The sequence below is a fragment of the Giraffa tippelskirchi genome, chromosome 9 (genome assembly GCF_054371585.1).
Source record: "Giraffa tippelskirchi isolate mGirTip1 chromosome 9, T2T-mGirTip1v1.2.pri, whole genome shotgun sequence".
In the NCBI taxonomy this organism is placed as follows: Eukaryota; Metazoa; Chordata; class Mammalia; order Artiodactyla; family Giraffidae; genus Giraffa; species Giraffa tippelskirchi.
The window spans coordinates 48,953,184-49,225,837 of NC_137283.1; the positions used below are offsets into that span (position 1 = coordinate 48,953,184).

The window sequence follows — 272,654 nt, forward strand, 5'->3', positions numbered from 1 at the left end:
AAATATCAATAACCTCAGATATGCGGATGACACCACCCTTATGGCAGAGAGTGAAGAAGAACTAAAGAGCCTCTTGATGAAGGTGAAGGAGGAGAGTGAAAAAGTTGGCTTAAAGCTCAACGTTCAGAAAACTAAGATCATGGCATCTGGTCCCATCACTCCATGGGAAAGAGATGGGGAAACAATGGAAACAGTGTCAGACTTTATTTTTTTGGGCTCCAGAATCACTGCTGATGGTGACTGCAGCCATGAAATTAAAAGATGCTTACTCCTTGGAAGGAAGGTTATGGCCAACCTAGATAGCATATTTAAAAGCAGAGACATTACTTTGCCAACAAAAGTCCGTCTAGTCAAGGCTATGGTTTTTCCAGTGGTCATGTATGGATGTGAGAGTTGGACGGTGAAGAAAGCTGAGCACCACAGAATTGATGCTTTTGAACTGTGGTGTTGGAGAAGACTCTTGAGAGTCCCTTGGACTGCGTGGGGATCCAATCAATCCATCCTAAAAGAGATCAATCCTGGGTGTTCATTGGAAGGTCTGATGTTGAAGCTGAAACTCCAATACTTTGGCCACCTCATGCGAAGGGTTAACTCATTGGAAAAGACCCTAATGCTGGGTAGGACCGGGGGGAGGAGGGGACGACAGAGGATGAGATGGTTGGATGGCATCACTGACTCGATGAACATGGGTTTGGGTAGACTCCGGGAGTTGGTGATGGACAGGGAGGCCTGGCGTGCTGCAATTCATGGGGTCGCAAAGAGTCGGACACGACTGAGCGACTCAACTGAACTGAACTGAATGGTGCTTATCACACACTGCTTGACTTGGCGCTGGGGTTATTTGTGGAATAGCTCCTCTCCTCTATTAGATTGGGTAAAGCAGGAGTCTTCATCCTCTGCGATCTCATGTCTGACGGTCTGAGGTGGAGCTGGTGTAAAAACAATAAAGGGCACAAGAAATGTAATGCGCTTGAATCTTCCCCCAAACCATCCAACCCCCCCCACCTCAAGAAAAAAGTTCTTCCACGAAATAGGTCCCTGGTGCATAAAAAATGGGGATAACTGGATAAGGGCAGGTACTGAGTCATATCTAATTTTTCTGAGGGCAGGAGCTGCCAGACACACAGTCTAGCCCTCCAGAAGGAGGGCTGTGTTTCTTGTACGCACGGTCGAGTGGGAGCCATTAGGTGTTCAGGCTATTGTACTTTGTCGCAACAACAAAGCAGGAGCCTAGGTACCTGAAGTGGAGAATATACCTGGACCGCTCCTCCCACCCCCGTTGCTATCGCCACCCTGTGGCTGCTTGCCTGCCCGATAAAGTAAACAGTTAGCTCAGTGGAGGGCTTGTGGAATTCGGCTTGGGCCAGGTGATTCTGGGGTTCAGACAGAGATGATTGCGAACATTCCCGCAGGGCCTGCCGGACAGAGATCCAGAGTTCACCTTTGGGCAGCTAACGGCTAGCCTGAGGCCTCTGCTGAAAACGGAATGGCTGGAGTGAAAACAACAAAATCTAGTTTCAGGACTCCTCGCACCTGGCGCTGCGTTGATTTAAGACCAGGATAACCCTGCAGACCAGAAGAGGTACCCGAAGGGTCGTGAGGCCTGTGGTCTGACTCCTCGAGATCGCCGGGCTGGACACAGAAAAGTGTGCCGGACGGCGCCGGCTCCGCGACGCCTGCCTAGCTGAGAACACTACAGCCCTTTCCCAACGCCCGCCTCCTCTTCCGGCTCCGCTCCCGGCTCCACCGCGCAAGCGCGAGAGGGGGGCGGGGTGCACAGTAGGGGGTGGGGGAAAGCAAGGGGCGAGCCGCGCGAAGAGGGGCTTGCGTGAGCGCACGTGAGTGCGTGCGTGCGCGCGTGGGCGTGGTCCACAGCACGCTGTGCGCGAGGCGGATGTCCGGGCCGGCTGGGCTGGGGCCGCGGACGAGATGGCGGAAGGCGGAGGGTACCGTGAGCGACCAGATGCGGAGACCCAGAAAACCGAGCTCGGGGCCTTGATGAGGACCACGCTCCAGCGAGGGGCGCAGTGGTGAGCGCCGGGCTCGCCTTTCCGCCCCACTGGGATCAGGGGCCGGCGCTCGGGTGTTCAGGCCCGGGCCCCTTTTTCCCGGCTTGGCTAGGGGCTGGGCAGGGGAGATGTTGGTGACTCTGAGAGCAGAGTGGCTGGACTCCCGCCCTTTAGGGATGGGATCCCTGGATGAAAGAGTGGGTGGAGCTGAGGGTCGTCCCCATCTTCTTGGAGCCCGAGGGGGCGTATCCAGCGGAGGCTAGGGCTTCGAGATGGAAAGAAGGGGAGTACTCCCGGGGACCTTGCGGTTGAGGCGAGTCCTTTACCTTTGAAGATTCACTTTGTGATTTTGGGCGAAGGCGTCCACACCTCACAGACCCTGGCTTCTTATTTTTAAGACCAAGATCGCGATGTTTGGTAACCCCCCCTCAGTTGCTTGAGGTGTAGATCAGACGTAGATACTCTGTAACTTGTAAACTGCTGGACAGACGTCAAGGTCAGTAAATGAACAATTGTCTGAGAGTCCCAGGTTATTTTGGTAGCAAATGTTAAAAATAATTGGTGGCAGCAGCGTTTCGGAGTGGAAGAGGCGGGTAGCTTAGAGCCTAACTGAAAAGATTTGGTCGAGGAAGTCTGAGTTAATAAGTTTTTCTTAATAAATTATCTAGTAGCAGGGACAGTACTTAGACTATTCCCGGGTGGTATTATTGTGTGGAAACAGAAACTGAGGCTTGGCGTTGCACGGAATGTGGTTGAGCAACCCTCTTTTAAGAAACGATGGTGGTGGAGATAATGGCTGTATTACAGTGACAGAGAAATTGAGCAGGGAAGAAAAGCTAGGAGGAATTCAGTCGTTACAGTGTCCTTGAGCTGGCCTAGCTGCGATAGGCAGAGCAAGCAGAAGTACTTGATATCCCGAATAGTGGTGACACATGAAAAATAGTCAGCAGAAGCAGAGGAGGTTTCAGATAGACCAAAATCACACAGTAAAAGTGTTTGGAGAGAAAAGAGCATTTTAGAGATTTGGATATATTTATGGATCCTTGTGGCCTCTGGGAAGCTGTCTGGTCTCCTCTGAAGTTTTTTGGTTATAAAATTTGAAGGACTCACCACTATAATTGTTATGCTTTGTTCCCCTACAGAGGTTTCCCCCTCCTTCTGTCTTAATTGTATTAATAAAACAGCATGATGATGCTTTTAAAATATAACCAGGTCAACATAATGCTTTTTGATAAGATAAACGCACCATGACATTGTACGTATATATGTGTGTATATATCTATATGTGTGTATGTATATATGTACATGTGTGTATGTATATTATATATATACATATACACATATTATATATATATATACACACACACATGTTTGGTCCTCAAAGGAAAACTGAAGTGTGTTATGTTATTATCTTGTTTTTAGAAAGAAAATTGGTTTAATGCTCTTCACATGAAGCAAAACAGTGTAACCAAACTGTCTGCCTGAACAAGGACCTCTGTAAAGATCATTATGAAATTAATGACATGGTCATTAGCAAATAAGGTTTTCCCCATAGAAAGAATTTCTTTAAACAAGGGTTTTGAAGCTAGTCATTTCCTTCCTTTTACTTATTCTTTTAACAGCCGTTTCACTTAGTCAGTGCATTCCCTGGGCCAGGCTTTCTGTTCCAGGCCCAAGAGGGCCTGGCCCTGCTCTTACTCTTGAGAGTGTGTTTTTTTTTTTTAGCAGGGATTGCTTGTTCCCCAAGTGGAAGGACCCTAAAAAATCTAGGGAGCAGCTGCAGAAACATACAACCTCAGGTTTTCTGGTACAGTACATTTTTGTCTGTCTCTAGGTATCTTATCGACAGCCGGTGGTTCAAGCAGTGGAAGAAGTATGTGGGCTTCGACAGCTGGGATATGTACAATGTGGGTGAACATAATCTATATCCTGGCCCGATAGATAACTCCGGACTCTTTTCAGGTACAGTATCCCATTGCTTTTCTAACTGAAATGTCCACTTGGGTAAACTGAGGTCATGGTGGCCTGAGGTTGTGTTTGTCTTTGCCGCGGGTATCATGAACCTGACTTTCCTACTGTGAGAGGACAGAAACAAGGGGCCTTGACTTGTGTCTATAGCAGAAGACTTTGCAGGCCCTCACAGAGAAGTGAAGCTGCTTTTTTCCTGAGTTAACTCCTTTTAGTAAAAGCAGAAATGTCTTAATGAGGAATGTTTGAAGAAATGTCTGCCTGTCCCTCTTTATCATTTTTTTTTTCAAGTTCTGCTAGAGATTTCAGATTTTAGATTACTATATTGAATGGAAAGAAATAGGATATTATTTTGAAACTGCATCTGGAATCTGAAATTTGGGAACCAGAATTTTCTGTGTTACCTTTGCAGTGGGACAAATTGTAGACCTGACAACATTCATCAGGCATTGCTGTGGTGGCCATGTTTGTCATAGAAGTAGTGTGAGGGGAGGTGGAAGGTTAGTGGAGTTATAAACACAGACCAGCTCCTCATGGAAGAAGTGACTGAAAAAGTGAAGTATGACATGCCTGAGCTTGGCTTGCACCTTTGGATGCATAGAAACGGCAGTTGGCCTTTCCTCGCCTTTTATCTGCGTTGCTTCTAGACTCCCGTGCAAGCAGGACAGAGATGATCTGTTGCCTGGGCCCACAGTCAAGGCAGCAGGAAGGCAGACAACGCATGAGGCTTGATTCAGATACCTAACACTATCCTGGGTGTTTTAAAAAACGAGCAGTGCTTCAGTGTATACCTTGTTTTCTGGGAGATCTGAATGACATGATGTTATAGGCTTTTCTTCCTGTTGTAGGTGGAAGTATACCATGAAGTTGCCCCAAAGGATCATTGTATTGTATTTGCACTTTGTCCGTTGCCATCTTTTATTTGAGAAGGGGAATTCTTAAGGCTTTAAAAAAAGTTTTTTTTTTAATTGAAAGATACTGCTTTATAATATTGTATTGGCTTCTGCCGTACATCAGCATGAATCAGCCATAAGTATACATATGTCCCCTCCCCTTTGAACCGCCTTCCCACCTCCCACCCCAGTTAAGGCTTTTAATAGTATTGGTGTTGAGAATCCTAGAGCTGGAGGGACCTTCAAGTCATTTCGTATGACCTTCAGCTGAGGGCAAGCATTTTCTTCTGTTGTCTTTCAATTCGATGTCACTGGATTAGGCTGGAAACATTTGTTGTGCGCTTGGGAGGCGAGAAGTACATTCCGTTCAGACCCTGGAACATTGACAGAGCAGAAATGGCCTATCTCTAGCCAATGAGGGCCACCCTCTTAGCTCTTGGACTCTCAGTCACCTGCCAGTCCCAGTCTGGCTGCCTGCCACCTATAGTCATGGGAGTTGCCTAGAAGGGGCTCTTGAACGAGTGGGAAGGAGTGGGTAGGGCATATCCTCACTAATGTAATCTGCTCAATTCCTCTCTCATTTTCCACCTCTGCCCCTCATGTATATCTGATGGAATCCTTATGCTAAGACCAAGTTGTGCTCTCATTTTCCCCCTTTGTTCTGTTGAAGAAATTTGCAAAGGCTCAATCTTATTGCAAAACCCCTGTGTGCTTTTTACTATGATGCCCTTTGACTGATGCAGTTTTAAGTGAAAATGGTGAACTGTATTGAAAATTCCAGTTAAGTTCCTGTGTTGCCCTTGAGTGTCATGAGAATGACACGTTTGAGAAAACTGTCACTGAGCCTCAGAGGAGAAAGCCCTGTAGAACTGACGTACTTCAGGTTAAAGACGCTAAAAGCTCTTGGCTCCTTTCCTACCTTTAAAGGTCTGTGGCTGCTGTTGGGCACAGCATGGGTAGCCAGACCTGCATAGTTTTAGTGTTAGAAATGAATAAGGTATACGTCTCCAAGTAAGATTGGCGAAGAACCTTGGTGAGTTTTAATTTGCAAATCAGAGAGGACGTTGAAGTTGAGGTGTGAAGCTTTTGTTTCAAGTACTCCTCCTGGATCATCCTTCTGTTGCTGAGTAGAAAACGTATGATCTGTCAGTGTGAATAATTGTGCCAGAGCTGCTGTGGAAAAGAGTTGGCTCATCAGTGAGGAACCACTTTTTTTTTTTCCTTTTAAATTATGGTAAGATACACATAAAATTTACCATCTAAATTTATTTTATTACTATTGTTTTGGCCTTGCCTTGTGGCATGTGGGAACTTAGTTCCTTGACCAGGAGTTGAATCTGTGCCCCCTGCAGTGTATGTGCAGAGTCTCAATCACCAGACCACCAGGAAAGTTGTACTGTCTAAATATTTTTAAGTGTTGAGTAGTATGAAGTGTATTTACATTGGTGTGAAGCCAATCTCCAGAACTTTTTTATTTTGCAAAACTGAATCTCACGACTTCCCTGGTGGTTCAGTGGCTAAGACTGTGCACTCCCAAAGCAAGGGATCTGGGTTCAATCACCGGCCAGGGAACTGGATCCCACATGCCACAACTAAGCACGCATGGCATAGCTAGAGAGCCCCCACACCACAATGAAGACCCAGCATGTCCTAAAGAAATAAATGTAAATGTTAAAACAGAAGCAACAGCTGAATCTCCATACCCATTAAACAGTAGTTCCCAATCTCCTTTCTCCCCAGACCCTGGCAGCCATCATAGTACTTTCTGTCTCTGAGTCTGATTACTCTTGATTCCTAGTATAAGTGGAATCATACAGTGGTTGTCTGTCTCTGACCAGCTTTTTGCATTCAGCATAAGGTCCTCAAGGTTTATCCATATTATGGCATGTCAGAATTTCCTTCTTTTTGAAGGTTAAATGATACACCACTGTGCTTATATACTGCATTTTGTTTATCCGTGCATCCTTCTCACTTTGGGATTCCTGTTCTCCAAGGCTATTTAGTGTCTTTCCTTTTTCCTTGGTAATGAAAAAGGTGAAGGTGAATCAGATGGGAAGCCCCGGTCATCTTGCGAGTGCTGTTTTTGGCTTTTATTTTTAACATTGTCTACCTTGTACAGATGAGTTACACCATTGTGGGTATTTTCTGCTTCCCTGGCTTTGTGGCTTCACTTGTCTGGAAGAGAATAGTGGCTTCCACTGTTTCAGGAGCGGGTGTTGATGTGCACAGGCTTAGCAGGGATGCTCCCTGGATGGGAGGTGGTCAGTCTTCCCTTGATCCAGTCCCATGGGCTTCCATTAAGAGAGTATATTTCAGACCATGAATGTCCTTTTCTTTTTTGGTTGTGCTGAGTCTTCTTTGCTGCACATGGGCTTTCTCTCATTGCAGTGAGCAGAGACTACTCTTTGTTGCAGTGCACAGGCTTTTCATTGCAGTGGCTTCTCTTGTTGCAGAGCACAGGCTCTAGGCACACAGGCTTCGGTAGTTGTAGGACTGAGGCTCAGTAACTGTGGCTCGAGGGTTTTAGTTGCTCGGTGGCATGTGGAATCTTCCAGGACCAGGGATCAAACCCATGTCCCCTGCCTTGGCAGGCGGATTCCTGTGCAGTGGACCACCAAGGAAGTCCATGGATGTCCTTTTCTGAATCCCAGTTGTGTTGCCTCCATGGGAGGGTGTAAGGTGAATGCTTTGCATGTTAAAGAAGTTCTCCCTCTGTGTGGCTGGGGTCCAGCTGAGTTTTTGTCTTGGAGTTTTGGACACTAAGAAAGGTAAATGACTCTTGGTAAAAATAAACTTAACTTCATTGACGTGTTCATTTGCTTGCTTAGTAAATCTTTCAAAGAAAGGTGATACCTGATTTCAGTGCAGTTTCACTCAGCAGAATATTGTTAAATATTCATAATAAAACAGTTTTAGGGACTCCCCTGGTGGTCCAGTGGTTAAGAATTTGCCTTCCAATGCAGGGAGTGCCTGGTTCCATCCCTGGTCAGGGAGCTAAGATCCCACATGCCTTGTGGCCAAAAAACCAAAAACATAAAACAGAAACAATATCGTAACAAATTCAATAAAGATTTAAAAAAAAAAAAACAGTTTTAATTGTGGAGCTGGAAGCACTTTGAAAATGTAAATTGGAGTTTTCTCTTTTCTCTTTCCTTCTCCCTCCAATTTTGGAAGAAATACAAGTTCCTCACAAACTATTCAGAAATCACAGCTAAAGACAATCATCCGGGTCTGCTCTATGTTATAGCCAGTGACAGAATTTTGGAGTTTTGTACCTGTTCCCATAAATACTTTTCTTGTTTCTGAAAAGGAGATGAGACTCACGTAAAACAAACATTTCTGCGGAGAAGAGCAGTGAGCTCTGTGCTGTTTCCCTTTTTCAGATCCTGAGAGTCAGACCTTAAAGGAACATTTAATTGATGAATTGGACTATGTTTTGGTCCCAGCAGAGGCCTGGAATAAGTTACTAAACTGGTATGGCTGCGTAGAAGGCCAGCAGCCCATTGTCAGAAAAGTGAGTACCTGAATTGTCCCACCTGCTGGTCAGTGTTTGTGAGTGCTCCCTGACATTGACTGCTGTTGCTTTCCTGGGGTACAGACATTCCTAAGCTGTTGAAAGGAGGCCTCCAAACATCACAGCTGCCCAGTGGCTTGGGATGTGTCCAGCAGTACAAGAAGATCACATTCTGGAAGCTTCTGTGAGGGAAGGTTCACTTGGGGGCATATGGACACACAGTAATGTGCTGCTTCTTATTTAACTTAACTTTTCAGATACTGCTCTTCCCCCCTGTAGTTAGGAAGCTCTGATCACATTGTTGAGTACCTCGGAAAACAGGTGTTAATAGCCGAGAGAAGAAGAATCTCTAAGGGAAGGTAGGCCCTGGGAGAGAAACCCAGCTTGTCGACCCCTCTGGTGGCCAGAACTAACAAGAATACCACCTCCCTGACTCCCACAGTTGTTTCCTTGTCCCATCAGAGGGGGACATCTCTGGTGGAGGAGTGTGCACTGGGTACATCTCTCACTCTGCATGGGGTGCAGTTTCCCTTCTTAGCAGAGCAGGGAAGGGCTGCAGTGCTGAGGGCAAGCTTCCAAGCGTCACTCTTCAGGGCCGGAATACCTTCTTTCTCCAACCCGAAACCTAGGACTCCGAGAGGGGTTAGGAATCAAATGGTGAGGGGCAGGCCAGTTTTCACAAGTGTCCCCCAATGCCTATAGTCCTGCCGTGTGGTGAGCATGCTGCCAAAGGATTTAATTGTATTCTCCAGGCCTCTGATTGCACAGACCTTGCAAGGGCAGTATCACGATCCACTTAGAGATGAACAGTGACTTTGCTGTTGTGCCCTCTTGTTGCTAGCTCTGGTTCCATCACGATGCTCTTGGTTAGTCCTAATGAGTGGAAATAAGATTTTTTTTTTCCTTTGAGAGTTATGTTTTATTTGGTGGAAATTTTTAGGACTTCAAGCCCCCAGGAGACAGTGTCTCAAGTGACCCTGAGAGACTTGCTCTGAGGAGGCGAGGCTTGGGGAGCCAGGTTATGGAGAAGTTTCGCAACAAAGGGCAGGTAGTCTGAACATCGAAAGATTATTGTTAAGTAAAGGAAAACCACATATCTCAAGTGAAGGAATTTAGTGCTTTTCAGTATGGGAAGATGCCAGAGTCTGGGCTCACTGAAAATATTCCTTCCCATGCACCTCATCTATCTGGGGCCAGTGGAAATAAGATTTTTAAACTCCTGAGACACATGCCGGTGACTCTAAAGCTCACACTCATTGTCATATAGACTCTGCCTTTTGTCACTGATGAGACATGTTGCTTCCCAGACCGTCCTGGTGTGGGACCAGTGCTCCTTCACCCGCACTCTCGTTCACAGGTGGTGGAACATGGCCTGTTTGTCAAGCATTGCAAGGTGGAGGTGTATTTGCTGGAACTGAAGCTTTGTGAGAACAGTGACCCCACCAACGTGCTGAGCTGCCATTTCAGCAAGGCAGACACCATTGGTGAGTCCCCTGGCTGGCATTCTAGGAAGTAGTGAGAGTGCAGGGCATGTTGGCTAATGAGAGAGGAGGGGGGGTATCCTCTTTAGACTTGTTACCCAGATAGTCTCCGATTGTGGTTACCTGTCCTGACCTGGGTGCCTGCTCTCCAGGGCACTCGTGTGGACAGCTAAGCCTGGCAGTCATATTGTATGAAGCACTGTGCATGTTCTCTGCCCACTTAATGTGTGGTAATAAGGGTGAAGAAATCTCATTGAGAAAATGGCAGACCTAGTATTTGAAAGCAAATTTGTCTTAATTCCGGAGGTCCGTTTTCACTATGCCATGTTGCTTTTGTGTTGTAAACGGGGACCCACATGATCAAAGAATGAGAAGCCTAGGCGCAGTCGTTGGGTGTTTGAGTATAAAAGGACGCCCCATGCAAGATGTTTGGCCTTAGGAGTCACCAAGGGGCTGAGGTCAGTCAGAGCTTTTGATGCTGAGCATCCCATGACCGTCTGAAAAGGACGGATGATGTGCCTCAGCTTGCCCTGGCTGTTGTTGTCCTTGTACCGGAAGAAAGCCCAGAGTGATGTGTCTGCTTGTCCCCAGCAACCATCGAGAAGGAGATGAGGAAGCTCTTCAACATCCCTGCGGAGCGTGAGACACGGCTGTGGAACAAATACATGAGCAACACCTATGAGCAGCTGAGTAAGCTAGACAACACAGTGCAGGATGCCGGGCTGTACCAGGGTCAGGTAGGAGGGCCCAGGCCGTGCCCCTGCAGACAGCCCCGCCCAGGGGCTGAGGAGCATGTCAGCAAGGGAGATGGTTTGCACGTTCCTAATATGGTTTCCTCTTTCACTCAGGTGCTAGTAATTGAGCCCCAAAATGAAGATGGCACATGGCCAAGGCAGACCCAGCAATCAAAGTAAGTGAACTTGTTCTCTCTGTGGCCTGGCACACGGGTATAAGAGAGACACCAAAAAAAACCATTCTTTAAACTAGATGGAAAACATTTGCTTTTGTATCCAGAGTCTGTAATCCTGGCCTTTGGTAAGCAGCATGCTGGGCAGCCGTCCCAGGGAAAGCTGTCGGACGTGTCAACCAAGCAGTGAGCCTCTGCTTTTGAGAAGGAGATGGGGAAGAGGAGGGGCCGGGATCTGGGGATGCTGCCCAGCCAAGATGTGGCTTTGTTTCTGTCAAGGGCATTTAGTTTCTCCATCTATAGCAGGGGCTTTGATAGAGGAAGAGAGGGCTCAGACATAGGGTCTTACCTACTTAAAGGTAATAGTTCCATTCCATCCCACTCTTTACCCTGGGGGCGTGTTTCTGATTGTTGCCCTTGTCACTTCCTGGGGGAATTACTCTAGTACTAAACTGGGACTCCAGGGACGCCTGTCTTCAGGAGAGGTTCATGTGCGGTGTGGAGTTAATGCATGTTCTGAGAAGGGGACAGAAAGGAGTGGTGGATTTTTCATACAGTATAAGATAAGGGAATCGTGTCTGTGTTCCAGTAGTTATTGGGACAGAGTTGGTCTTGGCTCTCTTCCTTCAGTCAGGCCTTGGACAGTGAGTGTTTTGTGGTAATGGGCTCATAGCTCTACTATGAAATTTACTAAAGCTACAAGCTCTCTCTTGAGAAACACAGCATTTTGCCAACGATCTCAAGGGTTTTTTAGACCCCTCCTAAAGCTTAGCCATGGACTTCAGTGTAAGAAACTCTGATCCTCAGTTCCTGAGAAGATGACAGAATAGCTTTGTTATGCAGAATAGTGATTGTGTCTCCCCCCTCCCCACCAAAAGTCCATGTCTTAATCCCCAGAACCTGTGAATATGTTAGGTTCCTGGCAGGAGGGATTTTGCAGATGTGATTAAGGATCTTGAGATGGGAGATGATCCTGGATTATCTGGGTAGGCCCAGCATAATCACAAGGTCCTTATAAACAAAAGAGGGAGACAGGAGAGTCAGAGCAATGAAATCTGAGACAGAGTCAACTGGCCGTGAGCCAGAGAAGCTGGGCAGCCTCTGGAAGTCCCTAGATCCTTCACCAGGGAACATAGCTCTGCCCACACCTTGAGTTAGCTCGAGGACAATCATTTTGGCCTTCGGACCTCCAAAACCATAAGATGATAAACTTTGTTGTTTAAGCTACTAAGTTTGTGGTGATTTGTGACAGCAGCCTAAAAACCAGATAACAGTAGCCCAGCAGCCTTCTCACTTCCTTCTTGGAACTGGAAATGCCACAGAACTAAGAGAAAATAACATAAAAACAGACAACCTCCTTAGGAGACAGAAGGTGCTTGGATTCTAGTCTTTGAGGTAGGGCTGACAGGTTGGAGTGAAAGAGCCCAGGGGTACGGGCCAAGGCAGACTCTTGGCAGTTGTGCCTTTTTCTCTTCCTCCTGTTGCTTCTCCCTACTCCTTCCAGAACCTCAGACCTAAGAGATTCCAGTGAAGGGAAACCACTTTTGGAAAAGAGCACTGCCTCACTGAGACGCCCCAAATGTTAGAGTCTCCTGGTAGAGGATGTCCAGTGGTGAATGAGCTCGGAGCAGAATTCCTAAGGCACAGCTCATCTTACTACTCCCCCAGTAGTGCCAGACACTGTTCTAGGTGCCAGGGATGCAGCAGTAAACAAAACAAAATTTCTGTCCTCAAGGAGCAGAAAATAAGTTTAAGAAAGACACATGTCTGTAGATTTACAGGTACTCTGGGAAAAAAGCAAGGAAGAAAAATCAGCAAGTGCTAAGGCTTTGGGCATAAACGGGATGATAGGGAGGCCCCACTGACGTGCCATTTGAACAGGGTCATGAAGGAGGCAAGGGAATCCGCAGGGAGTGGGGTGCTTTGTGAGCAGGACAGTTTTGTGAGGTGGAGGTGACAGCAGCTGCAGAAGACCTGGGGCCGAGCAGGCCTGGTTGAAGAGCAGCAGGAGTTAGTTGTGGCTGGTGCTCGGAGGAATGACAGGGGGATTGAGGTGAGCCGTGTGGGACTCTGGATTCCATCTCTGCCTCTCCATGAGCTGGGAGCTCCTTGGAGGGGTGTGGTGAGTGAGAACGGGTGTGATCTCACCTGGTGAAAGGCTCACAGGGAGCCACAGTGAGAAGCTGACAGCCAGAGTCAGAATAGAGGGAGAGTGACAGGTTGGCAGGCGGTGCTAGTTGGAGCAGAATTCATATCCCCAGCTGCTTAGGAGGACGCAATAAACACAGTGAAAATCCTCACGAAAAAGAGGAAATGGATATATGAAACAGAAACAAGGAGAGAAATAACATAGGAACAAAGAATTCAGGGCGGGGTTGAGTTGCAGAAGGAATGTAGCTGAAGACTGAAGGTGGAAGTCGAAAGCTCAGGTTGAAGAATTCTAGGGGATAAGGAGGCAGAAGATAATAGAAAAGTGCTAGCACTACATTGTAAATCAATTAAACTTAAATAAAAAAAAAAGTGTACTATGTTAGAAGGCGCGACCAGGAGTTTTTCAGTCATTATGAAAGAGGAAACATCTTCAATGTAAAGAGTGCTAAACACAACAGATGAAAGAAAGCCCACACCAACACAGGTTCTATTGAAATTGAACAACAAAGATGTAGCAAAAATGTCAAATCCGTTTGAAAGAGAAAGTCATGAATGAGAAGCAGATTAATATCAAACTTCCCAGTGGCATCTGTGGACCTAAGGAATACTTTTTCTGTATCAAAGTTATTGTCATTCAGTCACTCAGTCATGTCCCACTCTGACCCCGTGGACTGCAGCACGCCAGGCTTCCCTGTCCTTCACCATCTCCTGGAGCTTGCTCAAACTCATGTTTAAGTAGGATAACTTTAAAACAGGAATTTTACAAGCTACTGCACTATTGTCTAAATGTGAGGATAAAGTACATTTTTTCTCTGGCTGAAGATGACCTTAGAAGGGTTTTCTACACAGAGGTCCTCTTGTAAACCTCTTGGGAGAAGTGGTGTTAGGGAGCAGGCAGTAAAATCTAGCATACAGCTCTACCAGCATGCAGCTAGTAAAGTGTTCTCCTGACCGGAAAAGCGAGGACTTTGGGAGAAACAAAGATTTCTTAAACAAGACACAGCACCACAAACTGTAGAGGAGGAAATAGAGTTGGATGACTTTTAAATTAAGAACTATTCATCGCGGAGTAAAAAGGCGAGCCACAGAGTAAGACAGGTATTTGCAGTGCGTATGTCTGACAGATTGTTTATACCTAGACTTTCAGAGAAACCCCTTTAGGTCAGTAAGAAAAAGTCAGACACCCCTTTTAGAAAAAGGGTCAAGAAAACCTGTAACAGTGACTTAAAGAAAGAAGTTATTCCTGTGGCTAGCAAGCCTACAGAGAGGCGTTCAGCCTCGGCAAGCATCCAGAAATGGTGAATTCAAGCCATAATGCAGTTCCTCTGCACATCCCCAGCATGGTTCAATGAAAATGATGGGTAGTAGCAAGTGTGGTTGAGGTGTTGGACCCTGCTGATGGGGCATATAAAGTGATATAGCGAGGTTAGAAGATTTAGCAACAAGCACTAAATGAAGAATTGTGTGCATCTTCTACAGCCCAGCGAGCCTCTCCTAGGCTTACAACCAACAGAAGTACATCTCACGTTCGCTTAAAGATACGTTCAAAGATGTTCATGACAGCACAGCTTGTCATAGTCACAAACTGGAGCTAACCCAAATGGCCACCCAAAATAGAATGAATTGTGGTGTGTGCATACCACAGCACTCTCTCCAGCCATGACAGCCTTGAGGCTTCTCTGCGATGCTGAATGAGAGGCCAGACCCAAAACGGCCTACTCTATGAGTCCCTGATACAAAGCTTAAGAACAGGTAAAACTGATCTGTGCGTCTCAAGGTCACCATGGAGGTTAGCTTTGGGAAGAATTGTGACTGCAGGGAGCATGAGGAGGACACATGGGAGGTAGTGCTGTCCTGCTTCTTGGTCTGGGGGTTGTGCAGTAGTGATTATATAGGTTCATGGCTTCCCTGGTGGCTCAGACAGGAAAGAATCTGCCTGCAGTGCAGGAGACCTGGGTTTAATCCCTGGGTCAGGAAGATCCCCTGGAGGAGGGCATGGCTACCCACTCCAGTACGCTTGTCTGGAGAATTCCATGGACAGAGGAGCCTGGCAGGCTGTACAGTCCATAGGGTCGCAGAGAGTTGGACATGACTGAGTAATTAACATTTTCACCATCACTTGAGAAGAATGTCTTTTGAATTTCTTTCTTTTGTTTTTTGGCCATACTTCATGGCTTGTGGGATTTTCATTCCCCAGCCAGCGATCAGACCGGGCCTCAGCAGTGAAAGCACCAAGTCCTCACCACTGGACCACCAGGGAATTCCCAAGGAAGTCTTCACTTTTGTACTCTCATGATTTCTGTATGTCATACTTCAATAAAAAGTTTAGTAATAGTTAAGAAAGGTTTAAGAAAGCAGCCTGCATCCATAACAATCTAGAAGTAAATACCGAGTAATCCGGACATGAAAGACAGTTGAGGAGAGGAGGCAGTAAAGAGAGATGAAAATGTCCTGAACTACTTCTCTTGCAGGGGAATGTAGTTAGTAAGTTGAAGTAATTGATGGGGAAAAAGAAAAATAGTTAACAGATCCTAATAAGTTAATGCAGTAACTACCAGAAGTACAAAAGTAGAATGTATGTCTTTTATTTAACATGTTGTATTGATTAGGAAAGGTTTGCTAGCAGTGAAGAAAGACCTGAAAATTAGTCTGTTAAGTAGGGTAGGTACTTATATCTTTCCAAAAAGAATTTCTAAGGAGGCCAGTGCAGTACTGCTGCTGTTAGAAACCCAGCTGCTCTGTCGTGTGACAGCTGTGTGGGGGTTCAGCTTCCAAGGTGGTCACCTCAGTGTCCAGGGTGACCGCTTTAGTTGAACCGATCATATATGCATTCAGGTAGCTGAGGAGGAATCAGGAGACAGGGCATGCCCCTTCCTTATAAGGAAATTTCCCAGAAATCACATAGAAGATGGCCCTTTATATCTCTCTGGTCAATTCTGTGACCACACTTGGCTTCAAAAGAGGCTGGGAAATGCCTCTCAGCAGTTGCAAGGGGTCTAGCTAAAACTCAGGATTTGGACACTAAAGAGGAATGGAAGAATAGCTATTGGGAGGTGGAAAAACAACGGGAACTTTATTCTACTAGTACTTCTAGCCACCAAACATGGGAGGGTTTTCCCTCATGCTAATCAATTCTCTGAAACCAGCTGGGTGTCCTGCAATTTAACTCAGTTCTGCCACTGTTCATCTGGAAATAGCATCAGACTCCACAGGTTCAGGGCTTAGTCCACAAGGTTGCCTCCCCTACTGCCAGAGTCCTGCTCCAGCTGGTCCAGGGGTTCCAGGGGTTCCCTCAGGATGGACGGCGTCAGCGGAGAGAAGAGAAGACACAGCGAGACTAGGCAGGTGTGAAGCAGCGTCTGCATCTGAGCTTTATTTTTCAAAGGGAGCTTTTATAGAGTCATGCCAAATCAGCTTAACAGTTTTTGACCCTTATCGAAACCAGGATCTTTTTGTATATATCTTATTTACAAAGGTCTTAAGTTGTTTACATTATCTTCTGGCCCGGAGGCTTGCTAACATCTTTATGACTCTTTAGTGATAAGGGTTGATTAGCCAAAACACTTGTTTTTTAAAGAATACTGGCACAGTGGATTATGACAAAGAAAGGATTCATTAACTCAGGTTTAAAGTAAAACCTGTTTTTTGTAATCTATCTTTTGCCTTGAGTTTAACAGAAAAGAATGTGGTCCCATAAGGTCATGGTACAGCAAGCTGAAACAATGTAGCACAAAAGTCAGTTCTTTAACAAAAATCACTGGCTAAATTAATAACTGTAGCAAAAACATAGCGAGTAAATATATACCGAATAACAGTTTTCAGTTTTATAGAGTAATATTTCTTATGTTTTCCAATAGGCTTTTTCCCCCTGAAAGGGTTCTATGCCCATTGGGACCTTTTGTGCATACAGGCTCTCAATGCTGTTTATTGTTGAGGAGCAGTCATGCACATTAGCTCTAAAGGCACAGGCACATTTATCAAGCAAACTAAGATGTTAACAAGAGGAGTTTAGATTAAAATGCTCTCTTTTATGGATAATCTTATAGAGTGCTGCTGTTCAGGGGGCATGTCGATTAGAGTTTTAAATTGACCTGGTTAGGAAAGGATCAGGGAAGGCCTTCTGCCTAAGTCACAGAAATTAGGGAGCAGTCTATTATAGCAAGCATCAGAAAGATATCATCTTTAAGGTGAGCGCCTTGTCATGGGTGGGATCTCGTGTGCTGGCTCCGGCACCCTACAGATGCCACTCCCAAAGCCAGGGTGTTAACCTGTGCTTCTGATGACCCACTGGCTGTAAATTAGAAGTTCCCACGATCCTCTTCTTGGGCTTGATACTTTGCTATAACAGTTTACAGAACTCAGTTACCTTGCTATTTGACCACTTTTGTTATGAAAGGGTATAACTCTGGAACAGTGAAATGGTAGAGATGGATAGCCAGGGTATAGGAGAAAAGTGAGGTGCGTGTGTGCCTTCTCTAGGCAGTCACCCTTTTAGCACGTCCATGTGTTCACCAACCTGGAAGCTCAGCAAAACTCATACTTCAGGGATTTTTGTAGAGGCTTCAGTAAGCAGGCAGAATTGCTTAAACTGTTTGGCCATTGGTGACAGAACTCAATTTCTAGCCCCTCTCCAGAGGTGGGTGTGTGGGAGTAAGGGCAAAAGATCCAACCTTCTCATCACGAGGTTGATTCCCCTGGCTAGCAGCAAGCCACCCGTCCCCCCCCTCCCCGCCCCAATCCTTTGGAACTTTCCAAAAGTCATATGCATAAATTGAGATGTGGTTGAAAGATCTGTGTTGGGAGGAACAACAGGCACTTTTCACTTTTATCACTTTGGAACTATTTCAGGAACCAAAAATAGAAGACCAAAATATAACCAAAGATGTTCCCATTACTCTTATCACTTAAGACATTGCAGCAGTTTTAGAAGCTGTGTACCAAGAACTTTGCACCAAACTGAAGTATGTATTTCTTGTTATAAATCACAGTGCCATAGGATGCAGCTACGAAACTGTCATACCTAAAAGGGAAATTGAGAGGCAAGAATGAGGGGGAAAAAACAACTGAAAAGTATGTTAATTAAAAAGCATAAGAGACCGAGTTAAGTCCTTCTGTAACAGTAATTAGAATAACTATAGATGCGTTCAACTTATTCAAAAGACAAACTCAAATCTGATTTTTTTTTAAACCAGCCATGTTCAGTAACATGTTGTCTGTCAAAGAAGATGCAGGATGAAATTGAGGGAATGTGCAAAGTACGTCAAATGAATATGTCATCCAGGGAAAGTCAGTGATTGGCTTAATCCTTTTTTTAAAAAAAAAAAAACCCACTCATAAAATCAATTTTCCATATATCCTGGCAAGAGGAAAGCATAATGAAATTGTTTCCATTCAGCTTTTTTTTTACCAGTGAGAGCCACCTGATTAATTGTGAGCATCTGCAATGATTTTTTTCCCCTTTTCTGTCAATTACTCCAACAGTGTTGGTGTGTGTGGGGAAGATCACAGCCTAGCATGTTGTGAAGGCAGTGAGGATTGTGGCTACTAGTTGATTGTTGTCTTAAGGATACTGCCGGATGCTGGGCTCTGAGGTCAGAGGGTGGACTTACAGAGTGGACTCCTCCTCAGCGTAGCATTCAGCCTGGAGAACATCTGAGAGGCAGGCAGAGAGCAATGGAGCAAGGAGGGCAGGCGTGAGTGTGTTACAGAGCCATTGGTCAGTGTTTGTTTTTGTTGTGATGGTAACAACCTGGCGTGCCTGGGATCAGGAGATACCTCAGGAGAAAGGTACCAGGAGACCAGAGGCTTGACCAGAGTATCTTTTGGGAGCAGAGGGAGCATTATTTGGAGATGTAGCCTCTGTTTTCAGAATGTTGGTGGCAGGAGACTCGGTCACAGTTGATGGTGAGGTCTTGCCTCATGTCAGTTCCTTCCTACCGTTGCCTGCTTCCCAGCTCGTAGTACACTTGGGGGTGCTCTCAAGCTGCCTGACAAGTGACAAGCGCCCAAGCATTTCCCAGGTACAAGTCAAGTCACTTCTGTACAGAGGTCTTACTTTTTGATTTGTCTGTCAAAGGTAGAGTTTAAAAAACAACAAAAAGCACTTTGTATTATGTAAGTTTTCAAGCATATAAAATATATCCTTAGATAGTCATCATTAGGTTTCCTTTTTTTTTTTAAATTTATTTACCTATGGCTGTGTTGGAGCTCAGCTGGTTCATCGTTCATTGCAGCATGTGACCCCAAGGCATGTGGGATTTTAGTTCCCTGACCAGGGATCGAACCCACATCCCCTGAATTGGAAGGCAGATTCTTAACCACCAGACCCCCAGGGAAGTCCCTGGTTTTCTTTTTGACTGAATTTACCCTGAAACTACTGGCACTATTTTCTAAAACATTGTATATGAGTGTCAAATAAATTTTTTCTCATTTTCTTTGATTTCAACCAGAAGTGTTGTCTGTTTAAGAAGTTGACAGATCTTGGATATGTGTAATGGCCTTATATGGATTTTTGCCCTCTTAAGTTCAGAGAGTAAAATAAGTTATCAGTGAACAATGACTAAAAAAGGGAGTGTTAAGCCATGTGCCTTGAGGCTTGTGTGTCAGAAATTGAATTTCACGGTCTTGTAGTATCTGCAGACCTGAGGTAACAGAGTCTGCTGTATGAGCCCAGCCTTGGGTAACGACTTGTCTGCATAGGAGGCTGGGCATTCTGGCAGCACCTGGGACAGGCCTTAGACGTTTGCTGAAGTCCCCTATGTGCCAGAAGAGTGTGTCCCTTGGCTCTGCCGAGCCTCACTTAAGGAGCTGCCGTAGTTCTTGGACTTCTCCGCAGCATGAAGATGAGGCTCAGTGAAGCAAATGCTCTTCATAATTAGAGAAGGTGAATTTCAGTGGGTGGTTGAGAGCCTGGGGAGCCCTCTTTCCCCCTCCTTTGCTGTGACTTCAGAGTGTGAAGCAGAACTCAGTTCCTGACGCCCATTGAGGCCCCTGGATAGTCCCTGATATCTGCCTACAGTGTGGGTACAGGATCGCTCATCTTTATTGCCATACCCCACTTTCTTCTCACAGGGAGCCCTGGCTGACATCAGATCCCTTGAGGCTGGGCACTCTGCAGGGACATCACAGCTTAATTATTTTCTCTATTCTAAAAATAACTCCCAATCTGGAAGGAAAATCACCCTTGTACCTATTTGAAACATTGCAGACAACTCACTTCCTTCTACCTGTCTTACGTGGATTTTGGTAGAAAACTTGATAAAATTGTTGTCAATTTAAGATTTGGGGCAATTAGCCCTTGAGTTAATTAATCTGAAATTAGGAATAAATCTAAAATAAGACACTGAAAAATACTGAAACAAAAGTTTGAAACAGAGAGATTATTCACTTTGGTAAATTTCAGGAAACAAAAGCAGTTGCCTGGGATAGCACTGTGATACTAAATTGCCATTTTCGTGTTCTGGTGTACTTCCAGCCATCTGTTTAATTTGCGTATAGTATTTTGAGATAATTCATCTCTTACCACATTTTTCTTTGTCTTTCATTGGTAACTTAAAATTCAGGAAAGCTGATGATTTATAAATCAAACCAGGATGCCCTGAAGGTCAGCCTTGTGGTTTATCTTGCTGAAAGATTCAGTGTATGACCATGTGGATGAATGAGACAGGAAAACCAATTAATTTCTTTAGTCTCACTTTAATAAAAATATACCTTGAAGCAGCGTGAAAACGGGCTATTTGCAATCAATTTTAAATGACTGAATGTGGAGAACATGTCTTTCTTGAGAAGACACCTTCTTCTCAAGCAAGCCTTAAAGAGGGCTTGCTTCTGTGCACAAAGTCAGTAGCATAGTTTCTGCTTCTCTCTCCCAGATCAAGCACTGCGCCTAGCAGAAATTTTACTACCTCTCAAAAATCACCAGCAAGTCCCTATTCCTCAGTGTCTGCCTCTCCCGTTGCAAATGGTGATAACACCTCGGGGATGCACAGCTCCGGTGTCAGCAGGGGGTAAGAGCAGGTCCTTTCACTTTCCTTCCTTTCCCGCCGAGTCCTTTCCTAGGCCCTCCCTGACAGCTCCTCTGCTGCTGCCCTGAGCCTAGCAGGACTCGGGTTCCCCATGAGAGAGCGCTGCATGTGGCTTCTCGTTCCGTTTCATCCCCCCAGTGAAGAGTGCCTCCTAGTTCTGGTGTACATTGCTTATCTTCCTACGAGCTGGTGTTTTCCCATCACTGCGTTTGTCTGTGAAGGGGTGGGCTGGCCTTTTGGCAGAATAGCCATCGGGGGTGACTGTCAGCTGCAGAGTGGGTGGGGCATGGACTGCCTGCTTCTCCTCTGTGTGGCTGTGATCCTTTTTCCAGGTGTGTCAGAGCACCTGCCATAGAGCACAGACAGAGTGGTGTAGAGGAAGGTGAGGCGAGAGAGAGAGTGCATGCGCACTCAGGCACAGCCAAGACCGAGAGTAGCCGGGTGGGTGGTGGTAGGTGCAGGCTTCCACCTTGGTAACCACAGTGCTCTTCCCTGAAGTCACCTGGCAGTTAGCCCTCTGGAGGGATATAGAATTAGCATTTACCGAAGCCTTGGCGACCCCATGGACGGTAGCCCACTAGGCTCCTCTGTCTGTGGGATTTCTAAAGCAAGAATACTACAGTGGATTGCCATTTCCTTCTCCATAATAAAGCTAGAGAGCAGAGGATTCAAACAGCATCTTTTCCCCTTAAGGATGTGCCTACCACCTATTATCATGTCAAGTCAAGGCGGGAGTTAGGGGAGCTGGAGGCCTGGGGAGGGGAGTAAAGAGAACTTATATCATGGGGTCATTATCAAGTGAGAATTCTAGAGGCCCAGGTGAAGCCCCAAGAGGCATCTTGAGGGCATGTGAGCAGCACTCACTTGATTGCTGATTTGGGTTGTGTTTTCCAGTGGATCTGGCTTCGCTGCTTCGTATAATTGTCAGGAGTCCCCATTGACTCACGTCCAACCTGGGCTCTGCGGACTAGGAAACCTGGGGAACACCTGCTTCATGAACTCTGCTTTGCAGGTAGGGGGGAGAGCTGCCATCTCAATTAACACCGTGTCTCCACAGTACTTGAGGCTGGGGTGGGAGTGGCCTCTGCAGCGTCGGGAGGATCCTCTCCAGGGTCCCTAACGACCCATGGTTAGTACTTCAGGAATCTCTGCCAGTGTATAGCCACTGGGTGGTACAGAATGGCCTCATTGGTGTTTCTGGCTACAAAATGTCTTCTCAGTGTGGTTTGGTTTTATAGTGAAAATATTTTGAGTTTTGTTGACCCTTAGAGAATGATCTCAAAAAGTACTGGAATACATGCCTGGTTGGTCTCTAATGGGATGAGATCTCAGAGCAGCTGGTACCGTGCCACTGTATTCTTGCCTGAGGCTGACCATCTTCACCAATGAGCTGTCTCAGCTCATGCCCATTGAAACCTCATTTATTCATCCACCAAGTATTTATTGGGCACATACTGTGTAATGGGACTGTTGGGGTCATGGGCTGGAGTTAGAGTCCAGCTACAAAGTTAAAAGGGCACAGTCCCTAATAACTGCCTTCATTTCTGACACCATTGCAAGTTTGGGAGTCCCTAAAGACGACCCTCAGTTTGTTAATTTGCTCAGACTCATAGACTTCACTTGAAAGTACTTCTCCTTACAGTTACAGTATATTATAGGGGAAGGATACAGATTACTGTATCTCACAACTATAGACACAAGTAATGTAGATAAAATTTTAACAGATCAAAATCAGTGAGGTCTAAGTAAAAGTAACACATAACAAGCGGGTGGGGTTTGTGCTAGGAAAACCAGACTGGTTTAAACACCTGAAAAATTAAGCAGTGTCTTTAAATACAGAGACAGAATGAAGGAGTAAACTGTGTGATCAGGTGCTTGGGATCAATGGCCTCTGCCCTCAGCTTGTGTCAGAGACGGTTCTTAGGCTGTGAGCTTGTCTCAAGACAGTGTTCCTGGAAGGATCATCACTATGTGGCCACCAGCCTGGGCATCTGAGAGACTGTGCCTTCCTGTTGCAAGCCCTCCAGAGAATCTGAAGGGAATGACCTTTATTTTGTTGGAGTGACTTTCACTGTTTGTTTAGAACTGGATTTTTCCTGTGTGTCCGCGTGCTCTCCAGAAGGTGTGTGAGCTGTGATCATTTCTCTTTCAGTGTTTAAGCAACACGGCGCCGTTGACTGACTACTTTCTCAAAGATGAATACGAAGCCGAAATCAACAGGGACAACCCCCTGGGAATGAAAGGGGAAATTGCAGAGGCCTACGCAGAGCTCATTAAGCAGATGTGGTCTGGCAGGGATGCTCATGTGGCACCTCGCATGTTCAAAGTAGGTTGATACCTGTCTTTCCTTTTTCCTATTTTGGGGAGAGTGATTTAATGTTGTAATGAAGTATTCCCTTACTTGCACTTTGGCATTAAGATGGGTTCTGAGACTGCATGGTCAGATCCTTCTTTTCTGTTCAGTCATTTAGCATATACTTACCTTAAGTGACTCAACCCTCACCTCTGGGATGAGGGTTCTGCAGATATCATTTGTATTGTAAGCTGCTTGCTCAGAATGCCATATTCTATGGTGAAAAAAGTGAAAGTGAAAGTTGCTCAGTAGTGTCCAACTCTTTTCGACCTCATGGTCTATACAGTCCATGGAATTCTCCAGGCCAGAATACTGGAATGGGTAACTGTTCCCTTCTCCAGGGGATCTTCCCAACCCAGGGATTGAACCCAGGTTTGCCACATTGCGGCCAGATTCTTTACTAGCTGAGCCACTTTAAATGGCTGGTACCCTAAGTCAGACCATAAAAATTCAACCTAATATCCAGTATTATCTGAGGAGTTCTTCTAGGTTCTCTAAGACTGGAACTTAGACCAACTGTGGTTTCAGTTGAGCCCCTTAAGTCAGGAATTGGGTTGACAGTCTTGGAAGGTGGTGTGAGGGGCAGTTCTCACTTGGATCCGTCAGTTAGGAAGATGGGGAGGTGGGTGAACTGCAGTGGGCACTTGGAACAGTTCCTCCTTCCTTTGCTCTGAATGTTTGTTCCTGCTGGGGAGAAGTGGCTTGCCTCCATGTGGTGAAATCTGGGAATCCTATTTGGTTCAAGGAGACTTAATGAAGCATCTGATTCACAGAGGGGAAAAAAATAGCACCTAAGCTCAAGGAGAAAATTAAAACCTTATATTGTTTATTAAAATTGAAAACAAATTCTTTCCATCCCCTTGGTCACATTAATCCCTGGGCAATACATGTAAATGACTATTCCCAGAGTTTCTGTTCCATAGGTCTGGGCTGAGAACGTGCATTTCTGTCAAGCTCTCGGATATTGCTGATGCCACTGTTTGGGCACTGCATTCTGAGGATCAGTGACGTAGAACAATACAGGGCAGACATTTATGGCTAGGAGGGCTGTCTTTTTCTCTCTTGTTTTTAAATTAAACTTTTTATTTTGTATTGGCGTGTAGCCGATTAACAATGTTGTGATAGTTTCAGGTGGACAGCAAAGGGACTCAGCCATACCTATACACGTATCCATTCTCCCCCAAACTCCCCTCCCATCCAGGCTGCCACATAACATGGAACATGGTACATGTGCTATACATCCTTGTTTGTTTTCCATTTTAAATATAGCAGTGTGTACATGTCCATCCCAAACTCCCTATCTATCCTTTAGGAGGGCTCTTATGTACAGGAGGATTCCTCTGGCTGATGCAGGTACCACTTGTGAAGTTCTTAGGGAGACTGAACCAAAGGAGGTGGTTGGAGAGGGATTTGTGGCTGTACTTAGGAGATGTAGTTAGGGAGTCACTGTTCACTCTACTTGTAGGGTGGTGGCTCAGGTTCCCAATCTGTAGTTATCCTGAATTTCAGATCTCAGCCCTCTTCTCTCCGGTGAGAACTACTGGCCTTTAGGCCCTTGCGAAGTCAATGGGACTACTGGACCAAGGGTCTTCTCCCTTCTGGTCCTAGGTGACTGCAAAGTTATTTCTGATGACAGTTTCCCTTCTGACTTCCCTGGTTCTTTATAACTGAAAACCTTCTAATGTGGTTGCTTTTATTGTAGACTCAGGTGGGACGTTTTGCCCCTCAGTTTTCTGGCTACCAGCAACAAGACTCTCAGGAGCTCTTAGCCTTTCTTCTAGATGGATTGCATGAAGATCTGAACCGTGTGAAGAAAAAACCCTACCTAGAGCTGAAGGATGCCAATGGGCGGCCTGATGCGGTATGATACTGGAGACTTTTGGACAAAAGTATTCCACAGAAGCCGCCTCCAGGGGCCTTCTTCTGGTCTCGGAATATTGGTGGCAGGGCCCTGGTTTTCTCTCACTGTTGTTGGTGACGTGGACATGCAGTCTCATAGAGAAATGTGTTGCAGATTACAGAGGGGCTAACTCTGGTTACTTACCCCTGATACTCCTTATTGGTATACCAGACTATCTGAGCCACCAGGGAAGCCCCTGAAAACTGTCAAGTTCCTGTAGTGTGGGCATTTGGGATTATTACTCCTCTCATTAAAATCCATCTATGATTGTTAAAATATTTTTTTATTAATATTGTTTAGGGCACTTTTTTTTGCCTTGATTTTCAGATCTCTAAAGAGAGAATTTAGTATTTAAGTTATCCTATGACATTGGGATGATCAATATGAATGCTTTAAATTTTTATTTAATTAATTTATTTAATTTTTGGCTGTACTGTGTAGCCTGTGGGATCTTAGTTCCCCAACCAGGGCTCAAGGCTGTAGCCCCCCTGCAGTGGAAGTGTGGAGTCTTAACCACTGGGCCATCAGGGAAGTCCCTTCAATGTGGATACTTTAAAGTAGCATTCACGTCTTAAAGGAAAAACCATGAGCTAGCTCATGAAGCAGCTTTTTTTTTTTTTTTAATTCAAGTGTTTTTTTTAATATGAACCATGTTTTAAAAGTTCTTATTGAATTTGTCACTTCTGTTTTTGGTTTTTCTTTTTTTGTCCAAGAGGCATGTGGCATCTTAGCTCCCTGACCAGGGATTGAACCCACACTCACCTGCTTTGGAAGGCTGTGTTAACTCCAGGACCACCAGGGAAGTCCCTGAAGGGACTTTGAATTACTGGAAGCTCTATAGGAGGCAGTCCCGTCCTCCCCACCCCACCCCCCGGTCAGGTCCATGTGTCCACAGTGCTGTCAGTTCGTCTGTGTCCCATAGATCCTATGTTCGCACTTTGTTAAATGTGGGACTGGGCTGGCACGTGGAATGAGTGGTGTGCCAAGAGCAGTCCTGGCCCTCACTGACCTGGACCCAGTAGTTGGCTACACAGACTGCCTCACAGTCCATCTCAGATTTTGCTGTGAATCATTCCAGATGCCGAGGTTAAGAACTGGGAGATGTTGAGAATGTTTTATTTATCCCGTTTCCTTTCTTCCAGGTGGTGGCAAAGGAAGCCTGGGAGAATCATAGGTTGAGGAATGACTCTGTGATCGTGGACACGTTCCATGGCCTCTTCAAATCTACGTTGGTTTGCCCAGAATGTGCTAAGGTTTCTGTGACCTTTGACCCATTTTGCTATCTAACTCTCCCACTGCCCTTGAAGAAAGACCGAGTTATGGAGATCTTTCTAGTTCCTGCCGACCCTCGCTGCAGGCCTACCCAGGTAAGAGAGCTGGCACCCTCACGTATCCCTTGTTGTGAGAGGCCGCAGACCCAGAGTGGGGCTGCTTCCATCTGTTACGATAGGCGCTCCATCAGCTGCCTCTGAAACCCCTTGGTGCTTGCCTTGAGTGTGTGCCTGTGTCCTCTGTCAGGCCTCTGTGTAATCCCATGGCATTCCAACACATCATGGGGATTTCTGGGTGGTTATCCAGTGGTTAAGATCCACCTTCCAGTGTGTGGTGCCCAGGTTCAGTCCCTGGTTGGGGAACTGTGATCTCAGATGCCACAGGGCCACTAAGCTCATGCACCACAGCTAGAGAGTCTGTGTGCTACAACTAAGGCCCGGGACAGCCAAATGAATGAAGAATTTTTTTTTTTTTTTAATGTGTATTGTGGAGGTCCTCTGGGCTCTGCCATCACCTTTTCCCCCATGCTCCATTCATTTGTCTAAAGAAACCTGGCTGATCTGCCACAAGATACTTAAATCTGAATGTTAGGGAACTAGAAACAGTACTTTCCTTAGTCATGTTTACCCCTGAATCAACTGGGAGAGCCTGGCCAGAGCAAAAGGCTAGATGGAAAGGTGTTCAGCCCAGCTGATGGCTCACTGCATGCTGCTTCTAGTTTTATTTTATTTTGTCTCTAAAGAAGGACAACAAAAACTGGTTGGCAATTTGTAGAATTTTAACATTTTTTTAAAGGAAGTAGTGAACATCTCCAAAAAGTTAAGAAAAAAACAAAGCCATGTGTAGGAAAGAGATGGCCCAGCTTCTGTGTGGTGCTGCCTGAATAGAGAGACAGACATTGAGGCTAAAGACTTGCCCGTCCGCTCTGCTGGCAGCTCATCTGGCCCTGTGCTCACGGCGGACCCCTCCGCCCTCCATGGTGCCTGCTCCTCCCTGCTCCTCTCCCCGCCCCTCTCCCGAGCACCCTCGTCACCGTCTCCTCTCTCTGCAGTATCGCGTGGTGGTGCCACTGATGGGGGCCGTGTCCGACCTGTGCGAAGCTCTCTCCAAACTGTCTGGCATTGCTGTGGAAAACGTAAGGCGGGCTGTTGTGTGGCTCTCTGCCTATTGGGGACACACAGTCCTTTGGAGTTAGTTTTCAACCTCTTAGTCACTTTTGAGGGGTGGTTCTTATGGGCCAGCACATGTGATTATATCTGGATGCCTCTGACATCCTGGTCCCCTTTCACTGTGCTCAGTGTGGCTGAGACTGTCCCTTCTGGCCCTTGGAACAGTCTTTCCATCATGGAGGACACCTGGCTGTGGTCAGAGGGCCAGGAGTGGGACTCTGCTGTCACCTCCCCTCCCCTTCCTATCTGACTTTGACCTCATCTGTAATGTGAGAAGCTTCACGTTCTTTCCTGGCCCAAATTCTACAAGTCTGTGAAGCGACTTGCTAGAAATCTTTATTTTAAAACAGTTGCTCATGCTGGCCCTTCTGCTGAGCATGGCCCCATGTGGAGGTGGGGAAAGTGAAGACCTCTCCATGCATGAGGACCCCTCCTCCTGGAGACCCCCCAACCCCTCCCCTGTCCCAGCCCTGATCAGTGCCCTTCTCCCCACTCCCCTTGCACGTCCTGCTGGTGTCAGGTTGTAGGTCTTGGTGGTTGGGGTTTGCTCTTTTCCGCTATGTGTGAGGATGGCTTGGGGACCTCCAGCCCCAGGGAACACCCCAGAGCGCTCTGCATGACGACTGGTCTCTGATCCGCACCCATTTCCCACCATTCCCACCACTGGAGAGCAGATCCCGTCATAAACCTTGGGACAGATGTTACTGGCATGTTTTCTGCTTACTACAGCCTTGCTGCTCTCCATTAGGCCTTGACCCCTGAGCTCTGGGCCTGGTCGCATTGTAATCTCTCTGGAAGCAGCACCCCAGCAGCACATTTTTTTTTCATCTGCACCTGAGTATTAAGTACCTTATTCCTATTGATTCTTAGATGGTGGTCACAGATGTGTATAATCACCGGTTCCACAAGATTTTCCAAATGGATGAAGGTTTAAATCACATCATGCCTCGGGATGACATTTTTGTGTGAGTACTCAGGGGTTTCTGCTGTGGGGTCAGCGGAAACATTCCAGAGGCTTTGCCCAGTTGGTGAAGATCTGGCAGCTGGTGCTCATGTGGATTTGCCTTGACCCCTGGTGCATGAGATGGACATTCAGGAAATTGTGGGCAGCCACCAGTGCGAAGTGCCTACAGGCACTTCAGAGCTAGCCATTCCAGATACCTCTTCTCGGCGTGGGCAAGGCTCTCGTTAGCAGTTGCTCCTTGTTAAGAAGGCCTGTTCAGTGGTCCTGCAGATGACCCTACTGTCAGAAATGCTTTTCTCAAGAAGAGTCCCAGCTTTGGGAGGGGTCATGGGAAAACAGGAGAAGGGACGCAGTACCGGGAGGGGTTTTTCTTTCTCCAAGCCGTAGGCAGTGGCGCCTCACACTGGTGCCATCTCAGAATGACAGGGAAGGTTGATTTAAGTAGCCTTTTTCAGCTCTAGCATTTGCAAGCTCCCAGATGTGATATTCTCATCCCTTTGAGGACAGTGCACTCCAACTGCAGCCCATCTCCTCAGCCCCTCCCAAGTCCTCTTGCCTCCAGGCTGCTCTATGTGACTGTGTGTGTCCCCTTTTCGGGTGGGGCGGGGTGGAGTGTAAGCTTGCCCGCGCCCTCAGCAGCCGCTTGTCAGAGCAGTTTGCGTGTGCACCACACCCACGCTCCATATCCCTCAGTCCCTCTCACTCAGACATTTGCCTCTGCTGAGAGAGGTTTTGGTTTTGGTTTTTGGGTTTGGCTGAGGAATGTAGTCCACAAGGGAGGCATTTCCTTCCCTTTATGTTTTTGGGGCCTGTAACTTCTGGTCAGTCTAAAAGGAAGCGTTCTTAACCACACCCAAGACTCTGATTCCGTTCACGCAGGAGCACAGGCTGCTGCCCTGCTCCCAGCTACCTTCCCTTGCTCTACAGATGGAGGGTGGCAGTGCTTGCACTGGGCCACAGAGCTGGGACTGTCCGCTTCTGACCCCATGTCCTCAACACAGTCTCCCTCAACTCCGGAGACTAATGTCCGAACATAGCTAAACTGAGAAGAACTGGGGTATCACCTTGTGGAGAGATTGGCGCACCACCTATGGAGGATTTTTCCGAGGGCTTGAGGGCCAGTCATTGTGAAAGCAAATTGTTATGATAAGTTGATAATGGTCTTATGAAAACACAGTTGGAGCACTTAATACGTCATGAGCATGTGAGGTACTGTGAGACTGAGTTACTTAGTTACTACCTCCACACTGGACGGTGGGTGATAGATCTCATTGTCCTTGGATAAACAGACTTAGAGGTTTAGGTGCGGTCCCAACAGCCAGCGAGTGGCAAGGTGGCCTGGATCCCGAGCCAGCCTCCCAATTCAAGGCTTCATTCTTGACCTTTATGCTGGACCCCAGGGTTCTTACCTTAGAGCACATCTTAGCCGTTTTTGTGAGTTTTTCTTTGAACTCCTGCACATGCTGCAGTCAGGACTGTTTGTCAGCCATCTGGGGAGGGTTGTGTGTGTGTGTGTTGTAGTTTTCAAGAATTGAATCAGTAAGTTTGTGTCTCCCCCTATAGGAAGAGGGAAAGACTACACTCGGTTGTAACATCTGTTCCAGGATAAAACATCTATAAATCTCCTCAATCCCATGTATTCGCTAAGTAAGACACATTTTTCAAAATCATTGGTTTGTCTTTAGCAGTTTCGTTGGTTATCTTGATTTTTGAAAAAATTAAATCTAAGTCTTTTACTTGAGTGATTTTGAACAAAGATGACAAACAGATTTATAAATTTGCTTTCTTATTTGAAATGAAGAGTCTTTGGCTTTATATTCTAGGTATATGTCCTTGTAAAGTATTTGGTTTGATCGAAGGGCAGGGCGCTAAGAATGCCTTTTTCTAAAAGTTGAGCTCCTTGGTGGGTTACAGAAGATGAACTTGGTGGCTGGGGCCCCCCATGTGACTTTGTGTCTGAAGTGATGGTCTGGATGCCAGCTGCCGTCTGTGTTGAGTCCCAGTTGAAGGAGCACAGACTTTAAGGCTATGGTTGGGGGAAGGAGGATCACATTAGCCCCAGGTCCTCGGTGGTATAGGTTCACATTGTGTTGACAGTGACCCTCTTTTGAAATTCCTGACCCAGCCTCTAGCATCCTCTTGGAAATGCCTTATTCACCTTTTGTCCTGAAGAACGCTCTGTCCTAGTAACCCTAGTCCTGGCCATCATGTAGCTGCAGTTCAGGTCTCTGTTGCTTGCCGGGACCTGCCACTAAAGGTGCTCTCTCGTGTGATTGACATAGGTACGAAGTCTGCAGCACCTCCCCGGACGGCTCTGAGTGTGTCACGCTTCCCGTGTACTTCAGGGAGAGGAAGTCTAGGCCGTCGAGCACTTCTACCGGGGCAGTGCTGTACGGGCAGCCACTGCTGGTTTCTGTCCCCAAGCACAAGCTCACCCTCGAGTCTTTGTACCAGGCGGTTTGTGAGCGTATCAGGTTGGTGGTGGGAATGCCATTTGCTACTTAGCTAACATAAGAGAGCTCCAGTAGTAGCAGTGACTGCCCCCTGCAGAGTGCCAGTGCGGCCCCGCTGTGCTCCCTTCTCTCAGAAATACAGCCGTGCTGACCCTTGGGAGGGCTGGGGCAAGTGCTGCTGGGACAGGCCATCGGGCACAGCTGAAGCACCGTGACACTGAGCGCCTCAACCTCCTCTGGTCCCTGGAATCATGTCTTCACACTTGTCAGTCACTTGGCTTGAGGAAGTCTGGTGCTTTGATGGTATTTTGTATTTAAGTTCAATTTCTAAAGTACTCCACTGTCATTCTGAAGCTGATCGTTAACATTACTGGGAAATATTTTTTTATATGAGGGTGCCATGCAACAGTCATCAAAGATTAGGAACAGACTTTCTGAGAGTCTTCAGTGACCTGGTAGTTAGACATCTTATCTCTTGGGGTCCTCTCAATTTCTTGAAGTGTTAAGCCATCCCATGATTTTTAAGGCCCTTTTATTTACATAAATTGCTTTGTGAATAGTTGAATATATAATATATAGGAATATATAATTCCCAAATATACAGGAACAACTTCTAGCTGAGGAGAGGAGAAAAATAGTAAACGGTTGCGACTAACAAACAATTTCTTTCTTCTTTTCAAGCCGCTATATAAAACAGCCTCTGCCTGATGAGTCAGGCGGCTCACCCTTGGAGTTGGGGGCCTGCAATGGCTCCAGGAGCGGCTGTGAAGGTTAGTGCTTGCCTCAGTGTGGGGCTGTGACTGACCAAACCCCTCCTGACCTCCCTCTTCTGAAGGTGTGGTACACGTGGGAGAGGGAGGCTCTGGGCAGGCAGGGGAGGGTGGTGTTGGGGGCTGAGTCTAGAGAGCAGACCTGAAAGCCATGTCTGCACCATTTTGCTCTGCCGGAGCCCATTGTCTACCTTTGACACCTCGTGGAATTTAGACGTGAGGCTAAGTCTCACCTCAGGGAGACAATAAGCATTAATAGGACCGAGTGACTTGCCCATGGTCACGAAGGAGAGCAAGGATCTGCTTCTACTCTGTTGGGATTGCTGAGTACACACTTGGCTGCCTCCACAGCCCGGCTCTGTCTGCAGAGCTGTTATCTGGCCCTTCCCTGTCACCGAGCTGTAGCCACTGCCCCAGGCGTCCTGCCCAGCCTGTAAGAAGGCAGAGACAGGCCCTCTTGGGTGTTTCTTTCTACCCAGGAAGCCATGGGTGGTGGCCAGCTCTGGACAGCTCCTGCTGTGAGAGTGAAGAGCCACAGCTGGATAAGCAGTAGGGTAACCATACTGTAGGAAACCCAGAGCCCTCGCTGCCATCCTCCTGTGGCCTTGTGCTCACAAGCACGTCTGAACAATAAGCTGTGTCTAACCTGCATTGTGGCTGTCATCCTTCTTTTGGGGGCCTAGGTGACTGATTCGGTGGCTTTATTCCTTTAAAACTGGAAATGTCCTCCAATTCTTATGCTTTGTGAAGAGCTGAATATATAAATTCTCAGTTGCAAATGCCCACATTTCTGCACGACATGCACGGTCCTGGAAAGTGAGAAATTGACATTAAAAAAGTAACCACCATAGACTCAGTCCTGGCAGGATGTTCCAAATTGTCTTGATGATTTATGTGTTTATTATAGTCGTACTCCTGTTCTTGCCCAAAATATCATATTCTCGTTCCACTAGGGACGAACAGGAGCGTATTTTGTGCAGAGGTCCTACAAGCAGAGATGTTGGAGGGTAGTGGTATTCTCTTAGCAGACCTGTGGTGACTTGTAGGTTCTTGGTGCTCTGGAAGTTGCGGCACTGTGACTCCCAGCTTGAGGTGTGGGGTGGACTTCAAGAAGTCACTTTATCCCTTTGAATCTTGGTTTATCCATCTGCAAAATGGGATGATGACAACAGCTTCACAGAGTTGAAGTTACAATTTAATGAGGTAATGTGGTTAGAGTATCTGGCACATACTAAATGCTCAGTTAATAATAGCACCATGTAAGTATTTGCTGTTGTTGCACACTTAGCCTAGTTTCTTAGACATTCCATCTGTCAAGTCTCCTAATTAGGAAGAATTACTGTCTTCTTTCGAATCCCAGCAGTAAGTCTTGGTGCGTAGGCTTCAAACTCTGTTTAATGTTGAAATAATTCTGACTTCTTTACTGTCATGGCTGCTTGTTAGGTCCATGGTGGCTGTCCCCTGCTGAGTCTCTGATTGTCCCTGGCAGGGCTGGGTCTAAACGGGGCAGTGCCACTGCTCCAGGAGTGAAGTGAGCTGGTTAGGGAAGGAATCTCTGTGAGAGCTGGGATTGGCAGTCTTGTGCACACTGGCTATTTCAGAGTGCTGTTCATGGGGACCCTTGTCACACCCTCATCCGTGGCTCTGCTGTTCCTGGGGCCTGACAGGGAACTGTGCTGGATTATCCTGGGCCCTACTGTTCCTTCCTCATGAACACTCCCAAGACACACTGTCCTTGAAAGTGAATTGTTACGGACAGTATACATCTCACCTCCTTTCGTCAGTTTCCACTTCTACTGCTATTTCCCTGAGTATATAAACTTCTTATTTTGAATCTGTTCTTCCCCTGTTACTTTTACATCCCCTTTTGGAGTTGTCCCCATCTTTGTTGAGATGACGTACCTGATACCTTAGCTATCCCCTTTGGCTGCCCAACAGCAAAAAATATGATCATGGATCTTTTCATTGTAGCCATATGTACCAGCCAGTTCTCTGGGAAATTTACTCATCAGTATATGTCTGTACAATGCCTCTTAAAGCTCTTGTCTCTCTCTCTCTCTTTTTTTTTTAATTCTGTCTCTCTCGTTTTTGGTGGGGGAGAGTGTGCACTTAGTGCCACTTGGCTTGCAGGATCTTACTTCCCTGATGAGGAATTCAACCCCAATCCACAGCAGTGAGAACACTGGGTCCTAATCACTGAACCGCCAGGGAATTCCCCCTCTTAAAACTCCTGAAACTTGGCAATTCCAAAGGAATAAAGAGAAAAAAGGAGGGGAGGATCCTGTGTGCTCTGTTCCTGGGACCTGTCATGGCACCTGCACCTGGAAGACGTTCAGGAAATACTTGTTGAGGAGAGTCAGCAGGTTCCTTGTGGAGGAACTGAAGATTTTCACTTAATATTTGTGTTCTTTATCATGCTTAAAAACTTGCACTTAAATTGCTTCTTATCAGCTTGTCTTCCTGAGTATTGAGTATGTGTTTAATTTTGGTCTTTTGGGGACTTCCTTGGTGGTCCAGTGGTTAAGACTCCGTGCTTGCACTTCAGGGGGCGAAGGTTCAATACCTGGTCAGGGAACTAAGATCCCACATGCTGTGTGGCCAAAAAAATAAATAAATATTTGGTCCTTTTCTCTCCGTTAGCCTAATGATCAAGTTGAAGAGTCAGACAATGTCAGGTGAAGCCCAGTAAAGTAACCAAGTGGTAAGGGGCCCAAATTTAGGACTGGCAGGATTGCTGACTCAGTTTTGTACCTTCACCTGATCCCTTGAACCTCTTTGGGCCCCTGCATCCTCCTCATGGAATAGCAGTGCCCTCTTACCTGCTGACCAGGTTGTGAAGAGGGTCACGTGTGAATTTAAGTGCCTTGTAAATGCAGAGAAGTGGATATAGTTTCACATGCACAGGACAGAACCTGGAAGAAAGCACCACAGTTAGGCATGAAGTAAAAATTTCAGCGTTGAAATAGTGGCAAATTCCATACACGTTTTTTTTTTTCTTTCTCATTTGTGTTCTAGGTGAAGACGAAGAAGAAATGGAGCATCAGGAAGAAGGCAGAGAGCAGCTCTCAGAAACGGAGGGCAGTGGGGACGATGAGCCAGGAAGTGACCACGGTGAGGCCACCCAAAAGAAGAGCAAAGGCCGGCCCTGCCCCAGAAGGCTTTTTACCTTCAGCCTTGTGAACTCCTATGGCACAGCCGACATAAATTCCCTTGCCACTGATGGGAAACTGCTGAAACTCAACTGTAAGCACCTTCTCTGACTTTGCAAACTCGGCTTTGGGGGACTTAGGGGCTATTGGAAAATTCTTTGTACTCAACACTCACTGCATTGGGCTTCTGTAGTGTCATCGTGTGACTCCAGGGACAGACACTTGAGTGATCCTTGGCTGGCAGCTCCCCAAAGACTGTTTCAGAGACAGGACCTGGCTCTAGCCCTTCCTGCTGCCCCTTCCTCGGCCTTCTTGTCAGGCTTTTCTCTTCAGTCCTTGATGACTTCAGAATGAAGCATGCTGTCCCTTCAGTCCCACCACCCTTCAGGACCTTTGCTCCCAGTGATAGCACTTCTCGTGACCCTCCTTAGGTGGCAGCGTTTCCCCAGACATAGGAGGATAAATGTAGATTTCTTTTGTTCCATGAGAATACTCATGAGATGCGGCCCATCTAGAGGATGCTCATGGATTTCACAGGCTGTTACCTGGAGCCTGTGATTGGGATCTGTAGACAAGAAGGGGCATCCACATGAAGTGTGTGTTGTGTGTTGAAAGTGCATGTGGATGCTGAAGGTGCCTACCCAGGGTCAGGAAGGGAGATGCAAAAGCATCTCTTGTGTCTTTAACTTCCTTCACTGGAGAAGAGATTTGCTACATGTCCTCCAGCTAGCTACCTTGCTTTCTTCCCTTAAAAAAAAAAAAAGAAAAACTTAAAAATAGAGTTTTTGAAACAGCTTTATTGATATCGCTTTGGCTGTCTATATCTGTCAGTCTTTCTGTAGCTCCATGCTGTCTGGGCAGTTTCTTCTCTTTATTGTGAAGTGAAAGTTGCTCAGTCGTGTCCAACTCCACACAGTCCATGGAATTCTCTAGGCCAGAATACTGGAGTGGGTAGCCGTTCCCTTCTCTAGGGAATCTTCCCAATCTAGGGATTGAACCCAGGTCTCCCACAATGCAGGCGGATTCTTTACCAGCTGAGCCACTAGGGAAACCCAAGAATACTGGAGTGGGTAGCCTATCCCTTCTCCAGTGGATCTTCCCAACCCAGGAATCAAATCTCCTTCCTCCCCTGCTATGCTATGGCCTAGAAAATGCCTCCAGGCAGTAAGCTGGGGCCATGTGGGCATCACTTTATTTTCTGCCTTCTCTTAGGGATCTCACTCTTGCTCTGCCTAATATTCCGTGTCTGAAACAGTTGTGTCATCTGTCTTGTCAGGTTTTCTTGTGGTTTAAGATGAGAGGAGAAACCTAGTCACTGGTACTCCATCTCAACCTGTGTCCTTTCAGAATTCTGTGTCGTTCTATGAGTCTAGAGCGTACCCACAGCCTTTAGAGCATATGCGGAGGAAGTCTTTGCCAAAGGATCTGGGGCCCAGGGGTTCCGGGTTGGCTGGCCCCAGCTGTGGCTGCTGATGGGTGAGCAGGAGTTAGAACACAGCCTGAGCGTGCTCCTCCTCCCTCCCGTTGCCTGCGGAGCCTCTCCTGTTGCTGGCCTTTCAGTAGTGAGTGACGCTTTGGTCCCCCTCTACAGCTCGGTCCACACTAGCCATCGACTGGGACACTGAGACCCGGAGCCGTTACTACAACGAGCAGGAATCTGAGGTAGGTCACTCGGGGCTGTTGGTCAGGGCATGTGCTGGTTTCTTCTCTGGGGAGGTCTCTTCTCATCAGTTCCACAGCCGGCTTCACTGCTTATCTTTTAGATTGAGAATGAAAAGCACCGAAAGATTCTGTTATTAAATGCTCAGCAGCTCCAGAAAGTACATTATCTTCCAGGCACAAGAGCTCACGAGGTGGTGGCTCAGCCTGGTAAGGTTTTGTTTGCTCAGCCAACTCAGCACTTTGTTCCTCACAGACGTACGAGAAGCACATCAGCATGTTGCAACCTCAGAAGAAAAAGAAGACGGCAGTGGCCCTGAGGGACTGCATCGAGCTCTTCACTACCATGGAGACCCTTGGGGAACATGACCCCTGGTAGGCAGCTCCCCACCCTGGGCAGGGGCACCCAGGCACCCTGGGGCTCTGAGATCTGCTGGGGCATCTATGTAACAGAAACCTTTTGCATTTGGATCTGTCACTTTTGTACATGGCTGACAGAAAAACACAGATGTTTCTGTGTGAACTGTGCTTTCCAGCCTCAGAAGGCCATCACCCTCTGTGGGAAGGTGGCTTAAGAGACCTCCCTGCCCTGAAGCAGTCTGATGGTTGCAAGAAAGGATGTTACGGGGTTGCCTCCATGCTTGTGTGCCCAGGTGGCCCTGGCTCTCTCCCTCCCCACTCAGCAGAGGTGTTTTTTTTCAGGTACTGTCCCAACTGTAAGAAGCACCAACAGGCCACAAAGAAGTTTGACCTGTGGTCCTTGCCGAAGATCCTGGTGGTCCACCTCAAACGTTTCTCCTACAATAGATACTGGAGGGATAAGCTTGATACAGTTGTGGAGTTCCCAGTCAGGTGTGTCCCTGGGCTGCAGTGGTATTTGGGGGGAAATTAAAAACCAGGCAGACCATCTGGGCACTGATAGGCAGAGTGTTTTGCCACCAAAGACTTTTCTACATTAAGATGTGTGTGTTGCTCGGCTCTGGGCAGTTAGGGTTTTAGGCTCATTTCCCCTCCCTGTCTGGGGAAAAGTCTCTCCGATAGAACCACGTCCCCTCTTGAGTCCCTATGCAGCTTGACTAACCTGGTCTTCTTACCTGTCCTTGGTCCCCGGGAGCCCAGACTCAGTAGGACAGCACACGAACATGCTGCACCGCATTAATGCAGGGGCACAGGGAACCAGAGAGCAATCTGCTGGAGAGAATTGGATTGCCAGGGGCCACCCGTGGTGGTGCAGATCCACCGCAGTCCTGTCCTTGGGGTAGGGACTGGGACTGGCTGTCTACTTGGGTTCCTCTCAGGTCCCAGGGTGTAGAGTGTAAGTGACACAGTCAGTCAACAAGGTAGGAGTTCCCCACAACATGCAGGTTTAAAACTGCTTTTTTTCAGGGGCAGGTGTACAGGTAGATAGATCGATGCAGTGTAGACATATCAGTGGGAGGACCTAGATGGCAGTAGGTCAACAAATAGAGGTATTTGTTGTCAAATTCTTTTTTTCTGTATATTTAAAATTTTAGAAATAAAACATTAAGGGAAAAAATGCCTTGAGGGGCCTGTTTTGGTATTTAGTGTACATTTTTATGGCACTGACTGTGATTCTGACAGTAACAGCCATTTCTACAAAGTTGCAACAGCCCTCATGTCTGTGCCAGAGCCCTTCTTTGCCATCTTGTCAGGTTGGAGTTCCCCAGGAGGCTTCCCTTCTCCAGTCTTACTAACATGTCAGTGGTCAGAGCAAGACCCCAGGGTGCCTTCTGTCTGGACTCTTCATCCGTTCCTTCTGCAGTTAGTCTCTGAGGGCCTCCTGTGTTCTAGCCAGTTGCATGAAAGGGGTAGCTAGATTGCACCAACTTCTCTCAGTTTAAGGTATTGAAGGGTTCTTTTTGTTTTCTGTGCTTAGAGGTCTGAACATGTCGGAGTTTGTCTGTGACCCGTCAGCAAGGCCGTATGTGTACGACCTCATTGCTGTGTCCAATCACTATGGAGCCATGGGGGTTGGCCACTGTGAGTACTGGCATCTGCTTCCTTCTGAGATGTTGAAACGCCCTTGGCTACTCACCTGTCACCAGCCTTTCCCAGTGTGCCAGCCACTGCCCTAAGGACTCAACTTACACAGCTTTGCAGGCCTCTAGTTGCATGCTGCCCCTCAGTTGTTTTGGTAGGGTGGCGGTTCATATCCTTTAATCCAATAATCCACTTCCAGTAAATCTATCCTACTGAAATTACTTGACTTTGGGGAAAAGCTTCATGTACAAATATCTTTACCTATTTATACTGGTGGCTCAGACGGTAAAGTGTCTGCCCACAATGTGGGAGACCTGGGTTCGATCCCTGGGTCGGGAAGATCCCCTGGAGAAGGAAATGACAACCCACTCCAGTACTCTTGCCTAGAAAATTCCATGGATGGAGGAGCCTGGTGGGCTACAGTCCATGGGGTCGCAAAGAATCGGACACAACTGAGTGACTTCACTTCACTACTGGAAAATTAGTAACAGCATTGGTGATAACCAACTGGCACTACTGTCCATCTGCTTGATGGAAGAGCACACAGCCATTGTAAAATAAAATTATTAATACCCATGATGTGTTCAGGGAAAACAGCTACACAAAATTGCATCATTATAGAAAGTAGTATCACAACTGTGTACATTGAAACAAAAGACAAACTGTGATAGGAGAGGGGACAACTTAGAAAGAGACCAAAATGTTCATTTTACTTTTTTTTTTATTTTGTTCTACTTAATTTTCTGAAATTTCTGTAATGTGTAGGTTTACTTTTACATTTATACTTTTACTAGTCTATTTTGTTACTTGCTTATGGAAAGTTGTTAGTGATGTTGAAGTGGGGAGCTGGGTCTCCTCATGTCTCCTCTGTTGCATCTCCACCATGACAACTGCCACTACACCGAGTGTCAGGACCCCAAGAGATGACACCGTGGGAGGTGTCAGTTCCATTTACCCTCACAGTGAATTATGAACTGCCCCAAACCCCAGTCTTCTCTTCTGTACTGGTAAGCTTTTTCTGTTGGCCCAAGTCTGTGCTCCTGCCTCTCTATTCTTACCCTGTCACCTCCTGCCTTTGGATGGCTGCTCATTCTCCAGCCCTAAGGTCTATATTCCAAGCCATCGGAAGAAGGGGAAAAAAGGGCATGACCTTCCCTTTTAAGCAGACTTCCGAGAAATCCCCCTCAACTCCTCTATATACGTCTCATTGGCTATAACTTGGTCACAGAACTACCAACTAGCTGTAGGAACGGATGGGAAAGAAAAATTGTGCCTGCCTGAAAATTGGGACTCTTCTAGAGTGGTTATTTGCAATACCTGTGATCATACCACATCTATAGCACTTACTCTTCTCTAACTTTTTTTTTCTCTGCAAACTAATTTTGATATCTGTTGTATTCATGCATACTGGACACATGTATTTATTTTTAACTCTTTTAGCATACAAACGTACTGCTTGGGCAGGTTATATAGCTTCCATATGCTTCAGTTTCCTTAGGCTGGTTGTGTGCAGACCCGCATTGGGTCCACAGTTGGAACACCATGATTGAGAGCCATCATTGTTACTGTTCTGTCAGTCATGGACAGCAGGGACAGGCCCTTGGCACTTTCTCTGTCACTTTGTCCTTCGTCCTTCACCACCGCTTGGTGCAGTAAGCACTGCAGTGAAGAATGGTTAAACAGCTTGCCAGAGCCACACAGCAGGTCAAGACCAGAAACCAGATCTCCATCAGATTCAGTCATTTCTGAGAGTCTGAGTGGAGCAGGAATCGGGTATCACTGCTGGGACTGTTGTTGTAAACACATCCTGCTCGGAAAGTGTAAAATCAAAACAGAAAGTGTTCACTCTGGAAAATGCTTGGACCAGTGTGAGGAATTGTTACTGAGCCACAGAGTCTTGACTCAAGAGTTTCAAAGACAGATAAATTTAAGCTTTCTTGTTCACATGCCAATTCTGCCAACCCAAGCCCCCAGCGTGTCTCTCACTGGGATTACCCCACAGGCTCCAGAGGCAGTGAGAGACAATAATAGCCAGCCATTCCTGGATACAGTGGGGGTGTTTGACTTGGCATGTTTTTAACAACTATTGTTTTGCTTAAATCTTAAAAAGTATCAGCTCCTTTTATGGGTCCCCCAACTCTGAATTATTGCTCATAGCTGTTTTCCCCAAAACTACAGTTTAAAGCCTTAGTCCCCAGCAGCTCATTTTTACCCTTTCAGTGCGTTTTGAGAAGGGAAGATCTTTTTTTTCTTTTAAGGATGAGTTCTCTTTCGGCTGGTAGGACACAAGCTATAAATTACCTTTAATTTCAGACTCTTGATATGTGTCATGTTTTGGAGTTGTTGAGTGCCAGCCTACTGAGCAAGCCAGATCCCCTCTCTTGATGACCAACTAGCATATTCTCTTGCTTTGGCAGACACTGCATACGCAAAGAACAAACTGAACGGGAAGTGGTATTACTTTGATGATAGCAATGTATCCCTGGCCTGTGAGGATCAGATAGTGGTGAGTAGGCCCTCATACCTGGTTCCCACTCTTACCTTTAGGGATTAGAGCTGGGAAGAGTCTCCCAGGCTAGTTGGTTATTGAGTCATCCTGCGGGGACAGTGGGAGCTAAGTGCGGTAGAGAAAGAATTGACTACCATTCCTTCTGGGACCCTTCCTAAATGAGACGCTTGACTCTCCTGAGTCTGTCACAGGGCTGCTACTTTTCCCCACTCCCTGGGCACGGTCAGCATGAGCCAGCCTCAGGTGGAACGGTCTTCACCATCACTTCAGCGTGTTGGATGCACAGGGCAAGATGGCAGATCCCTGAGGGTGGTGTGTTTTGAATAGAGAGCAAAGCTTGGGGGAAATGGGTGATTGTTCTAACCCGTGAATGGGCATTGTGCCTCTTGTATTTTAGACGAAAGCAGCTTACGTGCTGTTTTACCAGCGTCGAGATGATGAGTTTCATAAGACGCCTTCACTCAGTTTTCCTGGATCTTCTGATGGAGGTGCAAGACCAAGCAGCTCACAGCAGGGCACGGGAGATGACGAGACTTACAGCATGGACACCAACTGATCTGCCCCAGTGACCCTGCCCCGCAGCGCCAGGGCCATCCCCCAGGAGAACACCTTTGACACTGAAGACTGCTAGTGTTCTGTCTAAAAACCAGATGAGGAAATTTCCTTCTTTTATGAGCAGCAGAAAAAAAAAAAAAAAGACCCTGTTTGCTCAGAAGGGTTATGTCAAGAGGCTGAATTATTTTTTTTTTTATACAGGTGGTAAAAATTTTCTGTAAAATGGGTGGAGCTGCAGAGTTGGGGTTGGTGGTGGGGAGCACTCAGTGGAGAATGTCTGACGGATTCCAGAGAGGGGAGAGGATCACACTGTCATTGAGTTTGGGGCGGCCGTGAAGACCTGCCACAGGCTGCCCTGCCCTCCTGGATTTCGGATTCTGGTGCTGGTTACTGGTCCTCCCAGTAGTCTACCCACAGTAAATCAATCTCAAGTAAACTTGATGTCGTCCCCTTTTCCCTTGCTGCACACTGAGATGGGTTTATAATACCCTAAAAAGTAGCCACTGATGGCCCTGTTTCCCTTTGAGTCACCTTGGAATTTCCAGCTTCCTTCTCCCTAGTGATATTTGGTGTTGGGGTTTCCCACCCTTCAGTCTCCTGTGGGAACCTAGCAGTTCTGTCATGTTCCCCAGCATCCTTGATGAATTGAGACAGTTGGATACCGTGTGGCACTTCTATTAGATCTCACTTAAATATCAGGACATGACACTGCTGGATACCAGGTTTCTCTCCGTGTTGGCTTCAGAATAGGAACTTGCCTGGGCTTGGAAAGGGCTCCCGTTCTGCCAGGGACTTTGGTTAGAAGTGAGATCCCCGCCCCTCTGTCCACGGTGGTCTGGTCGCCCTACCCTTTCCCCAGGCCGTACCCTCACGGCCATTGTCGCTGTCCCCTCCGTGCGTGCGTGGGTGAGTGGGCCCTCTGTTTCCCCGTCACGCTGCGTGGGTTCAAAGAACAAGGGTATCCGCGCGTCCCTTGTCTGACCTTTAACCCCAGCCATGGGGGTTGGGCTCGTCAGTCACAGACACGCGCGATCGGCTGATGAGACCACGCGCGATCGGCTGATGAGACCGCGCGCGACGGCCGTTGGCGGGGTGGGCGGTGCGGTTTTGCCAGCTGATCGGTGAGGACTCGCCGGCGCGCTTTCGCCGGCTGATCGGTGAGGACGCGGCCATGGGTCTCCGCCCTGGGCGGCCGCGGGGTGGGGCCTGAGCGGAGTGGGGGTGGCCGGGAGCCGGGGAGGAGGGCCGGGCTCATCGATCGCCGGTTCCTCCCTCCCCGTTGGCGAAGCGGGGACGCAGCTGTTCCCGCGAGGAGAAAAGCTCCCCAAGGGTGGGTTTCTCGGCTCTCTGACCTGTGGCGTGGCTCAAACTCAAGGAAACTGACAAATACGCCTTTCGGGGGTGGTTTACAGCCTCATCTGTAACGCTATTCTCACATTGTTCTGTGCATTTCCAGTGTGTTACATAATAAAGACACGGTCGCTTGTAGGGAAGATGTCTGAGAAACTGAGGAGGTGCCGAAAGGAGCTGACTGCAGCCATCGACCGGGCCTTGGAGGGAGTCAGCCATTCCCAGGAGTGCTCCGGACGCCCGCGGGTGGAGCCGGACGCCGCCGCGCTCTCCGTCCCCCTCCCCGCGCACCGGCTCCTCTGCCGGAGGCACCCGCTAGTAGCCTGCTCCTCTGCGGCTCCATTCTCTCCCATCCCTTGCGCTCCGGAGAACGAGAACGTGGCCTTTGCACCAAACCATGCCCCCGTGAATGCAAAGCCCCAGGTGCTCTGCCCCAAAAGAAAACCTTTGAGCAGCAAGGAAAACATCCTGATGCGTTCCTCCATTTTGGCACCCGAAAGACAGTTTTGGCGAGCATCAGGAGATGGGGAGAACTGGAGAAAAGACAGTCTAAGGTGATTCCAATCTCACGGGTTTAACAGCTACAATTAGGGGGATCTCCTATTTGGAGGGGGAAAAAAGTTGAAAATCCTAATCTGGGTCTATAACACTGATTCTCCCTCCCCTTGGGGGCTCTATTGGAGAAGGAAATGGCAACCCACTTCAGTATTCTTGCCTGGAAAATCCCATGGACAGAGGACCTTGATCGGCTACAGTCCATGGAGTCGCAAAGAGTCGGACACAACTGAGTGACTTCACTTCACTCTCTGGGAGCTCTAAGTCTTCCCTAGACCTTGTCTTCTCCCAGGTGGTTTCAAACCGCCTGGTCTTAGGTACCTTTTAAAGGCTTAATTAAAATTTAACTGTATTTTTGCATCATCTCTTAGCAAGGAGGACCATGTGGGCTGAAACTTCCAGCCATCTTGGCTGCCCTGTAAGCAGACTGAAGAAGCCATTTAATTGTTTCAATATTCTGTGCTCTTATTCACAGACATTAATGGCATTAGGATGCTTTTACTCAACGTCACTGACTTAGTGGTTCCCAGTTGTTTTGGAATCACAACATAAATGACAATTTAAAGGACCAGTGTTTGTCTTTAAGATTATCTAACACTGAGTTCACCTCCAATACTTTCTTGGAAGAGGATCTAATCCTCTGCCTTTTTCTTTTCTCCCGGGGGCTGCAGGAATGATACAGAGAAGGATTTGAAAGTTGACGCAAGCATCCCACTCAGTGGTTCCAGCCAAGAGGTCACAAAGGATCTGCTTGATATGATTGGTGAGTTCAGAGGGCTGCTCCATCCTCTCCCTGAAAGGATAGGTCCTTCACACGGGCCCCCAAGTCAGCAAGTGTCTTATAAAAAACACTTAAGTCTCTTCCACTGGCTTGGTAGATTTGTTTGGTTCACAGCAGGCTCCATGCAGAGAGCCTTCATGCAGCTGATAGCCTGGAGGACTCACATCCATCAAGTCATTTCGTAAATGTACAGTTAGAGTGAATCCCTGCAGGCCGAGGACTGCAGCTGCTTGGTGGATGAGTTTATTTGTGAAGGAAACAGGACATAGGCAGAGATGAGGATGGGGGGAGTAGTCCAGCTGGGGTGGGTGGGTAACACAAGATTAAAAGAAAAGTTAAAAGCCCAAAGCTCCCCTTTAATTCCACCATCCACCACAAAGGCAACCACTGTTAACACAGTGCAGTATATACTGGTGTAGACACTTTTGCTACACACACATCTGTATATTCTGTATGTGAACTTCATGTGTCCAATTTTTACGCAATGCACAGTGGCCAGACAGCTCCTCGTTAAGAGATACATAGTCTTGGGAGCAGCCCAAAGGTGTTGGCTCTGAAGGGTCACCAGGTTATGGGTCAGGAAAGGAGGAGGTCTGGAGAGGGGTGGTACGTGCCCTGGGTCACAAAGCAAGATCCCTGCCAACCCATTGCTTTAGTGACCTGAGTCTCCTCCCATGGTCCCAGTAGGTGAACTGAAGTCATCACTGCCTCTGCTTAGCTCCTTCCATGGCCCCTGCCATCATCAGGAAGCGTTTTTCTCTTCCTTTGGCTGTGGTGCGTGGCTGTCTGTGCTGTGCTGTGCTCAGTCGCTTTGGTCATGTCCACCTCTTTGCCACCCCGTATACTGTAGCCCTCCAGGCTCCTCTCTCCATGGGTTTCTCCAGGAAAGGAGTAGAGATACTGGAGTGGATTGCCATCTCCAGGGGATATTCCTGACCCAGGGATCCAACCCACATGCCTTATCTCTCCCACATTGGTAGGTCGGTTCGTTATCACCAGCGCCACCTGACCAGGTTAGATCTTAGTTCTCTGACCAGGGATCGAACCCATGCCCCTTGCAGTGGAGGTTATGAAGTCTTAACCACTGGCCCATCAGGGAAATCTCAACAGGCAGCATTTTACTAATTCGAAAGACCCCACACAGTGTCTTATGTCCTCAGGTCAGGGAATAGTTCCCCGAGAGCCAGAATAAGCACACGCATCTCTGTATCCTCCCACTTACACCCTCCTTGGAGACCAGTGGCTGTTTGGGACTCAGTAAATACCTGCACTAGAAAGAGGGGCACCAAGCCCACATTACAATGCGACGGCCTGCCAGCCCCGGGTCAGGAACATCGGCTTTGCACGCTCCCAGGAGATAGCCTCCCATTTGTGGTTTTTAACTTCTGCCTGAAATGTCTTCAGAATGCTCTCACTGGAATTCTAATGCTGAATGTTTTTATTTTTAAGACCATACAAGCATCCGAACTATTGAAGAATTGGCTGGTAAACTAGAATTTGAAAACGAGTTGAACCGTGTGTGTGGCCACTATGAAGATTCGCCTTTCAGGGAGGAAGCCTGGTCCCTGCTGGTGGATGAGAGCCCTCAGAAGGCCCCGGACACAGAGTCTGGCGGCCTCAAGCAGGCTTTCGATGACCACAATATCGTGGAGACTGTTCTGGACTTGGAAGAGGACTACAATTTGATGACCTCTTTTAAATACCAAATTGAGTAAGGACAGTTGACTTCAGCTCTGATTCTTTACAGTAGGAGACTGATGTTAGGATGTCTGTGCAGGTTAGTCACAATCTTCAGGGGCCATTTCAAAGGCTTAGCAGAATCTGAATTACCATGACCTTTTGACTTCTTGTGGTGTCCCTTTTTCAGCTGACAGCCCAGTTTTTTGGTTGTTGTTTTGTTTTGTCTTTTAACTCTGTTGCTTTAAAATGTTGCTCTCTGTTTTCACTTTTTTTTTTTTTCTAACATCTTGACTGTTTTTTGGATTGCTGTTCAATATACACAGTACCCAAGGCAGGTGCAGGTTGTGGGCCTCTGCTGTGTCTCTTGATGTTCTTTTCCATGGGCCCCTGAAAACGTATAGGTTCCGCAAGCAGTGTGGGCTTTCTGATCCCCTGGGACCAGCCCATCCCAGGCCAGCTCAGTGGAGGAACTGGCCTAAAGAGGGACCTTGGCCCCAGGCCCTCTGCCACATTTGCACACGCCACACACACAGCTGCCTGTCCCCTGCATGGGCATCATGCCCTCCTCATGTCCAAACCCTCAGTCCCTCCATCCTTTCCCCTGCCCAGATCAGAGGCCTCCTGCTTGTGTCTAGGTGGCTGGCAGCATCCCTGGTCCCCTTCTGGCAGGACATTCCCGTGAGGCCAGCCCACCATACACCCACATCAGACATCTGGGCCCTCAGCTGAGGGGGGAAAGGAAGGGATGAGCACAGGTCCTGCTCATTCGCTTCATACCTGAACCTCATCCATCCCATTCCAGGACTGGAACCCCGGGAGGCCACAGGTGGTTCCCATGACAATGACTGTGCTGGGATAAGATGGACGGGGGGCAGGGAGGGGCAGAGCCACTGCCCTCTGAGGTCAGCATGGCAGCAAAAGCTCAGCAGGGCTGGCTCCAGCCCCACCACTTGAGAGAAAGGACACCATCAGGGATTATTTGGACCCATCTCTCACAACCATGATGTTCTTTCAGGAAACCTAATAAACTGTTGAGCAAGGTATGATATCTCCCAGAAGCTGAGTGTCAGGGAACTGCCCACCCCCTTGGCTCATAGGGGAGGATGGGGGTGACAAGGCTGGTGCAGAGCTGTTTGTTAAGACATAAAATTCAAAGAGCTGGGGAGGAAGGCCTGGGGGCCGATGACCCCCCACGAGGCTGTATTTTGGGCTAGTGACCCAGCATAAGGCAGGCTGCAGGGCTGGCAACACCCCATCACCACCCAGGTCTAGAGATTCATCTGGGCCCCCCAGGTGGAGACCTTGGACCTAGTTCTTACTGGTGCAAAGCCAGGCACCTGCCTGACCCTGAGAACTAGCCTCCAGCCACTTCAAGGAACAGGCCTCCGCTGCTGGGTGAAGGGCAGAGTGGCTAACCAGAGGCTCCTCCCAAGCCACCTGACAGTCCCTGCAGTGGATAATAAATACTCGCAGACGGTGGAGTTGGGGTTCACTTTTTAGTCCCTGAGCGGGAGGGACAGGAGCAGGTGAGAAGAAATGCTTACAGCCCCTTGGCTGCCACACTCGGGAGAAGGTCTGGATGGAGACACATCAGGCGACTTGATATTCAGAAAACCAGGTCTCCCATCAGTGAGTTCCAAATAATATGTATTGATGTGGATCCTCTCCCACAGAGGAGGTGGGGAGTAATCCCCATCCTCCCCAGCCTCTGCCCATCACTACCCCTGGAGAGTGAGCCGGACTTCGTAACTCACTTTCAAGAGAGAGAGCTGGGAAAGAGAGTAGAGACACGGACAAGCCTGGCAGACCCCACTTAACCAGGTGATGAAGGTGCTGTCCTGTGCCTGTCACCCACTCCTGACAGGATGCAACAAGACGGGTGCTTCATTTTAAACCCAGATTGGGGGGTATTCTCCAGGATGCCTGGCCAGTACCCTAGATTGTCAATGTCAGGAAAACAAGGAAAAACTCAAAATCTGTCACACAGCAGCAGACACTGAGGAGACACAGTGACTAAATGCAGTGTGGTGTCCTGGATTGCGTCTTGGAATGGAGAGGGGACGTTCATGGAAAAACAGATCAAATACAAGTTCAAGTTTAGCTCTTAATATGTTTATGTTAGTTTCTTAGTTTTGACACGTACACCACAGTTATGCAAGATGTTAACTTTAAGAGAAGTGAAGGATATATTTGAACTTACTATCTTTGTACCTTTCCTGTAAATCTGAATTTATTCCAAAATTTACAATTTTTTTTTTTAACGCGGTTGATCCCAAGTTTGTGACATTGTTACCGAGGAGAGGACAAGGAGGGTTTTAGTCTTTTTTGTCTGTGTTTTTCAGTTTATCTGCAGTGGACATGAATCACTTCTGCAGAAAGAAGACATTAGAGTTGTTTTTTAAAACCCTAACCTCCTCCAACCACCCGTGGGCATCCCTCACCAGATACCTGCCCAGAGGTGACCTTCACAGTTTCTGGGAACTGCAGCAGGTCCAGGGCCGGCACAGGGGGCTCAGCAGGACCCTCACTAGTGGCTCACCCTTCCCTGATAGTGCTGGACCCTCAGGGCCAGAAGCTCTAGGTCTCACAGAGCTGTTTCTCAGCAGTTAGTTCTCCCTGGAGAGGCTTTGCAGAGAGGGTGGCTGCTGGGAGCAGAGATCCAGTGCTAACCCTACAAGACTGAAATGAGAGGATTTTTTTTCTGCCTGCAACATAGACTGTGGCACTTGGGAATGAGGGCCGAGCCTGGGTTAGGGGTGGGGCAGAAGGGAGGCTTTAGATTCTCCTGGCTGGATAGACAAATATACCTCTAGCTTAGCAAAACCTTTGTGTGAAAATTCATATTTACCAAAGAACTAATCCAGCCTGGACTCCTTAAAGGAGGAGATTTTCCTCACTGTAGAAACACAGCTGTTGGGTAAAGCAGGTGAGCCCTGAGCCTCTGACATGCCCCTCCCAGAGTAGCTGGGATGGCCACATGGTCATTTCCCTAGGGACACCTCTTGTCTCTGCCTCCCTGGCTCCCCAAGGTGCCCAAGGGACACCTTCCTGCCTCTGTCATGTGCCTCAGGGCAGCAGGCAGAAGCGTGTTCATCTGCACAGAGCAGAGGTTTGGGGAGCCAGTCTCTAGGGATTGAGCTGGAGGAATAACAGGAGCCTAGATTTTTTTTTGTTTAATTCACTTAGAACATTTATTTTAATAAAACTTGGGACCAAAGACTTCTTGGGGAGACATTGATATTTGAGAAACTAAAAATGTTTTACGTCATTTGGTTCTCTCCCCCGCAGTTCATCTTGGCAAGCCAAACAATCACTGGATTGTTTCCGTGGAAACACCAAACTGCAGTTTGGATTAGCAGAATCAAAATAGAAACAAGGCAGCTTCAAGAATAAATAGGAGCTTTGGAACCGGCTAGTCACCAACAGCAAATTCACCTTACAGCACAAGGCGTGTGAGAAGCTGGGCCCATCCATTTCTGTGAGGAGGGGTTTCCAGGTCCTTTGGCTGCATCCTGCCTGCCAGGGCGAGGCCAAAGTCACTAGAAACCAGCAATGTCAGTGTATTGGTAAACTTTATAACAATACTTAGGGCAGGAGGTGGCCTGCAGAAGCAAGGAGAGGCTGGGAACTGGAGGAAAAGAAGGGAGAAGAAGGGACAGGAAAGAGGAGAGATGAGTAAATGCTAAGTGAAGGTCCAGCAAGGAGCAGAGGCCACAGGTGAGCTTTGAGAGTAGAGCAACAGTTCTTTCAAGAGGACAATTCAAGGGTGGCCGAGGGCTGGAAACAGTGAGCCCTCCCTCAGCCCCTTCCAGATTTCATTGTTCCCCTATATTCCTGGGCCTGGCCGTCTAGCCACAGAGATCTAGACTAGAGCCTGAATTTCTTGCCAGGTAAGCTCTGGGGGCATTGATGGTCAGTAAGCCTCTGCCTCAGTGTGGCTCCAGCCAGCATAATCAGGCAAGCAAGCCTACCTTCTCATCTCTGAGTCTCAGGGCTGCCCCCCCCCCCGCTCCCCTCACCAGGGGAGTAGGAGAGCCGCCTCTTGGCCCACCTGCCCTGCCTTTTTAGCATTCTGCTGGACCCTGCATTTCCAAGCCCAGGGAAGACTCCAAGGGGGTCAGGAGTCCAGGAGGATGGAGACTGACCACCTGGGGGACCTGTGCCCCTCACCTTGGCATCCAGCAACGTGCTGGTAAGGCAGCACCATCCTGCCACAGGAGAAGCCGTGAGCTATTAATGATCAAAGAAATTGATGAAAAGGATTCCCTCCTCCTGAATGATGGGCCAGGGGCTCACCTGCTATCAGAGGGAGCCTCCTCTCAGCCGAGGCACAAGGCGTTTGATATGGCAGAGAACGCCACTGAACCTGCTTGTGGGTCGTTATTGAAAAGGCTGTCATCCGGAGACAATCTGAGGCTCTGGTAATTTGCTTTCTCCCTGGAGTACGTGGGAGAACATTAATATTTTAAGTTCCTGCTAAATATTTATGGGGGGAACAAAGTTTTACTCAGGAAATCTACTTGACAATGGATTGCAGCCCTAATGGAGAAGGACTTTCTGTGCTAGGCCAGCTGGAAAATGCCTGATTTGATGAAGAGTTTTGGCCTAAGGCCTGGCATGAAAAATAATTTTAAAACTTGCTCAGCTCTTGTAGGAAGCAGCTATCTTTTTTGAGGGCAAAAAGGCTGTGGTTTTCTGGGCACTGTGGGTGGGAGATGGCCTGAAAGAAAGGAATGGGCATCTTATAGGAGAACTGTCATCAGGAGCCCTTTGGAACATCTGAGACAAAAAAATGGAAGTTGCAGAGGGCTACTGGAGAGACCCAACTTTCAGGACAGGCTGCCAGGAGCTGTTTGAATGATAAGCAAGCTGTCCTTGCCTTCAGTAAATATTTGTCAGGTGTCTCCTAGTGACACACCACTCCTGGATGCTGAGAATTCAGTAGGGATGAGGTGGATACTGTTCTTCTATTTTTTACAGCTGCTGTTCTTGCTTCTGAAGTTTATATTCTACTATGCAAGGTGGGCAAAAATACAGATTTAAAGTATCATTTCAGATGGAACTATCTGAGAAAAATGAAAACAGGGTAAGGGAATGGGCAATGAGGGCAAGCCCCTTCACAGACCTCTCTGTAAGTGATGTTTAAATTGATATTTGAATGTCAAGACAATTAGGTGCTGCAAATGGCTTCTTTTCCATCCTCAGACTGTAGCTGGGGTTATATAGAGGGAGGAGCCCCTAGGTGGGCTCTGGGCCAATAGACCTCCCACCACATCCGCCCCTGTGTAGCTACATACATCTCTATCAGCATCCAAAGAACCAAAAATGTTGTGTGCTCCAGGGATGTGCTGGGCTGTGTCATGCTCACCAAATTTGGCGGGAACACAATAGTTTAAAAAAAAAAAAAAAACCCTTAGGAATAAAATAAGAAATATAATATATCCTTTCCTGATGATTACTAGAGACAGGCAGTGTAATTTTAATTAGTCCAGCCTTGTTAGGTGTTAAATGTACTGCTTATTCTACAAAAACACCCAGCTAATGTAACACTGAGTCACTCTGGCCTTTGACTTTAAACAAAATAAAATACTTCTGAAGAAATACAGGATTTCATAACACAGCAGAATGAAGGAATAGAGGGTCCTACTTTGGCATTCTAAAGTTGGAAGGAAACTTCAATGAGAAGGCCACAGTCATAAATGTTGGTGGAGTTTTCTCAACAGGGTCTCAGCTTTGAAGTAAAATGATTTAACTTTTCAACTTAGAGCAATAAATCATTTCCAAATACAGACTGTTCTGCTCTACAAGCCTCAGAGTAACTGCTGCACAGCCGCCTGTAGCCTGTTTGGGAAGGGCTGGGTTCCTTTTTCCCTTGCCACCTTGGCATAAGCAGAGAAAACCAGCAGGGAAGGCAATGGAGGCTAGCAGAGGGGTGAACAGATAACCCTGAGACCCTCAGAGGGAGCAGAGTCCAGGGCAGCCTGAGGCAGGGCCCAAGTCTCACTTTCTTGCCCTTACAGAGCACTGCTGCCGTTGCCTGTGGCCACAGAACACAGGAGGCCTGTTGGTCTGGAAATGAGAGTGAAAGCAGCTTAGGTTGTTGCCTGGTAGCCCTGCCAAAGGTATCAGAGGCAAATTAAACTCTACCATATTTTTGTGGGATATGTACCCCTGAAAATAAAAAATATAAAAGAAATCAGGAGCTATTACTTTTGATAATGGTCCACCTAGAAGCCCCATTTTCAGGAATTCCCTGGCAGTCCAGTGGTTAGGACTTAGTGCTTTCACTGCAGTGACCCAGGTTCAATCCCTGGTCAGGGACCTAAGATCCCCAAAAGCCACCTGGTACAGCAACCCCCTCCCACCCTCCACCAAAAAAAAGCCCTATTTCAACCTTGTACTGGCTGGCAAATTCTGGAAGCTGTCCATCCATGAGGATTTTTACTTTCATAACAGTTTGAGTAGGGTATGGTTTATTAAAACTTATGAGAAGGAATAAAAGGATGGTATGCATCTTAATCTCATTGATCTCCTTGAGTAAACTGGAGATCAATAAACTTAATGAAAGAAACATGCTTTTTAAAGTATTATCTTTATTTGATCATTTTGAATTACAAAAGAAATACATATATGTTGCAAAAATTCAAAAACTTTAACAACATACAAATGGAAAGCCAAAGTCTCACATAAGCCCACTGCTCTCCAGAAATGATGCAGGGCCTGCAGCCACTCTCATTAGCTTTAACAGAGGGGTGGAAAACAGGGCAGGGGAGAACAGCTGGGAAGAAGAGTGGGACTTTGTGCCTGTGAAAAGTGCGGCTCCCAGCATGTAGTGTGAGTCACCTGTCTTTCCTTCCTGGCTTTCTTATTTCTCTGTTCACAAGAAGTCTGACCTAGTGTGTGTCCCGGAATACATCCACTGACCCCCAAAATGCACATTTTCTCACAGCAAAAACAGAAATTTTTAAAAAATCCTGAGGCCCAGAAAGATATTGGCCATGTGAAGGAAATGTTTTGAAGACCAAAAAGATGTCTTTGGGAGTCCTGCTGCCATAGCAACAGTTTTGTGAGAGCCCTTCTCCTACTGGATGTTCCATATGGGGGGCAGCTCTCCTTGTACCAGACCCAGTAACCTCCTGCTGATGCCCTACTCCCGAGCTGCTGCCCCAGCTCTCCTCACACCCTCTTCACACATTTCACTCCCATGAATAAGGATGCATTTATCCCTTATGCTCTGTCATGGGGAGTGCCCAGTACCTAGAATGCCAGATCTGCTGCCCAGCCCTCCACTGACCCCCACCACCACCCCATCCAAGCCCAGCCTCTGACCCTGAAGGTTCTAGGCAGGCTTTGAGAACTCTGCCATCAGCCAGCCCAAATATTCTATGATTTGTCTTTCCGATGAGGCCCAAAACCATCAGCCAAAGTCATTATGGGCTGGTCAGAAGCCATCATCGCTGCTATCAAAACCTAGGTCATAGAGTATATTCTTCCCTGACTCCTGGGACTGATGGGACTCTGTCCTGGGCTTGAGGTCATTGAGGCCACTGAACCAGCTCATTTGGTGGTCCCTGTGGGAACTGGGAGAAAGCAGGCTGTTGTCTTGGGAGGAATGCCTGCTGAGCTGCATGAGGTTCCCTTGCTCTGCCCTCGTGGTCTTACTGGGCATGTCTGTTCCTCCCTGAGCGGAGCAGACTAGATTTGTGGGGCTCCCAGGGCTGAGCAGGGGCTGAGCAAGAGTTTCCTGCTGCCCCCAGGGGGACCTTTGTGGGCTGGAAACTGAAGGCCGAGGATATTTAGAATTAGAAACACAGGTTTTGCTAGGCATTTGTTCTTGCTTCCTGCGTAGAGACCTACTTCTGGGGGCTTTCCTGGGCTGCTGCTGCTTGCCTTTTTTCCCTCTTTCTACAGTTATGCCTTTCTGTTCAGTCACCAACCTTTGTTCACAAGGGTCACATGAAAATACGCCTTTAGCTTGCCGTTTTTGTCTGGTGTTCTTAATGCTGGTTGTAGAGTTGTTTAAGTCCTTATATCCTCGAGATGTAAACCGCGAGTCTCCTTGGGAAACTGGGTCCCTATCTTCAGGAACCTTGTGACCCAGGATGGCAGAGCCACAGTTCTCAGAGCCTGTTTTAGTAACAGAGTTCTGGCAGTTAGTCTGCACTGCCCTGTCCTTGATTTGCCTGTTTCTTTTGCCAGTTCCAACTGCCGGCTGCACAGCCTCTTCTTGGAGAGCATCCCTCTTTGATCCCTCACCCCAGACAACAAACTCCCTGGGCCTTGGGGAGCCCACACTGAGACTGCATGCAGCAGGGAGGGCCTGGGCCTGCCACATAACTGGCTTCTCAGAGGTATATTTGTCCTGCCTGGTGAAACTGAGGCTCTGCGCCAGAGGTGGTGAGGTCTGAGAGGCACTGTCTTTCACGTGTTTGGGTGTCAGAGCGATGGAGGTGAATCGCTTTAACTCTGCTAGAACACTGGGCATATTCAGCTGGCCTAGATGCTCACACAGCTGCTGAAAGTCCTTACTCTGCTGGGCAACCAAAACTTCAAGATGCTTCAGGTTGGACTTCATTTCTATAAACTCTGCTTGTCTCTAAAGAAAGGCAATGAAAAAGTAAGGAGTTATGAACAGTGCAACTCAGAAGGCACAATAAAATGTGTGAACAAAACAAAGGATGAGCTAGCAGAACCAAAGCTTGTGCCCTGCTGGGTACTATAAGGGGAAGCATGGCAGCACTCTGGACCAGGGTCCCTAGGGTCCACATGCCAAAGAACCTTGAGAAAGGAAGGTGGGCTCTCCCCTGACCCGTTACCAAGGGGCCTGTGGTGGCCTCTGTTCTTGGCTGAAAATGTGCAATTTTAAAGATGTCTCTCTAGGTCTTAGTAACAAAGCCAGAAACACATGCTTGAGGAGAGGGGACAGGGTCTAACACTTACAGCTTCAAGTCTCTTTTGCAACTCAAGGATGGCCTGCTCCACGTTGCCTTTGTCCTGCACTGTTTCCAGCATCAGACCACTCTGAGCTTTTGCAGTCTCCTGTACTAAATACAGAACAATGACAATTCACCACATGAAAACTATGGTATGCTACCCCGTGCCATGGGGGAGAAGGAGGAACCGGAAGCTGGCATGGGCCACCTGAGCCTGTTCCGCCAGCACCTGTCTGGATCAACCTTGCTGAGGAGAGAAAGCAAGAGCAGGGTGGTTCCCCCACTGTCTCTTCTTCCCTCCCTCCCTGAGGACATCCTGGCCAAAGCAGACTTAACCTCAGCACCTCCTGGGACTCTGAAACCTACTCCCCCAGTGATGGCACCAACTCATCTCTGGCCTGCCTTCTTGGCCCTGTCACCAGAGTGATCCTTCTAGAATGTAGTTATGATCATGGTAAATTCCATGTGTTGACCAATTAGAAAAGGACTGTTTACTTGTATTTCAAGCACTGGATCCCTTCTCCTAAACTCAGTTAATGAAATATTTTTCCAGACATCTATGTTGATATTTGTAGTAGAAAACAAATGTAATTATCCTACCTTAGATGAGTTCATGAATAGCAATGTTTCTTAGGCACAGTGAACATTACCAGCCACAAAAGCAGAGAATGAAGAAGGCAAGCAAAGTGTTCAATTCTAGATTCAGTAATCAGTAAGCATCAGTCTGTGATCCCACATATTCTTTCTTTGTCCCTAGGAAACATGTTCAGGGTCTTCTCTTTTAAAGAGCTTTTGTATTGAGCACATTACTTCCAAAATCTATCCAATTTTTTTGTTTTAAAAACTATGACAGTATAGGGACTTCCCTGATGGTCCAGTGGTTAAGAATCTGCCCTGCAATGCAAGGGACACTGGTTCAATCCCTGCTTGGGGAACTAAGATCCCACATGCCTCGGCGCAACTAACTTCAGGCACCACAACTAGAGAGTCCATTCTGTGGCAAGGAAACCCAAGTGCTGGCAACTAAGACCTGACACAGCCAATAAATATATATTAAAAACTATAACAGTATAAAAATGCTTCCAGTGAAAAATGATCAAATCTCTCCCGTGTAGACCTTGTTCTTGCTTCCTGGATTTAGCATTATGAGCATCTTCTGGAGTTTTGTATTAATATATGTGCATACCCACGTATAGGTTATAGATCCTGTGTGTGTGTGTGTCTTCTGGAGAAGAGGACTCATTTCATTTCTGCTTTGGTTATAAACAGATATTTTTAGCTTTTTAAAAAAATATACCATTTAAAGTCCACTTCCATACTCTGTACAATCTTTTTTCCTTCAAAAAGTTTTCCTGTTTACACTTGGTCCAAGGCTTGGGAGAGGGCTCCAGGGTGGTTAAAAAGCTGCCTTGTGGCTGCAGAGAGGGGCTTCAGGTAGAAGCCAGAAGCCAGAGGGAAACCAGAGGGGCTCCTCAGAGGCCACTGGGCTTAGGAGAGGAGGGTGAGCCTTCCAAAAATATACTCGCCCAGCCCTGCCTGAGGACCAGCCAGCCCGCTGAGGTTAATCAGGTGGTCGCCATCTTCTTGATGAGCTTCACCTGTCTCTCCAGGAAGCGGCTCTCCTGGAAGTCACAGGCAGGTTCTGCGCAGGCCCCGGGGCGCGCAGGTCAACACAGGCCTGGTTCCGGTTCTTCTCCATGAACATAGCCGCCTCCATAAGTGTCATGGGCCTTACCCACTTCTCTTGAGATGGCTTCGGCACGTCCTGGAAGAGGGAGTGGTCACCACACTGGTTTTGCATTTTCCAGAGACGCTCACGCCCTGGTGCTTCTGCTCAGCCAATATGCGGAAAAAAGTGGACCACACCCTCTAGAGAGAGGTAGGAAAGGAAGCCTGCAGACGCCTGTTTGATCAGGCAGTTGACAGCAGCCTCCACCTTGATGGGATAATTGTGACAAATCTGGGAGCTCACATGGTTGATGGGTAATAAGGAGTTAATCTCAAAAAATGGTCTTGGCTGGGCCTGGTGGCCAAGGATAGCTGAGTGGCTGATTTGAAATCTGTGAGTGGAAAAAAGGTTGGAGGGTGGTCAGAGGTGAGAGCAAGGGGCATCCCTGGGTCTGTTCCGCCCAAACACTGTTGAAGGAAGAGTGATCCGCAGAACCCTGAGTGCACTGCCAGTATGCTGCCAATATTTCTATTTTCTTTTAAAATAATTTTATCTATTATTTAATTATTTGGGGGCTGTACTAGGTCTTCCTTGTCTCGAAGGCTTTCTCTAGTTACAATGAGCTGGGGGCTACTCTCTAGTTGTGCACAGCTTCTCACTGCAGTGGCTTTTCTCGTTGCAGAGCACAGGCTGTCAGTGCATGGTGCACTGGCTTTAGTAGTTGTGGTGCACAGGTTTAGTTGCCCCTTAGCACATGGGGTCTTCCCAGACCAGGGATTGAACCTGTGTCCTTTGCATTGGCAGGCGGATTGTTAACCACTGGACCACCAGGGCAGCCCTCTGTTTTCTTGTAAAGATGATTCTGTGGGTTCTGAGGCGTCCCAGCACTGGAGTTTTCAGGCTGTTGGTGGGGCCGGGTCTTGGTGCCAGGGACCCAGAATGTCTGCCTCCAGCCAGAGTTCATGCAGGACCCTGCTAAGTCCCCGACCACCACCCTCGCCCTCACCTCTCCAGGAGACCCTCCAAGACCAGCAGGTAGTCGCTACTATGGAGTCGCTGCTTTTGCCCTCCAAGCATGGAGTCTCTGTTTCCCCCAGTCCCGAGGGGCTCCTGCAGTCAACCCCCACTGCCCTTCAAAGCCAAATGCTCTGTGGGCTCTTCCTCCCCATGCCGGACTCCCGGGCTGGGGAGCCTGGCACGGCGCTCAGAGCTCTCACTACTATGGGAGAACTTCTGCAATATAATTATTCTCCAGTTTGTGGGTCGCCCACCTGGGTGGGATGGGATCTGATTATATTGTGAGTGTGCCACTCCTACCATCTCATGGTTTCTTCTTTATGTCTTTGAATTTGACCTCCCCCCTTTTTTGGTAGGTTCCAGTCTTTTTTATTGATGGTTGTTCAGCAGTTAGTTGTGATTTTGGCATGCTTGTAAAAGGAGGTGAACTCAAGGTCTTTCTACTCCCCATCACCTTGTTGCCGTCCTCAAAAAAGATTTTATTTCTATTTTAGAGATTCAACAAGGGCTCCATTGAGATGCGGTTGTATGCTGATGCTTTTCCACTGATAGCCAGTGATTTCCCTTTATAGTTTTGTTCTCCCTGCTGTGCTAATGAAAGCCACCTGAGTAAAGGTCTGGAAGACTCCTCCATGTACAAGAGGAGTTTGCTCAGTCCTCCCTTTTTTTAAGATACCCTTCCCAGTTTTTACTGACTGATCTCTCTCCGCCATAAGATGTGTCCTGGAGCAAGCCATGTGAATATAAGCACCTTGCTATCTTCATTTATCAATTAACAAATATTTCCATTCCAACGTGGTTCATATAGATGGCTTTCATTCTTCTTAATTATATGTGCCTTGCTCAGAAAGGCATTTCTCACTCGAAAGTTATAAAAATGTTGCTCATGCTTCTTATAGTTCTAGTTATGATTTAATCACCATTCAGTATGTTGATTCCTATGGAATGAATTTTGATGTATGGAGTTACCTATTTTCCAAAAGAGGTATTTTCTTATTTTGATAGCGGCCTCTCCTTTTTATTCTCCTAGTGACCATACTTTTCAATAGAATTTATACATCTTAAGTGAAAGTACTGCTGTGTAATAATTACCCCACCTAAACCCAAGGTAAAGTGGGTTGTGGATGGCCTTGGCAATTCATTCTATTTGTCTGGTTCTTGGTGTCCTCAACTGAAGAAGGTGAGTTAGATTAGATGGCTTTAAGTGATCCTTCTGGTTGTACAGGCAGAGTGTGACTGGGGAAAGATTTTATGACCTCATTCTGTGAAGGCATGAATTACATAATAAACCAAGAGAGTGCTTTCACATAGTATCTTCCGCCTTCCAAGCACAGTGAGTGCCTACTGAAAGCCTGCAGAATGCACTGACTGGCAGGTTCAGTGCCCTAGCTAGCTGGACTGGGCCTAGCCATTTGACAGCAGATTTGCCTGGTTCCTCTCAGTGACTACCTACCAAGAAAGGGAATGATTCTGGACAGGCTACTTGCGTGCCTATTTTTAAGAATGACCTGGCTTTTAATTAATGTAATGCCACAGTGTTTTACTGTTTGCCTGGTCAGTCTTAAGCTCTGAAAGTTAAGGAACTGTCAGGGGTGAAGAATCAGGATCCCTATGCCTACCAAGGCATCCCTATGTCCTCTCTCTGCCTTGACCCTGTGCTGCAGCCTTGAGCACTTCCATTCCCTGTTCTGGGCCTTCAATGCCACACCTCTGCTGCAGTCCTCCTTTTTGTATCAATATTTCACCCAATTTTAAACGTGAGGAGTAAAAAGAGTGCTTTCCTTTCGGCACTTACAATGAACTATTTTATCATGTTAAACACAGGAAGCCTCCTTTTTCCTTCTGGTCTTTGTCTTGCATCTTCTTGTGAGGGTAACAGTCCTGGGATTCCAGAACTGGTTTCTAAGCAAATGCACAGTGGCCCTGTGTGTGGGATACTCAGGTTGGAAGACAGCAGACAGACAGTACAGTGCTTCTTTGCAGACAGATGGGGATTAATTTCAAAGTTACACAAAGGCATTAATTTTTGTAAATCATGAGCAATCCATCCCTTGGCATTTGAATAAGTTGACTTCAATTTGTTTAAAGTAAAAAAAGATAAACACAGAGACAAATGCAAACAAGTGCAGATGCAGCCATCAGCTTGCTGTTGAGCTGAAAAGCTGTTGGTTCCAGGGGAAGTGTTCATCTAAGGAGACCTGTGTCGTGGCTCCCTTCTGATGAATAAGGGCCTGAACCATGGTTTCACCTAAACATAAATCACTAATTGACCAAACAGAGGACTTGACAGGCCACAGACTCTAACTGAAATTGAGAAAGATGCTGTGATTCACTACAAAACAGCTGTCACTGAAATGAAGGCAGCAAGCAGAACAGTAGGTGACTGGAATATTTCTGACTCCTGAAGGAGTGGTGTCTTTATTTCGAAGTCCTAAGGGAACAAGGGAGCCTTTATAGACAACACAGCCAGCAGTTCATTTGAGACTCAGGGATGCCATTGATTCACTTCAGGTGGTGAGATTAGAAATCTGGCAGAACCATCTGCCTTGAAGCAGCAGGTTTACTGGGTGGGGGATTGGTGCTTCAAAAAAGGCATGGAGGGACCAGGCATTCCCATACAGGGATGGGGCCTGCTACCCGGTTCAGCTCCACATTTCTTCAGGGCTAATCTTATGTACCCATTCTCTCTTCTGAAACACTCTATGGAACCTCACCACTGGCAGAAACCTGACGAAGGTCAGCAAGTTCACCTTCACTGCTCGCCAGTGCCCCCTGCCGATAACCTCAAACATGAGACACTCACATGTCTTGGCCACAGTTTCCAAAGAATCCAAAATAGACTGACTTCTGGAACTGAGATGTTCCTCAGACTCTTCCACTGATGTCTGTAACTAAGAAACCCCAAATTAGGAAATAATTCACAGACTGTTGCCTCATTTTACTAACTTGGCAAACTGTCACTTAATGATAAAAAAGGGTAGTTAAAGTACTGCTATTTTACGTGAACAAAAACCAATACAACATAATTATTAAACTTCTTAAGACGTAAGATGTTCTAACACCTTGAAATGTGGCATACTTACTTTATGAATGCTTTCTCTGATATGGGAAATGAAGTTGTATAAAGTCTCACTAAAATAGGAGAGAAAAAAGAAAGTGAACCTTTGCGAAATATTTTAACAGTATGTAACAAAATTGATTCTGTGAACATGGCACTATTCTACCAGTGCAGCATCAAAACAGTGGTTGATCAGAGCTGAAGACTTAACCCTGAGAAATCTTAGTGCTCAGATTAGAAAAGGAGAACACTGACTTTTTGTGATCATTTCCAAAGTGAGACAAAACTTTATTTTGTTTTTTAAAGTTTACTCTATATGGATCTTAAATGAAGTTGAATTTTAGCAATTCAAGTAGTTTCTATAGTAGAACACACCAGCTTTCATTTTTATGGCAACATGGCTTCAGAAGATAGTGACTTCCTATGGATAATCAAAAATTCCTGGACACATATTAGTCTAATGACTATTATTTTGTCTGTAAGAATGGAGATAATTCTGGGAATGATATTGCTTTTTAATGAAAAATAAATTATCAAAATTATTCCTCAAATATCCCACTTTTGAAAAAAATCAGACAAGGCTAATCATTAAAAATTTTTACAGTTTTTTGTTTCTTTATACAATGCATATATCAATTTTTGAACCCCAATAGGACAGCTCTTCATGCCACAGTCTTATGGATGCTCCACAAGATTGACTTTAAAAGAATAATTTGATAGAACCATTTTGGAGTCTTACAAACCATACAGTTTTATGAATAAGATTAAGACATGACCTGAAAACAATAAAAATATTAAAATGAAAAATTTAGTGAACTAAGGATAAGGACAGAATGCTATTAAATTATAAAAGCAGATAATAAGAATAAGAAAAAGTACTTATAAATTAAAATAGCAGAAATTAAACAAATAGAATTAACTAGAAGATACAGTATGGAAATGTGATAGAAAACAGAAAAAAGACAGATGAAAAACAAGTAAATAGTAAAAAAAAAAAAAAAAAAAATTGAGAATCAATGCAGGAGATTCAATGCTTGGCCAAAATTGGAGATCCAGACAGTAAGAAGAGTGAAAGTAGGAGATTTTCCAAGGTATAATAAAAGAAAAATTCCCAGAACCAAAAGACACAAGTTTATAGGGCAAAAGGAATTCCTCCATGCCAAGGGCTTATGACAAGCCACATCAAACCACAGTGCTGTAAAATTTCAGAACTCTAAGGATAATGAGAAGGTCCTAAAAATTTGCAGAAATAAAAAAGCAAGTGATATATACAGGCTCAGGAATCTGCATGGCAGCAGACCTCCTAAAAGCACCCAGAAATCTATAAGGTAGTGGAGCAATGCTTTAGAAATTTTGAACAAAAAGAACGCCTAGTCTTGCACAATGACATAGCTGTGCCAGTTGCTTGTACCATCATCTCTTCTGAGTGGTCAGTACTCAATTTTTTAAATTAGTTCATTGAGGTATGATTAACACACAAAAAGCTGTACATATTTAACTTATACAAGTTTGGAGATAAGTATACAACCATGAAACCATCTCCACAATCTATGCCATAAATACATCTACCACCTCAGAAAGTTCCCTTCTACCCTCTTTCTTTATTATTATTAGTGATAAGAACACTTAACAAAGATCCACCCTCTAAACAAATTTTAAAGTATATAGAGTATTGTTAACTCTAGACACTATGCTGTATAGTAGCTCTCTAGAATTTATTCATCTTGTATAAACTGAAGTTTTGTACCCTTTGAGTAATAACTTCCTGTTTCCCTCACAATTCCCCACCAGCAACCACCATTCAACTCTCTGCTTCTATGAGTGTGACTATTTCACACTCCTTGTATAAGTGGTATTAGTATTAGCATAATTAGTATTTTTAGTATTTTCCTATAATATTAATTTTAGTAATTAGTATTTTCCCTTCTATGTCTAGCTTATTTCATTTATTATAATGTCTTCCAGGTTCAGTCCTCTTGTTACAAGTGACAGGATTTCCTTCTTTTTTAAGGCTAAAGAATATTTCATTGTATGTACATACCATATTTTCTTTTCCATTCATCCATTGATAGATATTTAGGTTAGTTCCATTCTTGGCTATTTTAAATAATGCTGTGATGAACATGAGAGTGCAGATATCTCTTCAAGATCCTGATTTCAATTCCTTTGGGTATATACTTAGAAGTGGAATTGCTGGATCATGTGGTAGTTCTGTTTTTAATGTTTTGTGAAACCTCTGTACTGTTTTCTAAAGTGGCTGCACTAGGGAATTCCCTGGAGGTCCAGTGGTTAAGACTCTGCGCTTTCACTGCTGAGGGCGCAGGTTTGACCTCGAGGAACTGAGATCCCCCAAGCCTTATGGTGTGGCAAAAAAATTAAAATAAATAAAGTGGCTGCACCAGTTTTCACACCCATCAACAGTGTACAAGGGTTCCCTTTTCTCCATATACTTGCCAACAGTTGTTATTAATTTTTTAAACGATAACCATTCTGATAGGTGTGAGATGATATCTAATTGTGGTTTTGATTAGCATTCCCCTGATAATTAGTGAAGCTGTGCATCTTTTCATATAACTGATGGCCATTTGAATATCTTCTTTGGAGAACTGTCCATTCAATTCCTTGCTCATCTTTTAATCAGGATATTTCATGATATTTTGTTTGTTTTTGTGACTGGGTTGTAGGTATTCCTTTAATGTTTTATATTAACCCTTTATCAGATATATGGTTTGCAAGTATTTTCTATCCCATAGGTTGCCTTTTCACTGTGTTGATGATTTCATTTGCTGTGCAGAAACATTTTACAGTTGACCCTTATACAACATAGGTTTGAAATGCATGGGTCCACTTATATGCTGATTTTTTATTCAATAAATAGAGTTGGCCCTTTACGTTCCAGGGTTTCACATCTGCAGATTCAGCCAAACATGTACAAAAATTTCCATCTGCAACTGGTTGAATCTGTGCATTCAAAATTGAAGATATAGAGGGCTGACTATGGGACTTGAGCATCATTGGATTTTGGTGTATGCAGGGACTCCTGAAACCAGTCTTCTGTGGATACTGAGGGATGCCTGTACTTGGATGTCATTTCATTTGTCTATTCTTGCTTTTGTTATCTGTGTAGTATCCAAGACATCATTGCCAAGGCCAATGTCAAGAAGGTTTTTCCCTATGTTTTCTTGTAGGTGTTATGGTTTCAAGTCTCACATTTACATCTTTAATCCATTTTGAGTTGATATTTGTGTATGGTATAAGATAAACATCCTTTTCCATTGTTTTGCATAGGGATTCAGTTTCCTCAACATCATTTGTTGAAAGATTATCATTACCTCACTGTATATTCTTGGCATTTCTCATATGTATTAAACATTTAAAACCTAACCCTCTAAATGATCCATATAAAAGAGCACAATGCAGCCACCGAAATTACTTTATAGATGAAGTAGAAATATAACCATTCAATATTATTAAATTAAAAAAAAATTGAAAATAATCCATAGGAAACAATTCCATTTTTATTTTTGAAAGTATACAAAAATAGAGCAGAGTTATATAAAACAGTGTTAATGGTGGTTCACAGAGTAAGCTGATTCAGAGGCAGACTTGAGAATCTGACAGACCCAAGATTTCTGCCCAAAACTCCCACTCAGTTTAGATGTGCTCCCTTGGATGGAGTTTTTCCTCACGCCCCCAGTCAGAGCTGGAAGCCTGTCCTCAGGGCTCCCAAAGCATTTGGATGAAACCTCTACTACAGCATTTACAAATTTGTACTTAGAGTGAAAAGTCTAGATTCTTTATTTTAGGTTGTTCTCCATCTGATCCTCTTTACTGTTTGAGGAGTTCCTCAGATTAGGGATCTTGGGAAGAAGCAGAGTCCCTTTCCTCCTCTTGAGGCTGAGAGTGCCAGGGGCTTTCTGAGCTTTTCCTGAACTTGGGCTCTCCCTTCACATACACCTTGTCAGATTGGGAGTCAGCATAAAAATACTGTGACCTCTCTCTCTGATGGCTGTGGCTATCGTAGTAGAAAGATGGAGCTCTATGGGGCTGATGAAAATGGACTACACTGACAACAATGGAGGGAAGGGTCCAGTGCACTCTGGGCAGAGCTAGTGGGCAGCAGAATCTACACGGGACTGATTTTGAGACTTTGTTTGGAAAGTAGTCCATGGTAAGTAGTTGATGGCAATTGTATGACTGTGGCAGAAACTGAAATTGGCCTCATTTTCTTCCTTGCAAACTGGATCCTAATCTCCACCCACCACGCCCTGCCATCCAGGTAGATGACATTCCATCCTAGCGAATTCCTTGGCAATCCAGTGGTTATGACTCCATGCCTTCATTGCCATTGGCCCAGATTCAATCCCTGGTTGAGGAACTAGGATCTCGCAAGCCACATGGCATGACCAAGAAAAACAAAATCCTAAAGGGAAGGGAAAATATCCTTCTTCCTTCCTTCATCCATCAACTGTCTGGAAATCTGATATAAAAGCTCCAAGCACTGTGAGGGCTGAGAGGGATCATACTTTAGGGATCTGCTAGATCCACACCGCTAGAAGGAGCCATGAGGTCCATGGAGCTACCATTCTAGCCCTGGACCACACACTTCAGGGTGATTTTTTGCATTAAAGAAAAATAAGCATCTTTTAAATACTTCTGTTATTATTACGAGAATGAGAGTACATATGTCATTGCAGTTGAACATAATCCTAACTAATAAAATGAACCATTTAATATCTTTCAATAATGTTTAACACTTTAAAAAATTTAAATTAACATAGGAAATTTGTATATGTATGTATACACAGTCCTGTGAGTTTTATCACAAACTTAGGATTCATCTAACAACCACTATAAGACAGTATTTGGGAATAAGACAGTATTCCCCCCAAAAAATCCTTCAGGCTGTCTCGTTGTGGTAAAGACCAGCCCACACCCCTAATCCCTGGTAATCATTGACCTAATACCTATCCCTATAGTTTTGCTTTTCTCAGAACGTCATATAAATTGAATTATATAGTATATAGTCTTTGGACTGGTGTCTTTTAGCATGGTGCCTTTGAAAGACTCTGGAGAGCAACTTGGACTTCTAGGAGATCAAAGCAGTCAATCCTAAAGGAAATCAGTCCTGAATATTCATTGGAAGGACTGATGCTGAAGCGCCAATACTTTGGCCATGTGATGTGAAGAACTGACTCCTTAGAAAAGACCTTGATGCTTGGAAAGATTGAAGGCGGGAGGAGAAGGGGATGACAAAGGATGAGATGGTTGGATGGCATCACTGACATGAGTTTGAGCAAGCTCTGGGAGTTGGTGATGGATAGGGAAGCCTGACGTGCTGCAGTCCATGGGGTCACAAAGAGTCAGACACTACCAAGCAACTGAGCTGAACTGAACAGAGTGCCTTTGAGGTTTATCTATGTTGTTGTGTAGCAATAGTTTATTCCTTTTCATTGTTGAGTAGTGTTCCATTGTATGGACGTACCATAGTTTATCCATTCATACAGTCATACATTGAAGGCCATTTGGGTTGTGCCCAGTTCTTGGTGATTATGAACAAGGCTCCAATAAATTTTGTTGTATAGACTTTTATAACATAATTTTTCATTTATCTAGGATATATACCTAGGAGTAGAACTGCAGAGGCAGATAGTAAATCATTCAATTTTATAAGAAACTGACAAAGTTTTCCAAAGGGGCTGTATCATTTTGCATATCCACCAGCAAGATTTCCATTTGGTCTATATTCTTGCCCAGCATTGTCAATTTTTGTCTGTTTTATTTTTAGTCACACTAATAGATGACAAGTAATATCATCTACTCATATCAGTAGTAATATCATTGTGATTTTAATTTGTATTTCCAAAATGGCTAATGGTGTTGAGAAACTTTTCATGTAGTTACTTGCCATCCATATGTTTTCTTTGATGAAGTGTCTGCTAAAATATTTTCCCTTTTTTTTATTCAGTTGCTTGTTTCTTACTGTTGAGTTTTAAGAGTTTTTGATATATTCTGGATACAAGTCCTTTGTTGAAAATGTGGTTTGCAAATATTTTTTCCAGTCTGTAGCTTGTCTTTTCATTTTCTTAACAGTGTCTGTCACAGAGCAAACATCTTACATTTTGGTTAAAAACAAAACCCCAGAAATCTCAAGGCTAGGCTATCATACTTCAAAATTCAAGTTCCCTTCCTCAATCTACCTGCTACTATTTATTTTTCAGAGTCCTCAGATGCTACATGCACACCATCGGGGCTTGGTTGCATTCAGTGGGAGCAATAGGATGCTGTGTGCTTCTTCTGTCTTACTCAGAACCAGAAGCCATTCCAATAACCTCTTAATAAATTCCTTTTTCATTTAAATAGTTATTTCTGTTGCTCATAGCTATTAACTCTGGCTCACTTGTTAATTTATCCGTCACATACCTGTTTCCCTAACAAGACTGAGAACTTCAAAGACAGGTACCATTATTCCTCCCCTTGGGATCCCCAGTGTGCCCTATTGAACCTAGCACAGCATTTATTGAGTGAGTGAATGAACAAATTTCACTGCGGTGATCCCCAATCTTGAAAGAATATGGCTCATTTTATAATCTCCTTGTGGTCCTTACGTTATTCATTAGCTATGAGACGAATCTGTTTTCTCAAACATGACTGATTAAAAAATAATAATCTGGGTAGTGAACATCCATTGTCTGGTATGCCTAGCATCCACTTCTAATGGGGAATTGTTTCTTTCTGCATCCAATAAGTGATTATGATGAGGACTTCAAGTCACACCTCCCTCTTCACTCACCCCTCAACAACCAAATAAACAAACCCATCAGAAGCTTTCACTAGGATTTTCAAATTGTAACTAAGGGGTGAGAGTCTCTTTTTCTGTGTTAGTAGGAAGCTGGTCTCTAGTAGGATAGAATGAAGCATAGATGGGGAGAGAAGCACAGAAAAGAGACAGATTCTGATTTCACTTCAATCCCTGTCCTTCCCAGATTGGTTAAGAGGGCTAATATATCCTCCTTTTTATCCAGGCTAGTTTATTTGCTATCTAAAGAGTTATAACAAATACAATGTGAAGGAGTAAGGCTTCTTTTGAGATTTCTTTAACCTCATTTGCTCTTTCTACTCAATTGGGAAAACATGTGCTTTCAAAACACAATATGTAAATATATTTTTTATTGGTTAGTAGCATCTCTTATAACTCTGTACCATGCCTTATCACTTTCCTGCTTCCAAATTTACAGTGGTATACTTTCTCTCTCTCATTTAAACATTTCTCACTCTTCATCACATTTCTGACAAACACTTATTGACAGAAAACAGCAATCTAAAATGGGGCTTGATTTTGCCAGAATTTATGAAAATTATGATTTTCTGCTTAGCGTTTAAAACAATATCATAAACTTGAAATTTTTTTAATGGAAAAGAGAATCTTCAGTGTCCTTATCATCTATTCTTTCTGTATGAATACTATATATTTTTTGCCATCTTGTAAATAATTGTTAACAGAAACACATTTCTGGGAATTCCCTGGAGGTCCGGTGGTTACGACTCCACGCTCTCAATGCCGAGGGCCTCGATTCAATCCCTGGTGTGGGAACTAACATTCCACAAGCCATGCAACCAAAAAAAAGGAAAAGAAAATAAATAAACTCATTTCACTACAGAAAAAGCAAAGGAAATGAAAAATGAAATAAAGAGATGAAGGAAGAGAGGGAAAGAGAGAGGGAAGAAGGAAATACCAAGAACTTAATGTTTCCAAAAGTTTTTTTAGCAACAAAAATTGTGATCAAACAAAATAATACAATCCAAAAGCCCAGAGAACAAAAAACTTAAGACTAATTTATTTGAAGCAGTAGGATGAGAGGAGCCTGCTCATCTGTAGTACTATACCATCGTTATGAATCCTAGAGCCTAGATTCCTAGAGGAAAGAAATCTGTCAACATCTGGGAAGTGTTTACTCACCAACAGAATCAAACACTTCAAATAGAGCATTTTGCTTTTCTCGCTAAAGGAATATAGGTATACAGTGGAGAATATACCTAATCTTTTAAAGAATTCCTAATTTTAAAGAATTCCTAATCTAGAATTCTTTAAGAAATTCTGGCTCCTAATGCAGGAGACATGGAGAAATGAGTTTGATCCCTGGGTCGGGACGATCCCCTGGAGAAGGAAATGGCAACCCACTCCAGTAATCTTGCCTGGAAAATCCCATGGACAGAGGAACCTGGTGGGCTACAGTCTGTGGGGACACAAAGAGTCAGACACGACTGAGCAACTGAACAACAACCCAAACAACATGAAAGTATTAGTGGTGATGCTAAATGACACATCTTTACTGTTACAGAAATAATAAAGTATATTTCTGCTTGGGTGTTACCATTTCTGTGATAACTAAGGATGTCCTGATAATAACTTACTATGGAGAAATGAACAAGTTAATTTCCTCAGTAACTGCAACTTATTTATTTACAAATTAATGTAGTAGCCCTAAATTTGCTATTTTATATATATATATATATATATAAAACAAATAAGAATATGTATAAAATTTAGGCTATATCTTTATAAAAATACCAACATTTCAAAGTGAGAAAATCAGCCTGAACTATGACTTAAGAATTCATGTGCTATATTCTTGACCCTGAAACAAATGTTAACTAATTTCCTAATTCTGATGATCTGAAAAAAAAAGGACAGAATTTTAGGCAGAATAAACCTAACATTACTTGAATATTGCATTTCTCTAAGAAGTCCTTTAGCTTAATATTCAGAGACACCAAAACTGAGGCAGCCTAAGAAAGCAAATAAAGAGTAATTATTAGATGAGCTGTAAAAGTAAGAATGCTATCATGCTGAAACTGAATTATTCAACTACTGAAATTCCACTTGCTGTTTCACTCAGAAAAGAGAAGCTGTCTCATCCACCTGAAAGGTTTTTGTGTACCTGTCACATTTGTCTTTTGCACTTTTCTTTTTCTCCTCAAACTGTTCCAAGAGGCCTTTTGGTTTTCCAAGAGACAAAGGAAGAGGAAACAAGCCTCCATCTTTTGTATCTCCTCCAAGCAGCTGGGGTTTTGCTTGGTACTTTGTGAAGATACTAGGTTCACTCTGTTCAGTGGAAAAGAAAAACATCATAGCATTTCACACATAGAAATATTTATAGCATTCACTATTTTCTATACAAAGCAGAGTCACACTTAAGTGCAAACTATAATACTAAAATCCAATGCAGGATGTAGTATTTCCTTTTTATTTCATATGCACCAGAAAATTATATTAAAGAAAAGCAACTCTTTTTACTAATATAATTTCTGCCTTACCAGCCCAGAGATATTTAAAATGTCAGCTGCTGCTGCTGCTGCTTAGTCGCATCAGTCGTGTCCGACTCTGTGCGACCCCATAGACGGCAGCCCTCCAGGCTCCCCCGTCCCTGGGATTCTCCAGGCAAGAATACTGGAGTGGGTTGCCATTTCCTCCTCCAGTGCATGACAGTGAAAAGTGAAAGTGAAGTCGCTCAGTCGTGTCCGACTCTCCGCGACCCCATGGGCTGCAGCCTACCAGGCTCCTCTGTCCATGGGGTTTCCCAGGCAAGAGTACTGGAGTGGGGTGCCATTGCCTTCTCCGAAAATGTCAGCTAAAATGGCTTAAAATCAATTGTATAAGTTTAAAGGGAACAACAGAAAATTATGCTGTGTTGAGATAATGTGTTAAAGTTTTTATATTAATAAGTTTAACTCAAGCTGTTGTTGCTCAGTTGCTGATGAACTAGACTTACCGATAAGTTTGACATGTAATGTAAATGGGACATGGTAAGGCATTTCCTGCATTCCGAGGCAAAACTTACTCTGAAACATTCAGGTAGTACATTTACTCGTTCATATCAATGGGTACCAATTTTTGTATTAAAATACTTATCTCAGAGCATACCTTACTAACTTACAGTAGTAGTGACCTAATCTTATTAAGTCTATCTGATGCAGTTAAGTTTGTGTCTAAAGTCAAATTTGGTTTTAGACCAAAATAAATAAATAAACAAATATATTTCTGACTCACAAAAGAAAACAAGCTGATGTCCAAAAACTCAAGAGATTCTGCCCCTTGGGCTTCCCTTGTGGCTCAGCTGATAAAGAATCCGCCTGCAGTGCAGGAGACCTGGGTTTGATCCCTGGGTTGGGAAGATCCCCTGGAGAAGGGGACAGTTACCCGCTCCAGTATTCTGGCCTGGAGAATTCCATGTACTGTATAGTCCATGGGGTTGCAAAAAGTCGGACACGACTGAGCGGCTTTCACTTTCACACTTTCTGGCCCTTATTCATCAGCTTAGGCCTCAGTATCCTCATCTCCTTCTTCAAGGAGTTAATGTGCATAATAGACTAAAATCCAAAGCATCTGATGTTTCTTAGGAAAAAATGTCCATATAGAATAATATTTATGTTACTTTGTCCCTACTTTTCTAAAGTTCTTTTTTCTTATTGAATATTCACAAACAATAGTATGACAAGCCTTAGAAAATGTCATGTAATATTTGGCACTCTTAGGAGTGTTCAAAGTACTGGAAATGTTCTGTGTTGCTTTAGTAATAGAAGAAAATGCAAATATAAATGTTTTCCATTTCAGACTACCAAGTCAAGTGAATCACCAATCAAACACAAATCTATTTAGGGCAGTGATCCTTAGAGATGTACAATTCTAAAATATAATCCAGCAGAATAAGTCCTCTTTAGAGTTTATCTCCATAATGACTGAAACATGTGCAGAGAAATTCTGGAATTCAGACTCACATCTAGAGAATTCTGTTGTGACTGTTTTGGATGTCTCAAGTGGACTTCAGAGTCCAAGGGTGTTGACAGGGCCTGTGAACTTTCTGGACAGAACTGGGATCCAAAAAGGAACTGGGAATCACTGAGACTGGAGTAATCAGTCTGATTGTTATTCCAGTTAGATGACTTAGTGGCCCTGGAAGCAAGAAGATAAAAGTATATCAAGTAGACAAACATCCTGAACAAATCAAAACCATAACTCAAAATTATTTCAGAATATTCTGGGCAGAATGCTAGCTTTTTTTGACCTCCCAGTCCCCTGCACACTGCCAGTACTACCCGTAAAGAAAGAAGGAAATTTATGAATGCCAGACATTTTGATTACAACAACCTGGGAACAATCAGATGGAAATTCAGACATTAAGAACTAACACCATTATTTCCTGTACAAGATTATGGGCTGTAACACCATTTTGGAGATCAAAGTTCATAAAATCTTTAGGGATTAAGAGAATATTTTAAAAGGTTGAATTTGCTCATCAGTAAGGAACAGATTAAAAATAAAATACAGCTTATGCATATAACTGATTCGGTAGTCAGAAGCAATAAACTAGATTTACATATAACCACATGGATAAGTCTCAAAAACATAATTTTGAGTGCAGAAAAATAAAAATGTAACGAACTCTCTCATGTATTAATGTAATTTATAAGCCTGCACCATACATATCAGACAAGTATGTAATTGAGTGTGTAGAAGATTAACAGGAAGGATATACATTAACTCTCCTAGAATATGTGTCTATAGGGAAGGAAAGGAGCAGGACTGGAGGGAGAGAAGGCACTATAATACAACCATCACAATATAGACCTAGATATGGACTGAATGTGTGTGTCCTCCCAAAATTTATATGTTGAAACCCTAATCTCTATTTTGATGAGTTTTGGAAATAGGACCTTTAGGAAGTAATTAGGGTTAGATGAAGTAAGGAGGATGGGACCCTCCTGATGAGATTAGTGTCCTGATAAGTGAAGTGAAGTGAAAGTGAAGTCGCTCAGTCGTGTCCGACTCTTTGTGACCCCATGGACTGTAGCCTACCAGATTCCTCCGTCCATGGGGTTTTCCAGGCAAGAGTACTGGAGTGGGGTGCCATTTCCTTCTCCAGGGGATATTCCCAACCCAGGGATTGAACCCGGGTCTCCCGCATTGTAGGCAGACGCTTTTACTGCCTGAGCCACCGGGGAAGTCGATAGGATAACAGACACCAAAGAGCTTGCCCTCATTCTTTTTCCATCATGTGAGGACACAGAAAAAGGCAATTGTCTGCAAGCCAAGAAGGGAGTCCTCACCAAAAACCAATCATGCTGGCATAGGACTTTCAATTCTAAGACTTTTCAATCTCCAGAACTGTGAGAAAATAACTTTCTGTTGTTTAAGCCATCTGGTTTATTGTACTTTGTTGTGGCAACCCAAGCAGACTAATATAGGTCTCATATAGACTGAAGAATATGATCAACTCAGATCTGCACACAGAAAGATCCATTAAGCGCTGTATTATTCCCTTTCACACTTTAATGTCTTATCCTTGCTTGTTTTAAATACTTCTAGCTGTGGACCCCTAACTTGTTTCCCATGGACACTTATGCCAGTCTAAATCTCACATTTGAAGGGGATAATTATATTGATAATGATACAATCATACTTGAATACAGTGTACTGAATCTACAGAGATAGCATATAAGTGGATAGGCAAAACATATAGTCTTCAAGTTTTTACTTGAAAGGCATCTCAATAACAGTTTATGTTACTTAATGCTGTTGTATAACCCAAGAAAACATCCTTCCTTTTCATTAAAACACACAGGCAGATCATTCCTTTTCCAAATGTTAAATTTAAAGTAGATAGCACATAAATATATATTCTAAGCCAAAGGAATCATTATATATTAATACAAGAAGAAAAAGAAATGCTACTTGTTCAGAACAGAGAAGAGAAATTATTTTGACTCATAGAATCATTTTCCAAGATTAGCTAAGGTAATGGGCTGCACACATATATTATAATATAGTTTGCATAATCATTGCTCAAAATAGCTAAATAGCTCTCTGTGACTCCCTTCTTAGGTCAAAGAGAATAATTAGCTGGGCTGGAAAAGAAACAGCAGAAGTCATGTAGGATTTGTAGCTTCAAGCCATGATCTGAAATTAAACATATATTTTTTCCCCTACTCTGTATCAACTATAAGCCTTTTTTTTCTTTTCAAGGAAAAAAAAAAAGAACAATGTTTTAGGTTTTTTGCTGCCTTTAGGAAGGTGTTAGGAGGAAAAGAAACTATTCAACGATAAAAGCATGCCAAAAACAACTGGAAATCCTTCCATATATTCCACTTCCGGGGCACACCCACCAAGCTAGCAATAGCAGGCCCTTCTGCGTGGCCAGAGGACACCAATCTAAGTACCTCAGTGGAGTGGTAGAGGGAGCAATATTTCAATGAGCCCTGTTAGCAGTTGGAGTGGTTCTTAATTTCATGGTACCCGCAAATTGTATGACACAACTGAATACATTGTCTTGAGTTTGCTCCTTGCTGTTTCAATAGCAATCGCTCCAAATGAGGTAAGAGTTTCTAGATGTTGGACCATGTCTAACTCTCACAGGCCTCATAGTCCTTAGTTCCGGTGCTGGACAGTCATTGTTCAATTAACACACATAGTTGAATTGATATTAATTTTATAATCAGAAAATAGGCAAAGGGAAAAGACAGTATGAGGGGGTATAGTGGTGACAAGCGAGGGGAAGAGAAGGGGAAGAAGCTGTACGGGGTAACTCTATTACTATAAACTGATACGAAGGGGAGCCTGTTCCCATGAAATCAATCCTCTCAAGTAGAAGAATACATAACCAGAACACTTACCCAGAGCCTGAGGGAATACTGAGCATATCTTTGATATTCCAGACATTAAAATTCATGTCTTATGATTATTCCTTTTAAAAAGAGAGGAACATTCATTTAAAAGGTTAATACAGTATTTTTCCAAAGATTACTTTACAGTGACTGTTATATGTAGATGAGGGCGTTTCAGCAGTTATATTCTCATCCAGTTGGTAAAAATTCCCATTACATATCTGCCAGAAATAGGTTTTGTGTTTTTTTTTTTCTTGCAGTTGAATTGCATGCAAATTCTCCTCAATACCAGAGAGAACCCAGCCACCTGTAAAAAAAAGTAAATTTGTCTTCCATCCTTTGCTCTCTCGTTTCTTGTTCTGCCACCTCTACTAATAATCTGCTTTTAGAAAAAAAAACAATAAACCAGTAAACCCCTCTTTCATTGCCTGATACAATGAATGACTTAGTCTATAATCTTTCCCGAGAAGACTAGTTTTTCTCAGTTCATTGGATACTGGAATGCCAAGAAAGCTGTGGAATTTGGGCAGTAAGAAGCTGGTTGAAGAGTAAGTGCTTTGGGCAAAAGTGTCTTCCCATACCTCTTACATCAGTTTCCCACTCTGCTCACTGCCAATCTAACATACTACATAATACAGTTCATATGATCATAGAGCCTGAATTTTATGAAACAAGCCCAATTTCCAATTTTGTCTCCTTGATCCCATAGAACATTCCTATGTATCAGATTGCATATTACCACTGAGAGCATCAGAAAATGATACCCACATATATGAGATCCCCAGTATAGATCTAGATAAGATGAAGCATAAGTTCTGAACAAATACAGGTATTTTGGTATACACTTAATATAATTTAACCTTGTTTAGAGAAATTTATTACACTGAAGTTTTCTAACTTTCTAAAAAATTACATGCATTTGTGTGTTTATAAGCATTTGTTTTGCAAGAATGTTAAGTCAATAGACCACAGAATCAAGGGGCTAAAGGTAGTACTACTTTCACAGTATCTCTTATGTACTAGGCACAGTACTTGACACATTGCGGGATGTAAGCTTAATGATTTTGTGAGGCACTTTTTGTTATCCCCATTTAAAAGCTTGTGAAGATTCAGATAGGCTAAATAATTAGCTCAAATTCCTCTAATAATTCTTGATAAATAGGTTCTATGCTAGATCATTGAGATGGAAACTGAAGAAAATTCATTTTAAAAACTGGCAGTATTGTCCAGATGGGTTCACAGGTAAATTCTATCAATTCATTTATAGAAGAAACTATACTAATCCTGTATAACCTCACCCAAGAGGTAGCAGAAAGGATACTTTCTAGGTCATTCTATGAGGCCAGCATTACCCTAATAATATAACCAAAGACATTACAAAAAAAGAAAACTACAGACCAGTATCTCTCATGAACATAGATGCAAAGTCCTCATCAAATTATTAGTAAATTGAATCCAAAAATGTATAGAAAGAATTATACACAACAGGAGATGCAAGCAAGGCTAGTTCAGCATTTGAAAATCATTACTATAATCCATTAGGATTATAGGACTGGTGCTGAAGCTGAAGCTCTAATACTTTGGCCACCTGATGCAAAGAACTGACTCATTTGAAAAGACCCTGATGCTGGGAAAGATCGGAGGCAGGTGGAGAAGGGGAGGACAGAGGATGAGATGGCTGGATGGCATCACTGACTCAATGGACATGAGTGTGAGTAAACTCCAGGAGTTGGTGATGGACAGGGAGGCCTGGCGTACTGCAGTCCATGGGGTTGCAGAGTCCGACATGACTGAGCGACTGAACTGAACTGATAATTCATTACATCAACAGGCTAAAGAAGAAAAAGTATACAACCATATTAATAGATACAAAAAAGCTTTTGATAAAATCCAACACCCATTCATGATTAAAAACTCTCAGCAAAGTTAAAAAAAACAGAAACTTTCTCAACTTGATAGAAAGCATCTACCCCCAAACCCAAAGTTAATATCATACTTTAAAAAATTTTTTTTCATTGGGGCATAGTTGATTTACAATATTGTGCTAACATTACACTTAATGGTCAGGACTAAAAACGTTCCCACTAAAATTAGGAACAAGGCAAGATGTCTCCTCACATTCATCACATAAATTGGCACAGGATAGACAAACCAGTAGAATAGAATAGAGCAATAAATCTATCTGAAAACGGAAATGTATGTTTATGATAAAGGTAGTATCTCAAATTTGTTGGGGTGAGATAAACATTTTAAAGTAGAGTTGGGATAACTGAATAGATATATGAAAAAAATCAGATCTAGTCTTTTCACCATATGTTACAAAATATTCCAAATGAATCAGAGATAAAATAAATATGAAACCATAAAAGCACTGGGGTGGAGGAAACTGGTAAATTCCTCTGTAGCTTGGAAGTGGGGAAAACTTTGACTCAAAAAGTCCAGAAGAAAAAAACTGACAAATATGACTACATAACATTTTTTAAAAGAAAATTTTGTATCACATTACAAATCTTCCAGAAAATGGTCAAGACATCTGAGCCAATAGTTCACAGTAAAAGAAACACCAAAGCCCTTATATGGGAATTCCCTGGTGGTCCAATGGTTAGGACTCTTAGCTTCCACTGCAGGGGGCACAAGTTCGATCCCTGGTCAGGGAACTAGGATCCTGCATGCCAAGTGGTGAGGCCAAAACCATCATCATCATCATCACTATGTCTTTCCCCTGCTTTTTCTCTACCCTACCATCCTAATACATTATATATTTTATTAATTTATCATATTTTGTCTGTCTCAGCATGCACACCCATGTCTATCAGAATGTAGTTTTAAGCTCTTTGAAGATAGGAATTTTTGTCGTATTGTTCACTGCTATACCCTCAGAATCTACAAATTGTGCCTAGCAAATAATAAGTGCTGGCAAATAATACAAAATATTATTAAATGAGTAACTAAATGGGAACTAAATTAGGACAATGGAGTAAAACTTTCCAAATATCCACAAATTTAAAATACATTGTTTTCAATTATTACATTTAAGTCCCTAGATCATCACAGACTTTATTATATATTTTAATAAAGGAGATAATGTAAATATGGGATTCCTGATCCTCATGTTTGGGGCTTCCCTGGTGGCTCAGATGGTAAAGAATCTGCCTGCAATGCAGGAGAGACCTGGGTTGGATCCCTGGGTCGGGAAGATCTCCTAGAGTAGGAAATGGCAACCCATTCCAGTATTTTTGCCTGGAGAATTCCATGGACAGAGTAGCCTGGCACGCTACAGTCTATGGGGTCTGTATGTCCAAGTTTTTTTGATAGTCTGAGTTTTTCTTCCATTCACACTAGCAGAATTTCCTTCTTCTAAAGTGTAGATTTAGAATCTAGACACTTTTATACATATCACTACAAGGTCATTATTTAAGGTCATTATAACTACATATAGATGATAAATCCTCTATTGTTTTTCACTTTTGTTTATGCTGATACAGTAATTTATATAACTTGTTGTTTGGGGTTTAGAATAACTACTCCCCAGGTTCCAGACCTAACTTACTCTTAAGAGGTTTCTTAAATATGGTTGAAGAAATTCCATGGTTATATCAACTGTGCTTAACGGCCACCTGGTGCTTGATGTGCCAAGAGTCTCAGTTTACCTGTCCTCTGTGCATTCACCTGTCACCCTGCTATCTGTATACATGCTTTTATATTCTCAGAGGCTAGAAATCCCATCTACAAAAATCCCTCTCCTCACAAATACTAGTATAACACTAGTAATGAAGAGGTAGTCATTCTTAGTTGGACCTGAGCTATCTTAAGGTAAATGAAAATTGAAATGCACATATTAACAACTTACAAGGGCTGAGTTCCCTCCCTCTCTCATCCTCCAACCCCATTAAAGGAAGCAGAAAAGGAAGAGAAAGGTTTCAGTGTAAGTGACTATTTCCACAAGAAAGGCCTTGGCACGGTTATGTACAGAGAGGAATATATGGGGCTGAAGAGGGTGTGTCCTGAGGGGCTCCGAGCCCTCTCATCTGACCCCATCTTCAACTAAGAGAATCCTGAGGTCACAGTGCGGGGTCCTCCAAGCGCCCCTATTGGCCACAGGGAAAACTAGGCTCTTTTTCTGGCCTCCACCAGACGTGCCTCAACCTCGGTACAGTCACTCTTTGTCATTTTCAGTCTCTTCTACCAGGAGACATGCTCTGGGATCATAGACTAAATAAGCCATTCCTTGTCCTTTCCAGACCCCTCAAGGGATTTCCCGTCATAATAACCAATGATCAATCCCAGTGGGTTTCCCTGGGTTCCGGTTCACCCTGACTTGGGGGGCGGACTCTCTTCCTGGTCTCTGAGGCAGGCCGGGAGGCCTTTGTCCCCAAAGAATCTGACGAAAACAGCTCCCCAAGGAAGCTGAAGTCAAGTCCCTTGAAGAGCCAGGGTGGTCTTTCGTCACAGAGTAAGAAAGAGCTAACCCTAATCCTAACACCACCACCCCCATCTCCCATCCCCCGACCCCCCCATCCCCCACCCACCACGCTCCAGCCTGCCCTGCCCAACCCCCTCCGGCCTCCACCTCTGAGGGCCTGCACGCGCCTGGTCAAGAGGCCGCTTGGTCCTGAGGAGGCTGCCTAAGCTGTGTGGCCACGCCCCCAAGGTGCGCTCTGACCAATGAGAGTACTCCCCTCCCCCTGGGCCCGCCTCTGCTGCCGCAAGCTGCCAACAGTTTTAACGGTCCTAATAGTTTGAACCGTGAAGACTTCAATTGTTGCTGCGCAACACCTAGCCCACACGCACCTCACGAGATGGACCCTCACGCCTGCATACTCATACCCTGCTGTCCACCCGCACCTTGCCCTGAATCCCCTCGCTGATCAGACGCTCTCAACGTAATGCACAATAGTTATAGATAGGCTGTCTAAGCCATGAAGTGACTTGGGATCACCAGTGAAGGAGTATGGATTGAAAACATTTTGTTGAGTCCCAAGACACGCAATGTTTAGAGGCTTCAATGAGGAAAAAGCAGCAAAAGAATCAGAGTAGGAGTGGTCAGGGATAGGGGAGGAACACCAGCAGTGACTGAGGAGTTGTGGAAGCTTCCGGGACCATCTGTCAGAGAGGAAGTTAGTGTTAAATGCTGCTGATGAATCAAGGAAAATGAGAATTAACTATCGGTGACCTTGACAGGAGCAGTTTTAGTGATATAGTGGGAACAAAAACCTAATTGGTATGTGGTTTCAAAAGACTTAGCTGATAAAAGACTGGTATCTAAAATGTATTTCAAAATACTCAACAATAGGAAAAAACTTTGAAGATCAGAACACCTCTCCAAAGAAGATACACCGATGGCAAACAAACAGGAAAAACGTTCAACAATGTATGTCATTAGAGAAACACAAAATAGATACCACTGTGCAACAATTGTTCAAGTGCTTAGTCATGTCTGACTCTTTGTGACCCCCCATGGACTGTAGCATACCAGGTTTCCCTGTCCTTCACTATCTCCTGGATAGTGGACCACAAATGGACCACAATGGACCACAAACTCAGGTCCATTGAGTTGGTGATGCCATCCAACCGTCTCGTCCTCTGTCACCCCCTTCTCCTCCTGCCCTCAATCTTTCCCAGCAACAAAAAGAATTGCCAAAACCCAGAAGCAACACAAAATGCTGGTGAGGACGTGGAGCAACAGAAACTCTCATCCGTTGCTGATGGGAATGCTAAATGTACAGCCACTTCAGAGTATGTTTTGACAGTTTCTTATAAAACTAAACTTCCTCTTACCAATGACCCATCAATCATGCTCTTTGGTATTTACCCAAACACATTGAAAATGTATGCATGCAGAAAAACCTGCACATAGATATTTATAACAGCTTTATTCATAATTGCCAAAACTTGGAAGCAACTGAGATTTCATCTTCAGTAGGTGAATGGATAAATAAACTGTGGTACATCCAGACAATGAAATATTATTCAGGACTAAGAAAGAGTTTTCTATTAAGCTATGAAAAGACATGGAGGAAACCTAAATACATTTTATTTACTAAATGAAAGAAGCCAATCTTGAAAAGGCTACATACTGCAGGATTCCAACCGTATGCCATTCTGGAAAAGGCAAAACTATGAAGATAGTAAAAAGATCATTAGTTGCCAGGGGATAGAGGGAGCGGGAGGGTTGAATAAGTATAGCACAGATGATTTTTAGGGCAGTGAAACTATTGTGTATGATACTATTAGGTTGGTGCAAATGTAACTGCAGTTTTGGACTGTGAACTTTAAATCATAACTAGGCTCAGGCACATCTTTATGAATCAAAATAGGAACCATCACAATCAACGTATTTTTGTTAATGAGAAGTAAGTTTGTTTATTCCTGTAGCATAAAAATCCATGCTTCAGGAATTGAGGAACTCTTGGAAAGTGTTTTCTGCCTCCTGCTGGTTGTGGAAGCATTTTCCCTGCAAAAAGTTGTCAAGATGCTTGAAGAAGTGGTAGTCGGCGAGAGGTCAGGTGAGTATGGCCAATGAGGCAAAACTTCATAGCCCAATTCGTTCAGTGCATTCGTTCAATGCGAGGTGCAGTCAGGTGTTGTGGAGAAGAATTGGGCCCTTTCTGTTGACCATTGCTGGCTGCAGGCATTGTTGGTTTCGGTGCATCTCATTGATTTGCTGAGAATACTTCTCAAATGTCATGGTTTCACTGGTATTCAGAAAGCTGTAGTGGATCAGACCATCAGCAGATCACCAAACAGGGACCGCGACCTTTCTTTTGGTGCAAGTCTGGCTTTGAAAAGTGCTTTGGAGCTTCTTCTCAGTCCAGTCACTGAGCAGGTTGTCACCAGTTGTTGTATAAAATCCCACTTTTTGTCTCATGTCACAATCTGATTGAGAGATGGTCCGTGGTTGTTGCATAGAATAAGAAAAGATGACCCTTCAAAATGATTGTTTTTAAATTTTCAGTCAACTCATGAGGCACCCACTTACTCAGCTTTTTCACCTGTTCAGTTTGCTTCAAATGCCAAATAACCATAGATTTGTTAATGTTGAGTTCTTGGGCAACTTCTCATGTAATTGTGAGAGGATCAGCTTTGATGATTGCTCTCAATTAGTAGTTACCAACTTCTAATGGCCGACCAGTATGCTCCTCATCTTCAAGGCTCTTGTCTCTTTTGCAAAACTTCTGGAACCACCACTGCACTGTATGTTCGTTAGCAGTTCCTGGGCCAAATGCATCATTGATGTTGTGAGTTGTGTCTGCTGCTTTACAAACCATTTTGAACTCAAATTAGAAAATCGCTCGAATTTGTTTCTTGTCTGACATCATTTCCCTGGCCTAAAATAAATATAAAATAAATGACAAGTAATAAGTCATTAGCAAAAACACATAAAGGAAGAAATACACATTAAAATGATGTAGAACAACCACATTTATTTAAAAATGTATTCCAATATCAAACAGCAACTTTCAGCAATGCAAAACTTCAATTACTTTTGCACCAACCTAATATAATGGTGCATACATGTCATTATGTATTATATGTTTGTCCAAATCCATAGAAGGTACATCACCAGAAGTGAACTCTAAGGTAATCTATGGGCTTTGGGTGATAATGATGTGTTGATCTTGGATCAGCATTTATTATAAATGTACGCATGTGTGGGAGCAGAAAGTATATGAGAAATCTGTGGACCTTCTGCTCCATTTTTCAGTGAGTCTAAAATTACTCTAAAAGATTAAATCTATTTAAAAAATAAATAATAAGAAAAAAGAGCAAGAGGAGAGATTTGGCATACCCATACAATGGAAAACTACTGAGCAATAAAAAGGAATAAACAGCTGACAGGTACAATGACATGGATAATTCTCAAAATAATTATACTAAGTGAGAAGACAAATGCACAAAAGAACACATACTGAATGATTCTATTTACATAAAGTTCTAGAAAATGCAAATTAATCTACCATGATAGAAAGGCAAACAGTTAGCCTCAGCAGTTGCCTGAGGCCAGTGAGTGCCATAGAGAAGGAGTAACGGGCAAAAAGAAACTTAAGGGTGATAGATATGTTTGCTATCGTGATTGTGGTTTTGTTTCATAGGTGGATACATAAATCAAATTGTGTCAAATTATACAATTTTTTGTTTGTTTGGTTTTTTGGCCATATCTCACCTTTTACGGGATCTTAGTTCCCCTATGAGGGATTGAACCTGGGCCCTTGGCACTGAAAGCGCCGACTCCTAACCACTGTACTGCCAGGGAATTCCCTCTACAACTACTTGACTTACCGTTTTTAAGATTTATCTCTATGGATTCAAGTATCTGTAGCCAATTTATAGCAACTCCAATATTTTATTGTGTAATTATAGGCCAATTTTCTCATTGTGCTCTAGATAACCATTCAGCCTTTTTATATTTCTTCCCCTATGCAGATATAGCAATGAACCTCCTGGAGGTGTGAATGTATGCGGGAGGGGATCTCCAGAGTAACTACACGAACAGGGTGGACTTTCTGGCTAGTAGGGACACAAGCCCTACTGAGCGTTTCCTGTTGTTGAACTTTTCACTGGCACATTTTTATAGGCTCATCACCAGCTTCTTCATGTTAGAAAAAGGAGTGAACTGTTCACATGCCTATGTTATAAATGAGAGAGACAATAATCTGCCCAAGACTAGCTTGGAATGGAACCATGGTGTCAGATGTTTTCATGCTGCTGCTTTTGCTCCTCTGTTATGCTCTCTCCTCCTTCACTTGGGACCTTGTAACATTCACCTGCCAACAGATAGTGTTCTCAGTTACCACAAACTCCTGAGAACTTGACAGAGACTTATTCTGAAGCAGCATTTTTATCCTAAGAGCCACCAGTCCCTTTAGCATTTCTTCTGACTCCATGAAATGCATTCTAAATTTATATCCCTGGCAGTATGGTTACGGTTTTAAAAATATAGGATTTGCCTCTAAAATGTTCTTTGGTATTTCATTGACTGTGTGTTCATCAGACTCCACTGTGAAGCCTTTTATGTTTCTATATATAAGAACTCTCCCAAGCTGAAAGGCAGGTTTTAGTGCTGAGGGGCAGGTTTCTCTCAAAGAGAACAGAGCAGAAAGCACAAAGAGGGTAGCAGGCTGGGCACTGCCTCAACAATCAGGAGCATTGTGTAGTCACAACCTCCCTTTGTCACTAAGCAACAAGAAATTGACCTGCTGAGATGCTCATTCTCCAGAAGTAACCTCAAAAAGGCAAGAGGAAAGTTTACCTTTTCTGCTCCTTTCCCGGAAAGATGCAAAGTGCTTTAATAGGCTCCTGGGTAAGAAGGCACTGTACAATTAATCCTAGCTCCTGGCCCTGGGGTAGTACCTGAAATTTGAATGACTCAGGAGTAAAGTGAGAAGGGTTTTATCTAGTCTCCAGGCTAGAGGAGGACCCCCGAACTGCCCATTCCTGCTCTGCCATTCTGTGGTCCCCCTAGAGCTGACCTGTTCTTCCTGACACCATGCCCCCTTCCTTGTGTCCTGGTCTCATGCCTGGATTAGGTGATCCTCTTAGTCCTCTGGCCACCTCATTTATTCCCAGTCTTTTGTTTGATCTTCCCAAACTTCTATCGTTTGACTGCTCTCTAGACCGGGAACATCTTGAGGGTAAAGGCTTTTTTCTTCTAGCCCTATGTCCCATACCTGGAATACAATCAAGGCCCAGTAAATACTGTTGAAATAAACTGGATAGAGAGGAAGGTCTGACAGTAGTAGAAGGATAGACAGAGAAGTTGGATGACCCAAGCCCTCCGTAGGATGAAAAGATAAGCCTATTTTGATGGCCAGATGCCAGCTTGGGACAGGTTCTTTCTGCTCAGAGCTGTGATTGTGGAGTGGACTAGACACACTGTCCTCTCCAGGGAGCATTTGAGAACAATGAGGTCAGGCCATAGGACTTCCCTGGCCGGACATGGTCAACCATGTTGTCAGCTTCATGACATCAGTACAATACAGCTTCTTATACCCCTGATAGGTGCTCATTTCTGTCTTCTGCCAGTCCTTGTCTCTGAAATTTTCTCCAAAAGTATTCACTTTTGGTGAAGTACTTCTTTTGGAAAGTTCATCGCTTGTTCCAGTTTCAGATGGTGCACTGTTCACCCCAGAATAGTGAAGTGTATGACAAACAGGTGTTCATGACTTTGTCAATAGGTGCAGAATATGGATCAATTTCGGAGAAGGCAATGGCACCCCACTCCAGTACTCTTGCCTGGAAAATCCCATGGACGGCGGAGCCTGGTAGGCTGCAGTCTATGGGGTCACTAAGAGTCGGACGCAACTGAGTGACTTCACTTTCACTTTTCACTTTCATGCACTGGAGAAGGCAATGGCAACCCACTCCAGTGTTCTTGCCTGGAGAATCCCAGGGACGGGGGAGCCTGGTGGGCTGCCGTCTATGGGGTTGCACAGAGTCGGACACGACTGAAGCGACTTAGCAGCAGCAGCAGCATGGATCAATTTAATCTTTGCTCTTCAGGGACCTTTGACCTTTATTAATGCAGGGAGGACAAGAAAGGGAACTTCCTCTCAGATCCCCCAGGGAAGGACCTCACCACTAGATAGCGTCCCTGTTCTCAAAACTCTGCTCAGTGCTTCCTAAGTCACCCCAACTCAGAACCCATCTGGTTCCCTCCATTACTGAAGTCTTCCCTTGCTCTTAGAATCTATATTCCTAATCCAATCTAGGCCCTGCCCCTCCCTGACCACCTCACTTCTCTTCGTCTTGCTCACAGTCTTTTAGTCAATAAGGCCTTTTTTGTTGTTGTTGTTTCTCTCTCTCTCTTTTTTTTTTTTGGTTCTTCCAACATAAGTCTCTCTCTGGCTTCTGAATCTTTGCACTTGCAGTTCTCACACATAGGATGCCCTTCGACTGCTCCTCACATGGCTGACTCCTCCTCACGTTCAGGTACCACCCCCATTGTCATGAGATGCTGTCCCCTGCTGCCTGTCACTCTAGATCCAGTCATCAGGTTCTTTCTTTCCTGACTCTAGTCACTTGTCTTACTTCCTCCCTAGAAGAAAGGTTCATAGGAGCCAGGGTCTTGTCTGTCTTTTCACTGCTGCAGGTCGCCAGCCCATATTAGGATGCTCTGAAGAAAGAGAGAGACAGAGGAAGGAAGAGAGGAAGGAGAGGGAAGGGAGACAGAGAGAGAAGGAGAGAGGGAGGTGAGAAGAAGAAAGGAAAGAATGCTTTGCTTACACACATAACCCTCCCAGGTGGGCCAGCACAGCTGAGGCCAACTGTTCTAATGATGGATGGAGACATTCCTCTGTTGGCTCTTGTCCAGGGTGTCCCTCCTCCTCTGGTTCTTTTCATTCTGTCAGGAAAGCCCAGGAAAGGCTTCTAGCCTGAGAGGTCTAAGACTTGGGAGGGGGCTTTGGGTGGGATTCACCCTCAAACCTGCCTTGTTACAGCACAACAGTGGCTTCTATGGGCACTACAGAGGCCAATTCAGGAGTGACAGTGCTCGAGAATACCGCCTTGCAGCCAAGCCCCAGCCTCCAGCAGCGTTCCTGCAGCGTTGTCAGGTAGGAAGCAGCCCTGCAGGCAGCTGGGCCAGATTCTGCTTCTCTCAGGCCGCAAGAGCAACATCCTCAGCCCAGCCACAGCTGAACGGACACCCGAGGCCACCCTATCCCCAGGACTTGCATGAGGCCTGGGCCCTCATCCCTGAAATGTCAGCTCTTCCCCCGACAGATAGGGTGCATAAGAGCCAGTACCAGGCTGGGCAGTGCTGCTCACTGTTCCTTGTAGATGGAGGAAGGATCAGGGCCAAGGTGGGATGGGCGATCACGGAGTGAGAGCCTCCAGAACCAAGAAGTAAGCCTTGAGTTTTGCAGACAACTGTCCTTCAGCATGAATTCCTTGATGCCCTAAAAGTCAGTGGTCTAGCTCACAGTCAGCCTCATAGTCTAGGGGCTCAGGAGTGAGAAGGAAGCCTCCTCTGGTCAGGAGAACAGCATGAAAATTGGTAGGTATCCACCCCCATGGGCTTCCCTAGTGGCTCCAATGGTAAAGAATCTGTCTACAAGGCAGGAGACCCAGGTTTAATCCCTGGATCGAGAAGATTCCCTGGAAAAGGGCAAGGCAACCCACTCCAATATTCTTGCTTGGAGAATCCCATGGACAGAGGAGCCTAGCAGGCTGCAGTCCATAGGGTCACACAGAGTCAGACACGACTGAAGCAACTTAGTTAGCACACATGCATGCACACCTTCACCTCCATGCATGACCAAGGAGGACTGGAAAGGAGTGATGGCAGAAGTGGCCTAGAGTGGCTGGAAAAGGCTTCCGGATAACAGGAGAGGGATGCCGGACTCCATGCCCTCCATGCTTCCAGGCCTAGAGACAAGGAGGGAGCACTGAGCATCAGTCAGTGTCCCAACAGTAAAAAGCCCACTCAAAACGAAAGCACTCAGGAGCATATACATATAAAGGGGTAGGTGTGGGGGCTTCAGGGAAAGGCAGTCTCACAGGGTGGTAACAACCAAGTGGTCAGTACTGCTGGGCCTGAAAGAACAAGGGGAAAGCATGGCCTCTAGAACCCAGGAGAGAGTGGTGTGGAGAGGGCCATCCTGAGAGAAGTGGTAAGACACAGGTAGGTGAGGGCTGGCCTGGAAGGGAGCCAGGAGAAGAAAGATCTCCTCCCTCCTTTCCATCTCCTTCCCGGCTTCCTTTCAGGTCCGAGGGAAGTCAGCCTGGTGAGAACTGAGTTCACATCAGACTCCCGGGAAAGAGCAGGGTGGAGGAGGGCCGAGAGGGACCTGGAGGTGTGCCTGGAACATGCCCCGCCCACTGCAGCTTCTTGCTTCCCGGCCTCCAGCCAGGTCCTACTCATCTGCCATCTGGATTCGCTACAAATTGCTTTCCCAGGCCAGGAGCAGGGTCTTGGAGTCTGCCAGGCTGCAGAGCCTGAGCTTCCTCACCGTGCTCAGTTGGAAGGGCTGTCTGTCACTGTGTACTGAGCCAGGCCCAAATGCGACTCGAGAGTGCTGGTCTGGGGCCACCTCCCCTGAGAGAATGATGAGCTCTGGGTAGCACAGGGACAGAGGCAACCTGGGCGCTTCCTGCTTGGTGTCTGCAGTAGTCCTCAGTGGTAGCTCTCATCCCAAAGACCTGAATGTCCTCTCAACCTCTCCCCCCAGGAACAGAGTAGGGGACATATTTGGGGACCTGTTTTGGTTCAAGTCAAGACTTGTTACATGTTGGCATTATCAGTAACCCCAAATAGCATGATCTATGTGTCTTGGGCTTTAGGTTGTACAAATGCCAGGTCTCCTGACTCTTTCTAGATCTAAAGCTGTTTTAATTAGTGGAACTGCTCTGGGAAGGTGCACATTTTTTTCCCCCTTATTTGCTGAGAGATACCAGGTGTCAGCTAGCTGACTGCAGCTATTCTTGTTGAAAACCTTTCCAATATGTGGCATCCATTTACCTTTAGTTTGGGGCAGGTTTGAATTTTGTCATTCAGATGAAAGAAAATTCTGTTTTCTTTTTACTCTTTTTCTCTTCTAAACCAGATTAATTTATTTCTAACCTTCACCTGCCTGACTCTTGGGAAATGTAATCCTGAGCTTGTTTGTTCTCCAGGTCAGACCAGAAAGCCACGGGCTCATGGTTGGAGGCAGGTCCTGTGATACCATGATTGCTATGTGTCCCTGTCTCTGCCCCACCCCCACCACACCTCAGTCTGCCACAGACCCCCCCCCAACTCAGTACTCCCCTAACTGCACACTGTTCAGCCTCCATAGGGGCTCTTAGCCCTCCCACAGGCAAACACTGACCCATCCCAGGAAACCTACTTCTCCCCCAAGGGCTCTTCAGCTTGTATTCTAGCCCAAGCCCAAGCCCAATCCATGCTCAGAGGCCATGGGCTTTACTACCTAATGGAAAAGAAGCCCTCAGTGGTTTAGAAGCAAAGATGCAGGTGAAATTCTCCTTGGGGACAAGAATACTCTGAACTGCCTGGGTGGAGAGGAAATGACTGCACTTTTCACCAGGCTCCCACAGTTGTGAGAATAAAACTCAAGTCAGTGGGAGTTGATAGATATATCCTGTCACTGAAAGAATAGTGAGTTTCCAAAGTCAGAGCTGCCTTCAACAGCCAAGGTATCCACATTCTAGGGCTGTATACAGTTTCATGCCTAAAGATAGAGATGCAGGAAGAATTGGGGGGGGAGGGAGTTGGAATATGCCCCAGACCCCTAGATTTTTTAATTGAAATTTTTATTGAGATGACTGTAGATTCATAGGCAGTTGGAAGAAGTTGTAAAGGGAGATCCCTTTTATAATTTGCCCAGTTTCCCTCAGTGGTAACATTTTGCAAATCTATAGTAGACTATCACCACCAGGACACTGACATGGATGTAATCCACCTCTCTCATTCAGATTTCCCATTTGTGTATGTATTAAGATCTACAAAATCTTGGAATTCCCTCATGGTCCAGTGGTTAGGACTCCACGCTGTCACTGTTGAGGGCCTGGGGTTTAATCTCTGGTTGGGTAGCTAAGACCCCACAAGCCATGGGTGGCCTGGTGCATCAAAAAAATTGATAAAATCTTTTTTTTAATTTTTATTGGAGTATAGTTGATTTACAATGTTGTGTTTCTGCTGTACAGCAAGGTGAATCAGTTACACATATACATATATCCACTCTTCTTTAGATTCTATTCCCATATAGGTCATTACAGAGTATTACTTAGAGTTCCCTGTGCTATATATAGTAGGTTCTTTTTAAAAATATTATTTTTAAGCCATTTATTTATTGGACTGTGCTGTGTCTTAGTTACAGCATGAAAGATCTATCTTATTAAAAAAAAAGATCTTTGATCTTAATTGAAGCATGTGAAAGTGAAAGTCACTCAGTCGTGTCCGACTCTTTGCAACTATACAGTCCATGGACTTCTCCAGGCCAGAATACTGGAGTGGGTAGCTGTTCCCTTCTCCAGGGGATCTTCCCAACCCAGGGATCGAACCTGGGTCTCCCACATTGCAGGCAGATTCTTTACTAGCTGAGCTACCAGTGAAGTCCATGAATACTGGAGTGGGTAGCCTATCCCTTCTCCAGCAGATCTTCCTGACCCAGGAATCGAACCGGGGTCTCCTGTGTTGCAGGTGGATTCTTTACCAGCTGAGCTACCAGGGAAGCCCCTCACTGCGGCATGTGGGATCTTTAATTGTGGCATGGAAACTCTTAGTTCCCATGTGAGATCTCATTCCCTGACCAGGGATTGAACCCAGCCCCCTGCCTTGGGAGCTCAGAGTCTTAGCCACTGGACCACCAGGGAAGTCCCTGTCCTTGTTCATTGATTTAATAGCAAACATGTATTGAGCACAGTGCCAAGCTCAGTACTGGAGTTACAGATATGAATAAGACAGACCTTACCCATGAGGTGCTTGTGTTCTAGTCAGGGGCATCAGATGATGAATAGCAACATATATAGTCATACAATATGTTAGAAGGTGAAAAATGCAGGGTTGGGGTGATGGAACTCTAGTGGTCAAGGAAGGCCTCCCAAGCGACAGGTGAGAGGGAGTCATGGCAGCCAGAAGAGTCCCAGGCATAAGTAAGAGGTAGTTAAAAGGTCCGAGGTGGAAGTAGCTAGTGTGTCTGAGGAGCGGTGAGGATGCAGTGTGGCTGGAGGTAGTGAAGAAATCAATATCACATGGGTCTCATGGACCACTATGATGACTTTGACTTTTATAAACATGAGGAACTATTGATTTTTGGCAAAGCAGGAGTGTGATCTGACTTACATATTAAGAGTTATTCTGCCTGCTAAGAGGACAGGAGGCTGGAGGGGCAAGGGTGGAAGCAGGGACACCAAGTGGGAAGCTCTTGCAGTATTCAGGCATCAGAAGAATGTGGCTTAGACCAGAGAAGGCAGTGGCCATGATGAGAAGTGGTCTGATCCGGGTACATATTGAAGGAAGTATCAATAGGATTTCCTGGCACACTGCATTCAGGGTGTGAAAGAAAAGAATCAAGGGGCCTCTGGGGTGTTTGGCAAGATCTAACGGCCATGACCTGAGCTGGGGGAGGCTGGAGGTGGGGTGGTTTTGCAGAATGATCCAGAACCAAGACATGTGTTTGGAGATGTCTGTTAGACATTTACATGGAAATATGGAGCAGGCAGTTGGCTAATTGGTCTTAAGTTCAGGAGAGAGCTCGAGGTATAAAGAGAAATGTCAGTTTCCAGGTAGTATAATATTTAGGGCCGAGAGCCTGGGTCACTGATGAGAGAGTAAAAGAGAAGAGGAGAGAGCTGGAGCCTAGTCTTGAACGATCTAGAGTTAAAGGCCCGGTGTGAGACTTAAAGCACCACCCCAGTGACGAAGGATGTCCAGTAAGATGCCTCAGCTCCTCTCTCAATCAGAGACCCCAAAGGCTTCTGCTTTGGGGGCAAGTGCTGGGATGAGATGCTCTAGGAATAAGCTGTTGGTTTAATTTGTATCTGTCCTTTCGGGGTGTTGGCAGTTTAGGGGTGGTGGCTCCTGGCAACTTCTCTCCATTATGGGACCCTCAGGTAGCATCTTAGGGACAGCTAAGCATCATTTTTCCCCATTCACCCTCTTTCTTGCTGTCTTTCAAGAAGCCACCACAGCAACACTTCTTCTCCAAGCATGACAACCGCGCTTCCTTCGACAAAGTGAGTGCTGGAGAGAGGAAGGAGAATGGGCAGCCCTCCAGCCTAGGTTGAAATTGAGGTAGGGTGGAGGGGATAAGATGTAGTGGGCAGAGCAGGCTCCTTTATCCAGAGGAGTGTCTGTCTGCCTGATAACCTCTTTCCTCTGGCAAACAGCCATTCCCCAAACAGAGGTCCCTCTGCTTTGGCTTCCTCCACCAGTTTGCCTGACAATGTGCAAATATCCAAGGGGCCACTGACTTTCTGGGGCTCCATTTGCTCTGGAATGGAAGGTATGGCTGGGATGCAGTTCCAAGAGGCTGGGATACAGGCCAGGGAGGCCAGGAATAAGCCAGGCATCACCAGGCCCGCTGGGGTGTAGGAGGGGCCCAAGGAATCGCCTGGTGCCAAGACTGTGGGCCAAGGGCCCATACCGTTGAGAAGGGCCCCTACTGCCTGCTACAGGGAATCGGAAGGCGGAAAGACTTGGAGCGCCTCTGGCAGCAGCATACCTTCCTGCGCTGGGCACCCTCTGAACTGGAATTGTGCCAGCCGCGGCCCCTCGAATCCTCCTACCAGACTGAATTCCGGTCAAGACCAGGACTCAGTGACCTCCCCCAGCGCCTTGTCCACTTTGTGCAGATCCAGCCTCCCCATGTCACCACCACCTACCAGCAGAATTTCTGCCAGCCATCCCGGGGTGGCCACTGTGGCAGCGACAACGTGGGCCCCCAGACCCCAGTCACCGACACACTGCCTGACCTCCCGGGGATTCCCAGACCTAAGCTGCTGCAGCATTATCTTCATGCTGGGGTCTCTGAATGTCTAAACTGGTCCAGAACATTAAACAAGGATGGCTGACCCAGAGGCTCATCTGTGCTTGCAGCCCAAGAGATCTCAGAGGCTGGAGAACAGTAAGCGGGCCCTATGCCTGCCTCCTCTGTTGCTTGTGCCATGGCGCCTTGTGCTAACGACCCAGGCTAATGGTCTGTGAGGGTTACCTTGGACACAGCAGGTGGGTTCCAGGACCCCAAATCCATTCTGGTCACAAACCCAACTGTGAACCTCCTGCAATCAGTATGGTTGCAGGGAAATCAGAGTCAGAAGTCCCTATTAGTGGGCAGCAAAGACTGGAGGAGAAGTCCAGGGCTGGTAGCTTTGCTTTTTCTGGGAGGCTACTGCCTCCAGGGGTTCTGGTGAGTGGCCACACTGCCATGCCTAAGAGACAGCTTCCCCACAGCTGGGACAGAGGGAACCAACCCCCACTGGACCCCCACCCCCATCACCATCATGGAGGTGAGCAGAGGCCTGGAGGAGATGCTGTGTGACATGGACCTGGAGGTCATCTTAATTCTATGGTATTTGTTTTGTGAGCTCTAACACCCAGGGCAGTGGGAGAGGGTGGTCACCCTAAGTCACAGAAGAGGAGCGGAGGCTTAGGTGGGGCTGAGACACCAGAACCCTTTGAGGGCAAAGGCCAGATCCTAAAGGCTCCTCTAGACCCTCATCCCTGGGAAAACTGAGGTCCCCGGAAGAGAGCCAGGGACACAGGGGTAACATAGGAGTCCACACCAGAGGCCACAAGCCGGAGTTAGCGGCACTTTTACTTCCACATCTGAACCCCCTGGGTCCTCACAACAGCCCTGTGAGGTAGGCAGGGCAGGAAGGTCCCCGAGGTCCCCATTTACAGATGAGGATGCTGAGGCACAGAGAGGTGAAGTGACTTGCCCGAGGTCACACAGCTAGCAGTGTGAAGGGCCCACAGTCAATGTTCTTCTGGCCCTCTGGAGGTGCCCACACTGACGCCTACACCCCTCTGTGTTCTCGCCTTCTCTGAACTCTTCTGGGTCCACAAGGGCCTTCCAGGCAGGCTGACAGAGAGGATTTTTCAGGAATAGCCATTGGGGTGGGCCTGATCAACTCCAGGTAGGCACCGAGCCGTGGGGCAGGAGGCCAACTCTGCCCTCTCCCACTTCCCAGTTGGTCAGAAGGCCCAGTAGTTTCCAGAGCAAGGGTGCAGCTGGGCATGGTCCACGAATGGATGGGAGTAAAGGTGGGTAGAAGGGTGTGTCCTGCGCTAAAGATGAAGGCCACCCCCACGTCCCAGGGGCAGTGCCTTAAGTGCCCCACCCTGTGCCTCCCTCATCCCACAGAGCCACAGTGAGCTTTCTCAGCAGCGAAAGGAACCACAGACACCTGCTCCTGGCACAGAACTGCTTCTGCGGACAGGTCCCATCAGGCATTCAGACCCCATCACGCAGACACAGTGCCTCCACAGCCTGACTGGGACCCTGGGCGACACCCCCGATGGCAAACAGCCGCGGCCCAGCCTTCAGACTAGAACAGGAGCAGCGGGCTGTGGGCATAGCTGGCAGTGCCTCCCAGCGGCGCCGTGCCAGGCTGAAGCCCTCTACAGAGCCCAGGGGACACGGCTGGTTTCCTGCCAGAAGGAGACAGAGTGTGTAAAGGGCACAGGCTGCAAGGGCTGTAGCTCGTCTGCTCCCTGAGCCCACAGCATGGCCCAGCATGCGTTGCCCCAGGATGGGATACCCAAGGCCTTGCTACTTGTTGCCCCCATTTCATTATTCATTCATCTATTCATTCACATCCCTACTTCTCCATTCATTCAGTGGTCATTTGTCCTGTTTCTATCTTCTGGGCCCCTGCTGCTACAGAACCCACAGTTAGGTGCCGAGAGACACCCCAAAGGCTGAGCCAGGTAGACCACCCACTGACTGGTTGGGAAAGCAAAACTCCAAGTCCTGACCCCTGAAGTACCTAGAGAAGGGCAGGAGGTGGTGCTCATGTGGTGGGCTACCGCTTCCTGTCTCGGGCTCCCCTCCTATCCCAAGCCCCACAGAGACTTACCAAGGCCCCCAATGGCCACGACGTGGTCCCCAAGCGAGCCAACCACAAAATCAGCTCTCTTGTCCCTCATGCGCAGGCTGCGGGGCAGCTTGGTCCAGGAGCCTGCAGGAGAGGCGAGGAGGTAAGGGCTAGCCCCCTCACGCACTCTGCACCCCTCCATCCCATGGAGAGTGGGAGGGTAACCCACACCAACCACTGCTCACCATGCTCCAGGTCGAACATCTCCACAGTGTTGACAAAGTGTGGGCGGGAGTAGAAATTGTGGGGCCCGGGCTGCTGCAGGCCACCCAGGCTAAAGACGCTGCCTTCGGCCATGGCACAGCCGGCAAAGGCCCGGCGGCTGGGCAGGCTTGGGTGTCGGGTCCAGGTACGGGCCTCCAGATCAAAGGCCTCAAAAGCAGTCACTGGGAGCTTGCCCTGGCGGCCCCCTGCCAATGGAATTGGGGCACCTGGGAGGCGGCCCTAGTGGGGGTGGGCCTGGCAGGCCCTTCTTTTACCAGGTTGCTGAGCCTTTACCACTGCCCGCCCCAGCCACCCATACCCAACTGTATGCACACCAGAGCATGGGTCAACCCCAAAGATCCTTAGGCGCTGGGCTTTGGTTTTCCCACCTCAGCAGGGCCACCGGAAGAGCCTCAGAGCAACCCTGACTCAACCCAGCAAAGCTGCTCTTGTCCCACCATCCCAGACTAACCTATAGGGATAAATTTGAAGCTGCTGGACTTCAAGCCACTTTGGCACATCCCCAGGTCCTTACCCAGGACATAGATCTTGTTTCCATGCAGGAAGGTGGAGGCCCCGTAGCAGGGTGTGGGCATCGAGGGCAGCGACAGCCAGCAGTCCCGGCGGGGTTCATACACCCGAACCTGGGCCTGGGGGGCCGTGTCAGGGCCCATTCCCCCCAGTGCATACACCATACCATCTGCAGAGAAAAGAGTAACACAGACTATCCCTGGGCCTGGCCACAGTCCTCCACCCTGACAATTGCCCTGGTGAGGCGTGGGGGTGGCTTGGGACACACCTATTTACGGTACCCCTCTCTGGCAGCAGAAACCCTCCTGCCTGCGTGGTGTGGGGGCTGGGAGAGCTAGGATCCCCACTCTGGCCAGGGCCCCTTCAAGTGAAGAGCAGGAGGCAGTTGATCTAATTATAATCTGTCTCCGTCTCCCTGGAGACGCTATGGCAACCAAGTCTGGCATCCAAGCAGGACCGGTGGTCAGACCTGGAGGCCACAAGGTGGGAATTATCGTGGAGGAAGGAGGGTGGGGAGGGGGGGTTTAAGCCAGGGGTGGGGCCACATGGAGATCTGTTCAACAGGGAGCTCAGACTGGGGAGGGGGCGCTGGGGGACTGGGAGAAGGAGCCTGGGCCTGCAGGATGAGGGCGCTGTCCACGAGCCTCCTGCCAGCACTTTTGTACTCTGTCCTCTCACTAGAGAAGGTTCTTGCCCTGTGACACCCTCAGAGTCAGCTGGGGGCATGTCTGAGGGCCTTGGGGAGATGGCCAGTCAGCTAAGGGCTTCTATGGCAACTGCCTCCAGGCCAGCTTGGCTTTTGTCCATCTCCGTCTCCCAGGTTTGTTTGTGTGGCGTGAGGAATTTAAGCACTCACTGGGCTCTGAGCCAAGGCCCTGCTCCCCTCCCCTCCTCTCAGACTATTTATAACTATGGGAGCTATTGGGCCACCCCTTCTGGAGGAATGGGGCAGGGAGGTAGCCTGGCCCTCCCATCATGCTGGCGGCTAGCCAGGACTCTGAGTCCCACCTCACAGCTGGAAAACGCAGTTAAGGCTGCTGCTGGCCCAGCTCAAAGCTAGGTAGGGAAGGCTACAGGAGGCAAATCCATGTCTAGGGCACCTAGGCAAAATGTACAGCTCCCACCCAGCCTCTGAAGGTAAAGGGACCAAGTCAGGAAAGAATGGAGCTGCTGGGGCACCTGAGGGACCTTCCCTGGGAGGCCACTCACCTCTCTCCACAGTCGCAACCCCCATGGCGGCCTGAGGGAGAGTGGCCCGACGCTCCCAACGGCCCTCGTCAGCCAGGAAGGCCTCCACAGCAGCTACTGGACTCTGGCCCTCATCCACACCGCCCACCACTAGCACCTGCTTGCCCAGTACCACAGCTGCCGCACCAGCCCGGGCAGTGGGCAGGGGCGCCAGTGCCACCCATGTGTGTGAGGCCATATCCAATGTCTCAGCAGTGTCCAGAGGCAGTCCAGCCCGGCCACAGCCCCCCAACACAAGCAGGTGCCCATCCTGGTACGCCACTGTGCCATATACCCGGCAGGTGGGCATGGGTGGGAACACCTGCCAAGCAAAGGCCCGGCCTCCTCCTGTAGCCATGGTGTTCACCTACAGTGGCAGGCCATGCTATCTGGTCAGGCGGCAGGCCTCAGTGAAGGGCATGATGGGGCCTCATCTTGACTCTACTAGGGCTATAAGGGAGTGTGGGGTCAGTCCAGGGACTTGGTCTTCACCTACAGAAGAGACGGAAAAGGACTAGTCAGAGCCACTGACAGGCCCCCCAGGATACTGATGAGCACTCTGGCCCCAAACTGCTGGTGGGAAAAGCAGAGGGAGGACCCACCCCCACCGGCTAGCACACTGATGTGGATTCCCTCCCGGAGTGGGAAGGAGGGCAGTCTCCCAGTTACCCAGGCAAATTCCCCACTTCCTCTGGGGCTTGAGGAACTCTCCTCCCATACCTTGCCCTCACCTAGTTGCTCCCCGGTTGAATCTAGGTCTAGGTGGGAGGTAAAGTAACTAGGATAGGACTTTCCATACTAGCCCCCTTCCCTTCCCCTCAACAGTCCACACCCTGGTGCTCTGCATCGGTGGAGTTAGACTGGACCCTCCCCCTTACTGGTTTCCAGGGTGCTCTGGACAGCCATTGGGGTCTGCCACCTACTGCCAAAGATCAGACTCCAGGGTATCTTTACATCCCGTTTGGGAATCATCCCATAGAGTCCATCCGTTCCTCAGCAAAAGACCAAGATCAGGGTGCTGGAACCGGGAGGGGAGAGGCTGGAAGCCAGAGTCCCACATTTCCGCTCAAGGTCTATCCTCAGGGGTCTGCCCATGCCAGGTCCCCAGAGACCAGCCTTCTTGATGTCCGGAAAGGGGAGGAGGGTGATTTGGGGAACCTAGGAGCACTCCAGGGCGTTGCCAACAGGAAGGATAGCTGGACTTCACAGCAGATCCCCAAGTTCCCAGGCTTCTCCTTTCCCAAGGGGGCCATATTCCTTGGACCCCTGGCGCCAGGGCCTTCTGGCCCCAAACTTCCAGCTCGGGTAACGGAGGGGGGGTGCGGGGGGCGGGTCCTGCCGAGCGCGCTTGGGGCTCTACACCCCGCGCCCCAAACTTCCCCTGAGCGCGGCTCCCGCGGGACTCACCGGCCCGGGCTCCGGCGCCGCCGGGCGCAGGGTCCACGGCTCTGGCTCCGCTGGTGCCGGCTCTGGTTGGGGCTGAGGCCGGGCTCCGGCGGGGCTCAGGCTCTGCTCCGGCGCGGGGCGGGGCTGGACGGGGTCCGCCCCTCGTCCCCCCTCCCGACTCGGGAAACCCTTCCCCCTGCTTTAACCCTGCACCTGCCGTGGCCGGAGCAGGGCGCACCGACCTATGGTCACCGACACACGGGTGAAAAGACAGACGGACACGTGGACACTGGGCCTGCCCAGGATTTGGGGTCCGACCTCGGGCGGCAGGGAGAAAGGAAGAGACGATGGGCCTCACGACACGTGTAGGATGCTGGCGGTTCTGAGCGGGACTCAGCCTGGGAGCACCCGCGAAGGGGCCGACCAGCAGAACCTGGGGAATTAGGGAGCGGGCGCCCGCCCACCGCTACTGCGCGCACAAGAGCCCACGACAGGCTTCGCGGCGGCGCCCCCTTGAGGCCTCTTAGGGAATGGCCTGGGCCTTTGGCGGGGGCAATGGCTTGGTCTCCCTTCCCCAAGCACGGACAGGGCACAGAAGATGTTGGGTGATGCACATCGAGGCTAGCCGTGGGTGGAGGAGCAGAAGGTGCCAGCCTCAGTACTTGACAGGCCCTTCCACAGGTCTGGGTGGGGACAGTTTGTGTGGGGGAGTGTAACTGAGCAAAGGATGAAGAGTCAGAGACCACGGACCTCCCAGGCAGGTCACTCTGGGCTTATCCCGTGGGGCCTAAGGCCTGGGCTACTCTGGGACCCAAGGCACTTTGTGACTGTCCATCCTCACGGTCCTGTGCCTGCCTCTAGCCAACTCTGGGGTCAGGCAAAAGCAAGTTGGTGTGACAGAGACCGACCTACCTTAGACCCAGACCCTGGCCCATCCTATCTTCTGAGCATTACAAGTACTGGCTGAGTCTGTGAGCTGGGGCCCATTTGTACAGGTCAGTGGTCACCTAAGAGCAGAGGTCCTCATGGATGTTTGTGCTTGCTACCATCCTGTCCCTATGTTATAGACAGTCTGCCTCATTTTCCCCAGAAGCACACCTGGAGACTGAGACAAAAGTGCACACAGTTAATGTGGGAAATGAGGACAGGAAGCACCAGCAGAGAATTGGCAAGAAGACAGGGAAACCAGCCAATTAAGGGTGTGTCAAACAAGTTCCCACTGTGGGCAACAGGGACCAAATCCTGCTGGGGACTCTGGGAGCCAGCATAGAACATGGGCCTCACATTATTGTTCCAATCAGAGCAAGGGTTGCTAAGGTACTGATTCTCAACCCTCCATCAGCAATGGGCTGAGAGGAGCTCTGGGGCATGAATACCTTAGTCTGCCTTCTCCATGACCAGAGTCTTCAGTCCCTTTCAGGGCCTGGCAGATGGAGTTAGAGGGCCGGCAGGGAAATGGTGCCAAGGCTGGTTGCAGATCCTGGCTAGAAGGCTTCCATCCTCCCACTCCATTCTCTCAACACGCTCCTCACTCAAACCACTGGTACCTTCCTCCTTAGAGCATTCACACTGTCCTGCACACCCTCACACATTTCTCACTATTCCCTTTCCAGGCCTCTTCCCCTCTCCTTTCCAGCAATTAAGCACATAAAAGCATCCTACCTTTAGCTACCTCCCAGCACCCGAAGTCCCTCCAGTGTCCCCTTGCTTCCTATCAAACTCTTGAAGTCATCTTCTCTTACAGGTTCCACTGCCTTAATGTCAACCTTCTTATATCTGCTACCACTACTCCTCAAAACTTGGTCTTGTCAAAGTCACCACGGGACACCATACAAAATGGGGGAGGGGCACTGTGATCTTTATCTCAACTGAAATTTTGCTGGCATCTTCAAAGCTTCACCCCTTGTGACCTTGGCTTTCTCCTGTTGCTTGCCCTGCCTCTGGGAGTCTTTTACAGGCCCTGCTTCCTCTCCCATCCCAGAAAGTGGCTCCTCGAGACCCGGCCTTAGCTTTCCTCCTTGGCACATAGACTCCCTCCTGGGGTAATCCCTTCAAGACCACTGGCCTCTTTCACATCTAGATCTTCACCAGATCTCTGCTTTGCTGGATATGGGTCTAGGGTCCATCACTCAGGGCTAGAAAAGATGCCAAATGGAGGGACTTCCCTCGTGGTCCAGTGGTTAAGAATCTGCCTTGCAATGCAAGGAATGCAGGTTCAATCACTGCTCGGGGCACTAAGATCCCACATGCCTCAGAGCAACTAAGCCCATGTGCCATAACTAGAGAGTCCATGCGCCACAACAAAAGCATGACACAACAAAGATCCTGTGTGCCACAACTAAGACCTGACACAGCCAAATAAATATTTAAAAGATGCCAAGTGGAAAGCAAGGGCTGGATCCTGGGATGACCCTGTGGTCTCCTCAACCTAATCTCATCTGACCCCAGTCAGCATCCACCAGAGTCTAGGTCAAGTCAGACTTGGTCCTGATGAATGATCCCAGAGAGTTCCATCACAGATGCATTAGGTGCCAAGAGACAGAAGGATCAGCCTCCCCTCAGAGAGCTAGGGACGCCAGACCACTTTCCCTCGGCCATACCATTGTCCTAGTTCTAATGTCTGGAAGGGATACAGACTGGGGATGGACCTACCCTTTTTTGTCCTGACTTTTTTGTACCCTTTTTAGCGCTGACTTCTAGACTGGACATCACCAGAGATGTATCCTCTTTTCGGGACACATCTAGGTCCATGCCATCTCTGGAGGCTGGGCTCTGCTTCTTCATGGAAGTGGATTCTGTTTACACAGGCCTGGCCCCACCTGCATACAGAGGGCAACACTGCTGGCTTTGGAGAAGCTGTGGAAGACAGCTTGGGCGGAAGGTGAGACTGAATTGGTCCTAAGAATGAACAGTTAATCCTCAACCATGGATGGAGCAGAAGTAGGGCTCACCCACAGTTGGGGACTGAGAGTACTAAGGTAGGACTTCCTGATTGCACCCTCTGAGACCCTGGCCTTTGAGAGCCCACAATTCCCTTCTCTCTACCAACACAAGGGGACTAGAAGCATTGACTCCAGAGGAGCAAGAGAGTTTGCATTTCCTGCTGGATATCTTGGCAATGCTTAAAGGCACAAAGGATCCCAACCATCAGGGCTGAGGCCCTGAGGTGCTTAGGGGCACAAGGTTAGGCCTAGGGTGGAGTCTTTTTCTCTTTAGGGGTGCCCAGACCCCTCTGTATAGGCACAGAAACATACAGTAGCCAGAGGATCCTGGGGTTTTATGGGGAATGAGGAGGGCTATTAACCAGTCCCCAGCTGAAGCATCCAGACACCCTCTGTGACTGCCCATAGGCTTCTAAAAGCACCTCTGCCCCTCACACTCCTGCACAGGCTCCCAAAGGTTTAGAGCGGTCCCTGCTGCCACCTCCTCCAGGAAGTCTTCTTTGGTTCCTACTCGTCCGGCCCCTAGACTTTGGGGGAAACGGGGTCTCGGGGGGTCAAGGGTCATTAGGGCGGGCCAGGTCCCGGAAGCGGAAGCGCGGTGACTTCCGGTGCGCAGCAGGCGGCCATGTTGGATCAGCGAAGGCGGCGCAGAGGCGCGTCCTGGGTCCCCGCGGCGTCGCCGGTAGGTTGGGGCCGTGGGCCTAGCCACGCCGCGGAGGGGCCGTCCGCGAGGCGGCAGGGCGGTGGGCCGGGCGGCCGGCTCTTTCGGGACCAGCGCCCTCCGGCGGCCGGGACGAGACCACCCCCAACCCCCACCCCGTGCCCAGGGACCCCACCCCGGGGCTGTGCGACCCGATCGGGCTCCCACTGCCTGCCCCATACATTTCGCTGCTTCCAAGGTCCCCCGCGTCAACTCTCGGCTTGGGCACCAGGAACGCGGATTCTCGGCCTGAGGGCTCTGATCTTCCCCTTCCCCGGTTCCGCTTGGATGGGGCTGCTCTCGTCCCGCATTTTTCATCAGTTTCCCCTGCCGGTCCCAGGGATAGTTGGGAAGTCAGGGGTCGGGCTGCAGCCTGTTTTCCGGAGCCTCTTGGAAAGCCGAGAAGACCCCTCCTAAGGGCCCTGGCCAACCTGGGCAGAAGAGCCCCAATTTACCCCCAACATCTGTACATGGAGGTAACAGTCCCCTCCTTATTGTACAATTCACAGCTCTGGGAACTACAGCCCTTGGGGAGGGGGACTAAAAGAACCAAAGTCATGTGCAAGGACCGTACTTGGAGAATGGCCTCCGGAGAGGGAAAGTGCCCGAGACACCTGAGGATCCAAGAATATTTCCAAACAAAGAGCCCCAGGGCACTTCCTCCAGGGAGTTATGAAAACTTCTGCTCCATTAGGGTGGAGGAGGAAGCTGCACAGACGCACCGCCTGGCCCCAGGGACCTGCCTGATCCCAGGTGATCTTTTAATGCTCCTGTGCAGCTGTGGAGCTGCCTCTGGGACCCCTCAGTGCTGGATTGGGCTAGATATTAGTCCTGATTGACGGCCTGCAGCTTCTTTAGAGAAGCCTGGGACAACTTGGGTCTTGCCAGAAGCTCCAAATGGGCGGTATCGAATTTTGTACTTCTCAGCCTTAATTAGGATCGCTCAGATCTCTTGGGCCCACTTTATTAAGCATCTTACTTGGAGTCTGTGGCTCCCACTATCAGACATTGGGCTCTTGGTCTGGCTGCCTGGCCCTAGGCTGCCTGATTGTCTAGTTGTTGTTAAGTCAGTCAGTCATGTCCAGTTCTTTGAGACCCCATGGACTGCAGCACACCAGGCTTCCTTGTCCACCACAGCAGGCTTCCCGGTCCTTCACCATCTTCAGAAGCTTGCTCAAACTTATGTCCATTGATTGTCTAGAGGTAGTTTATTAGTACCTGCTACTCATCATCTTTTTCATTTCTGTTGAAGGCGAGTCTGGCTCTTTCTCTGGGGTTGCTCTCCATGGCTCTAGTGCTAGGAATTGTACCTCTGAGTGGCTTGGCTGGCAACTCTGAAAGCCAGAAATGGTCATGAATTTGGGGTATAAGTCTGGGTCCTTAGGCTGGCATTCAGGCAACATTCAAAGCTTGTACTGCACTGCTTTCACTGGTTTTTCCAGCTGACCCTCCCAGCCCTGACCACAGATTCCAGTCATACCAAGTTTGCCTTACTCTTTCTCATTTAGGAGCCATTGCATTGGCTCTTCCCCTTTTGTACAGTCTCCATCTGGTCCTTTCCTGTTCATCACTCATATGGCACATGGGTATTCCTCTCAGGAATCCTTCCCTGACCCATTGGCAAGCTGAGCTGTCTGCCATTGTGCATCCCAAGAACCTTAAGGGTATCTCTATCTTTCCTTCTGTACAGGGCTCCCGGCAGACAGAGGTGTTGACCTGTATTCCCAGTGTTGTTTAGTATTAGGATTTTGGCCAAACTCAGATCTTTCCAGGGGCCCAGCAGTAGGTTGGATGGCTCTGATTATGGGCATGTATCCTGAAGAAACTGACTCATATGAGTTCACCACCTACCCCCCAACACACACTCCGCCTTGGTAGGTGGAGAAGCTTGAAGTTTTGCTCCACGGAGTGCTTGTCTCACTCTGACCAGGCCCCTGTGTGTCCATAGATGTTATTATGAATGCTGGCCCCGATTCACCTGTCTGCCTGTCCTGGCCCCTATCTCGGTGCCCTTCTTGACTCTCTTCCTCTTGCCTTGGAGGTGCCAAGCGCTGGTTTGTGGATCCCCAGGCAGACCTGCAGTGCCTAATGCCATGAGCGTGGTGGTGCAGCATGTGGAGGAGAAAGCTGTGCACTCCTGGTCACGGATCTCCACGGCGGGGAAGAAGGCCCTGGAGGAAGCGCTGCTTGTCTTCAACCCCATGAGCCAGGATCTCAGTGCCACTGAGGCCCAGCTTGTGGCCTTCCTGCAGGGCCTGAGGGATGATGGCTTCCAGCCTACCATCCTGCGCAGCGGTGATGTCTATGGCTATAGTTCGTGCACAGCCAACCCCCCAAGCCAGACAAAGCTTCAGGCTCGTGCCCCTACCCCAGCTGCCACATCACCTCCAGCCAGTGCTCCCCAAACTGCCATGCGGCTGCCTGCGGGCCGGGCCACGCTGCTTCCCATGCCACTGTCTGGCAGGCTGGCCAAAGCGTCCACCCCAGCCCTCGCCAAGCATGCTACCACCAACCTGCTCCTGAGCTCCCTGAAGCAATCAAGTGCCGGCCGTGCCCAGGGTGCGGCAGTGGGCTTTCCCACCCACCTCTATCCGGGTGTCTACCCTGCCATGCGACTCTCCGTTGTCCTTGAGGCCCTAGTTCCCCTCAAAACTCCCGTGGCCTGCTTGGGTGCCAAACACAAGGCACAATCACTGCAGCTGTCACTTGCAGACTCCCCCATGAAGGTGCGGAAAGGTCCAGGGAAGAGGCTGGGGAATGCCCAACTCAAAGCTCCCAGAAAAGCCACAAGCAAGGGCCCCAAGTGTCTGGCTCGAAGAGGCCCCAAGTCTGGACCCCGACAAGGCACTGGGCTCCGGAGCAAGACCTGCAAAGTCACGGGGTCTCTTGGTGGCCCACGAATGAAAGATGGCGGTGCTCTGGGCACCAAAGCAGCTCGGGCCAAAGCTGTCCGTGCCCAGGCCAAGGTGGCTCAAACACAGGCCACGGCCACCCAGGCCAGGGCCAAAGCCAAGGCCGTGCGGGCCAGGGCCAAGGCTAAGGCAGCTCGGATCAAGGCCAGCGCGGTGAGGGCCAGGGCCAAGGCCAAGGCTGTGCGAGTCAGGGCCAGGGCCAAGGCTGTGCGAGCCAGGGCCAAGGTGGCTCGGACCCAGCCCAGGGGCAGGGGCAGGCCAAAAGGGTCTATTCAGGGCAGGACTGCAAGGAGGAGCCGGAAAAGCTGCCCTGAGACTGTGGGGCAGAAGAGGAAAAGAGCTGAGGAAGCAAAGGACCTTCCTCCCCGGAAGAGAACACGGCTTGGGCCCCGATCCCCTAAGGTGCAGCTTGGACCTGGAACGGCAAGGCTGCTGAAGTTCAGGGCCATCAAGGTGAACAGACTGTCCTCAGATGACGAGGTGCGGCAGCAGGCTCAGCGGATCCTCCGTGTGAACCTTTCCCCTGTAATAAGACTCCAGCCATTGCTGCCACACTCAGCACCCTGACTCCTTCACACAGCGACGTTGGGGGAAACCAAGCCCTGTTGTCCGTGTGGCCAGCGACACAGTGTGCAGTGCGCGTGGATTCCACAAGCCCGAGGACTCCGGGTGCCTCTCCAGGGCCCTGAGAACCACTGACCTCCTTTCAGAGACCGGAGGAGGTGGGGTGGGGTGGGCGGGCAGAAGGGGTGGTCTCATGGCACAACGCACTGTGACTTGTTGTTCTTCAAGTTGTATGTCTACTGTTCCATCTATCACGTTTTATACCTTTCCACCTTCCAGTCTCCCTGCCTGCCCTTTGTGGTCTTCTTTGCGTATGTGACTGCTGGGAGGCCAGCTTGAGTGTACAGGAAAGGTAGCCCCAGGAACAAGGATGCCAGAGAGGAGCCTGGTAGCTTGGGGAACATCATGGGTGTGAGTGAAGGGGGGGGGCGGCAGAGCCACTCTGAAGTGGGACACCTCCCCTTGGGGCTGCCCTGGTGTGTTACCCAGATAGGTCCCTTGGAGGAGGACAGTAGGTGGCTCCGTGGGGCAGCTTGCAGCCACAGGTTTTTAGGCCAGGGAATGGGTGGTGCAGACAGCTGGCCTAGTCTACTGTGGCTGAAACCTTGGGGCTTTGTCTGGGCTTGTCTGGGGCAGGGCCAGGCCTAAATTGGCTGAAGTACTTCTGCCTGTTCTCTGTTCTGCTCTCTCCAGGAGAGGGTCTAGCTTGAATTTCCCCAGTTGGTGGCAAGGGGTTGGGGGTTGAGTCAGAGGTCAGGGTGGCTCTGGGTTGTAGGGTCACAGAGTCTCACTGACCAGGAAACTCAGGTGGGTGGAGTGCAGCGATTGCTGAGCCTGGAGAGTTTGCACACTGCCTCTCCGTGCACTCTGCCTGGGTTCCAATTGCTCCGTTTCCAGGTCCAACCTCAGCACATTTTCCAACAGGGTCTTGTGCGTTTCAGACATCATCGGTTCTGTCTGCTTTGGAGAGGGGGCAGGGCCCTGGGCCCTGGACAAAACTAGCTCCCTGCCCATTTGCCAGCCCTTCACTGGCTGCCCAGCCTGAAAGGCAGCGTCTGGGGCTGGCGGGGAGGGGGACACATTCCCCAGAGGCTCCTGGAGAACAGCCTTTCAGGGCTGGGGTGGAAGCCTCATTTGAATGAGAATCAGGTCTTTTCTGTCTGCGGATTAGTCTGAACCGTGGCCCCACTAACGCCAGTTGCTTTGGATGGTGGAGAAGCTCTGTGTGCCTCTAGGTGCTCTCCTCCCCACCTTCTGTCTGCATCTGGTGGCCGCCATTAATATCCTGTCCCCAGCCACGACCTCCCTTGGTTTCTCCGGCTCTGGGGACCTCCCTGCTCCCAGCTGCGCCGTGGCCCCACAACCCTGCATGCTCCCTCCCTCTGATAGCCTTGCGTTCAGCTACCATGTGAGTATGGGGACGGAACTGAGGGCCGCACTCAGATCCTCCGGACAGCCCAGCTAGGGGCCCACTCTGCATCCTCTCTCTCAGGCCTGATGCTGGCTCTCACCGCCCAGGAGCCCCAACCGGGCTGGGCCCCCTTCTTTTAGCCCTGCTGCTGCTGCTGCCACCCATGGGTGAGAGATGGTCTTTTTCCCTGAGAGCCTTTTGGAGGGGGAGGAGAAATCACCAGGCCTCCCTGGGGGATGGAGTGAGGTGGGGGGAGGGTACCCCTAGGATCTCTACTCAGACCCTGCCCCTCCTAGTCCCAGCTCCCAGAACAAGTGCCCAGAAGGTACCAGACATGATGCCTCCGCCTGGCTGCTCAGGTGGCAGCTGCCACCCACCTACTGGCAATCTGGTTATTGGCCGTGGCCAGAGCCTTCGAGCCTCATCCACCTGTGGCCTCCATGGCCCTGAGCTCTACTGTGTTGTCAGTAAACTACAGGTAGGGAGAAGGGTATGGCCTCTGGAGGTGGTATCTTTGGGTTTTCTTGGGCAAGTTCAGCTCCTGTGGGAGTTCAGGTCATTGCTGTGAAGTTTTGGAGGAGGGTGGGGGCCAACCATGCACTTCCTGCCGAATAACTCCTCAGGTGCTTCTCCAGGACTCTGAGAATTGCTGCTTTTGTGACTCGGGACGGGAAAAGTCATGGCATCGAGAATGTGGTCTCCCGGAGTGACCCTGATGGCAAGAAGACCTGGTGGCAAGCAGAGAGTGGTGAGGGTCCTCGTGTGCCCCTGTGTGCAGGTCTGGGCTCTGGGGTCAAGGCCTGGCCACTGAGCAGCCCTTGTGGTTACAGGTGTTGAGAATGTCACCATCCAGTTGGACCTAGAGGGTGCCTTTTACTTTACCCACCTCGTCATGACTTTCAAGGTGACCCAGTGCCCCACCCTGAAGGCTTATTCTCTGCCTCCTGATGCTGACCCAGTGGCCACCACTGATGGCTGTCCCTGGTGACCCAAGGACCCCATCTTGTCCCCAGACATTCCGCCCAGCAGCTCTGCTCCTTGAGCGCTCCATGGACCATGGCCACTCCTGGCATGTGTACCGCTACTTTGCCCACAACTGCTCAGGCCTCTTTCCTGGGATCCCTCCTGCCCCTGGCCACAGAGTCACTGACCTTGTCTGTGACCAGCGTTACTCAGACATCGAGCCTGCCACCAAGGGAGAGGTTAGGCCCAGAGGAAGGAGGGTGGGGCCCTGGCATGAAGCCAGAGGCTCAAGCTTGCTTCTTCCCAGGTAATTTTCCAAGTTGACCCAGCCATTCTGGCGGAGAACACAAACAACACGGAGATTCAGGGTAACTATCCCACAGTCAGTCCTGGATTCCTTGGATGTCAGCAAAACCAGAAACCTACCTGTAGGAGGAGAGATCCTGCCTAAGTTTGTGCACTAGTGGGGCAGAGTAGCAGGCAAACCAGCTCAGCCCCCAGTGATTGTTTCCCAGCCCTGCCGCACCCTGGTCCTCTACTGTGGTCCCTGATATGGCTCCCCGTCCATGTCCCGTTAACACTTCCCATACCCGTGCCCAATGCATACGGACCAGCATGAGTAGCAGTTTATACTTCTGCCCCATCACTGAAGTCCTTTGTGAGGAGACTCTACTGTGGTCCACATCACTGCTGGCCCTGCCAGCCCAATCTTTATCCTCCACCTCTACTCCTATCACACTGTCCCCCATAAACTCCGCTTTGTGAGCCACTCTCACTGTTCCCCATCACAGCCCCTTCCTGGTCCACTGTCTGCCCTCCCACCCCGCCTTAGTTTACTGCATTCTGGAAGCTGCCACGAGGTGGTGCCAGCGCGTCTCTGGGTGTGACCTCTTTCTCGTAAAACAAATCTTGTTAAAGCACAAGAGAGACGTAACATAACCCACCAGGGCAGCCTGGAACCAGACCAGGAGAGGGCCAGAACAGGAGGACAAACCCCAAAGTAGCTTTTTCTCTATGTTCTATGATCTCTACCCACCTTGAATTACTTCGATCATTACCAGCTACTGTGCGTGCATGCGCGCGCGCGCACACACACACACACACACACACCCTTTCACCCTTCTAAGTACACACACACACACCCCCCTTTCACCCTTCTAAGTACACACACACACACCCACACACACACCCCTTTCACCCTTCTAAGTACACACACACACACCCCCCTTTCACCCTTCTAAGTACACACACACACACCCCTTTCACCCTTCTAAGTACACACACACACACCCCTTTCACCCTTCTAAGTACACACACACACACACACACACACACACACACACACCCCTTTCACCCTTCTAAGTACACACACACACACACACACACACACACACCCCTTTCACCCTTCTAAGTACACACACACACACCCCTTTCACCCTTCTAAGTACACACACACACACACACACACACACACACCCTTTCACCCTTCTAAGTACACACACACCCCTCCTTTCACCCTTCTAAGTACACACACACACACCCACACACACACCCCTTTCACCCTTCTAAGTACACACACACACACACCCCTTTCACCCTTCTAAGTACACACACACACACCCCTTTCACCCTTCTAAGTACACACACACACACACACACACACACACACCCCTTTCACCCTTCTAAGACCTAGAGTGTGTTCCTCTGATAGAAGAAAAGGGACCTCTGGCAGAGAGATACAGGAGGTGGCCTTGGTTTGGTAACTGAGTTAAGCTCTGTAGAGAAAGGGGTCCATGGACCCTTGGAGCCCCACTGTGGGCCAGGCATCTTGTGGGCGGTGCTCAGTGGAGCAGATCAACAGGGTAACTGCCTTGGAGCTGACATAAAAAATGAGAGGGGCAGTTAATAAGTACACATACCTCCCTTGGTTTGGCTGGGTGATGAGCTGATCTCAGTCTAGTGATGGGCTGGGGAATGGGGTCCTTTACTGCATTGGGGAAGCAGGTTTCCCATATCTAGAGATACCAGAAAGGGGTGTCCAGGGAGCAGTGGGGTGTGCATGTCTCAGCCCCGGGGTGATAGCAGGTCTGACGCAGTGCAGAGGTGGGATAATCACCACTGGGCTGTGGTCATCCTAAAACAGTATATTCAGGGGGTTAGGGATGGGAGAATCTCATAGTGCAGTTGCTGGAGGAGGTGGCTTCAGTGATGTAGAGAGGAGAGAAACCCCCCACAGTTCCTCCTCCATCTTGGGCATAGAGGAATCACAACCAGTGCACCTGAGGGCTCTCCATGTGTCTCCAGAACTCCTGCGTGTGACTAACCTCCGTGTGAACTTCTCCAAATTGCACACACTGGGTGACAGGCCCCTAGGGGGCCTCCAGGGCCACCCCTTCTACTACTACGCTCTCTATGAGCTAGTGGTTGGAGGCAGCTGCCTGTGCCACGGCCATGCCTCTGAGTGCAGGCCCGTACCTGGGTCCCCACCCAGCGTGGAAGGCATGGTGAGTACTCCTGGAGGGGCATCAGTGGCTGGTGGGAGGGTAAGCCAGGGGGCCAGGGCCGATCTTGCGCTCCTCCCTGCCAGGTGCATGGCCACTGTGTCTGCCGCCACCACACTGCTGGTACCCACTGTGAACGCTGCCAGGGCCTGTACCAGGACCGCCCATGGCGGGCAGCAGAGCCTGGGCACCCCCACGCCTGCCAGGGTAGGTGCCATGCCCTGCTCTGTCTGGCCACACCTACCATGGGTCAGCCCACTCCATACCCACCTTCTTTGCCCGGCTCCAGAATGCGAGTGCCACGGGCACGCCCGCAGTTGTCACTTTGACATGGCCCTGTATCTCGCATCTGGCAACGTGAGTGGAGGTGTGTGTGATGCTTGTCAACACAACACAGCCGGGCACCACTGTGAGCTCTGCCGGCCCTTCTTCCACCGGGACCCCTGGGAGGACCCCCGCTCCCTTCACTCCTGCAAACGTGAGCCCTCCAATCCCCGATCCCAGTTGTGACTCTGATCCTTAAACTTCACATGACCTCTGACCTGACTCTGTCCCCACTTCTGACCCCTGATCCAGCCTGTGACTGTGACCCTGTGGGTGCCCTGGAAGGGGGTTTGTGTGATGCCTACACAGATGCCACCCAGGGCCTCCTCTCTGGGCAGTGTCGCTGCAAAGTTCACGTCTGGGGCCAGCGCTGCGACTCCTGCCGGCCAGGTCACTATGGCCTGAGCCTCACCCAGTCGGAAGGCTGCCAGCGTGAGTGACCCTCAGCATGACCGCCATCCCCAGATCCTCCTTGCTGTGTCCCCAGTTACTGCCCTAATAGCACTCCTGCCCCCGCAGCAGTCTCCTAACACCCTGACAGCTGTGTGCCCTAGCCTGCAGGTGCGACGCCCGGGGCCGGGTCCCCAGCACTCATGCCTGTGATCCATCCAGCGGTGCCTGTCACTGCAAACGCTTTGTCTCTGGACGGGACTGCAGCCGCTGTCTGGTGAGGCTTGACCCCCACCCCCTACTTCTGATCTGAGCTTGAATTGGGGTGCTGAGCTTCTAGAAGCTGACAAGTACCAGGCTGTAATAAGTGTGACTGCAGACTGAGCCTTGAAGGTGGGTTGGTGCCACTTCCTGACCTGGTCACCAGAGTCAGCGCCGCCTTGGCTAGCTGAGCCAGCACGGGGGAGCTTTGGTAACAAAAGAAGGAAAAGCAGTTAAAAGGAGTGCTAGAATTATGGTGCGCTGAGTTTAAAGGTGTTTCACAGTAAAAGTGGTTGAAGGGGCACTCGGGGCATTCCCTTCCTGCCTCTCCTTGAACATCACAAGTCCTTTAGCTTTTATTTTACTCCTGGTTGTGTCCTTCTTACCTCTTACTTCGCCTCTGTGGAACCATGCAGGAGTCCACCAGGGGTCCCTCTAGCTTTCCCAGATGGACACAGAAGAGCATTCAAGCCCTGGACTCCCCCCGCCGGTTCTTCCTACGATTGGTCCCCGTATACTTTCAGCCCCAGGCTCCTGATGGTCTTCTCCTTGCCCACATCTTCCTCTCCTTCCTCCACCTACCTTCCTCTCTTACAGCCTGAGTTCTGGGGTCTGAGCAGTGACTCTCTAGGCTGTCGGCCCTGTGACTGTGACTTTGGGGGTGCCTACAGCAACAGGTACAGGGCAGGGCCTGGGGTTCTGGGTCCACTGGGGAGAGTTGGGAGTCGACTGTGTCCCGTCCCCATCCCCACTCTGGCCCAGGTGTTCCGCAGGGCAGGGCCTCTGCCTCTGCCGCCCCCACCTGCACGGCCGCCACTGCCAGGAACTCCAGTCTGGGTACTTCTGCGCCACCCTTGACCAGGCCACTGCCGAAGCAGAGCATGGCCAGAGCCTCCAGCCTGCTGACCCCCGGCTGCCTGTGAGTGTCCAGCAGGGGCAGGGGGAAATCAGGGCTCACACCTTGGGGCTCAGGGCAGGGAGAGCTCATCCAGAGAGAGCTAGTTGGAAGAAGAGGCCGGACAGGGTTAGGAAGGTGAGGCAGGTCCAGGTAGGGGTAGAGTTAGCACGGTTGGAAGTTTGGTGACTTGAACAGAGTTCGTATTCCCACTATAGGATTTCCCTGGTGGTCCAGTGTTAGAACTTTGAGCTCTCACTGCTGAGGGTCGTGGGTTCAATCCCTGCTCGAGGAAGTAAGATTCCACAGGTTGCAAGCTGTGGCCAAAAAAAAAAAAGTCCCCATCCAGGACAGTGTGGGAGGATACTGATACTTAACTTGCCCCCAGGGAGCCCCCTGGCCTGCTCCCCACTACTGTACACCAGCCCCAGGGACCTCCTCTGGTTGGCTCGGGCCTCGACTTTGGAGACAGCGTGACCCTCGCTGTGCCCTCCAACGTGCCAGGCAAGCCCGGTACAGCCACCAGCTGCCCAGGGTAAGGACTCCGAGGGGCAGGGTTGGGTCACGTGTCACCAGGTCTTAGTAGGGAGGAGCCTAAGCCCTGGGGCTGTGGGTCTCTGGGATCTTAGAGGAATGGGAACCTAAATCCTGAGTGTCCTCGGTCCTGGAATGGTCTGGGCCTGGGAGTCTGTGTCTCACATCCAGACCCCAGGGGAGCCCCCGCCCCTGCATCAGGGAGCTGGCTCTGCACTGGGGAGAGGCTCAGACTTCGCACGTGTGGTGGACGGGGCTGGCCTCTCTCTGCTGGCACCCACAGTGCCTCGCGCCCTGGACTATGACATCGTCCTACGCTATGAGACCCAGGTCAGTGGCATGGTTGCCAAGCAGGTAGGTGGTGGTGCCGGGTGGTGGGTTGGGGCAGCTCCTTGACTGCTGACTCCTGATCCTAGGCACCTGAAATGTGGCAGGCATTAGTCTGGGTCCGTGCCCAATCGCAGCCCCGCAGTACCCGCTGTGCCCGTCCGCTGCCCTCAGAGCAGCTGTTCCAGGCGACCTTGACCCATGTGCACAGGTAGGCTGAACCCTGTGACCCCCAAACCAAGACCCTATTATGTAGCCAACACATTTGAAGCAATACCCAAATGAAGTGGGAAACGCCCAACATGTTACATGTTTAGTTGATAAATAGTGTCCGACTCTTTTGCAGCCCCATAGACTGTAGCCCACCAGGTTCCTCTGTCCATGGAATTCTCCAGGCAAGAATACTAGAGTGGGTTGCCATGCCCTCCTCCAGGAGATCTTCCCAACCCAGGGATCAAACCTGTGTCGCCTGCATTGGCAGGCGGCTTCTTTACCACTGAGCCACCAGGGAAGCTAACATGTCATAGAACATTCAAAACAGGGACCTAATGTAAAACAGGGCAGGGTTTAGCACATTGATCTTTCTTCACTGGTTGTATGATGAAACACTGGACCCCATGTCTGCACAGTGGAAATGGAACATTCCTGGACTGCACAATCATGTCCTCCTCAGCCCACCCTTACTCCTCTCCCCGGTCCCTGCAGAGCCGTGGTTCTTTCCAGACCTTTCTGCTTTGAACCCGGAACACGCTACTCTGTGACCCTGCGGCTGTGGCGGACCAAGGAGGGGCGGAGACCCGAGGGAGGCACGATCCTCCTGGATTCAGTGAGATCCTAGGGGCTCCCCACCACATCTAGGGGAGATACAAATTGTAGCAGGACAGTGTGGGTGCAGTGGGCCCAGGGACAGGGTGTCATGGAGGCCTAGAGTTGCACCAAGAGGACTGAGGTAGGTGGAGAGAGGAGGGAGGAGGATCCAGGCAGGGGGAATGCATGTGCCAAGGGTAGAAGGTGAGCCAGGCAGGCACCAGGCCTCACAGGACCTTGTGGGCCGGAGGAGGGGCTTGTCTTGGGGAAGTGGGAGCCCTGGAAGGGATTGGAACAGGGAAGACACTGTTAGAGGGTGGCTGCTGCAGTGATTCAGAGTGAGGGTCGCATTGCCTAGATTGGTTTGGGGCCACTGATGTGTGTGTGTGAGTCTCTCAGTCATGTGACCCCATGGAATTCTCCAGGCAAGAATACTGGAGTGGGTAGCCATTCCCTACTCCAGGGGATCTTCCTGACCCAGGGATCGAACCCAGATCTCCTGCATTGTGGGCAGATTCTTGACCATCTCAGCCACCAGGGAATCCCTGGGGCCACTGGAAGGAGAAATAGACTCAAAAGAGAAACAGGAAAGTGGCAGAAAGGGGCTGTGAGGGCCAATGTGTATACAAATGGAAATTCCAGCACAGGGGTGAGTGAGTGGGATGGGGCTTACTGCCCCCTGCCCTCCTCCCTCTACCCTCCTACTAGGTCGTGCTCCTGCCACGGGTTAAAGAGTTGCCTGGACTGAGGTCCGTGGACCCTGGGGCCTCAGGGCGCTTGCAGGAGCTCCACGAGGCGGGCTGTCTGGAGGCAGCAAGGGTGAGCCCAGCCCAAAGCACGCCTGAGACCTGCGCCCGCCTTGCCTGCAGCATCTCAGCCCTGCTCCATGGAGGTGGCCTCGGTGAGCACGTGGCCATGGCTGGAGGGGGACTGGAGGATGGGGGTTGCAGTGGGCCTGCAGGGTTCATCTGATCTTGCCATTTCTCCTGGCAGCATGTGAGTGCCACCTGCAGGGTTCGCTGAGCACCGAGTGTGCCCCGCTGGGGGGGCAGTGCCCCTGCCGCCCTAACATCACGGGTCGTACCTGTGACCGCTGCCTGCCTGGGACATTTGGCCTCGGGCCCACCGGGTGCCGTGGTGAGCCTTCAGGGCCTGTGGGTGTGGGGTCTGGGACCAGCGTGTCATTTCTCTATGTGGCTTCATCGCCCTGTCACTTCCCACAGAGTGCCGCTGCCACCCCGAGGGGGCTGCCAGTGCCATCTGTAACCCTATGAGCGGGCAGTGCACGTGTCGGGCAGGCCTCGCTGGTCGCCGCTGTGACCGCTGCCTCTCTGGCCGGTGGGGCTTCCCACACTGCCAGCCCTGTGCCTGCAATGGACACGCCGAGTCATGCCACCCACTCACAGGCATCTGCCAGGACTGCCACGGAGCCACCGCAGGCCGGCACTGTGAGAGGTGAGGCTGCACTGGAAGGGTTGGGGAGGGGTCAGGATGAGGGGCTAGGTCCTGCTCCATGTGCCACTGCCCCCAGGTGCTTGGACGGCTACTATGGAGACCCCACCCTGGGCTCAGGCCAGCAGTGCCAGCCCTGCCCCTGTCCTGGGCACCCTGGCTCAGGCCTCTATCATGGGACCTCCTGCCATGTGGACAGCACCAGTGGACGTGTTCTGTGCCTCTGTGCCCCCGGCTATACAGGTGAGGCACGGTTGGCAGTGACCAACCCATGGCTCCGCTCACTCGTTCACAGTCCTGTTAGGTCCACAAAGCAAATCTCTGCCAGTGCCACCTGTGTGTTTGAGCTACAGGCTGGGCTCCTCTCCTCAAGGAGTTCCCATTCTTTTTTTCTGGCTGTACTGGGTCTTTGTTGTGGTGCACAGGCTCAGTAGGTGCAGTGAGCAGGCTTCTCTAGTTGTGGTGTGTGGGCTTAGTTGCCTTGGGGCATGTAGAATCTTAGTTCCCCAACCAGGAATTGAACCTGTGTCCCCTGCATTGGAAGGTGAATCCTTTACCATTGGACCAACTGGTAAGTCCCAGGAGTTCCCATTCTTAATGAATTAGAGGTGTAGAACTTGTAAGCCAAGAAGATGGGCCACAATGTGGCTATCCTATCCTCTGCCCTCCTGGCTGGATGGCAGACTTTTTGGCTGGTTCAGTGGGACCCAAAGGCCCGGAAGGTGTAGGAAGACACCTAAGACAACCCACTCTCACTTCGATCCACTCCAGGCCCCCGCTGTGACCGCTGCTCTTCCGGCTACTTTGGGCGCCCCTGGCCTGGCAATGACCCCAGAAGGAGTCCATGCCGGCCCTGCCAGTGCAACAACAATATTGATCCCCGTGACCCAGCCGCCTGCGACCCCCACAGTGGACATTGCCAGCGCTGTCTGCACCACAGCTATGGCACTGGCTGTGCCCACTGCCGGCCTGGCTTCCACGGCAGTGCCCTGCGCCCAGGGGGCTGCCGGCGTGAGTGTGTGGGTGGGGTGGGTGAGGGCGTCCCGAGGTGGGGGAGGGGTGGATTCGCATTCCTCAGCCCCGGTCAAGCCCTCCCTGTCCCTAGGCTGCAGCTGTGACCCCCGGGGCACCAGCCCTGTGAGGTGCCCACCTGAAGCTGAAGTCTGCTTCTGTGACCCTGTCAGTGGGCAGTGCCCCTGCCGCCCCCACACACTGGGGCGGGACTGTAGCCGCTGTGCCCCCCTCTTCTGGAACCTCGGAGGGCCCCGGGGCTGTGAGCCCTGCAGCTGCCACACCCGACACACTTTGCAGCCGGGGTGTCACCCAGTGAGTCAGCCCGTGTTACACGTAGCGTGTAGCCGTGGCCGGGTGTGAGTGCATGTCTGTGCCTGTGACACAGTGTGATTTAGGGCCGGTGCGAGTGTTAATGTGACCACCAGCAGAGGTGTGCATGGCTGCGAACAGCTGTGTGTCTGTGCTCTCATGTGACATGAGCTGTGAGCAGACCTGAGACCACACGGGTCCAGCCCCATTCATTTGGTGACTGAAAGAGACGAGGTCTGAAGTGTGTTCTCGAGTCCCTGCTGAGGACAGGGTGGGAGTCAGGGAGTCAGAGGCCGTGGAGACAGTGGGGTGCTCACCTCCGGACACACAGGGGCCTGTCAGGAGTTGAGAACCCAGAGGGCCCTTCTAGGGATGGTGGGAAAGTGGGGGCCGGCCTGGGGCTCAGACCAGAGGCAGAAGGAGGGGAGAAGCCTTCAGCCACGCACAAGTGTGGGTACTGCCGGGGTGGGAACAGGGCTGAGGGGAGGCAGCAGTGTGCTGCTCTGAGCCCTCTTGCCCTTCTCCCTCCCTCTTTGGCTCACTGACTGGCCACACTCTTTTCCCTCAGCTCACGGGGCAGTGCCCCTGCCGGGCAGGATTTGGGGGCCGCACATGCTCCCAGTGTCGGCATGGGTACTGGGGTGACCCGGAGCGGGCGTGCAGAGGTGAGCAGGGCATGCTGGTTCCCACACTCTACCACCAGGGGTGAGGCCGTCCTGACAGGGCCCTTGGTGTGGGGTGGAGGGGCAGCGGAACCCTGGGCTTAACCTGAGGGAGTGTGCAACGTGCTCATGGCTGTTTTCTCCAAAACTTAAAGTAATAGTCGTGAAAACAGCTACAGGGAAAGAGTGTAGGCAAGGCCATGTCAGGTGGGTCTGTGGAGCAGACATGCTGGGTGCTTCTTTCCTAACCCCACCTGCCAGTCTTGACCTGAGCCGATCCCAGCCTGGGCCACAGAGCCACTGGAGCCCCAGGCTGTCTTCCTACCCAAAGGCGGCCACTCGGGATGGCCCCTCTGGCTGGGGTAGATGCCATTACCCCTGGCTGGCCGAGCAGTGGCTTAGGAGAGACCACCACGCCCACACAGGGCGATTTTCCTCTTCTAGGCTTGGTGGAGGCGGGGCTGGGGTGAGGGCCACCTGCTGCCTGCCCTGACCCTGTCTCTCCCCACAGCCTGTGCCTGTGACCCCCAGGGCTCCATCTCACCCAGCTGTGACCCGCACACGGGCACCTGCCGCTGCCGAGAGGGCATCTCAGGGCCAAGGTGCCAGGCGTGTGCCCGTGGCTCCACAGGCGGCTTCCCACACTGCACGTCCTGCCCTCCCTGCTTCGCCTCCTGGGACCACCGCCTGGCTCCCCTCCAGCTGCATCTGGACACCGTAGCCCACAAGGTGGCCACCCTACACCAGGGTATGCCTGGCTGGGGTGCCGGGCACTGGGGAGGACAGCTGCAGGCCCTGGAGGGTAAACTCCAGCAGGTCCAGACACTCCTGGAATCGCCTTCCCCCGCCAGAGGGCCCCTGCGACAACTTACAGAGTGGATCACCGGACTCAGGCAAGGGGCCTGGAGTCATCAGGGAGGAGGGCTCCAGCTGGCCTCCCAGGGTCAGGGACTCAGACTGGCTGGCCTATCTGAGTCCTGGGTCTGGGAGTGAGATGAGTCCTCTGGAGTGAGGAGTCAGGGGGAAAGGGGCATCTCTGGCCAGGCTGATACTCCATCTTCCCACAGGACAGAAAGAACCATGTTGGCCCAGGCACTGCGGGTCACAGCACAGGTTGTGGCAGAGAGAGAGTCACGGGTTAGGGGACAGTGTGAACGGCTGGAAGAATTATCCAGGGAGTTAGACTGTGTCAAGGGCCTGGCCTGGCCCAGGAAGGCCACGGGAGCCCAAGGTGAGGGCAAGTAGGGAGGTGGATGGGCCAAGGTGAGGGTGGGGGCAAGGCTGGGCCAGGAGGAAGGGAATGGGTGTTTTTGCTTATGTATCTGGGCGACCCAGGAGGCTGATGGACACCCACCTTAGTCAGTGGAGCCCCGAGCCACTCCTCTGTCATTCCTATCCCCTACAGAGGCCAAGGCCCAGGTCTTCTCAGCTGCCCTGCTTTCTCAAGAGGCCCTGCATACAGTCCAGGTCGTGGCCACACTTGGAGGACCAGACAGCCTCCTGGGACAGGCCCAGGAGGCCCGGCGGTGGACAGAGCAGCTGCTATGGGCAACAGGCCGGCCCACAGGGCCAGCTGTATTGCAGCTGAAATTAAAGGGGCTGGTCAACAGGGTCCAGAGGCTGAGCCCTCGGCTTCTGCGACTGCTAGACAAAGTTGGAGTGGTGGTGGGTGGAGATATGGGTCATTGGGGGATGTTTTGCCAAGGCGAGGACTCTCCCCTAGAGCTAAACTAAATGTAGGGCCGTTCGAGATCCGGGACACAAATTCCTCACTGGGACCCCAATCTTGTTGGCAGGGATGCAGGGGTCGGGGACCTGGGCTGGTTCGTGTTCCTGTGCCCTCTGGTGTTCCCTCTTGCCCTGGGACCCTGCCTACCTCCCAGTGGGCTCTGATTGCCTCCCGTAACTCCTCCCGTAGCCTGGACGTAGCAGTCATCACCTTGGAGCAGTGCCAGCATCTGGTACAGAGCTGTGGGGTCTGTGGAGGGGAGCCTGGGGGAGTCACAGGGTACCATGGCTGGGCCATGGGCTCGCAAGAGACACATTCCGTATATGGCCCACCCCTACCAGCTACGGCAGATCCAGGCCACTGCAAGCTCCACAGGAATCCAGGCCTGGGAGACGTGGCATCGTGCAAGGGGGCCTTGGGGCGTGGCCACCGTGGCTCTTGTGCAAGCAACTGTGCAGACCATCCAACATTTCCTCTTAGGTACATGTCTGCTTGTTATATGTCTGTTCAGTGCTGAGTGCAGGGGCAGGTGGGTCTCCAGGACCCTGCTAGGATACTCTTAGAATGAGGAAGACTTGTTAGGGCTGACCAGGGGTCCAGTGGGAGCATTAGTGTGCTACCGAATGTTGAACAGGTTAGACCTGGGGATCAGGAGGGCTTGATTTGTAACGTCTGTCAATTTCCATTGTATGAGTAATTCCCATCATGACTGATATCAGCCTACCTATTATTTAACAACTGGAGGAGGAAATGGCGACCCACTCCAGTATTCTTGCCTGGGGAATCCCGTGGACAGAAGAGCCTGGTGGGCTACAGTCCATAGGGATCACAAAGAGTTGGACACGACTGAGTGACTGAACACACACACACACACACATTATTTAACAAGTGCTTAATATAATTCCTGAAAATGTAACAGTTGGCTCTTGGAAGCCTCTCGCATGAGCTTCCCAGATGGCTCAGTGGTAAAGAATTCACCTGCCAGTGCAGGAGACATGGGTTCAATCCTTGGGTCGGGAAGATCCCCTGGAGGAGGAAATGGCAACCCATTCCAGTATTCTTGCCTGGATAAGCCCATGGACAGAGGAGCCTGGCGGGCTCCAGTCCATGAGGTCACAAAGTATTGGACATGACTGAGTCTGCACACAGCGTCTAGCACACAGTGTAATCATATCAGAGGCACGTCAGTGAGAGGTTAGAGTCAAGGCTCGTTGAGTCAGGGATCAGAGTTCACATCCAGGATCCCTACCTCATCCCCACAGCTGAAGGTGCGGATGCTGTGAGCATAGAGCTGGTGGCATGGCGTGGGCTGGTGGTGCCCGTCCCCCAAGATGGGGCAGCGGGCCTTGCCTTCCTGCTGGATCAGATCCAGGGTGCCCTCCCTGCACCAGATGCCATGAGTCAGGAGCTGCCCAAAGCTGAAGGTGTCCTCCATCAGGCACAGCAGACCAGGTGAAGGGCCAGGAGGCTGGTGGTAGAGGTCAGAGGGTGGGGAGGAAGGGAATGCTGGACTGATTGCCTGCATCCTTCAGGGCGGGTACAGCCAGGGCTCTGCACCAAGCGCTGGATTTGGAGAGAGTGCTGGCTGAGGCGGGAACTCATGCAAGGGCTGCAGAGCAAGGGCTGCAGGTGGTGAAACAGAGACTTCGGGGTCCGGAGGCCAGTGTACAGGAGGTGATCCCCCCCCCATACTCTTCAGCTCCCTCACACCTCTTGTTCAGAGGCTGCTCCCATTTCTATTCTTCCCCTGAGATCCTTGACCTGTTCTGATAACACGGTGCTAAATACCCTGACCATGTGAACACCCTGCCCTGTTGTGACCTGTTTGTGGTCCCCTGATCTCCGCCTCAGGTGGCCAGCTACCTGGCCCAGGTTGCACTGGCAGGGGATGTGACCCCAGTCCTGGGACATCTGTCCAGTGGATCTGCGGCTCTCAGGACTCGTTTGGCCCTGACTCAGGGGCAGGCCCTGGAGGCAGACGAGCGAGCCACACATGCTCTGGGCGTGGCCAGGAGCCTGGGCCAGGTGAGATGGGAAAAGCAGGCTTCAAGGTCTGAGACCCCTGTGGAGTAGCATGAAACAGGGTTTAGGTGGGACTGGGCTACACTGGGCTGAGGCAGGGTCTCAGTTCTAAAGCCCCCCTCCCCTCTGGGAACTTCAAGGGGCAGTGTGTTAGGGACAGTAGTGTCCAGGTGGGTGGGCTTTCAGAGCCAGCCCTGCCCTAGGAGCTGCAGGTGGCCCAGTTGGGTGTGATGGAGTTGCAGGAGGGCACGGAGAGCCTTGTGGCCATGGTGCAGGATGCAGGAGAGCGGGCACAGCGGGCACGAGCTGAAGCCCGAGAGCTGCTAACACTGGTACAGAACAGCTGGAGACGACTGGAGGGTATGTGGCTGGGCCATGGTGGGTGGGTATGGGGGGTGGTCAGGGTCAGAGTTAGACGGATGGTGTAGGAGGGTCAGGGCTGGATCCAGGTTGGGTCCATATTCATATGGGGATCAGGCTGGGGTCAAAGTCCAGAACAGAGGGGTCAAATGTTGATAAGGGTTAGAGCTTATTTAGGGCTGGGGTCAGAGTCAGAATCTTGATGGAGATGAGGACCAGGGTCAGAGATTAGGGCCAGAGGTCAGAGCCTGGCTCAGATGACCTTAATCCCAAGGGTTGGAACGCCGCCTGGCTCAGAACGAGGAGGAACTGGGCAAGAAAGTGGCCACCCTGTGGGCCCTGGAGCAGCGGGCAGCAGAGCTACTGGGTCACATGCAGCTGTGGGCCAGGGCATACGCCACCTGCTGACTTCGGTCTGTGGATATCAGTGAGATGGACTCGGACTACCTGGGTGACTCCAAGTGACCCCACAGTGACCCAGGAATCTCCTGACCTTGAGAGCCCAGAGACAACCAGAGTGCCTGCTGATCCTGAGTGATCCATGTGACACCATGTTGTTTAGTGGTCCTCTGACCTTGACAAATAGGAGGGGTCACGTACAACTCCCTGAGGCCATCTAGTGCCTGCTGAGATCCTGATAGAGCCTTATCTCTGAGTGATCCATAATTCTGAGCGCCCTCTAGTATTCCTGGGCCCCTTAGATTGACCACATGACCCCTCTGGTGTCTGGTGACCCCACTCCAACTGGTGAACCTTGATGTTTCCCCTAAAGAACCCCAGCTTTTTTCCCTGGGCCCGCTGCTCCAGGGTACTCTCCACCTGACTCCAGACAGTGGGCGTGGATGTAGCAAGCTCAAAGTCACCCCAACAGGGCCCTACAGACCCCAGAGTCTGGTCCCCGCTGAGGTCCCAGGGGCCTGGGTGGGGCACGCGATCCCGAAGCCCGCATTCCAAGCCCGGATCTGGGCGCTCCCAGTGGGCCAAAAAGTCCGGAGTGGATGAATAGCCAGAAGATCTGGATTCACTCCCTACTGCTCTGGTCTGCTGTCGGTGCCCAGCTCCCTTTTTCATACCAGGAAACTGAGTTCTTCTCATGCCTACCTGTTGTAGTGACTGGGGGAGGCAGAGACCCTGGACGGGATGGCCTTTCTCCATCTCTCCCAAACCCCCATGTTGTCCTGTCCTTCCGGTCAGGCTGTCCTAAAGCTTCTCACAGTCCCTGAATAGAGGAGCTTGGCGCCCTGACTGCGCCTTTCCACCGCCCCACTGATGCTGGAGCCCTGGGACTGAAAAGCCTAATTGATGGAGAGTCCCACAGCACCGACGACACTGGGGACGAAGGCTTGTCTCCACAGGCCCCTTGAGGTCCCCAAGATCACACTCCTCTCCTTTGCTTATGCCACAACCCCTGTTTTGTGTGTCCCTGAACTACAGTGGCCTAGGACCCCAAACCCCAGTGTTCCCCTGGCTTTGTGCAGACCTGGGCCTGGGGGCACAATAAAGGTTTACAGGTGAGCCAGTCTGTGTCGATTTTCTAGAGTGAGAGTCGTTCCCAGAGAGGTAAGGCTTTTCTGTACGATGCTGCGCTCCTGCCCGACATCCGCTCCATGCTTTACTTCCTGCCATACTTCCCAACTTTGCTCAAAGTCGCTGGACTCGGAGCTAGTGGAGGGACCGCTGGACCGACAGAGGACCGAGCGAGCGAGCGAGCGGGGAATCAGCCAAGGACCCACACAGGCAGAGTCAACACGGGACCCCAGGGGAGGGGATAGGAGGGCACGGGCCCCAGACCACTCATCCCTCTTCATGCTCTTCCTCTTCTCTTCAGGATGGAGTGGGTCGCAGCAGGGGGACGAGGGAGGGACCTCCCGGGACAGCCTGGGCCCTGGCAGCTTCAGCTGGGCCTGCTGCTGAGCGGTGAGAGGGCCTGGTGAAGGCCTGGCGGGGATGGGATGTGATGGTGGGTCCTGGGGTAGCTGGGTCAGGGGCTGTGGTGGTGGGGGATAGTGTAGCAGAACCAGCTGACCCCCTGTTCCCAGTGCTGGTCACCGCCCTGGCCCAGGCCCCAGCCCCGGATGTGCCAAGCTGTTCTCGGGGAAGCTGCTACCCTGCCACAGGCGACCTGCTGGTGGGCCGCGCTGACAGACTGACTGCCTCGTCCACCTGCGGTTTGCACGGCCCCCAGCCCTACTGCATCGTCAGTCACCTGCAGGTGGGACTGGGGTGGAGGTGGGGGGCCGAGTCAGGATGGACTAGTAGCGGCTGAGACATTGACCCTGACCCTGATCCGACCCAGGATGAGAAGAAATGCTTTCTGTGTGACTCCCGGCGCCCCTTCTCTGCCAGAGACAATCCAAACAGCCATCGCATCCAGAATGTAGTTACCAGCTTTGCACCACAGCGCCGGGCAGCCTGGTGGCAGTCAGAGAATGGTGAGGCTGCAGGTGGGGTATGGGGGGAGCAGGGCTGCCCACCAAGTAGCCTCAAGGCCCTGACCTCTGACTCCTGCCCCAGGTGTCCCCGTGGTCACCATCCAGCTGGACTTGGAGGCTGAGTTCCATTTCACGCACCTCATTATGACCTTCAAGGTGCCTGCATGTCTGGGAGCCTGCTTGAAGCATCCTGCTTGGCTCCCCAGTGCCCATGAACAAAGTCCCAGATCTTCAGCCCAGCCTCTCTGTACTCATACGCTGTTCCCTGGCTGGATGGGAGGCCCTTTCACCTCCCACAGCTTCTGTTGCCTCCCACCTCCAGGCCTGTGTACACGCTGTCCCAATCCCAGGCTGGGTCAGGCGCTGTCTCCCTGGCGCCCCTGACTTCCCCACTCAGGGTGTCTTTCCTTCCCGATTCTTTCTTGGCTCCCTCTGGTCACCCCTACCTCTCCATGAGCTGCTTGAGAGCAGGCCCCAGCTGCACAGGGTTCTTGACAGGCCTGGGCTGGACTTGGGTCCTGGTGCCCGCTGATGAGCTGTGCTCCCCACCCAGACATTTCGCCCTGCTGCCATGCTGGTGGAGCGCTCAGCTGACTTCGGACGCACCTGGCACGTGTACCGCTATTTCTCCTATGACTGTGCGGCAGACTTCCCCGGAGTCCCGCTGGCCCCACCACGGCACTGGGACGATGTTGTCTGTGAGTCCCGCTACTCAGAGATTGAGCCATCTACTGAAGGCGAGGTGAGGGCTGGGCTCTGGGCTTGGGACAGAGAAGGGGCACGGTGAGCATGCCCTTGGACACGGGTCCAGTGTCTGCAATGCCTCCATGCCCTCCCAGGTCATCTATCGGGTCCTGGACCCTGCCATCCCCATTCCAGACCCCTACAGCCCACGGATCCAGAGTGAGTGCTCCCTTCTCTGAGCCTGGCACAGTCCCAGCGTCCGGCTGCTGACTATCTGGGGCCTCGGGAGCTATTTTGGGTGTTTCCTAGGGCAGGTGCCAAGTCCAGTTTAGCTCATACAGCTATAGACAGGAGGTCTCCCAAGGTGACCTTGGCAGCTTCAGCCCCCAGGTTGGGCGTGGGCCAGCAAGAGCCGGCTGGGCCTGTGGGTTCCCAATCTTCTTCCCTCTGCTTAGACCTGCTGAAGATCACCAACTTACGGGTAAACCTGACACGGCTACACACGCTTGGGGACAACCTGCTTGACCCCCGGCGGGAGATCCGTGAGAAGTACTATTACGCCCTCTACGAGCTGGTTGTGCGTGGCAACTGCTTCTGCTACGGACACGCCTCACAGTGTGCGCCCGCCCCGGGGGCACCAGCCCACGCTGAGGGCATGGTGAGGGCCTTTGGCTGGCTGGAGCTGGGCTGTGGGCAGGGGCGGGCCTGGCTAGGCCATGCTGACCATGCGCCTGCCCACCCTCCTAGGTTCATGGGGCCTGCGTCTGCAAACACAACACTCGGGGCCTTAACTGTGAGCAGTGTCAGAATTTCTATCACGACTTGCCCTGGCACCCGGCTGAGGACCGCCACAGTCATGCCTGCAAGAGTGAGTGAGACCCCAGCCCCCACTGCCCCAAAACTCTGTGGCCTGGCTGTGCCCTGAGTACAACCTAGAGCTGGTTGGTTAAGTCCGTAACACCTACATTGTGTCTGAAGAGTATCCGGAAGGAATTCCCTGGTGGCCCAGTGGTTAGGACTCAGCGCTTTCACTGCCAGGGCCTAGGTTCAATCCCTGGTCAGGGAACTAAGATCCTGCAAGCCATGTTCAGTTCAGTCGCTCAGTTGTGTCTGACTCTTTGCGACCCCATGAACTGCAGCACGCCAGGCTTCCCTGTCCATCACCAACTGCCGGAGTCTACCCAAACCCATGTCCATTGAGTCAGTGATGCCATCCAACCATCTCATCCTCTGTCGTCCCCTTCTCCTCCTGCCCTCAATCTTTCCCAGCATCAGGGTCTTTTCAAATGAGTCAGCTCTTCGCATGAGGTGGCCAAAGTATTGGAGTTTCAGCTTCAACATCAGTCCTTCCAATGAACACCCAGGATTGATCTCCTTTAGGATGGACTGGGTGGATCTCCTTGCAGTCCAAGGGACTCTCAAGAGTCTTCTCCAACACCACAGTTCAAAAGCATCAATTCTTCAGCGCTCAGCATTCTTTATAGTCCAACTCTCACATCCATACATGACTACAGGAAAAATAATAGCCTTGACTAGACGGACCTTTGTTGACAAAGTAATGTCTCTGCTTTTTAATATGCTGTCTAGGTTGGTCATAACTTTCCTTCCAAGGAGTATGCGTCTTTTAATTTCATGAGGCATGGCCAAAAAAAAAGATTTGTGAAGGGGGCTTCCTTGGTGGCTCAGATGGTTGAAGAAACTGCCTGCGATTCAGGAGACCTGGGTTTGACCCTGGGTCAGGAAGATCCCTTAGAGAAGGAAGAGAAGGAAATAGCAACCCACTCCTGTTATCTTTTTTTTTTTTTTTCACTCCTGTTATCTTACCTCGAGAATTCCATGGGCAGGGGAGCCTGGTGGACTACAGTCCATGGGGTCATAAAGAGTTGGAAATGACTGAGCGACTAACACTTTCACTTTTCATCCTGGTCTTGATGCCCCCAGGGACTCCTTCAACCCTTCGCAACAGTCTGCTCTGATGGGGGGCCCAGTAGAAAGCCAAACCCCCACCCACAAATTCTGGCCGGTGGCAGGGACCTAAGGTGGCACTGGGGGCCCCTAAATCCCTTCCTCTCAGGGCATGGTCCCTCCGGTGACCTTTGCCCTCTCTTCCCTCCCCTCTCCCAAGAGTGCGAGTGCCACGGGCACTCCCACAGCTGTCACTTCGACATGGCCATATACCTGGCATCCGGCAACGTGAGCGGAGGCGTGTGTGATGGGTGTCAGCACAACACAGCTGGGCGCCAGTGTGAGCTCTGCCGGCCCTTCTTCTACCGGGACCCGACCAAGGACCTGCGCGACCCTGCTGTGTGCCGCTGTAAGGCGGGAACTGAACCCTGGAGCAGGAAGCCTGTCCCCGGGTTAGGAGCGGAGGATGTGCTAGACTATGGCCAAGTTGCAGAGATTTGGGGTGGAGGGTCAGGTTGGGGGGTTGTGGAGCCAGACTGGGAATCTAGGGTGGGGCTTGAGACTTGATCGGTGCTGGGCTCATTGGCCTAGCGTAACCCTGCACTTCTTTGTGCCCCCAGCCTGTGACTGTGACCCTATGGGTTCCCAAGATGGAGGCCGCTGTGATCCCTACGATGACCCTGCACTGGGGCTGGTCTCAGGCCAGTGCCGCTGCAAAGAACACGTGGTGGGCTCTCGCTGCCAGCAGTGCCGCGACGGCTTCTTTGGGCTCAGCACCAGCAACCCCCTGGGCTGCCAGCGTATGTGCTTCCTGTCCTGACTCCAGTCCTCACCTTGACCCTGGATCTCTTACCCTTGACCCAGCCGGACACGAGCACTGCCCCAGCTCCCCACAGGGCTGATGGGTCTCCTTCCCTGCAGGATGTCAGTGTGACCCACGGGGCACGGTGCCTGGGGGCACCCCTTGTGACCGCAACAGTGGAGCCTGTTTCTGCAAGCGTCTAGTGACCGGCCAGGGCTGCAACCGCTGCCTGGTGCGACTGGAGGGGCCCGGAGTTCTGTGCTTCTCCTCAGAGCACAGGGCTAGGGGGTGGTGTCCATGCCCCCCTGGGTGGGTGCTGAGAGCTTAGGGCCTGAACCTGGGTGAGAGGCCAAGGGTGGGAGCCAGTGGTCTGGGGAGTGTACTTCCCCAAGGAGTGCAGAGGCTGAGAGTCATCACTGGATTCTCCGCTGGGCAGAGAGGGGAGTCTGTTTTGGGCCCTCAGCAACCTCTTGTCCTGCAGCCTGGCCACTGGGGCCTGAGCCATGATCTGCTCGGCTGCCGTCCGTGTGACTGCGACATCGGTGGTGCCTTGGATCCCCAGTGAGTGCTGTGTAAGGGGCGCTGGGTGGGTGGGGAAAGGGTCCTGGGCGGGATGGCGGATCCCTATGGAGTAGCCACGTGTTCCCCAGGTGCAACGAGGCCACGGGCCAGTGCCGCTGCCGCCAGCACATGGTGGGGCGACGTTGCGAGCAGGTGCAGCCTGGTTACTTCCGGCCCTTCCTTGACCACCTAACTTGGGAGGCTGAGGAAGCCCGGGGGCAGGTAGGGGGGGCACTGTTGGGGGGGCAGGGCATGGATGGTACTATGGATGGAGAGGCCGGGTTATGGGTGGTGCCTGGTGGAGGGAGGTTGTCTGCCTTGAGCAGGGCCTCCACTGGAGAGCTGGGGCCTGGGGACAGGCTGTGGCAGAAGAGCCCCCCCACCCCCAGCTGCATTGTCTCCCAGGTGCTCGATGTGGTGGAGCGTCTGGCAACCCCTGGGAGCACTCCATCTTGGACCGGCCCGGGCTTTGTTAGGCTGCGGGAAGGCCAGGTGCTGGAGTTTGTGGTGGCCTCTGTACCAAGAGCCATGGACTACGACGTGCTGCTGCGCTTGGAGCCCCAGGTCAGATCCTGCGACACCTAACCCAGAGCTCACCTCTGCATGTGGGAGCACCTCCTCCATCATCCCATGCCCCCCCAGGTGCCAGAGCAGTGGGCGGAGATGAAACTGACCGTGCAGCGTCCAGGTCCTGTGTCTGCCCGCAGCCCATGTGGGCACGTGCTGCCCCAAGACGACCACATCCCAGGGACCCTGCGGCCAGGCACCAGGTGAGGACACTCGTGGGAGCACCTACCACTGTTGGGGAGGCAGACTGTGAGTCAGCCCTCAGCTCCCTGCAGGGCACATGGAAGACCCACTGCTTATTCATCTGTTCCTTCAAGTGCCTGCTCCTTCTGGGTGCTGTTTACCGATGCTGCTGGGCATAGTGCGGGTCAGAGGAAGGAAGTAGAGAGAACCAGGCCTGCTCCTTCAGGGGTCCAAGTTCCAGAGGCCAAGGCATGAATTAAGGGGAGCCCATTCAGTGTCAGGATGGGGGGGTGCCTTTGGGGGCTCGGGAGGGTGTCAGAGTGCTCTGAGCAGGGATGTAACTGGCCTGATTAAGGTTTTTATTATATTGGGGGGTAGTATTTGTTTCATGGATCTTTTTTTAAATCACTTTCTTTTTAACTTTTTATCACATACAAATAAAAATACATAGAAGTAGAGAAAATAGCATAATGAGCTTGGCTGTAACCACTGTAGACATTTTGCCAATTTTACATTTAACAAAGACTCCTCTAGTTTCCCAGTGGAGGATAGACCTAAAGGACCCAGAAGGAAGCTGGGAGCTCTGCTGGAAGTTACTGAGTTAGCCATGTGACAGCAGGCTGGACACAGGTGTAGCAGTTGAGGCGGCAAGGAGCAGAAATTTCCATAGGGTTCTGGTGGCAGAGCTGACGGCTTAGACATGTAGGAAAGGGAGAAAATGTGGAAAGGTGACTCCAGAGTTTGGGGCTTGGGCATCTGGATGGCGTGGGCTCTTTTCAGAGATGGAGACCTAGTGGGGAGCAATTCTGAGATGCTGAGACATGAGGGGACAAGGCCAGGGGGTGGTTGGATTTATGTGTCTGGATTTATGTGTTGGATTTATGTGTCGAGGGCTCACGTTGGAGATGTAAAACTTGTCCGTAAAGAGGTGGTTCTCAATTAAATGACCAGAAAAAGGAAGGAGGAGCAGAACCAAGCTTTGGGGTACTCTAGTGGTAGAACTCAGTAGGGAGGGAGCAGCTGGGGGATGGGGAGAAGTCAGGAGTCTGGACAAGGTCCCAGAAACTGAGAAGAGTGTCTGAGGAAGGAAGACGTACTGTTCTCACTGCATGCTGCTGGACGCTGGAGCAGATAAGAATAGAGAAGTTGCTGCTGGGTTTGGCTACAAGGAGATCACCGGTGACCTTGGGACAGGCCGACTGCATGGCGTGTTGGGGCACAAGCTCCCCGGGAGTGGGAGGCTTAGAGAGTGGACGCAGTGACTACGGCTACATTTTAGGGCTGTGTTGAGCAGGAGAACAAAGACAGAGCAGCAGCTGAGGGAGACTTGAATCTTGAGTAAAGATTTTTTCAGCAAGGATCGAAGAAAAACCCTAGGGTGGGTTTGGAAGCTGCTGGGAATGACCTGGGGCAGGGGGAGGTGATGCAGTCTTGGTGACGAGGAGCCATGGTGGAAGGTTGGAGGTGGAGGTTGGAGGAAGCATGAAAAGGACATGGAGGGAAAACTGGAAAGTATGAAGGACTGATGCTGAAGTTGAAACTCCAATACTTTGGCCACCTGATGTGAAGAACTGACTCATTGGAAAAAACCCTGATTCTGGGAAAGATTGAAGGCAGGAGAAGAAGGGGACAACAGAGGATGAGATGGTTGGATGGCATCAACGACTCGATGGACATGAGTTTGAGCAAGCTCTGGGAGTTGGTGATGGACAGGGAAGCCTGGCGTGCTGCAGTCCTTGGGGTTGCAAAGAGTCGGGCACAACAGAGTGACTGAACTGAACTGAATATTTGTGCCAGGGAAATGCTGTGGGGTTGCAAGGCCATATGGAGTATTTTCAGCACAGGCGATGATCCCAGTGAAGGCATGTTTATGGGAATCTTCTGTACAGATTCTCCACCTAGCTGTCAGCTGTCTGTGGCCCAGCACAGTCTGTTTCTTGGCCAGTGGTTTGGTTGCTGAGTGTGGCGTGGGGAGGGCCAAGATGATGCATACGGGAACCTTGGGTGACCCCCATACCCGTCCTCCCCTACCCCAGGCACATGGTGTTTCCCAGACCTGTCTGCCTGGAGCCTGGCATCTCCTACAAGCTACATCTAAAGCTGGTGCGAACAGGAGGAAGTGCGCAGCCTGAGGCCCCCTATTCTGGACCCAGCCTACTCATTGACTCGGTGAACACCTCCCTCTTCCCACACCTACCAAGATTGCGGGGCCTGTGGGCTGGGTCCTGTAGTGGTGGCTGGCTGGATGGCGCTGGGGATGGAAGAGGCAGGTCTGAGGGGGCACCACGCTTAGTGTCCTGGTGGTTCCACGTGGTCCAGGCTCTGAACCTCACTCTTCCTTGCTCATCTCTCAAGCTGGTGCTGCTGCCCCGTGTCCTGGGGCTGGAGATGTTTAGCGGGGGTGACGCGGCCTCTCTGGAGCGCCGGGCCACCTTTGAACGCTACCGCTGCCATGAGGAGGGTCTGATGCCCAGCAAGCCCCTTCCCTCCGAGGCCTGTGGCCCCCTCCTCATCAGCCTGTCCACGCTGCTCTACAACGGAGCCCTGCGTGAGTGTGTGTGGTGTGGCTGGTGGGGCAGAGGTGTGGGGGCTCAGCCTGACCTGCCCTATTTCCTCTCCCCACAGCCTGTCAGTGTGACCCCCAGGGCTCCCTGAGCTCCGAGTGCAACCCCCATGGCGGTCAGTGCCGGTGCAAACCCGCAGTGGTTGGGCGCCGCTGTGACCTCTGTGCCCCTGGCTACTATGGCTTTGGCCCCACGGGTTGTCAAGGTATTCACCGGCCTCATCCCTCCTATTGTCTGCCCCCTGCCCCACTACTGTCTTCCCTCCTTTTTCTGGCACTACTTCTTCCTTCTTCTCATTCTGGCTTCTGACCCCACATCCTCAGCCCTGATCACTTGACCTTCTCTTCCATCCCCTGACCTTCCACTCTGACCTCACCCAGCTTCCCCTCAAAGCCCCTCCTGGCTCAGTCTCTGCCTTGCCCCCAGCCTGCCAGTGCAGCCCCGAGGGGGCGCTCAGCGGCCTGTGTGACACCACCAGTGGGCAGTGCCCCTGCCGAGCTGGTGCATTTGGGCTTCGCTGCGACCGCTGCCAACGGGGCCAGTGGGGGTTCCCAAGCTGCCGGGCCTGTGTCTGCCACGGGCACACAGAGGAGTGCGACCCCCACACTGGCGCTTGCCTGGGCTGCCGGGACCACACTGGGGGTGAGCACTGTGAAAGGTGAGCCTGGAGCAGCCGTGGATGAGTGGGTGGGTAGGCACGCCACTCAGGGAGGACGCAGCACTTCCCTCTTCTCCCTGCAGGTGCATTGCTGGCTTCCATGGGGACCCCCGGCTGCCCTATGGGGGCCAGTGCCGGCCCTGCCCCTGCCCCGAAGGCCCCGGGAGCCAGCGGCACTTCGCTACTTCCTGCCACAGGGATGGGTACTCGCAGCAGGTCGTGTGCCACTGCCGGGCAGGCTACACAGGTGAGTGGGGAGGTGCAGACGCGGGACCAGGGTGGAGCAGCTGGGCTGAGCACTCACGCCTTCCCCCCCGACCGTGGGCAGGGCTGCGATGCGAAGCTTGTGCCCCCGGGCACTTTGGGGACCCATCAAGGCCAGGCGGCAGGTGCCAACCATGTGAGTGCAGTGGGAACATTGACCCCACGGACCCAGATGCCTGTGACCCCCACTCGGGGCAATGCCTGCGCTGCTTACACCACACGGAGGGGCCGCGCTGTGCCAACTGCAAGCCTGGCTTCCATGGGCAGGCTGCCCGACAGAGCTGTCACCGTGAGTGTGGGGATGGGGGGGACTACTGGGCAGGGCTCCCCTTGACTGGTGCATGCCCCTTGACTGGTGTGCTCATCTCGGCTGGCACAGGCTGTACCTGCAACCTACTGGGCACAGATCCCCGGCAGTGCCCGTCCACTGACCGCTGCAACTGTGACCCAAGCAGTGGGCAGTGCCCATGCCTCCCCAATGTCCAGGGTCTGAGCTGTGACCGCTGTGCCCCCAACTTCTGGAACCTCACCAGTGGCCGTGGCTGCCAGCCCTGTGCCTGCCACCCAAGCCGAGCCAGAGGCCCCACCTGCAATGAGGTAGGGCACTTCCCGTGGATCCCTGGGTGGGTAGGGCCAGCTGCCTGCCTCCTGTCTCAAGGGCTCTGCCCCTGATTGACCTCTGCCTGTTCCCACTCTAGTTCACAGGACAGTGCCACTGCCGTGCTGGTTTCGGCGGGCGGACCTGTTCTGAGTGCCAGGAGCTCCACTGGGGAGACCCTGGGTTGCAGTGCCGCGGTGAGGGGGCTAGAGGGGCCAGAGTAGATGGGGGGGTGCTTCCCAGGATGTTCCACTGGCACCCTAACCCTGTGGTCTGTCCTTTGCCCTCAGCCTGTGACTGTGACCCTCGTGGGATAGATATACCTCAGTGTCACCGTTCCACGGGCCACTGCAGCTGCCGCCCTGGCGTGTCTGGCGTGCGCTGCGACCAGTGTGCCCGTGGCTTCTCAGGAGTCTTTCCTGCCTGCCACCCCTGCCATGCGTGCTTCGGGGACTGGGACCGCGTGGTGCAGGATCTGGTGGCCCGCACACGGCGCCTGGAGCAGTGGACGCAAGAGCTGCAGCAGACAGGGGTGCTGGGTGCCTTTGAGAGCAGCTTCCAGCACCTGCAGGAGAAGCTGGGCACTGTGCAGGGCATCGTGGGTGCCCGAAATGCCTCTGCCGCCTCCACCGCACAGCTCGTGGAGGCCACAGAGGAGCTGCGGTGCGGACGAGCCCGAGGATGAGTGGTGGGATGGGGCAGGGGCCCAATGTGCCAAGGCTGAAGTCTCTATCACTTCACACAGGCGCAAAATTGGGGAGGCCACGGAGCATCTGACCCGGCTGGAGGCTGAGCTTACAGACGTGCAGGATGACAATTTCAATGCCAACCACGCACTGAGCAGTCTAGAGCGAGACGGGCTTGCACTTAATCTCACTCTGCGGCAGCTTGACCAGCATCTGGACCTGCTCAAGCACTCAAACTTCCTGGGTGAGTTGGTGACCCCCGAGGCAGGTGGATCAGGGTGGATCTTCATCTGATTGCCCGCCTCTGCCCAACTCAGGTGCCTACGACAGCATCCGCCAGGCCCACAGCCTGTCTGCAGAGGCAGAACGCCATGCCAACATGTCGGCCCTGACAGTGCCCAGCCCTGTGAGCAACTCAGCAGACTCCCGGCACCGGACAGAGGCCCTGATGAGTGCCCAGAGGGAGGACTTCAACCGCAGGCACATGGCCAACCAGCGGGCCCTGGGCGAGCTCTCTGCCCATACCCACGCCCTGAGTCTGACAGGCATCAATGAGCTGGTAAGGCTCAGTGTTGGGTGGGACATGTGGGTGTGGCTGTTCCTTCCCCCAGCCCTGACTTGTTCTGTGCCTGGCAGGTGTGTGGGTCCCCAGGAGACGCGCCCTGTGCCACGAGTCCCTGCGGGGGTGCCGGCTGCCGGGATGAGGAGGGGCAGCCCCGCTGTGGGGGCCTCAGCTGCAGTGGGGCAGCAGCCATGGCGGACCTGGCGCTGGGTCGGGCCCGCCACACACAGGCAGAGCTGCAGCAGGCGTTGGCGGAAGGCGGTGGCATCCTCAGCCAGGTAGCTGAAACCCGTCGACAGGCAGGCGAGGCCCAGCAGCGGGCCCAGGCAGCCCTGGACAAGGCTAATGCGTCCAGGGGCCGGGTGGAGCAGGCCAACCAGGAACTGCGGCAACTTATCCAGAATGTGAAGGACTTCCTCAGCCGTGAGCCTCCCTGTGGCCCAGGCCACGTGGTGTTTCCCCTGTGTCTGTGTTCATACTTGAGTCAGGGCCCACACGGTACCTGTGTTTGTGACTACCAATGGGCAGGGACTCGGGATGTGTGGACCCCGAGCCTTGCCTTTATGTCATCCCAAAGTCCACGACCCCAAATCTGTGTCCCATGTAGAGTCCTGTCCTTGTGGTTACGTCCTTCTGCCTGCTAGCAAATCCATACCCCATGTGTGGTCTCGGAGTCCATACCCCCAGATCCTGTCCCTGTGCCCATGCTCTGACCTTAAGCCCTTGCCTGTGTCTCCATAGAGGAGGGGGCTGACCCTGATAGCATTGAGATGGTGGCCACCCGGGTGCTAGAACTCTCCATCCCAGCTTCGCCTGAGCAGATCCAGCAGTTGGCGGGTGAGATCGCAGAGCGGGTCCAGAGCCTGGCAGATGTGGACACGATCCTGGCGCGCACTGTGGGAGATGTGCGCCGGGCTGAGCAGCTCCTGAACGACGCGCGGCGGGCACGGTCTGATCCCCAACCTTGGACCCCCCCGCCCCCCGCCACCCCCTCCTTGACACCTGATCCTGATACTGGCAGGCTCTGACTCCCTCTCTTCCCCAGGAGCCGAGCTGAGGGTGAGAAACAGAAGGCAGAGACAGTCCAGGCGGCACTGGAGGAGGCCCAGCGGGCACAGGGTGCTGCTCAGGGTGCCATCCAGGGGGCAGTGGTTGACACACAGGACACAGAGCAGACCCTACACCAGGTGTGGCCTCCCTGGACACCAGTGGGGCCAGGTTAGGAGCACACCGCATAAACCCCTTTAATCCTGGGCCCACCCATGGCAGGTGCAGGAGAGGATGGCAGGTGCCGAGCAGGCACTGAGCTCCGCAGGTGAGCGGGCTCAGCAACTGGATGGTCTCCTGGAGGCTCTGAAACTGAAGCGAGCCGGGAATAGCCTGGCAGCCTCAAGTGCAGAAGAAACGGCTGGCAGTGCCCAGGATCGTGCCCGGGAAGCTGAACAGGTGGGTTGAGGCAGAGCCAGCTGGAAGGGCTGGAGACAGAGGCTGGGCCTCCACTGGGCCACCACCCAGCCCCCGGCCTCTACATCCACAGCTGCTGCAGGGCCCCCTGGGGGACCAGTACCAGACAGTGAGGGCCCTGGCTGAGCGCAAGGCCCAGGGTGTGCTGGAGGCGCAGGCGCGGGCAGAGCAACTGCGGGACGAGGCTCGGGGCTTGTTGCAGGCCGCTCAAGACAAGCTGCAGCGGCTACAAGGTGAGGATGGGGGTGGGGGGGCCCCAGAGACGTGGGACTCTGGGAGAAGGATGCTTCATCTGAGACTCGTCTCTGCCAGAGCTGGAAGGGACTTATGAGGAGAACGAGCGGGCGCTGGAGGGCAAAGCGGCTCAGCTGGACGGGCTGGAGGCCAGGATGCGCAGCGTGCTTCAGGCCATCAACTTGCAGGTCCAGATCTACAACACCTGCCAGTGACCCCTGCCCGAGGCGCCCCCCCCGACCCCTAGCCTCACCCCGCACGCATGATCGCCTGTGCATGAACAGTCCTCAGACTGGCAAGCCCCCCCCCCCCCCCCCAATAAACCAGTGTGAATCCCCGGGTGTGGTCTGGACTCTGATTTGGGGAGGACGCGGTCTCTGGGAGGAGTCTGTAGAAGCGGCCACCCGCCGGGCCCCAGAGAGGCCCAGGCACCGGAGCCCCGCCCCCTCCGCTCGGCCCACCCCCGGAGCTGCCCGGCGCCGCGTGCCCCCTCCCGCCGGATGTGCGTCACCGGCCCTGCGTGCAGCCACCCGCGGCCGTAACTGGAAATCGAAACAAAACAAGCAACTGAGGTGGTGGCGGCGGCGCCGGGACGGGGGAGGGGCGCGCCGGAACCGGAACCGACCTGACGCCGGAACCGGAACCGAGAGCGGGTTGCCAGGGCCCGAAGAGGGCTGGCGGCGGCGGCCTCGCTCGGTGAGTGGGGCTGGCCGCTGCTCGCCGGTCGTGCCGGGGCGGGGAGGCCGCGAGGCGGGCCTGGGGCGGCCTGTTCAAGGTCACGGGCCGTCCAGTCTCCACCCCTCGAGTCCGGCGGCCTGCCGGGCCCACTGCTGCATGCGGGGCCGTTACATTCAGCCTGTGGCCGGCCGGCCATCTCCGAGAGGGCTGGCGGCGAGTGAGGGCGGCTTCTTGGAGGAGGTGGTGGTGGGCACGGGGTTCGGAGGCTGGAACTGGGTCGCAGCCCGGCTGGGGCGCTGGTCTGTGGTCAGTAACCCGGCGCGGCCGGATTAGGCCACCTTGGGTCTCTAGGCAGCCTCTTTCCCTCCTCAACGTCCCAAGAGGATAGGGGAGGGACGCGACCTTCAGCTGGGGCCTGGGAGCAAAGAGGCGGAGGATGTCCATCCCTCGACTTTGGATCTGTCGTCATTGGAGATCCAGCCCACCAGTCCCACATCTGACCCGTAGAAGAATCTCTCCCCGCCCCCCGACATTACCCGCCCCCCCCCTCACACTGGGGAACACACAGACTGGTCACTATCTGTCCTGCCACTATCTCAGGCCGTGCTGGGGGCTGCCAGGTATCCTGAATACACGCCTCCTTCATCCCCACTCTCATCTTAGTTTTGAGAACTTTATTTTGGATGGAGAAATAGCCCAGAATTCCCTTGTGGGTCTGTAGGAAACTGGGTAGAAAGTCTCTGGCTCAGAGCTGATGAGGGGGCAGACCTGGGAAGGAAGGGGATAATGTCTGTTTCAGTCTCTACTTCAGGGTGCCTTGAGGTGGGGATATTGCTGAAAGGGAAGTGTGACATCTGAATACCCTTTTCACCTTAGCTTTTGCAAGATCCTCTCTGTATAGGACAGCAGCTGGAGAGAGGAATCTCTTCAGACGTAGGGAAAAAAGAAAAGAAAAACCAAGCAGTGCATAGAACTAGGTTCAGAGAAGGGTGGAAACTGTCACGTGGCAGGTGGGGCACCTTAACCTGGGCAGTGGTAGCACCTGGGCTGGGCCTGTTTTCAGCTACAGTGCTTGGTCCTCCTGCTGTTTAATTGTCTGTCTCCTCCTTTCCTGGCTTCCTCCTCCACCTCCTACTTCTCGGGTGGTGACTAAGCAGCCAGTGAGAGTGAAGGAAAAGTGAGCACCCTGCTTAGAGCTCCAGCCCTGTGGGCTGGAGCCATGGCTTGTCTCCAGATTGATGAAGGAGCCTGGTCCCGGGCCATAGCTGCCCTGACCTGGCTTCTCCTCAGTGAGGCTTCTCTCTTTGTGGGTCTGTGTGGCAGCATCTAGGAGGCTCAGCCAGAAATGGTTGCTCCTACGTGCATTATTTATTCCCCCTTAGGAATCGTCTGAGAGTAGCCAGGGCTGCCTCAGGTATTGGAAAGACACTGCTCTGTATGGTTAGAAGTGTCCTAGGTTGCCGAGCCCTGGGTGTAACCAGGGCGCAAACTCTGGTCCTTGGTAGTGATCGCTGGTCCCTTGCTCGTTAGGCTGTCTGTTCCTTGCTGGAGAATTTGTCCACAAAGAGTTGCCAAGATAGCTGGGCCAGGAAGAAAGCGCCGTAGCCCTGACCCAGACGCCGTTGCCGACCCCGGGGCACTCTGGCTGTCGACCAAGCGGCTCAAGATGTCTGGCGGGGCCAGCGCCACAGGCCCAAGGAGAGGGCCCTCAGGACTGGAGGAGGCCACCAGTAAGAAAAAGCAGAAGGATCGAGCAAACCAGGAGAGCAAGGACGGCGATCCTAGGAGAGGTGGGAGTGGCATTCCTGGGGCCCTTGTGGCCTTCTTCTCCCTTCCTATTGAGCATACACATGGGGGGTTGGGAGATGACTCTTTTTGTTCTTCCTTCCATCCTCGTCTGATGCTGAGAGATGGACCAGTGGCAGGCTGGGTACAGCATCAGATTTGAAGTTTGTAGTACTTGGCTGAAGTCCTCAACATGGTGTTTGGTGGGGTGTTCGAGTCTCAGAGGCTGCCTGTCCATCTTCATTTCCCTGTTTTTTCCTTTGTTGTCAGGGTCAGCATTCACTCCTCGGGAGGAGCAGACCAAAGAGGGTGAGTAAAGAATAGGCCTTTTGGATGCTAGAGTGCTTTGGTTGGTGTGAAAGGGGTGGTGGGCACCGTGGGGGTATAGCTCTTGTCTAGAGCAGTTCCATTGGGGCTGGGTGTCTGGTACCTGCTGATCCTCACCAGAAACTCACGGAGACCCTCACAATCTTTTGGTCACTCCCTGTATAGACTTAGGGCTCGATTGGAGGCAGAGTGCTGATGAGGTGATTGTCAAGCTGCGCGTGGGAACAGGTCCCGTGCGGCTGGAGGAAGTTGACGCTGCTTTCACAGACACGGACTGTGTGCTGCGGCTCCCAGGTAACGTCCCTCTGCTCCAAGGCCAGCAGTGTATGTGAGCCCCTTGATATCCCCTGCCCCAGCTGACTCCTCCCACTCTGTTGCCAGATGGTCGGCAGTGGGGTGGTGTGTTCTACGCCGAGATAGAGAGTTCTTGCACCAAAGTGCAGGCTCGCAAAGGTGGCCTCCTGCAGCTGTCACTGCCCAAGAAGGTGCCTCTGCTTACATGGCCCTCTCTGCTGGTAAGTTCCAGAGCAGTGGGAGGGGAGAGGCAGGGATCCCCAGTGTAGTTGACAGAGCCTGACTGCTATATCTCTGGCAGAAGAAACCTCTAGGGACCCAGGAGTTGGTGCCAGGGCTGCGGTGCCAGGAGAATGGGCAGGAGCCATCTCCCGTTGCCCTGGAGCCAGGCCCTGAGCCCCGGCGGGCTAAGCAGGAGGCTCGCAACCAGAAGCGGGCCCAGGGCCGTGGTGAGGTAGGCGCTGGGGCTGGTCCTGGGGCTCAGGCAGGGCCCAGCGCCAAGAGGGCCGTGCATCTCCGCAGAGGGCCAGAGGGGGAAGGGGCCAGAGATGGCCCTGGGCCTCGGGGTGATGCCCCCCCATTCCTGGCTGAGCCGGCCACCCAGGTGAGAGTGGGGTGCCTGCTTGGGGGTTGGGAGGTGAGGGGGAAGGGTGTGGACTCCAGTGGAGAGGGAGGCGCCCACTAGACCCAAGGCTGATCCTGCTCATGATCTCACCACAAATAGGCTGAGGCTGAGGAACAGCTCCGTGTACCACCATTGACGCCCCAGACCTGCCTCCTGGGCTCAGAGGAGAATCTAGCACTTTTGACAGGAAAGACGGCAGCAGCCCCCAGGAGCGACCCAGTGTCCCCTACCACGGCCCGGAGCAGAGACCCTGAGAAGGACGATCGTTCCAAGGAGGAGATGGCAGTGGCCGCAGATGCTGCGGCCTTGGCGGATGGTAAAGGGGCTGGGGTTGGGCAGGCCGAGCTCGAGCTGCAAGGTGGGTGGGTGAGTGGGTGGGGAGGGAGTAGAATAGGAACAGGCTGGAACCTGTCCTGGGTGGCACTGAGCTGTGGTCTCAATGTAGAGCCCGAGTCCATGGTGAACCTGGCGTTTGTCAAGAATGACTCGTATGAGAAGGGGCCGGATTCAGTGGTGGTGCACGTGTACGTGAAGGAAATCCGCAGGGACACCTCTCGAGTGCTCTTCCGCGAGCAGGACTTCACGCTTATCTTCCAGACCAGGTGGGTGGGTGGGCAGACCGGGGCAGACAGTGTGCTTCAGGCAGGGCAGTGCGTCTCATGCTCTTTCTCCTGCCCTGCCCTCTGTCCTGCCCCTGCAGGGACGGAAATTTCCTGAGACTGCACCCGGGCTGCGGGCCCCACACCATCTTCCGTTGGCAGGTGAAGCTCAGGTGGGTGGTACCTGTCCTGCCGCTCTGCACTCCATGTCCCTGGACCGTCTGGCCCCACAGCCCCTCCACCAGAGTCCCTGAGTGCAGCCTTCCTCTGCAGGAACCTGATCGAGCCTGAGCAGTGCACCTTCTGCTTCACGGCCTCTCGCATCGACATCTGCCTCCGCAAGCGGCAGAGCCAGCGCTGGGGGGGCCTGGAGGCCCCGGCTGCACGAGGTCTGCCCACGAGCTCCCTTCATTGCCCGGTCCTTGGGACCCAGACCCCCAACCCCTGCCACATGCTGCTAACCACCAGCCCCCCCCATTCCCCCTTTTTAAGGTGCAGTGGGTGGTGCAAAGGTCGCCGTGCCGACAGGTCCATCCCCCCTGGATTCAGCCCCACCGGGAGGTACACCCCATCCCTTGACGGGCCAGGAGGAAGCCCGGGCCGTGGAGAAGGAGAAACCCAAGGCTCGATCTGAGGACAAAGGCCTCGATGGGGTGGCCGCCCGCACCCCCATGGAGCATGTAGCCCCAAAGTCAGAGCCACACCTGGCGTCGGTGAGAATCTCGGGGTGCAGAGGGCCAGGGCTGAAGGCTGGAGAGCTCAGGGCTGCTCTCTCATGCTTCTCTTGCTCCCACAGCCCAAGCCCACATGTATGGTGCCTCCAATGCCCCACAGCCCGGTGAGTGGAGACAGCGTGGAGGAAGAGGAGGAGGAAGAGAAGAAGGTGTGTCTGCCAGGCTTCACCGGCCTCGTCAACCTAGGCAACACCTGCTTCATGAACAGCGTCATTCAGTCTCTGTCCAACACGCGGGAGCTGCGGGACTTCTTCCATGGTGAGAGCAGCACCTGGAGCCCGGGGATGGGGGACAACCTGCCCCCACTCACACCTCTGCTGGGCTGCTGTCCCTAGACCGCTCCTTCGAGGCCGAGATCAACTACAACAACCCGCTGGGGACTGGTGGGCGTCTGGCCATCGGCTTTGCTGTGCTGCTCCGGGCGCTGTGGAAGGGCACCCACCATGCCTTCCAGCCCTCCAAGTTGAAGGTGATCTGTGGCCACTCCTCCCCTTGGCTGGAGAGGGTGCGGAGGGCCAGCCAGCCAGGAGCACGGTGGGTGCTGGGGCTCCAGGCTCACACCTTGCTCCTGTGTCCAGGCCATCGTGGCGAGCAAGGCCAGCCAGTTCACAGGCTATGCCCAGCACGATGCCCAGGAGTTCATGGCTTTCCTGCTGGATGGGCTGCACGAGGACTTGAACCGCATTCAGAATAAGCCCTACACGGAGACGGTGGACTCAGATGGGCGGCCTGATGAGGTCAGAGTTGGGGGCGGAGGCGCACCTGTGTCCCGCCCATCCCAGCCCCCGGGTCTCCTTGGCCCTCACCACTCTGCTTCTCAGGTGGTGGCTGAGGAAGCCTGGCAGCGGCACAAGATGAGGAATGACTCTTTCATCGTGGACCTGTTTCAGGGCCAGTACAAGTCGAAGCTGGTGTGCCCCGTGTGTGCAAAGGTGTGACGGGCTCCCTAGAAAGACAGGCACCCCCTAGCTTGTCCTGGGTAGCCTAATCAGAATGGGTTCAGAGGCACAGGTACCTTTAGGTGCTGCAGGGCACGATTTGGGCAAAGAAGCTCGGGGGGCCTGAGGCCCTGTGTGGACTGCAGAGGTCAGGCTGCGAGGGCTTCCTGACTGAGGGGAAAGCGCTCTTTGGGTGACCTGAGATGGAGTGGGGTATGGGAAAAATTGGAAAGGCACATGGGGTGTGAGTGAGGGCCCGGTGGAGCAGGCCTCCAGTGTCAGAAACAGGGATCCTTCTCTCCTGACGGTTCTCCTGGTCCATCCAGCATTCTCAGCCTGAGGCTGGGCAGTGAGGCCCGAGAGCCGTCCCCGGGCCTGGGTCGGGCGCTCTGGGCACCAGCAGCCTGCCCCCTACCCTCTGCGTGGCCACCCAGTGGCACCTGTGCATTTTCAGGTCTCCATCACTTTTGACCCGTTCTTGTACCTGCCGGTGCCCTTGCCCCAGAAGCAAAAGGTTCTCCCTGTCTTCTATTTCGCCCGGGAGCCCCACAGCAAGCCCATCAAGGTGAGAACTTGGCTCGTACTTCCCGGCTACGGCCGAGACCCTGGCCTCTCTCCCCCACGGACTCTCTCCTCTGGTCACCACAGTTTCTGGTGAGCGTCAGCAAGGAGAACTCCAGTGCGAGCGAAGTGTTGGACTCCCTGTCTCAGAGTGTCCACGTGAAGCCCGAGAACCTGCGTCTGGCTGAGGTGTGTCTGTCCTTCCCTGCCCCTTACACACAGGGACGTGTGTCTGTGTTTGCAACACGCAGATATGTGTGTGCAGTTGTTAGCATCTGTATGTGTCCGTGCAGACGTGCATGTGACTGCACAGACAGGCGTGGTGCTTTGGGATGAGGCGTGGTTGAAATCAGGCACTTGGGTGATGCACCTGAGGTGCCCTCAGTTCCACGCCATCATCTGAATATATTCCCCCTCTTGGTGTTGGCCCCTAGCTGCTCTTCTTCAGATAAGGAGCTTGGGCCACAGGACTAGCCATCCACCAGCTCTGGTTCTTCTCTATTGTGCTTCTCCCTTCTGTTTTCCCCGATCTGTGTGCTGCTGCCTGGCAGTGTCCTGTTCCTCAGTGGGGTAGAGGTAGGGGCATGCCTCTTGGAAGGTGGCCCCTCCAGAGTAAGCTCATGGCAGTCTCCACAGGGCCCACTGGGTGACAGCAGGGTTGAGGCCCTTGGTGTGGAGAGCTGGTACGGTTCACACCTGTCCCAATCCTGATCTTTCATCCTCTCTATGGACCAGGCTCCTTACTCCACTGGACACTGAGGCTGCTGCCAGTGGAGGCACATATTTCTTACCCCAGACCCGTCCCTGCTGACCCAAGATCAAGGCCAGATCTTGTTGTGGTTTGGAGCAGGGCTAGGGGAAGTGCCTGTCCTCACATTGGATCTGTGTGTTCTCTGTCCCCAGGTGATTAAGAACCGCTTCCACCGCGTATTCCTGCCCTCCCACTCACTGGACACCGTGTCCCCGTCCGACACGCTCCTCTGCTTCGAGTTGCTGTCCCCAGAGTTGGCCAAAGAGCGGGTGGTGGTGCTAGAGGTACAACAGGTGAGTAGGGGCCACCCCGGTGACCCAGGGTCCTGGTGGGGGCGGGGATGGCCTTCCTGCCCCGCCTGCCCTCACTGAGCCAGGCCACCCACCCTAGCGCCCCCAGGTGCCCAGCATCCCCATCTCCAAGTGTGCAGCCTGCCAGCGGAAGCAGCAGTCAGAGGATGAGAAGCTGAAGCGCTGTACCCGGTGCTACCGCGTGGGCTACTGCAACCAGTGAGGACTCCCATGTTGCCCCGTCCCTGTTCCTGCTTCCACCTGCCACCCTCCCTCTTTTCCACATAAAGGCCTGGGGGTCTTAAGTCCTCTACCTGCCCCCATCTGCCACCACTCTCCCAGACCCCTGGGGAAGCTGGGCTGGCCATGGTGCAGAGGTGGGGCTGAAGCCCCCTTCTTCCCTCCACTTTCCTTCCAGGCTCTGTCAGAAAACCCACTGGCCTGACCACAAGGGCCTCTGCCGCCCCGAGAACATCGGCTACCCCTTCCTGGTCAGTGTCCCTGCCTCACGCCTCACTTACGCCCGTCTCGCTCAGCTCCTAGAGGGCTATGCCCGGTAAGTGCCCAGGGGCTGGGATAAGGTGGGGTGGAAGGCAGAGGCGCCGGCTGTGCTGGTCTGGATTCTTACTGGCTTTTGCGGCCCGTCGCTAGGTACTCTGTGAGTGTGTTCCAGCCGCCCTTCCAGCCCGGCCGCATGGCCTTGGAGTCCCAGGGCCCTGGCTGTACCACGCTACTCTCCACTAGCTCCCTGGAGGCCGGGGACGGTGACAGGGACCCCATTCAGCCACCAGAGCTCCAGTTGGTGACGCCTGTGGCTGAGGGGGACACTGGGGCCTCCCGGGCATGGGCATCCCCTGATCGGGGCCCTGTGCCTAGCACCAGCGGCATTTCTTCTGAGATGGTGGCCAGTGGGCCCATTGAAGTTGGCGCCTTGACTGTTGGTGAGAGGATGTCCCGGCCTGAAGGTAAAAGTCTGCTGAAAGGTTCTGGAGTAGGGAAGGTGGGGGAGAGCTGGGTCAGGCCCTGGTAGACAGGAGAGCTCCGATTATCATGTGCTTTCTCAGCTGCCGTGCCCGGGTACCAACACCCAAGTGAAGCCCTGAGTGCCCACACTCCCCAGTTCTTCATCTACAGAATTGACGCGTCCAACCGAGAGCAGCGGCTAGAAGACAAAGGTGTCTGAGGCTGTCAGGCGAGGGAGCCCTGGCATGGGTTGGGCCGGCAGCTCTCCACAGCGGCGTGACTCCCTCCCTGCCTGTTTCCAGGAGATGTTCCGTTGGAGCTGGGGGACGACTGCAGCCTGGCCCTGGTCTGGCGCAACAACGAGCGCCTGCAGGAGTTCGTGTTGGTGGCCTCCAAGGAGCTGGAGTGCGCCGAGGACCCTGGCTCTGCGGGTGAGGCTGCCCGCGCCGGCCACTTCACTCTGGACCAGTGCCTCAACCTCTTCACACGGCCGGAGGTGTTGGCACCTGAGGAGGCTTGGTGAGAGCAGAGTAGCCAGCAGGTACGGGGGCGGGGGTGCTGGGCGCTCTGCTGCCCTTGACAGTGCCCCATCTCCTTGCAGGTACTGCCCCCAGTGCAAACAGCACCGCGAGGCCTCCAAGCAGTTGCTGCTGTGGCGCCTGCCCAACGTGCTCATTGTGCAGCTCAAGCGCTTCTCCTTTCGCAGCTTCATCTGGCGTGACAAGATCAACGATCTGGTGGAGTTCCCCGTCCGGTGAGCAGCGCCTTGGTGCCCGCAGTCAGGGCTTATGGTGGTGGTGGCAGGGAGGGGCCCCTGCTGACCAGCTGACTGCTCTCCGGCCGGCCCTGCAGGAACCTGGACCTGGGCAAGTTCTGTATCGGTCAGAAAGAGGAGCAGCTGCCCAGCTACGACCTGTACGCTGTCATCAACCACTACGGGGGCATGATCGGCGGCCACTACACCGCCTGCGCGCGCCTGCCCAACGATCGCAGCAGCCAGCGCAGCGACGTGGGTGAGGGCACACGTGCCAACCGGCCGGACGGGAGGGGCGGTGGCGCAGGCCCTGTTCACAGTCTGCCCGCCTCGCCGTAGGCTGGCGCCTGTTCGACGACAGCACGGTGACAACAGTAGACGAGAGCCAGGTGGTGACGCGTTACGCCTACGTCCTCTTCTACCGCCGGCGGAACTCTCCTGTGGAGAGGCCCCCCCGGGCAGGTCACTCTGAGCACCACCCTGACCTGGGCCCTGCAGCTGAGTCAGCTGCCAGCCAGGTGAGGCATGGGGAGCTTCTCAGGCTAGGGGGGCCCAACTCTCAGATTTGGGGGGGTGTGGAGCACAGCTTCCTCTCCAGCCCCTGAAGCCTTGGGCTTTTTAAGCCACAGATGGGATTCCTTTACATTGCAGCCTTAGCCAGAGCCATTACAAGTTGTAGGGACACTTATAGAGGTACATACACACCAACACGTGGCCACTGGCGTGTGCATCAAATATACACCAGGAGCTGCTACAAACTTCACCGGGCTGTGAACGGACTGTACCTGACTCTCCCAGCTTTCCCTCTGCTGCTCCCCACACGCTGGCCCATAGACCCTCCCTTATGACTGTCCCTGAGTTCTGACGTGCACTCCGGCCAGGGCTGCACCAGCAGGCTATAGCTTTGTGTGGCCGTCCCCCTCTCTGTGGTGGGCATCTGTTCCCACTGGGCCTTCAGGATCTTCTGTCTCTCTTGCTGACGTGGGTCCCAGGCTTGGTTGGTGGGCACAGCCCCAATTCTTCCCTGGACTAGTCTCCTCCTGGCGCTCCTCTCCCTGAGCCCTCTATGTGCAGACTCTGAGACCGTGATCAGGATCTGCATGTGGGTGGGAGGGAGCCAGGAGATGACTCTGGGGTTGGCAGTTATGTCCTCCGTGAGCCAGTCTTCTCTGTGGAGAGCCTGGGCTAAAAAACTGACTGGCTAACCCCCAACCCTAACTGCACCCCAGTGGGAAAGCTGCATGTCCACTGGGGAGTGTCCTGAGGCCACAGTGCTGTCAGAGTTCACCTCTCATGGTGCTCTCAGTCTCAACAACCCGGCAAGTGACCCACTTGGCTCCTGCCTGCCCTCTCTGCCGCCTGACCTGGGATGTAGGGGGTTAGCGCCAGCTACCTCGGGTGGGACTATTATGGCCAGGGGTCTTAGGGACACTGGGTCTCCCTCCCCCCTTCTCCCTGCCCTGGGCGCTGATGGCCGTTTCCGCACACCATAGGCTTCCCGGATTTGGCAGGAGCTGGAGGCCGAGGAGGAGCCGGTACCCGAGGGGCCTGCGCCTCTGGGTCCCTGGGGGCCCCAAGACTGGGTGGGCCCCCCGCCATGTGGCCCTACCACACCAGACGAGGGCTGTCTCCGATACTTTGTTCTGGGCACCATGGCAGCTTTGGTGGCCCTTGTGCTCAACGTGTTCTATCCTCTGGTATCCCAGAGCCCCTGGAGATGAGCTCACCAGCAGACAGCTGCAGTGAGCTGGTCCACCTGCCTTCCCCTCCAGGCCATGCCTGTCTCTGTGGTGGGGACTGACTTGGGGCTCAGTGGGTGCCTCTGAGGGGACAGGGTGGGGACTGTGGCTCTTGCAGGGGCAGAGCATCCGTGGGTGGGTATCCCATCCAGCTGTCTGTCCGTTTGTCCTGCTGCTCCTACCTTTGACCTGGGGCATAGCCCTACCCAAGCAACTTCTTGTATTTAAAGTGTTAATAAAGCGAGACTGTTCAGGCCCAATCTCGTCTCTCTGTCTCAATGCCGCTGCTGTCTGCGCCTGCCTTGGGGCCCTCCCCTGGGTGCCAGGGCTCCAAGCCAGCACCCCTGGGATGCCAGGCGGCATACTGGGCAGCCCCCAACCCCTGTCCTCATATTCTGTTGCAGGGACTAGGCCCTGGCCAGGCCCCCGAGGTGGCCCCCACGCGGACAGCCCCTGAACGCTTCGCCCCCCCTGTGGACCGCCCAGCCCCCACCTACAGCAACATGGAGGAGGTCGATTAGCAGGTCCCTGGTTGGTGGGGGGACTGGGTTTGTGGGATCCCCCACAGAGGGCCAGCGCTTTGCCGCTTCTCCTCTAACCTAGAGGACACTGGCTTCGTCAATGGGGAGTTGGGGGGGATGATTTGAGGGTGGAAGCCTCACAGGTTGTGACCTCTCGTCAACTTGACCCCCCCTACCCCAACCAGTGGGCCTTGGCTTCTCCAGCCACCCCCAGTGCTGCGTGATTTGATTCTCAGTTGTACCTTCGGTTCTTTCTGACTCGCATTATAAATGTTATAATTTTATTCTAAAAACTGTAATTTTTTTTTTTGCATTTTGGAAGTGATTGCTGCTGTTTAAATATATTTTAAAAATAAATGACAAATAAGCAGACTTAGTCACTGTGATACACTAGGTCCTGTGGCCACCTCCCCTTTGCAGCATCTGCTGTGTGTGTGTGTGAGAGAGAGTGAGTGTGAGTGTGTTAAAGATCTTGTAAATTGCTCTAGTCTGAGGCGAGATGATGAGGTTCCAGTTCAGGCCCTTTGGGTCATAAAGCCAAGCCCCCAGTGCCAGCAGATGTTTGGGGCCTGACTTCTGCCCTTTGATGCCACTGATTCTGAGTCCTGCCTGGAGGAAGCTATGGTTGGCAACATCAGTACCTTAGACTGAAGGGGTGGACTGTACCCCATGAAACTCCAGAAGCTGACAGCATGGGGTAAAAGGGGTAGGCACTGGGGCTGACAACCAGATAGCAGGTTAGGAAGGACTTGTTGGGGAACAGGAAGGACATGTGGGTGGAGGGAAGTGCCTCCTTTTCTCAGGTCTTTCTTTGCTGTAGTTTGCAAAACATCTGGATCCCTTGGGAGAATAGAGCAGGAAAAAAACTGGGTTGTGGGGAAGGAGTGCTGGTGCTAAGTCGCTTCAGTCGTGTCCGACTCTGTGTGACCCCATAGACGGCAGCCCACCAGGCTCCCCCGTCCCTGGGATTCTCCAGGCAAGAACAATGGGAAAGGAGACCCTGCTCCAAAAGGACAGCCAGAGAGGACCAGAGCTAATCTTAGCTGGCTTCCTGTGGAGGGGAGGGTGCAGGCCCCTGCCAGGCCATTTCCTCCCTTGATTCCCTGAGACTCTGGCTTCTGGCAGGTATCCCAGGCTGTCTGCCCACAGTGGGTCAGCAGGCTTGTCCCAGCACACTTGGCTTTGTGCACCATACTGCAAGGCAAGGGCAAGTCTCATGAGACTTCCGTCTTCTAACTGCTCAGGGTTAGGAGTGGGTATCTCCAGCTGGAAGGGGATGGGGAGCAACAAAGTAGTCATGAGGCAGGTGTTCAAGCAAGCCAGAAAGAGTGTAAGGCAGGGAAGGGTGGGGCAGGGCCCTGCAACTACAGTAGTCCACTCCTGCCCCCAAGCCTGAGGGGTCAGTCTTATGATAAGCTCAGCATGTGGGTCCTGCTAGTACCCTTCAGCCTTGGCTGGAGTTAGGGGTGGTAGTGAGCAGGAGCTCCTGGAGGAAGCTAACCCTGTGACCAGAGTTGGTTATTTTCTATTGGAATAATAGTGCAAGGACCATGTTGGGTTACTGGTCATGGAGAGGGTCCTGGAGAGCTGGGTGTGAGGCCCTGCAGTAATGGTGGAATTGCCAAGCTGGGTGTTGGTGCTGACACACTGCTGGAGGGAGGGTCTGCTAGGTGTGGGCTGCAACAGGATTGTCCTGGGCCTTCACTGGGTGCAGCCCCAAGTGTCTGGACCCTGGTGGTCTGCAGGTGCTGGATGCAGTGCTCAAGGGGCTCTGTCCACCTCTTGACCATAGCCCTGCTGCTGCTGAGCCTGCACCATGACCCTTCCTTGGGCCAGGCCTCCGCACAAGGCTTCTGTGAGCCTCAGCACTGTGGCCACTGCCGCTTCTGCATTATCAGCCTATGCCACAGGGACCTGTCTGTAGGCCTGGCTGCTGGATTGTGCCTCTTCCCATGCACAGCTAGGCCTTGCTGGCTGTTACCTGGCTTTTCTCCTTGTTTCCTCCTTTGTCCCACCTTATCTCAGCTTTGATAAAACATTCTGTCCAACACGTAAATATGAATTTCAAGGTCTGATCTCCTTATGGTTTTCCTGACATGCATGCTTTGGTAAGTGTTCTAAGTATGACAGGTTTTTTTTTTTTTTTTTTTTTTTCGCCACACCACATAGTTTGTGGGATCTTAGTTCCCCGACCAGGGACGAAAACCCAGGCCTTCACCAGTGAGCTGCAGAGTCCTAACCACTGGATCACCAGGGAATTCCCAGAGATTTTAAACCAAATTATCACAGAACTTTTTGAGGTCCCTCCTGGCCAGGTGTGTGCCCAGCTGGGTGCTCAAGAAGTGAAGTGCCAGACTTTTGGGGTCCATCGATGGGCCATTTCAGACATTCTCTGGAGTCTTTGACAGGATTTCTCCGGCTTCATTTTGTTCATCTGTTTCCATGACAACTCCAAAGCTGTGACGTCAGAAAGATGATAGGGACTCAACATATTCCCAAGAACAGAACTAGGATGGTCCCGAGGGTTCCAGGGCTGAAAGGGAAAAGTCGAAGAGCAAAGGGCCATGTCTATGTTTGCTTCCTGATCCGTGGCAAAGCACCTCCTAAAAGTCCGGTGGCCACTACCCTTTCTGGGGACCCGCAGCACGAAGACGGAAGTGAAGCGCCCGGAAAGGCCGCCAGCTGCCCTTTAAATGGAGCTAATAACCCTAGAGAGCCCCGCCCCCTCCCGCCAAGGAAGGACACTATTGGCTCTCCCTGACAGCATCGCTCTCCTATTGGTCCGTGGGCTAATGCCAACGTGCAGATTGGCCCCAAAGTTTTCTTTCGGTTTCCGGCGTCCCAGCAATGGCGGCTCTGGACTCCTTGTCGCTCTTCACTGGCCTCGGCCTGAGCGAGCACAAGGCCCGCGAAACGCTCAAGAACACCGTTCTGAGCGCGCAGCTACGCGAGGCGGCGACCCAGGTGCGAACCTAAGTCCCTGGCCCCGGCTGCCGACTGTGCCCCAGCGCAGCGCCGGGCCGGGTCCCAACCCCAACCAGCCCACCTTGTCTTGCTCAGGCTTTTCTTACTGGGCGTGCGGCTTATCTCTGACCCCTCTGACCCCTCTGACCCCAGGCTCAGCAGACTCTGGGCTCCTCCATCGACAAGGCTACCGGGACCCTGCTCTATGGCTTGGCCTCCCGACTCCGGGATCCCCGGCGCCTCTCTTTCCTCGTGAGCTACATAGCCAGTAGGAAGATCCACACTGAGACCCAGCTGAGCGGTGAGACCCCTCCCTGACCTGCGCTTCCACCTCAAACTTCTCTCAGTCCACACCCCTTTCTGTCCCTTCTGACAAGTCCCTCGATGTCTGTCTAGATTACTAGTTGTGCTGCTGTTGCTAAGTCGCGTCAGTCGTGTCCGACTCTGTGCGACCCCATAGACGGCAGCCCACCAGGCTCCCCCGTCCCTGGGATTCTGCAGGCAAGAACACTGGAGTGGGTTGCCATTTCCTTCTCCAGTGCATGAAAGGGAAAAGTGAAAGTGAAGTCGGTCAGTCATATCCGACTCTTAGCGACCTCATGGACTGTAGCCTACCAGGCTCCTCTGTCCATGGAATTTTCCAGGCAAGAGTATTGGAGTAGGGTGCCATTACTAGTTCTGCATTCCCCTCTAAACCCAGGCCCTGGCACTGACAGATGGAGAGGGCCACCTCCCGTGAAACTGATTTAGAGAAACCTAGGTCTGATGAGGAATTTCCCTCAGAACACATGCTTCTTTCCTGAGGCCTCAGAGCTTCTCTACAGGGGCACGACTTAATTTCCCAGGAGCAAAATTTATTGGGGTTTCCTGGATGGATTAGGGTCCTGTCTTCCTATTTCTTGGAGCTGAGATGCCACGAATTCGCTCGCTCTTCTTTTTCAGCTGCCCTTGAGTATGTGCGGAGTCATCCCTTGGATCCCATCAACACTGAGGACTTCGAGCAGGAATGTGGTGTGGGCGTTGTGGTGACCCCAGAACAGATTGAAGAGGCCGTGAGTCTTCCCCCAGCCATCAGTTGCCTGCTTAGGACTGACCCTGAACAGGAGTGGCTCAGCTTTTCCAACCAGGAAGACCCCAGGGTGAGGGTGTGGGTTCCCAGAGCATTTCTGAACCACACGGTTTGGCTTTCTGTAGGTGGAGGCTGCCATAAATCACCACCGAACCAAGCTTCTGGTAGAGCGTTACCATTTCAACATGGGGCTGCTGATGGGTGAGCAGGGCCTGGGGCAAGGGACTATGTTCTTCTCGCTGGATATGCTTTTTCTTCTGGGGAATGAGTGAGAGAGTGGTGGGAGGAGGAATAGGAGCACCTTAGAAGTGGTCTTGCTTTGGTTTCTGAGGTCAGCCAGGTCCTTTTCTTGGGAAAGAGGATGGGAAATGTCCTGCTTTGCCTTTCTGCATCTCCTGTCCATGTTTCTAGGAGAGGCTCGGGCTGCACTCAAGTGGGCAGATGGCAAAATGATCAAGCACGAAGTAGACATGCAGGTGGGTGCCTCTTTGAGTTGGAGACAAAGGCCCTGCCAGAATGTCGAGTCCACTGAGGGGTACACAGGGGTGGGAGGGGAAGAGAGCCTATTCCTATTCTGATGGTGGATAGTAGTGCCTAGGGTAGAGGGGGAAGCACCTGGCAGACAATCAAAGACTTGGGCCCCTGGGTTATGCCTAATTTGGGGTGAGTTGCTTTACTCTGAACCTCAGTTTCCTCATCTTGTAAATAGGGGTGATGTGGCCTTCATCTCAGGATGCTGGCAGAGAATTACAGGAGGGTGATGGCTGAGGTAGATGGCTTACCTTGATGCTGGGCCCACAGTTCCTCTGTGTAAACGGCTGTTTCTGTTACCCAAGCCTAATATGGATCCTCAGGAGGGAAAGAGTATTTGAGGCCACAGAAACATGTGAAGAGCAGAGGTGGGATGGGCTAGGTAGGTTTGTCAAGGTGGTGCCGATAGATAGGCCCAGGAGCCCTTTGGTGGGTGTGTGGGTGTGGTCTGTCATGGGGTCCTGTCCCAGCTCTGACTCTGGTCTCTGCTCAGGTCCTCCATCTCCTGGGTCCCAAGACGGAGACTGATCTGGAGAAGAAGCCCAAGGTGGGACTGAGCATGGTCTGGGGTCCCTGGGGATGAGGTAGGGTAGGGTGAAACTTCTGGTTGGGGAAGGGAGTATCTGAACCCAATAATCCTAAGACCTTGACCACCTTTTGAACATCTCTCAGGTGGCAAAGGCTCAGCCAGAAGAAACAGACCAAAGGACAGCAAAGGATGTGGTGGAGAACGGTGAGAGGCTTGAGGCTCCTGTCGCATTCAGCTCCCTGATTTCTGGGTTTTTCACCTGATGGATCCTTATAGCCCAGTCTCCTCAGGCCGTCGTTTACTCAACAGTCTGTCTTCTGCCGCAAGACTAGAATTTCTGGTGTTTCCTTCCTTTTCTTTACTCAGAAGCTAGCCAGAGGAGGCCTGAGGAGTCTGACTGTGTATCTCTTGTTTCTAGGGTTGGGGGAAGAGGGGACTGCTTGGTTCTATTCTGGTTACAGGATATGGATACTATTGACAGGCATCTCCTTGAGATGGATGTGATATAGCTGTATCCAGAGAATAAGTTTTCCTTGGTTCTTCTCTGCAGGTGAGGCTGTTGTTCAGACCCTGTCTCTGATGGAGCAGCTCCGAGGCGAGGCACTTAAGTTCCACAAACCTGGTGAGCATGCAGATTGAAATTCTGTGGAGGGCTGGATCTTGTTTTTCAATTTTATTGAAGTATAGTTGATTTATAATGTGTAATTTCTGCTGTACAACAAATTGACTCAGTTATATATTCTTTTTCACTATGGTTTATCACCAGATGTTGAATATAATTCCATGTGCTATCCCATAGAACCTTGTTGTTTGGTCATCCTACATATTACAGTTTACATTGCTGATCCCAAACTCCTATTACTTCTCTCCCTTTCCCCCCCTCTCCTTTGGCAACCACAAGTCTGTTCTCTATGTCTGTGAGTCTGTTTTTTTTTTTCCTCTGAGGCATTTTAGTTGTATGTACTACATCCCTAGAAAAAGAATCCAAGGATTTTCCCTCCTGTATGTTTTCGTCTTGCTTCTTCGTGTGAGTCTGTTTTATAAATATGTTCGTTTGTGTCGTTATTTAGATTCCACATGTAAGTGGTATCATATGGTATTTGTTTTTCTGACTTTCTTCACTTAGTATGACAGTCTCTTCAAGTCCGTCCATGTTGCTGCAAATGACATCATTTCATTCTTTCTAATAGTTGAGTAATATTTCATTGTATCTATATACCACATCCTCTTGATCCATTCAGCTGTCGATGGACATCTAGGTTGTTTCCATGTCTTGGCTATTGAATGTAGCCAGGGTAAGACTATTAAATGTAACCAAGGCAAGGCTTTTGAATGCTTTGCGTGTAGTGGTGTGTGTATCCTTTCAAATAATAGTTTTGTCTGGATACATGCCCACGAGTGAGATTGTTGATTCATATGCAACTCTTTTTAGTTTTTTGAGGAACTGCCATGCTGTTTTCCATATGGCTTCACCAAGTGACATTCTCAATATTGTAAGAGAGGTTCTTTTTCTTGTGGAGGGCTGAATCTTAATAGCAATTCTTATAGCCAAGTCCCTGGGGTTGGAAGCCCTGGGCTGTAGCCTGTTGTCATCAGGCTTGTTCTGGCCTTGGCAGGTGAGAACTACAAGACCCCAGGCTATGTGACTACTCCTCATACCATGGATCTGCTGAAGCAGCACCTGGAGCTCACTGGAGGACAGGTGTGTGGCAGTATTGGCAGGCAAGCTATGCCATCATCATTTGCCTGCAGTTTGGGCTGCCTACATGCTAGTCACCTTACCTATCATGATGGCCACCCTAGGAAGGGTCATCCTTTAGTGTAGTGTGAGCTCTGACCTGCTTCCTCTGCTCCCATTCCCCTTATCTCAGGTTCGTACCCGGTTCCCGCCAGAACCCAATGGAATCCTGCACATTGGACATGCCAAAGCAATCAATTTCAATTTTGGCTATGCCAAGGTGAGTGTGTCTGGAGACCTGGCAAGCAAGGTGACCGCTTGCTGCTCCCATGAGCAGGTACCAGAGGTGTGTCTGTCCCTACTTTTCTTGCTGCTCCCATAAAGTGTCCCAGAGCAGACAGAGGCCTTGAAGGGGATGCCCAGCAATGTGTGACAGATACCTCAGAATCCACCCAATTGGGTTCATTGAGAAAAAGATCTTGGTGAGGCAGTAAGTTCAAATCTGGGGAAATTCCCAGTGCCACTTCTCGGACTTAGGATGAGACTACGTTGTATCTCACATTATTATGAGATGCCTTGTTTAGGGCATTTAGTGTGAGCTCTGAGAAGGTCCCATTTTGATGAGCTGGATTATAGGAGCTGATGATAACAGGAGCTCACAGATACTGCAATTCTCCTAGGCCAACAATGGGATCTGTTTCCTGCGCTTTGATGACACCAACCCTGAGAAAGAGGAAGCAAAGTTCTTCACTGCCATCTACGACATGGTGGCCTGGCTTGGTATGGGCTGGGGAGGGCCTGGGCCGAATTGATTATCCATGGGCCTCTCCCTGGGCCACAGCCTGCCATTGGGTGTTCCTGACTGGTTGCTAATACTGTGCTATTGTCCCCCAGGTTATACCCCTTACAAGGTGACATATGCCTCCGATTATTTTGACCAGCTTTATGCTTGGGCTGTGGAGCTTATCCGCAGGTGAGGCCACGGTATGGAGCCAGACAGGCTGACCAGGGTGCAGCCATGCCGGGCATTCACACCCCTTCCTCATAGGGGTCAGGCTTACGTGTGCCATCAGCGAGGAGAGGAGCTCAAAGGCCACAACCCCCTGCCCTCACCCTGGAGAGACCGTCCCACAGAGGAGTCGCTGCTGCTATTCGAGGTGGGAATCTAGGGGTGTGGTTGGGTCTGGGTGGGCCAGAGTGCTGAGAATGAGATGCCATTAGGTTGAGTTGCAGCCTGAACCCTTGTTCCTGCTCAGGCAATGCGCAAGGGCAAGTTTGCCGAGGGTGAGGCCACACTGCGGATGAAATTGGTGATGGAAGATGGCAAGATGGACCCCGTAGCCTACCGTGTCAAGTACACGCCGCACCACCGCACAGGGGACACCTGGTGAGTGTGAGCTTGGGGTGGGCTTGCAGAGTTGTGGAGTGGCGGGGTGGGCCATGGGTCGGGCAGAGTGGGGCTGGATGGTGGGGCCCACTGCCTATGCCCTGCAGGTGCATCTACCCCACCTATGACTACACGCACTGCCTCTGTGACTCCATCGAGCACATCACCCACTCACTCTGCACCAAGGAATTCCAGGCCCGGTGAGGGAGCTGGGCCCGTGGGGAGGGTAGGGCTAGTGGGATTCCAGCAGCCCTTCCTGCAATCTCTCTCGGGTTGGAGGTGGCCAGCCCTGACTCTGCCCTCCCACCCCAGACGCTCCTCCTACTTCTGGCTGTGCAATGCGCTGGACGTCTACTGTCCCGTGCAGTGGGAGTACGGTCGCCTCAATCTGCACTATGCTGTCGTCTCCAAGAGGAAGATTCTCCAGCTTGTGGCAGCTGGTGCTGTGCGGTACGTGTGGCTTTTTGGCTTATTGAAGGTTGGCGGTACTAGTAGCATGTGCTGCCAACGGCCTTCTCATCCCCTCCTTGTCTACAGGGATTGGGACGATCCTCGGCTTTTCACGCTCACAGCCTTACGACGCCGGGGCTTTCCGCCTGAGGCCATCAACAACTTCTGTGCTCGGGTATAGCTCAGTGGTCTGGGTGGGCAGCTGGGGGCTGAGTACAGCAGTTGTGTGGTCATGGCTGTGACTGAAGCTGACCTTTCCTGCTAGGTGGGAGTGACAGTGGCGCAGACCACAATGGAACCACATCTGCTAGAGGCCTGTGTGCGTGATGTCCTGAATGACACAGCCCCTCGGGCTATGGCTGTGCTGGAGCCATTACAGGTGGTCATCACCAATTTTCCTGCTGCCAAGGTAAGTCTCCTTCAAAGGGTGTGTGTGTGTGTGTGTGTGCACCTGGATTCTCCTTCAAAGGGTGTGTGGGTGGGTGTGGGTGGGTGTGGGTGGGTGGGTGCACCTGGATTCTCCTTCAAAGGGTGTGTGTGGGTGTGGGTGTGTGGGTGTGTGTGTGGGTGCACCTGGATTTGGGTCTGGGAATCCCAGTGCCTAGTGTGACTCAGACACTTCTCCTGCTCCAGGCCTTGGACATCCAGGTGCCCAACTTCCCAGCTGATGAGACCAAGGGCTTCCATCAGGTTCCCTTTGGATCCACTGTCTTCATTGAAAGGACAGACTTCAAAGAGGTGAATTGGGGGTGGAGTGAAGGGTCCAGTTTGCTCCTGAGCCCAGTCCTGAGGGCCCATCATCCCTTCTTCTATCAGTCCATTTATTTCCTGCCTCAGTCAGACCAACCTCTGCCAGACATAGGCGTGGAAGAAGCCTCTTTTACCTGCCTGACCCTTGTAGCCTCTTTTGTTTCTCCACCTTCCTACCTCTAGGAGCCAGAGCCAGGCTATAAGCGCCTGGCATGGGGCCAGCCCGTGGGCCTGAGGCATACAGGCTACGTCATCGAGCTGCAGCATGTTGTCAAGGTGAGAGCCAGCTGCAGGCTTCCTGCTGCAGTGCCTGCTGGGGTGAGGATCTGGTGCAGCCTGCAGTCCTGGTAGTGGGGTCCAAGTCTGATCACAGACCCCATGATTTCCCAGGGCCGCAGTGGCTGTGTGGAAAGCCTCAAGGTTACCTGCAGGCGCGCAGATGCTGGTGAAAAGCCCAAGGCATTTATTCACTGGGTATCACAGCCTCTGACATGTGAGATCCGCCTCTACGAGCGACTGTGAGTGAACAGAGCTGGGGTTGGGGCAGGTTATGAGATGGGCATTGCTTGCTGTGGCTGCCTAGTGCAGTCTGACCTTCATTCTGGCTACAGATTTCAGCATAAGAACCCCGAGGATCCTGCTGAGGTGCCCGGTGGATTCTTAAGTGACCTGAACCCGGTAGGTTCATGGGGTATGGGGTGAGGGTGATGGGCCTTTCTGGCTTGATAGCCACCTGAGTTCTCTGCCCACAGGCCTCGCTACAAGTGGTGGAGGCTGCGTTAGTGGACTGTTCTGTGGCCCTGGCAAAGCCCTTCGACAAGTTCCAATTTGAGCGACTTGGTTACTTTTCCGTGGATCCAGACAGCAACCAGGGACAGGTGCTTGAATTTACCTTTCCACCACAATGCTGGTGGTGGCCGCCCTTCTCTATCCCAAGCACTATGCTGACATTTCCTTACTTAGTCCTCCCCACCTGCGGTGGGATCCATGTTCCACTGAGGAGGAAATAGGCTCAGAGGTTAAGGCCATGCACAACATTTTCTATGAACCCTTCGTTATTTCTCAAGGTAGGAAGCTGGCATAGGGATTGTTATAATTCTTATAAAATGGAGACCCAGAGCCAGCCAGTCCTTTAACCAAAGTCAAAAAGTTATTGAGAGCTAGAGTTCTTTGGCCCCCAGCTCCTCTGGGATGAGGTGAGGGTTGGAGCGGGTGTCTGGTGAGACCCACCCGGGCCTCCTGGCCTGGTTCTGGCTTGGTGGTCATTCTTGCCCCTCTGTCCTCCAGCTTGTCTTCAACCGAACTGTCACACTGAAGGAGGACCCAGGAAAAGTGTGAACTGCAAGTCCTGTGGACCTACCTCATCGTTTTGGAGGCTAGGTGTACTCAGACTCCATGTCAATAAAGAACAGCTAAATCCCCTGGAGTCTGTGTATTATCTTTCTGCTTTACTAGCACCCGAGGGCCTTAAGAGTCATGCCATGGGGTGGAGGGAAGGTATACTGCACACAGAGCAGTACTGACAGCTTTGAAATCACCGGTGCACTTGTCGGTGCTCCAGGGCAGAGGCCTGGGCCTGACTGATACCTTCTGTACCTAGTCTGAGGGAATGGTGGGTCCTGGATGCTGTTGCACCGTTAGGAGCCCTGTGTCAGAGGAACCTAGAAGGTTTGTGTCCGCCTGCATGCTAGGCAGATGGAGAGGTCTGGCTCCTAGTCCAATCATCCAAAACTACTGAGCATCTACTATGTGCCAGGCACAGTGGGATGAGGAAGACCTGTGTGGTAGCCGCCTAAGTCCACCATCTAGTTGGGGACACAGAGGGTGACCAGGCTTGTGCAGAAGACGTGGCCCTGGGGCCTGTGTGAGGCTGATCCGGGGTTCCTAATCCAGCCTGGGCCTCAGACTATTCTCAGGAGGTGCCTCCTGAAGGGAACCCCAAAAGACTAGGGGTTTGCCAGGAAGGAGGAACAAGTGCAAACGTCCAGAGGCCTTTTTAAGAAAGAGTATATGGCAGTCTGTTCCCCTCTGGGGCAGTGTGGGCTACTGGTGAGGCCGGCGTGTGCCTGCAGCTTTAACACTCTCCACATTTTCCCTGTATACAAACACCAGGCTACCCGAGGCCCGCTTTAAGGTGGACTGGGCTGCGAAAGGTTCAATTAGGATGACAGCTGATGGAGGGTGAGGCGTGGGTCCCAGATGCTAGGGTCTCCTGGAGGAGAGTGACCTGTGGGTTCCCAGGTGGGTTGCAGCTGGAGGCGCCGGGCCTAGGTCAGAGGTTGTGGGGGCCACCTTAAGTAAGAGGCCGCTCTCCGCACCGCGTGAGGCTGCGCTAAGGAGGCCCAGGCAGGCGGCAGAAGGGTCCTGAGAGTGAGCTTCAAGCCCCGGCCTGCCCTGGCTGCAAGGCTAGGCCGATCTCCGGCCCTGGCTCCGCCCCACATGGAGGGGCGTCTGAGGGCGGGGCGCTCCGCCCTACACCCCAGGCTCTTGCCGCTACTGCAGCCCTGGGCTCGGCCTCTCTCCTCGGCAGAAGCGTTCCCTTTAAGTCTGGCCAGGAGGCAGCCTTAATTCTCGCGGGATTCGACGCGCCAATTATCGCGAGAGAGGCTTTCGGCACTCATTGGCTGTGAGGGTTGAATGTAAGATGGCGCCCAGGGAGCTGTGAGGGGAAAATCCTGTCGGTCTTGGAGCGGCGACGGCAGAACCGGGGCCCCGAGCGGTGCGGCGGGGCCGGCGGGTAGAACGGCGGCGGTGGCGGCGGCGGCGACGTCGCCGGGTAAGGACTCCAGTGGGGGCAGGGATGCAGCGGGGTTGCGGGCCTGAGACAGCGGGCCCACCCCACACAACGGCGGGCGGGGGCGGGCGGGCCGCTGCCGCTGGGCCCAGGAGACCTCGGGGCGGCTCCGTAGCCGAGAACGTCCCTGGGCTCGCGCGCCCCCGCCCCCTGGGTGGGGGAGGGGCGGCTCGGGGATTCGGGTGGGCGCGGCGCGCGAATGCGCGCTGGTGGGCGCGCGCGGCCGGGCCTGTTTATACGCTCGGGCGCGCGCGCGCTGTGCGGCCCTCCTGGTGCGCGTGGCCGCCGACGTGCGCGTTCCCGGCCCGGATATCTCGGCTCCTGGAGCTGCAGCCCGTGGGCCAAAGCGGCTTCCTGGGGCGCGCGCCCCGAAGTCGAGGGTCGCGGGCAGGCGCGCGCCGTGCTGTTGGGTGGCGGTACCGGAGCGACGGCGCGGCGCGCAAGACACCTCTGCTGCGGGGAGGGGCGGCGTGCGGGCGGGCGGCTTGCAGTTTGAAGAAGGTTGTGGGTTGGACCCTTCCAGCTCAGGTGACGTCCCCGGATCGCCGGGGCCTAGGCCTGAGGAGAAACCAACCTGCTTTGCGGGCTAGCTTGTGGCCCCGCTACTCAGCGAAGTGGGCGAGATTGCTGGTACTCTTCAGAATGCGGTGTCCGGAGGCCCATGTGCGGGGTGGGTGCTTGGGAGGGTGCTGCCCTGATTCTGAAACCGATCGCTGTTCGTCTGTGAGGGCAGCGAAACCCCTCGACTTTTCTCACCTTGTTTTGATGCTTTGTGTTGGAGAGGGAGGGCAAATCCTAGAAGGCCCGTCAGTGATACCTGTTTTCTTGTCATTAGAAAGTAGTTCTTCATTAAAGCGCAATTCTTACACGTCACCTCTGTGCGCTCCGGAAGGGGATCCGCTTCTGTGGACGCTGTGAAACTACCCGAGCTCTAAAATGCCGCTTTAAATCCTGAAATGCAGCCTTTTCCTCTGTGTGGTTGGGAGGGGCTTACTTGTAAGTCTGTTAGGTTAAAGGGCCCGCTATTGCTCAGCCAAAGAGTTGCCCAGAACAGAATTGAACTACCCGAGTCAGTGCTTTGCCTTCTTTCGTAATTCCAAAGATCCTCAGCAGAAATTCCTGAAATCTGCCTGGAAAAGTCTCTTTTGATTTCACTTTAGGATTTCAGTCCTCTTCAGCGGTTTTTTTTTTTTTTTTCTTTTAAATCCCTACACTGTGTTCTGGTTCCAGGGAAAATCTAGGTTTGTCCAGAGAAATAGGCATTTCTTTCTTCTAAGACAGACTATCTGCTAGTTTATGTTTTACAGTCTTGGTTCATTAAATTTAAGGGAAAAGAAGCTAAAAGGAATCAAAATTAGCAATCAAATTTGAAAATGATGGGGGGTAGTTTTTCCTAATATACGATATTATTTTAAGAACAAGTTAAAATTTAAAAAGAGGCTGAGGATGGAAGGACTTCTTTGTTCTGTCTTCTTCAGAGTGTTACAAGTCTTAAGAACTCAGGACAAGCAGCAGCAATGTATGCACCATGGTGACTGGTGAGTTAAAATTATTCATATGCTGGAAATATGTGTGCAGTTTTTTTCCTGGTAATATTGAAACATTACAAATCCTGCCAATCATTCTGGGTGCTGTCTGCCAGAAACAACTAGGTGCTGGAAAATTGAGTATGTGGGAGAACTGCATCTTTGAATCCAGCCAGTATGCTGCTTGAACAGTTTTTTCCTCTTAAAATATGTCAGTGCAGCTTTCAGGCTTTAGCATGACAAGGCATCACCTTTTCTAAGGACCGGAATGGTTCAAAGACAAGCAGCCAAGTTTATCTAGGATACACTTAAAATATTAATATACCATTTAAGCCGGCTTTTTCTGAAATTTTTAACCATTACGTTTGAGGTCTGCATTTTAAATTGGTGTCTGTAGATAATACTTTTCCATAAGCTCATTAGCTAAAATTTCCCCATTACAAGATGTCCTACTTCCACTCCTCTGTGATGAATAATTTGTGTATCTCTCCATGAACCTCTGCCTTTCCACAACCCCTTTCCACATATGTTGCTATTTTAAAGGAAAGATCAAATAGTGATTGAAGTTTCATGTAAATTTGAATTGCTCCAAAAGGTAACCAAAGTTACCAAAGTTAGGGGCTTCGGGTGTGGCTGTCCTCCATCATGATAACTTCAGAATCAGTGATTTCTTCCTTCAGGCTTGCATGCCTTTAAGTTGAATCAAATACTAGTTTGTCTTTGATGTGCCATGCATCTTGCTTGTATACTTTTTAAATGGCCAGCCTCTCTCTCTAATGGTCTTTTATTTGTTTGCTTCAGAATGAAATGTTAGGTGAACTCCTGTTCTTTTCAATTTCTTTATAGGTAGTTGCCCTACATTTTGTTCCAGATGTTTTAAGTCCAGGCTTCACTTAAATGCTTAGCTAGTTTTTTCCTGTCACATTGAATTGTGATTTCTAATTGTAGGTGCATGAAGAAATGATAGATTAACCCCTTGCTTTGCTGAAAAAGGGAAAAGAACGGTCCTTTGGTGTAACACTTTACGCTAGTGCACAACTGTATGTAGAGCTGCTAGGCTGTGTCAGAAAGCTCTTTTTTTGCATGTGTATGTGACATATCTGTCTGTACATATTAATTCAGTTGGTCTGTGTACAATTTAGTGAAAAATTTTAAAGTGAACCACTGTAACTAGCACCTCTTCAAGAAATAGAATAATCCGGCACTTCTGAACCCTTCATGAGTCTCTTCTTGGTTACAGCTTCTCACTCCCTAGAGACGGTTACTATTCTGATTTCTGTGATAATCATGTTCTTTGTTTTTCTTTTTGCTACCTTGTATCCCTCGACAACATAGTTTTATTTAATTTTGAATTTTGTATAAATGGAATCATGCTGTTTTGTATCTTTTAGCATTGTGCTTGTGCTTTGTATCTTTCAGCATTGTGTGCAGCTGTAGTTCATTCATTCCCATTTCTGTGTAGTAGTCTGCTGTTTGAACAAATCATAATTTATTCATTCTATTACTGATAGACATGTAGATTCCCTCCAGTTTGGGGCTGTTAACAATGCTGTTATGAACATTCTTGTTCATGTACCTTTGTATGGGTGTGTGTCATGTACATATAGGGATAGGATTACTGGGTCATATTTTCAGCCTCACTTAGATAATGCAAACAATTGTGCCAGTTTATACCTCATCAGTCGTTGGTAGGAATGTGAATTTAAGTTCCTGGTTGAAAGTATGTTGTCCAAAACTAGATCCATAGCGAAAATACCCCTAAATGAGGGATTTCTCTGTCTAGTGAAGGCATAGGCAGATGAATGTCCTAATGGGCTGATTTCTATCACAAACCCTATGGTGGATTGATATCTTTACGAATAGAACAGTGTCTCCCAATTTCCTTCTTTGAAATGATTCCTTAGTTGTTAATTAGGACAAATGTGACTGTGACTCTGACTCCGTAAAATGGAAATTGATTTTTTTTTCTTTGGAATGTGTTCTTCAAACCAGAACTAAGCTATCAGGATCCATTGCTAGTAGATGTGAGCCTTGAGAGGGGGCCCAGAAGCATGACCATTGGGTAAATAGGAAGAGGCAGGGCTCTGAGGCAGCTCTGAGCGTCTTCTCTTAGTTCATCACATATTCAAGACCCATGCTGCAGAGCTGCATGGGGAGCCAAGAAGAGCTATCAGATTTGAGGGCACTCAAGAAGGGGTGATTGATTCCCCTTAGCATGTAGGCCTTCCCTTGGTACCTAAATAGAAAAAAAAAAATCAGCAAACAGAAATGTAGAATTGTTGCTTTGGAGTGACTTTTTCCTCTTGTGAACTAGAGGTAAAGTGATTGGAATAATGATAACTGTGGTTTACTGAGGACCTGCTCTTAGCTCTCGTAGAAGGAAGTACAGGGGAAATAACCCATAAAAGTATGTGAGGTTATAGGGTCTGTTGGTGGGGAGTTGGTTCATCTGTTTATTGTTTTGCAAAGCAGCTATACTTAAAGTATTCATTCAGAAGCAAATGCTTAGTTACAGACTGTACCCCAAAGAGCTGCAGAGTGTTTCCCCCTTCATTTCTGACTTCCAGAAATTGAGAGTACTCAACTATCCCTCCAGCTTCATGTTTTTCAGAAGTATTTTAGTTAATCAGTTTATTTATTGCTCTTCACTAAGTCTCTGCCTTGAAGCTAATTGAGAATCTTGTTTCTTTGGTAGTTATAAATTGTAGTTTCATTAAGTATATCCATTTTTCTTTCTCTGTTACCACGGCTCAGCCTTTTGTATCTTCTGAGCAACATCTTGAAGCTAAACGTCTTCGTTATTATGCAGACTTCTATAGCTTGATGGTTTTGTCTTTCAGAGTTCCAGATTTTGAGGGGGGGAGGGGATCAAGCTATGATCAACCAGAATTGTTTGTGTGTCTCTTACTGTGGTATAACCACTGTGCAAAAAGGATTATTTTTTAACTATTTTTTTAGTCTAATACAAGTTATGGAAAATGCAGGAGTGTATTAAACAGGAGGAAATTGAAGTCCTCCGTTATTCCACACCCCCCAGGCATAACTGCTGTTATCCCAGTTTTTCTTCTTAGGTATATAATTAAGCCATACCAGGAGATATAAATACAATTGTATTAGCCTTCTTTTTCACACATAATGTACTTTCTGTGTCATTAAATTTTTTTAGTTTGAAGCCACACATTTTGGTTGTGGGAAAGTAGATCTTGTAGGTATTAACATGCTTTTTAAAAATTTTTTAAAGTTACTATGTTACAGAAAAATCTGCTAAATCAACAGAAAGCTTGGAGACAAACAGACCTTCTTTATATGAATTTGGTATATAATCAGAGTGGCATTTGAAATCATTGGGCAGAGAAATTTCAGTAATTCAGTAAGTGATACAGGGACAAGTTGTTGGGTCTTTGGAAAAATAAAATTAGAATTTTACCTCAGATGATGCAAAAGAAATTTTAAATGAATCAAAGCATTTGATAAAAGATATACTATAAATTAAAAAATTGTTGGTGAGTAAGTTTATGGTAAAGGTGGACTTTTTCTGAGCATAAAAACAAAGATCACCACGTTTGAGAATTTCCTTAATTTATCTCAGTGTTTTTTTTAATCACTGTCTGGTCTCAAATATTTAAATGTATTTCTGAAGCCTTTTTCTCCACCCCCTTCTAAGCAGTACTTTTGTGTCAGGTCAAATGCTGACTTAGTGTACTTTCATTATTGGGATGTGTCTGTCTGGTAGATAATGCCAAGTGAGCAGGTTAAAAAGACAAGAAATGAAGCCTTGTGTATAAATGAGCAGATTGAAGTGTTGTTTCAAATTGGCCTTTTCCATTATATATTTTTTAAGTTCTGCATCGAATCCATTATTTGTTAATATTCTTTAGCTTCCTCTGATTTAGCGGTTTTCACATGATTCTGTGGACTTGTATAGCCAGTGAAGAGCTTGCTAGGAGCTTAGTGAAAGGAAAAAGCAATGGGAATTGGAAGTAATGGCTTCTGCTTAGGGCTAATGATAGACTCTAAGCTTGAAGCACTGCAGAGGGTTTTATACTTGAGAGTCTCATCTACTTGAAATACATGGCTGGCTATAAACCAAAAGGTGATTTTGTCATAGGCTATTTCAAATATTTTCTTAAGAACAGAGAGGAATATAATGAACTTGTGTATGAATCTATATCAACATTTTCTAAGTTTTATAGAATTTTTCCTACTTAAAACTGCTGGTGTTTTGTTTTTTTTGATGGAAGCTTAAAGAATGAACTTTGAGGCTTTATAGCAGATACTTTTCTAAGATTTTATCCCATTCTTTCTGAAAGCTGAGTGTTTTATTTGCCATCCTGCTCAGAATAAATTTATATTTGGACTATTCTTGTAGTGAAACTGATCGTGACAAAAACTAAAATATGGCTGGTAGGGGTTAGTGAGAGGAAAATGTTTTAAATACCTTAAACTTACCTTTCCTAGAGGATAGATCAGTGTTTAAAATTCGTAGATCAGGAAGCAGAGGTCATAGCATACTTGGCTGGTTTTACTTTTCATTGTATACCTTCCTATACTATTTGAGCAGTTTTTCTAAAAACAATAGGTGTGTTACTTTAACCCTCCCCCCTAAAGCGTCTGCCTGTGGGAGACCGGGGTTCGGTCCCTGGGTCAGGAAGATCCCCTGGAGAAGGAAATGGCAACCCATTCTGGTACTTTTGCCTGGAAAATCCCATGGACAGAGAAGCCTCGCAGGCTATAGTCCATGGGGTCACAGAGAGTCGGATTCGACTTCACTTTCACTTTCACTTTCACAAAAACAGACCAAAAAAAGGAAACAAAACCAGGTGGAATTCTACACTGAAAACTGAAGAAAGCTTGATTCTGGGAAGAAGAGTTGGTATAATTCTGCTTGTACTTAATGTCAGACTTCAGATGAGGTTTAAGCCTCCTTGATTACTGAAACGTGAAAGAGTGAAGGGAAACAAGGTCACTCGGAAGACTTTGTGGACTACCTTTACCAAGCAGTGTTTGTGTGAAGGTTTTCCGATTCTGTAAACTTGCTCTGTTTCTTTATGCTTGTTCATACTTACCTTCTCCCAGATTTGAAGCAAGAAAAGGTTTTTTTTTTGCATGATTCTCTGTACTTTTTAAAAAATTGCTTTGATACAATAGCTACCATTCTAGCACAGACAGTCTTCACATTTCAAGCCATCTCTTAAGTGTTTTACATGAATACAACTAATTGTTGAAGAAAATGAATTTGGAGAAGTGTAAATTTCAGTTGCCCCCTGCTGGTCTGCTGTAATGGAGGTGAAAAGCTGAAATATGTACCAGCATGGTAAAGAACTGGTAAATGGTGGTTCACACAATTCTCTCCTTTGTCCCTTTTTGAGCGGAAGGTTGTATGTAATTGAGTATTAGGGTCACATACTGTTATTAGATCTATATTATGAGAGATGCTTCCTTAGGAAGAAAGTTTCAGTTATGCTCTTATCAGAGGGAAGCTTTGACACAGTCTGTGCCAATGTAGTTAGTGACTGTGGGTCACCTCTACTGGAGTGGCCTGCTTTGAATATGAAGTGCTTGGCCTTGGGTGCGTGCATACTGTTGCTTTAGTTGTATCTGACTCTGCTACCCCATGGACTGTAGCCCTCCAGGCTCCTCTGTCCATGGGATACTCCAGGCAAAAGTACTGGAATGGGTCGCCATGCCCTCCTCCAGGGGATTTTCCAACCCAGGGATCAAACCCATGTTTCTTAAGTTTCCTGCATTGTCAGGTGATTCTTTACTGCTTCACCTCCTGGGAAATCCTGATGCTGCCCCTGTTTTATGTGCCATGGGTATTATTGATATCTTAATCTTGAAGTCTTATAGCAGACCTCCTAATTTTCTGTTCTGGGAAAGATAACTGAGAGTCTCTGCATCAGAGAGAAGGGAGACCTGGGCAGGAGAGGTGGTTAGAAGAGATGAGAAAGGGACAAATAGGAATTAAATTTCAAAAGACAAGAGGCCATCAGCAACAGCTTCACCTTTCACTCCCCTGACCTGTACTTGGCATTTTTGGTACTCTGTTGTGCTTGGGGTTTCCTGACTCCTGTTGTGTGGAGGCTTCCCTGAGAGTAGTGGTCTAGGCATTTTGGACAGGATAAGGTATACATAGTATTCTTTATTTACGGAGAAATATATTTGTAATGTATTGTGGGCCTCATAATAAAAGATTTGTTGCTGGGTCTGTTCTGTTTGAAAGTACCTGAATATAATTTGTATACTATACTATACTTAAGCAGCATCCCGCAGAAGTATTACCAGTGTGAGTAAATTAATAGCAGTATGGATCATATTTTTCCTTTGGTCTCTTGCTCTGGATATATAGTGGGGTTTTTTTTTTTTTTCCCCTTCAAGGTATAGATTAACCATTTACTGGGGAAAAACATAACATTTTATTGTTGTTAAGTTATACATGTTACAGAAACAAAGAGTCATAATCCTTCTTGTTCCACATTGCATTCCAGATGCAACAGATAAGCACCTACATGTGTCAGCCATTCAGAGAGGACCAGGATACAGTCTTGTCTACTAGAGTTTAGAGCCAGGTGGAAGATGATAATGAGAGGATTACCCACTTTGTATCTGTTAACAGAAGACAGCATTTGGGCAGTAAAAGACTGATATTTCTAGTCTGATGGCTCAAGGGAACAAATCACTTTTCTAGACATTTGAGGCTGACCGAGAGCCTTTTTTTGGGCAAAGAAACTCAGTTGGTTTATGTTACTTTCATAGCCTTTCATTGCTTTTGTTCTGGAGGTGGTAGTGGTCAGGAGAGAATGGTATGAGAGCCCAGTACAGGACACTCAGCAGTGCATGGATAGATTGCATGGTTGGTTGTCCCCCAGGTGCTTGAGGGCTGTTATCCACCCCTGCACCCTAAGGTAAACACCCTGATGAAAAACTTGCCGAATTGATTTCTGAGTTTTAGAAGTGACCTAGTTACTTAAGGTACTATTCAACTTCCTTCTCCTACTTATTTAAGTAGTGTTGGTTAATATTTATATGGCACTGCCTATATGTCAGGTACTTTTGTAAGTGCTACACATATTTAATCCTCATGTCTATGGCGTAAATATTATTTTAATCCCTATTTTATAGACAAAACCAAAGTTAACTGACTTGTCCAGGATAACACAGCAAAGGAGAGTTTGAGCTGGGTTTTAAACCCAAGAAGTGTGGCTCCAAAGTCCATGCTCTTAACCAGTAAGCTATGCAGCAAAAGACTGTGAGCAGTTTATAGCAAGATGAGGTTTTGTGGTGTGTTGGGGAGTGGAGGAGATGAAGAACACATCCCTTGTGTCTTGGGTCGTGACACAGCTAGGTGGCATACGTGTCCCTTCAGTGTAAAACATAGTTGGCAGTGGAACTAGAACATATTGGTAGGAATCCCAGCTCCTACCTTCCTTGGAGTCTTCTGATGGTTACAGAGTAGTATTGCCTGTGGCTTTCACTGTCTAGTGCTTGGTTCTGCAGAGAAGATGGGATGGGCTTGGCCAAGTGCTGGGTGGAGAGTGTGTTTTCAGCCCATTTCATCCAGTACTGTGACAAATGCTTTTGTTTTTTGTTTTCAATATGATAGTTTGATTTAAGAATTGTTAATGGGAACAGATTTCAGATGCCAGTAATTGGGAAAAAAAGGTTATTTAGTAAAATTATACTTTGGATTCCTCATGTATGCCGCTGCCCTGACTGTTCCACTCCAATGCTAGAGTGGTTGCTCTGTGCATTTCAGTATGTTAAAACCATGGCATAGTTTTGACTTCTGTTCATTTGTTTTATTCCTAGGAACCCTAAGGACTCTGCAATATGAATAATTCTCTGGAGAACACCATCTCCTTTGAAGAGTACATCCGAGTGAAGGCGCGGTCTGTCCCGCAACACAGGATGAAGGAATTTCTGGACTCGCTAGCCTCTAAGGGGCCAGAAGCCCTTCAGGAGTTCCAGCAGACGGCCACCACTACGATGGTGTACCAGCAGGGTGGGAACTGCATTTACACAGACAGCACCGAAGTAGCCGGGTCTTTGCTTGAACTTGCCTGTCCAGTCACCACGAGTGTTCAGCCTCAAACCCAGCCAGAACAGCAGATCCAGGTTCAACAGCCACAGCAGGTTCAGGTAAAGGGGAAATCACTGTTGAGGTGCATCCTGTTGAATGGAATTTGCCATTAGGGTTTTGGTTAGTAGAGCGTCACATCTATATACAAATGTCAGAGGTTATTTTCACTAAGGAGAATATTCTATTTTTCAAAACATATTATTTTACACGAGGGCTTTCATCGTTAACACTAAAAATATTTGGCACTTCTGTAAACTGAACTTGCCATTTGCTTTGGAGAATTGAGCGGTACAGAAATGAAGAGGTCTTCTGGGACTGGATTTGGATGTGTCCCAATGGTGTGTGACCAAAGCTTCCCTTCTTGTCTGTGTCACCCTGAGCAGATCAGGAATATAGGAGGGCTCATCTTAGCTCATTACTAAAAGTAGGCTATTTGAAACTTTTTTTTTTTTAATGGAAAGTCTCTTATATTTTAATAACCTTCATTTAGTTGTATAGTTCCATGACTCAGGTCACCTGTAGATTTCTAGGCCTGCATTTGATGTAAGCCTCAAGAAATAATGCTCAGTTGATAATAAACTTACTGAAGAAGGAGAAACTTAATACATTTGCTGAGAAGATACAAGTTGTCTTCTTTAGGGAGTCCTTGTGTGAACTGACTGAGTAACACTTTCACCTGTGAAGCTGAAAGTCTCCTCCAGTTACAAATGCTGCTTTCTTGCTGCTGTCTACTGTGGTTGCATATCACTTTGCCCTCGATGATTTCCACCAAGAGAATAGGAAAGCAAGTGGAACATGATGGAGAGGCCGAGTGTGAAGAGGTGTGTTTGGTAAGATAGAAGACTTTGCTCCTTAGCTATGTAAGTGGGTGTACTGGAAGGACTGAGCTTTGGAGTTGCATTCCTGGGTTTAAATTTGACCTGACCTCTTATTTGTTGATATGATCTTAGTCTTCTTAGTTCTAGTTTTTTCATGTGTTGGTAGGGATAATACCGTTCAGTGAGACTGAATGAGATAGCAGGAAAACATCTGGCATGTGGAGGGATGAAGTTGTTAATTCTGATCTTTATGAGGAAGGAAGGAAGGGTACAGGAAAAGTAAAAAGAGAAGGCTGACTTTTCAGTTTAAGAAATTATTCTGTTATTTACAGCTTGGATCTTTTTCATAAGATTAAAATAGTCTGGAATTTGACTTTAAAGTGTTTTTTGAGACTTTATATTCAAGATGGCTAATTGAGATTACCTATTAGCATCATCATTGTAACCCAAACCTCTTGTAAATGGATGAAGAAATACAATAATAAATCCATGAGATAGGTTCCAATATCACGGACTCAGATTTTCCCATTCTTAGTGACTAAAAAGATACTTAAAAAATTTTTTTCTATCCGTGCTGGAAAAAAACAATGCCATCAAAAACCCCACTAAAACTTAACCTTTAGAAGTTGTGAGTCAGTATATTGTACACCTGTATCTTATAAAATTATATAGTAGCTATATTTCAATAAAAATAATAGGGAATGATTTTTTTTTAAAAAATCCACTAAATCTGAGAAACTGCCGCAAGAGAGGAAGCAGATAGCATCTGGTGATAGAGGAATTCATGTAGGAGAGAAACTTTTACAAAAGAGCAGTTCTTAGGGTCCCCCTAATCTGAGAAGCTGGAACTTCACCAAGGACTTCAAAGCACATTTATGTGTCTGTATACATAATGAGTAGATACCAGGCATAGGATCAAAGTGGCTTTGCTGATCAGTGAGGAAAAGATATATTCCATTAGTAGAGTAAGGCATCTACTCCTCTTTTGGAAATAAAGTTGTATATCTTTCATAGTACAAATTAGGTCCAGGTGGGTTAAAGAGTGAGATAAAAAGAAAGCAATGAATTATGAAAAGGCAGTATAGAAAGTTTTTGTGATTTTTAGGTTGTGAAAAGCCTTCCTAAGGAAGAAAGTAAACTCTGAAATAGCTTTTCTCAATCTTTTTTTACCCTGAAAGAATCTTTGAACTAATTCTCAGGTCTCAGGGAACTCCTGCATAAAAACTAATTGTATATACAGCTCATGGAATGTTAGCTTGATCAGCAGTTGATATAATAATTGAGTAATAATTATCAATGTTCTTTTGGTAAGAATCGTATTTTTTTTTCTGTGTATCTACATTTTGGCCAACTTGTTAGGCTGTGTTTTATGTGTGGTTCCCTTTCTCACACAGGTAATCAATTTTAATTCAAGTTATTTGTGTAGGTAGAGTAAACCTCATTTTTTCCTTAAAAAATTTTTTTTTCTGTTTGAAGGGTTTTTTGTTTTTGTTTTTTGCTTATTCAAGTAGTCCTAAAAATCTTATTATAAATTTCTACTGTACAAGTTGCTGAGATATGGTTTGTGGTATATGATATGTGCAATAGCAGTTTTTCCCCCCATGTTTAAAATTAAAAATGACCTTTTAGGAAATTCCCTAGAGGTCCAGTGGTTAGGGACTGTGAACTTCACTGCCAAGGGCCTGAGTTCAATCCCTGGTCAGGAAATTAAGATCCACTACAAGCTATGCAGTGCAGCCAAAAAAAACACCCTGAGTGTCTTAAATACAATAAAAACTTGTTTTTGTTTTTTTTAAAAAACTAAACCAGATGATTTACATAAATATATGACTAAAGATACAACTTTAAGATTGAAAAAACATTTTCTTTCTGAGTGACAGCAGGCTCAAATATGGGCCTAGCAATTACAAAATTATTTTATACACATGTTGGTTTTTTTATCTCTTTTATAGGTTTATATATTCTTTCTTTATATGTTTGAAACTAAAATTAGCACATGAGACATAAGACAGTTAACTCATCTTCCCATAGCTAGCATTTGCACTCAAGCTGTTTTAACTCGAGTCTGTGCTCCTAACTAGTGCTTCTGCTACACAAGGAGCATGCAAAATAGAAAAAAATAATCTATTAGAAATATGAACAAAGACTATAAATAGGTTGTTCATGGAGGAAGAAATACAGATTGTACTAGTAAGCATATGAAAAGACACTTCATGCTTCTGGTGACTGTGGAAATGTAAGTTTCTAAAATGAAATATGTTTTATTTATTAGATAGGAAAACATTTATAAAGAGTTTACCCAGGGCAGCAAGGTTATGAGAGGGATAAATTAGTGGGATTTTCTTGAAAGTTAATTTGGCAATACTTGTCAGATGTTTTAAGTATGCATACCTTTGGCCTTACATTTGTGTTCATAGATAAATGTGTGTATAAGGATATTCAGTGCTGTATTACTTATAGTAGTGACACTGGGAACAAGTCACTTTCACTAAGGGAAATGGGAAATAATGATACATCTGTAGTATATTGTCCTGTGTAGCCAGAAGAATGAGGTGGATCTATGTATGTTGATAAAGTGGGCTGTTTAGCAGATTGTAGAGTGTTAAAAGCAGTTTGTATCACTGGCTTTTAACATATGTAGAATGTGGTTGTCCTTAAATAGTAGTAATAAAGCCTCAAAGAGGAATTGAAGGGGTAGGAGACTAAGAAGGAGTTCTTGAATTATTTTGATTAAACATGAACTTCTTTGTAATTTTTTTTAAAAAGGTATTGCTTGGGAATATTTTGCTCTGAACTTGTGTAGGACAATGGTTTTTTAACCTTTTCTTCTCTTTCCTAGACACCTCCATCTATTTATGTGTTTATGTGTAAAGCCCTTTGCTAGATGCTTAGGGACAACATTGAACAAGACGAAGCTTCCTGACCTTGTGGAACATATATTATAGCTGGGAGGGGTAAGATGATACATAAGATTTTTAAAAATCTTGTTACATAGTGATAAATGAAAAAGAGAAAAACAGAGCAGATGTAGGTGGCCAGGGTAAGCCTTAATATGCTGGTGACATTTAAGTTAAGACCAAAGAGAGGTGGTGAATGAGCCATATGGTTATCTGAGGAAAGAGCATTCCAAATCAGAAAGCGCTAAGGTGGGAGCCTGCTTGTTTGAAGAAATGGCAGAGGCTGTGTAACCAGAGTCACTGAATGGAAGGGTGAGACGAGAGGGGTGACGGCACTGAACTGTGGAGCTGAACAGACCTGCCTTCTCAGTTCAAATGTTACAAGACTCTCTGCCCCATAACTGTGTGTCTCACCCTAACCCTTTGGATAAGAATGTAAAATTATGCCTATATTAACGTCATTTAAAATTTCAAAACAATTTATTGCCTTGAGGGCAGAGGCAGTTTTCTAGATTACCTTAAAGAAATAAGTGATAAAATTAGATTGCTTTTTTAAAACCATCTTTTACCATCCCAGAGAGTTTGTTCTGCCCCCATAAATTTCTCATCTTTCCAGTCAAGAAGCAGCCACATAATATTTGACAAAGTAATTATATCCCTAGAATAGTTCTAGTGAATTGATGGGAGACAAAGGAATGTGTCAAAGGTTAATTAGAGTAGCTGTCAGAATAAAACTCACTATGTCCGTTTAGTCTCTGCTCCTACCACACTCAACATTTTTGGCCCCCAAATGTGTGTGTGTTTTCCTCCACAGTGACCAGTTCCCCACACCAGCCAGCTTGGGTATAATTCCGTTCAGTTCTGACACTATTTGCTTGGAGTTGGTGTCAGATCCCCACAAGTTAAGGGATCAGTTTCACACAACTGCCCCCACCCCCACCCCCACTTCAGAGTTGCCAGTTCCAGATTATCTCAGCTGTACTTCTGACTAACTGGCTATAAATTGCAGTTCTTACTATCCCTCCTTGGGTTTGATGATTTGCTGGAACAGCTCACAGAAGTCAGGGAAACACATTTACCAGTTTATTATATAATTAAGGAAATGATAAAGGATATGGATGAACAGCCAGATAAAGATACACATAGGGCGAGGTTCTGAAGGGCTGTGAGGCACATGGATGTATTCACCAACCCAGGAGCTCCCTAAACTCTTACTTTGGGGATTTTTATGGAGGCTACATCATGTAGGTATGATCGATTAGTAACTCAATTTCTAGCCCCTCTTCCCTTTCCAGAGATTGGGGGGTGGGGCTGAAATTATCAAGTTTCTAGTCATAGCTTGGTCTTTGAGTTGATGAGCCCTCATCCAGGAACCCACCAAGAGTCACCTCATTACGACATAATATGGTCCTAGCATTTATATTATCACTTCAGAAATTACAAAGGTCTTAGGAGCTCTGACGAGGAATCAGAGAAAAGACCAAAAGTTGTTATTTCTCATTATATCAAGTAGCATATGTTTATTTAAGACAGGGAGGTACTATCTTAAGGCAAAGGTAGATAGAGCTCTCATGTAAATACCTTAACAGTATGTACAATACTAGGAAAGGTTTAAATTTCCTGTTGTGGATAGGTCTGCCTGAGCTAGGTGAAAATGGTTCATTTGGAACTTCACGTTCAAGAGCCCTCTTGAGTTGGGTACTTCCTGAAGGGTCCACATGGAATTAAATCTGTGTGCCAGAGAGAAGATCCTCTGGTGAATTCTAGGAGTTTGATTCTACTTAGCACCTACAGAATTGCTTTTTTCTTCCCTGCACTTCTCCAGGGCAGGAACTGAGGCTTCAGATAAGGCTGGTTCAGTCTGGTTCTGCTCAATGGAGGATGCTTTGAGGAAGGGAATTTCTCAGCACTTGACTCTTTTGTTGTTAAAAGTAAAGATCTCAAGGTTCATAGATCAAAGTGCAGCTCTTCCTCATTTGTCATCCCAACTTCTGTCCCTCTTCCTCTTTTGCTGTTGCACATTCCCTCTGTGCTGGTATAGCCAGTCCCTAACCCCTCACCACCATGTAGGGTTGCTGAGAGTGAGGAAGAAGGTAATTACGACCCAGGCTTGGCTCTTAGACAAACATGAGTTTGATCCTCCTCTGATTCTTTAGATCTGTGATTTAACCTTTTTGAGTCCATTTCCTTATCTACATCATGAAAATAAAATAATTTATGTTGTAGTTATTTTAAGGATTACATAAAATGCTACGTCTTAAGTACACTGCCTGGCACATAGTAAGCCTTCAATAAGTAAATCATAGCTACTGTTGTTTTTTCTAATTCCTCTCCTCCTCATTAGTTTCATGCCTACCCAGGGCCCTAGTTGCTTTTCAGACATTTGAAAAGTATCCAGACAAATATTTGTAACAAGTATTCCTGCTGTGTTGGCAGTTTGCCATTTTTTTTTTAAAAGACATGAAATATTACAGGTGCAATTCAGATCTCTAGTACTACTCTGCACATCCTCCTCTCCCAAGGTGAATGCTGTTTCAAAGTTTCCAACTTGTTATATTTTCTGTATCCATCTGAGTTTTGACTTTTAGTTACAAGTATTAGGCAATAGTCCCCCACCTCCCTCCCCTTAGTTTACTCAGAACAATTGGCTAAAGGGTAATAGTTAGCTCAGGGAATTAATAGGAGGGTCAGACAATGGGTTTTGGAGGCTACATGGCCAGGAAAGGACTCAGGTCACATTGCTGGCTGGCTTTGCCAAAGACGTGCAGCCACACCCTTGGGCACAGGTCCTTGTCCTACCGTGGTCTCTCATGGGGATTTATGCCATCCTGTTCCATTTCTGCCACAGTCCTCCGCTCTCACCAGAAAATGGAGGTTGTGGTTCCTGCTGCCTCATGTTGCTCCTTTCTGAGTCCAAATTTCATGCAGTGTCTAAATTGGGAAGTCTTGGTCACAGGCCTGCACTGTAGCTGCAGGAGAGGTTGAAAGAGTGATTCCAGCTTCTGCCTGGTGGGGGGGCAGAAGTCAGAATGTGTATTCTGCAGCCAAAAGCAGGACTAAAATCTGCTACCCTCTCACTGGCACTTGGTGAGCTGATTGAGATCCTGATCATCGCTTCAGATTGGTGGGCCGTTTATTGCTGCCTTTTCTGGCCCTTCATGTCCGGTCTTTTCTTTTTTAATTTTATTGAAGTATAGTTGATTTATGATGTTATGTTAATTTTTGTTATACAGCAGAGTGACACAGTTACACACACACATACATATATTTTTTTTTCTTTTCCATTATGGTTTATCACAGGACATTGAATATAGTTCCCTGTGCTATCCAGTAGGACCTTGTTTATCCATCCTATATATAATAGTTTACATCTTGCTAATTCCAAACTCCCAATACTTGCCTCTTCCACCCCTCCTCCCCCTTGGCAACCACAAGTCTGTTCTTTATATCTGTGAGTCTGTTTCTATTTTGAAGATAAATTCAGTTGTGTCATATTTTTAGATTCCACATAGAAGTGATATATATGATATTTGTCTTTCTCTAACTTACTTCACTTAGTGTGGTAATCTCTAGGTCCATCCATGTTGCTGCAAATGGCATTATTTCAGTCTTTGTAATGACTGAGTAATACAGGTGTGTGTGTGTATTTATATATATATATATCACACCTTTGTCCATTTATCCGTCAGTGGACATATTCAGCCTTTTACCCATGTTTAAATCTCTTCCCTCACCATACGTAGATTATTCATTTGTATAATAAGAGTTTGGTAAATGTTTGATACTTGGATAAAGATTTTTACCACTTTCAGAAGAGCATTTTTTTGAACAGTGAAGTTCTGCCAAGGATTTATGGGCTAGTTGTTAAAAGGCACAGGTGTGTTTGGATCCCAGGTGCTGTGACTCCTCACTTAGTGGGATCTTCTGACACACTGAGCACTGTCCTCTCCTGAGTCCCTCTTCAGTGAGACTCAGAGGATGAAATTGAATGTAAGTCACATTTGTTATTCTAAAATTTTGTGTGTGTGTGTGTGTTAGTTACTCAGTTGTATCTGACTCTCTTGCAACCCCATGGACTGTAGCCTGCCAGACTCCTCTGTCCATGGAATTCTCCAGGCAAGAATACTGGAGTGGGTTGCCATTTCCTTCTCCAAAATTTTTAGTAGCCTCTTTTATACAAGAGGGGAAAGATGTATATCAACTATATTTCAAGAAAAATTTTTTTAATTTTTAACAAGGAAGAATGAGGTGAAATTGACTTTAAAATCACGTTTAAAAAAATAAAATCACATTTTATTTAAACGAATATATTATTTCAACATTACTCAAGTTGTATATTGTTGATGAATTATTTTACCATTTTTTGGCACAAATCTTTGAAATCTTTTTGTGTTTTGAACTTGTGAGAACATTGTAATTTGGACTAACCACATTTTAAGTGATTGCTAAAAATGTGTAACAAATGCAGCTTTAAGGAAATGTGAGAGAAGAATTGTTTATTCTTTTTCTTGTGAAAATAAGTAATTTTTAAAATAGTTTATGAGATGGAATTCTGAAACTGACCCAGCACACACAGCTGGTTTATTCTTATATACATAAGATACTGGCTTTATACTCAAAGGAGCCAAAAACAGAACAGAACAAAAAATATTCAAAAATGGTGTTAGATAATGTACTGTTTTTAGTGTCAGTGATTGGAAGAAAAGATTCCTAAGCAGAGTAATACATGTATTACTTCATGGTTTCTCATTGCTTTTTAGTTGGAGTACTTGGTCCTTATGTTGTGTTGAGCTCTGTATTACTTAGGTTCTGAATGACACTGAGGAAAAGGAAATAGATTATTCATCTGCAAACAGGTTAAGAACCTAAGCAAGTGAGGTCCAATAAAACTTTTACACTACTGGTTATCAAACTTCAGGGTACATTAGAATCACCTGGAGTGTTTCTTAAAACAGAAATGGCCATCCTTCTCCCACTTCTAATTCAGCTGGTCTGGGGTCACTGCTGAGAATTTATATCCCTCCGCCCCCCAGTTTTATTGAGATGTACTTGACATACAGCAGTGTATAAATGTAAGGTGTACAGCTCAATTATTTCATTTACATATATCCTGAAATGGTAACCACAATCATCCATCATCTCATATACAGAATAAGAAAGAAACATTTTTTCCTTTGCAATGAGAACTTAGGATTTACTCTCTTAACTTTCATGTTCACTATCCAGCAGTGTTAACTATAGTTATCATGTAGTACATTATATCCCTAGTACAGAACTTCTCTGGTGGTCCAGCAGTGAAGACTCCGTACTTCCAATTCAGGGTGCCTGGGTTCCATCGCTGGTCAGGGAGCTAATCCCGCATGCTGTAATTAAGACTTGGTATAGCCAAATAAATAAATAAATCCCTAGTACTTAGTTATCTAGGAAGTTTGTACCTTTTGACCACCTTCATCCAATTTCTCTTGTCTTTGCCCCTGCCTCAGTAGCCACAAACCTGATCTATTTTTCTGAGTTTGGTTGGACTTTTTTTTTAGGTTTTTATATATAAATGAGATCATGGCATTTGTCTTTCTCTCTCTGATTTATTTCACTTAGCATAATGCCCTCACCTTTCATCCATGTTGTCACAGATGACAGCATTTTCCCCCTTTTTATGGCTGAATAATATTCATTGTATTGATGGACACTTAAAATTGTTTCCATGTTTTGGCCATTGTAAATAATGCTGCTGTGAATTTGGGAGTGCAGATAGCTCTCCAGCAGTTTTTTCATTTCCAGAAAATGTGCATTTCTAACAAATTCCAGGTTGGTGCTGATGCTGCTAATCTGAAGACCACATTCAAACATATCTGAAAAGCTTAATAGACTCAATCAAAAAAAGAATCTAGGAAAGAAGTCATGAGATGTTGATGTGTGGCAGAAACCAACAAAATTCTATAAAGCAATTATCCTTCAATTAAAAAATAAATTAATTGTTTAAAAAGTCATGAGAATAAAAGAAACAGAACCAGCTCAGAATTGAAATCTAAATCTTAGGTCTGTACAGAAGACCTAGAATGCAGTCTGTCCAGGTTGAAATAGGAAGTCAGAATCCTCAAGAAGAAAGTAATTAGCATAATTAGCATTGTACATACTATGTTATCAAAAGCCCAGATGGATAATAAATTGTATCTCTTCTGATCAATGGGGGAAAGAAGAGCAATTGAAAAACTCTGGGAAAGGTGGTGGGGGCTGCTGAATGAGAAGTACGGATTCAAATGTGAAGGAAACTGAAATATGGTGTGATTCATGAGGGATTGATAGAAGGTAAGAAAAAGTGCTTTTTAAAACAAACCAAATTCACCTTCTACAGAAATGTCCTCTTTCCCCATCAATGCATCACTTTCCTAGTACATGCATATCTTTGGGATGGTCTTTTTTCTTTTTGTGTTTCTTTAGAATCACTTCAAATCTAGGCTTAAGTTTCAAACTGGTTTTTTTTTTTCTCTTTAATTTTTTGTTAAGGTATCAGTCTGTCAGTTTGTTTTCTGAGACAGTTTACCTGCCTTGAAAATTAAACAGTTAATAAAGACAGTATCAACCTCTGAATGTCTGTCTTAGATTTTTGTCTTTTTTTTTTTTAAGAGGAATCTTGTTGGAGCTTCTTAGTGTGAAGAAATATTCAAAGTTCAGCTATTCCTTCAGTTCAGTTTTTAATTTCATTTCCTCATAAGTTCAAGTAAAATTTAAAAAACTTTTTTTACTTCACTGAGTTTACAGATTTTCACTGTGACTCTGTTCAGTTTAGTCGCTCAGTCCGTGTCTGACTCTTTGCAACCCCACAGACTGCAGCACTCCAGGCTTCCCTGTCCATCGCCAACTCCCGGAGTTTGCTTAAACTCATGTCCATCGAGTCGATGATGCCATCCAGCCATCTCATCCTCTTTCGTCCCCTTCTCCTCCCACCTTCAATCTTTCCCAGCATCAGGGTCTTTTCAAATGAGTCATCTCTTCGCATCAGGTGGCCAAAGTATTGGAGTTTCAGCTTCAGCATCAGTCCTTCCAATGAATATTCAAGACTGATTTCCCTTAGGATGGACTGGTTGGATCTCCTTGCAGTCCAAGGGAGTCTTCTCCAACACCACAGTTCAAAAGCATCAATTCTTTGGCCCTCAGCTTTCTTTACAGTCCAACTCTCACATCCATACATGACTACTGGAAAAACCATAGCTTTGACTAGACAGACCTTTGTCAGCAAAGTAATGTCTCTGCTTTTTAATATGCTGTCTAGGTTGGTCATAACTTACCTTCCAAGGAGCAAGCGTCTTTTAATTTCATAGCTGCAGTCACCATCTGCAGTGATTTTGCAGTGACTCTGTATCCAACCAGTCCATCCTAAAGGAGATCAGTCCTGGGTGTTCATTGGAAGGACTGATGTTGAAGCTGAAACTCCAATACTTTGGCCACCTCATGCGAAGAATTGACTCATTGAAAAAGACCCTAATGCTGGGAAGGATTAGGGGCAGGAGGAGAAGGGGACGACAGAGGATGAGATGGTTGGATGGCATCACCGACTCGATGGACATGGGTTTGGGTAAACTCCAGAAGTTTGTGATGGACAGGGAGGCCTGGCGTGCTGCGATTCATGGGGTCACAAAGAGTTGGACATGACTGAGCGACTGAACTGAACTAAACTGAACTGTAGTAATTACCTAATCAGATAAAAAGTTATGTTTTTATATAAATAAAGATATGAAGGGTATTACAAGTAATATTTAATTTTTTATTGACATGATTCTTAATGGGTAAAGTTATAAACATATAATTGATACCCTATACAATATGTTGACATTGGTAAGGAAATGTCAGAAAGTGCTTTAACTTTTACTCTTTTAATTTTAAATTCTAACTACTTAGGATATAAAGTGGCATCAGATTATTTTTACCTCTTTGTTCTGATTTGAGTAAATGCTTCATTTGGGTAAATGCCTTCAGTTCCTATTCCTTAATATTTTGCTAACTTGTTTCTGTTGGAAGATTGAATATTGATAAATGCTTTCTAAGAAAAATCACTGTAAAGAGATAGAGTAAAATCATTAAGAATATGAACTACAATTCAATGATAATAACCAGATTTTTGAACTTTTGTTTCTAGGCCAGTAATAATATAGTTAAAAAACATACTGTGTATTTAACTCTACAACAGTGATTCTTAAAGAGTAGTTCAGAGACTGGTAGTTCGCAGCACTCTGAAATTTTAATCGCTCTTATAGTGTTAAGAGTGATTCCTTAAAATTAAGGCTGTTAATTATTATAATATGAAGATGTTTATTTGCCTTTTTCACTCTCATTCTCTCATGAGTGTGCAGTGGGGTTTTGCAGAGGCCATGTGTGACGTGTGCACAACAGATTGCAAAAGCAAATACGAAGAATCCAGCTGTCTTCAATTAAGTCAGCCATTAAAGAAATTTGCAAAGATATAAAATTTTGTGCAACTCATAAATTTTTTGTTTTGGCAAATAAAGTTACTCTTCATAAGAATTTATGATTTATGTTGACATTTATATTGGTTTGTATGGTAATTTTTAATGAATTAATATTTTTCTAAGTTTCCTAGTTTTAATTTCTAATGTAGTAAATATTGTTATCTATACAAAAGTTCTTTGGGGTCCTCAGTCATTTTTTAAAAACAGTACTGAGACCAAAAAACTTGAAAGCAGCTCTTCTTTGGTAATTGGCTTCATACTTTCCTTTATGTCCTTGGTGTAAAGCACTGATTCTCAAACTTGAGCATGCATCAGATTGCTGATCCCATTCCCTTGAGTTTCTGTTTCAATTGTTCCACCTAAAAGTTTGTATTTCTGACAAGTTGCATGGGTGATGATGATGTTGGCCTGGACACTACATTTTGAGACTCACTGGTATAAAGAAATACTACTCATGAGGAAGAAAACCAACTTCCTGAACACCTACTGTATGTCAATAAACATTATTCCATGCTCACGACGGCTCTATAAGGAGGTAAGCAGGTAGGCCCTTTTTATTGTGGCTCAGGAAACAGAAGCTTCAAGGACTCATAGCCGGGAAAGTACAGCAGCATTTCAAGTCAGCTCTCAAGATCTGTGCTCTTTATATAACCTCCTCCTTGCCTGTGATTTTTTTTTAATTAGTCATGACTTTCTTGATATATAATTCTCATATCCATTCACTCATTTCCATGTAAAGTGTACAACTTCATAGTTTTTAGTCTATTCACAGAGTTGTACAACCATTATCACATCAATTTTAGAACATTCCCATCACCCCAGAAAGAAAGCTTGTAGCTTTAGCTATTACTTCATATTTCCTCCAATCCCTATCTCCTGGGCAAGCACTAATCTACTTTATTTCTGTAGATTTGCCTATTTTGGACATTCATATAAATGGAATTATACAATATGTAGTCTTTTGTGATTAACTTCATTTGGCATAATGTTTTCAAGGTTCATCTGTGTTGTAGCTTTTTATCAAAATTTTATTTTTTTCTTACCAGACAACATTCTATTGTGTGGAAGTACTACGTTTTATTTATCCATCAGTTGTTGGGTATTTGAGTTGTTTCCACTTTTCACTTACTATAAATAATGCTGTAATTAACATTTATGTTCAAGTTTTTTGTGAGTATAGTTTTTATTTCTCTTGAGTATGTACCTAGGAATGCAACTGCTGGGTCATACGGTTTGTTTTTCATATCTTTGTCATATGCTATGTTTAACTTTTTTATGATCTGCCAGACTTTTTTTCCAAAGCAGCTATACCAATTTTACATTCCCACCAGCAGTGCGTGAAATTCCAATTTTTTCTTGTATACGTGCCAACAGTATCTTTTATTCTAAAAAAAATTGTTTTTTTGTTTTTAATTTTATATTTTGACTATGCCACACAGCATGTGGGATCCTACTTCCTAGACCAGGGATGGAACCCATGCTGCTTCATTGAAAGTCTTGACCACTGAACTACCAGGGAAACCCTGGTTATCTGTTTTTTATTACAGTCGTCCTAGTGGGTTTAAATGGTATCTTCTTTTGCTTTGCATTTCCCTGACAGTTAATGATGTTGAGCAACTTTTCATGTGCTTGCCAGCCATTTGCTTATCTTCTTGGGAGAATTGTCTGTTCAGATCCTCTCCCATTTTCTGTGTATGATGTGAGAAAGAGGTCCAACTTCATTCTTTTTATATGGACAGCCAGTTGTCCCAGCACCATCTTTGGTTATCTTTTGTGATATATACAATCACTGATCTACCTTCTTATTTTCTACCTTCCTAATTCCTACATGCATTCAGAATAATTTAGATAAGTGTCTGATGGAAAAATACTGTTTTAAAATTACATACTATGTGTAGCATCCTTTCATGCTATTCTGTATGCTGAAGTACAGCAGTAAGACATGAACTGCATTATCATCAGAAATGTGTGGTATGGGATATAGTCACCTTAGTTAGATTAAATTATCAGGAATCGAGTGGCTTCTCCTGTAAAATAAAGGTATTGTAAACAAGCACTGTAAAGAATCATTCATGTGTGCCGCCTTTTAGCAGCAAAATTGGAGATGTCTCCTAAAGGGATTTCAAGCATTTTTGTCTCTACTGTGTTTTGTCTGTGGTGGGAGTAGTTTTGATCCTGAGTTGGGAATTGAATGCCTGTGGAATGTACTTGTCTTTTTGACCCTTTAAAACAATGTCCCCACGCTTTCAATCACTAACCACATGGATAAACTATTTTTTGAATATACACCTAAGTATATATTTATACATTGTATACTTGTGCTGCTGTATGAGTATGCAAGAACAAAAGGGATGACTTTTAAAAAGAAGGTAAGAAATGAGCAGAAGTTTTGATATTTCTCATGTGATAGTCTTGCGTGCTCTCAGGTGGCTGTGTGTTGCTCTGAACGCAGTATATTCAGAGATTATGGCCTCCTCAGAAGGCTGGGTTATGGCAGCCCCTCCTCCTCACAGTACACAGGGCTCCTGCCTGAGATCTCTGCCCTTTGGGACTAGAGAAAAAATTGTTTTTTTCCATGTTTTTTTCTCCATGTTGTCCGGTTCACTCACTGCTGCATCTTGTTGCTGCAGGTACAGGTACAGGTACAGCAGTCTCCGCAGCAGGTCTCGGCTCAGCAGCTCTCCCCACAACTCACCGTTCACCAGCCTGCTGAGCAGCCCATCCACGTCCAGGTGCAGATCCAAGGCCAAGCAGCACAGCCGGCAGCCCCCTCCATCCAGACCCCATCTCTGCAAAGCCCCAGCCCTTCGCAGCTGCAGGCTGCCCAGATCCAGGTGCAGCACATGCAGGCGGCCCAGCAGATCCAGGCTCCAGAGATCCCAGAGGAGCACATCCCGCACCAGCAGATCCAGGCTCAGCTGGTGGCTGGCCAGTCTCTTGCTGGGGGTCAGCAGATCCAAATCCAGACTGTGGGTGCCCTTTCCCCACCGCCTTCTCAGCAGGGCTCACCTCGGGAAGGGGAACGGCGGGTTGGCACAGCCAGTGTTCTCCAGCCAGTGAAGAAGCGCAAAGTGGACATGCCCATCACTGTGTCCTACGCCATCTCAGGGCAGCCAGTGGCCACCGTACTGGCCATTCCACAGGGCCAGCAGCAGAGTTACGTGTCTTTGAGGCCTGACTTACTGACGGTAGACAGTGCCCACCTGTACAGTGCCACTGGGACCATTACTAGCCCTACAGGAGAAACTTGGACCATACCTGTTTACTCTGCCCAGCCCCGGGGGGACCCTCAGCAGCAGAGCATTACCCACATTGCCATTCCCCAGGAAGCCTACAACGCAGTTCACGTCAGTGGCTCACCCACAGCCCTGGCAGCTGTGAAGCTGGAGGATGACAAGGAGAAGATGGTGGGCACCACGTCTGTAGTGAAAAACTCCCATGAAGAGGTAGTGCAGACCCTTGCAAACTCTCTCTTTCCAGCACAGTTCATGAATGGCAACATCCACATTCCAGTGGCTGTGCAGGCCGTGGCAGGCACATACCAGAATACAGCTCAGACTGTCCATATATGGGACCCCCAGCAGCAGCCACAGCAACAGACCCCCCAGGAACAGACGCCACCGCCGCCTCAGCAGCAGCAGCAGCAGCAGCTCCAGGTTACTTGTTCAGTAAGTGAGACTTAACCTGTAGGGCAGCCTGCCTCCCTGGGGCCCAGTGCTACACGGAACTTGCCTGGCAACCTCTGGCACCTCTGGCTTGTTTACTAGAGTGATGTTGGTCTTGCAGTAGTAATACAGTATTTAGTATTTTAATTAGGATTGGGGAGAGGGAACGGGGTGAGGCTATGGCATATGCTGGCATTCTAACCTCGTGTCTGGAGGTAAATGAAATGACCAGAAACTGCTTTGGGGGTAAATGCTCGGAGTGCTTTTTTGTGATCTCTTTTTAGGAAAGGTAAAGTTTTAGGTTGAGACTAATGGGTCACCCCAAGTGTTATTTTTGTCTCAGAAGCTGCTTTCTGCATCGCGAGTGAACAGATCTAGTGGAACCTCTGTAGTTAAGCACACAGGCTGTAAACTCATTACAGTGGAGAAGCTGTTAAATTGTTCCTTCTTTAGTTGTCATCTAAAGATGGACCACACTGGACACAGTAGTGAATTAGGAGATCTAAAAGACTTCCTGGTGGGCCTGTTAAAAGTGATCATCTTTGGGGAATTCCCTGGTAGTCCAGTGGTTAGGACTCTGTGCTTCCACTGCAGTTGGCATGAGTTCGATCCCTGGTCGGAGAACTGAAATCCTCTAGCCTTGTAGTGTGGCTGAAGGAAAGAAAAAAGTGATCATCTTTGGGAGTCTTAAATAAGCGACCTTTACAAGTGGGACTTTCCAATGATATTTTTATGTTCCTTAAAAATGCTAAGATAAGTCATGGTTAATGAGTTTTCTTTTATGGCACCTGTGTTGAGCTAAGTTTTTTAACTTTTTCTTTTGAAACGATTTTAGATTTATAGAAAAGTTGCTAAAATAGAACTGTCGAAATTTTAATTTTAAAATTGCTTGGCTCTTTTTGCTAATTGTTAGTCTTCTTGAGGCTGTCATAGATCCACCTTTTAAGACTATTAGGAAAGTTTCCGGTGCCTTGTCTAGCAGACATTTAGACTGGATGTAGAGCCTCTGGTCTCATGAGACTGCTGAAGGTAATGTGCCTCAGCACAGGTGCTCTGGGAATGCATGTGAGGGAGCTGGCACAAACAAAGCACTGTTAGACCAGGGACCACAGTCAGAAACTCAAGCCGTAAATGATTGGATAAGCAAAAGCTGACCGAGTGGTTTCATAGAGGCAACAGTGTATTAATCTTAGCTGACTTTATTAAGGACCTGTTAAAATCCAGCTGTCAGGCCTCAGAGCAGAATAGGACAGAGTCATCGCTTCAAGTAGCTGATAATCTGGTGGAAATAAGAACGCATGGTTTCTGTTTCTTTATAAGCTGATTATAGAACAACATAACCAAGTGTGAATGTATACTACTCACACAAAAGTCAGGCTGGGAATTCAGAAATCGTTCTGGGTTAAAACAGTATCTTTGTTGAAAAACTGGCATTTGATCTCTTGTTTATAGCTTAGATTGACAGAATGGAGCAGCATGAATGCAGAGCTAGGGGTGGACACAAGGGATATGCCTAGGTTAACATGAGAGGAGGGAAAACTGTGGGAGAGGAGTTAGTGGAGGGGGCAAAGGGGCTGTCTTCCCAAAGTGAAGAGTTGGTATGGTCTGTGGTGGGAAAAATTTCCAGAATCCTGCCTGAGTGATGGTACTCAGAAGAATCAGATGATGGTGTGTGGAATAGATGCGCGTGTAGGAGAGACCGCCCAGAGACTTGTCATGGTGCACTGTGCTGAACTTCTGCTCACAGGGATGGAGCACGTCAGACCTCTCCTCTGTTCTCCTGGGCCTGATGATCCAGTTTGCAGTTCAGAGCTCTTTTGTTGCTCAACGGGCTCGGCTAGTAATTTGTACATCTGGGCCCTTCAACTGGAAAATCTTTTTCTAGAGTCCATTTTAGTAAGCCTGTGTTCTTCATGTTCTTCAGAGGCTGTATCTCCTTTAGCAAAGGAGACACACATGTCCCTTTATAGGGACGTATGTCAAGGATTATTGCCAGAAAAAGAAATATTGGGAAGAATGCCCATCATGCAGGAAAGATTAGCTTGCCCATTTACACCACAGATATCCCTCTGCTCCCCTTATCAGGCTGTTCTAGGTTCTGGGGAACAGAGGCGAATAAGACAGCCTCTGCCTTTGGAGCCCTCATAGCCCACGGGAAGATAATTATGCTGTGATGTGAGTTGAACCCTAGGGAGAGCTAATGTATTCCTTCACCTGGCATACCCTTTTTGAAAGTTTTTTTATAATGTGTTTAAAACTGGATTTGTGGCAAAATCTCCCTCCCTTGACCTCACACCCACCTCCATCTGTTCCCCTATTTCTCCACTTTGCTTTATTCCCAGAGTTTTCAAAAGCATTATCTGCACAGGCTGTCTCTACTTGCTAACCAGTTTTCTCTTCCAACTCATGACCAGGTCTGCTCTTGTCAAGGTCATCATTGACCTACCTCCCCATGGCCAGACCCAGCAGGCATGTCTGTTTTTACCTCACTTACAGCAACACACAGCAGAGCAGACCAAGCCTGCCTTCTTGAAACTCTCCTCTGGACTTCCATGTTATTTCCTCCTACCCTACTGATTATTTGTCCTTCTCAGGAGACTTTGCTGAAGCCTCCATCTCCTCTGTCTCAACCATACACGTTGATGTTTCTCAGAGCTCAGTACTAATGCTCTTTTCTCCCCCAGGGGATTTCTGTCCATTGCCATGAGTTTCAGAATCCTCTAGATGACTGCTGCAGAACGTGATAATCACTGACACCTCTGCCAGGCACTGTCCATAGTGTTACATGTAATAACTCATTTAATTCTCACACCAACCTTAAGAGGTGTGTGCTACTATCTCCGTTTTACAGATGAAGAAACTCAGGTACAGAGATTAAAGTCACCTTTTAGCAAGTGGCAGAGTTGACATTCAGCCTTGGATAGGTGGGCTCTGGAGCCCATGTCTTAACCTATGTACTGCAGTGGTGCACAGCTCTTTATCCCTAGACTACCTTTCCCCTTAGGACCCTTACTATACATTCAGCAGCCCACTTATTATTTACCTGCGTTTGTTAAAGATATCTCAGCTCTTCATTAGCATCTCCTCTACCACTATCAAAAACTATTCATCTCAGAAAATGATACCGTCATCTACCTAGTTATGTAAGCCGGAGACCCACAGTCCTTGAGTCTTCATTCCCTTCCTCCTCACAGTCAGTTCATCAACAAGCCCCATTGGTTCTGCTACCAAACGTCTCAGAATCGCTTAAATCATTTCACTGCCACCATCCTAGTCTTGGCCACCAGCACCTACTTCCACTATTCCATTTTCTATAGATCAAGAATGATATTCTTAAAATGTAGGATTATGTCACTTCCTAGCTGTTTAAGGGCTCCATTGTAAATAGGAGAAACCCTACACCAGGGGTGCACTTGGTCAGTAGTTTTCAGCCTGGATGAAACTTCTGTTCCCCTACCCACTGATGGATGTTTGAATGTGTGTGGAAGAATTTTGGTTGTCAAGGTGGTTGGGAGTGTTACATTTAGTGAGTGGAGGCACACTGAGAAGGGAATCTGGCTGATACAACAGTAGAGAAGCACTGTTCCCACCTACTAATCCTGTCAGACTCCTAGATTTCTTACTTGGGTAGATGGTGTTGCCATTGAACAACAGGGAGGAAAGTCGGAGGAGAATACTTCTGGATGGGCAAAGTGATGAATTCTCTTCCTAGATAGTAGTTTGAGGTGGCTTTGAGATGTTCAGTTGGAGATACACAGTACCCATCGAGTATATTAAGGCATGGTCTAGCTTAGAGGCACGTAGTTAGCAATCATTTCCACAAACATGGAGATCCTAATGGGGAAAGTGTTGGAGACTCACCAAGAAAAATGGTGGTTGAACTGAGAAGTATGTCTGGAGGGGAGCTCCAGGGTCAACAGACATTTAAGAGTCTGACACTGGTATTTGTTTAGCTCCTTGTTTAAAAATGTATCTTGTATCAAAGCTAGTAGGATAGTTTTTATTTTTATTGATCGATAAGCAAATGAATGTGTCATATATTAATTGTTTAGCCTTCAAGTTGAATGATTTGTCATTTTTCAGCCCTTTAGGTAGGCTTTGGCATAAAAAATTGTTCAAGGGAATTTGTTTTACAATGTAGACAGGTTTGTGAGACTCAAGAACCTGTGCTTTGTATCTGTGTTGGTGTCTATCCTGCCTGATGGGGACTGTGATTGAGGGTCATGGACATTCTCTGCCTTTTGTCTGCGCAGTTTGGCTCTCAGACCATTGAGAATGGGACTGCTTTTGCTTTGGAGGCAGGAAGCTTCCTGTCTTCAGAAAATGAAGCTTATGAGCCAAAGGAGTATTACTGAGAAGGAACATGATGATTCTCAACCATGACTGGACGTTAGAATAACCCAGAGAGCTTTTAAAAAAACCAATGGCAGGCCGCCACCTTAGACCAATTAAATCAGGATCCCTAGGGACAAGGCCCAGGCATGGATATTTTTTAAAAGCAGCCCAGATGATTTTAAGGTGCAACTAAGTTTAACAGTCTGGACACTTGGTACTGAAAGTGTAGTCTGAAGACCAGCTCTCTTCCTTGGGGGGCTTCTTAGAAATGCAGAATCTCAGGTCCCACCTGAGATCTTTCTAATCAGAATCCACATTTTAATAAAATTTATTTGCACATTGTAGTTGATGAGCAGTGCTTTGTGCCAGTAGCTCTGGGCAGTGACTAAACATTAGAATTGCCTTTTTACATGGGAAGATTTTTAAGACTGATACCTCTTTAAAAAGAGATTCTGGGGTGGAGCTCACGTATTGGTGTTTTAAAATAAAAGATTCAAAAGTACAGTCAAGATTAAGAAGCTTTGCATCAGCCTTTGCTATCTCTGAAATAAAGAACAGGACTCCAAAGTTCAGGACAGCAAGCAGAAGAGCAGCTTTTTAGTTAAAAGAGTTATAGCATTTTTCTGGCAGTTTTGTCAAAGGACCTATTGACACGTTTTGATGATTTCTCTCTCATAGGCTCAAACTGTCCAGGTTGCTGAAGTTGAACCACAGTCACAGCCACAGCCTTCCCCAGAACTTCTGCTTCCAAATTCTCTGAAGCCAGAAGAAGGGCTTGAAGTGTGGAAAAACTGGGCGCAGACCAAGAATGCTGAGCTTGAGAAGGATGCTCAGAACAGACTGGCACCCATTGGGAGTAAGTGTTCAGTAGGGCAAGGGGGTTGGACTCTGTGTGAGATGCAGTGGCTCTGGGCACTTGGGCGCTCCATCTGAAATAGTGTGCTGAATACAAGACAAGAGGCAGGCTGGACCTGCTATAGACAAGCAGGATTTGAGGGGTATGCCCAAGATCAGGCATTTTTGTACATATGGATTTCTGGGGCGGAGACTTCTGGGAGGAGATAGGAACTACTTAGCATTATCCTCATATACTTCCTCATATTACAGAGGGTGGGTTTTGTGTTTTTGCTTTCATTTCTTGGCCCTAATAATCGGGGATATGTGACGTGGGAAGGGAACCCTTTTAGTAATAGGGCAAACGGGATTATTGTCTTTGTAGGCTAGTTTTGATCACAGATACAAGTGATTGTTTTCACCCCAGCACCTTCATGGGTGGTATCTGCTCTGTAACCTCCTTCCAGGGATATGAGAAACCAGTAAAAAAATGGCTATTGCCAGGACCCTCACTGACCTTTGGGACTTGTGTTGTAGGGCGTCAGTTGCTACGATTCCAGGAAGATCTCATCTCTTCTGCTGTGGCTGAGTTGAATTATGGGCTCTGTCTGATGACACGGGAAGCTCGAAATGGAGAAGGTGAACCCTATGACCCAGATGTGCTGTACTATATTTTCCTGTGTATTCAAAAGGTAGGAAACAGCTTTGTAGGAACCTGTTTGCCTTGTGTTCCCATTGGGTATTTGCTGCGTAGTCAAATTAGTAATATGACAAAAGTGGTAACAGTAAAGATACTCTCTTCCAACTATATGATGAGGTTTTAAATGTACATTTTTAAAAATTGGAAATGTTTTTAAATGTACATTTTTTTTTAATTGGAAAAGATCTACATATTCACTTTAGAAAATAAGATAATAAAATAATCCCTCTAGAGAAATGTTTGTTAAAATATATGATATATTACAAAAGTCTCTACTTTTTACAAAAAATCATGAAACATTTATGTAACACTTTTTGTTAAAGTAAACATCTAGTTTGCAGAAAAGCAATTTTTCCAGAACAAAGTCTGGTGCTGACATATAGTTCATTTTCTCATTGTTTCCTGCATTAATGCAAAATAATTATTTGAAAGAGTCTAGCTAGAATATACAACTGTAGTTAGGTTTTCAGGATATCTAAGATGAAGATGAACAGGGAAATTCATTTTAGGACCAGCAGTTTCAGAGACCAGAAGGGGATTTCCTAGTGTTTGAATGTTATTGTAGAGAAGCCTGTGGTGTGATGGAAGAACACTTGCTGACTGGGACTCACCCTGTTGCTTAGGCCTGAGAAAAACTCATCTCCCATTTTGTTACTCTTTCCTAGCCATCACTTGGAGCACTGGGTGAATTACTCTGGATGCTTTGTCTCATTCCATGCTCTCTCACTCATGCAAGGCAGGCATAGTCACCTCCATTTACAAACAAGGAAACTGAGCCCCCAAAGTTACAAGACTCATAGGAGTTACATAACTTACACCATAGCTAGTAAGAGACTGCCCCTGGAGCCTGCATCGTTTTTTTGCTGCCGTAAGACAGTTCCTTGCTTGGGTGAAGTAGCGTTCACAAAATCTGCCCCATTGCCCAACTCTCAGGCGTGTTTGAGCGTTGGCTCCCATACTGGAGTATGCTGTAGAAGCGCTGCACACTGGACGGTTTTGCCTCAGTGTGCTGGTTTGTTCATGGGAGAGGAACGGGTAAGGAGAGGTGAGGGTACTGCTTGAAAATTGTTTGCTTCCCTCAACATCTTGTCAAGAGTCTGCCAACAGCTTTTATTGATTATTTTCCTTTTAGTATCTTTTTGAGAATGGACGGGTTGATGACATTTTCTCCGATCTTTATTATGTTCGATTCACGGAGTGGCTGCATGAAGTTCTGAAGGATGTTCAGCCCCGAGTCACTCCACTTGGTAAGAATCTTCCTAGTCCTTGGATGTCTTTTGAACCTGGGTTTAAAAAAGATGAGCTGCTTGTGTGGCTTGCTATGATAATAGCATGTGGGTGAGGCGGCTGTTAAATCGCAAGCCCCAGCGTTGTTATCTGTGCTGCTTGGCCCAGTGTGGAGGGGCATGGCTCACCAGGGAACCTGGCTGGTGCGGTGTGGCAAGGACACAGGGGCATGCGGACTGTGGAATGGTTACTCCATTTTTTTCTATTTAAATTTGTTGATTAAAATTAGAATCCTTGCAAAAGTTACAAATTATCAACTATTTCATCTGTAGATTAATTATATTACATATAGGGCTTTTCTCTGCATATATAGAACATAATTTTTGCTTTACCCATGAATAACCTAGGCAGCATATTGTGTTGGAAAGAACATGAGTTTCACAGGAGAATGTTTGAGCTGTTTATTATAATTTTTAGGTTTACAGGAAAACTGAGTGGGATATACAAGGAATCCCATATATTCCATCACACCGTGTCTCCCCGTTATTAGTATCTTGTATTAGTGTAGTATATTTGTTAACATCGAGGAGCCAACATTTGATACCTTATTGTTAACTAAAGTCCGTAGTTTACATTAGAGTTCACTCCCTGCTGTTGTATATTCTGTGGATTTTGACAGTGTACAATCACATGTACCTACAATTCAGTATCACATACAAGTTTTGCTGCCCTCAAATCCCCAGGGTTCCACTTAATTCGTCTCTCCCTTTATCCCCCTGAATCTCTGGCAACCTCTGGTCTGTTTTACTGTCTCCATAGTTTTGCCTTGTTCAGAATGTCATATAGTTAGAATACTTTAGTATTGATTTCTTTCAGTTAGCAATATACATTTAATGTTCCTGCATGTCTTTTCATGGCTTGATAGCTCATTTCTTTTTATTGCTGAGTGGTATTCCATTTTATGGATGTGCCACAGTTTGTTTATCTATTCACCAAGGACATTTTGATTGCTTCCATGTTTTGGCAGTTACAAGTAAAGCAGCTGTAAACATTGTGTGCAGGTCTTTGGTGAAAGAATAGACAGATCCTTGGAACAGAATATAGAGTCCAGAAATAAAGCCACATGAGTATAACCAGTTTATCTTTGACTAAGGGGCAAAGGCAGTTAAATGGAGAAAGGATAGTCCTTTTTTCTTTTTCTCTGTTTTTTGGCTTTACTCTGCAGCTCATGGGATCTTAGTTCCCTGACCAGGGATTCAACCCGGGCCATGTAGTGAAAGCATTGAGTCCTAACCACTGAACCTCCAGGAAATTCCCAGGATGGTCTTTTCAACTAACACTACAGGAACAGCTGGACAACCACATTAAAAAAAAAAAAAGAATCATAGACCCAAATGTAAAACTATAAAACTCCTAGAAGGTAAAATAGGAGAAAATCTGGGTGATGTTAGGTCTGGTGGTAACTTTTTAGGTACAACATAAAAAGAATAATGTATGAAAGGGAAAAAATTGGTAAGTTGGACTTTATTAAAGTTAAAAAGCAAAAACTTATGTTCTCTGAAAGGCATTGTTAAGAGAATGAAAGACAAGCCACAAACTGGGAGGAAATCTTGATACATAACAGATAAAGGGCTGATATCCAAAATTTATAAAGAACTTTTAACAGTCAACAATAACAAAACAAAGAAAGAACCCAGTTAAAAAATAGGTAAAGGATCTGAACACATGCTTCACCAAAGAAGGTGGCAGATAAGTGTATGAAAAGATACTTATCATATATCATCAGTCAGTTGCAAATTAAAACAACAGTGATGGGAGTTCCCTGGTGGCCTAATGGTTAGATGTCAGTGCTTTCACTGCTGTGGCCTGGGTTCAGTCTCTAGTTGGGGAACTGAGATTCAGCAAGCCACATGTATGGCTTGCATAAATACATGGATACAGTGATATATCATTATATATCTGTTAGAGTGGCTGAATTCCCAAACATTATGTTACCTTAGGATCCACCAGTCATGCTTCTTATTATTTACCCAGATGATGTAAAAACTTACGTCCACACAAATATCTGAGTTTTAATACTGGCTCTGCCATTTAATAAAATGTATACTGATTGCTTAAGGTTTTAAAAATGAGATATAATTGACATAGTAGTTTCAAGTGTATAACAGTGACTTGATATAGTTTGTGTATACTGTGAAATGATTTTGTCTAGTTATCTGTCATCATAATTACTGCTTAACTGTTAAAAAAAAAGTATCATTTAAACAAATACTTTTTTTTTTTTAATTAATTTATTTATTTTAGTTGGGGGCTAATTACTTTACAATATTGTAATAGTTTTTGCCATACATTGACATGAATCAGCCATGGGTTTACATGTGTTCCCCTTCCTGGACCCCCTACCCACCTCCCTCCCCATCCCATCCTTCTGGATCATCCCATTGCCCCGGCCCTGAGCCCTTGTCTCATGCATCGAACATGGAATGGTGTTCTGTTTCACATATGATAATATACATGTTTCAATGCTATTCTCCCAGAACGTCCCACCCTCACCTTCTCCCTCAGAGTCCATAAAATTGTTCCATGCATCTGTGTCTCTTATTCTGTCTCGCATATAGGGTTATCGTTACCATCTTTCAAATTCCATATATATGCATTAGTATACTGTATTGTTGTTTTTCTTTCTGGCTTACTTCACTCTGTATAATGGGCTCCAGTTTCATCCATCTCAATAGAACCGATTCAAATGTATTTTTTTTAATGGCTGAGTAATATTCCATTGTGTATATGTACCACAGCTTCCTTATCCATTCGTCTGCTGATGGACATCTAGGTTGCTTCCACGTCCTGGCTATTGTAAACAGTGCTGCGATGAACATTGGGGTACACGCGTCTCTTTCAATTCTGGTTTCCTCGGTGTATATGCCCAGCAGTGGGATTGCTGGGTCATATGGCAGTTCTATTCCCAGTTTTTTAAGGAATCTCCACACTGTTCTCCATAGTGGCTGTACTAGTTTGCATTCCCACCAACAGTGTAAGAGGGTTCCCTTTTTTCCACACCCTCTCCAGCATTTATTGCTTGTAGACTTTTGGATAGCAGCCATTCTGACTGGTATGAAATGATACCTCATTGTGGTTTTGATTTGCATTTCTCTAATAATGAGTGATGTTGAGCATCTTTTCATGTGTTTGTTAGCCATCTGTATGTCTTCTTTGGAGAAATGTCTGTTTAGTTCTTTGGCCCATTTTTTGATTGGGTCGTTTATTTTTCGGGAATTCAGCTGCAGCAGTTGCTTGTATATTTTTGAGATTAATTGTTTGTCTGTTGCTCCATTTGCTATTATTTTCTCCCATTCTGAAGGCTGTCTTTTCACCTTGTTTATAGTTTCCTTTGTTGTGCAAAAGCTTTTAATTTTAATTAGGTCCCATTTGTTTATTTTTGCTTTTATTTCCAATATTCTGGGAGGTGGGTCATGGAGGATCCTGCTGTGATTTATGTCGGAGAGTGTTTTGCCTATGTTTTCCTCTAGGAGTTTTATTGTTTCTGGTCTTATGTTTAGATCTTTAATCCATTTTGAGTTTATTTTTGTGTACGGTGTTAGGAAGTGTTCTGGTTTCATTCTTTTACAAGTGGTTGACCAGTTTTCCCAGCACCACTTGTTAAAGAGATTGTCTTTTCTCCATTGTATATTCTTGCCTCCTTTGTCGAAGATAAGGTGTCCATATGTGCGTGGGTTTATCTCTGGGCTTTCTATTTTGTTCCATTGATCTATATTTCTATCTTTGTGCCAGTACCTAAACAAATACTTTTTGAGTGCCAACTATGTGCCAGGCAGTTCCAGGTGTAGATAATACAATTCAGTAGTGAAAGAATGAAGCTTGCAGTCTAATATGGGGAGACTGTATAAATAATCAAATTAATTTATGATAATTAAGTACTTCAAAGGACAAAGCACAGAGAATGGAAAGTGTTAAGGGCGTTAGGAAGGAAGCCTCTCTAAGGAGATATCATTAGAACAGACACCTGAATAAGTGAATTTCTGTACATGATTTGTGGATTTTCAGACCAAGTGTGGCTATATAAAATTCGCTTTTTAAAAAGTTTTGTTAAGGAAATTTCAAGCACATATAAAAATAAGAATAGAAGAATGGCATTCCCACATAACCCATGGCAAATCTTGTTCCGTTTATACATTATCTGTTTCTCCTGTATTATTTTGAAGTAAATCCCAGACACTTTACCCATAAATATTTTAGCATAATTGATGTACCAATGCCATTATTTTACATTTTTAGAAAAATAGTCCACAATGTCATCAAAATCTGCCCTTTTTCACATTTCCAATTGTCCTATAAATGTCACTTTTTTTGTTTGAGTCAAGGTGCAAATCACATTGAAATAACATAGATATCTTTTTAATGTTTAGTTTCAATATTAATTTAATTAAATTTTAATTAAATTCAAAAATAAACTTTTTTTCTTATAGTTTATTTATGGAAGAAATTAGGCTTTTAAATTATTACAGTCTAATTTTTGCTATTAATATCTCCATGCCGTAATTTAACATATTCTTCTGTCCCCTGTATTTACAGTTTATTGGTAGTTGCATATAAAGACTTGATAAATCAGGTTTTGGTTTTTCTGTGTGTTTTCTTCTTGGCAGGGTTACATCCTAGGTGGGTGCCCATGATGTCTGGATCCATTAGTTCATTAGGAGTTGCAGGCATTGGTATTCTAATGTTATTACTTCTTCTTTATTAGCTGAAATACAAAGAGAAAATTTCCCTCATCAACTCTTTGAATTCCTAGCAGTAGAGATTATATGGAAGAAGCAGGATGAGGGCTTGTTTCTTCTCCTTTGTTTAGCAGTTTTGACAGTAATGAGTTGGTTTACCAGCTTCCTTCAGCTGGGATTTCTTTTGTTTGTTTGTTTCAAGAATCATTGTGAGCAAATTAATTTAAACATTTAATGATTCAATTCATTACACTTGGTATCTTTAATGGTGTACAAATTGTTCTGTCTGACCATTTGGAGCCTGTTTAAATTGGGCTATTTGGAGCCTGTTTAAATTGGCTCTTAAGTCTGTTTGGCATGACCCTACTTCCTTGATTTCTGGTTCACCAAAAATGTTCCAGGCTTATCCTGGCCATTTTCTCTCTCCCAGTGTGGAATCAATCAGCTCTCCATGGAGGCTGGTTCCTTTCAGTGTTAAATGGTATTTCATTACCACCAGCTGGGTGGTAGGGGTGCTCATTGCTTCTTGGGTTGGCCATAGTTTCTAGGCAGAGCTAAAAAAATAAATATAAAATAGAACATTTTGATACATTCAGAACTATGAGGCTTTTATATGTTGTTTCTGTCTGTATCTCCTGTTGCCCACGCTAGCAGTTCTGATTTTCAGATACTGAAGTTCCCTTTAAGTTGTGCTGTTAAGAAGTGATTAAAGGTAGGGAAGTGACAAGGTGGCAGAGAGAACCCAGAGAAAATAGAGCAATCCTAAATGTATGCCTGGACCATCCCTAGGGCTAGCCTTCCCCGAGGAGAGCATCCTCTGTCACTCATCCTGCTTAAGATTAGTCTGAGAGGAAGGAAGATCCCCTGGAGAAGGAAATGGCAATCCTCTCCAGTATTCTTGCCTGGGAGATCCCATGGGCAGAGGAACTTGGTGGGCTACAGTCCTCGGGGTTGCAGAGTCGGACACGACTGCATGACTAAACAGCAGCAGCAAGGAAATTTATCTTATTGCAAAGGAATTTATTGGGCAGAACATGTTTTCCCCTGCTTCTAGAAAGTGCCACCCTTGCTGCCTGCCTGGAGAATCTTGAAACTCCTGTAGGAGAATGCTGTTGTTTGCTGCTATTTCACCATGTCCTCAGTGCCTGATACACATACACTTGGACATTGACTGTTTTATGAACACATGAAGGGGGCTTGGTGATAAACCTGTGTCATCTTTGGTATAGACCTGTGTGTCCAGAGCTCTTGATCAAACCACTGCCTTTGTCCCTGTCCAGCTTTCAGTTAGCTCATGAAAGTAAAATCTGCCCTGTGGGGGAAACCTATAAGGGATCTGAATATCATTCTCCCCTATTTCCAGAGGGGATGAGAATGGATGACATAGAGGTTTAACAAAGACAAACAGGGGCATGTATACCAATTCTTTGGGCCCTGGTCTGGACACCTTGGAAGCTATGATGAAAGCTCTGTATGCTCTTTTCAGAGAAGTTTGCATATATGCAGAGGTTGATTTATACTTTGGGGTGTTGCAAGCTCTCTGAGAGATGTCCTTTTACCTGATATTAACCTGAGATTAGAGGAAAAATTAACATCCAGTGAGAGCGATAATGGAGGGCCAGAGTTCTCAAAGTGTGGTGTTAGGAACCTGTTGAAAACACACATTTTTGGGTCCTCACCCAGAAACTTGGGTTGGGACTCAGCTGTTTGTGTTTTAACAAGCTTTCCAGATGATTCTGCTATATCCCAGGAAGACTTCTCCAGTTAAACTTGTACTCCTAGTTGGTGCTCGCTGTGCTTCACGCCTCCCATCCTGCCGTCCTCTTGTTGTAGCAGTACTCTATTCCTCCTAGGCTATGTCCTGCCCAGCCACGTGACTGAGGAGATGCTGTGGGAGTGCAAGCAGCTCGGGGCTCACTCCCCTTCCACCCTGCTGACCACCCTCATGTTCTTTAACACCAAGTAAGTGTTCCAGAGGCTCCATGCTTAGCCACTGCTGGCATCTGCCCAGTGAAGAGGGTAGAAACTATCCAGATGGACTTCTGAGATCCTTTGACATACTTGAGAGCCTTTGGGCTAGTGAAGCCCTCCACCCAACTTGGCTACATTTTGTGTGGCGACCAGTAAGGCAGACAGCCTTGCCAGGTCCCTCCCATCAGTCCTTATGAGACTCCTCCACTGGACAGTGTATTTGGGTGTGGGCCTGCCCAGATTCTGGGAGTGTGGGCAGCAGCTCCTCTGAAGCACTGACGGCGGAGGGTAAGTCATGGTCTCCTCCTGGCACCCCTCCCTTTGCCTTGCTTTCGCTTGTGGTGCAGATACTTCCTGTTGAAGACAGTGGACCAGCACATGAAGCTGGCCTTCTCCAAGGTCTTACGACAGACAAAGAAGAACCCCTCTAATCCCAAGGATAAAAGCACGAGTATTCGGTACCTGAAGGCACTTGGGATACACCAGACTGGCCAGAAAGGTAGGGAAGGAGGCAGGGGTTGCAGAAACAGGTGCTACTAGTTCTGCCCAGCTTTCATGCCTGGGGGGCTAGTGACAAGTGTGAAGATGGGGATTTGCCGGATAGGAATGCTACCTTTCCTTTTCCCCAGCCACTGACTTCAAACTCTTCTAGAAGCAGAGATGCCCCAGAAATGATAGCTGCCTTTTCCTTTCATATTCACCTCCCATGCCTCATCCCCTTTTCCTTCCCAGTATTTCCTAGTTGGGATGGCTGAAAGCCTGAGGTTCCTAATTTGAGCCTAAGTAAAGGCAGTCTGATGCCATGTCTGTGGTGGGGGGGATGTTTTATAGTTACAGATGACATGTATGCAGAGCAGACGGAAAATCCAGAGAACCCACTGAGATGCCCAATCAAGCTCTACGATTTCTACCTCTTTAAATGGTGAGGAGGCTGAGTGTGACTGGGGGTGTGGGTGTGGGCGTGTGTGTGCGTGTGCGTGTGTGTATCTGCGTGAGTGTGTGTATGCGCGCGCACGTGTGCTCACAGAAGCATTCTCAATTCCCAGGCTAAGTAAAAGCAGATTTCCAAAAGGCTAAATATAGAAGCACACTTACTAGTTTTCCCAAAGCATGTGCCCAGGGCTGCTCCCTGATGGTCCACTTTGGTGGAGAGGGGGTGAAAGTCAAGGGGGGAAGGTACAGAGAGGCCGCCTCTGTCACATATTGAGCATATAGCCCTGTGTTTTCCTGGTCTTGACCTTTGGTCACTATACCGTAGGTCTAGGGGAGCTCCTCTCCTTGGCTTTTGCTCTCTCTTGCTTCTGCAGTTGGGCATATCATCCTCACAACACTGCCAGCAGATCTTTCAACATTGTAGGTCTTACTGTGTTAACTTAGATGAAAACCTTCAGTGGTTTCCTTTTATTTTACAAAGACAGTAATCCTAATTACTGCCCTAATTACCGACAGGGCCTTTCATGCATGCTCCCTTGCTAACCTCTTGTCCTAATAGCTCTTGGCTCTCTAGTCACACTGCTTTTCTCTACTGAAGGGTATCTTGCTCTCCCTTCCTCAAGGTCTTGGCATAGAATTTTTCCCTGTTGGGCTCACCATGCCACCCCCCACCTGTTTGGTCAGTTAGCTCCTATTCATCCTATCCATTCTTCCTAAAAGAACTTTATCAGAGAAATATTTCCAGATTCCCTAACTGCTCCCTCTGGCTGTTTCTTCTGTAGCCCTTACCACTGCTTGTTATTTTGTCTTTATGTAACTGTTTTGATTGCTGTCTGTCTCCCCTTACCTGTAAGCTTCATTATATAGGGACTCTTGGGTCTTATTCACTTCTTTTAATATCAGCACCTAATGCAGGCCTGGCACACAGTAGCCCTTTGATAAACTTTGAATCAGTGGATGAATAACTGTTAGAGGATGGCATATGCTAAGTACTCAAGAGAAGTACAGCACAACATTGGGAGTGGGAATGAGTCCAGGTAGAGGCCGCAGCATCACAGCAAGCTGAGAAGTCAGATAGGTGAAGTTGAGAAATTATCAATGGATGGGGTAGAGGAAACAGCATAAGCAAAGACTTGGAGATAGATAGGTGGCGAAACTGGTTCAGTGTGGGATACAGCTGGACTCAAGTAGCTGAGCCAGGGGAGGCCTAATCAGAGGACTCAGCATGCGAGGTGGGGAGCAGGAAGTAGGGACATCTTAGAGTAGTGTGCCGTGGCTGCATGGAGCTTAGGAGTTATGCCACCATTCTTTCCAGAACTTCCCATCTTTTGTAGATAGCATCTGTCCAGGAGGTTCAAGGTGGGAAGGTTGAGATTATGACGCTTTTACCCAGCTTTTTACCCATATATTCTCCAGCCCCCAGAGTGTGAAAGGCCGGAATGACACCTTTTACCTGACGCCTGAGCCGGTGGTGGCCCCCAACAGCCCGATCTGGTACTCAGTCCAGCCTATCAGCAGAGAGCAGATGGGGCAGATGCTGACTCGGATCCTGGTGATACGAGAAATTCAGGAGGCCATTGCGGTGGCCAGCGCCAGCACCATGCACTGAGAGACCCCTCAGCTGTGGTGCATGGGAGACCATCCAGGAAAAAAACGGACAGACTTTCACACTAAAGAAGAGGCCTCCATTTTTTTCTTTTCTTTTTTTATTGGTGTAGTTATGAAGCCTTTCAGACTGCTTCTATTTCAAATGTAAAAGGAAACTTTGCCCCCTTGTGCATTTTCATAAACCTGCTGTGGGGACTCCAGCCCATAGGGGCTCAGGGTTTCCTGAGAGCCAGATGTCCTGGAAAGTTGCTGGCTGACTTTTTTTTGTGTGGGGCCTGAGGAAAGGGCTTGGACTGTTAGGAGAAATGTGGTCCCTTCCCTTCCTCCAGAAAGATGGAATTAATGATGGATGGACCCTCCAGGGAATCTTTCCAGCTGGCTTCCACTCTGACTGGCTGACTTCGCTGACCACGAGGGAGCCACGGTCTTTTCTTTCTTCATGCTCAGACACAAACCTAGCATCTTAATGGAAGGAGAATGAGGGGAACTTCAATTATGATTTATTAAAGACAATTTCTATTACACCCTCCTTTATGACAAGTGACATTTTAGATGTTAAAGTAAAAACTTTACCATGCCTTTTTTTTCCCCCCACCCCGGCCTAACACTGAGGCCTTAAACCTGAGGCTTCTGTGCCTGATGGAATTCTTGTAACATACACTTGTGTATCATATAAAGATACCACTCTGTTTCTCTTATGTATTCTTAATCTAGTTGTTTATTAAGAATGACGAGCACGTCTTTTCAACATGCTAGTGAACAACGCCTCTTTATTTGGGAGGAGTCTGGCGGGACAGTGGAAGCCAAGCCTTGCCTGTTAATTGCTCAGGGCAAGGTTCTGCGGGACGGGGTTGCTTGGACGGGGTTGCTTCGGGAGACAGCCAACTCCCCGGGACTCGGTTAGGGCGTACTGTGCGCATGCGCTCCCCCGCCAGCCCCGCCCTAGGGGCTAATGGGCTCCGCCTTTGCGTGCTGCGTCCTGACGTAAGGGATGCGCAGCGGGCAGTGACGATATCCGTGAGTTATATTCGCGCGGTCCACAAGTCAGAGGCCTCTGCGGCGCGGTTCTCGGAGACACGCGGCTTTTCCCCGCGCTAGCCATGGCCGACTACCTGATTAGCGGGGGCACGTCTTACGTACCGGACGACGGGCTCACGGCACAGCAGCTGTTCAACTGCGGGGATGGCCTCACCTACAAGTGCGGGCTTCGCGGGCTCACCTGGGCCAGGAGAGGGGCGGCGCGCTTGGGTTGGGAGGCCGGGTGGGGTCTCCATTGAGCCCGCTTAGGTTGGGCGTGGGAGGCTGGTTCCAGAAATTCCCCACCCGTCTCTGAGGTTAGGTTTGACAGGTCTGAAGCGGGCGGGATGGAGAAGGCATCTTGGTAGCGCCTGGAATTTCCAGCCTAGGACCTCCGTTCTCTGGGCATATGGAGTTGTCAGTTTGCCAGGGGTGCTGATGACAGCTGGTGGCAGAAAAGGTCCCCTGTCTCCATCTTTACCTTGTTCTCTACCTCTGCCTTGTGATATTCGGTTTAGGTCATTGCCCTTTCTGCTCAAATGCTTTCAGAGATGATCTGTGAGGATGGCATCTCAGGCTACTGTAAGCCTAACCCTTATTCCCAATTCCCCTCCCATAGTGACTTTCTCCTTCTCCCTGGGTACATCGACTTCACTGCAGACCAAGTGGTGAGTATGGACAGGAACAGGATCCTGAGTGTCAAGGTTGGATAAGGTGCTGCTGTCCGCTCTCAGCTACCTCAGTAGATGGTGTTTGGGGACGGATGCCTATGGAAGGGTTTTACTGGCATGCAGGTCATACAGAGCACCTGTTTTGTGGGGAACATGGTACTGCCTTGAGGTAAATGAAGTGCTTTTGAACATTAGTCGGTTTTATTTCTTTAGGACCTGACCTCTGCTCTGACAAAAAAGATCACTCTGAAGACCCCACTGGTTTCCTCACCCATGGACACAGTCACAGAGGCTGGGATGGCCATAGCAATGGCGGTGAGCACTATGGTGTGAGGGCAGAAGCAGGGGCCACATCTATCTTTCCCAGAGGCATACAATCATGACAGCTTTTTTGTCACTTTTTCCCTGTTTTCTATGTATCCTGCAGCTTACGGGTGGTATTGGCTTCATTCATCACAATTGTACACCAGAATTCCAGGCCAATGAAGTTCGCAAAGTGAAGGTCAGAGGGGCGAGGATCATGATCATGAGTTCCTGGGAATTTCACGGTGGTGGAGTGGGGTGGGGATGGGTGATTTATTCTCCTCACTTTTTTCTCACTGTGGGGGTTCATTTCCTGAGGAGAAGAGCCTGAGACTTTGTGTTACAGCTGCAGAAGAGGACCACGTGGACAGTGCCTACCTACAGTCCACTCATGTTTCCTAGCTCTGGGTTTGAAGTGTTTGTGTGATTGTGATTTGATCCTGTGGCACTGCCAAAGGGAGAGTTGGCACAGATCCCAGGCTTCAGACCAAGAGCTTGATGAAAATGGTTCAGAAGTACCTTTTTTCATCACTCCTTCCAGAAATATGAGCAGGGATTCATCACAGACCCTGTGGTCCTCAGTCCCAGGGATCGCGTGAGGGATGTCTTTGAAGCCAAGGCCCGGCATGGCTTCTGTGGTATCCCTATCACTGACACAGGCCGGATGGGAAGCCGCCTGATGGGCATCATCTCCTCAAGGGACATTGATTTTCTCAAGGAGGAGGAGCATGACCGGCTTTTGGAAGAGGTGGGTAACAGCACATCCAAACCCTGACAGCCTAGGCTAAAGATTAGAAGGCTTCTACTCTGTTGCCCAAATGGCGTCTCTGAGGGTGCTGGTGTTCAGGAAGGATGAATGCCCAAGTTTCTGACCCTTTAATAGGACTCCTGCATCCCTTCCCCACCAAAGGCTTTGAATCTGCCAAAATGTTGGCAGGCATACCCCAGTTTTTTGCCACTCCCAGAGGGGGCCAGTGCTCAAGGACCAACTTAAGCATCCTCTTGTCATTGCTTTGGTATGGCTCTTTCTCCGTAATGTGCTGTGTACCTGGTGTCGTTTCTACTAAATTCTCACTCTTGCCAATAGATAAGACTGTTGTGTTTACTTGAGGAAGGTAGGCTGGATGCAGGTGTCCAAACATGGTGATGTTTGGAGCCTCACCCTTGAGCTAGGGCAAGGTCTGTTGGGAGGCCTGATCTCTTATTGTCCCTCCTCACAACCCCCCTCTCTCATAGATCATGACAAAGAGGGAAGACTTGGTGGTAGCCCCTGCAGGCATCACACTGAAGGAAGCAAATGAAATTCTGCAGCGTAGCAAGAAGGGTGAGTCCTCGAGGTAGGAAGGGTTTAGGAACCAAAGACCAAGGTCCTGATTTATGTCTTGCCTACCCTCAGGAAAGTTACCCATTGTAAATGAAAATGATGAGCTGGTGGCCATCATTGCCCGGACAGACCTGAAAAAAAACCGAGATTACCCACTGGCCTCCAAAGATGCCAAGAAGCAGCTGCTGTGTGGAGCAGCCATTGGCACTCATAAGAATGACAAGTATCGACTGGACTTGCTGTCCCAGGCCGGTGTGGACGTAGTGGTTTTGGTGAGCTGCGGCACAGGCAAGGTGGGGCGGTAGGAGCAGCTGCCGTACCACAGTCTCACTGGGGCTACATTCCTGTCCCAGGACTCTTCCCAGGGAAACTCCATCTTCCAGATCAACATGATCAAGTACATCAAAGAGAAATACCCCAGTCTCCAAGTCATTGGAGGCAATGGTGAGACAAGAGGGGGCGCTGAAGTATGTGGGGCGAGAGTAGGGGAGCCAGGTCCCATGTAGACCTTCACACGAGCCTTTCCCTGTTCCTCCCTACAGTGGTCACGGCTGCTCAGGCCAAGAACCTCATTGATGCAGGCGTAGATGCCCTGCGGGTGGGAATGGGCAGCGGCTCCATCTGCATCACTCAGGAAGGTAAGAAAATGCTTTGGCAAGGGCCTCAGAGACCAGGCTTTAGCAGGGCCCTTAGTCCCACATGCCCCAGAGCCAAGTGCTCTTACGGGAGATACACTGAGTCCTCCAGTAGGGGCAGCCCCAGGGCCACACAGGCCCCTTGGATGGGTAACAGCAAGACGAGCTCTTGTCCTTGACACCTGCCACTTCCCCCCTGCCTGGCCTCCCCGCTCCTGCTCCGTGCCCTCTCTAAACTCTGGTCTGTTTGTTTTATTTAGCGGCTCCCAAGATCCCTCCAGACATAAAGTCCCACAGCCCCAAATGCCCTTCTACTGTCACGGGCTGCTATAGTAAGTCCGGCCCGGCCCACTGGCCCGGCCCAGCTGCCCACTGCCCGGCTGCTTGGTTGACTGTAGCTGTAGCTCCCGGGGTTTGTGGTGCTGACGGGTGGGCAGGGCAAACTGAATGACAGACCATGGTTTTGGGAGCTGCTCAAGAACACAGCTCCCTCCTCTTCTGGGGTGTTTGTAGGGCAGGACCTTCTCCAGGTAGGCCCTGCTCTGCCCACATCTCCTGCAGTAGGCACAGCTTCAGGACCAACTCTGGGCTCCACTCTTCTTTCCACACAACCACTGCCCTGATCTTGCCTGAGCAGCCCACCATGCAGGGAGCAAGGGGTGGGTCTCTGGGTACTAACTGCACGGTGACCCCTACCCCTTCTGATACCAATTGGGTGGGGCTTTCCTGGCTGCTGACTGCACGTGCCTGAGGCTGCCCTGGGGCATGCACACATGCACGCGCACACGCTGAGGGTGAGTGGAGGCCATCACAGCTATTTGTACTGTTTAAGGCAGATGGGGCAGCAGCCATCCCAGACAAGACAATTCTCAAACAGGCTGGTGCAGGTGTAGCTGAGAGCTCCTGGATGCTGATTTGTGGCACCAGAGCCTCTTGCCTGTCCCCACTAACTCCAGCCCTCCATTTGTTCCTCCATGTCTCAACAGTGCTGGCCTGTGGGCGGCCCCAAGCAACAGCTGTTTACAAGGTGTCAGAATACGCACGGCGTTTTGGTGTTCCTGTCATCGCTGATGGAGGAATCCAAAATGTGGGCCATATTGCCAAAGCTTTGGCCCTTGGTGCCTCCACAGGTGAGGCCCAACACTCAGGAAGCCTGGTGGGACTCCTTCCCTAATGACATTCAGGGTCTTCCCCCAACACTCCTTCTGTCCATAGTTATGATGGGCTCCCTCCTGGCTGCTACCACTGAGGCCCCTGGCGAGTACTTCTTCTCTGATGGAATCCGGCTAAAGAAATACCGTGGTATGGGTTCTCTCGATGCCATGGACAAGAATCTCAGCAGCCAGAACCGATATTTCAGGTGGGACAGGCAGGTCAGTCGCCCCATGCTAATCTTGCACCAGCAGCATCATCCATGTTTTGACTTCACCCATGTTTCCCTGCCTCTCCCTGCAGTGAAGCAGACAAAGTCAAGGTGGCCCAGGGGGTGTCTGGGGCTGTTCAGGATAAAGGATCCATCCACAAGTTTGTTCCCTACCTGATTGCTGGCATCCAACACTCCTGCCAGGATATTGGTGCCAAGAGTCTGACCCAAGTCCGGTAAGCTTAGGGAGCTGGGACCTTGGGTAGAGGGGCTGGCCAAGGGCCAGCTATCTACATTTGACATCTGCCCCTCTTCAGAGCCATGATGTATTCTGGGGAGCTTAAGTTTGAGAAGAGAACATCCTCAGCCCAGGTGGAAGGTGGTGTCCACAGCCTCCATTCGTAAGTGGCCAACCCTCTCTACTCCTCTGTCCTTGGGATAGAGGTCTCTCCCGCCTCCATCCTCCTGCCCTCATTTCACAGCTGGTTCTTCTGCCAACAGGTATGAGAAGCGTCTTTTCTGAAAAGGGATTGTACAGCATACCCCCTCGATTTTTCAATAAAAGTTTGAAAAAAAGTGATGCCTGATCTTTGAGGTCAACAAGCAGGTGGGCCTCTGCAGCTGCTGCTGTCACAGACACACAAACACACAACACTGCCCTTCCAGAGAAAGCCTCTGGCCTTGAGATAAGGATGATCTAAGGAGCTGGAAGTGGGGGTTGCTAACTAGATTCAAAAAGCTCCTCCTAGGGTAGCTCAAAAGGCAGTTCAGACCAGCTCTGGCCCCCAAGAGTTTGGTCTCACACTGAGAATCTGACTGTGGGTATTTACAAAGGGTCATGGAGAAGTCCATGGGGCTTTGGACTGGCATCCATAGGACCTCCTGCTAGCCCAAAGTTTGGCCACATGGGACCAGGTTTAGACCCACATACGTGTTCTCTGAACCTTCCCTGATGGCTCAGTTGGTAAAGAGTCTGCCTGCAATGTGGGAGACCCAGGTTCTATCCCTGGCTGGGGCATATCCCCTGGTGAAGGAAATGACAACCCACTCCAGTATTCTTGCCTAGAGAATTCCATGGACAGAGGAGCCTGGTGGGCTGCAGTCCACGGGGTCACAAAGAGTTGGACACGATTGAGTGAGTAACACTTTCACTTTTCACGTGTTCTCTAATGTAAATCTCTAAGGGACATCGTGGAGGAAGCACAGAGGTCCCCTAAAATCTGTATGTGAGCAAGTAGACAGACCTACAGTTTAGAACAGGTGCCTATATTGCCCCCTGGCTTCTCAGAGGCCAAGCCATGACCCTCTGGTTAGTTCACAACCCCCTCCAAGAACCCATTGAGCCAACAGCTCCTGGCCAGCAACACACCTAGTACAAAATCAGACAAGTGGCTTAAATTATTAATTTGCTGGCAAGCAAAACAAGTCTTACAGTGCCAAAGGGGAGGGGCTAGTGAAAGCTCTGGGCAGCCCTGCATTCTGCAGAAGGTGACAAGGCCCTCCTGGACAAGTCAGGTTAAGTTCTGGTGGTTCATTCTGCAGCTTGGGCCTGAGATGTGAGTGCAGTCCCTCCAGGTGGGGGAATGAGAGCAGCTCCTGTTACTCGGCCTTCATGACAGAGGAAGTTGAAAGTGGCACAGGCATTGGGCTGCAAAGAGAAAGCTAGCGTCAGCCGGGCCAGGGCTCGGCCTGGGCTCCCCTCCACGTTCCCCAGTCCCGGACCTACTGTGTCCTGCACCTCCACCGCGATGCCCCTCTGCCTCATGGCTCGCAGCACGTGGGGCTGCAGCCGCTCAGTCCGGTCTCCAGTGCCCACCACAACAATCTCTAGGAAAGGATGGGCATGGCTAGTCTACAACCAGCTCGGTCGAGAGGGTGCCTTCCTGGGGCTCAGCACTTCAGCCCTCCCCTCCTCCAATACCTATCCGGGGCTCCAGCATCCAAAAGAGAGAGAAGCTTTCCTCGGTGATGTCCTGGTAGGAACCTACCTGTTGGGGGAGGCGGCAAGTTAAATATAAGCCTACGTAGGTTTTCCCAGAGACCCTCTACCTGCTCCAGAGCGGGATGAAAGAAAAGCCAGGTTTGCCAGGGACAGAAACCAGGGGCAGGCCCGTGACTCCGGCTCTCGGTTTCCTCACTGTAGGGAAGCGCTCACGTTCCACTGCACCACCGACTGTGGGAGGAGCGCGCAGGGTCCAAACACGCGATTCCCGTTGACCACGAAGCCGCGGCTGCTGTAGCTGTCGATGTACATGGCGAGCGGGGAATCGCGCTGCAGCAGTGAGATGCGCGTCCGTTGATACAGCTCGTCATCCGCCGGCGTGAGCCGATGACCCCGCCGCGAGGCCCTGCGGAGAGGTACTGTCATGGGGCCGGGAAGGGCCGGCCGTGGGGCGGGTGGTCAGGGACACCGCGTCCGGGCTCACCACGGCAGCTCCGCGGGCGGACGGCAAAGCGCGGGTCGCGCGCGGTACAGGTTCCGAAGCACAAACGCTGCGGCCATGGCGGACCGGCGCGCAGGGAGGCTGGCGCAGGGTCAACGGGGTCGTGGCGTCCCCTAGCCCAGCGCGGCTGCAGCGCCCCCAGCGTCGCGGAGGACACCGCCCGGCTCGGCCGGCCCAGCGCGGGAGAAGGGAGGGAGCGGGCCAGGGTCCTCGGTTCCAGGAGGCCGCGCCCCCAAGGCGGCTCCGGTGTCAGCACCTGTCGTCCGCCCCGCCCGGGCGCCCGCTGGCCGCCCTGGGGGAGCCGGACACCTGGAGGCGCGGCCGGCCGCAGGGCACTGCCTGGTCCCCAGGCTGGCCCCCAGCTCTCAGCCATTACGCCGGGCTCCCAGGGCCACAGGAGGGCGGCCGAGCACCTGTTGGAGTCGCGCACACCTGGTCTGGGCGTGGCGCCCGCCCACACCCCCCGGCCTCTAATCCCGGCTTTAGAGCATCGGGTTCCGAGGGCGGGGCGGGCAGCTCCGGTTTCCGTCGCTCGCCCCCCGAGTCCCGCCCCTCCCTAACCGTCACCCGCGCGACCGTTGGCGTCGCCACCGCGAGTCGCACGGGGCGTGGCTGCGCCTGGATTGGCCTCTCCGGAGCCCGAGGGGGCGTGGCTGGGGGTTTCGCCTTAAAATGGCCCCAACTCTGCGGCCGTAGCAAGCGGAAGGGGACGCGTTGGTCGGGAACTTCAAGCCGCTCGTCGCGACTGCCGGGCCAAACCGGACAAGACGGTGAAGCAGACAGCGGCTGGAGCCTCGCCCTGTTGTCGCGCACTTCGCTCGCGCTCCGAGAATCCCGCGCCCCGCGCCTTGAGCCGAATCAGAAGGCCTACGGGCGTGAGAATCGCTGGCGCCCGCGCAGGTTCCGGCATCTCCGCGCGCCCACCGTGTGTTGGCCTCAGGGGCACGTTGCCGCGTCTCCTACCCGCTGGGCCGGGCTGGCGGGAGGCTCGGCACAACCGAGGACGGTCGCAATGGGTTTCCGGGAGTCCCGTCGCTGCCGTGCGGGCCCACTGGGCCTCTAGCGCTCCGAGTACTGGCAGCGTCACCGGACAAAGGGCCCTGGGTGCGGGGGAGTCCCAGAGGAGGGTTTACTTCCTCTCCGACCCCACGGGCGCGCTTCCCTCTTGGCTGATCCCGAAGCCCGCCCCACCGCCGTCACTACAGTGGCCCTGACTGCATGGGACCAAAAGGGCTAATTCTACCCTGCGGATCTAATCCGAATCCAGACCTGGTACCAGGGAAGGCCCCTCCCCACCCTCCAACACCTGTTGTTTGGAGGCCTAGGTGAGCGGCTTTTTCCCATTCGTCTTGGTTTCACCGTCTACTCCTGGGTCCGCCTTCTTGGGTAGGAATGGGGGGGGGCGGGGAGTTTGATTTCCCTAGGGAGAAGGATAATCCTCTCAAACCGCTCTCTTGCCTCCTCCCGCCCTCCCCGCCCCGCCCCGCCATGGCTGGACAGCGGGCAACGGAATCCCAAAAGCAGCTGTTGTCTCCAGAGCATTCCAGCTGCGCTTGGATTTCGTTCCCTGCTCTCCTGCCTGAGCAGCGTCCTGACCCAGGTAGGGTGGGCTAGCCCCTGACCCCCCAGACATACTTTATTGGGCCGCTGTGGTTTCCGTCTCTTTCTCAGGTGTGCCCTCAGGCTGGAAGTGACAGGCGTAGACGTCAGAGAGCCGAGGCGGTGGCCACCTTTGGAGCCCGAGATAGCCCTGGAGATAGCCCTGGAGAGGGAGGGAGGACCCAGGGCCTCCGGATAGGGCTACAATGGCGGTGAGTCCCACAGGGCCGCCTCAGCCCGCAGCTCGCTAAAGATAGCCCTTCACTTCCTGGGGTAAAACCACCCCCAACCGTCTTAATGCACTTAGAGTAGCTGAAGTCCCCAGCTTGGCCTCCAGACCCCCAGTCCTGTTAGCAGCCATCCCCTGGTCGTGCTCGTGAGGCATGGAAAGCGCTTTGGAATGACACGATCACTCCCGTTGAGTGGGCACCCAAGCAGCCATCGGGAATGTCGTGTCCGCCCAGTGCTCTTTCGGAGCTTCCCAGCGGGGCCTTGCAGCCCTAGCCCAGAAGGGGGTCTTGCCAAACTTTTCCTGCCCCTAGGTTCCTCTATATTCTGAGCTCTGTTTCCTCACTGCTCCAGGGCAGAGATCAGGGGATTGTCCGTGCTCTGCTGCACAGAGCTCTAGTGCCTCACTTTCCATCCCTATTAAGAAAAGAGAGAAAAAGGGTTAAGTGAAGACGTTGAGAAGCCCTGATGGGAAGGAGGAGGAAGAGTTGGTAGAGGAGCTGGACGCTCAGAAAACTGTTCTTAAGCTGGGTCTTCTCAGGTCACATTGTTTATTTGACCCACAATGGCTCGTAGTCTAAACCAGGAAATGGGAGGGTCCTTGTTACAGTACAACATGTTAAAGGAGAAGCATTAAAAGCCTCTGGAAACTATTATGATGGTTCTAATTATTCAAGATTCAAGAGAAGAAAAACAGCAATTCTATCAGAGTGGACACATTAGGATTAAAAGACAACCCCTATCTCAAAGGAGGGATTGCTTGCAAATAACCTGAAACTGAAGAACACCAATTCCCTTAAAAATGTGACTTTTTCAGTAGGTCATGAAAGTGGCTTTTATGCTACCTGCCCTATTTCAGAATCCACTTGTAACTTTAGGCGTTTTGATCATGAGTGCTTAGTCACTAGTCGTGTCCGACTCTTTGTGATCCCATGGATTGTGGCCCGTCAGTCCCGCTGCCCATGGGAATTCTCCAGGCAAGGGTACTGGAGTGGGTTGCCATTTCCTTCTCCATGGGTCATGTGTACATGTAGGAAGTGAAACGTTATACAAATACATAATGTAAGAGAGACAACCCTGCCTGGGCCCCACCGGGTTGCGTGGATCCTTTCCCTTGTTGCTACTGCGGGCAGCAGTGAGAGAGCCCTAAATCCGGAGTAGACCCCGAGATTTCTTACCCTAGTCCGGACCAGTCAGGTGGACCACGCGGGGGTAGGGCTGGGGCGATGGAGCGAGCGCAACTGTCCACTATCCACTCAGGAGTCCCTGCCAGTTCCCGCCCCAACCAGTTGGCCTTCCCGGAAATCCCGCCTCGACGTTTTGCTTCCGGTCCCGCCTGCCCCTTCCGGTAGCCATGCGCCTCGGGGTAGAGGAGACGCTGGGAGCCCTGAACTCGGCCTTGGGGCTTGGCGGCCCAGTTTGGTTCAAGGAGACGCACGCCCGCCACCTGCGTGCCCGAGACTTTTTGGCACCGCGCCGCGCACTGCAGGCGCGCTTTGGGAACGACCAGGTAGGCGCGCGCATGGCGGGGACGTGGGCCGGAGACAGGTGGGAGCGCAGCGGCCCGCTCACCTGCCTGGCTTCCCGCAGGTGCCCGAGGGCGTGGTTCACGCCATCGTTGGTCTACAGGGTCCCGGCGTGGCCCCGGTGCTGCGCTGCGCGCCGACCCCCGCGGGGCTGGCGCTTCAGTTACATCGGTCCGCAGTCTTCGAGCGCGTGCTCAGTTCCGTAGCCGCCTATGCCGCGCCCGCCGCCCCCACTGCCCCTACCCCGCGCGTCGTCCTGCACTGCCCGGCGCTGCGCGGCAGCCCCAGCGCCCTCCGCCTGAGCCAGCTCCGTGCCGTACTCGTGGCGGACCACCTGGCCCGAGTTCTGAAAGCTCACAGGTGAGTGAGGGCGCGGGCCCAGAATGAAGGTGCGATGGCTTCTGGCGGGGGCAGGCCGTGCCGCTGCGAGTGGAAGTCGGAGCGAGCCGAGCCAGGTGCTCAGGCTGAGGCGGCCGCCTCGCTTCGCAGGGTGAGTGTGCGCCGAGTCCCCGCTGTGCGGGATCCGCACATGCGGACCTTCCTGCAGCAACTGCGGGTGGACTGGCCCGCGGTCTCAGAGAAAGCCACGACTGAAGCCCTGAGGAGTCGCGCGATTGCAGAGCTCTCCCCTGCCCGTGATGCTGGAGCCCTGCCCCCTGGCACCTTGGGTCGAGTGTGCCTGAAGGAACTGATGGAAGGACAGGGACGCACAGCTGGCTATGACCCCAGTGTGGACAGCTGTCTGGGTAGGACCGGGATCCTAGCGGGGCCAGAAAGGGACGCCGCCCCGCCCCCCCCACCACCCCCGCATTCCCCAGCCAGCCTCAGCCATGTGTTCTCTTCCCAGTGACAGAGGATCTGCTCTCCCTGCTGGCCGAGCTGCAGGAGGCTGTGCAGGCTGGGGCCGAGGACAGCTCCCTAGGCCTGGTTAGTGACTGATGCCCCAGCCTGGTATACTTCTGGAAAACCAGGTGTAGCGTCTCCCCCACAGTGACTGTCCTACCCCACAGGCTGCGGCCCCAGATGCTGGTGCAGATAGCTACGTGGTCCTACACGTAGTGAGCTGTGAGGAGGAGTTCCACCAACAAAAGTTGGACCTGCTTTGGTGGAAGTTGGATCATCAGGCTCCTCTTAGACAGGTAGGTTAGTGATGGTAACCTCCCCACAGCAACCTCAGATGACTCCTTGAAACCCACTTGTTAGCTGATGGGTCCAGAAGGTGACCCCTGACCTTGAGGGGGCCCTTAGGCACACGCAGCAGGTGCTAGGAGAGGGCCCTGGCCTGGAGACAGAGGTCTTCAGGTCAGAAGCTGGGGGAGTCCAAGAACACATTGAGGTTCTTGGAGGGTCTCATCAGTGGCTGACCCCTGCTATCTTCCTGACAGAAGCACCTGGTCTGTGGCCCAGTGAAAGTAACTGGTGCGCCCAGCACCCTGACTGCCCCCGCGTACTACAAGTGAGTGAGGCTGGAAGGCAGGCCACCGAGCCAGGGCAGTGGAGGTGGGGGGACTCTGTCCACTAGTCCTCTCACTCTCTTTTCAATGCAGGCTCCGGCACGCGCAGGTGTGCAAGGTGTCATCACTGAAGCATGGCAAGGACCTGGAACAAGGTACACCTGGGAGACCCTGGTTGTACTTCCGGTAGGGGGTCATTTGCACACAGGCCCCTTGTTCTCTGCCTACAGAGACTGACTGATCCATACTCTCTCAGACCCAGCCTGGACAGAAATCTTCAGGGTTCTCTCTGTGGCGACCATTAAATTTGAGATGCTCAGCACAGCCCCCCAGAGTCAGGTAGCCTGGGCATCTTGCTGGACCAGGGCTGGGGGTTGGAGTTGGGGGACAGGGTGTGCAGTGACAGTCCTCCCTGTGCAGCTGTGCCTTTATTCCTCAGCTTCTCCTGGCCCTGGCTGACAGCAGCATTTCCACCAAGGGCAGCAAAAGTGGCACCTTTGTCATGTATAATTGCGCACGTCTCGCCACCCTCTTTGAGGGTTACAAGTGTAGTGTGGAACGAGGTCTGTACCCCACCTTCCCGCCTGTAAGCAGTCTAGACTTCTCCCTGCTGCGTGACGAGGTGAGTGCCCCTTCTGGGTAGCTGGCGTGTGTAGGAAGCTCAGGCCTTTCCCTCCCAGCGCCCTTCTCCCCCACAGGGTGAGTGGTTGCTACTCTTCAACAGCATCCTCCCCTTCCCAGACCTGCTGAGGCAGACAGCAGCCCTGACCGTGACCTGCATCGCCCCAGGGCTTCATGTCACTGCGCGCACAGAGATGGTGAGGACGGAAGAGCAGGCCACACTGCACACACTAGTCTTTATTCTAATCTGGGTACAAAAGGAGGGCTGGGCTAGTGACGCAATATGGTCTCTGTCTCTAGGTATGCAAGTTCCTGATACAGCTCAGCATGGACTTCAGCTCATACTATAACCGGGTACACATCCTAGGGGTAAGTGCACAGCAAAAGGGCAGATAGGGGCGGGTGGTGCAGGGAAAGCAAAGGATGAGACCAGCTGCCTCCTTGTCTCCTCCAGGAGCCTCGGCCACACTTGTTTGGTCAGATGTTTGTGCGTCTGCAACTTCTGCGGGCTGTGCGAGAAGTGCTCCACACTGGGCTGGCCATGCTGGGTCTCCCTCCACTGAGTCACATGTAAGGCTACAGAGGCCTCAGTATCCAGGAATGTCCACAAAGTCAACAAGTGAAAGGGGGGAAAATCTGGATTTGGTTTAGTGATCTGGGGCCGAAATAAATTGTTTGTATGACAAGGCTTTGTCCCGTGGTGGGGAGTGGGGCATATTCTGGGTCTGTCCAGGTGGCATCCTACTCACCTTAAGCTCCTGCTCTGAAGTCAGGAACCCGCGGCTGCCTCTTCCTCCCCTCTGGGCACACCAGGAATGGGCACAGACAGTCACTCTGTCTGTGAGCAGACCCCATGCCCAGGGTGCCAGCTGCCACGGGATGTCTTAGTCATACCAGTTGTAGACCTCAAGGCCCTGGCCCCCCAGAGCACAGCGGTGGCCAAACTCTGGGCTCACGGGCCAGCAGTCCATGTCGGCCACATCTGCAACGTGGTACACTGTGCTGTTCATAAAGGCGGGTTCACCGTGCCCCAGACGCCAGAAGGTCAGCCGTTGGTCGATGGAGGCTGAGACCATGAGGCTGGGGCTTAAGATCTTGAGGCCTGTCACGTGGGCAGCATGTGCACAGGGGACGGAGTATTCCTCCAGCACTTGCAGCTGGGGCAGCACCTCGGCACCCCCCGCAGCCTCCTCCAGCTCCGGCATCTCCACGGCAAGCACAAAGACGTGGAGGGAGCCGTCCTCACTGCCACTGGCCACAAGGTGGCCCTCACGGGTGGGCAGGCTGTGCAGGCTATTGACGCCACAGCTGTGAGCCTGCACAGTCAGGCAGGGGCTGCCCAGCTCTGGAGGAAGAGGACAGTTGTCAGGACCCAGCCTGACACATGGCTGAGTGAGTGCAGGGGTGGGGGACAGCCACAGTGGCGGTGTAGCTACTCACGGAAGGGCAGCCCCAGGTCCGCTGGAGCCTCCAGGGCTGTGGAGCCTTGGTTGAGCATGGTGGTGAGGTCCCAGAAGGCCAAGCTGCCATCGGTGGCTGCACTGCACAGGAACAGCCTCCTGGAAACCAGAAGGCAGCTGGGTGAGGGGGGTGGAAAGCAACAGGAGCCCCCCCAACCCAGGTGGGACCGCCACACAGGCCCTCTCACCGCCGCTGATTGGGTGCCTCGTGTGTGAAGGCGTGCACCTTGAGGACACAGCGCTTGTGGTGGAAGGTTTCAGCCAGGAGCCGCAGTCGCCGCCCAGAGTCCTGCAAGAGAAAGAGCCTGGGGGGGGGAGGCAGTCCAGCTGAGAACCCACTCTGAACATCTGCACATCCTTTCCTTTGCCTCCAGGCTCCTTGGGTCCTATACACTAAGAAGCCCCAGCTCCTGAGCCACAGACCAATATTGGTTTGTGACCTGTTAGGAACCAGACCAGGAAGCAGGAGGTGAACAGCAGGCAAAACCAGAACTACCTCATCCCCATCCATTCCCCCACCCACTGTGGAAAAATGAACTGGCCCCTGGTGCCAAAAAGGTTGGGGACCAGTGCTTTACACTCACCTCACTGCCCCATCACTACAAGCGGCAGCCACAATCGGGCCAAGGCCAGGCCGGTCTAGCTCACACACAGCTAGGGACATATACCTGCAGAGACAACAGACCAACGTCACTTGGAGCCTGGCCACAGCGGCACAGGGCTGACCTTGCATGCCCCACCCCTCGCTCCTGTCCGGCGGTGCACCTCACCTGGTCTCTGGGTCCACCTTGATCATCCGGTGCCGGTGGCGCTGCTGGTCCCAGTACTCGTCTAGCCGGTGGGATGAAAGGTGCATGACATGGCAGGCAAGACGGCTTGGGGGGCTGGGGTCTGGGGTGACCATGATTGTGAAGCAGTGCATCTCAGCCCTGCCCCCCGCAGACACCACATGGGCGGTCAGGCCTGGCTGAGGATCCTGAGGGCCACCCGGGGTGCCAACACCCCACACAGCCACTGCACGCACCGAGGAGATGTGGTTACAGACGGCTGTAAGCGCGTGGGCCGAGCCCGTGGCTGTGGGGAGTGCCAGGACACAGACGGTGGTGTCCTCGCTGCACGTGATCACGATGTCGATCAGGCCAGGGCCCTCACTGCCGGGCTCAACAGGCTCGCTGGGCTCCGGGTGGTCAGGCTGCAGGAAGCTGGGCACCCCAGACTCAGGCCCCAGGGTGATGGTGCCCACACGCTTTACACAAGTGATCTCCCGGCCGTGCAGGCTCTCCCGGAGAATCACATGTGGCCGTGTGCAGCCACCCAGAGCCCGGTAGAGCATCACATCGCCATCCTTGAGGTAGGCAAAGGCCATTGCCGCCTCGGTGTCGGAGAAGGCCCAGGAGCGGTGCCCTCCGCCACAATTGATGATGTGCAGCTTCTCATGGGACCGGGGGCTCCACACCACGAACTCATTGGCATGGAAACCCAGGATGACCATGCTCCCGTCGGCCACCATACGGACCCCGGCCACCCAGTTCATACCCCGACAGGGCTTTTGCCTTAGCACTGGCTGGAGCTGCCCGCCTCGCACAAAGAGCTGGTAGTAGGAACCGTCGCGCCCTGTGGTGTACACGTAGCCACCGTAGCAGGTGACCGAGGTCACCCCCTGTTTCCCATGCAGAGAAGGGAGGGTGGACACAGGGCCCCACTCAGCCAAGGGGCGCTCCCCCTCACCACTGCCTGCTCCAGGTGCTGAGGTAATCGCCCCAACCTTGCCCACCACCCCAAGATCCTTGAGCAGATCAGGTCGCGAGGGGTACAGCAACACGGAGCCCCGGCGGTCTCCACACACCAGGAAGTCACCCGGGGGGAGAAAGGCACTGCACGTGTGCCACCTCTGCTTGCTTGGAGGAAGGAGGTAGCGGCAACGTTCCTTGACAAAGATGGCCTTGCCAGAGGGCGCTGCAGAGATCTCCAGGCAAGCCACCACGCCAGCGGGGCCCGATGCCAGCAACAGAAGCTCCTCGTAGCCTCGCAAGGCCCAGCTCAGGCTGTGCACCTTCCCTGGGAACAGGGTCAGGTCCACAGCTGCAGTCGGAGTGTTGATGGGGACAACCTTGACGCGCCCTTCCCCGTTGGCCAGGGCACACAGTCCGAAGCCCTCAGGACCAGGGGCTGCCTCCAGGAGGCAGTAGGACTGGAAGCGCTTGTCCTCCAGCAGCTGCTCCCAGCACTTGTCCTCGAGGTCATAGAGGTACAGGGCCCCTGCATCAGTCACGGCCAGTACTCGCCACGAGCCAGCCAGCGTCACGGCCTTGAGGACACCTGGCCTGCTGCAGGACTTGAAGGAGAGCGCGGAGACCCCTGAACCTGGGTGCCCACGCCCTACCAAGTGCCACAGCCGGATGCCTGAGTCATCACCCCCAGTGATCACCCAGGCCTGCCTCTCGTGGGCTGCAAGGGCCCGGATCCCACGGCCCTGGTGGCCCCGAAAGGCCTGGAGGATTTCGCCTTCATGGCTCCACACCAAGCAGACACAGTCTTCTCCTGCACTGATAAGGTAATTCTCGAGGAGCTTGACCTGCCAGACACGGGCGCTGTGCCCAAAGCAGTGCCCAATATTCTGTACCCGGCCCCCGGGAACCCGCAGGTCACCCACCTTCCAGATGCGAACACTTCGATCCTCGGAAGCTGTGGCCAGTAAGCCCTTGCTTTCTAGGTAAGACATGCTGAAGATAACCCCCACATGCCCACTGACCTGTCGGTCGGGGGTTATAGGCTTATCGTCTTTTAGAGCAGCTGCTGGGTACCAGACCAGAAGCTGGTTGGATACAGCGCCAGCCACTACGGTCAGCTCCTTCCAGGTGTCTCCGATCAGACAGGCCGAGGAGAGGGTGCACCTGTCCGTGCAGGGCACGTCCTGCAGGCTGCACCCTACCACAGGGTCATACAGCACCACCGAGTTGTGGCCCAGGGCCAAGGCAATGTTCCCCTCAAGCCAACGGGCATCCCAGATCCAGTCAGACATGTTCCACAGGCCAGAGCGCCACAGCTCCCGGAAGCGGCCCTGTCCCCAGCTAATTTTCACAATTCGGAGGCCCTTGCTGCCAAATGCTGCCACCGTGACCTCTGAGTCAAGGTCTCCGTTGGGTTCTGGTCGCACTCGGAACCCATGGATAAGATAGTGGCCAAGCAGGTTCTGCACTCGCTTCATCATCCGCAGATGTCCACCGAAATCCAAGGTGTATACCAGGACATCTGGCCCCTCACCTGGAGAGAGGCGAAGAGCCACATCAGAACCCCTCCTCTAATTCTTACTGCCAAGAAGAGACAGGGAGCAAGGGAATTGCTCAGCAGGTAGCTTATGAATCTATTAGGTCACTCAATCCTGCAGGCTTGAGCTTGCTCTCAGCTTCAGCTGTATTCTCAGCGCTCGCTCTGAGCCCCTTGTCAGTCACCCATGACACTCAGCTCAACCATGAATTCGTCAAACTCCCATCTCCTCCTCATCCCACCGAACTTTCCATGCTTCAGACAGGAATCCTCAGCTTTAGTCCCCAAATCCTTGGCCTCACTGACCTTCTTCACACTAACTCCTCCCCCAGGGAACAGGCACAACTGATAAGTCAAGCATTCCACCTTCGGGCCACAGCAGAACCCCTCCTGATTTCCAGAAGCTTCTCTGTATCTCAGAAAATGTGAGCACATTCAGTATCAGTGGGGAGAGGCAGCCCGAACTTTGCCCACCTCTTATCTCCAAGTTCTGGAGATTTCACATTCTAAAGAGCTTGCAAATCCAATCGACCACAGTGACTTCCGGTCCAGGACATCACTTCTTAACTAGAGATGACAGCAGCACTCCCTCATGCTATTCCCAGCCTGCAATCTCAATCTTTTGACATTCAACAAACACTTATTTGAGAGTTTCCTGGCAGTCCAGTGGTTAGGACTTGGAGCTTTCACTGCTGGGGCCTGGGTTTGATCCCTCATTGGGGAACTAAGATCTCACAAGCAGTGTGGTCCTCCAGCCAAAAAAACGTTTTGTTTTTTTTTTAATTTAACACTGATTATAAACCAGACAATGAACGATATGCTGGAGTAGTGAATAAAACCCTGCTTCTGCGGATTAGGCAGACGTTAAACACTATCACACAACAGATAGCCAAAAAAAAAAAAAAACCCCACATGAAAAGAAGCTCAACATCACTATCAGAGAAATGCAAATCAAAACTACAACGACATATCACTACACCAGTCAGAATAGTCATCATCAAAAAGTTTTACAAACAGGGAATTCCTGGCAATCCAGCAGTTATGACTCTGTGCTCTCAATGCTGAGGGCCTGAGTTCAATCCCTGGTCTGGGCTAGGAACTAAGATCCCACATACCATAGGGTGCAATCAAAAAGTTTTTTAAGATACAAATGAGCTTATTTACAAAACAGAAACAGACTGACAAATTTCAGAAACCAATTTATGGATACCAAAGGGGAAACATGTTTGTTACTGAAGGGGAAATGTGGTAGGCAAGGCATAAATTAGGAGTTTGGCATTAACATATACACACTACTACATAGAAAATAGGTAACTAACAAGGACCTCTTGCATAGCACAGTCTGTGTCTAAGACCTGACACAGCCAAGTAAATATTTAAGCTCTAAAACAGTATCGCACAAGTACGCTACATAGTTACCATTTGGATAAGTTCCAGGAAAGAACTGTATAGGTTGCTTTAAGAATATAAAGAATATAAAATGAGGGACTTCCCCAGTGTTTCAGTGGCTAAGATTCTGCGCTCGCCATGCAGGGGGCTTCTATCCCAGGTCAGGAAACTAAATCCCACAAGCTGCAATGAAGACCAAACACTCTGTGCGCTGCAGCCAAATTAAAACAAAAAAAGAATACAAAATGGGAAAGTCTACTCCAGTGGTTCTCAACAGAGGGACACTTGCCCTCCAGAAGACATGTGGCAATGTCTGAGGACATTTTAGGTTGTTACAACTGGGAGTTGTGTGTGCTACTGGCATCTAGTGAAGGCTAAGGATGCAGCTACGTCCTACAACGCAGACAGCCCTTCACACAAAGCATGATATGATCCAATAAATCAATAGTGCTGAGACCGAGAAACTCTGGTCTAATCTAACCAGACTGGGTGACTGCCAGGGGAGGTTGACTTGAGAACAAAACATTTAGGTGCAGCAATCAAGGATCAGCAGTTGTTAGTCAGAGGAAGAGCAGGCAGGAGGCAGAGGACTTGAACCTTTCTTGCCAGAGGAAACATCAATTTTGAGGCCCCTGAGATGAGTGCGAGCTTTGGGGGACACGGCTAGAACAGGAAACAAAAGGTTCAAGGATGAGCTAGAGAGAATGCTGAGCGGGTTGGGGAGGCATAGCTGCATGATCTCAAATGATGGCAATAAAGGTAGGAAAAAACAGACACATGCTACATGTATGAAGTGCAGTATCAACCAGACTGGCTAGGGGAGTGAGAGAGGCAGATTCTCGGGCTTGGGCACCTGAGTGGCGGATGTTCCCCCGCCTGAGCTCAAACACCAGCAGGAGTATTCCAATTTGTAGGCCCTTGTGCACTTGAGCCTGGCATTCACATGAGAACAGGGCTGGGAATTCAGGTCGTAGGTTCACAGGGGTGGGATTTGAGAACTGTCAATAGAAAAGTCTCCTTGGAAATAATGGGAGTAGGTGAATTCACTTTAAAAGCTTACTAACCTAAATGTTACAAGCCATTCCCCTGCTTAAAATTTCTCAATGGGGCTTCACCAATGGGGCTTTATGGCCCTAGGGGTAAGTCAGATCAAGCCTAAAATGGACTGGTCTTTGCTCATTCCTCCAGCCTCTTCGCCTAGACAACCCCCTCCACTCCGCCTGCTGAATCCTCACAAGAACTGCCTCATTTCCACAAAGTCGCAAATTCTGTCTTAAGGCCTCTGCCAGGAACCCTGTCTTCCCCGAGTTCACTGTTGTGGTCCTTCAGTTTTCTGCCTAGCTATTCCCTCCTCCAAGAGCCTTAGGAATTTAGCTCGTGGTAGGAACCTTGGGCTCCCAGAGCCTTCACAGCAAATCAAAACTGGGTCATCGCCCGCCCTCATCTCCCACCCCCATACATCCGCCCATCCTTAGGACTGGGAGCAGCTCACTCAAGGCTTGCCAGCCAGTGCCCTGCCTTGCGACTCTTATTAAACTCAGCAGCTCTAACATAAGTCACTAATAGTAGCTTCCAGTCGGCCTTCACCGCTCCACGGGGCTCCGTCTCCTCGGGTTCCTGTCCCCTGCTACCCGAGCCGACCATCCTCAGAAGAGGCACTGACATGGGACTTCCTGGACCCCAACCATCTCAGGGGTCTTCAGCCTCCGTCTCCCCGAGCACTAGCCTACTCAGGAAGATCTCATCCTCGGGTTTCCCGCAACCCCATCCTGGTCAGAGGCTCTTCATCCCCACCACCTGGGGAAGAGCATCAACCTCCCTTCGCTCACACTCGAGAGGCCACACCCCCTTCTGGGCTTGGCCCACCCCCGAAAGGCAACGCCCAGGACTCTGGGCCCGCCCACGGGGGGCCTCATCAGTGAGCTCCCCCCGCCTCCTAGCTGGAACGATGAGGCCCCCCGCCCGACTCGTCCACAAGCGTCTCTTATTTCCTTCCCCCGCCCCCCCCCCCGCCCCGCGCCGACCGCGTTTCCCTGCACCTTTCGGCCGCCCCCAGCCGCCCTCTCCGCATCACCTGCAGTTTCTGAAAGGCCTCGGGAACCACCTCAGCTCTTTGTTTCCTGGGTTCCTCAGGCTGCGCTTCAGCCCCGCCATGCCGTGGGTTCCCGCCTGCCGCCCGTCCTCCTCCTACTCGGGGCATCCCTTTGTTCTTAAGGCCCCTCCCCAGGCGAGCGTTCGGTTTCTTCTCCGCTAGCGCACGCCTCGAGCCACGACTCACCCGCCAACAGCCGCTCCCCCACGCACTCCAGACCCGTGACCGGGAGGAGTATGAGCTCCGAGGTTGCCCGCGGCCAAACGTAGTCCTCGTGAGCGTCCATGGCGGTTCCCCGAGCCGCTGCAGCTGCCACGGCCAAGAAAGGAGCAGCGCTCTCGCGAGACGAGCCTTCCCGCGTGCTGCTGCGCTGCAGCTCTACGGCGCCCGTAGCAACAGGTAGCAGAGACAGGGGCGGCCGCCGCCGAGGTCCAATGACGACCGCCCTCCTCCCCAGGCCTTCCGGCTGGGATTGGCCGGGCCGAATCGCCCCCGGTCACGTGACTTACAGCAAGCCCCACCCCCTCCGGCCGCGGCGCCCCGCCCCGCCCACTGTACCTACAGCCTACTCCGAGCCTCTCGGCCCTGCAGCTCCAACGCCGCGTAGTTTTATTTGTCCGGGAAGCACGGGTCTGTACACAATAAATAACATGGATGTAGGAACTGTGCCCTAATCGCGGCAGGAGGCGGGGATGGGGCAAGACATCGGCCAGGTCTTCAGCCTGCAGCTGAACAGGGGGACGGCAGGGCCCCCGACTTAGGGTGACTTGCGGCTGGGGACTGGGATGGTCACCCCTCAGAGTTCCACGCGCGTGTCGCGGTAGGCCCGGTCCAGGGCCCACTCCGGCTGCGAGTCGGCGCCACCCTCGCGGGCCAGGCGGGCCATCTCCTGCTGGAACAGCGCCTGCCGCGCCCGGCTGGGGTCCACGTTGATCCAGTTGTTGGCGATCCACTTAGTGCCGCGCGTGACCAGGCAGCCCCCGTGCAGCGAGTAGTCGTCCACGTCGCCCACCCAACCTAGGAGAGGAGGATGGTGTGAGGACCGGAGGGGACCAGAGGGACTCTAGGCAGGGCTGGCCGGCCTGAACTTGGCCTCCTATCGCCCAAGTGCGTGGCAAGGGCAGGCCCAGCTGTGCACACCTTCTGTGGCAAACATCCGGCCCCAAGGCCTCCTTGGCGGCTCAGCATCTCTCTCCAAGGAATGCCTTATCAACACCACTGCCCCTCTGACATCAGGTTTCTTGCTGCAGGGCCTGTCCACAGCCCTTCCCAGTCTGGGCTCCTATAGGGCATGTGTCCTCAGCCCCAGTGAGCTCAAAGGCTGGGGCATCAAAGAATCACAGGGTTCCAGATAACCCAGGAGGCTGCAGGGGTGCAGCCTGCTGAAGTCACTGAGGATGGTCTTTGGGAGGAAGTAGGGGCAAAACACCCAAAACATATGGAGGGGTGGGGGATTACCAGAACCAGCTCACCAGGGTAGCAATCAGGGCTGGGTAAAGGCAGACAGCTCCCTCCAGGTATCCCTGGCCTAGCCAAGGTCCTCACCTTGCCCATCAGGCAGGTAGTTGTACCAGAAGACAGCTGTGCCCTGGCGGGGCTTGACACGCAGGTTCCCCTTGTCACAGTGCCTCCGAGTGTCACGGAGGTCAACATCATCTTGAATCAGACTCTGTGGACAGCAGAGTGGCGAGGTTTTCAAGCCACCTGAACTGTATGGCCAGGAGCCCAAGGCCAGGCAGCCAAAGGTGGCTCAAGGGAAACCAGTCAGGTGTGCCCAGGGGATAGTTGAGGCCTCATCCCAGGTCTGACAGCATATGTACTATGTTTGTTTGCCCAAGGCCCTGCCATCTCACCAGAGGAACAGCCCGTTGGCCCTTACCATTTCATCATAGGTTCTGTTGTCTGCTACAGGGAAGACAGTCTCGCCCCCACCGGTGACGTTGTTCAAATAAAACAGCACTGTCATGTAGCTGTAAGGCAGGGGGGCTGTTGAGCAGGTCCCCGGCTGTGGATCCTCCCAGGGGCTTACCTGTGGGCAGGATAAGCTGCCCAGGTTCCCAGGGGCTGGAGGGGCAGGCTGGGATCAGTGACAACAGGGCAGGTCTGTACCAAATGTCCCTAGCCCATACTTCTCACGAACCCAGTTTCTTTTTGTGTGTCACAATTTTTTGGTGTGACCAAGATCACAGGTGCGTGCACTTAGCTAAACTATGTGACTGTGCCCGAGGGCCTGCTGGGAAAGTTGAGCTAGCAGAAGCAGCAGAATCATGCGGATGGCTGGCTGCGACAGACGCCTGGCTGCGACTAGAAGGGGCTGAGCCAGAGCATGAAGAGGGAGGACCTGCCACCATGCCTTGGCAGGGGAGGGGGATGCAACTTCAAGGGGAGAAGCTGAGGTCTCCAGCAGTGCAGGCAGGATTAACAACCTGGGGAGGGGAGCAGAAAGAATCAGGGGTCCAGCCTTGCCCCTTCCTGAGGGCTCTGGGGGCGAGTTGCAATGTCTGTGGGTACCTTGGTCTGGCTGTTGAGACCATATGACCACCCCTTTTGGGCCCCTTGGTAAACAGCCTGGGGGGAGACGTGGTGGGGGGAATTCTCAAGCAGGATGCCCAGAATTCTCCTGGCCCCATAGCAAGGGGGCATGCCCACAGGGCAGGGCTGTGCTGGTGTCAGGGGGGTGTTGGGTCTGGGAGCCACCCCCAGGTGGGAGTACTTGCCGGCAGGAGGTCTCGAAGGGTACAGATTCATTGGCTACCAGCTTGGTGTGAGAGCAGATGGTCTCTGGGTACACGGGCCCGCTGTCCACATGGGCATGGTAGTGGCCTCCCTCGCCATACCGCACAACCTGAAGTGGCTCGCTGAGCTCCACGATCTCGGGTGACAGGTGGGTGAGGCGCAGCACCCTGGTGGGCAGCAGGCATTCAACTGGGCGGCCCCGTGCCAGGGGTAACACCCCGAAGGAGCTGGCCAGGTGAGTCAAGAGCCCGCCATGAGTGCTGCCCCTCTTTCCCCTGGGAGCTCCTTAAGCCACCCTGGACTGGCCCTGTAAGAGCAGGAAGGGGTGACTCCTGATGAACCAGAGACATCCACTGGCTGGGAAAGATGCGATTTCCATTAAGCCTGGGAGCAGGGAGGGAGACACTCCCTCCAGGAAGGATGCCGTTTATCTAAAACCCCTGACTGCTTAGGGGAAGGGGGTCCTATGGACAGAGTTAAGAGATCATTTCTCTAGTTCGCAGAAAACATACATTCAATCTAGTACTAATGGCACATGTATATTGTTTGCCCACCATTAGGGCTAATTTGCCTTTGTTAATTGCCTGTCTCGATGAGTTCTAGTCCTGAGCTGGCCACTTGGCTCTGTTCTCTTGGTCCCAGCTGAGGACCTCTGTGGGGGCTTGCATGGTCCCCTCCCTGCACCAGGGAGACCAGGCTCGGGTGCTCACCTCTGGCGGATGGCGCGCATGACATGGTGGGCACCTTCGCCCTGGTAGAGCCACGTGTGGTGGCTGTTCCGCACCAGCTGGCTGGACTCCGCCTTGTGGCTCCTCATGTACTTGTGGAAGTCGCGAAGGTCCATGTTGGAGAACTCCTGCAGGCTCAGCACTCCTGCACAGGGCACCCCCCCCATCAATGCCCACCATGCCCGTGTGGGGAGGGCAGAGTGGGGAGGCTGCACCTTCCTACCTACCCCTGGCCTCAGGCACTGGGGGGCCATGTGCACCTGTCCCCCAACCTGGACTTGGGTCAGATGAAGTTGGCTTCTGTCACATCAGGCCCTACAGGAAGACCCAGAGAAGTTCGTGTCCTCAGTTTAAGCCCTGATTTGGCCCCCAAAAGGGTGAAGCCCAACCCCCTTCAGATTGGCCAGAGTGGGCTCTCCATAGGAAGCTTAGGCCATATGGCCAAGACCCCAGGCCAAGGACTGCCCTCGGCCCTCCAGCCTGGCTCTGTAGAGCATGGTGGCCACCCTCCGGTCCTGTAGAGGGTGAAGAAAAAGAGTGTTCAGTGCTGGGTTTTGTCCCGGGCCTTCCACACTGGAGGATGTAAGCTGGAACCGGTCCCCAGGAGTCCTCTCATGACCTCAGGTCTCATCCTGGGTGGAATACCCCAGGCCAATCCTGCCTGCTAGACAGTCTCCCTCAGCAGAGACAGCCAGGTCCCTCTCCCCAGTGAGAACACTCTCCCCTGTTCCTGCTCAACCCACGAGCTGGGCTCTGCCCTCTCGGGGTTCCAGAAGAGTGGCTTGGTGTCTTTGCTACAAGTTACCCTGGTTGACCCCAATGACACACTCTCATGCTTTGGCATGAAGGTGGGGGCACTCGAGGGCTGTGAGTGTGTCACTAGCTCTGCACACATGGGCGGGAGCAGCCTGCTGCCTCTCCAGGCACGGGTCCTGGCCAGATTCTTCACTCGGGGTTCACCAACCATAAGGTCATCCTTCCAAGTCCTGTCTCCTTAACTGGTGCAGAACTTGGGCATGAGGGAAATGACTACACCTGGGACAGACACTTCCTGGGGGTTATTACCAAAGGGGAGGGTGCTTCTAGGACAGCTCTCCTGCCCACACCCACCCCCAGCAGTTAGAGGACTCCAGGTAGGCAAGAGGCAGGCAAGGGGGACCCTGGTTAGACCAGTCAGCTGGCGGGGACCGTGTGCCTGGCTGGATAGGCGGATGCCAAGCTGACCTCACTGTTCCGTCGCTCCCGCTCCACCACTCTGCCCTCTGCCAGCCAGCAGCCCTACCTCCTGTACCCCACATGCTGCTTGATGAGGCCAAGAGGGTGCCCTCTGGACTGTCACCAAGGGGGAGCGGGCGGGTCTAGCTCCTGCCTCTTTCCAGGGTAAGGGCACGGCTGGCCCCTTACCTCCTCACCTCTGGCTACTCTGGAAGTTGGGCCTAGGGGCCACCTGGCTGGGGGGCAGGAGGAGGCTCTGGGACACAATGTTGATGAGATATGAGCTCACCATCCCCATCAGGGTCAGCCTTGATGGCAGAGTACATCTCCTGAATGTTCTCTGGAGTCATCCACCGTCCATTCCCCAGGCGGTTCTGGGCCAGGACCTACACAGCACAAGATGGTGCCTCAGGGGGCTGGCTCTGGTGATGGAGAGTCGCCCGGGCACACACAGCTGCCCTGTTCTCTCTCGACGACTGAGGGTTCAGGTGACAGGACGTGGGTGAGGACGAAGGCCAGGGCCCGGGCTCCCTGAGGTGATGTGAGGGTAGGCAGAGCGACCTGGGGGGCATCTGGGGAGGAGGCCAGGAAGACAGTCCAGACGCCCGAGGGCCACGAGCATCCTCAGCCCTGGGGGAGCTGTGGCTCCACCCGGAGCAATGTTGGCTTATCGGAGGCAAAGGGAAGGCCAGGCTGGCATCCTACCCACACACCCCAGGTGAGGTAGGGGAGGCCGGGGCCTGGTACGAAGAGGGAAGAGGCAGATGACTGTCCACTGGGCCCCTTAGGAAGATCGGGCTCCGTGAGACGCCCTGTAAAGGCAAGGGAACCCACACCCCACCAAGGCCTCTCTCAGAAGCCTGGGTGTGAGGGGCACGTGGAGAGGCACACAGACATCTGGCTTCCTCGAAGCCACCGCCCCATCGACCATGAATCCTGTGGGGCTCCCAGCAATGGCAGCAAGGACACCAGCGTGCCAACAGCACGCGCCCCGGGCACTGTGGCAATAAGTGCCATCGCCCCCAGTAGATGCCCCTGCTGTCCTCCGGGGCTCCCAGGGCAGCGGGGGGCCCTCTGGGAAGGAAGGAGGACCCTGGCCCTGCTCATGCCCAAGGCGAGGCGGCATCAGGCTTCTGGGCCCGGGGCGGAGCAGCACATGTGATCGGGCCGCTAGAAAGACAAGTCGGGGGCGCTCCCACCCTATGTAGGGTGGCTCCTCCAGGCCCCCCACCTCACGCAGCTGCAGGCGGCCGTCGTGGTTCTGATCCAGCAGCTGGAAGAGGTCCAGCGGGCTGATCTGCATTGTGCCCATCGCTTCCTCGTACTCCTCGGTGGGCAGGATCTGGCTGCGCTGCAGCCCCTTCATCTGCGCCAGGTGGATGACGAGCCGACACTCCTCGTCACTCAGGAAGCCGGGGATCTCTGCCAGGAGAGGAGGGGGTGAGGCCAAGGGCCTTCTGGTCCACAGGGTGCCTGGGCTGGGTCTCGTCTCCTGCCGGTCACCCAGCCAGGAGGACCTCACACACCCCTTTACATCTGCTCTGGACTCGGAGCCCAAGGTCGAGTTGTCCTGCAAAGGCTGGCCTGTGTTGGGACACGGGACCTCTCTCTTGGACGCTGAGAGCGCACATGTTCCAGGGGAGTCCTGGGAGGGGAGCCAGAGCTACGCTGGGGATGGGCCAACCCACCTTGGGGTGGGACCAAAGGCTCCAGGGTGGACCTGAGGGCTGGAGGGCTGACCTCCACTCCTTAAGCGGGAGAGAGGATGTTGGCAGGTTTGTGCTTTCATTGTTGCTTTTCAGCAGTGTTCAAAGTGAATATGGCAGGTGCTCTTGGCCTTTCCACCCCCCCACGCCGCCCCACTCTCCTGCACAAGGGGGTGCTGGTCACCCGTCCAGGGCTGGGAGGTCAGTGGGAGTCACTCGGGTTTTTGGCAGATGCTCTGAGAAGATGCCCCGGTGTTCTCTGCTTTGGGAACAAACGTGTATTGAACTCCTTCCATGCCTGTAAGCCCGAGTAAAGGCCACTCAGGCCGGGGCCCTGGCTCTGGTGTCTGGATGCCCCCACCCCAGCGCCACAAGCAGCTCAGTGGTGCCTGGATCGCAAACCTCACACCTGGCAAAGCCCGCATCCCAGCACTTCCAGGGGCTTGGAGCCTGGGCCCCGCTCATTCTCTCGTTCCTGGGAGAGACGCCTTCCTTGGACAGGTCACAAGAGGCCCACCCAGGAACTAACCGGAGAAAGAGCCGGGCCGCCACTGCGACCCCCGAGAACTCCTGCCACTCCTCTGGCTTTTCTCTCAGCATGAAGTTCCAGTTGTTGCCAAGGGGATCGAAAACAGCTACTCAGCCAGGATTGGAGCCGTTTTTAATAGTAATCACGGCAGATCACACTCAGGGAACACAGACTCTGTGTCCCGTCCTAAGCACGTCATCAACTCTGTAATCTGTATCCTCATCCTACAAAACCAGGCCCCATGAATGCACCTTTCCTCCCCCGGAGAAGCCCCAAGCACAGAGACATTGGCGACTTGGCCAGGGTGACACACGCTGCTGTCCTGCAAAACCCAGGCTCACAGCCCGATTCTGCCTCCACCTGCAGGGGACCCAGATCCAACGACACCGAGGACAGGATACAAGCCCTCGCCCTTGGCTGGCTCGATCCTCTCAACCTGGCGAACCTGGAAAGGGTGTGAGCCACGTACTGGGGAGTGGCACTGCGGGACAATGGATTAGACCAAACTGCTAATCCACAGAGTCACCTCATGATGGCTTTAAAACATAAACGAATAAGAAAGGTAAACCAGAGAAAGAAAACACAAGCCCAGGTTTCTTCAGTTTATTAGGTGCCAGTAATTGACAGGCCCAAAGGAGATGCCACTCTCTCTACAGTCTCCTGCCATGTGCTAATCAAATCAAACAGTTTAGGCTAGCACAAGGGGCCTAACCAGGTGGGTCTAAGCTCATGGGAGCTGGGCCAGCACTGGCTCCTGGGGGGTGGGTATGGCACTAAGAAGTTCCCAACTTCAGTCTACCGAGACCAAGGCAGAAAAAGCGGGTGACGGATCGAGGGCCGTGGCTGCCAGCGGCACTGGTGATGCTGTGTGGTGATGGTGGGGCAGGGGCTCCCTGGGGCCCTGCAGAGTGCATGCCCATTCCTCAAGTCGTGGTGCTGTGCCAGGGCACTGGCTACACAGAGATGCGGGTACCCAGCTTGCTAGACCATGACACAGCGGCCGAGGTTGTCCAGCAGTCAGTCAGCTGGTTGCCCCTGCTGGCCAGGGGGTGCCACCCTGACACGTGCCTCTTCCTGCCCCATCTTTGCCCCGCTTTGCCTCGACAGGTGGGGCAGGGGCTTCCAGGTAAGGGTGGGGGGTGTCTCCCCAGTGGGGGCCAGCTCTGGGAGCTCTTCACTACTCACTGCCGTGCACCTACCAGTGCCGGGGGCAGACAGGGAGAGGACGGACCGTTTGGTCAGGGTGTTGCTGGCGGACAGGAGGAGCAGAGGCCCAGGGGACAGAGGAGACATGGGCAGGGGGCTATCACTGGTGAGCACCCTTGGTCTGGACCCGCAAATCAACAAGGGCTCTTGAATGGTGCGGCCGGGTCAGTGAGCAGGCTGCTTTAGGCTGTGGGGCCAACCACCCTCTCCAGGGAGGTGTGCAAACTCTGCCCACAGGATCCTGCCACGGCTCACCTGTTGGCTTTTTCTCTCGCAGAGTCCCGAGATTGCAGGACTGACTCCCCTTCCCCAGCCTCACCTATCCTGGGAACAGCAGCCCCCTCAGTTTCTTCTCTGCAGAGCCAGGCCCGGCCTAGAGCCTCAGGGTGACATGCCTGTAGCAGCAAGAATGGGCTCTTTCAGAACCTGAGGATGGGGCCCCTCTGCTCTTTGCCAATCATAGTCCTGGCCGGAAACTGCAGGGTCCTGCAGGCCTTTAGGACGAGAGGGAGGGCCCAGCTTTCTCCCTCCAAGGTGAGGAGTGAAGGCCCAGAGTGCTGGTCCCCCCACCCCCCTGCACCCCTCTCCCAGGCACTTGACATCCACTGGAGCTGGAGATGGGGGTGCACTGGAAAGCTGGAAAGCAACTTGGGCGAGGGGAGGGGTGAGGTTGGGAGGGGAGATGTGGGGCTGAGGACTAAGACTTCAGCAAGCAAAGGAGCAAGGCCAGCTGCACGGCTGTTGCTAGGTAACCAGGGTGTCGTTGCCCAGCAACCATGGAGTGTCTGGCTGGACCTCCAGCCAGGAGCACCCAGAGGCCTCAGCCTGGAATCCAGGAACCGGGTCCTGAGTACCCAGTGCCCCTGCCCCGCAGGTTCATGCACCCGTGCTGCAGCCATGCCCATCACGGCCTGCCACGGCCACCTCTGGCCAGCCATCCTGCCCTGCAGACGCTTCCCCGCCAGCCACAGCCTCTGTGCCTGCCATCTCCAACAGCTCCCACCCGAGCCGCCCACCTGAGTCTCTGCATTGCTTCTCTCAGCTGGTCTCACCCTTGCTCAGCCCCAGGGGCTGCAATCCACCCTTTCAAATCACAACTCCCCGAGATCAGGTAAATGGGTCTCTGGTGGGAAGAAGGGAGGACAGTGGGAGGAACCTCTGCTGAGGGCTCCCCTCCTCTACCTGGGGTCTAGGGGAGCCTCACTCAGCCCCTCCCCCCAGTGCCATGCGCCGGCTACAGGGACTGCAGGTTGCAGGACACCAGCTGGTCCAAGGAGGTCCGAGACAGACTCTACACTAGCGATTTTGGTGAGGCCTTGGCGCCCAGCACCCCTTCCAACCCCTTTCAAGTGCGTTCATCACAGGGCCTGGCTGGGCACTAAGACAAAAGAGACAGGGCATGCCCAAATGTTGTGCCTGCTTAGAACCAAGAACTTGGTTCTCTCTTCCTAAGTATGGGGCATTGCAAACATAACCACATCCAAGAGGACAGGTCTTCGCCAGATCCCTGATCCCAAGAGCAGAGCATCAGACAAGAGGGGGCAGTTCACCAGGTGGAGGGGAGGAGGGGTTACTCAGAGATGCCAGGCTTATCACCTGGCCCCTCCAATCCCTCCAGCTGTGAAGGTCAGCCTCTCCCAGCGCAATGGGTGGTCCCCGAGACCCTCAGACTCCCAGCTAGAGGTGCTGAGGGTGGGCCTGCTGCCCCACCGGCCCCAGGGAGCTGGCGCCTGGTCTGCGATGCTGGCTGCGTCTGGATGCCAGATGCATGCACAGCCTCCTGTGCACAAGGCATGCTGGGACCTCTGTGCTGAGCCTAGGTGGCATGCTGGGACCTCTGTGCTGAGCCTAGGTGGCATGCTGGGACCTAGGTGCAGGGTCACCGTCTGCCGGTCACCACGGCCTGTGCTTGGAGCGGGGGCCACCGCAATCTACGGCTGGCCGTGTGCTGGTGGCAGCATAATCAGTGTCCAGAACAGAGGCAACCCAGGTGGGGAGGGCCTGGGACGTGACAGCTAGAGCCTGTGCAGGAGCCCCGCAAACCGTGTGCTCCCCTGGACACATAGACCCCCTCTTGCTGCTGCCCTCCGTGGATATGTGCAGACCAGGGTCCAGAGACACTCCAAGCTTGCCCAGACCAGCAGGAGCAGGGCAGAGGCCCACTTCCGTGGTCATTGTGAGGGGCCCCTTCCTGAGCCAGCAGTGCTCTGCCTGGTAAAAGGCAGCTGCGTGTGCCAAGTGGGTACAACTAGCTTTCTGCACCTCCCAGCCCTGTGATGCCAGCCTGGCTGATGCCTGCTACTGCCACAAGCCCCAGCACCCCACACTGAGCCTGAGGGCAGGCGCGAAGCCCCAGGCAATGCTCCCCCAGGCACGATGCTGCTTGTCAAGCCCCAGATAGACTCAGTTATATCTTCCTGACCTTTACCGAGTCCACAGTTCTGCCAAGCAACAAACAGGCCTGTGGAACAGCAGAGGCAGGGGGTCCGTGCAGAAAACTGTTAAGCTGCTCACTAACCTGAACTGATAAATACACACTAAAATTCTTTCTCTAATTCCGCGCTTCCAGTGTCTTGTCAAGAGAGCACAGTGGTCTTAGGTAGCTGCTGAATTGTTTTTTTAGGATGAAAAAAGGATATGTCTGGAAATCCTACAATAAAGAGGCCATGGTTTTAAAACACAGTGCTTTGTGGGCTGTTGTCAATGAATCGTTTACCTTAGATGGTTAAGAAAGTGGACTAAAACTTTGGCTGGCCCACTGGAAGTGCCGCCTGCTGCTCTCGAAGAGGGGGCGGAATCAGGAGGCCCCTCCCCGGGTGGTGGCGGCGGCCACTCTGTGCAGAGAGACTGAGGGTACCCAGTGAAGCCCTCCAGCTGACCAGTAACTGTCAGCCATACACTCTGGCCGCTGGACACACAGCAAGCCCAATCAGGCCCCCCCATGCGTGTAGCTCACCTTTAGGGGCAGACACAATTGCCAAATAAATACAGAAGACCAAGCAGGCTGACGCAACAGAGAGACTGGAAACCTCTTAAGGCCAGTCTGACGTGGAGAGAGGTCCCTGAGGAGGGGAGGCCTGAGCAGAGGCCTGATGGGGGTGAAGGCACCCTCCATGAGAACCAAGTCTGAGCCTTCCAATGGTGGCAACAGTGCATACAAGGGCACCAAGGCAGCAGTGAGCTCGGAGTCTGAGAACCGACAGAGAGTGAGGGAAGGAGGGGTGACGGGAGATGAGAGGTGAGGGCCTCGGGGAGGATTTTAAGGAAGGGAGCAGATCTGATCTGCTGTTTAAATACAGAATGAGTGTGAGGCAGAGGGAGAAGTAAGCCACCTGAGAGAAAGCAGAGAGGTTGATGGTGACTCGGAACTGGAATGCCCCCCTTCTGAATGAACCCAACAGGACAATGGTCCAAACCTTGGGAAATGCCTACCACAGTCAAGCAGGCATCTGCCAGGAACTCAGAGTGGGCCTTCTGTGGCCCAGGTCCCATTTGCCAAATGTCTCCAGGAACAGACGTGGGAAACATGAAATGTTCCAGAGGTGGAGGCACCCTGGGATAAAACCCAGTCCCCTTGTCCGTTTACACTCTGACCACCTACCCCTCAAGCCCGAGAGTCTTGGGTCCCTGATGGTGGGTCACAGCAGGGCACAGGTGGCAGAAGCCACAGCAGGCCCATTCTCCTTGGGCCCTGCCTGCCTCTTTAGGGTGACAGCAGGTGGACGGACAGGCCCAGAACACGGACTCTGTGCCTTCTTGGGGTGAGGCTTCCTTTTTTGGGTTCATCCAACATTGCGTTCAGATACTGCCCCTCCTTGGACACCCTCTCACCTGTGGCTGGCCTGTCTCGCAACTGGACTTCTTATAATCACGGATCACAGATCTCTTCTTCATTCATCTTGCCTCGTTTCACCAAGCAGAAAGCCCCAAGACTTTCTGGGTAAAATGTGGGGCATCTTTCACCAAGACTGAGAGGTAGGATAGGAGATTCAGAGGACACAAGGACCAGAAGCAGGAAGGTCTTGCTGCAACTGCCCGATTCTCCTAATCGTGCCCTTTGTAATGTGTCTGCAGCATCATTTGATGGCTTAACCAGATCAGTTTACCTTTGGTCAAATCTCTTCTGCTTCCTGCCATGTACTCCTGGTGACTTCAGGTCTGGGCTTCTCACTCTCGGCTTTGTAGGACATGGATGCAACTTTGTTAGGGGGTTAAGGGTTATGTCTCGTGGTTCACTTAACCTATCGTATGTCTGAATTCAGTATATACGGGTCCAATAAAGGCGGATGAGAGAAGAAAGCACAGCCACCTCATTGTGTTCGTCTCACAGCAGTGTAGTGATAATGGGGAGAGTTGTTCCCTTTGCCTGGATCACTTGTTCCTTGACAACTTCACCTCACAGCTCCTGCAGGTCTTTGCTCAAATATCTTTCTCAGAAAGGCCCCCCACCCCGGCCACCATACTCAGAGTTTCAACCCCAGCTGAAATTCTGCCTTACTTGTCTGTGATCACTTATCAGCATCTGACACACACCAAGTGTGTTTGTTTAGTCTGTCTCCTCATTGGAATGTCAGCTTCAGGTGTTCTTTTTGTTTTCCTGTTTTGCCCAATGTTGTGTTCTCAGCAGCTCAACTAGTGCTTTGCACAGATGTCAGCGTTGTACAATAACAATCTTTGAGAGCCCCTCCCACCACCGGACTCACACCCTAACCTACTTCCCCTCACACAGCGTGCGTGTGAAATCATTCTCACAGGTCTAGGGATAATCCCCAACCAGCACCCTCTGCCCCAAGGGTAACAGCGGTGCTCAGATGCTCTGCATCGGCCTCCAGCCGCCTCCCGACAGCCCCTTACCCACTCCATTCCCCAGGAGCCAGGAACACCTCAGGTCTGCAGGTAGGTGTGTCCCCGAGGCTGGGTACCCAGGACGGGGGCTGGGAAAGCCTATCCTGAGCAAGGTCATAGGTCCGGGGATCCCCATCTTGTTGATACTACTAGACTCTGAAGGCCTTCAGAGTCTTCACAACTAGCACGTTGGCTCGACAGTGCAGATACTGGGGGAAGCCTGCCTCGTTTGAATCCCAGCTTCACCCTGATCTGGCTGTGTGAGCCTGCAAGCAACCAGGGCTCTCTGTGCCTCACTTTCACCCCCACTAACCCGACAGTGGGATCTCCACCCACCTCACGGCGGGGGTGTGAGAATTAAGCCAAACGATCACATGAAGTCTAGCACCTAACAAGAGCTCAGAAAATGTGAGCTAAGGTGCCGGTTCCCCGTGAGGTCACCCAGGAAGGCTCTCCCTACTGTAATGGCCGAACACAAAACGCCATCCTAAGAAGAATCCCAGAGCGCAGAAAGCAAAGGCTGGTTTTGGGGGCACCAGCTTATCCACATTTGGACAGCCTGCTTCCTTTCAGACCACAGGGCCCATTTTGGGAGTGGAATTCCCTCTCATATCAGCTAGGACCTGGTTATCAGTCTCTCCGACCCTTCCCCCATTCTAGAATGTGACAGAATTAACCACCTCAGGGTCCAAAGACAGTTTCAATGAAAGGTTTATAGGCACTAGCTTCTAGGTCACATGGCCCAGGCCTGTGATGGAAGGATTAGCTGCAGAAAGCAGAAGTCACAGAAGGGAGTGTGGAAAGGTCACCCCGTCACCCTATTTTGGAGGTGGGGGCGGGTACCTCACTTGGGGGCAACCTCTGGGTGGAAAAGACAGGGCTACTTTGAAGCAGCCATTTTCAAAACAGAAGTCACGTGGTGAAGGCAGCCACCGAATCGCAGCCCCTGACCCTTCCCGGGGGGTCGCCCGGCGAACTTACCGAAGAGCAGCGGCTTGAGGCTGAGGGTTCGGATGAAGTGATCCTTGTCGGCGACCAGCTGGATCTTGCGCTCATGCCCCACCTAAGGGAAAGCGGCACAGCGGGCAGCTGGGGAGGAGGAGGCAAGAGGCGCCCGGGCCCGGGGCGCGGCGGCGGGCGAGTGAGGGGGTGCGCGCGGAGCAGCGTGGAGTCCCCGGCAAGAGCGCCGGCCGCTTGGGGCTTGGTGCAGGGCCTCACCTTGATGCCCTCCAGCCGGGTGAGGGGAGCCAAGGTGGGCGCGGGCCCGGGGCCCTGGGCGCGGCGCTGGGGCCCGGGGCCGCCGCTCTCGTCGCCGTTGCTGTAGTGCACGAAGAGCAGCAGCGCCAGCACGTTGCCCAGGTACAGGTGCACGAACACCATCAGCACCAAGAAATAGGCGCGCGAGCAGATGCCGCGGGGCTTGCACAGCGGCCGGGCCGGTGCGTCCTCGCAGTCGCCCAGCCCCGCCGCAGACTCGGCCGGGTCGTGATCCCGTGGCGGCCACCGCGTACTCGCCGCTTCAGGCCGCGGGCCGGCCGCCGCCGCCGCCGCCGCCGCCGCCATGGCGCCCAGGCTGCGCGCGCACCCGGGGGAGGGGCCGCGGGGTCGCACGCGCGGCGCCGTCGCCAGGACAACGGCCGCGGAGCCCGCGCGCGCCGCGGTCACCGGGAGAGGGTGCCAGGGGACGCCGCGCCCGCGCTGCACTCGAGATCTCCCGGCCCTGGCCCCGACCCACACTTAAGTGTCTCTTTCCTGAGGTGGGTTATTGTCAGGCAGAGATGCACACTCCCCAGGGCAGAAGCCGCGCCACTCACAAACATAGATGCACAGTGGTAGTTTTCTCCTTTTTAAGACGCACTTCCCTCTTCCCGGAAAGGTATGGTCTGCATTTTCTCGCTCCCGGAGTGGGGTGGCAACAAGGAGGCTGGGCCAAAATATGACTCAGTACTGCAGCGGGTTGGGGCGCCTTGAAGGCCGATGACTGCGCAAGTGATGGTGTGGGACCCATGGCGACACTGACGCTCGCCAGGGCAGGAGGTCAAGAGCACCCTGAAGGTCTACTCTGCGGTAGGTGTGAACCTCCCAGGGAGGTCTGCAGGAGTCAGGTCTTAGGAAGCCACTGCCTGATGTGCGGGGTCCCATAGACTAGGGGACCTGGTCTGGAGCGGCCACGGAGGGCTTCCTGGAGGAACCCTTGGCACCGTAAACCTGCAGGAACGCAACAGATGCATAGGGAACACTCCTTGCCTCACCGCTGCCACATTCAAAAAGGGAGAAAGGGACTTTTCTTAAACGTCTTGGAAGCAAGTTAAACTCAGCTTATGCCCAAATATGGAGGTGAGAGGACATACCAAAGCTTGGTCTTTTTTTTTTTTTCGTGCTCTGCTCCACAACCCCCCCACCCCCACCCCGGAGATGCGCAGACATCGTGCACACGGTCCCCACAGGTGGTTTCTCCTTACCCTGTGAAGGCTCCCCTCCCCCTCCAACTTCCTCTCAGAAAAGTCAAGTGTACCTTTTCTGGTCTTCTCAGTGGGGCAGGCCCACCTTCTCCTCTTGAAGATTCTATACACAATGGCAGGTTTCATCAGTGTCATATGTGGCTTCATCCAGTCAGCTAGTCAAGTCACCCTTAGGGACTATCTTGTTAATCTCTTTAGGATACTAGAGAAACCACTGTCTAACAAAATAAGTTTTAGATGCCACACGCACTTTTATAATCAGAAACTTTCAGTTTATTTTGAATAAACCACTCAACTTTGAGCAGATGACACTGCCTCAACTTTTTCTTTGAAGAAAACAAAGATATATGGTAAATTTGTGAAAACACTGTGCCTTCCTTTTCAGGGCAGAAACATTCTGCCCAAACTTTTCCATGTTCCTGATGATGTTAGCAAGAGACAGCCACTTGGGGCACGGAAGGAAGTTCTCCACAGGTCAAGGGCTGCAGGCTGCGGTCTGGGCCCAGAACCTCTTGCAGCTCTGGTGGTTGGGGGTCACAGCTGGTAGTTATACAGTCCAAACGATGCGCAGGGTGGGATTTAAGGTACAGAACTGCAACTCAGGTCCTGCTGCTGCCACGGCGGTGACACCCAAAAGACTCAACAGAGAGGTGAACATTCCAGACACCAGGATCTTCCATGTGCCAACAAAGCAGTCATAACCCACCTCTAGGTGGACACTCTCGTCCTTCAGTTGGCTCAGCACTGTCCAATTCTGGGTTCGTCTGTTATACTAACTTGTCCTCTCATTCCACCCCATGGTCCCTTCCTTGCAGGCGATGACAGGAAGAGGCAAAACCTGACTGGGGAGAAAGGGGGCCTGCAGCCAACCATGGACCCCATGACCCCAAGAGTTACAAATGTCCTCTGTCTTCCAAGAGCGATTCAGTTTGCAGCTAACATGGTACCTGGGAGAATTACTGACTGAGGTGAAAATGTTGGAATATCAAAGAATTTCCAACACAATATTTATTCACAGATTTCCAAGCAACTCTTCCAGGAGATCAAGGAGGCCCTGAATAAGAGCCGCAGGAACCCCAGGAATCACAGATGTAACTTCTGAAAGGCCCACAGGACCAGGTTCAGGACAAGTAGGATACCATGCAAACCACTTGTTCCTTTGCACTGTGAAAAGACTGGCCTTTTCGCTGGCCAGCCTCCTGGTATAGGAGCGGGGACCACAAATTAGGAACCACCCCCCACCAGCCTCAGACTCCAGACCCCAGAGGTGTTGCCCTCCAACACTGGAAACCAGGCGAGGGGGAGCACACTCCACCCCTAGAGCAGGTCATGGAGACATACACTCCAGGTTAACAGGAAAACAATTTATGCAAACACAGCCCCTGAGCCAGGCAGACCAGAGCCCTAGGGAGGGAGGGCTCTGCTGAACTCTGACCTTGACATTCACCAGAGGAGAGCGCAGCAGGCCAGCGTTAGGTGTGGCTGTGTGAACCTGGTCGGAGTGCCTCCACGGGAACACTGGCACAGACGAAGGGGCCAAGGTAAAACAAGTCTTTGGGGGAATGATTCCCTTTAAAAGTGGATCTCTCTCTTCAGGAAACAAAAGAAAACTGTGCTGAACTCGCATCCCCTGGGCTGGAGGGCCACAGCTCACCTATGCGCTCTGCTGTGGGCTCTGGCCTGAGTGGCCAGGCCCACGTAAAGCTCACTTTCAAGATAAATAAGTCCACAGACATGCAGTGCCATTGGACATGATGATACCGGGGGCAAGATTCTGTTCTGTATTGTCTCCTAACTGCCAAGGTGAGGCAGTTCCCTGATCACAGAAGGGTCTACAAGGACCAGGCAGGAGGCACGGTGTGATTCTCTGCACACCAAGGTGTTACACAGGCCAACCCCATTTTCCACCATCTACCACCCATGCTCTTCCCTTGGGGCTCCAGCTGTGGCCAAAGGCATGTGAATCTGAAAAGCAAGTACCACCTGGGGCCCTTGTGCAGCAGACATCCTGAGGCAAGGGGGGTGGACAGCGTATGTTATGTTCTAAGTAAAATAGCTAGAGGGTAAAACACTCCAACGCCAGTTTATTTTTGAAAAGGGTTCTGTGTCATTTTATGGTTGGTTTGCCCCCTGGTTTTGTTTGTTTGTTTTTGTATAATTGTACAACCTTTGAAAATTACATAAGTTGTAATGATCTAATACTATTAACAGTCATTCAGAAAAACCTTTCCTTCCCTCCCAGCAACTATCCAGGGGGAATTGACGGTCCTGAGAAGAGGCCAATTCAACGTGGCCTCTACCCTGGTGGAAACAAAAAGCAAAAAGAGGAGGGGAAAAAAAAAAAAACCAACAACCAGAAATGGACTAAGAGGTGTGTAGCCAGTGTCTCTCAGGAGTGGGGTCTTGGCTGTTGCCTGGGGTCGTGAGAGGCAGGGAGCCTGCAGCATGCAGCCGGGAGACCTCGCAGCCACATCGTCCTCACGCCGGCACGCCCGAGTCCCAGCCTAGGTGTCATGGAAGTCCTTCAGCAGCGTTCTCCTCCGCTGCTCTGCTATGTGCATCTGGTTCTCTAAGTCCTGCACCAGGGAAGCAAGACTCGGGCTTGCATGGCCCAGCCCCGTGAGTACGGGCTTGCTGAAGCCACCCCCTGCCACAGGCTCTGAGGAGTCGAAAGCACTGCCCTCCCCACCCTTCTCAGCTGCAGCCTCCAGCCCCCATGCCAGCCCCCATGGGACCGATCACCACCCCAGCTCTCCCTTGCCTGCCAGAGGGTCCTAGAGGACAGCAGTCACTTACCCCTCTGTCATAGCTGTCCGCCCGCTCCACCTTCCACGACAGGTTTTCGATCTCAGCCTCCAGCTGAGCCTGCTGGTATTCAAACTGTATGGGTAGAGCAGGAGGGTCAAAAGGAGAGGGGATGGTAGCCAGGGCAGGGCCTGCAGACGGGAGGGGCAGAGGCAGCACCTCAGGCTCGCAGGAGCTTCAGACAGCCCGGGTGTTGTCCTCAGAGGGCAGTGCTACTTCCTGTCCCCAGAGCTAGAGGCCGATCCGATGGCTGCCTACGGAGGACAGCCATGTGGCCAGGCTGCACTTGCCCTCCATCCGCAAAGAAAGGGGAAGGACTGAAGCCACAGAGGACATATGGGGAAATGGCCGCTGCAAAAACAAAGTGTCAAAGTGGACATTCACAGACACTGTGGTCACTGAATACTTTGTTTTTTTCAGCCCTTCTGAAAATCAAGAGTCTTCAAAATTTTCAAACCATTTGACTTAGTAAGTATATGCCTCTTGCACAAAGAGGTTTCCCAATGTCTTATTTATGATAGTGAAAAACAGAAAGAATAAACGCCCCAAATGATGGTATGACCATATAATGGGACACCTATGCAACTATTAAAAAATGGCATTTTCCAGCCTGGTGAATAATGACAGCTTCAAAAACTGTTGTAACAAAAAATTTCATCTATATAACCGTGATTATAGAAACAGTACTAATTTTCAATGGCTGGAAAATGCTGACAGTGCTCATTTCTTCCTGAGGGGATGATGGATGATGTAAATGTTTTCCTAATTTTTTCAACATTTGAACAGTCAGTGTGAATCAGCTTATAATTGGGGAGGAAACCACCCCTATCTAAGATGAAAATTACACAAAGATGCAACTGAACTCCACAGTATTTAGGAATACGCATGCTGGGTATCCTCCCAAAACATAAGCACTGGTTCCCAAGTGGTCACGGATATTTTCAGCCAGCCACCCTAAAAAATACAGCTGTTCACAGGCTTCAGTACACCTGCCTTCCTATTACACAAAATGGCAGCACTTGAGATCTACTCTGGAAATGCCTAGTCGGGGCCCGGGGCACAAAATTTTACAGTGGCCAGTTTTGTTTTGATTTTGCCCTCCCAGCCACCAGGGGTCTGGTCCCTGCTCGCCTGCAAGGTGCGGGGAGAAAAGGCCCCTCTGAAGCTAAGAGGGTAGAGCAGAAGGACGGCTTCCCTTACCAGCTTCTTCCTAGGCCCGGACTCCATGTAGTAGGCGTATGGGTACGTGTACTGCAGGGTGTATCGACACTGCAACAGAAGATAAGGGATCTGTGTCTATGACTCTTAACTCCACGGACCTCACGGGGCTGATACCGGTCTTACCCCACCATGCAAATCAGCCTGGCTCTACGGGTATGGGCCTGAAAAGAGATGAGGCCAAGGCAAATAAAAGATGAACCGGGGGACAACATGCCAAAAACTGAAACAGAAATGGTCACAGAACACCCATGGTTCCTCTCCACACTGGGATTTATTACCAGCAGCTGCCTCAACGGCTCTTCCCTCTTGAGTCAGACCTCAGAGTCCACACATCTATTTCAATACTTGTCCAAAGACAATCTCTTATTTTCCTCTGATTGATGCATGGATGGGACAAAAGAAGAGAAGGGCTCTCGTTTTCCCTCTGGTTCTGTCCTCACAGGCAGAGACACTGGAATACTGAGTGCCCTGGATGCCCAGGGAGGGCGAGGTCCTCAATGTGCACAGCCCAGGAAGATGTGGACCCATGTGCAGGCACATGCAGGACTTCACAGGGGTGAGCCCTGCCCCCGACAGTGCCTTCCACCCTCAGAGGTCTGGGCCTCACAGGGCCTGGCAGAGAACCAGGGATGGGAAGACTAATGGGGGACAAACCTTAGCCAAGAGCTTGGCAGCGTTCTGGAGGTACTGCCAGTCGATCCAGGTCCCCAGGTTATTCATGACCCTCTCCTGGATCTTCTCGTGAATCCGCTGGTATGTCTGTGCCTCCAGCTGCAAGCTCTTGTTGTGGTTTTCCCACTGTGGGGTCAGAGGAGAGAGAAAGCTGCAGGCATCCAGGAAGATGCAGGGATTCAAAAGCTGTTCAGAATGGTCACAGCCTCATCTAGCTGACGGGGGCTGTGTGTCCTCGGGAGCGCACGACAGGGGCTTCCTCAGCCCACATTACCAACCCTGTCTAGAGCCGCTATCTGCCTGCCAGATCACTCTACCCGCCTAGAGCAACAGGACTCTAGCCCCGAGGACAAAGCAAAGCCAGGTACTCCCAGGTGTCTTGTGCTTAGAAACCAAAGGTTCCCTGCTCTGTGGGCTTCTGGGAAAAACTGCCCTCTGAATCTGACTATTAAGACGGCACTGGATTGGGGGGCGTGGCAAGATGGGGGCTGAGAGATACAAACTACTGTGTGTAAAATAAATAAGCTACAAGGATGTCCTGAACAGCACAGGGAATACAACCAGTATTTTACAATGATGATAAATGGAGTATAACACTTAAAAATTCTGAATCACTACATTGTACATCTGAAAGTTACAGAACATTGTAAGCCAGTTATACCTCAATTAAAGACAAACAAACGTGGCACTGGATGGATAAAGACCACCTGATGGTCCTTCCTTATCCTTCACAATTCAGCATCACACAAGGTCGGCACGCCCTTCCCTGTTGGCTGTGCCCGCCCTGGGGTGCCTGAGAGCCGCACCTGGAGGCAGCACTCGGGCCCGGCCGGCGCTCCACGCCCTGGCTCCGGTGTGCACGCGCCGCTGTGGCCACCGGTCACTGGGAGTTTTGCCCAGCAGGGCCAAGTGGAAGAAGCCTACCCTCGAGAAGCAGGTGCAGGAGAGGACACCTACCCTCTCAAAGTAGAACAAGTACTTCTTGAGGGCCTCCCTGGCCTGGGCTTGCTGGCTCTGGTTGACGATGTCGGGGTTCTCCTTGTACCGGCTGCACTCATAGTACTCGCTGCCATGGGTCTTCCAATCTCCTAGACACATCCAGCAGAAGTCTGCAGGGACAGAGAACGCAGCGCTGACACACACAGCACAAGCCCAGGTTCCTCCAAGGCACAGGCGGAGCAGGAGGCCGGACAGAGCCAGCTCCGGAGGATCACCTGAGAACTCTCCCCAGCCGCCTCTTTACAGAGGGCAGGGACACGTGTCATGCCTGTCATGGCCCACAGTCCCTGCAGCCAGTCCTTGCCGATCTGAACGACAGCCTACAGATGGTCTCAGTTTCAAGAGCACATACGCTTAGTGCCTTTTTAATCCAACGCAGGCAGACGCTGACTGTACAAAAGCCACTGGTGTGCTGTGTCAGTGCCTCCTGAGCAGCAGAACGTGTCTGACTGAGGCCCACCTGGCCATTGAGAAAAACACCTCTGCCCTCCTGTCGACCTCCCACTCTCAATACCTGTCCTAGGTTGTTGTACATGAAACTGGGGATGAAGACTTTCCCCTCTTTTTATTCTTTCTTAAAAAGCACATTTTTATGGGAATTCCCCAGTGGTCTAGTGGTCAAGACTCGGTGCTTTTACTGCCAGGGCCCAGGTTCAATCCCTGGTCAGGGAGCAAAGATCCTGTAAGCCAGTGTGACCAAAAAAAAAAAAAAAAAAAACCCAAACAAAAAACAACAAAAAAAAGAGAAAAAGCACATTTTTATCAAACCCACTGCTACCCAATAGTTCATGCCCAGAATTATGACTGTTTCCACACCGAGGAAGCCAAGAGGGAAAAACAGAGATCCCCTATGGATGCTATATATCTGAACAATTACTGTGCCTTAATGGACAGGGGTCAACCACGGTTGTGTGTTCTGACTCTGCCAGAGACCCAGACAGCATTGGAAGCTAGAGCCAAAGTGAGAGACCCAGAGGTCGTTCACTTCTCTTCTGGGAGGCTTCACGGAACAGTGCAATACAGCTTTCACCTCAGTCAGCAAGATTGTGTTTGCTACTGTCTTAAATACTGCTACATTGCTTAGGGTTGCCCATCCAGGTGGTAAAACTATTCAGCAACGCGAGGGATGGTAGTTAACCCTGGGCAGTAAAGGATGGGGAGAGGACACCCTGAGGACTCTTCAGTACCAGGACTGTGGTGGGTACTGGGGTGTGCACTCGGGCATTTCTCTTTAAACTGTATGCATGTCTTATGCACTGTTCTAAGTGGATCGTGCACGTCCCTCTCATTCAAACACATGCAGAAAAGACAGGGTGGAACTTCACCGAGGAAACGTGCCACTACTGTTGGCCTATCTTCATTCTACACTTCGGCATCACCGTTCCCATCTAAAACCTCGCCTTGACTACTCTGATTATAGTGTGATCCTGGGAGGACCCAGGGACAGCACTGGCCAGGCTCTTACAAAGAGAAACTCTCAGGGCCAGCTGGGCGGCATGTCAGCAGCTGTGGAAGAAGTCTATTTGGACATATATTCTACCTGAAGGAGTTTTATTTCTTTACTTGATCTGGCAGGAAGGAAAGCAAAAATAACGGTTCTGTGGAACCTACACCGGCCAGATGAAGGAGGCCAGAAACCCCCTCTGAAAACTTTCATAAAACCTCAAAGGCAAACTAGGATTTGACTGCTTCCAGGAGAACCATGGGCAGCCTGCTCTAAACGGTGTCCATCAGGCAGCACAGAAAAGCCCCATGCTACTTACCTGCCTTGGCAAAAATCAAAAGAACACTAAAACTTTCTTCTTGGATGACTGAGGATTTGTGAGGGTCTAAGGGCCATCCCAAAGTTGGCAGTGGGATTATTTAAGGGACCAAGAAATAATAAATCAGCAAATCCAGAGCTGCTGTACTCTGGTCCTCATGACTGTAAGTGACGGAAGCCGCCCCGTTTGATCACTGTATCATAAAAACAGTGGGGAAAAAAAAGCAGTGGAGACTTGTGCACAAGAAACAGAGACTATGCCGCTGGGCCTGGTGCACCAAGCTTGGGACTCACCGTGTTTACACTTGGAGCATTGCTGTCGGAGGGAAACAGAAGAGAACATGTTAAGGGCACGCTGACCAAAGGCTTCAGGTCACACAAGCAAAACGTACAGGCCTCTGCTCACCATGTGATTGCAGCCGCCATTCTTCTCAATGCAGATGTTGCACTTGGGACACTGAGGAGACAGAAGGGCGCCATTAGGCTCACGCACCATCAGGCCGGTTCTAAGACAAATTACACAAAGCTCCTGGCACCCGTGCCCAGCAGCTCATCGTGCGAGCACTTCTGGGGAGGAGCCTCTCACTTAAATGTGGCGGGTCGCTGAGGCTGGAACAGCAATTCAAGGAAATGAGGTCAGCAGGTTTGGCCCTGAAACACTCCAAGCTGAGCCCCGCTAAGTCTGCCACCATCTGTCCCTGCCAGGAGGCTGCTCAGATTAAGCTCAAGCTGAGTCAGTAAAAAACTAGCCGGCTCGGGAGAAATGCCAGTGCAGCCTCTGAGCTGCCACCCTGGACTGGGGCCCGCTCAGCCTGCCTGAACTTCGACTTCCAGAAGAGGGCACAAAAATCACCTCTAAAGCTCACTCCCATCTGAGAGACGCCAGCAGCCCCGGACAGAGTGGGGACCAGTCTGACGCCGGGCGCTTCATGGCCATGAAGAGGACCTTCATGATATCATGGTCACAGCTGCACTGCAGGGCGCCTCGCCTCAGCGTGTGACTGGCACCGGCTAGGGCCCCGAGTGCTGAGTCATGCGCAACTCTAGGGGCTGCGGGCCATGCTTTCCCGTGGGACGTTTCCAGAATAAGAATTGGGCAGGCCTGGGCTTGCATTAGAGTTTTGCCACTTATTTGATGTGGCTGTCAACCACCTCCCTCCCAGGGCTGTTAACGCTGGGGAGGCATTCAGCAAAACCTAGTTTTTCTCTAATGAGTTTTCCTGAGGGTCAAACTTCTCCAAGCATTTCAGCATTTCATTAAAAGAAAGGCACCTGGTGCACACTAAGATAAACTGCTGCGAACTTTGCCGCGCCGGGGCAAGGGTCTGCCACCTCCATCACGAGCCCCGCGGCCCTGGGTGGCACTAGGGAGGGCAGACCCATGACAGGTAAGATACAGTCCTTACGTCTTTAGTGTGGGCACTAATGTAGTTGGCTGTTTCAGAGTCGTCTGCACACTTCGTGAGCCATTTCCGGATTGTGGCGCAGTCTGTGGGGGCGTGATACATCTGACGACACTTGAAACTTAAAACCAGAAAAGATAACCGTTAGGTCAGATCCTGTGTTTTTCCTTTTCCTGCTGTCCAAGCCAACAGATCTGGAATTAGAGCTTTTCCAAGAGGTAAAAAGTCACCTCTTGTGGCGTCCGAGACCTTGACTTACCCAGGATTATTCTGAAGTCCTGGGGGGACTTCTCTCAATAAACCCAAATGAGACGTTTGTTTTAAATATCTTAGGTGATGTCAATCCTTCCTAACAGGATATCAAATTCAGAACTCAGCTTTTCAAAGGGCTTGGGGGTGTGTTCTGAGAAGGGGACTCAACTCCAACCCAAGGCAAGAATCAGATCCAGGCCTGGGAGCCCTGGCTTGTCTGAGTTGGAGGTACCCACCAGATGCACACTGTCGGCACTTGTGCAGTCTGTGAGGGGCACGTTACCTCTGACGATGCCTGAAACTTAGAATCAGAAAAGAAAAACTCTGACATTCATCAGGCCAGGCTCCTGTGTTTTTAATTCCCTTTCTGTCCAAGCCGACATGACTTGCTGGATAAAGGCTCTCAGGCAGGTAGCCTACCATATGTCCTAGGGAAAGAAGGCCCTACCGGGGGACACAAAGGGTGGAGAGCAACCGCATTAGTGGTTCTTAACGTTTGGTGAGTCACAGACTCCCTCGACCATGTCCTGAAAGGCAGGCACATATGCACATGGACCCCATTTTCTCCCTACTTTCCCTGAAGCCCCACTGTGACTCTTCCAGCGAGGTGCAAATAGGGCGCAGGTCTGGACCTAAATGAAGGCTCTGCCATTATCTGCACCTATAAGTAAGGGGAACAGCAGTATCAATCACACGCAGTCGTTGTGACAATGAAGGGAAAGTGGTCAGGAGAGAGCGGCTCCGCTGGTAAGCCTTTAGTACGCTTTAGCTAGTTCCATCATGTTTACTGAATAGAGTCAACCACAGATAGATGTAAACCAAATTTATGAATTGCAGTGTTATAAAATTAGCAGAATGGCCAACAGAGAGAAAGATTAAAGTGCTGGTGGCTGGAGCTTTCATAAACGGCAATGTGTGAATTATCTACGCAGGTAGATCTACATCCACACAGACACGCAGTCTCTGGGCCCTGAGTCTTAGTAGCATAAACCCCAGCACATTTTCCAAGAGTCTGTGTCTCCTTCTTGTCTCCAGACTGAGTATCATCAAACATCTGCCCACGTGGAACAGCGCTGCTCTTCTGGCCCAAAGGCCCTGCACCTCTCCCAGCCCCACCCTCACAAGAGCCACAGCAGTGACGCTCGAGAGGAGGAGAGGGCACCAGCCAGGGCTGCTCGGCACCCACACTCACTCTTACCAAAAGACCTCGTTGCACCGATTGCACTGTACTCGGCGAGCTCTGGGCTCCTGTACCCGGATAACCATGGGGCAGTCTGCACCAGGGCATAGCTGGAGCTGGTAGTGACTCTGTGAACACACCAAGGGGGAAACAATGAGGACATCCCCTAGTTGGTGCCTCCAAATTAGACCTCCCTGAGTACTCAAACGCCTCCTGTTCTTCCATCAAGGGGCTACAGGAATTCATGATGAATGTCATGGAGACCAGACATCAGGCAGGTCCTGAAAATGCCCTTTGAATGTTTAGCTTAAACCAGGGAGCAACTCACCAGAATGACCTAAGCTTAGATGACAGAACGGAATACAGAATTGTGCCTCTGAGATGAAAGTGCATAGGGACTAGTGCTGGAAAGGAACATGGCCCAGTCCGTTGTGCATGAGACTCTGAGGTGCTCAACAACCCTCAGGTAGCTACCAAAGGCGGCAAACAGCACCAGGAACGAGGCCTTTTGTTTTTCCCACAGCCTGTGCATGAGATGACCCAGACCATCAGTCAATCCAATAGGCTTAGGAATAAAAGGCAAAGATCAAAATTATGCTGCATGGAACCAGCGAGCCTGAACAGGTAGCCCAACAGAGGGGAAGGACTCCAAAACTGACCACTGTGAGAATTCGAACAAATTGCCAAACTGCCCAAGAAGCAACACCCCTTCTTTGGGCTGAATCACACAGTGAAGGGAATAGAACAGCAACTCCTGAGATATGCCTGACTTATATTTATCCCCTAACATACAATAGCTTGTTTAAGTAACTCTGTATAAGGTGTGAGGGGGTTGGGGGGGATTCCCTGTGGCTCAGCTGATAAAGAATCTGCCTGCAATGCTGGAGACATGGGTTTGATCCCTGGGTTGGAAAGATCCCCTGGAGAAGGGAAAGGCTACCCACTCCAGTATTCTGGCCTGGAGAATTCCATGGACTGTAAAGAGTTGCAAAGAGTCGGACATGACTGAGCGACTTTCACTTTCACAAAGTGGGTGTGCCTGACCATTCTACACAAGAAAGAAACGAAGGCTCAGAGAAGGAATATAAGGGGTCAAAGGATACAGAGTGAGGAAGAAACAGACTTGGGATTTACTAGTACTCTAGAGTTTTCAAACTTTTTCAAAGCTGCGCAGCTCTTTCTTCAGATTGAAAGCATCTATTGGCAGCCTCCTCTGTACAGTAACTGGTGAGCACCTGATGAAAAGGAGGCTCAAGAAGACCAGGCACAACAGCAGCTGGGCATACCTCCACATAGTCCCTGAAGAGGTAGCGCCTGTATTTATCTCTCAGTTCTTCATTGGGCAGCAATGGAAACACGAAGTCCTCTGGTGTTCTAAGTGGGCAGTCCTGAGCCATGCAAGAGACACCTGTTGAACAAAGACAACTGGATGGACAACTGTATCACAGAAGACACACCTATAATCTATTTGCTGAGTTCACCCAACAAATTCACGTTTTACACAGGGAACCCTGCAAGGATCAGAATTTATTCAAACAAGAGAGAAATCAATATATTTACATAGTGATGCAACTAAAATATTATTACAAATTTTAAAATGACAGGGAATTCCCTGATGGTCCAGTGGTCAAGACTTGGCACTCTAACTGCTAGAGCCCTGGGTCCTAAGATCCTGTAAGTTACATGGCACAACAAAAAGGGAAAAAAATAAATAAACCCACAAAAACCAAAACCAAACAAACAAACAACAAAAACAGAACACCAAAAAGCCAAAACCAATTAAATAGTATATATCACAAATAGCACCGATTAAAAAAAACTGCTTAAAAAAATCCCAGAGGGTTCTTGACTTAGAATTTAGTTTTGTGATGTTTACTATTATGTGCATATGATTACCATCAACACAGTGAGCTTTTACAGATATGATTAATAGAATGCTAGTTTTAATATCATGAAGTCATAATTTAACAAAGACTCCTTTAACTCATCACCAAGTTTGATTTGTGCTTATATTACCTAAATCACAGTAAACCATCTAGGAGTTTCTGAGGTACGGCTGCTACTTTGAGAATCAAGATAGACAGGGTAGGCAACTTAAAGAACAGTTCTCCCAAAAGGCAAGAGAAGGTAGCCTTGCCGTCACACCAGCATTTACATAAACGCCCAAACATTAGCCTTAATTCTCGCATCTTGCTCAGGACTAGGGTAAACTTTGCCATTGTTCAGACTGACATGTTTGGAAACCAATGGTTCCGATTTTGAAAACTTTTAGGCTCACAGGAAAACCTGAGTAGCAGAAGGGGCAGAGCTGAAGCTAAACAGTTCCCGGCAGCCTGTTATGAACCCTACGGCGGACTCACCCACACCCACACCGTCCTTGACGAGCACGGAGCAATGCTGCTCCCAGCAGCTGCGGCAGAACTGGTGCTGACAGGCCAGAGAGAGGAGGTTTTCCTTCCGCACAAACTGCATACACACTGCGCAGTGGTGAGGGGAGTGGGCTGCGGGCACCTGGAGGGAGGTACAGGACGTGAGCCAGCCTGCAACAAGGGTCGGAACTCAACTGCCATGTGTGGGCCCTACGAGTGCCAGTTCTGAGTGGGAAAAGGTACTACCAGGAAGGCTTCTCGAAGGAGGTGGTAGCAGAGCTAGGCTTGGTGAACCCCTAGATTTAGAGAGGCAGAGAGAAGATAAAAATGAGATCTTACAGTAGTTTATAAGGTCAGGCTGAAAAGACCAGGATTTCAGAACTGTCAAGGTCCCGAGAGGTCATTCAATCTGCCTTCTTTTGGAGGTTATTGGGTTTCTTTTGAAAACAGCCCTCATTCAGCATGGCACAGAGTTGCTTCTCAACAAGTACTATAAACTCAGCCAATAGGTTTTTAGGGGCTGAAGTGTAAGCCTCTAATAGCTCCAGAACCGATACTCTGCTACACAAACTGGCAAAGACAGTCTGGGGACACCAGCCAAAACCACAAACCAGTGAAAACCCAACATGAGGTTCTTGTTAGTTCACTGGGAATACAAAAAATAATTTGAGGAAAAGGACCATACTCTGTCTAGTATGCTCCTGGAAATTTTCTAAGAGGTTGCATTAAGTTATGTGGTGATCTGAGCCCTAATTCTTCCCGATTCATTTGACAAATGCTGACTGAACTCACAGCAACAAGAAATTGCTATACACTGTAGGATATGATTCCTAAACTTAAAAAGCACTTACAGTCTACTATGGGAGCTAAAAAGATATGAGTGCATCACTGCAACGTCCATGTAAGGGTTGAGAGATATAATTAAAGGAGTTTGGAGGGAAGTGTTCCCAGGAGACAGGTTTTGTGAGAGATGGCTTGAATTCGGGTCTTTAAAGGTGAGTTCCATTCTCACGAGCAAAGACGGGGACAGGATCTGGACCTCCCCAGCCAAGGGGGCCACCGGCAGCGCTACAAAGGCGAGCGGTGAGCAGGCACCCCAGGAGCACAGCAGGCACAGAGCACGGGCCATGTGTGCGTGCAGGAGACGGGCGAGGCTGCAGAGGGCAGGCAGTGACTCACTCCTCGTCTATGAGGGAAACTTCCAAATGACATCGGAAATGGAAGATTTAGGCCTATACTAGAACAAATATCTTGGGCATGCTGCACTATAAACAAAGTAAGATGGTTCTCAACAACCGTGTGAGCACAGCAAGAGCCACGTGCACCAGGAGGGGACACTCACATGTTTTGATGGATTGGGCTGAACTCGAGCCTCAACGAGCAGCTGAGCAGAATTAGACTTGTATCTACAAAACAAAAAGCATAAAGGGAATCAGAGCTCCGATTCCAGAGGTATAGTGATAAATGAGCTGACCTTTTTCTCTGAAGGTAATAAGCACTATGTCATGATGTATTTATTCCACTTGATGTGTCTGAAAGAAACAACTGGAGATGTTGCCAAGTGTTATCTGGAAGGGCACTGATTTAACATTAATGATGGCATAAAAACGCTGACCTAACTTCACTATCCAACAAAAGGGGTTTGGAATAGGCTGGAATACCAATATGGTAAAATATGGTACCTCCATTAAAATTGGGGGTACAGAAAGAATATGCTGAAAACATTGGAAAATGTTCACCATATACTGAGAGAAAAAAGGCTATATGATATGACCCAGTGTTTTAAAAATATAATCTGCACATTGTAAGGATATTCTCCATGACACAGACAATTATTATCACTGGGTGGGCAGGCAGAGAGAAGTTACAGACAATGCCATCTCTTCCTCCCCCAAAACACCTTACCTGTCCAGTATCTCTGCAACTTGCCAGTGGAAATTAACTAATATAAGTTTAGCAACTGAATGAGATACCTAGAAAGAAGAAGAAAAGAAATCAAATTATAATGCAGTTTTTTTTCAGAGTGCTCTTACATTTTGAGAAATGCATATATTCCTCTCTACTGCAGGTCCAGGCTTGATTTTTAAAATCTTCCTCTTGGTTCTGTTTTATCTTTTACGTTCAGACTCTTAGAGTCTTAAGCAATTTCCTGGATCTCTAGAATTTTCAACCTTTGTTTTCATTAGCAACCCTTCAAAGAAATTAGTTTGACTTCAAACTTACACAAAACCATCCTATCTACAGTAAATAAGGACTTAAAATCCAAAGTAAGCAAAAGAGCTGTAGGTTCCCTAATGTGATTTATGTTTGCTGAAGCTGCTGTAGGAGGCCATACACGAGCACCTTCAGTTAGGCGTGTTACTTGCAGAAGCTCTCCAGGCTTGGACTTCTTATATAAACCCAGAAAAACAAAACAAAACAACCAAAAAACAACCCTGGTTAAAACCTCTGACTCTATAACAAAACTATTCATCCACGAAGACCACTATAACAGAATGAAAACAGAGACAAAGTATTTGGTATACATGTTAAAATTTGCTTGAGAATAGCTTTTGGATACAAATATATTTTTACAACCTGAAAATTATATTTTTATTTTATTTATTTATTTTTGGCTGCAGTGCGCCACTTGTGGGAGCTGACTTCCCACCAGTGGAAGAGTGGGGTCCTAACCAATGGGCCTCCAGGGAATTCCCAAAATGAAATTTCTTGACCTTCCCAAAGAAATAGAACTTCAGCACCGTACCTGGTCTGATCCCTTGATCTCAACAGCACTAGCAACAGCAACAAAGCCTCAGAATTAGCATACCAGGTGCAGCCCCTCCATGTATGGAAAACGACACAGGCCTCCGCTGAAACTGAAAATTTTACTGATGACTACAAGTCCACTAATGACCAACTCAGACTATTCAGCAGAGTTCTGGTGAGAACTGATCATGTGAAGAGAGGATGTGTCTCAGTTCAGTTCAGTCGCTCAGTCGTGCCCGACTCTGCGACCCCAAGGACTGTAGCACACCAGGCTTCCCTGTCCATCACCAACTCCTGGGGCTTACTCAAACTCATGTCCATCGAGTCAGTGATGTGTCTAGCACTTCATAAAACTGAATAGATGTCCATCTATTCTTTCAAAGCCAACCGCTGAGGATGTATCAATATATACAACACTGTAGGCACAATGCACCTCCCACCAGCCTTCTACAGGAGGCGCTGTGATTGCCCACAGTATGGCCAGAGTGTGTCACAGACTGGCAAGGACTCGGTTTCCCTCAATCCATTATGAATGTGAAGGAATTTTGAGAACATTAATTACAGCAAAATGTAGAATGACGGCACCTTGCCCAGTAATGGACACCAAGGAAGATCTATCTACAGGGAAGTTAGGATCCAAAGGGTCCTCTGAGCAAAAAGCAGCACAGGGTTAAGGAAGAGTACCTAGAAGAATTTATGCTTAAAGGTAGCCTCCGAAGAGAGGCCACCTCCTCCCTGATTTGGGTCACAAGAGAGAACTGACTTCACCACCCACTGTCACCCACAGCGGTCTCCCAAAGGAAGAGATGTCAGGTGATGTGGGGGGGGGGGGCAATACTTAGGTTACCTTTAGCAAGAGGGCCAAGACAAATATATGATATTAAAACGTTACAGATAAAAATCTGTCATTCTCAGAGTGCAGACAGCTGAGCTCAGGAAAGAACTAGCCAAGTATTCACACCATTTTACTGTGTAATGCTCAAAGAGCTTGGCAATCCATTCTGAATCCATTGAAGTTGACACTTTGAAACTGAGGAAAGTCTTCCACTCTTCTTATGTGTTCAACTGCGGAGAACAGAAGTCTTCCGGCAGAACCAAGACAAACTATTGCTGGACTGTTTTGATCAAGCAACTAATAACCTGTGAGTAGTTAGGATTATGTATTACCAAGAGGGACTTAAAAGTATCTATGTATGTATGTATATATATGCCTTATCAAGAAGGTCTTAGAGTATTCATTCATTCATTCATTTTTGGCTGTGCCACAAAGCTTGTGAGATCTCCGTTCCCTGCACCCGGGCCATGGTGGTGAGAGCCCGGAATTCTAACCATTAGGCCACCAGGGAAACCCCCCAAGAAGAACCTATAATGAGGTCAAACCTCTTCCAAAAAGGGTGATAAACAACCACTGATAACCAAAATAGACTAATGACTTGGGAAGGACACATGACCCTGTCACGTTCAAGACAAATTTGCGGTTCTATAAGATCAACATGTAATAAGAAAATTAAAACTCTTATTATGTATGAGGCTTTTTTCCATTTCTGAATGCACTTTCAGAAATGACAGCAGGAAAGAACACCTCTTTCAAATTCACTTTATGAAGCTAATGTAACTCTGATAAAAGGCTGATTTAACATGTGAAAACGCCTAAGGCAATTCACTGAATTAACAAAGTAAAGGCAGAAAAAACCCCAAATGATCATTTTCAGTAGATACAAGAAAACTCGTTTGACAAATTGAGGAATCATTCAAGATAAAAATTCTTAGCAAATTAGGAAGAAAAATAGAACTGCCTAAATCTAATACAGGGTATCTAAGGAAAACATTATACTCTATAACAACACAGTGAATGCTAAGATTAGGGACATGACGGGGAAGACCACTCTCATCATTTCATTTAACACCGTACTGAAGGCCCTAATAAGGCATGGGGGAAAAAAAAAGACGACACACAAAAAGACACAAAACTACCAGTAGAACTAATAAATTTAGTATGGTTAAAAAAATAGAATGCCAAGATATAAAAAGCACAAATGTCTTTCTACATAGTGGCAAATAAAAATTAAAATTTATTGATAAAACTAAAATTTATCGATAAATATATTTTATTTAACCTAATATATCTAAAACATTTCAACATGTTAATGCATTGAAAATTATTAAATGAACTACATTTTACATCTTTTTTTTCCATCTAATTGTTCAAAGTCCATTGTATTCAGAATTACAGCACATACCAATCCAAACTGGCCACATTTCAAATGCCCAATGGCTACATGTGATCACAGCTACCATAATGGACAACGCAGCTAGAGACAGAACACAGCAATCAAAATTAATCAAAATCAAAGCAGAGGCTTGGGGTATAAATTAATAGTTGATCCTGAAATGTATGGAGAGGACCCCGAATATACAAAGCAACCTTGAAAGAGCAAAGTTGGAAGAGACTATCTAACTTCAAGACTTACTATAAAACTACAGTAATCAAGACAGTAGGGTACTGGCTTAAGGACAGACACATATATAGATCAATGTAACAGAATAGTAAACTCATACACTTATGATTAATTTTATAATAAGGTACCAATGTAATTCAACAGATGATAAAACAGTCTTTTCAACAAATGGTTCCAGAATAACTGAATATCACTATACAAAACACAGAACTTAAATGCTTAGTTCATGTCACACAAAAATTACCTCAAGATAGTTCACAGTATTAAATGAAACTGAAAACTATAAAACTTTCAGAAGAAAATCTTTGCAACCTTGGTTTTTTAGGTAAAGGTTTCTTAGATATGACACTGAAAGCACAATCCTTAAAAGAAAAAACATGATATACTGGAGTTCATCAAAATTAAATTTTCATTCTTCAAAAGACATTATTAAGAACATGGAAGAGATGAGCCACAAAATACATGATTTGCAAGGGAAAAAATAATTGCAAATCATGTATCTGATAAAGAACTTAATTCAGAACATATAAAGTACTCACACAACTCAAAAAGCTCCTCAACATTATTAGTCATTGCTGCTGCTAAGTCATTTCAGTCGTGTCCGATTCTGTGTGACCCCATAGACGGTAGCCCACCAGGCTCTCCCGTCCCTGGGATTCTCCAGGCAAGAATACTGGAGTGGGTTGCCATTTCCTTCTCCAATGCATGAAAGTGAAAAGTGAAAGTGAAGTCGCTCAGTCAGTGTCCAACTCTTAGCGACCCCACGGACTGCAGCCTACCAGGCTCCTCTAGGGAAATGCAAATTAGAACTACAAGATACAACTTCACACTCACGAGAATGATACAGAAGACTGACAATACCTAAGTGCTAGCAAGCAGGTGGAGAAGCTGGAACACTTATATAACACTGGTGGGAATGTAAAATAGCAGAGTCTCCTCAGAAAGCAGTTTGGCAGTTTCTTAAAATGTTAAACGCAATCCCACTGCTAGATATTTATCCAAGAGAAATGAAAACATGTCCATGCAAAACCCTATTATACAAACCATCACAGCAGCATATTTCATAAGAGCCAAGAACTGGAATCAACCCAAATGTTCACCAATTGATGAATGAATGAATCAACAAAATGTGGTATATATCCATAAAATGGAAAATCCTCACTGGGTAGTAAAAGGAAAGCATTACTGACATGTGATAGAGCATGGATGAACCTTGAAAACATGCCAAGTGAAAGAAGCTGGACATAAAAGACTACATACGATAAGATTCAATTCATATGAAATTTCTAGGAAAGGCAAATCTATGCAGACAGTAAGGATCAGTAGCTTCCTGGGACTGGGAGTGGGGACCAACTACAAATGGATACAAGGGAACTTTCTGGCTGATGAAAATGTTCTATAACTTGGATTGTGGTGATGGCTGTACATTTGTTTACATTTACTACAACTCTTCTACTGGTACACTCTAAAATGGATGAGTTTAATGGAATGTAAGTAATACTTCAATAAATGCTAAAAATAAAATTGATCGATGGACAGATACATGATAGAGTAAATGCAGGAAAAAGTTAGCACCTGTATAATCTAGATGGCAGATAAATGGATATCCACTGCACCATTGTTTAAAAGTCTTTGTATATTTTAAATTTTTCATGAAGTTGGAGGGAAAGTTGGCCAACTTTAATTCAATGGCAATCTTCTGAATAAACAAATGTCATGAAAAACAGAGGGTTGACCCTTACACCATTGCATCAAAATAGTTCATTTTGATCTTTTACGTACTCCTCAGAATGAAAACATCCCCTTCAGAGTTTTGAACATACATAGTTCTGACCAAAGATGAACTGACTGCTGCTACTGCTGCTGCTGCTGCTAAGTCGCTTCAGTCGTGTCCGACTCTGTGCGACCCCATAGACGGCAGCCCACCAGGCTCCGCCGTCCCTGGGATTCTCCAGGCAAGAATACTGGAGTGGGTTGCCATTTCCTTCTCCAGTGCATGAAAGGGAAAAGTGAAAGTGAAGTCGCTCAGTCATGTCCGACTCCTAGCGACCCCATGGGTCTGCAGCCTACCAGGCTCCTCCACCCATGGGATTTTCCAGGCAAGAGTACTGGAGTGGGGTGCCATTGCCTTCTCCGGAAGAACTGACTAGACAATGTGAATTTTAGTATAAATAGGTCTGTAATGCCAGTAACTTCACAACACTCCGGCTCCCTCTAAACCTCCCACAAGCAGCCCTCGAGGGAGGGAGGGAAAGTAGTGATATACAATTCATCAAACACTGAAGGGTCCTGAAGTCCCTGGGTGGTCCAGAGAAGGCTTTCAGAGTCAAAGATGGAGTCAGAACATGGTCAAGTGTAGCCCATCTTCCTTGCCTTTCCCTCTCATTCCCTATGCCTTCAAACCTGACCCACAATGGGTCAGAAGGCTCTGGAGAGCATTCCATGAAGCTTGAAAGGACCGTGGGTTCACCTCTGTCATCATCCAACCTGGACTCTGCTCTGTATTGCCCATCCAATCTGGCTTGGCTTTGCCATGACACTTACAATCTCAACATCCTCAGATAGTTTTCAGATCTTTATTTCAGGAAGCACTTGGCTACATGAATGTCAAAAAGGACTTGGCTGCTGGACATCACTATTTCCCAGAGGTTGCAGGCAAACTTCTATCATCCTCTGTAATTTGTGTTTGGAGAGACCTTTAAAAAGCTACTTCCCAGATACAGGCCCTCAAAACATGTTCAGTAGTTACCACCTGTGCAGACACCTAAAGGCGGAGACAACTGCTGGGGAGTCAAGTTCCCCTTTCTGTTTTTTTAATAAAGAATATATAAAGTGTCCATACAACTCTATCCTGGCTTCACAAGCAGGGTTAGGGGGTGGGTGGGGAGGAGGTGGCCCTGAGGGGGAAACCCTGGATAGCAGCCAATGATGCTGAGATTTTCTCACAGATGCAGTGACATGTACATGAGGATTGTAGCGCTGTCATCAGCAAGCCATTCCTGACATGGCTAACAGCACACAAGTCCACAACCTCAGCATTTCAGGAGATATTCTGCACGCACTTTCTTCTGTGATCTAAGGGCTTCAGAGACTAGAGAAGTGAAACAGTGTAAATAGCGAATAGGGCCTGTCAACTTGGAATAGAGACTATCTTGATAAGATAAAACTTCTGGACCCACTCATTACAAGGAGACAGATGCAGGATTCCAGGAGCTTAGAAAACACAACTCCAGCAGCAATTTGGTCACTGGCTTACATTTTAGCCTTCCTATGACTTGCTGCCCCACTCTATGTTTCAATTTTCTTGTATGCATTTTCTCTGTTAGGTCCCTACGCAGAAAGCAGACTGTGGTCAATCTGTTTTTCAAATCACAGGACCCTGAGTCCACCTGAAGTTCGTTAGTACATAAGAGCCTCAGATTTCTTTTCTGATTTCCACTAAACTCTTTCCCCAGAAAAATTCGCGTATCAGAATTTTATAAATTAATCATTGGAACAAACGTTTTTGATCCCCTGACCACAAAGCACTTAAAATACCAGATGGAGATAAATCCTGCCATGGAAGGAGACGCTCAGTACATACAACATTCTGGATCCTTTCTAATACACAGCCAACATCTATCTTTGGGGAAAACGTATTCAGAATTTCAGGAAATTTAACCGTTATTACTTGACATCCCAGAGCACTTGGATTGTATACGTTTATTATTCAAATAATGCACAGGACATGCTAGTTTGATATAAGGATCAAGGCACATACTAAACAGCCTCCATTCCTGACAACAGCTCCCCAGGAAAACCCTGAGCATGGTTAGTTGCTTCTTCATCTTTTTCATCTCCTATAGTTGGTTCAAGCCGTCCAGTCCTTGGGGACAAGTTAACAGCACAGCTTGCAAAGAGATTTTTTCCCCCAGAAAACAGAAATTCAGCAGCCCACCAGAACTGTCACCAGCCCTTCCCACACTTACCAGTGCCATAGGGAGGATGCAGCTGATGGCAGAGAGCATCAACGGCCTGAAAAAATACAGGTGGTAGTTTCAATTTTTATTTAGAATTCTTACTTGCCAACTGCCTGAAATCTTTTAAGGCTACCTGAATAGGGCTCCATGCCTCAGCCTGTTGTTAAGCCACTTCATGGTCCAATCACATATGTTAACAAACACTAGTGATCATTCACTAAACGGCAGAGAGGAAGGAAAGGAATGAACTGCTGGCCAGCTTCTGGGTCTAGGGTAGGAAGGGATGTGATATGGGAAAACTAGCCTAAGGAGATCAAGATGGATGGATTCAAGTCTTGGAGGGCAGAAGTGAGGTGAGAAAGTACTGAAGGAATAAGAGAAAGAAGTAAGGTGAAAGCACAGAGACAAAAGAGAAGGTGAACCAGGCTAGAATGGGGCAAAATCAGCGGTGGTGCTGGTAGTGGGGTCCCAGAAGATGTGCTCTTAGGCAAGACCCAGCCCTCAAGTCGAATTTCAGTGGCGGGCCTTCACTTCTCCCATACTTCACACCTCCATATCTTAGGCTCTAAAAGGGCAGCTCTCTGGCACCTTATTCTAACTTTGCTTCCTTGCATTTTTCTCTCCATGGAGGGAGAGCTGACTGGTAATTGAGGCACCCACATGTTATAAGTGCTCTACAAAATCTGATTAATGAACACTAATTTGAAGATTTCTCTCCAGTCTAACCTTAATTTAATTCTGTTATGCTCTCTGATCATTAAACTCAATGCCAAAAACATCTAAAGACCTGACTAACTATAGTTACTTATGAAAAAGACAATAAAACAAAAATACAAAAGTCATCCCCTTCCTTGATCTTGAGGGTACTTTGTTTATTATGAAAAACTCTGGGCATCTACATAAGTGAAGAATATGATGAAACCCATGTACCCATCACCTGGCTCCAACATCGACTCAGAACCAGGCTATACCTTACCTACCCCACTAACCTCGAGATTATTGCAACTGAGATTATTGCAACGTAAATCTCAGCCAGCATATCTTTTTGGGTTTGCATTTCAATGAAAATCTTCTGGGAAATACTTAGTACAAAAGGCAGATTATAGCCCCTTCTAGAATTCCAGATGGTTTTCCAGGGAGGAGCCATATACAGGTAGGATGACTACTACTTTAGTGAACCAAAGTCATAACCAAAAGAAATGCAGATAGGAGCTCATATCCAATGAGTAACACACAGTTGGACTAAAAGCAAAGTCTCCTACCATATTCCTGCAGCTACAAGCCCATCTTGTCCATATATGATTTCAAATGATGCACTGTCTCTTCCAGCTACGGTGACCGTGAGGAGGGCAAAGGAAAGGGAATACCAAACACTTCTAGGGAGTTCCAGCTAGGTCACTTCTCTTCTCCAGAGGGTACCTCAGAGCCCAGCACATCTTAGCGACAAAGCCACAAACTCCAACAGCATGTTTCCAAGAAAGAGCCACTGACTGCTGCTGTTAACTACGCTCAAAACGTATCACATTTCTATACATTTATATGTTTATGTAAATAAACCTCCATTGGAATGAAGTTCTTTTCTGGGGGAAGAGGTTTTTCACAGCACTTCCCTTCTCTGTCATACCTAAGCATCTACTGACACAATGCCTGTGCCACTACTAGGTCCCATATGCTAACACTTCCCTCCTCCTGTCTCCTGTGGTCTCATCTAAAATCGCTGCCTATCCACAGCCTCCTCCAGAGCCTGGGCAGGCAGGCAGGCATCAAAGCCTTCCAAGCCCTCAGGGGGTGCACAATCTAGCAGGAGAGGCCAGATACAGATCTAGAAAGGAAGGTTTAAAGGGAAAAAAAAAAAGATGGTGAACTGAGAGGTCTTTTAATGTGACAGGAATGGCAGAGATGCTGGCAGGAGGTTTGAGGAGGCAAAAATCAAAAGTTAGGGAGCAGAGCAGGAAAGAGTTCAGGCTGGAATGTGGAGAAACCACTTCAAGTTTCCCAACAGAGCAAGACGGTGTTTTCAGCGGCTGTATCAGAAAATATGGAACAGAAGCAGAAAAGGTTTTACTTATGCATACCTGCTTTCTGTCTTATCATTCTAAAAAAGGAGGAGGCAGAAAGTAAAGGCCAAGAGACCTTTATTTTATGGTAGAGATTAAATTGTTTTTTCCCCATCTTTCTTAGCATCTATTTAAAAGTTAAAACAACAGAAGATATTCAGAAACACTTGTTTTATTGAGAATCAACAAATTCTCAACCTATCCCAATTACAGCAAACTCTTAACCTACTCCAATTATCACTGAACAAAAAATAAAATGGTTCATAAAAAGCATTTTGATGAAAAGGAACAATATCTGCCACTCCATCCCACCCCATCCTGACCTCTCCCAGTCTTCCTAGCCAGGACAAATCTCTCCCAGTCACTTGTCTGGGTTCTTCTGGTTGTTACCAACATTGCTGAGTGTGCCCATAATTCTCTACCAGACCTAGCTTACTTATACCACTCCCTACCCACTCCCATCCCAGCCCCAACTTCTGAATATTTAAATCACTATTTTCAGTTCCTCTATTGGTAGCCTTTGTAATTTTAAGACATTGTTTACAGGACCAGAGTTGCATTTTCACCCCTGAGCTTCCGATGGCACTCTCCTTGGCCCACTCAAAGAAGAATGTTTGTATATCTGGCATAAATAATCATTATTAGTAGCCGCCAATCACACACACTTGTGCCACATGGTGTGTTTGCTTTGTATTTATTTGGCTTGTGATTTTTGTGTGTAGTTTTTCTGCTTTGCATGGGAATTCTAATTCCCTTCCCCCTTATGAAGAGTTCTATGGTTTCTCACCACATCCCAACCATCTTCCAACTTCATTCTATCTATTGCTAGGAATCCACCTCACTCCTATTCCAGAAGAAATTTTTCTTGGATCCCGCCAAGTTTCTGTTCCAATCTGGGCTGACCATTTTCCAGGCCTGCTACAAGCAGAACATGGGATTTTTCACTGGACTGCTAGGTTAGTTCAATTATTTCTTGAATTATTATTTTTCTTTTTTGATCTTCATCTTGAATTACTTCAGCAAAGGTACAGGAGAAGTATATTTTTGGAGTCCTTGCTCATCTGAAAATGAGTTTATTTTTGCAATGACAGAATTGTAGATTAAAAAGTCTTTTCCTCAAGACTCGGAAGACCATTGTACCACTGTCTTCTGCTTGTCATTGCTGGAGACGTGATTCCCATGTCTTTTAGAAGACCTGGTATATCTTTATGGAAACCTTTAAGGTTTTCTGTTCTTGCTTTCCTGAAATTTCATAGGGACAATTCTGGCAATGCCTCTTTCTTTACCCTTCTGGGCAACAGACAGACACTTTCAATAGGAAAACTGTTCCTCCCTCTGGCTCTTAGAAATCTTCTGCTTTTACTTTTTTAATCTTTTCTTTCCTTCAATTTTTTTTGTTCTCACTTGCCACAAATTCTGGTAAATCCTGGGTATCTGGATTGAATCTCCATGTCTGTGTTTTTTCACACACCCACCCACCCACACACACATATATACACATATATACATATATGTGTGTGTGTATATATATATATTTTGCCTGTATTTTGGCTTTATGTTGAGAGATTTTCTTGGTTTTATCTTCTGATCTATGGTATATTTTTTAACTTGGCAAACCCATAATTCATCTCCACAGGTTCTTTTCTGCTATGATTTTCTTCCTGACAGCATCTCTGATTGTTTTATAGAAGCCACATCTTCTTGAGTATCTTGGCAAATACTAAATACTGCACTTTTAAAAACAAGCAAAAGTACTTATTGGTCTACATCAGCTACAGTCAATTTCTCTGTTTCTCTTTCATTATGCATGTTTCCCTCAAATGTCTGGTAATTCTTGGTTAGAATCACCATTCACAATAAACAAAATGAAGGGCAACATGGGGGATGAAGTACTGATATAGGCTACAACTTGGAAGAACCTCAAAAACTTATGCTAAGAGAGCCACCAGACACACAAGGTCACATATTCATGATTCCATTTCTATAACATACATAGGTAAATCCAGAAACACAGAAAGCATATCTGTTGTTGCCAGAGACACAGGGGGTGGAGAGTATACATGCTTACTGGGTACTAAGTTTCCATTTTGGGGGTGATGAAAATGTTTTGGAACTAGATGAAGAAGATGATTGCCCAACACCATGAGTGTATTAACATGCCACCAAACTATACACTTTCAAATGGTGAATTTTACGTGGATGTTACAATTTGTAAAAAGGGGAAATGAAAACTCTGTGCACATGAACAGACCCAGGCAACTGCCAGGCTTCTCTTTAGGGTGACTGATCGGAAGCAGCTATTATTCAAGACTCAAGGGCTCCCAAAATGACAAATAAAGATAGCTAAATCTGACCTTCTCTAAGTGCCTGATTTCCCTAAGATTATCCAGGTTATTTTGCCAAGAGAGGGACCAAGTGGGGGCAGGGCTGGATGTTCCACATACAGACCTTTGATTAATCCTCCCATCTGCAGCACATTTATCTTCTCCAGTCTAAGTCAGTCAGATCAAAGCCCACAACCTCTTCAAAGACATGCTGGACAAACCGGCTCCCATATGCAAGGATGTCCCATATGCTCCCCCTACATGTTCTCTTTGTTATTCTGTGTTTGTAACCTATATATGCCTTTACCTTCATTTTCATGGTATTTAAAAATGGAGAAGCACTTCCATATTTACCTCATGCTCTTTAATAATCTCTCTTCCTGCCCTCCCCAGCTCACTGGGCAACCACTAATTTATTTTCCTTTACAACAGATAAGTTTGCATTTTCTAGCATTTTATATGATTGAAATCATAAATTGCTTATTCCTCCCACCACCAACCCTGAGTCCCCTCATGCAGCATATTCTGAGATTTATCAACGGTACTTGTATGAGCGGCCCATTCTTTTTATATTGATAAGAGCATGCTGTTCTATGGGTATGCCACATTCATCTGTTTGTAGATATTTGGGTTGTTTCCAGTTTTTGGCTATTGCAAATAAGACTGCTATAGACAGCCGAATAACAAACAAACAAAAACAAATGGAGAAGGGACAAACGTATGTGAGGGCAGCCAACGAACTTGAAGCAAAGACTTGAGGTGTTCTACTAGAGTGTCATAAAATAAAAAGCCTTTAAAATATTCACATTGTATTTATGATTGCAGATACTATTAGTCATTTTCACAGCTACTCATTATCAACATGGACATAAGAACCCACTTTTATTTTGATAAGGAAATAATGCAGTTATGTTTAGATATCAAAAATATTACAGGAATCCTATCCAATTTGTGAGTACAGGTGGGCAGTTTACATCCTACTCCCATTCTGGTTACAAAACCAGTACACTCCAAAGGTTGGATGTATCTTTTCAGCAGCCAAAAAGAAGATGTACTGCTCACTCCTCATTTCAGTAACCTGGATCATTTCACAATTTTTTTTTGTACTTCCACAGGAATATAATGTCAAATACCTCATCTCACCTCTGAAGATTCTGTTTTATTACATCTGCACGAAGTTCAGTCTTCTATATGAGAACTGCCAAAGCTAAATCTGACATGCACACCAAGCTAGGAACCACACATCCAACAGGTATATACTATCTATATTTAAAGTCAGCTGGCTTCATGGAAGCCCTTAAACAAGCATATCGTCTATTTGCAAATGGAAACATATAGAAGTAGAGCCTTGGGGTTAGATGCTCAACTTTTGCAATTATTGGCCTGGGCTTATTTAGACAGTCATATCAACAACAAGCAACACTTACTGAGAACACAACATAACCAGGCATTTTTGCTAGGTGTTGTTTATAACAAGAAAACGTATGGACCTTTATCTCAAAGAGTTCAATTTCTGGCTTACAAACAACTAGTATCAGTATATATCAAGAAATATGCCAAAAGGGGGGGCAGAGGTAAGTGTCTGAATCTGCCTGGAGATCAGAGAGGGCTTCACGGGAGAAGGGAGTCAGGGGTAAGTCCTCGTTTCCAGCTTGGTGGATGGTGGTATCACCGATGAAGATAGAGAATCCAGAAAGCCAGGCTGGATGGCACTGCTGCTGCTGCTGCTGCTAAGTCACTTCAGTCGTGTCCGACTCTGTGCGACCCCATAGACGGCAGCCCACCAGGCTCCGCTGTCCCTGGGATTCTCCAGGCAAGAATACTGGAGTGGGTTGCCATTTCCTTCTCCAGTGCATGAAAGGGAAAAGTGAAAGTGAAGTCGCTCAGTCGTGTCCGACTCTTAGCGACCCCATGGACTGCAGCCTACCAGGCTCCTCTGTCCATGGGATTTTCCAGGCAAGAGTACTGGAGTGGGGTGCCATTGCCTTCTCCGTGGATGGCACTGGAATACTGTAAAAGGCAGCAAGACTGGAAAATGATGGTGAGCGCACTGAAGAGACCAGTAAAAGTCTAAAACAAGGGGAAAAGGAAATGTGTGGGTAGAGCGTGTACTGAGCAGGAAAGAAACTGCTAGTCAAAGAGAGCAGCATTCCCAGATAGAGACCACTCTTTGTTCACAGCTATAAGAACAGCTCTGTTGTCCTGTTAAACTCTCCAAACACACATCTCTCTCTTCCTGCCTGTTCTTTCCTCTATTTATGATTGATTATTTGTGGTTATCACCGCAAAACCATTTCATGTTTATAAAGGCTTGTGATAGTTTAGAGAAAAGAGAATACAACACAAGCTTCGAATTCTGAAATTCATGTCAGTTTAAGTAATCAAGCCACAGCAGGACACATTTCAAGTTAAGCAGGATGCGAAGCTTCCTGCTGTCTCAGTCTGTATCTCTTCTCAAATCTTTGCTCTAACTCTTCCCTCTTTCAGACAGGTTAGGGCTCTGTGCTTCCACTGCAGGGGCCACAGGTTCGATCCCTGGCTGGGGATCCCACATGGTGTGTGGCAAGGCAGAAAAAAAAAAAAAGGAGGCATCTTAAAAACAGGATCCTTAGTAAAGGATCTCAGAATTAACTAAGCTAAGCAAGCTAAGCACTTCACTAAGGAGTGCTGTCAATGCAGGCATGAGACCAAACATTGCAGTTAACTAGAAATGCAGAAACAAAAGACAGACCATATTCCCCTATAACCTCTTCCTGGTCCCAATTCAAAATTCAATTTGTGTTATTTTTACTTTTCTTATCAGTAGGCCCCACGAGAAGGACATCGGAGTATCTGGATGAAGGCAAGAGAGCCCGAAGTCCATGATCCAAGTACCACATGCACACTCAGAAGCATCAGTCAATAATACATCACCCAGAACCTTTTGCAATTTGGTTCCTACCCTGTGACTCAAAACGCACAATCATGAGAATGTGTTCTAAGAAACCACAGCACACATGTGACAGCAATATTCTCGTTATTCAACTCTTGCCCTGCTTCTACCATGACCATGTTTAAACACTCATGTGCCAGGCACTTATGTGCATTATCTCACTTAATGCTGTGAAGAAGGTATTAATTATCATTATTTTATAGATGAGGAAACTGAAGCTTACAGATGTTGAGAAACTTGCCCATGGTCATGTTACATTAAATGGCAGAAAAGGAAGCGGAACTCAGGCTAGCCTGACCACTAGTAGTGCAGAGTCAACAACACACGGGCCACATCCATGAAAATGCTCACAGCAATATAACCAGTCCCCGTAACTGTAACACACAAGTACTCACCTAAATGCAACAGGGAAAGCCAGAGCAAATTATGGTTCAAACATAAGACAATGTGTTATACATAAAATAACATATGAGGATGAAGTATGAACAAGGGGAAGTGTTTGAAATTCACATTTTTAAAGACAGAATATATAAATACATGTACATAATGAATACTAGACTGTACTGTCACCAAGAGTAGAGATTTTCCATTTTGTTCACAGCTAGTTTCCCAGTGTCTGGCACATAGCAGACACTCAATAAATACTAGTGGAATGAATTGCAGAACAGTAACATTATCTATGAATACGGACAAGACCTGCAGGATAATAAGCAAGGAAGAAAGCTCTTATTTTATGGTAACGGAATAATGAATGGTATTCTTCAGTGGAATTAGAATCACCCCCTTGATTACACAGTTCCTAAGGCAGTGTGCAAGTACAACAAAGGCCAGAATGAAAGCTGGCCTTGAATCTCATGGAGAGCTTCTTTTCCAAAAGGCAGTGAGCATGTGGTATGTGGTGCCAGGTACACAGTGAGGGCACAAAGTCAATGATAACAATAACCTTTCTAAGCTGGCAAGACAGGGATAACTCTAGCACTAGTTGCTCTTAGGCAATTCTCAATGTCACTCTGGACATTTCTCATCTCCCTTTAAAAAACACATTTACACACCAGTAAAACACTTACCAGACTTCCAGACTAAAAAGCATGGTGAAGTATGTCAACACGTCCACTAATGGCCAACTATTTGAAACACAGGAATTTAATCTAGATTCTAGTGAGATAGAGGCACGCAAAGAAACCTGACATCAGATCATAAAAATAGAAATCAGCCGGCCGCTCAGCACACAAACATTCAGTGTTACTGGGCCCAGCTTCAAGATACTTTCCCATGAGTAGTAACATGAAAACAACCATTACTGGGTTAATTAATGAACATGTAAATAAAAGTAAAATATTCTTACATTCAGCTATACCAGGATACAAGAAAGTTGATTTAATAAATACAATTAGTCTTTTCCAGATGTTATATAAGAATTTAGTGCCACTTGGGAGAAAGTATAAATATAAAGTAATTCATGATTCACCCACAAAAGGGAAAAATGACCCACAGAAGAACTTGAAGAGATGTCCCAGCCACAATTTGCTGAATAGCAAGCACTAGATCTTAAAACAAATTCAAGCAAGAGGGTGGCAGAATAGTCTTCTGGGGAATATTCTCCCAGCTCTACTGCAGTTAATACAGCAATTTGTGAGGCAAGAACTATAGTAAAAACACTCACAATACCCTGGAGAAGGCAATGGCAATCCACTCCAGTATTCTTGCCTGGGAAATGCCACACACAGAGGAGCCTGGAGGGCTACAGTCCATGGGGTCACAAAAGAGTCAGACAGGACTTAGGGACTAAACAGCAACAACAATGGGATAATGGCTTGGTATTAATGAAAAGAGATTTGCTTAAGTAACTCACTATGCTGCTGTGTGGTCTTGGGCAAGTCATTTCACCTCCTGGAAATGCATATTCTTTTTTTGTAAAAGAGGATGATGGTGTCTGCATTAAGAAATCCCCAGACTGGGTTACTTTTGAGAACCACATTGATTACTCACTAATGTGCTTTGAACACTAGAGGACAAGGCAAATTGTCTAGAACCAAATAGAGTTTTAGTCTCCTCGGCTCCTGCTGCTCTTTAAATGTGCTGTCAACTATAGTAAATAAAGGAACAAAAAGGAAAAAAACAAACAAACAAAAACAATCACAGTAATCAGTTTATATCTCTAACCCTATTTGAGGAAAACCAGGCTTGAGAAAAGTAAGCAGCACAGTTCAGCACTGAAGTTTAAAAAAATCTAATTCTTTCCTTCAACAGTAAAGACACTTTAGGTGGCATTCATGATCCTCTATTTTATTTCTTTTTACCTATACATCTCAGTCTCCACTCCAGCCCAGAAGGTAACTTCCTGCCCCCATGCCTAACTGACCAGTGGAATTCTGTTAGTTGCACTCCTGTCACATCCCATCTTGAGGTTCTCCTATCAACACAAAGCTCAGAGAGCTCACGTCAGCTCCACGGACCATATCTAGTCCAAAATCGACTCTCTTCTCCTTTCTGAAGCCTGGGCAGGGCTCTGAGCAGCAACATCCCACCTCTCTTGCCCACAGAAGCCCTAACAAGCTGCTGAGAGAAGGAGCACACGAGGTGGGAGGCACCTCCAGCCCATCACCAATCAGAGCCAGCCTGGGCTCTGCCTGAGGCTGGACCATGGCTGAGCCCCTTCTTGAGCAGCCTGACAGCAAACGCCCCCTGAGGTTCAGGGAACAAGTACCAACAGGATTCACTGAATGACAAAACTCTTCTTAGTTAACAATACCACATTTTGTAATGAAAAGGGCCTGTTATTACTAGAGAAGGCCTCCCGCATCTATCACAGCAATAATATTTTTTTGTGTAAGTTTCACATAAAGAACCACATGTAAAAAAGGTAACTTTGCTTATTTTTTAAAGACTCGAATATCACTAAAATATTCGTCAGAGATTTCCCCCTCTTACAACACAATCCACATCATTTGGCAATCATTTCATCTTTCATAACTACTTCATTCGTGTAGGGTGATAGCTCATTCTCTATACGAGGCTTCTGTTATGCCATTATTTGAACATTAGCAGTTCTCCCTCTATCCCATAACAGGTAAGCATTTTCTCCTTTGTCTATCCTCAGCCCTGAATTTGATTTTTCTGGGCACTTTCTTTTCTGAATTAATGATCTTACTCAAGGACTGGTCACAGAATACATACAGGAAGTTACCCTCTGATAGCAAGGGCCCTCACTAAACCAAAAGCCCAGTGTCCCAGACAGCTGGGAATCCTCTGCCTAAAAGACTAGAAATCCCAAAAGGTAACAGAAGGTTTAACTTTATGTTAGTCTATTTTTCCAGTTGCTCATCCATAGGCAACTGCCAGAACACAACAGAATGAATAACACAGATCAGTGGCTAACTGATGCCACTTCTCAAACTCAGCTTTTGCTCATGGACAGGTAGCTGTTCACGAGGCTCTAATTTGAAACTACATACACATCACATTTCCTATTAGCCAAATAACACCTAAATCGTATGAAAGAAATATCTCAATAAGTCACGAGTGTGCAAACAGCATGTGATGGGTGAGAGAAATCAGTAGTGACCTGGGTGATGACTACTGAGCTCCTTTCTCACAGACACATGCAACAGGAGAGCGAGTAGCCAGAGTACCTGTGAACACCATTCTGTAAACTCAACACTTCATTGATTTCCTCTTATCTCAAAAAAATTTCAAATACAAAAGTAAAACCAATGCTAGTTTTTAGCCAGCCTGAAAAAGGAAGACTCTGTGTGATTCCTTCTTCCTGTACTCTTAACCAAGCCGTTTCTGCCTGTCCTCCTTGGTCAAATTCCTGAACCACTTAGAACACCATGGAGCCCCCTTACGTGCAGCCAAGCCACCAGAAGAGCCAGGACCTTGGCTGCCCAGGCCCAGAATGGAAATGGTGTTAACACACTCCTCAGTGAGAGAGGGAGAAAAAAAATCCAGCTTCCTTTTCTACCATCATCTAGAATTTCATGGATTATTTTCCTCTCTGCTTTATTTTCCCTTTGACCCTTTCCTGGGGTTTCAACTTTCTTCCTTCTCTGTTCCTTCATCTCTGTTCCCAGTTCTTTTTGTTCTATTTTTCCTCATCTTGCGGGCGAGAATAACGCCCTTTTACAACAGCAGAGGGTGGACAGCACGGACTAGGGAATCAAGCTCATACCAATAAAGTCAGCGATGTCATCAACAGTCAACAAAACCCACAGTGTCCCCAAATTACTCAGTGCCTGCTATGGATGAACACTGTGATAGAAATAATGGGAGAGACAAGATAAAAAGTAGTTTTTGCCCTCTGTTAAGTGACAAGCAGTGAAGAGAACATCCAAAAATATGTGAAAACATAAAAACAACATCAAGCAGTCACAAGATTGCACTATATGAGTTAATAAACTTGGGTTGTAACAGTTGGGCCCTGGGACCAAAACAGGAGCCAACCACTGTGTTCTAGAAGGCTGTGAGGAGGCTCACTCAGGGAAGGTACAAGGTAGGCCTGAAAGAGCCGTGAGGGTACTAAAAAGTAAGGAGAGGGCCTCCCCAGGCCCACAATAAGACAGCCTAATAAAAAGGAAAGGAGTAAAATGGTGTATTTTATGGATTTTACTACAATTTAAAAAAAAAAGAAGGAAAGGGTCTGTGCCCCTCAGCTGTCTCTAGCAGAGTAAGAAAGTTGGCACAGGGGCTTAACAAACTGAGAGTTCGTATGCATAGGTGGAAACATCCTGATGAACTTTGCCAACTGATACTGTCCAGAACCACATACCCGACAATTCCTTCTCTAATTTTAAATACCAACACCATGTAAAAGATGGTTAAAGAAAAAGAAACTAGTTGACCAGAGAGGGAGAGGTGGGAATAATGACGAAGGAAGAGATCTGAAATCTCTTCTCTACCAGGGAAATGCCTCACAACTCTGCTATTGTTATGAGCAGAAATCCCAAACCCAGAGGTTCCAATGGGTCTTCATTCTTCGAGTTTTCTGCTGAGCGCAAGAGAGGAAACCTGCCCATTTCTAGAAGTGAGTTGCACAAAATCTTTAGCTTTCAGCTTCTAGCTAGCTGCTAATAAAGCCCTGAGTATCCAAATCCAAGGTTATTAGTTAACATTTGCTGATCACCTGGGAAAAAAAAAAAACTCCTGGACTAGTAAGATAGAGCAACTTTTACAGTACGGCACATCTTCGTTATTTCCATTTCAATAGCAACATGAAAATTATTTGGTTGAAATCATGCCAATGTGCTCTTGATCTTCAGTTTTAGCGAACAACAAAATCCATGCAACAGCTCCTGAAAGGAAGGTCAGTGAAAACCGTAAAGTAGGAGAAATGTTCCGTCTTTTACATAATGGCCCACATGAGAGGAGAAACATGCTGGGACACTGTCTAAAGGACTATAATATTCACACTAAATGGTGTCCTATGTGTTTTACTCTGTACTAGTTCGATATTATGTAATACAAAATGTCCATTGTGATGATAATACCTGGCCTAAGGTGCAAGACATTGAAAACTATGCTAGCTTAAGTGTTAAAAATAAGCAGCTTGCTAGAATAATTCCGCTACTTACTTACAATTTCAATTTCACACCCCCTCAAATCAATGAAATACAAGCTACCAGAACTTACTTTATTCTTAGTTACTGCTAAAATTTCTTTCAACATTGGACATTAGTCACCAGTATATGAAGCAAATGAACTCATTAGCCTAGAAACATCTATTATTCACAGCAAACCAGGAGATCTAGGAACTTCTCTTAAGAGATTAATCAGTTGCCCACAGACTGTTGGGTGATTCTGATGCTTATCCTATGTTACCTCATAAAATTTCCTAAGACTTTCTGAAACAAGTGTTAATCTAGGCAGCTCTGCTTCTGTGTATTTCTGGTCTCTTTCCCCTGAATCCACTCCACCCCGCCTTTCTAATTCCTAGTACTCTGAGAAGCTGAGGTCCTCTGATATGCACCTACTAGTAGACAAAGCAAATACATCAGATGTGTCGAGAGGATGCAACACATACTTCACTTTGGTTTCAAGCTATAGGCCATTTAACCAGTCCAGAGGAGACTTCAGCAACAGCTCATATCTAGATTTAATTTCAGGGATCACACTTGGGAGTTGACAACACTGCTCACCTTTAGGACAGAAGCTAAGCTGGTCATGTGCTCATTGAGGGCACCCTCAGACTCCTTGTAGGTCAAGCACGTGAACTGGTACTCCTCAGGATCAAAGGAGTCGGCCCCCTGCTGCTCCACATCGCTGGCCACTCCCACGTAATAGTCCTCTATGTCCCCAGGGTCCTCGTCCTCTTCCTCCTCCTCACAATTTGGGTCATAGTCCTCTTCGTTGCTGTCAGACCCCTGGCTATTCATGTCCACAGACATCTTAACATCCAGTCAAGTTGCAGATCAGGAAAGCAGTTTTTTTCCCTCCCCCCAAACTTCACCACTTTCTCAAACTCATTAGTGTTTTTGTCTTCTAAGGGAGGAAAAGAAAAAAAATATGTGTTAGTTACTTTCACTGTGAAAAGCTATAACAGAAACCATTCAAGAACCAAAATGGCACAGCCCTGGTCCTACCCCTACTATGGCCTATTCCAACTCTCCTTTCATCCAGGAAACCTCACCATCATCTCCCTGCCCAGGCTTTTCAAA

At 49.3% G+C, this 272,654-nt stretch overlaps 17 protein-coding genes and 3 long non-coding RNA genes across 162 annotated transcripts in view; 13 read left to right on the top strand and 7 right to left on the bottom strand.

The window, feature by feature from the left end:
* Positions 1 to 202: 202 nt before the first annotated feature.
* On the bottom strand, positions 203 to 1,727 carry LOC145520074 (uncharacterized). Its single transcript, XR_014064200.1, has 2 exons — positions 1,534 to 1,727; positions 203 to 929 (listed from the first exon to the last, which is right to left on the bottom strand). It is a non-coding gene; the product is annotated as an uncharacterized LOC145520074 (long non-coding RNA).
* A 187-nt stretch (positions 1,728 to 1,914) lies between these two features.
* Positions 1,915 to 42,137, top strand: USP4 (ubiquitin specific peptidase 4). Of its 34 annotated transcripts, none has more exons than XR_014064172.1 (22): positions 1,915 to 2,030; positions 3,844 to 3,971; positions 8,254 to 8,388; positions 9,742 to 9,868; positions 10,457 to 10,602; positions 10,714 to 10,775; positions 20,795 to 20,929; positions 21,842 to 21,959; positions 23,100 to 23,273; positions 25,003 to 25,161; positions 26,343 to 26,567; positions 27,524 to 27,607; positions 28,512 to 28,606; positions 30,888 to 31,083; positions 31,740 to 31,832; positions 34,844 to 35,071; positions 36,569 to 36,639; positions 36,893 to 37,011; positions 37,339 to 37,488; positions 38,534 to 38,637; positions 41,055 to 41,143; positions 41,544 to 42,137. XR_014064172.1 is itself a non-coding variant. In XM_081525506.1 (22 exons), exons 1-22 carry the CDS (start codon positions 1,930 to 1,932, stop codon positions 41,700 to 41,702), a joined length of 2,886 nt encoding a protein of 961 aa, XP_081381632.1. In that variant the 5' UTR covers positions 1,915 to 1,929; the 3' UTR covers positions 41,703 to 42,137. The 34 variants fall into 34 exon arrangements, 7 of the variants coding, with proteins under 7 accessions (XP_081381632.1, XP_081381635.1, XP_081381634.1 ...); XR_014064171.1 differs by having other exon boundaries at positions 31,740 to 31,828; XR_014064170.1 differs by having other exon boundaries at positions 30,888 to 31,079.
* A 634-nt stretch (positions 42,138 to 42,771) lies between these two features.
* On the top strand, positions 42,772 to 46,401 carry C9H3orf62 (chromosome 9 C3orf62 homolog). 2 transcript variants are annotated; one of them, XM_081525644.1, is made up of 4 exons: positions 42,772 to 43,031; positions 43,158 to 43,605; positions 44,278 to 44,369; positions 45,837 to 46,401. In XM_081525644.1, the coding sequence occupies exons 2-4, from the start codon at positions 43,196 to 43,198 to the stop codon at positions 46,100 to 46,102; spliced, it is 768 nt and encodes a 255-aa protein (XP_081381770.1). In that variant the 5' UTR covers positions 42,772 to 43,031; positions 43,158 to 43,195; the 3' UTR covers positions 46,103 to 46,401. The 2 variants fall into 2 exon arrangements, with proteins under 2 accessions (XP_081381770.1, XP_081381769.1); XM_081525643.1 differs by having other exon boundaries at positions 42,772 to 42,858.
* A 499-nt stretch (positions 46,402 to 46,900) lies between these two features.
* LOC145520078 (uncharacterized) lies at positions 46,901 to 51,668 on the top strand. Its single transcript, XR_014064203.1, has 2 exons — positions 46,901 to 47,107; positions 49,356 to 51,668. It is a non-coding gene; the product is annotated as an uncharacterized LOC145520078 (long non-coding RNA).
* A 972-nt stretch (positions 51,669 to 52,640) lies between these two features.
* Positions 52,641 to 80,134, bottom strand: IHO1 (interactor of HORMAD1 1). 13 transcript variants are annotated; one of them, XM_081525551.1, is made up of 8 exons: positions 79,880 to 80,134; positions 74,416 to 74,713; positions 71,524 to 71,698; positions 69,687 to 69,850; positions 60,770 to 60,818; positions 60,490 to 60,577; positions 55,008 to 55,111; positions 52,641 to 54,663 (listed from the first exon to the last, which is right to left on the bottom strand). In XM_081525551.1, the coding sequence occupies exons 2-8, from the start codon at positions 74,469 to 74,471 to the stop codon at positions 53,509 to 53,511; spliced, it is 1,791 nt and encodes a 596-aa protein (XP_081381677.1). In that variant the 5' UTR covers positions 74,472 to 74,713; positions 79,880 to 80,134; the 3' UTR covers positions 52,641 to 53,508. The 13 variants fall into 13 exon arrangements, with proteins under 13 accessions (XP_081381677.1, XP_081381681.1, XP_081381676.1 ...); XM_081525555.1 differs by lacking the exon at positions 79,880 to 80,134 and adding an exon at positions 78,997 to 79,046 and having other exon boundaries at positions 74,416 to 74,486; XM_081525550.1 differs by lacking the exon at positions 79,880 to 80,134 and adding an exon at positions 78,997 to 79,046.
* On the top strand, positions 78,903 to 93,346 carry CIMIP7 (ciliary microtubule inner protein 7). Of its 18 annotated transcripts, none has more exons than XM_081525631.1 (6): positions 79,174 to 80,912; positions 85,496 to 85,595; positions 85,845 to 85,958; positions 91,024 to 91,080; positions 91,234 to 91,349; positions 91,501 to 91,917. In XM_081525631.1, exons 1-6 carry the CDS (start codon positions 80,753 to 80,755, stop codon positions 91,590 to 91,592), a joined length of 639 nt encoding a protein of 212 aa, XP_081381757.1. In that variant the 5' UTR covers positions 79,174 to 80,752; the 3' UTR covers positions 91,593 to 91,917. The 18 variants fall into 18 exon arrangements, with proteins under 18 accessions (XP_081381762.1, XP_081381761.1, XP_081381765.1 ...); XM_081525632.1 differs by having other exon boundaries at positions 91,027 to 91,080; XM_081525642.1 differs by lacking the exon at positions 79,174 to 80,912 and adding an exon at positions 84,604 to 85,335 and having other exon boundaries at positions 91,027 to 91,080.
* Positions 81,811 to 97,430, bottom strand: KLHDC8B (kelch domain containing 8B). Of its 4 annotated transcripts, none has more exons than XM_081525621.1 (7): positions 97,312 to 97,430; positions 95,887 to 96,396; positions 94,682 to 94,846; positions 94,128 to 94,352; positions 93,925 to 94,026; positions 86,645 to 86,772; positions 81,811 to 85,519 (listed from the first exon to the last, which is right to left on the bottom strand). In XM_081525621.1, exons 2-7 carry the CDS (start codon positions 96,260 to 96,262, stop codon positions 85,484 to 85,486), a joined length of 1,032 nt encoding a protein of 343 aa, XP_081381747.1. In that variant the 5' UTR covers positions 96,263 to 96,396; positions 97,312 to 97,430; the 3' UTR covers positions 81,811 to 85,483. The 4 variants fall into 4 exon arrangements, with proteins under 4 accessions (XP_081381747.1, XP_081381745.1, XP_081381749.1 ...); XM_081525619.1 differs by having other exon boundaries at positions 94,619 to 94,846; XM_081525623.1 differs by lacking the exons at positions 81,811 to 85,519; positions 86,645 to 86,772 and adding an exon at positions 92,642 to 93,496 and having other exon boundaries at positions 94,817 to 94,846.
* On the top strand, positions 95,104 to 104,679 carry CCDC71 (coiled-coil domain containing 71). Of its 5 annotated transcripts, XM_081525571.1 has the most exons (4): positions 95,104 to 95,160; positions 95,899 to 96,178; positions 99,978 to 100,171; positions 102,974 to 104,679. In XM_081525571.1, exons 3-4 carry the CDS (start codon positions 100,008 to 100,010, stop codon positions 104,409 to 104,411), a joined length of 1,602 nt encoding a protein of 533 aa, XP_081381697.1. In that variant the 5' UTR covers positions 95,104 to 95,160; positions 95,899 to 96,178; positions 99,978 to 100,007; the 3' UTR covers positions 104,412 to 104,679. The 5 variants fall into 5 exon arrangements, with proteins under 5 accessions (XP_081381697.1, XP_081381698.1, XP_081381700.1 ...); XM_081525572.1 differs by lacking the exons at positions 95,104 to 95,160; positions 95,899 to 96,178; positions 99,978 to 100,171 and adding exons at positions 100,863 to 101,408; positions 101,627 to 101,685; XM_081525574.1 differs by lacking the exons at positions 95,104 to 95,160; positions 95,899 to 96,178; positions 99,978 to 100,171 and adding exons at positions 100,863 to 100,914; positions 101,442 to 101,685.
* Positions 104,680 to 105,900: 1,221 nt separating this feature from the next.
* LOC145520021 (laminin subunit beta-2-like) lies at positions 105,901 to 121,884 on the top strand. Its single transcript, XM_081525438.1, has 34 exons — positions 105,901 to 105,986; positions 106,116 to 106,297; positions 106,443 to 106,567; positions 106,650 to 106,723; positions 106,833 to 107,021; positions 107,090 to 107,150; positions 109,087 to 109,286; positions 109,370 to 109,490; positions 109,573 to 109,761; positions 109,860 to 110,039; positions 110,162 to 110,274; positions 110,856 to 110,935; positions 111,021 to 111,177; positions 111,542 to 111,688; positions 111,859 to 112,017; positions 112,104 to 112,225; positions 112,720 to 112,840; positions 113,530 to 113,722; positions 113,815 to 113,958; positions 114,045 to 114,276; positions 114,353 to 114,516; positions 115,045 to 115,284; positions 115,379 to 115,599; positions 116,165 to 116,261; positions 116,770 to 117,151; positions 117,326 to 117,489; positions 117,664 to 117,923; positions 118,055 to 118,219; positions 118,329 to 118,467; positions 119,250 to 119,439; positions 119,520 to 119,661; positions 119,839 to 120,012; positions 120,213 to 120,369; positions 120,644 to 121,884. Exons 2-34 carry the CDS (start codon positions 106,260 to 106,262, stop codon positions 120,775 to 120,777), a joined length of 5,274 nt encoding a protein of 1,757 aa, XP_081381564.1. The 5' UTR covers positions 105,901 to 105,986; positions 106,116 to 106,259; the 3' UTR covers positions 120,778 to 121,884.
* Positions 121,882 to 134,870, top strand: LOC145520020 (laminin subunit beta-2). 2 transcript variants are annotated; one of them, XM_081525436.1, is made up of 33 exons: positions 121,882 to 122,106; positions 122,198 to 122,286; positions 122,409 to 122,581; positions 122,666 to 122,801; positions 122,884 to 122,957; positions 123,355 to 123,543; positions 123,641 to 123,704; positions 123,941 to 124,143; positions 124,233 to 124,353; positions 125,611 to 125,799; positions 126,011 to 126,190; positions 126,312 to 126,424; positions 126,674 to 126,753; positions 126,843 to 126,975; positions 127,159 to 127,317; positions 127,396 to 127,523; positions 129,540 to 129,672; positions 129,859 to 130,051; positions 130,129 to 130,272; positions 130,494 to 130,725; positions 130,809 to 130,972; positions 131,054 to 131,278; positions 131,369 to 131,586; positions 131,688 to 131,784; positions 131,878 to 132,250; positions 132,333 to 132,517; positions 132,591 to 132,832; positions 132,910 to 133,258; positions 133,577 to 133,784; positions 133,881 to 134,022; positions 134,105 to 134,281; positions 134,373 to 134,532; positions 134,612 to 134,870. In XM_081525436.1, exons 2-33 carry the CDS (start codon positions 122,199 to 122,201, stop codon positions 134,746 to 134,748), a joined length of 5,409 nt encoding a protein of 1,802 aa, XP_081381562.1. In that variant the 5' UTR covers positions 121,882 to 122,106; position 122,198; the 3' UTR covers positions 134,749 to 134,870. The 2 variants fall into 2 exon arrangements, with proteins under 2 accessions (XP_081381562.1, XP_081381563.1); XM_081525437.1 differs by having other exon boundaries at positions 122,037 to 122,106; positions 124,233 to 124,390; positions 125,560 to 125,799.
* A 308-nt stretch (positions 134,871 to 135,178) lies between these two features.
* On the top strand, positions 135,179 to 146,462 carry USP19 (ubiquitin specific peptidase 19). 45 transcript variants are annotated; one of them, XR_014064143.1, is made up of 27 exons: positions 135,179 to 135,428; positions 136,742 to 137,001; positions 137,267 to 137,305; positions 137,489 to 137,617; positions 137,705 to 137,838; positions 137,922 to 138,221; positions 138,342 to 138,558; positions 138,688 to 138,844; positions 138,943 to 139,014; positions 139,115 to 139,230; positions 139,340 to 139,554; positions 139,638 to 139,833; positions 139,911 to 140,044; positions 140,154 to 140,312; positions 140,397 to 140,507; positions 140,968 to 141,078; positions 141,162 to 141,263; positions 141,978 to 142,118; positions 142,216 to 142,334; positions 142,534 to 142,671; positions 142,767 to 143,080; positions 143,180 to 143,290; positions 143,381 to 143,597; positions 143,680 to 143,832; positions 143,931 to 144,087; positions 144,172 to 144,350; positions 145,976 to 146,462. XR_014064143.1 is itself a non-coding variant. In XM_081525466.1 (27 exons), the coding sequence occupies exons 2-27, from the start codon at positions 136,878 to 136,880 to the stop codon at positions 146,090 to 146,092; spliced, it is 3,975 nt and encodes a 1,324-aa protein (XP_081381592.1). In that variant the 5' UTR covers positions 135,179 to 135,428; positions 136,742 to 136,877; the 3' UTR covers positions 146,093 to 146,462. The 45 variants fall into 45 exon arrangements, 25 of the variants coding, with proteins under 25 accessions (XP_081381592.1, XP_081381594.1, XP_081381589.1 ...); XR_014064145.1 differs by having other exon boundaries at positions 135,179 to 135,229; positions 137,919 to 138,221; positions 139,334 to 139,554; ... (1 more) ...; positions 143,785 to 143,832; positions 143,931 to 144,091; XR_014064133.1 differs by having other exon boundaries at positions 135,179 to 135,229; positions 137,919 to 138,221; positions 139,334 to 139,554.
* A 2,449-nt stretch (positions 146,463 to 148,911) lies between these two features.
* On the top strand, positions 148,912 to 156,876 carry QARS1 (glutaminyl-tRNA synthetase 1). Of its 2 annotated transcripts, none has more exons than XM_081525537.1 (24): positions 148,912 to 149,056; positions 149,210 to 149,357; positions 149,999 to 150,108; positions 150,251 to 150,326; positions 150,537 to 150,601; positions 151,150 to 151,203; positions 151,329 to 151,389; positions 151,736 to 151,807; positions 152,802 to 152,887; positions 153,057 to 153,143; positions 153,544 to 153,643; positions 153,758 to 153,836; positions 153,912 to 154,020; positions 154,120 to 154,250; positions 154,358 to 154,450; positions 154,563 to 154,700; positions 154,788 to 154,875; positions 154,966 to 155,109; positions 155,334 to 155,438; positions 155,634 to 155,726; positions 155,841 to 155,968; positions 156,062 to 156,128; positions 156,203 to 156,328; positions 156,738 to 156,876. In XM_081525537.1, exons 1-24 carry the CDS (start codon positions 148,940 to 148,942, stop codon positions 156,786 to 156,788), a joined length of 2,328 nt encoding a protein of 775 aa, XP_081381663.1. In that variant the 5' UTR covers positions 148,912 to 148,939; the 3' UTR covers positions 156,789 to 156,876. The 2 variants fall into 2 exon arrangements, with proteins under 2 accessions (XP_081381663.1, XP_081381664.1); XM_081525538.1 differs by having other exon boundaries at positions 149,210 to 149,324.
* Positions 156,877 to 158,069: 1,193 nt separating this feature from the next.
* QRICH1 (glutamine rich 1) lies at positions 158,070 to 200,789 on the top strand. 7 transcript variants are annotated; one of them, XM_081525531.1, is made up of 12 exons: positions 158,561 to 158,874; positions 159,080 to 159,240; positions 159,723 to 159,782; positions 167,580 to 167,909; positions 182,661 to 183,698; positions 188,709 to 188,886; positions 189,402 to 189,556; positions 190,697 to 190,811; positions 197,381 to 197,489; positions 197,846 to 197,997; positions 198,330 to 198,420; positions 199,848 to 200,789. In XM_081525531.1, the coding sequence occupies exons 4-12, from the start codon at positions 167,601 to 167,603 to the stop codon at positions 200,038 to 200,040; spliced, it is 2,340 nt and encodes a 779-aa protein (XP_081381657.1). In that variant the 5' UTR covers positions 158,561 to 158,874; positions 159,080 to 159,240; positions 159,723 to 159,782; positions 167,580 to 167,600; the 3' UTR covers positions 200,041 to 200,789. The 7 variants fall into 7 exon arrangements, with proteins under 7 accessions (XP_081381655.1, XP_081381657.1, XP_081381656.1 ...); XM_081525530.1 differs by lacking the exon at positions 159,080 to 159,240 and having other exon boundaries at positions 158,561 to 158,914; XM_081525533.1 differs by lacking the exon at positions 159,080 to 159,240.
* Positions 200,790 to 201,063: 274 nt separating this feature from the next.
* On the top strand, positions 201,064 to 206,010 carry IMPDH2 (inosine monophosphate dehydrogenase 2). 3 transcript variants are annotated; one of them, XM_081525568.1, is made up of 15 exons: positions 201,064 to 201,237; positions 201,676 to 201,724; positions 201,941 to 202,042; positions 202,155 to 202,229; positions 202,572 to 202,778; positions 203,267 to 203,354; positions 203,427 to 203,626; positions 203,708 to 203,798; positions 203,897 to 203,992; positions 204,250 to 204,321; positions 204,976 to 205,119; positions 205,205 to 205,349; positions 205,445 to 205,588; positions 205,670 to 205,753; positions 205,854 to 206,010. In XM_081525568.1, the coding sequence occupies exons 1-15, from the start codon at positions 201,140 to 201,142 to the stop codon at positions 205,873 to 205,875; spliced, it is 1,617 nt and encodes a 538-aa protein (XP_081381694.1). In that variant the 5' UTR covers positions 201,064 to 201,139; the 3' UTR covers positions 205,876 to 206,010. The 3 variants fall into 3 exon arrangements, with proteins under 3 accessions (XP_081381694.1, XP_081381695.1, XP_081381696.1); XM_081525569.1 differs by lacking the exon at positions 204,250 to 204,321; XM_081525570.1 differs by lacking the exon at positions 202,155 to 202,229.
* A 725-nt stretch (positions 206,011 to 206,735) lies between these two features.
* NDUFAF3 (NADH:ubiquinone oxidoreductase complex assembly factor 3) lies at positions 206,736 to 208,354 on the bottom strand. 2 transcript variants are annotated; one of them, XM_081525654.1, is made up of 5 exons: positions 207,779 to 208,354; positions 207,508 to 207,700; positions 207,274 to 207,340; positions 207,079 to 207,179; positions 206,736 to 207,000 (listed from the first exon to the last, which is right to left on the bottom strand). In XM_081525654.1, the coding sequence occupies exons 1-5, from the start codon at positions 207,853 to 207,855 to the stop codon at positions 206,884 to 206,886; spliced, it is 555 nt and encodes a 184-aa protein (XP_081381780.1). In that variant the 5' UTR covers positions 207,856 to 208,354; the 3' UTR covers positions 206,736 to 206,883. The 2 variants fall into 2 exon arrangements, with proteins under 2 accessions (XP_081381780.1, XP_081381781.1); XM_081525655.1 differs by having other exon boundaries at positions 207,075 to 207,179.
* Positions 208,355 to 208,493: 139 nt separating this feature from the next.
* DALRD3 (DALR anticodon binding domain containing 3) lies at positions 208,494 to 213,910 on the top strand. Of its 4 annotated transcripts, none has more exons than XR_014064180.1 (14): positions 208,494 to 209,121; positions 209,468 to 209,607; positions 210,884 to 211,133; positions 211,214 to 211,509; positions 211,639 to 211,895; positions 211,997 to 212,076; positions 212,160 to 212,288; positions 212,535 to 212,605; positions 212,697 to 212,758; positions 212,860 to 212,942; positions 213,043 to 213,225; positions 213,345 to 213,421; positions 213,525 to 213,593; positions 213,679 to 213,910. XR_014064180.1 is itself a non-coding variant. In XM_081525564.1 (14 exons), the coding sequence occupies exons 3-14, from the start codon at positions 210,978 to 210,980 to the stop codon at positions 213,796 to 213,798; spliced, it is 1,644 nt and encodes a 547-aa protein (XP_081381690.1). In that variant the 5' UTR covers positions 208,494 to 209,121; positions 209,468 to 209,607; positions 210,884 to 210,977; the 3' UTR covers positions 213,799 to 213,910. The 4 variants fall into 4 exon arrangements, 3 of the variants coding, with proteins under 3 accessions (XP_081381690.1, XP_081381691.1, XP_081381693.1); XM_081525564.1 differs by having other exon boundaries at positions 213,284 to 213,421; XM_081525565.1 differs by having other exon boundaries at positions 213,302 to 213,421.
* Positions 213,442 to 221,814, bottom strand: WDR6 (WD repeat domain 6). 3 transcript variants are annotated; one of them, XM_081525498.1, is made up of 6 exons: positions 221,619 to 221,814; positions 215,455 to 217,948; positions 215,269 to 215,352; positions 214,873 to 214,989; positions 214,665 to 214,783; positions 213,442 to 214,569 (listed from the first exon to the last, which is right to left on the bottom strand). In XM_081525498.1, exons 1-6 carry the CDS (start codon positions 221,716 to 221,718, stop codon positions 214,109 to 214,111), a joined length of 3,375 nt encoding a protein of 1,124 aa, XP_081381624.1. In that variant the 5' UTR covers positions 221,719 to 221,814; the 3' UTR covers positions 213,442 to 214,108. The 3 variants fall into 3 exon arrangements, with proteins under 3 accessions (XP_081381624.1, XP_081381626.1, XP_081381625.1); XM_081525500.1 differs by having other exon boundaries at positions 221,612 to 221,814; XM_081525499.1 differs by having other exon boundaries at positions 221,415 to 221,814.
* A 195-nt stretch (positions 221,815 to 222,009) lies between these two features.
* P4HTM (prolyl 4-hydroxylase, transmembrane) lies at positions 222,010 to 235,974 on the bottom strand. Its single transcript, XM_081525587.1, has 9 exons — positions 235,616 to 235,974; positions 235,379 to 235,460; positions 227,343 to 227,533; positions 226,401 to 226,497; positions 224,879 to 225,041; positions 224,150 to 224,335; positions 223,312 to 223,402; positions 222,978 to 223,101; positions 222,010 to 222,449 (listed from the first exon to the last, which is right to left on the bottom strand). The coding sequence occupies exons 1-9, from the start codon at positions 235,958 to 235,960 to the stop codon at positions 222,229 to 222,231; spliced, it is 1,500 nt and encodes a 499-aa protein (XP_081381713.1). The 5' UTR covers positions 235,961 to 235,974; the 3' UTR covers positions 222,010 to 222,228.
* LOC145520081 (uncharacterized) lies at positions 230,365 to 232,234 on the top strand. The gene is made up of 2 exons (XR_014064206.1): positions 230,365 to 230,663; positions 230,774 to 232,234. It is a non-coding gene; the product is annotated as an uncharacterized LOC145520081 (long non-coding RNA).
* A 2,949-nt stretch (positions 235,975 to 238,923) lies between the features above and the next one.
* The window catches only part of ARIH2 (ariadne RBR E3 ubiquitin protein ligase 2), a 37,899-nt gene continuing 4,168 nt past the window's right edge, over positions 238,924 to 272,654 (bottom strand). The window contains exons 3-18 of one of the 13 annotated variants that reach the window (XM_081525583.1): positions 272,136 to 272,478; positions 258,698 to 258,743; positions 252,269 to 252,380; positions 251,428 to 251,495; positions 250,865 to 250,928; positions 249,514 to 249,664; positions 248,440 to 248,561; positions 247,172 to 247,281; positions 245,725 to 245,842; positions 244,725 to 244,775; positions 244,613 to 244,634; positions 242,515 to 242,666; positions 241,540 to 241,683; positions 240,865 to 240,933; positions 239,656 to 239,739; positions 238,924 to 239,435 (exon numbers count right to left, since the gene is read on the bottom strand). In XM_081525583.1, coding sequence (XP_081381709.1) covers positions 239,364 to 239,435; positions 239,656 to 239,739; positions 240,865 to 240,933; positions 241,540 to 241,683; positions 242,515 to 242,666; positions 244,613 to 244,634; positions 244,725 to 244,775; positions 245,725 to 245,842; positions 247,172 to 247,281; positions 248,440 to 248,561; positions 249,514 to 249,625 — 1,056 coding nt within the window. In that variant the 5' untranslated portion in view covers positions 249,626 to 249,664; positions 250,865 to 250,928; positions 251,428 to 251,495; ... (1 more) ...; positions 258,698 to 258,743; positions 272,136 to 272,478 and the 3' untranslated portion in view covers positions 238,924 to 239,363. Of the gene's footprint in view, positions 239,436 to 239,655; positions 239,796 to 240,864; positions 240,934 to 241,539; positions 241,744 to 242,363; positions 242,667 to 244,612; positions 244,635 to 244,724; positions 244,776 to 245,724; positions 245,843 to 247,171; positions 247,282 to 248,439; positions 248,562 to 249,513; positions 249,665 to 250,864; positions 250,929 to 251,427; positions 251,496 to 252,268; positions 252,381 to 258,697; positions 258,744 to 271,123; positions 271,293 to 272,135; positions 272,479 to 272,654 lie in introns of all 13 variants that reach the window. The other 12 variants (XM_081525585.1, XM_081525584.1, XM_081525581.1 and 9 more) reach the window with 12 other exon arrangements.

Excerpts from the sequence above, each read along its gene's own strand:
- IHO1 (XM_081525551.1), bottom strand. The coding sequence starts at position 74,471 with ATGAATTTTAATGTCTGGAATATCAAAGATATGCTCAGTATTCCCTCA. Across the intron at positions 60,578-60,769 it reads TCAGAGAAAGCATTCATAAA|TTACAGACATCAGTGGAAGA; the intron begins GTAAGTATGCCA and ends GGGGTTTCTTAG. Across the intron at positions 55,112-60,489 it reads GGAAACTGTGGCCAAGACAT|TACAGGAGACTGCAAAAGCT; the intron begins GTGAGTGTCTCA and ends TTCTGTATTTAG.
- CCDC71 (XM_081525571.1), top strand. The coding sequence starts at position 100,008 with ATGTATCCTCTTTTCGGGACACATCTAGGTCCATGCCATCTCTGGAGG. Across the intron at positions 100,172-102,973 it reads GAAGACAGCTTGGGCGGAAG|GTGCCAAGCGCTGGTTTGTG; the intron begins GTGAGACTGAAT and ends CTTGCCTTGGAG.
- QRICH1 (XM_081525529.1), top strand. The coding sequence starts at position 167,601 with ATGAATAATTCTCTGGAGAACACCATCTCCTTTGAAGAGTACATCCGA. Across the intron at positions 189,557-190,696 it reads TTTTCCTGTGTATTCAAAAG|TATCTTTTTGAGAATGGACG; the intron begins GTAGGAAACAGC and ends TTTTCCTTTTAG. Across the intron at positions 197,490-197,845 it reads CTCATGTTCTTTAACACCAA|ATACTTCCTGTTGAAGACAG; the intron begins GTAAGTGTTCCA and ends CTTGTGGTGCAG.
- USP4 (XM_081525506.1), top strand. The coding sequence starts at position 1,930 with ATGGCGGAAGGCGGAGGGTACCGTGAGCGACCAGATGCGGAGACCCAG. Across the intron at positions 9,869-10,456 it reads CAGCAAGGCAGACACCATTG|CAACCATCGAGAAGGAGATG; the intron begins GTGAGTCCCCTG and ends GCTTGTCCCCAG. Across the intron at positions 38,638-41,054 it reads AGCCATGGGGGTTGGCCACT|ACACTGCATACGCAAAGAAC; the intron begins GTGAGTACTGGC and ends TTGCTTTGGCAG.
- DALRD3 (XM_081525564.1), top strand. The coding sequence starts at position 210,978 with ATGCGCCTCGGGGTAGAGGAGACGCTGGGAGCCCTGAACTCGGCCTTG. Across the intron at positions 212,606-212,696 it reads ACTGCCCCCGCGTACTACAA|GCTCCGGCACGCGCAGGTGT; the intron begins GTGAGTGAGGCT and ends TTTTCAATGCAG. Across the intron at positions 212,943-213,042 it reads GCACAGCCCCCCAGAGTCAG|CTTCTCCTGGCCCTGGCTGA; the intron begins GTAGCCTGGGCA and ends TTTATTCCTCAG.
- LOC145520021 (XM_081525438.1), top strand. The coding sequence starts at position 106,260 with ATGGCCCTGAGCTCTACTGTGTTGTCAGTAAACTACAG. Across the intron at positions 111,689-111,858 it reads ACAGCCACCAGCTGCCCAGG|ACCCCAGGGGAGCCCCCGCC; the intron begins GTAAGGACTCCG and ends TCTCACATCCAG. Across the intron at positions 118,220-118,328 it reads TGGAGCAGTGCCAGCATCTG|CTACGGCAGATCCAGGCCAC; the intron begins GTACAGAGCTGT and ends CACCCCTACCAG.
- IMPDH2 (XM_081525568.1), top strand. The coding sequence starts at position 201,140 with ATGGCCGACTACCTGATTAGCGGGGGCACGTCTTACGTACCGGACGAC. Across the intron at positions 204,322-204,975 it reads TACTGTCACGGGCTGCTATA|TGCTGGCCTGTGGGCGGCCC; the intron begins GTAAGTCCGGCC and ends ATGTCTCAACAG. Across the intron at positions 205,754-205,853 it reads GGTGTCCACAGCCTCCATTC|GTATGAGAAGCGTCTTTTCT; the intron begins GTAAGTGGCCAA and ends TTCTGCCAACAG.
- NDUFAF3 (XM_081525654.1), bottom strand. The coding sequence starts at position 207,855 with ATGGCCGCAGCGTTTGTGCTTCGGAACCTGTACCGCGCGCGACCCGCG. Across the intron at positions 207,701-207,778 it reads CCGCCCGCGGAGCTGCCGTG|GGCCTCGCGGCGGGGTCATC; the intron begins GTGAGCCCGGAC and ends ACCTCTCCGCAG. Across the intron at positions 207,001-207,078 it reads CGGTGGAGGTGCAGGACACA|CCCAATGCCTGTGCCACTTT; the intron begins GTAGGTCCGGGA and ends TTCTCTTTGCAG.
- QARS1 (XM_081525537.1), top strand. The coding sequence starts at position 148,940 with ATGGCGGCTCTGGACTCCTTGTCGCTCTTCACTGGCCTCGGCCTGAGC. Across the intron at positions 153,144-153,543 it reads TCAATTTTGGCTATGCCAAG|GCCAACAATGGGATCTGTTT; the intron begins GTGAGTGTGTCT and ends CAATTCTCCTAG. Across the intron at positions 154,451-154,562 it reads ACCAAGGAATTCCAGGCCCG|ACGCTCCTCCTACTTCTGGC; the intron begins GTGAGGGAGCTG and ends CTCCCACCCCAG.
- C9H3orf62 (XM_081525644.1), top strand. The coding sequence starts at position 43,196 with ATGTCTGAGAAACTGAGGAGGTGCCGAAAGGAGCTGACTGCAGCCATC. Across the intron at positions 43,606-44,277 it reads TGGAGAAAAGACAGTCTAAG|GAATGATACAGAGAAGGATT; the intron begins GTGATTCCAATC and ends CGGGGGCTGCAG. Across the intron at positions 44,370-45,836 it reads GGATCTGCTTGATATGATTG|ACCATACAAGCATCCGAACT; the intron begins GTGAGTTCAGAG and ends TTTATTTTTAAG.
- P4HTM (XM_081525587.1), bottom strand. The coding sequence starts at position 235,960 with ATGGCGGCGGCGGCGGCGGCGGCGGCGGCCGGCCCGCGGCCTGAAGCG. Across the intron at positions 226,498-227,342 it reads GCCGCCTGCAGCTGCGTGAG|GTCCTGGCCCAGAACCGCCT; the intron begins GTGGGGGGCCTG and ends TGTGCTGTGTAG. Across the intron at positions 223,102-223,311 it reads ACAGAACCTATGATGAAATG|AGTCTGATTCAAGATGATGT; the intron begins GTAAGGGCCAAC and ends TGCTGTCCACAG.
- USP19 (XM_081525453.1), top strand. The coding sequence starts at position 136,878 with ATGTCTGGCGGGGCCAGCGCCACAGGCCCAAGGAGAGGGCCCTCAGGA. Across the intron at positions 138,222-138,341 it reads TGGCTGAGCCGGCCACCCAG|GCTGAGGCTGAGGAACAGCT; the intron begins GTGAGAGTGGGG and ends CACCACAAATAG. Across the intron at positions 141,264-141,977 it reads AGAACCTGCGTCTGGCTGAG|GTGATTAAGAACCGCTTCCA; the intron begins GTGTGTCTGTCC and ends CTCTGTCCCCAG.
- CIMIP7 (XM_081525625.1), top strand. The coding sequence starts at position 80,753 with ATGAGAAGTAAGTTTGTTTATTCCTGTAGCATAAAAATCCATGCTTCA. Across the intron at positions 80,913-85,495 it reads GGTAGTCGGCGAGAGGTCAG|GTCGCCAGCCCATATTAGGA; the intron begins GTGAGTATGGCC and ends TCACTGCTGCAG. Across the intron at positions 91,081-91,500 it reads ACCGCGCTTCCTTCGACAAA|GGCCCCTACTGCCTGCTACA; the intron begins GTGAGTGCTGGA and ends ACCGTTGAGAAG.
- LOC145520020 (XM_081525436.1), top strand. The coding sequence starts at position 122,199 with ATGGAGTGGGTCGCAGCAGGGGGACGAGGGAGGGACCTCCCGGGACAG. Across the intron at positions 122,582-122,665 it reads GCATCGTCAGTCACCTGCAG|GATGAGAAGAAATGCTTTCT; the intron begins GTGGGACTGGGG and ends GATCCGACCCAG. Across the intron at positions 130,973-131,053 it reads CTGCCGGGCAGGCTACACAG|GGCTGCGATGCGAAGCTTGT; the intron begins GTGAGTGGGGAG and ends GACCGTGGGCAG.
- KLHDC8B (XM_081525619.1), bottom strand. The coding sequence starts at position 96,262 with ATGGCTACAGGAGGAGGCCGGGCCTTTGCTTGGCAGGTGTTCCCACCC. Across the intron at positions 94,847-95,886 it reads GGTTGCGACTGTGGAGAGAG|ATGGTATGGTGTATGCACTG; the intron begins GTGAGTGGCCTC and ends TTTTCTCTGCAG. Across the intron at positions 85,520-86,644 it reads GGTCATGCATGGAGGTGAAG|AGCATCCTAATATGGGCTGG; the intron begins GTGTGCATGCAT and ends CTCTTTCTTCAG.
- WDR6 (XM_081525498.1), bottom strand. The coding sequence starts at position 221,718 with ATGGACGCTCACGAGGACTACGTTTGGCCGCGGGCAACCTCGGAGCTC. Across the intron at positions 215,353-215,454 it reads AAGGTGGACCCAGAGACCAG|GTATATGTCCCTAGCTGTGT; the intron begins GTGAGGTGCACC and ends TTGTCTCTGCAG. Across the intron at positions 214,990-215,268 it reads TGTAGTGATGGGGCAGTGAG|GCTCTTTCTCTTGCAGGACT; the intron begins GTGAGTGTAAAG and ends TCCCCCCCCCAG.